Source organism: Electrona antarctica (assembly GCF_951216825.1).
Source record: "Electrona antarctica genome assembly, chromosome: 10".
NCBI classification, from domain to species: domain Eukaryota; kingdom Metazoa; phylum Chordata; class Actinopteri; order Myctophiformes; family Myctophidae; genus Electrona; species Electrona antarctica.
This window is the reverse complement of record NC_136791.1, coordinates 21,611,111-21,899,468: the sequence shown is the minus strand read 5'-3', so window position 1 is coordinate 21,899,468 and position 288,358 is coordinate 21,611,111. Positions and strand designations below refer to the sequence as shown.

At 44.3% G+C, this 288,358-nt stretch overlaps 7 protein-coding genes across 18 annotated transcripts; 6 read left to right on the top strand and 1 right to left on the bottom strand.

Moving 5' to 3' along the window:
• Positions 1 to 678: 678 nt before the first annotated feature.
• On the top strand, positions 679 to 8,505 carry LOC306930675 (phosphoglycerate mutase 1). The gene is made up of 4 exons (XM_079511765.1): positions 679 to 935; positions 2,524 to 2,798; positions 5,488 to 5,668; positions 6,633 to 8,505. Exons 1-4 carry the CDS (start codon positions 797 to 799, stop codon positions 6,800 to 6,802), a joined length of 765 nt encoding a protein of 254 aa, XP_079367891.1. The 5' UTR covers positions 679 to 796; the 3' UTR covers positions 6,803 to 8,505.
• A 4,903-nt stretch (positions 8,506 to 13,408) lies between these two features.
• Positions 13,409 to 35,785, top strand: slf2 (SMC5-SMC6 complex localization factor 2). Of its 5 annotated transcripts, XM_079513192.1 has the most exons (22): positions 13,409 to 13,478; positions 13,619 to 13,679; positions 16,648 to 16,822; positions 18,707 to 18,865; positions 19,427 to 20,605; positions 21,078 to 21,132; positions 21,659 to 23,541; positions 23,759 to 23,835; positions 24,103 to 24,204; positions 24,535 to 24,702; positions 25,445 to 25,547; positions 25,819 to 25,906; positions 26,058 to 26,199; positions 26,453 to 26,540; positions 27,586 to 27,762; positions 28,497 to 28,591; positions 29,183 to 29,270; positions 29,936 to 30,052; positions 31,554 to 31,631; positions 32,232 to 32,318; positions 33,229 to 33,297; positions 34,796 to 35,785. In XM_079513192.1, the coding sequence occupies exons 3-22, from the start codon at positions 16,712 to 16,714 to the stop codon at positions 34,991 to 34,993; spliced, it is 5,064 nt and encodes a 1,687-aa protein (XP_079369318.1). In that variant the 5' UTR covers positions 13,409 to 13,478; positions 13,619 to 13,679; positions 16,648 to 16,711; the 3' UTR covers positions 34,994 to 35,785. The 5 variants fall into 5 exon arrangements, with proteins under 5 accessions (XP_079369318.1, XP_079369321.1, XP_079369317.1 ...); XM_079513195.1 differs by having other exon boundaries at positions 13,431 to 13,679; positions 19,427 to 19,618; XM_079513191.1 differs by having other exon boundaries at positions 13,432 to 13,679; positions 16,651 to 16,822.
• Positions 35,786 to 41,669: 5,884 nt separating this feature from the next.
• washc2c (WASH complex subunit 2C) lies at positions 41,670 to 80,632 on the top strand. Of its 6 annotated transcripts, none has more exons than XM_079512250.1 (33): positions 41,670 to 41,837; positions 44,085 to 44,234; positions 47,004 to 47,168; positions 49,222 to 49,290; positions 49,891 to 50,064; positions 50,728 to 50,821; positions 50,915 to 50,973; positions 52,737 to 52,781; positions 53,563 to 53,670; positions 54,067 to 54,178; positions 54,839 to 54,898; positions 55,528 to 55,655; positions 55,748 to 55,820; positions 56,904 to 57,095; positions 57,642 to 57,835; positions 58,849 to 58,959; positions 59,768 to 59,860; positions 60,558 to 60,659; positions 60,757 to 60,864; positions 61,912 to 62,075; positions 63,616 to 63,769; positions 64,209 to 64,296; positions 65,144 to 65,326; positions 65,737 to 65,894; positions 67,380 to 67,493; positions 69,444 to 69,527; positions 70,930 to 71,370; positions 72,146 to 72,205; positions 74,797 to 75,030; positions 75,547 to 75,772; positions 76,963 to 77,390; positions 77,558 to 78,416; positions 79,929 to 80,632. In XM_079512250.1, the coding sequence occupies exons 2-33, from the start codon at positions 44,085 to 44,087 to the stop codon at positions 80,069 to 80,071; spliced, it is 5,373 nt and encodes a 1,790-aa protein (XP_079368376.1). In that variant the 5' UTR covers positions 41,670 to 41,837; the 3' UTR covers positions 80,072 to 80,632. The 6 variants fall into 6 exon arrangements, with proteins under 6 accessions (XP_079368376.1, XP_079368374.1, XP_079368375.1 ...); XM_079512248.1 differs by having other exon boundaries at positions 52,734 to 52,781; positions 55,531 to 55,655; XM_079512249.1 differs by having other exon boundaries at positions 52,734 to 52,781; positions 76,966 to 77,390.
• A 3,834-nt stretch (positions 80,633 to 84,466) lies between these two features.
• LOC306930598 (lamin-B3-like) lies at positions 84,467 to 98,033 on the bottom strand. The gene is made up of 13 exons (XM_079511651.1): positions 97,940 to 98,033; positions 96,299 to 96,556; positions 95,398 to 95,586; positions 94,886 to 95,042; positions 93,835 to 93,960; positions 92,524 to 92,694; positions 90,181 to 90,306; positions 88,979 to 89,199; positions 88,084 to 88,303; positions 87,214 to 87,321; positions 86,714 to 86,839; positions 85,807 to 85,917; positions 84,467 to 84,646 (listed from the first exon to the last, which is right to left on the bottom strand). Exons 2-13 carry the CDS (start codon positions 96,526 to 96,528, stop codon positions 84,611 to 84,613), a joined length of 1,821 nt encoding a protein of 606 aa, XP_079367777.1. The 5' UTR covers positions 96,529 to 96,556; positions 97,940 to 98,033; the 3' UTR covers positions 84,467 to 84,610.
• A 2,137-nt stretch (positions 98,034 to 100,170) lies between these two features.
• Positions 100,171 to 105,518, top strand: ciao2b (cytosolic iron-sulfur assembly component 2B). The gene is made up of 5 exons (XM_079512476.1): positions 100,171 to 100,460; positions 102,176 to 102,253; positions 102,565 to 102,690; positions 102,983 to 103,028; positions 105,109 to 105,518. The coding sequence occupies exons 1-5, from the start codon at positions 100,335 to 100,337 to the stop codon at positions 105,210 to 105,212; spliced, it is 480 nt and encodes a 159-aa protein (XP_079368602.1). The 5' UTR covers positions 100,171 to 100,334; the 3' UTR covers positions 105,213 to 105,518.
• A 1,218-nt stretch (positions 105,519 to 106,736) lies between these two features.
• On the top strand, positions 106,737 to 129,716 carry zfand4 (zinc finger, AN1-type domain 4). Of its 2 annotated transcripts, none has more exons than XM_079513373.1 (13): positions 106,737 to 106,822; positions 110,296 to 110,641; positions 112,484 to 112,559; positions 112,730 to 112,797; positions 113,377 to 113,623; positions 114,468 to 114,612; positions 115,550 to 115,991; positions 116,877 to 117,278; positions 117,534 to 117,744; positions 118,533 to 118,686; positions 118,922 to 118,976; positions 124,412 to 124,532; positions 127,020 to 129,716. In XM_079513373.1, exons 2-13 carry the CDS (start codon positions 110,455 to 110,457, stop codon positions 127,153 to 127,155), a joined length of 2,244 nt encoding a protein of 747 aa, XP_079369499.1. In that variant the 5' UTR covers positions 106,737 to 106,822; positions 110,296 to 110,454; the 3' UTR covers positions 127,156 to 129,716. The 2 variants fall into 2 exon arrangements, with proteins under 2 accessions (XP_079369499.1, XP_079369498.1); XM_079513372.1 differs by lacking the exon at positions 106,737 to 106,822 and adding an exon at positions 106,882 to 107,115.
• Positions 129,717 to 137,091: 7,375 nt separating this feature from the next.
• On the top strand, positions 137,092 to 286,817 carry marchf8 (membrane-associated ring finger (C3HC4) 8). Of its 2 annotated transcripts, XM_079511749.1 has the most exons (7): positions 137,092 to 137,525; positions 173,881 to 174,102; positions 255,795 to 255,845; positions 268,464 to 268,543; positions 276,725 to 276,905; positions 279,839 to 279,974; positions 284,004 to 286,817. In XM_079511749.1, exons 2-7 carry the CDS (start codon positions 174,007 to 174,009, stop codon positions 284,408 to 284,410), a joined length of 951 nt encoding a protein of 316 aa, XP_079367875.1. In that variant the 5' UTR covers positions 137,092 to 137,525; positions 173,881 to 174,006; the 3' UTR covers positions 284,411 to 286,817. The 2 variants fall into 2 exon arrangements, with proteins under 2 accessions (XP_079367875.1, XP_079367876.1); XM_079511750.1 differs by lacking the exons at positions 137,092 to 137,525; positions 173,881 to 174,102 and adding an exon at positions 226,613 to 226,786.
• Positions 286,818 to 288,358: the final 1,541 nt, after the last annotated feature.

The window sequence follows — 288,358 nt, the reverse complement described above, 5'->3', positions numbered from 1 at the left end:
GAATGCCAGCATCAGAGTTTTGTACTCTGTGCGGGCAGCGACCGGGAGCCAAGCCAATGGAGCTCGGGAGCGGAGAAGGGGAGTACATGTGAGACTTTTGGCTGGTTGAAGACCAAGCGAGCTGCAGCATTTTGGATCATTTGGAGAGGCTTAAGTACGCATGCCGGTAGGCCAGTAAGGAGGGAGTTACAATAGTCAAGTTTTGGCATGACTGATGTCTGGATAAGGAGCTGGGCTGACTCCTGGGTGAGGAATGGTCAGATTCGCCGTGTGTAAACCTACAGGATCGAGTGACAGCTGTAATGTGCTTTGAACAAGAGCTGACTGTCCAGGACAACACCAAGGTTCCTGGCTGAATTGGGAAAGACGTTACCGGAAATAGTTAGCTCCCACATGGGGCAGGAATTAGCTGGGAAGAAGAGAAGCTCAGTACCACTGGCCCCCAGCTGCCGTCCCAGCCCTTAGCCCATGGTCACTGACTGTGTCTGTATGGCTGCCCTGCTGCTGCCCTGCATGCAGAATTTGCATGTTTTGTCTTGATTAATCTTCTCTAAGTTTCCTTGACATGTGACTCCAGTAGATGGCGGTAATGCAACACATATAATCTTATGTTTGGCTGCCACCATAAAGTCAACAGAAGAAGCAGACAGCCATTTGACATTGGCCGTTGTGCGTGCGTGCAGTCACAGTGCAGCAGGTTGTCAAAGATCAGAGTGCAGCCAAAACCTTAGCATTTACATTTACTCGCTGATTTGTCTGCATTTTTTATTATTGACACATTAACAGTCAGGGACAAATGGCTGTCTACAAGTTGGTTCTGATCCGCCACGGGGAGAGCAACTGGAACCAGGAGAACAGGTTCTGCGGCTGGTTCGATGCTGACCTGAGTGAGACTGGAGAGAGAGAGGCGAGGAGAGGCGGACAGGCGCTCAAAGGTGACAATCTCTGACAAGTGACACATTATATTATAACAAAAGAAGATATGTTAAATAGTCCTAATGTTGTCCGGCGTCAGCCGTGATGAGGAAAACAGGGCAGGCAACCGATACTTCTTCATGATCTATCCCAAATGTCGTTTTGAGGGCTAAATCAATAAACAATTTGAATGTTGTGCTCGTGATATTGCATAGGCTACTATATGTTCCAATCATACATTACTAATTACATTATTATAATATAAGAATAAGAGAATATTACTGCAGAAGTTTCATTGATTCATGGTTACTCAACACGTTATCCAACAGACCCGTTTTTTTATTTATTTTTTATTGCGCTGACCAATCAGCAGCGGGCATTCCAACGCGTCAGTCTGATGTGAACGTGCAAGACGTGATGTAGGCCTGCGTGTTTGTGGGCTGTGGCACTGCATTGCACTGCACACACACACACACACACACACGCACGCACACACACACACACACACACACGCACACACACGCACACACACACACACACACACACACACACACACACACACTAGGCTAGTACAGTGTGCACGCTAACATAACCATAATCAAGCTGCAAATCGGTGTACTGTAAATGCATGATGTATTAAACCATTGGTTCTCAACAATGTGGTCCTCCAGGGAGTGGTGACATTTTTGACCAATTAGCCAATTTGGAGCCTGCCTGCTTGCTCAGGGGATAAATTGAATCTTGACCAATTCATGACCTTTGACACGATCTAAATGTCTCAATAGAAGAGCAGGGACCCCTGCAACCACAACCACACCATTTGTATACGTTATATCGTGTTAACATATTGCCTATTCTCTACAAAATGTAAATCTATTCATAAAAAAAACCCACATAGTTTGGACCAAATGACTGACCATAATCGGACCATTACGTCTAACAATAAAAATAAGTTCTTAGATTGGGTTGGGGTCCCACGGAGTCTAGGGCTTCCAATCCATCACAGTTAGATTGGGTTGGGGTCCCACGGAGTCTAGGGCTTCCAATCCATCACAGTTTAGATTGGGTTGGGGTCCCACGGAGTCTAGGGCTTCCAATCCATCACAGTTTAGATTGGGTTGGGGTCCCACGGAGTCTAGGGCTTCCAATCCATCACAGTTTAGATTGAGTTGGGGTCCCACGGAGTCTAGGGCTTCCAATCCATCACAGTTTGGGTTGGGGTCCCACGGAGTCTAGGGCTTAGATTGGGTTGGGGTCCCACGGAGTCTAGGGCTTAGATTGGGTTGGGGTCCCACGGAGTCTAGGGCTTCCAATCCATCACAGTTTGCCGAGGGACGACTGAATTGGCAGGAAGAGGGAATAAATAATTGGGTAAAAAAAGAGTTTGTTTCCATGAAGTTTAAAAGGCCTTTAGTTTATTTTTATGGCATCAGATTCTGCTGTCAAGCCAAATAATTGCCTACTTAAAAATAAAAATAAACATATCATGTTGAAAGGCAAATGTCGAGAATCACTGACATCAGTGTAAAAGCCCAGGCTTGCACATAATACACAAACTTTTAAATGCCGTGCCCGTGACATTCCTCTCACTCTACAAAACCCTCCCAGATGCCGGTTACGAGTTTGACATCTGCTACACCTCCGTGCTGAAGCGGGCCGTCCGCACCCTGTGGCTGGCACTGGACGCCATCGACCAGATGTGGTTGCCGGTGCACCGCACCTGGAGGCTCAACGAGCGCCACTACGGCGGCCTGACCGGCCTCAACAAGGCGGAGACGGCGGCCAAGCACGGAGAGGCCCAGGTGAAGATCTGGAGGCGCTCCTTCGACACCCCGCCTCCCTCCATGGACCCCGACCACGACTTCTACACCATCATCGGCAAGGTGAGGCCTTCTCTCTCTGCTTAATCTGGTAAAAAAAATACAAGGGGCACTAGAACACACAAAAAACAAAAAAACAGTGGGTTGGGACCCATTTGTGTGTCCGACTTGAAAATGTATTTTCAGTTTTTTAAAGAGCTGGAGAGACGGATAGACCCCTTGCATTGAACACTCCATCTATGATTACTATCAGAATATAGAGCTTTATTAGCCAAATATATCGCAGTTAAACCGACTGCAGGGTTTTTGAGCATTGTATTCAACCCCTGTACCGCTCCAGTTTACCTGCTCACATTTGCAACTCAGAATATGTGCGCTAATGTGGGCATTTAGCAGACGCTCTTAAATCCAGAGAGTGACCTGGTAAATGGTGCATTTATATAGCGATCCAAAGCGCTTTACATTCACACACACACACACACACACACACACACACACACACACACACACACACACACACACACACACACACACACACACACACACACACACACACACACACACAGCACAGGACACCATGCAAGGCACCAACATGCACATCAGGAGCAATTAGGGGTTCAGAGTCTTGCTCAAGGACACCTCGACACTAACTCTGGGGGAGCCCAGGATCGAGTTCGATGGGAACATCTGGCCGCTCTACCGGCCACTCTACCCCTGAGCCACGTACTGCCGCTCCCTGCAAGTGCAGTCTGTGCATTTGTCAGGACTGCATGCATGCAAAGCATAGCCTGCAAATCCAGCAGTCGGATCAGCAATTTCCCCCCTGAATTCACAAATAGGAGGTGTTACTAGCACCGAGCTCTCCCATTGGACATTTAGCCAGGACTAATGTTGTCATTGGCCTGGGTTTTTACACAAACACAATGGAAAGACTGATGGGATGAGCATGAGCCGCATGCATGCCTGGATGGTTATGCAATCACATTGTCTGCAACAACTATAACACACTGTCATAACAACACCGTAAATTACTTTAAATCGCAAAAACCCAAGGGCTAATACTGCTGACAAATAAAGGATAATTATTGGCATATACTGTATGTATCCTAATTATATGTATTTGTTCCAAGGTGGGTTAATATCTGACTGATATACACAATGTATGTTGGTTTCAAGTCCAAAGTTCAGGGTTAATATGGGACCAAACGGGTATAAAGTCCTTCTGCACAGACAGTCAATGGAGAGTTAAGACATACAGTAGTAAATATTACTAATTACTGTGCATCTCATTAGCTTTGTTGTATGCTGAAAAGAAGAAGGCATGGAATTCAAAAAATAATCTAGATATCCAGATATTAAATGGGCCAACACTGACCCCTACAGGTCTTTTACGGTCTTAACCACATGAACCCTAGCATGCCATAGTAGGCGACACATTCTGGGAAAATAGCCCACCCAGTCTACATCGCAACGCAATGTGTTGTGAGCTTGTAAATGGTCTGTTTTCAGCGAAGATATTTGGTGTTGAGGGGGGGGAGAAAAAGTGTGTGTAGGCCTTCTCTACGGAACGGTATGAAGCGAAAAGGAAAGTTCGGTCAATAAACCCCATTTGCTGCTGGGGTGATCATGAACTGAAAGAGCAAATGGAAATGAAATCGCGCACAAATAATTTATTTGACTATACAATTATATAAACACAATGGACACAAGGAAGTGGCAGACACTCGACTTCTGCTGATTATAGGAAAATAAGGAGAGATGAGGCAGCCTGTCTGTGCCTGCAGGCATCTCCATTGAGGCGCGTGCGGCGTGCCGTGCGCCGCTCTACCGAACTAATTTGGCACGGCTTACGAGTGCTTTTAAACTCCACTAGCGACTTCCCAAATGTATGTGACCAAAATTGCAATTTAGGGGAAAGCGTGCCAACACGCCCATGACCACACCTCTAGGCGCAAATACCGGTGTCGGCAAAAAATATAGCGGGTGACGCGGGACTGAATTGCGAGCCGCGCTGCAGGTAAAGGCTGCGACAAAATTGGAGCCCCTTATCCTTAAACTTCTTTGCCTTTTTTTTTTACTATTTTGAAAAATGTACAATATTAAAATTGTTCAACAAGCCAATCTATATCATAGCTATTTGAACTATTCAAAAATGTTTTTCAAAATAGTAAAAAAAAAGAAAAAAAGAAAAGGCAAAGAAGTTTAGTGATAAGGGGTTTAGCACAGACGAAAATAGGGCCCTTACAGAAGTGGTTCCCAAAGTGGGGTCCTTGAGGGAGTTCCAGGGGGTCCCCAGCTAAATAATAGTTAGGAACCAAATGGACCCTTATGTGTCTGTAACTCAGAGATTGTACAAATGTGTACATTTGTACACTCTCAGAGTTAAATTAACATTGATTTTACAATATAAATTGGGGGGGTTCGTAGCCTAATGCATGTCAAACTGGGGGTCCTTGAAATTAAACGGGTTGAGAATCACTGCTAGATCCATAAAAACCTTCTCTTATGGGGGTCCCTGGCATATCTTTTTCAAATGGGTGGTCCGTGAGTAAAATTAGTGTCAATTTGGGGGTCCTTGACATGAAAAAGTTGCCTTACAGGATTCACGGCAAAACATATGGATTTTGTTCCCAGTTTGAGCTCTCGGACGGTGCACGTGGGGAAGGAGTGTAGATTCTAGAGAGCTGTAAAAATGTCTTTTGTTTCGGCGTTATCTCATCTAGTAGTGATGATAAGCCTCTTGTCCTCACAGGACCGGCGCTACGCGGAGCTGACCGAGGACCAGCTCCCGTCCTGTGAGAGCCTGAAGGACACCATCGCCCGGGCGCTGCCCTACTGGAACGAGGAGATCGCCCCGCAGATCAAACGGGGCAAGCGGGTGCTGATCGCCGCCCACGGCAACAGCCTGAGGGGCATCGTTAAGCACCTAGAAGGTAGTGGGGCACTCGGCCATTCATTTTTCACCATAGAGATTTACTAAAACATATTTATAGTTTTAAGCCTAGAATCAAGCTATCCAGGGCCCTGGTGAATCATGCTCATAAAGCCTTTGATTATGTGAATAATAAAAACGCTAAACAAAGGATATATTAAAGGATATCATATAAATAAATATTCACTAATTTGTTTTCTTCTTCACATAATCAATGGTTATCATGAATCACCAGAATCCTGAAGACCCATTTTGATGTCTATGTGTGCACGTGACGTGCCTGGACTGACCGTTGCCATTGTATCGTATTCAGGGACGTGCAGAGTGTTAGAGAGGCAGGGGCTGAAATCCCCTAAGAGGGCACTTTTGGACAAAAATAGCGAAAATAGCAGATCTACAAGCTCACAACGACGCGTTGAGAACTTGTAGATAAGCTATTTTCAGGACGCAACCCAGCTAGTGGAAAATGTGGTGTACGACATGGATTTCTAAACAAATTTGTTCAACTCAAAATGCTGTGTCCAAGTTCAGGAGACTTCGGGAAAAATGCAATTCTCCTGAATGCTGCCTTCCGGCATGGCATGGGAAAGGACTGGCATTTGCATTTCTTTCACCATAGTAAATGCTGCATTCGTGGTCTGGAGAGGGCAGCACGTCCCTGATTGCGAATGCAATGATTGCGAATGCAATGTAACCCAGGCAGATCTGTCTGTCTGTCTGTGTGTCACGCTGTGACACCACGTGCCCGCCACCAGAGGGCGCAGCTATATCACACAAAAGATCACACACACACACACACACACACACACTCGCACATACAGTAGAAAACAAAAAAAAAGGAAACTTAAAAAAAAAAAAGACAGATTTTATTCTAATTGTTGTTATTGCAATTTACGAGCTGCGTTCGCTTCCCGCGTTCGCACGTCTTACTTGTTGTATTATCTGTCCATGCTGTCACATTGCAGGCATGTCGGAGGAGGCCATCATGGAGCTGAACCTGCCCACAGGAATCCCCATCCTGTACGAACTGGACAAGAACTTGAAGCCCGTCAAACCCATGCAGTTCCTGGGAGACGAGGAGACCGTGCGCAAAGCCATGGCGGCTGTGGCTGCCCAGGGGAAGGCCAAGAAGTAAGGAGGGAAAAAAACTTAAAACGTGCGTCAAAAAGAACACGCCGCGTTGTTGTCGAAGATCGGTTCTTGGCGGCAAGTCATGCCGTCGTACCACGGAGAATGAATTTAGCTTCAGGGAAAGGCTGGAGCATACCGGTATCTCTGGTCAGCTCTAGCTCTAAAAACAAAAAGGTAAAATTATCATAAATATTACAGCTGAGAAGATATACCTGCTAAGTAAAGTATTTATTTACTCAGACTGTTGGTTTATTATCATAGTAGCTACATAAAAGTCATAAAATGTTTGAACTCAAAATACAATTTGAAAAATAATGTTATCTTTATTTGGAGAGATACATTTAATATGTTCTTGTTTAGTTTTTGTTTATCATTTAAATGCTAATTTATTTAACTGAAAAGCCTCCATTTTGATTGTTTCAATTTGTTTGACTTTTTTTTAATCTGCTTTTCATAAAAGAGACAGACCACTGAAAATAATTCTTGCAGTAGTTGAACTATCTTTTAATTCCTAATGTATTGTTCATTCCACCGATGCATTATTATGTCGATAGGAGAACTTGTGTCGGATAATCTTACCATGTCTTGAGATCTGTTGCAAAGCAATCGTTTACCATCATCGTGACCTCCTCAGTGAATGGTACAGTACTCGTGTTTTGTGCTTGAATGTGCTGTTGCTGTCTGTATCCCGGAATAATGTCATTTCCTCCCAGTATTATTGAAACACGACCAATTTGTTTTGATGGAACCAGACACTGCAGTGCTGTTATGACAGTGAAAATGTAATTACTTAGATTACAATTCACAAAATTCACATTAGCCAGGGGGAAATATTAAACATGTTTACTTGACATTATACTTTTAAAAGGGACCAGTCGTTTCAACTCTGTAAAACTCACTGCCTTATCCGGTTGCCTCTGTGTACACAGTAAAATACAGTTAATTTGAAGATTCCATGAGTAAGTGATATTCTTTGTTAAAATAATTGTTAAATATCTCTATATTCTAATTTTAATCATTGTTTGTTCTGTAATGGGAGTCTTGCTGTCTCTCCAGTTCTTTATTACCGTACTTTAATACAAATACATTTTAAGGTGAGGATACCCATTTTATCCAATCAGGAAAAAGAACACATTGAAGTGAGGAAACAAATAGTATACATTTTAAGCTGATAGATGCATTCTCCAACTTCTCCCTCCTGATTGGATGAAATTGGTCACCCACCTGAACGTGTATTTTCTGTTTATTAAAGAGCTGGAGAGACAAGGAGACCCCTGTTACTGAACAAACAAACAAACACTCTAAGCTTTAGCTTTATAGCAAAAATAATTTTGTTAAACAAGAAAATATCACTTACACTGCATTTAACTCTGAGTTACATTTGTACACTCAGTTATACAGTCAATAAATGACATTTTATACTCTGTTATACATGGATTCATAGAAAAACATAAATGCATTTACTTTGCAGTTATAAATGGATAAATTATTTCACTGTGTACTTTCAACTCTATCCACTACAATTGTACAATAGGACATTCATTCATACAGCCATTGTCAGTGCATGGGACCATTGATGTTTCCAATGCGATATTCCATCATGTTTTATACCCTGATTATTTGTTTTGTTTTGTTTAATTCTAATGTGTCGTCTGAATGTGCACTAAACTCTTGATGTAATAAATATACAATTATATGCTAATTTGATGAGGTTCTGTGCCTGTGGTTTTAATTGTTCTGTATGTGGTGTGCATGTTCTGGCTCCACTTCGTAGAGAAGAGAATCCATTATTAGAGGCATGACGGTGCCACCCTGTGTTGTGAGGCTATGTATGTAACAGCGAAACAGTTGCAAGTGAGCTTGCAGTTTGATAACGCCTGCGTACATTTGTGCCAAGAAAACATAAACGTGCTCCGTTGGAAATTATGGTATAGCTGCTGTTATATGGGTTGCTATGGGATTCTCTCCAGCTCTTTAGTAAACGGAAAATACATTTTCAGGTCAATGTAATCCAGGGACGCATTGACCCCTACGACCCGGGGACAATTGTTTTGGCTAATTTGGCCCTGACTGATGTGATCCAATCAGGACTGGAGACAACTCATACAGGATAAACATCCAGGTCCCACAATGCATCTCCGACCTAGGTGGTTATAGTACTGAGAACACTAGCTACAGTAGGAGCACTCATTCAATGTCATTTTGACTTGAGTTTTGACTGCATTCACCTCAAGTCAAAGGCATTGAAACAAAGCTTCAGACCTCTCAAAACAAAACTGGTTCGGTCACTACTTTGCCACTCACCTAGAACACACCTAAAACAGATACCGGACCAGATACCGATACTCTACACAAGTGGTTCTCAATCTTTTCAGGCTGTGACCCTCGAATATATTCATATCTCAACCTTTTCAGGCTGTGACCCTCGAATATATTCATATTTGAATTGGGGACCCCCCCATCAGGACACAAGCACTTGGAATTCTAGGAGTTGAGTAACTCAAGGTGAAGCTCGCAATGCAAGCTTGTTGATCGGCTATTTTCACAATTTGTGCTTCTTTCTTATACAATTTGACAATTTTTATAGTAGTTTGTTGATTACTTTTGACGTAGTAAAGGTCTTGTTCTTTCTTAGGTAGGCCTATTAAAAAGGCCTTAACAGTTAAAGTCCTTTTATTGTCACTATACTGTCATCTGGGGATGCCCCCAAGGCCCCAAATCACATGGGGACCCCCCTGGGCCTGGGGGTCCCGACCCACAGGTGGAGAACCACTGCACTCACTACACCACAAAGACACCCATGGCATATGCCTACCTGTCAAACTACTTCCAAATGATAAAGACGTCCACAAACACAACACCAGAGGGAGCTAAACAACTTGCATTGGGCCTGGTCTTCAAGATGTTAAAACAGGGATAGGCCTATACCTAAAAGATCTCTGGGATCTACACTAACCCGGCCAATAGCCTACTTCAACAAGTGAAAGAGACACACAGGCAGGCACCGGAGCTGAGCTCCACTGATATCAGTTTCAGCACATGGGGTCAATTTCGTTTTACTGCTGTGTGCCACCAAAATGTGGATGGCCGATGCCCTTCCGTAACTCCTTGCCCTCCTTAAAAATCACCATAAGAGCACCAGGAACATCTTCTAAATTCAATCCCAGAAATTACACCCCCCTTCCTCCCACACTAACTGTTTTTCAGATTTTACTGGGGCCAGTTTCGAATTGCAGCCATCCGTAGGTGCCCTTTGAGAGCGGTTTTGAAGGAGTCAAGGGATTCGCATGTCTTAATGACTGTTGGTAGGGCGTTCCACATTTTGGTGGCATAGGAGCGAAAATAATTTAGTCCCTTGTTTGTGCCGAATCTGGGTTGTACATGGTTCGTTGCACTCCCTCTGGTGTTGTGGGTGTGGACTTCGTTAACATTAAGGAAGTATCTAGACAGGTACATGGGTATCTTGGTGGTGTATCGAATCTTGTGGACGAGACCCATTGCAAGATGCTGTACTCTGTCGTCGACCCTAAGCCATTCCAGCCTGTCAAAGTGGGCAGGGGTGAGGTGGGTTCGGGGTGTGAGGCCAAGTAGGAGCCTGGAGTCTGGAGCCTAGTTTTAAGGGCCTTTGAGGTGCTGTGGTACCAGGAGGTGCATGCATAGTCAAAGAAACCTTGTGCGAGGGCTCCTGTTAAGGTCTTCAAGGTGTTTTTGTTGACCAGTGAGGAGATCCTGTAAAGGAATCTTGTTCTTTGGTTGACTTTTTTGATTACGTTGGTGGCCATTTTATCACCGGAAAGATTAGCCTCCAGGATGGAACCTAGGTAAGTACAATGTTATCACCTTTACGTGTGATAACATTGTCACCCACTCTAACCAAGAAGCCATTTGCCTTGCTGAGATTACTATTAGAGCCAAAGAGAATGATGTCTGTCTTGATGAATTGAATACCCCAGACCACAATGGAAACAAGCACGTGACGTAGGCCTATGACTTTTGGTGTTTAACAATGATGTACCACTGTCTGTTTACAAACTGTTAATTAAGTAGTCAATCAATCAATAAAAGCATACAATGCAGTCTTTCAGTGGTTCTCAAAGTGGGGCCCAGGCCAGGCCAGGGATCCCCAGGGGTCCTTAGGGTCAGGGGGTCCCCTCTATGGGGTCCCCAGCCAAATGTGTTAAATATAGCATCATCAAAATCGATGCAACCATGCATAGATAGAAAATGGGGAAAAGGGGAAAAAAGTAAACATTTCAACAACACACAGTTTGTATTTGGAATCGGGATCCCTGGCACAAAACAAACAAACAAAAAACAAAATAAAACAAAAATAACTGATGGGGGCCGGCGGCTGCCACTAAATGCATATGAATATGAAAATGTTAAATATGAGAAACACGGATTCCATAGATTCTTTCACTTGTCATAAAACTACAGCGAAGAAGACACCAGGTCCCACAATGCATCATTTTTCTCGTCATAGTCAGTGTTGCCATGTCCGCTTATTATAAGCGACTTTGGGGTTGTTTTTCTGTTGCTTGAAATGTATTTGGGCTTGTTTCCTAATGTTGTTATAACTAGTGTTTCATTTACAACTTCAAGTCAAGGACCCCCAAATTAATATATATTTGTTTGCGGACCCCCGTCTGAAAATATTTATGCCAGGGACCCACATGAGATATTTGTGTTGTTAATATATATTTTTTAAATATTTCACATTTTTTCAAAATATCTTCAAGATTGTAGAACGTATATTGTCAAATAACCTAGGTATATCTGCATGACATGTTTAAATTAAACTATAGCCTGGTAAAGGGCGAAGGGTTCAAAAAACGAGCATTTACGGGCGGCTGCAATTCAAAAGTCCCCCCCCCCTGTTTTTGAGGGGCAGGTTTAATGTTTGTTTTAAAAACGCCATTAACAATACAGAGAATTTAATGTTTGTTTTGTCACCGTTTGTATTACATCACCTAATCAACATGAGTTAGACTTTAATATATTAGCACCCCTCACTTCACCCGGGTGTGTGATTTTTTTGAACAGCAATGTCTGTGACCTGTGACTATGTTTGTGACTATGTTTGTGTGTGACTCATGTGTGACAGTGTGACTCATGAGTACCAGTAGGGGCGCTGTTGTGCCAGAGACAGAGAGATGCACTAGCTGTTGCCTGCTAATGAGAGAGAGAGAGAGAGAGAGAGAGAGAGAGAGACAACTGGCTTTGTACCCGTGTCTGTTCGTACCAAAAAAAGCTATGTACCCGTGTCTGTCCGTACCAAAACAAATCACACCCGTGTGAACTGAGTGGTGTAAGGTCTTATATAGACTGATCAACTGTGGTCTGACGTAATGTCTGACGTAATGAAATCACACCCGTGTGAACTGGGTGACCATAGCAACCATGCTCATTTTTTGGTACGAACAGACACGTAAACCAACCATGCTCATTTTTTGGTACGAACAGACACGTAAACTAACAAAGCCAGTTGTAGGAGTGGTTTACACCACTCAAAAATGAGCACGGTTGCTATGATTTCATTACGTCAGACATTACGTCAGACTGATCACTGCTGATCAGTCTATATAAGACCTTACACCACTCAGTTCACACAGGTGTGATTTTTCTATACTGTACAGTGTACACGTTTACCTGTTTTTAAGGGCCGCTAGCCCCTTCTATAAACAGCTTTTGTCCCCACATGTCTCAAGTTTTGCCATTGGCGGTGACGGGAGAAATGACGTCAGACGTCCGCTTTTTATGACGTAAATTAAACATCAAAACATTAAACGCCATTGACATTGAAGGGAAAATTCAGGTCATATTTATATATATATATATATATTTATATATAGTAAACGAGCAAATCAGCTAACCAATCACAGGCAACAGGCATTATGATTGGCAAGAATTAACCAATCACAGGCAACAGGCATTCTGATTGGCCAGTATGGGATAATAACCCTCATTTCACACAGGTGTGATTTTTAAGGGGCGCTAGCCCCTCCTATATTCAGCTATTAGTGTAGATTTTTGTCTTACACAAATATTCAATTCCCATTGACAATTAATGGGGAATTTACGTCATATGTGGACGAGCAAATCTGTATTTTTGTCCTAGACAAAGATTCAATTCCCATTGACAATGAATGGAGAATATGTGTCATGTGTCTGAGCAAATCGACATGTTACGTCATGATGATGTACGATGATAAGAGCGCCCCTCACTTCACACAGGTGTGATTTTTAACTGCATATATGATGATGTATTTTGTTGCATAGAAGTGTATATTTGTATATCATTAAATGTTATTGTAACGAAGACTCTCACTTCCAATCATGTTGTTGGATCTGAGTAGTTGCTCATTGGATATTTAGTCTCCATATATGGGGATATCCGACTAGGACATTGGGCTATATGACATATGACATGTCTATTATGACAATCCCTATATTTGGCCCGAGCCGACCTAGTGCTGATCGATCGATCGATCGATCGATCAATCAATCAATCAATCAATCAATCAATCAATCAATCAATCAATCAATCAATCAATCCTTTTGGGCTTGTTTTCATAGACCTGGTTGCTTGTTTCCCTCGCAAAACCCTGGCCTGGCAACACTGGGTTGTGTACAGCGGTAGGCGGGATCCACAGATTCCACACGGAGTGGTGGAAAGCCTGGTGAGGCGAGGCGAGGTTACACCTTATATATATACTCTATGGGTTACACAGTGACACACGGAGAGAGAGCGAGAGAGAGATTGGAGAACTGCAGTTTAACTACTATTTCGAAGTAAAGTGGCATAATTTTCTACTTTCAGCGGCGTGCATCGCGTCGCATTCCGAAGGAGAAGAACCACAGATTTGAAGGACGTCGTAAAGGTAGGAAAACCCATCCCAGAACAAGGAGTTAGAGCATCGTCCTGTAACTGTTGGTTTGGAACTAGGCTGCTGTTATGCTACTATGACGCTAACCTAACCTGTTTTCAACCGCACTTCCGGGTCTTGCTAATCGACAACACGCTGTCATTATTATTAAAAAATAAAACGTACACATGGACGCAGCTAGGAGCCGTCAGCTAACGTGGTCACAAGGTGGACCCTCTTGTAAACAAGTGTAATGCTTTATTGGGTTGTCCACTCACAGTTAACAGTCCTTGTATTGAGTTGTGCTTGAAATGTACTGTAATTCTGCAAACTGTTAATACATATTTCAATCAATCAATCAAAACGTTGATGCATAACACGTTTTTAGTGGGGCAATGTGAGTTATGATCGTGCTTTTTTATAATAGAAACTGTAGAGCGTACATAATAATAATGCGTCCGTTTGAGTTTGTGTACTGCCTGTCGTGTCAGTTCGAGAGTACTGGTTTCGGTTTCGGCCCGGGCGGGTTACTTTGTGCAAAGTGGTCAGGGACCCCCTGGCCACTTTGGACCCCCATAAGAGAAGATGTTTACGGCTCTAGCAGTGATAAACAACCATCATTGCAAGGACATTGCAGCATTGCAACACAACGCGTTGCAAGCAACTTGCAAGAACGACATTATTCCCAAATAGAGGGTATGCGCATGCTTAAAGTGAATGGCACATCGAGTGGCAAAGCAACAGGCAAAGTGAGTTTAACATTATTTAATGTTGTTTAATGCAATCAGATATGGCTTTTCTGTTTGGATGCATGGGCTGTCAAGGCCAGAAAGATTTGTTTGCCACTCAGTAGGCATTCCTGCATAACTTCCGCGTTTGATGATGATGTCATGCCGCGTGCATACCCTCTATTGCCCAATGGGTCAACCCTATGTTCCCCTGAGGTTCTATGTTCCCCACTTACCTTTAGGGTTATTGTAGGCGGAGAACAAAGAACCTTTAATGCGGGGTGGGGATAGGTTTATTATTGTAAGCGGGGCACAAATAAATTAAACTAAATTGAGAAAGGACTCAATCATGCAATACTGTAGTGTACTCAGTACTGTACTCTTAGCATCGTTGAAGTAGGACACATAAAATGTCCCTGGGACCCATCTAAAAGACCACCCCTGGGTCCCAGGACCCATTACATTGAAAATCTGGGGAACATAGGTATGAACATAGGAGTGCCTCTGCAGTTTCTCTCTGCAACATATTGGCTTGGTAATCACAAATTGCACAAGGCAGATATGTCAAATAACTTGAATATACAAGAGAATCACTGACACATTTAATAACGTTTATATGTTTTCTTTCAAAAACAAAAAAATAAAATAGTGTTAATGGTTGATCTACAAGCTTCACACATCACACATCACAAAGTGATCTGCTGTTTTTGGGAAATCAGCTCTGTTCTTCAATTACTTTATTTTGGCCTTCACCTGAGAGTGAGTGATGTTTGGAACATCATCACACTGGTTTTTAGACTGATAAGGTCACTGAAGGAAGATACAGTATGGTTACATTAAAAATGTAACCACAATGTAACTGGCTTCCTTATTTTAGACATGTCATCATGGAAACCTTGCAACATCTTTCAAAAAGTAGCCGACCTTGTTATGGTCAACGTTAGATTCTGTCAATAAACTCTGTACCTTCAGGCATGATTTATTTTCTGCATTATGTGCATATTGGTGCACCAAGCTTTCAGTACAGCTGTAATACTGTTGGGTTTACGCCGTATAATTCAATCACTTTTCTGATGACTGGACTGTCAAATGGAGGGTGTTGCAACCTGGATGCTGTGTCATTAGAGGTTTAGTTGTTGCGACATAGATGGTAGATGCAGATGGCGTCTAAGTTACTTTCGGCCAGGGCCTAAGTGGTTAAAGGGACACTTTTCATCCTTTTTGCAAAAAATATATGTTAATGACGTTTAGAGGATTTAGAACACTTTCCTGGGGATCTTTATGTGTGTAATATGTGGTTTTAGATATTTTAGATTTTAGCAGCGTCTATGATGTCATGGACACTGGACTCACTTACTTCCTGGACTACATCAAGGAAGCTTAGAGAGGAGGAAGTGTCATGGTCCCATGACACTTTCATGGGAGCCAAATCTTGCACCGGAAGTTACATGAATACAAACTACAAAGCAATGAATGGAGCAAGCTGGACCAGCTCATAACAAACATTATGAACCATTAAGACCTGTGTCATATAATCGGTTCAGGCATAAATACATATCAAAGTTTGTTTTCTAATCGCTTGCACAGAGTGCACAGTACATCATTTTATTTGAGGATTTAAACAGCAGGAGCCGGTATCGTTTCTCTTCCGGGGGTATCACGAGATTTGGCTCAGATAGGAAACGGTGGACAGTCTCGCGATACTTGGCACGTTCAGAAACTTTTTGCTCTAGATACCTCTATAAAATTACACAGTGTAACATCGAAAAGCAACACAGCAGACTAATGTGTTATATGTCTTCTGTTATTTGCCAAAAGCGATTACTTTACAAAAGATCTCAGTCATTCAGTGTTTGTTCATGAGCTAGTCACTGAGCTCTCATTGCCGAACGTCCGGGTGCAGTTTGGCTCCCATGGTGTGACGAATCTGCCGTCTGGAATTGCGTGATAGCGAAAATGACGTTGGTGACCTTACCTCCATTTCATATACCTTGGACTACATGTTGTCTCAGTAAGACAGCCCCCCCCCCCCTATCCACAAGGAGGAGCAGTGCACCAAGGCATTGTAGTCCAGGAGAGGACGTGAGCCCAGTGTCCATGACATCATGTTGGACACTGCTAAAATCTAAAATATCTAAAACCACAAAGACCCCAGGAAAGTGGTTACAAATCTTGCAAAAAGGGTGAAGTGTCCCTATTAAGTTTTTCAGAATTCTAAACATTGATACCAATTCCAGCTACCTTTCTGTTTCCAGCAGGTCCCTATGATGACCTCTCGGATCATAAGAACCGACTGCTGAACTGGATATAGCCACAACGATGGAGTCCGGGAGGGGTTCGCTGCCGTCCTCCCCCCAATCTCAGGGGTTAACCGGTCCATACAAGTCGGGACTTTACTTCAGTCCCATCGGAAGGGTGGGCCAGCCTAAGGTTATTATGGCTTTTAACATTTTCTCCTGTTTATTTTTTATTTCATGTTTTTAATTTCAGTTAGTCATTTGTTTTGGCGAAGTGGCAAAGCTTGTTTAGTTTTTATTTCATGAAAAGGCTTAAAAAAGTTCAGGAAAAAAACATTTAATGAAAAGGGCAGGTCTACAAGCTTATAGACTGTAAGTAAGTAGCCTTGCCGAGCCATGAGGCCCATAGGGCAGGAGCCTATCTCCTGTTTCTGTAGCGTGAGGCAGCTTGATGTACAAGTACACCCCCTGGACATGACGCTAGTATGTCGCAGGGACTTACCCCCAATCCAACCCTTGATGCTGAGTGTCAAGCAGGGAGGCACTGGGTCCCATTTTTTAGAGTCTTTGGTATGACCCGGCCGGGGATTGAACCCCGACCTCCCAGTCTCAGGGCGGACACTCTAACCACAAGGCCACTGAGCTGCTCATAGACTGTAGCTTCCTGCAATTTTGAAATGCTTCCATCATACTGTCTGGAGCACAGAATCTCTGAAAATGTGCTGATGTAACGCCTCCTCCCCGATTCCGCTTCGTCTTTACAGTCGCGCACTAATATATAAATCAAAATAACCGAAGCATATTATTAGCTTGCTGCTTATCAGAAATGGAAATTCTAAAATAAAATGTAAAAATATTTTAAAAGAAGACCTGATGATTGCTTCCATTCTCGGATTTCGAGAGGTGTAGTTCCAGACTCTTATGTTGCATATAGATTGTGGAATAGTTGTCTGGCTACGGGAGACTAAGGCCTGATTTACACTGGCACTGTGGCAGCCAAATCTAGCCTGAATGTAGCCTGAATCAGATCTGTGTCACTTCAAGATAGAAATCCGATTTGCTTAAATAAGTCTAAATGCAGACAGGTCACATGGAGATGGTTTCAAATTTGATTTAAATCCGGCTCAGTCTGAATGAAACGACCAGATGAAGTGACCCAAGTCACATATCAAACGGTCCAAACGTCACTTGCAGCGCGACCCGAGCGCTACTGACGCGCGATTATTTTCATTTAAGTAAACAAACAAGAGAGAGGACAGAAACGAGAGAAAACAATAGTGCAACACACGTTTGTTTTATAGAAACATGAAATGACAATGACGCTCCTCCTGTCATGTCACTTGGGGAGGAGGCACACTGGAGGATGCCTCCGTACAATATTCTAAACTTCTCGAAATGTACAGAAACAAGGCCGTTTATGAGGATATTTCTCGCAGAATGGTAGAGAACGGCTACACGCAGTCCTATCTGCAATGTCAGATTGTTGTTGGTAACCAAAGCAGATATGTCGATGCAGGGCTCGCTGTGTGATATGGCTTGCTTTGTTGTCAGGTGAAACCTGACCTAACATCGCTCATGAAATGTACGCGACCATTTCACCAATTCGACACTTTTGTCTGATCAACTGATCTGATTGGCTCCTCTGGCCAATGGGACACCAACCAACGGCAAAGCTGCCTTCTGGCCAATGGGAAGAGGTTAAAGGGGAGGGTCAAATATCCCTGGCAGCCACGACGGAGACTGCACGGGGCGACGGGGAAGGAAGAGTATCGATATAACAAGTACTCGATATATAACTTCAAACCAAACGTGGCTGAAACAGCCGCGAGGTGCGAGATTGTGACACACAAACATACACGTTACTAAAATAATAATCAGACTAATATGGAGGGGTGGGGGGAAACACAACGGAGACAGCGCATGCAAACAACTGCCGTGAGGCGAGAGGTTGTGACACAAACATACACGCAATAATCATACACATTAAATTAAATATGGGGGGGGAGGAGAACAGAATGGAGACGGCGCTTTTTTCACCTGACAAATATCACTATGTGATCATTTCTTTTGTTTAAAGGAGGATGAGACTTGTGGAAGCCCCAGTCCAGTGAATAGCTTCGGCCAGCGCTGTCTGTTCCCCGCCAGCAGGACAGATGAAGTGACCAAACCTCAGGTGTCTTCAGTTACCAATGGAACGCAATGTGGCGCAATGACACAGGCACAGGAATCAAGCAAGGTAGTTGTTTACACTTGTAATATCCGTTGCTGTGTAGGGCAGAAACCTTGTCTCCATATTTCAACTTGTTTTCTAAATGATTGGCCTACTTTGCCTCGGGGGGGGGGGGTGACTGTTGATCTTAGGTCTTCTAAATTATTTAACCTGTTTTGAATTATGACTAAACTGTTATATTGTCCAATCTGTATGGTAATGTTAATTCAATATATAACTTTTACTATTGCGGTGGTTGTATTTGTCTCCCTGCTCAAGATCCTTTTGTTTCTGGTTTGACAACAAATGTTGACCTGAATTTTTTAATTTCTTCCATGAGCAAGCAGGCAGGCTCTATTTGCTCAGTTGTAGAAATGTCATTGCCACTTTAAGTCTGTCTGGCTTTTAGAAATATTGAACTAATGAAAGTATTAACAAGAGGTTGTGAATAAATAATAACTACATTGGAACAGGTGTTTCTTCCCCTTTCTTTCTCTCGAACAGCGACAAGACTAAGTGTTCTTGGCCTGTTCATTCATGTGTCTCATTTGATGTGATTGATTCCCCTGTCCGTCTGTGCTCTGTTAGGCTAAACCCATTCCTGTTGTCCAGTCCCACAGACCCCCTCTGCCATCCCACTACATCACACATAACCAGGAGGCTGCTGTCCCACTGCCTTCACCACCCTGCCCAAAGACCGTCGTACCCTTCCCAAACTGGACCCCTGTGAATCCAGTGGGGTGGGGACAGTGGAATCCGTGGGGTGGCCAACCCTCTAAGGTTATAACTTACCCCAACAGGAACCTCATTTCACTGTCGCCTACCCGACACGGCTCGTCGCTGCCACTGCCTACCCCCAAAACCCCATCACAATCTCCGACGGCATGCGGTACCCGAAACGGCCTGTCACGGTCAACTGCCCCAAAGACCATGTCGACTACCCCCAGAACCATGTCAACAACTACCACAAACACCATGTCAGCTACCACAAACACCATGTCGGCTACCCAAAAAAACATGTCGGCTACCCCAAAAACCATGCCGACAATCCCAAAAACCATGCCGACAATCCGAAAAATCCTGCCGAAGTCCTCTGCAGCATGCAGCCCTTTACTGCCCCCCGCCTGGTACAGCCCGTCATCATTCACTTCTAACCCCAAGACCCTGTCGCAGACCTCTTCTGCAGCATGCAGTGCTTATCTGTCTCCTAACGCACGACCCAGTCCACCACTGTCTTCTAAGCCATACAGTTCTCTACTGTCCCCCCGACCCACTCCATCACTGTCTTCTAACCCAGAAAGTCCTCTACTGTCCCCCCGACCCACTCCATCACTGTCTTCTAACCCATACAGTCCTTTACTGTCCCCCCGACCCACTCCATCACTGTCTTCTAACCCAGGAAGTCCTCTACTGTCCCCCCGACCCAGTCCACCACTGTCTTCTAAGCCATACAGTCCTCTACTGTCCCCCAGACCCAGTTCACCACTGTCTTCTAAGCCATACAGTCCTTTACTGTCCCCCCTGACCAGACCCAGTCCATCACTGTCTTCTTTACTGAACCCCCTGACCAGACCCAGTCCATCACTGTCTTCTAAGCCATACAGTTCTTTACTGAACCCCCTGACCCGACCCAGTCCATCATTGTCACCCTCCACCTCTCGCAGTCCTTTCCTGACACCTACGCGGCAAGGCATGATGTCGCCGTCCTCCACTGCATGCAAACCTTCACTGTCTCCTCTTCCACGCTGGCCTGTGGTAGGTCATCAGGTAAAGCCCTTTTTATATGTGATGGTAAAAAGAGAAACGCATTGGAATTTGGAGCTTGGCTGAGTTGGGTCAATGGCAATCGCAATCGCAACTAGTCTTAGTAAGGGGAAGGCCTCCGATTCAGAGCCAATATCCATAGATGGACGGATGGAGAATGCTAGCCTAGCATGCTTGGCAAGTCACAAATGTGAGTCTTGCATCGGAAAGCATTTGTTAGTGGTGGTCCTGTCAGGCATTTGGCTAATTTTATTGGCCCTTGACATATTGTAATGCACAAATCTGAGAGTGCTTGTCGTTCTGTTAGTTTGTGTGAAGGCACTGGCAGCAGGTGAGGTCAAGTTGAGTTTTCTTTGATTTTAAACTGAATACTCTGCTCTAATGTGTCATAAATTAGACCAATTTGTGGGGAGTGCTGTTGTGCAACTCCCTGTTCGGCTCCCTGTTTCAACCAGTTGCTTTCTTCATTTGTCAGGACTGTGCCTCCCAACAGCACAAGGACAACGCTTCAAACGAGGAGTCCGTACCAGGTATTGTATTTTCTTTGCGCTGCATTTTGATTATTCGAGGTGGGTGTTCGGCTGCCTGAATTTGGGTCGATCCAACTGCTATTGACGTCAGTCAGTCAAACCAAACCTTATGATCACTTCACACATTTACAAAGTAAAAGAGTGTGAAATTCTTCTTTATTTGTGCTCAACATTGCAGTTACAATTAACTAGTAAAAAAGGAAGTAAAAAAAAAAGGAAAGATGCAATTCCATGTAAATGGTCACTTTCAATCAAATTACATTTTGTTTAAATTATATTATAGCTTGTTTTATTATTATCTGTTTTGTTTTTATGGCAGTAGCAGACCAACATTTTACTGAACATACGTTCCAGTATTAGTGAGAGACAATCCTTGAATCTGTGGCTATTCAGGGATTTTATTAGTGAGGACAATTACAGTATATGATACAGGGCTCTGTACAGATATTGTTTACCTGGCATTGGAGTTTGCCTGCTATAAACGCAATAAGTAAAGCGAATGCTCATGTCCATTTCTCTCTTATAGGGGGAAGCACATTTTTATCTATGAAGAGGTCCAGGGAATCTGAATCCGCTGACATCTCTGCCAAGAAGTTATGCGTCCAGGACCCGAGATGTGTACCACCAGCACGATCACCAGTCTGCACCAGCGCTGGGCAGTCCCTCTCCCCATCATCACTGGCACCCAAGCCTTCACCGAGCAATGTCTTGTCACCCAAGACAGCCCATGGCCGTCTCCATACATCACCAGCATCTGGCCGATCGCCATGCTCGGCGCTAAAGCAGAAACTCGTGCAGACAAAGTTGTCGGTCTCGCCCCCATCAGAGACTCTGGCCAGACAGTCGTCGTCACCTCTGGCCAGACTCTACCTGTCGCCACCACCCAAGACTCCCCTCACCAAACACCAGTACGTGTCACCGAAACTCACGCCTCCCTTGAACAGACTGTCACAGACGTGCAAGTTTACTGTGACCAGACCGCCATCTCCACACCCACCAAACTCTCCTTTTAACAGACTGCCCTGGTCGCCGACTCCCAAGTCCCCTCTTACCAGCGTGTCCTTGTCACCCACTCCCATGTCCCCTCTGACCAGGCAGGCTTTTCCACAGCCGCCGAAGTCTCCCGTGACCAAACTGTCCTTGCCGCAGATGCCGGATTTCCCCCTGACCCCACGGGCATTGTCGCAGCCACCCAAGTCTCCCGCGACCAAACTGTTCTTGTCACAGCCACCCAGACCGTCCGCATCCATAGTGATGCCCATGGCTTTCACTGTGAAGCAGAGTGACAAACGGTCCACGGACGGGCCAAAGGATGGGAGCTTGAACAGCTGGATTGCAAAATGCAAAAGGAAGGTCGACGACGAAGGACCACCGTGCCCTCCTCTTGCAAGTACAGTCGCCCAAAAGGAGTCAAAGCCGAAGGTAGAGGTCAAGTACCAGAGAAGAGATGACACAAAGACACAGGTCAGGTACCAGAGCAGAGATGACACAGAGGTACTGGTCAAGTACCAGAGACGAGCTGACACAAAAGGAGAGACGAGTACAAGGGGACAGGAGAGGCGAGGCACAGACCGTACGTCTACTAAGCTAAAACCAAACTCTGGATATGTTGGAAGACTGTCATTAAAACACAAGAGACAGGCTTTAGGGGGGCATATGACATATGACATATTTAATTTTACTCCTGACTCTGTACACAAACCAGCAAACACTGCCACTGGCAGAGAAAAGGGCCCCCCCGCCACGCACAAAGAAAGCTGCGGGTCTGATTCCGACAGAGTGGCGGACTCCGGTACGTTTAGAGTCGGTTCACAGTGTGGACTGCAAAGGATGGCAGTGGTGATACTGGACCGCGTGGATTTGGAAAACATGCGTCTTAAAAGAGGTGGCGTTTTCCCAAGCGGCCCGTTCTTCGCCTCCTCGCTCCGGCAGCGCAGCGACAAAAGGCGCACATCTCCTCGCAAGAAGAACCCACGGCTGCTCTTTCAGAGCGACGCTCCGAAAGAAGATACCGACGCTGCCTCTAAATGCCACTCCGCCATGCCGCTTCGCACATCTCCTTGCAAGAAGAGAGCGCGGCTGTGCCAGAGCGTCGTTTTGAAGAAAGAAGACACCGCCTCCGAATGCAGAGACTCCGCCATGCCGCCTCACGGTTCTCCCGATACGCCCGGGGTGGTGTGCGCCGATAGGGCCGCAAAGACACAGGCGGATGAGGACCCTCTGGATCTGGAAGTGGGCATGAGCTTTGAGCTGGACATGAAGCTGTCCCAGAGCTCCAGTAGTTCCTCCAGCAGCAGCTGTGAGGAGGAGGAGGAGGAGGAGGAGGAGGAGCAGATGCGCTCCATGCGGGAGCTCATGGACCGCATTACCAGGCAGACGGCCATGCCAGAACCTGAGCATTCCAATACAGTAAGTATTACTTGTGCAGTGGCTCCCAATTTAAGTCGGGGTCCTTGAGCCCAGGATGGTTCCAGAGGGGGTATCGTCGTCGTCCCCCCCCCCCCCCCTTGGGGGGCAAGTCACATTTTTGATTGTATATAGGGACCAAAAGTTATGTTGGGTCTGTGGCCTCTCTCTCTGGGTCTACAGATCTAATGACCCGTTTGTCTCTCTCTCTCTCTTTCAGCACCTTGTGTCATCCAAAATGGTCCACTACAAGAACACCCTGGATCAGACACTGCTTCATATCACAAACACCATCGAGTAAGAAGCACTGTAACTTTTACCAGCAAGAAATTAAATTAAAAAAACACATTTTCTTTGGAAATTGTGAATCGATTTTGAATCGTTGATAATAAGAATCACAATTTTTTATTTCAATTGTAATATAATAATCATATTCGAACCTGATAATAATGGAGCCTGCCCACTCGGGCAGGTTCTGACTTGCATTCCAACCTGAAAATAAACACTTTGCGCAATAAGTGAAGTTCCATGGTAGAGCTTTAACGTGTGTTGTTTGTCCGTCAGATCGAAGGCGAACGAGAGCAGGTTGCTGGAGGACTGTAAAGTGGATCTGTTGAGCGAAGAGGCAGAGGACGAGCAAGAAGAAGCCATCTCGGCTGAACAGCGGTAAGCTAATGGCAGCGTTCATTTATGGTGAAAAATTTTCTTTTCCGTCACATTTAATTCTGACAATCGACTAATATTTCTGACAATGAATCATCGACTAATATTTCTGACAATTAATCATCAACTAAAATGATGATCGTGATCACCCTGAACAGACGCACAGCACAAATGAAAACCTTCAAATTCTGGTTCATTATTTTTTTAAATAGTTATGTATAGCAATAGCTGATGAGACACAGAGAGCGCGCCGGCATCAAGGGTAGAACAACGTATAGGTTGCACCAGGCATCAGTGGGTTAAGGTATCTTACTGGTGTGTGTTCCCACTCAGGGAGTTCCTGCAGCGCTACGCTCTGGCCCCCAGCAGCATGCGTGACGTCCATCCAGGGGAAGAGGTGTTCCACCTGGACAGCGCCGGACACATCTTCAGCCAGGACTCCCTGCAGCTCTCACAGTGCAATGCCACACCACAGGGGACCATGCAGACAACTCTGCTCTGGTGAGACACACACACACATACATACTGTAGGCTCTGGCAGGGGTTGACACCAAGGTCTCAGAGGGGGGTGGGGAGCCCTTGACCCGTTGGGCAAGTACAGGTCATGTTCTAATGCCCCGAAAAGTATATTTTCCATGATGGGTGAAATTTGCGCTTGTAGGAAAAAAACTAAACCACAAAACGGTTAAATCCAATCGATAAATACCGAGTGGCGACAGTCACTTTGAAAAACTAGAATGAGTGCAACTGCTAAGCGAAAAAATTGTGCTCAGTGGAGGTACAGAAGTTAAAAATGTACGGTCGGTGCTTCAAGGATCAACAGGACTATAGAACAGGAAAGAAGAGGGATGATCCGAGCACTAGAAAAAGGTAAAACATGGAGGAGTGAAACGAATGCAACTGCTAGTTGTAAAAAGGCGTGCACGGAATGCACTTGGCATCGCCGGCGCAACCTGAAAGCAAACTCCACTTGCCCGAACGTTTCTTTTTCTTGCCACGGGCAGTCGGGCAACCGTTGGTGTCAACTCCTGCTTCGGGATGCTTTAGGATTTCACCCCGTGATATAATCCTGCATACTTTTAGCCGTTTCCGCCTCTCCCGACTTGGGACATGTGGTTGAGTTTTGAGATGCACTTTTAATACTTACTATATTAATGTTTTCTGTTGAAATGTGCTATAACGAATGAACTTTGCCGTTGCATTATGGTCTGTACATTGGGCTCTCTCTTCCTCCCTCCGATAGTTCGGGACCCTTTCAGTTCAGAAAGCACCTGAGAGTTGACCTTCCTACCAGCGCTTACAGCTCGTATCCCTGCCCCCCCGACGCCACACGGTTCCTCTTCAAGGTAACGTACTCTCCGTGCTCTCAGCGCCCCCGGTAAACCGCTAGCCGCTCCAACGCGAGGCTTTGTGTGATTATGTGGCAGGCCAGGCACGTCTATAGACTTTGAATGTTTGCTTTAAGCAGTGACGTGTGTGTGATTCGCCCCTCACTTCACACGAGTGTGACATTCCAAATTTTGAAATTTCAACTTCCGACCTAATCTTGGGCATGTTTAGTTCAAGACCCCAAAGAGAAGTCCGTAGTCATTGTCATGTACTTTCTCCCCTCCTCAGCTCATGTCGGTGCACAAAGAGAAAATGGCCGCCACGCTGATCCTAAACTCCCTCACCGACATCGCCATCGCCGCCGCCGATCAGAGAGGTCTGCATTCTTACCGCTCCCCTTTTTGTTCATTTACATCGCTGGAATGTACATCTATCTACTGTATCCATCCTCTGTACAGCTCGGAAAAGGCCCTAGAGATAATGAACCTTTTTGTCTTTCCTGCTGGTGGGTGTGTGGGTGTGTGTAGTGAGAAATGGATGCCAGCAGTTTGCAGTGTGGGTTCCCAGCATCTCGGAGATCACTCTGATCTTCATGAACATGGGAGTTCCCTTCGTGGGCCTGTATCCTAACGAGAGCCTCCAGCCCGCCTTCACAGAGGGAGATGTTCTGTGAGTCCTGAACAGTCTTTAGTCTTCACACATCAATATCGGTTAATAGTGTCACATGTGGGCTAATGTTTTAAACTGTGTGTGTGTGTGTGTGTGTGTGTGTGTGTGTGTGTGTGTGTGTGTGTGTGTGTGTGTGTGTGTGTGTGTGTGTGTGTGTGTGTGTGTGTGTGTGTGTGTGTGTGTGTGTGTGTGTGTGTGTGTGTGTGTGTGTGTGTGTGTGTGTGTGTGTGTGTGTGTGTGTGTCTCTCTCTAGGGAAGGCATCCCTATTGGCAGTGAGAGCCCATCGAGCAGTGGGGAACCACGTGCGTTCCCTCTGCACAACTTTAACTACGTCCTCGAGGTAACGTCAACACACTTCTGCTCGACCGTCTGCTGTTTTCACTAGTTTGGGTCCCAGCCAGGCAAACGTCTAATCTAACCTTTTGGGTCTTGACTCGAAATGTTTGGGAACTACTGGTCTAAATCGGTGGTTCTCAAGGTGGGGTCTGGTGAGGGAGTTCCAGGCGGTCCCCCCCCCCCCAGCCGGCTCTGAGGCATAATGCATGTCAAACTGGGGGTGCTTGAACTTAACCTGCTTATGACCAGTGCCGTAATTGACGTAATGAATCAATAAATCCCTTATGGCCACTGACCATAAGGGATTTATTGATTCATTAACTGACGTTATTGACGTAATCGTTTAATCCCCTGTAATCGGGAGCTTAATATAACAAAATGTAGCAACTTTTAGCTTGTTTGGCTAACGGCCGATGTAATCTACCTAAAACCGGCCGAAATCCGCGCGTGCACGGTCGATCACGCACACGTGTGATCGCGCATGCATCTCTGCGTAAAATGCGATATTTTGGGCTTGATTAGAGCTTAATTTGACTTAGTTATTAAAATAAACAATGATCGCTTAGCATTCCGGACATCTGATAGTGCTGCACAGTCCAAAGCTAGTTCCGGATGTTGTTGTTCCTTAAACCGGAAGTGACATCGCCAGATTCACTCTATTTGGTCAAAATCGGCATAATGGTGACGTTACCGCCACCATTAGGACTGGGTATAATACTATAGGATTGCCGTGTGAGAATGAGATGCAGTGTGTATATCACAGATTTTTCTATTGGCATTAAAATGACGAATTAAACATGAATAGTGCAGGCAGAAGGCACAATCCACTGTTAATTAGGCTGGCCATAAGAGGGTTAAAATGGTTGAGAGAATATCAGCGCTAGAGCCACCCGTAAAAATCTTCCCTGGCATATCTTTTCAAATGGGGGTCCGTGAGATAACGATCAATTTCGAGGGTCCTTGACATGAAAAAGTTTAAGAACCACTGGTCTAAATGCCCCCTCTCTCTCTCTCTCTCTCTCTCTCTCTCTCTGTGTGTGTGTGTGCAGTACCTGGACTTCTGTACCCGTCTGTGTCCATGTGCGTATGAAGACGCGGAGCTGCTGCTGCTGCTCACGGTGCTCTGCAGACTGAGCCTGGACGTGGAGTTGGTGCTGCAGCCTCTGGGGAAGCTGCACTGTCTGCTGGAGAGCGTCGTTAGTAACGTCAGCGACTGGGACGCCGCGGTGAGTCCAGGGTTGTCACAATTAGCCCTTCGCTAAGTCCCTCCCCAAACAGTCCCTGTCCAATAGGCACGTTAGCAGCGAGGAGACAGGACAAGCTGTCCTTCTCCCCCATAGAGATGCATGTTAAATGACGGGATTTCTCCATATAAATATCGATCATTTCGGTAGCAAGAGCATCAAAATGTCTTCTAAATCTAGTCAACCAGGCCTGCAGTAGGCTATGCACTGGACACGTTTGCATGACATTATTTAAATAAACTAGAAATACGAGGAAATGACAGAGGGAGAAATCAACTTTTGACGACCACCCGACAGGAGTTATCATGTTGCACGGTACGACTATGGTGATTAGTATTATTGCCATCACCTGGGTCATGTAACTTTCCTGACGTTAGGCTGTGTATGTGTTCAACAACACAGCCATGCAAAATAACATTGACAGCTATAGGGTCAGGTGGCATTCATTTCGGGAAAAAGAAATATAATACGGAGATACGTTTCTGCCCGACAGTGTATGCAATGTGGCCCTCTGAAGTGAATGGAAATATAGTGGCCCTCTCCATCATCAAAGTTGGTTTAGAAAGATAATATTAATGTATTATGTAGATCTGCTATTTTTCAACAGCTTAAGTTTAAAATAATGGCTAAAGTGGTTAAAAGCTAAGGTAACACACATGCATCCTCGGGTCTAAATGGATTAATATAACGCTGTCATGTTGTTGTGTTCCCCTCAGCTCCCCAGGATGTGTGCGGCTCTGGTTGGCCTGACCGCTGACCACCACAACATGTGCAGTCTGGTCAGCAAGCTGCCTCTTCACGACCGTGGACAGTAAGGCTCCCACCCTTTGTTCTCCATAAATGAATGCCCTTTTTTCGACATGCAAGGGTAGCAAAAATAACCATTGATGTTCATTGGATATTTTTGCTACTCGAGAAAAAATAAAGTGTTTTATAAATATTGAACCAATGAAAAGTATTAACAAGAGCTTGTGACTTAAGCAATATTACACAAGAGGGGTGGTTTAACTGCGCAGGCGTGCATTAATGACGTTAAACCACCCCCTCGAGTGTAATATTGCAATTATACAACAGTTACCCTTAAAACTTAGAAAATCGTTGAAAAAAACATATTTTGTTTTGATGTAGTCACTACGACCACAAATGTCCCAAGAAATTTAGCTAGCCTAGCCACCGAGTTTACTGCGTTCTGGGAGAACAGAGCAGCTGAATTCTTTGTTTTGATTAGGTGTGGAGTGGTGCTTGTTTGAACCACGGCTAGAAGGCTGTTTCAACCAATCAGATTGCTTCCTCGAAACTACCTGTATACTATATACTTTTGTTTCTCTTTTTTTTTAATTATTATTTTTTAAAGTCTTGTGGGTTGATTTGCATCTAACTGTGTGTGCGTGTGTGTGTGCAGAGAATTGCGCAGACACCTCAGTATGTGCATGATTTCCACGCTCCTGGATGGAAGTTGCACGTATCAGCCCGCCGTTGGAGAGTTCCAGGTGTGTTATTGTCAGAGCTTGGGGGGGGGGTGGGGGGGGGGGGGGGGTCTCAAGAATTGAGACCACGATTCTAACATGATTCTCATTATTTTTTCATGAAAATATGTATTGTCTTTAGTCTGTTGTTGAACATTACTACATTCAAAATGTGGCGCCTGGAGCCAAGGCAACTACTGTGGCTTTAAACAGACATCAAAGTGCTTGACTTAAATCTCTCTTAAAGTCTCTCTTGTGGCAAAAAGAGTCACAAAATGAGATTCCATAGGTGTCTTTTGTTTCGGTTAATTGTGCAGCACTAGTCCATACCACACCTAGTAGTGTGAAAGAATATATCTGACGTTATAATGATCATTCTTGGTGGCGACGGCCTTGGAACGACCGTTCACGCCGTTTCTTTGTGTGACCGCCTTGTAGCGTTTTTACATCCTGGGCAGTGCAGTGACAGTCCATTTGCTCTGTATGGATGTTTTGACATCCTGGGCAGTGCAGTGACAGTCGATTTGCTCTGTATGGATGTTTTGACATCCTGGGCAGTGCAGTGACAGTCGATTTGCTCTGTATGGATGTTTTGACATCCTGGGCAGTGCAGTGACAGTCCATTTGCTCTGTATGGATGTTTTTTTTTACTCTCCTTTTATCCCGCCTTCCTTCCTTCCTTGCCACAGCTGTCTGCCCTGCGCGACTACCTGCCGTACATGCGTCCGTCCACGCTCCTCCATGGCCTGCGGCAGAACGCCAGGGGGCCGAGCCAAGACGACGACCAGGACTCGCTGGACATGCAGGTCAGGAGTTTACTGCAATTAACAATACACAATTACAATGTCTGCCATTTAGCGGACACTCCTATCCAGAGCCACTCACAATAAGCCAGGTGCGAGATACACGGAATGCAGAGCCTCAAGAAACTATAGAGGCTCGGTCTAAGGAGGTTTTCCTTCATTTTTTTTGTATACAGTGAGCAAGTATACAGTGAGCAAGTTTTCGCCTTTATTTTATTATTTTTGTGGAGGGATAGATAGAAAGTTGTGGGGGGGGGGGGGGGGGGGCTGACATGCAGTAAAGGCATGTCAGATCGGGAGTCGAACCTGCGGCATATAGGGCATTAAGCAACTAGTCGACTAGTTTACTAGTCGAATAGTAAATCCACTAGTCGACCTTGCTGGTACTAGTTGACTAAAAAAAAGTTTTTATTTTTTATTTTTTTACATATATGTAATTAACACCATGGAGGCCCGGATGGAGATCTCCGTCAAGTTCAAGGTCATGGTCAAGTGCCCAAGCCGGAGATTGATAAATAGGACGGAGATTAATGATATCAAAACCGATCGCTTCGCTCCACAGCCTAGGAGCGCTTGTTGCCCAATCCGATCACGTGTCAAACAGTGACACGTCATCGAAAATGTTCCCTGCCTGTTTAGCTGACGAAAACGAAAATCTTAAAACGATCATAACTCCCGATCTAAATCATCCCGTCTAATTCTGAAAAAAGATCCTGTGTTAGACGGCGCTTCGCGGTCCAGTCGCTAGTCGCGATAGATTTATTCTTACCTCCCGTTGTTTTCGATCGACTCTAGAGTGGTGTGGCTATTGTTAGCTGCTACACAGACATGCACACCAACTTCCGGTGCGCCGGTAAAAGTGGCCCGGGCGCTATAAATGATGGGCACATGGATTAAATGGATTAAATAGGTCCGGGCAAGCAAGGTGTTAAACAACTAATCGACTAGTAAACTAGGCAACTAATCAACTAGTAAAAATGACTAGAAGTGAATGCCCGGCACACTGCCAGACTGGCTTATCAGCCAATGTGCCTGGACCGTTGAGCCACGGCCCAGTCCGTTTAGAAAATATTGAACCAATGAAAAGTAGTAAAGTGCTTCGGACAAAACCTCTTAACTCTATTGGACCCTCAAACTGTCTGCTAAAAACAGCTAACTCCACCACCCCTCTCATGGAAGTAATTGACAATATATACAGTCACAACACCAACTTTGATGGGGCAGTATTGCTTTGTTTTCAGAATATAAGGCTTTCTTAATTTCCTGATTTATTTTTATTTTTAATTTCCTGAAAAATGAACATTTTGGAGTTAAGTGGTTTCTTCCCAACAGCAGATTATATGCTATCATCTAAATTACATTCTTAACATTTGTGGTCAAATGGGTTATCTGTATGCAACTTCAACATGGGAGGGGGCTGGGGTAAAACAAAATATATCACTTAATTATAATATTTCATTTCTTGTGTGTTTCTAAAAACCTTTGTTTTCATGGTGCGTTTCAGAGCTATTACCTGTGTAACAGCCTTCTTACCCTGATGAACGAAGCGTCCAATCTCCAGTTCTACACTACACAACAGAAGGTACGACGGCTATGCTGATTTGATCGATTTATAAAATAAAGAAAAGACATTGGCTGGGTTTCTCGAACGCATGTGGTGTAAGACTTGTAGTGCCGCACATGCTCAGTTGCTCCTCTAGGCCGCACACAGAAGCCTGTGAACATAGACATTTCGTGCATAGATGTGCCACACAATGGTAGGCCTCAGGCCTGGTATGGTAGGCCTCAGGTCTACCATTCTGAAATTGAATTTAATAATATTTGGACAGCTGACAGTAGGCTCTCTTTACTCTTTTTTATATATATATATATATATATATATATATATATATATATATATATATATATATTTCTTTTTAAGAGTAAAGAGAGCCTACTGCCAGCTGTCCAACAGTCCAAATATTATTTAATTTCAGAATGGTAGACCTGAGGCCTACCATACCAGGCGGCCTACATGGCACATCTATGCACGAAATGTCTATGTTCACAGGCTTCTGTGTGCGGCCTAGAGGAGCAACTGAGCATGTGCGGCACTACAAGTCTTACACCACATGCGTTTGATAAACCCAGCCATTATCAATCATTTAAGAACATATCTGACTCCTTGCTGTGTGGTCCTCAGGAGCAGCTGCTTGGGCTGTGTTCAGAACTGGAGTTCCACGTAAAGTCTCACATCAGAGAGAGTGAGAAGTGTCTCTACCGCAGCACGGTAAGTCTGTCTGTCTGTCTGTCTGTCTGTCTGTCTGTCTGTCTGTCTGTCTCTGTCATAAAGTCTCAAATCTGAGAGAGTGAGAAGTGTCCCTACCGCAGCACGGTAAGGATAGCTGCTTTTATCTGTCTGTCTCTCATGACTGTTTTAAGATGGCGACTACTTGCACACAGACTTCCAAAACTAATTCGAATAGTCTGCCTTTTTGTAGACGGAGCTCTTTGTTTGGTTAAAACAATGTGGCAGTAATCCAGAATCAAATGTTAAACATCAAGTCAGCAGCCGAATATCCTGAGAATGCCTTCAACTAACTTAAGGGGTGCAGTACTAAGTTCCGACCAGTCATTGGTCCGACAACGACAACCTACCTCAAACCCTAACCTAACCATAACCGCAAGCACGGAGCAGCGCATGTTCGCCAACCTTAATCCGGTCGTTTTCCACATGTCGGACCAATGACTGGTCGGAAAAGCGTACGGGCCGCGTTTATTTACACTTGAGTTATGAGTACCACCTCAAAAAATACTCTCCCAGCACCACCATTATAAATTACACTAAGGATTATTGTATCAAATGGGGTCCGTGGCTTGAAACCGGGACCGCTGAAATTTAACAAGGTTGATGATCATCACTGATCTAAAACTGATCTATGCTACATGTGACCATCACGTCTTTTTTGGCTTTCGCCTTTATTTTATATTTTTTTATGGAGGGATAGACAGTAGGCTGACAGGAAATGGGGAGAGAGATGGGGGGGTTGACCTGCAGTGAAGGCCGTCGGGATCAGGAGTCGAACCCGCGGCACACTGCCAGACTGGATTACCAGCCAAGGTGCCTGGACCGCTGAGCCACGGCCCAGGCCCGTCTGGGAGGTACATGCCATTGTTTTCATCTCCTCTCCTTCTTCCAGGTGAAGGATCTGGTGGCGAGGATCTACACCCGCTGGCAGATGCTGCTTCTGAGGACCAGACCTCTGAATGTAAGTCTTGATGCTGCCGGTCAGTCACAACGAACTGGTGTCCTTTAAGCCGCAATTAAGGATTCATGAATCTTGGCCTGAAAGTAGATTCTAAAACATGGGAGAAGTACGTTACACACCCCACACACTGTCTTTACTCACAGCCACAGTGTTTGAGAATATGTTTTGGTCGCACTGACTGACCGTCATCTCAGTGAAGTGAAGTGTGTGTGATTCCCTTTTGACTGTCAGCTCCTACGCACCTGTTCTTCACGTTAGGCCTGTCACAATTATTACATATCTCTGCTGTCGGGAAGAAACTCCAATGTACATTTTTCAGAAAATTAAGAAAACCTTATATTTCGAAAACAATGCAATACTGCCTCATCAAAGTTGGTGTTGTGACTGTATATATTGTCAATTACTTGCATGAGAGGGGAAGTTATAGCTACTTTAGTAGACCTTTTGAGGGTCCAATGGAGTTAAGAGCGTTTTTTACTACTTTCCATTGGTTCAATATTTTTGAAACAACACAGAGATGTAAAGGGTGTTCACTGATTCATGCAAAAAAATTGAGTTAGGCGGTTTCCTCCCGACAGCAACGATATACAATCGCCTAATCGCAATTATTTGAGATAATCGCATTTTTTTTGCATTATCGTCAATCGTTTCCATGTGGAAAAATGTCCATACATTTTCAATTTTTTTCAAATATAGCGAAAACATAGCTGATCTAGTGATCAGCTATTTCTGTAAATATTTTGGAAAGAAACAAATGTAAAGATTAAAGAATGATTATAAGTGTCAGTGATTTATTTGTAAAATTAAGTTATTTGTCATATCTGCCTGTGCAATTTGTGATTAGGAAGCCTAAAAGACAAGCAAATACAAATTGTACCATTTGTTGAATGCGAACACGACACAAACACATCGTTAATCGCGACAATTAATTGTCCAAGCTTAACATTTCTAATCGTGACAGCCCTACTCGGCGTATGTGCAGGTGTGCTGAAGGACCTGTTTTTATTCATTACAAGGCTGCGTCCCGCTGGATTTACTGCTGTTTCCAACATGACAGCCATGTAAACATGACACACACTGTGACACACAATGTCATTTACCTCTAAACATTGCTCTCAAAAATGTTTTTGAAAACATTTGAGCGAAAAATAGATGAACCAGTACCCGAAAATGGATTCCATTTGATCAACTCACTTCCTTGTTTTCCGACAGTGCTCCAGTCCTGCAGCTGGGCAGACGCAGCCAGCGCAAACTTATGAAATACTTTTTTTGTTGTGTTTTGTGTTTTGGGTTATAATTTGTTAGTTAGCCATGTAATAAGTGGGATAATATCTGGCTAGGTGGTCATTGTCGGGATATAATTCTCCCGACAATGACCACCTAGCCAGATATTATCCCTTACTTATTTAACTTTTATGGAAGTAAAAAAACGGATATAATGACGGAGTCATGATATCACCACTGCAGCTGGTTTATCATGTGTTTTGTCCTCCTCCAGGGTCAGCTGTACGACTACTGGAAGCCTGTGAGGATGGGCAGTCAGAGCAGTGCCGAGGGGGAGGAGGAGCCCCCCATCCCAGAGGAGGAGGTGGAGCAGGAGGAGATGATGGAGGAAGATGTGGTGGTGGAGGAGGAGGAGATGGAGGAGGAGGAGGAGGAGGAGGAGGAGAAGGAAAGGGCTGGACAGCAGGGCTGAATGGGATGCAAACTACATTTTCCCAGAGCCATAGATTAAGACAGAGTTGCGACATTGAGGGGAAAACAGCCTGGTCATGTGGTTCATGTACTCGTGCGGGCCCATAGACTCCAATGCATTCCATAAACTTTCAGTTGTCCCTTTTTCAATAAAAAAAGTCTATGTAGAAGAGCCTGGCCCCATGAAGTTAACGGAGTTGTCGTAACTCTGCCTTACTATATATGGCTCTAGTTTTCCCTCACCGGGTGGGAGGGACTTTCACCCTATAGATTTAAACAGGGAGGGGCGGGGTCTATCGCAACGTTCGACACGGCAACTCGCTCGCTTTAGCGAGCTCGGGTGTCTCTCGTGGCTCAAGTTCGCTTGAGCCGATTCAGCCCGTTTCGAGTTACTACCCATTAGGCAGAGATTAGTAAATCCTCGTCTTACCACCCTACAATGAACACAGCGGAGCTCTCCCTACCTCACTGATGGGCCCCGTCTCACCCAATCACAAGCCGCGGCGCTCCTTCCAGCCCCTCCTACCTGGGGGGGAGCTAGGTCGCGAACGGGGATATGATTGTTATCAGATTATTGATTTATTACTTGTATTAATTAGGTGCAATATTGCTGACCAAAGGTTTAATTTGTTTAAATTTGTTCTTCTGTGCCATTGTGTTCATTTCACTGCCTTTAAATCTTTTGTTAAGTTGTGTAATTTATTGAAACACTGTATGTCTTTGTTTTGTTTTCTAATTGCTCTGTTGGAGTTTCGATCATTCTATTAAAATGGTTTTGAAAATGGCCTTCTAATTTTGGTTCCCGCAATGGTATGTAACTGAAAGCGCTCATTCTCAATATGAATATGTGTTATGGCCTGAATATAGGGACTAGACAGAATTCTAAAGCAGAAGAGGCGGCAAGAAAACGCAGAGAGCAGGTGACCGAGTGTCTCTTCCTGGTTTTTGAACAGCTGGTGGATGGAAATGACGCTCGCGCACCGCTTCAACTTGCTTCGTTTTTTTGCTAGTCTCGTGTTACTAGACTGTTGCCTCTCGCCATCTTCAAATACTTCCATCATACAGTCTGGAGCAACAGAAGTTCTATCATGAGTAAAATATAAAGCAGAGGTGGAGCCTCCTCCCCAGTCGCGCAAATTTATCCTAATTATAAATAGAAATAATCTAAGCATATATAGCTTATTGCTTAACAGAAAAGGAAAAAAAAAAAGAAAGCTATTTTAAAATATATTTTTGTGAACGGAAATGGCAGCTTCCTTACTCTGATTTGGATTTCGGGAGGTGTAGTTCCAGGCTATATAGCATTCGGAGATTGTGGAATAGTTGAGACTATTTTTTTTCCAAAGGTGCCATTCTGGTTTCTGGGTGTCAGTGACGACGACTACGTGGGGGCTGTGGGGCTCGAGCCCCCTTGATGATTTTAGGGGATTTCTAGTAGTTGTATACAATCGTGCCGCTCTCTGTTTTCCTCACTGTCCGGGGCGGGGGGTGGTGGGGGGTGGACCGCGTTGCCTGTCCCCCACATGCAGATCAGGCATTGAAATGCTAATCTGGGTGCTTAACCTGCCAGGTAGGTATGTGTGTGAGGAGCTGATCACAGTCACAGATAGAGGGAAAGTGTTATATTTGGCCTATTATTTATGCTATATATTATTGACCGCGTCTGTGTCACAGTCACAGACATTGCGCACACAAGAGAGGGAGAGAGAGGGGTGCTGCGTGTTAAAAAATAAATAGGCTACTCATCTTTGTGTTCTGTTTCACCTTATTGCAGAGTGACCGTCACAGGGAAAAGAAACAAGGGGTTTAGAAGCGAAAAAGTCCGTTGTGGAGAAAAGGAACTATAGCCTATGCACTCCTCACAGAGTGATTAGACTACTAATGAGTGAGTGACAGGTGATGCCACTTTTGGAGCGTGGCTGAGGAGAGAGTGAGACAGAACCTGCCGAGGCGGACGGGACTATAGCCTGCAATCATGGCATTTAAACATGCTCTTCTGTTTATAAACTAAACACTGTGACGTTTAAAAAGTGTTACAAATAAGTGTTAGGCTTGAGTTTAGTGTGAAACGAAAAAAGAAAAGACAACAATTTTTTTTTCTCCGGGGGGGGGGGGGGGAAAGAAAAACACCCATGCTTGTCCTGAAAAGACGAGACCATAATCAAGAGAATATTAAGAGCAATAGGAAATCTAATCTGTTACATCTAAATATCACCTGGGCCAACACGAGACAAACAGACGTGTAGTTCCTCCACTTTGTCCCCAGATGGGGCACTTTCCTAACATTCCGTCCAGTTTCAGTATGTCTGAAATGTATAAACAATATGTATACATATGTTTATTAAACATATACTACTATTAGTCAAAAGTAAAAAATAAGTGATTAACATGTAGGTTCTTGGTATTTTAGTGGTTTAGTATAATTTTACTCAAGTGTTTATGCCACAAGTTTAGTGCTTTAGCATATGGTTCGTCCACAAAGTAACAGTTTTTGTATTGACTTGTGTTTTCGTTTGAAATGTACCCATTCTGCATACTATTCAATCAATCTACTTTATTTGTAGGCCTACTTTTGCTGAAGTGATTGATTGAATACTTTAACAATTTGCAGAATAAGCACAGGAAAGTACAGTTCGATACAAGGTCTGCTAAGAGGATTTAAAAAACTAACAAACAAGAAAGCACTACGGCCATTGGGGTCCTTCATTTTCAATTCATCTGAACAGTTAATGATCTACAATTATAGTAGCCTACTATGCAAAAATGTATTTATACATCATATAAACTGTTGTTAGAAATCTAAATAAATCAAACTCAGCAGACCAGGGAGACAACAATTAAGCCACTAGCCTGGCATGGCCAGACTAATATCACTATATCTCCCAGGGATCCCCCCCCCCCCCCCCCGCTGTAAAATCAATGTTAATTTAACTCTGAGAGTGTACAAATGGAACCCATTCCATTTGTACAGCCTCAGGTTACTCATTTGGTTCCAAACTATCATTTAGTTGGGGACCCCCACTAATATCACTATCTCCCAGGGATTTTCACCCCTGGCAGATTTCGTCTGGTTTCCAGGCTACAACAAGCCACGCCAAGCGAGCTATAGCTCCCTTGGAGGAGCAATGAAGAAGTTGCGGCTGGCTCCTTTGCAGGGTCGTTACAATAGCCTATAGCCCTATAAGACAGTGGTTCCCAAACCTTTCATGTCAAGGACCCCCAAATTGATACTAATTAGCCCACGCAGGCCCGGCGCCAGGATGAAATGACCGAGGGGTCAATTGAGATTTTTGCTGACGTGTTGATTTAGCAACACAATATTATTGTGTTGCTAAATGATAGCACTGCTAAATGATAGCACTGCCCCACCGGGGGGTCTGGGGGGGCTTGCACTAGCCTGGCTAATAAGCCAGACTAATATCACACAACACTGCTGGTAGGCAACTTTTTTTTGCCAACGGCTGATTCGGTCTGGTTTATTAACCAGGCTAGGCTTGCACCCCTGGGCTCCAGATTTTATTTTAAATTTGCGATGAAAATGCTTCAATCTGGTGCACTTTGAGATAAAAATGAAGAGGCTAGATCTATAAAGAACTCACATTAGATTATTATCATCTTTTTAATTGCAGGGCAAGCACACATGCATTTTTTAAATTAAATATATATGAATTAAAAAGTAAAATGTAAAGTAATGGTACACGTACACATTTAAATTTCAATGCAAAGATTTGTATTTTCTTATTGGCATGAGAAACATACGTTTGCATTGTCAAAGCATACAATAATAAAAACGGTTAAAGCGCAAATAACATGCATTTTAAAACTGCTTTTAATATTTAATATCATATTGTCTATGTCCCTCAAAGTTATTTCTAATGGTTTGTGCCTTAATCACAACTCTGATATGTCATTTCTTTCTGGACTTTGAAAGCAGTTTTAGCTGCAGTACCACAATGTCCTGAGGTGGTGGGGGTGCTGATATGCATATTATTTAATATTTTAGTCATTATAATACTGATAATACTGATGCTAGATAAACCCAGGCTTGTTTCCATGGTTGCACTTGTTCTGGTTCTGAGTTCATCGAGAAACTCCACAAGCGTGCTGTGTGATTTCAACAAAACAGTCACAGTATCCAGGTGTCCAGTCCAGGCGTTGATCCAGTAGGCGTTTAAGCTTTTCCCCTTTATAGGTACCGAGACGACTCGCCCCTTTTCCAACTCGCCCTCGCGAAAAGTGAAGACGGCTCGCCACAGAATTTCGAAAAGTGAAGACGTGGAGACAGGTGGATTTTTTAAAATGACTCAAATCATGAAGGCAGCGTGCAATTTACGTGGAATCTTTCGGCTACTATTGTGAATCAGTGGACCATGACAGCTTAAACACAACTCTTCTTTACTTTCAAAACTCAGAGTCAATAATAAGGCAAAGCAACATCATCACACATCATGTTGTATGTATGTCAAGACTGAAGGGGCGACCGCTCTTCCCGTTGGGGCGACCGCTCTTCCCATTGAGGCGACCGATCTTCGCCGTTTTGGGCGAGTTGGAAAAGGGGCGAGCCGTCTCGTATTCCTTACAGCGAGTAGACAGTAGAGCGAGTCTCTCTCGCTCTACTCGCTGTAAGCACTGGACCAGGGCTAAGCTCAGGGCAGCCGCCATGCCGCCGCATTGGGGAGAAAGCCCACTGTAGCTGCACAGTATAAAGGGAATACGAGACGGCTCGCCCCTTTTCCAACTCGCCCAAAGCGGCGAAGATCGGTCGCCTCAACGGGAAGAGCGGTTGCCCCAACGGGAAGAGCGGTCGCCCCAACGCGCGGAGAATTCGCCCCCAAAAGTCTGGAGAATTCGCCCAAAAGTCCGGAGAAGTCGCCCCAAATTCTGTGGCGAGCCGTCTTCACTTTTCGAAATTCTGTGGCGAGCCGTCTTCACTTTTCGCGGGGGCGAGTTGGAAAAGGGGCGAGACGACCTGGTACCGCTGTAAGCACTGGACCAGGGCTACCCTGAGCTCAGCCTCGTCCTCTGCTACAAGCTCGACACTGTAGGGCCCGGCCACGGCTGCCTCTGGCTCTGGTGGCATCTCGTCAGGGCTTGGTGATGGTGAGGATATCCCGCTGCTGGTGATGCGGGTGTCCTGTGCCAGGGCAGGCAGGATCGGCAACTCAGCGGCAGCTGGTGGAGTCTTCGTGGAGCCGGCAGCGGCTGTTGGCATCTTGAAGAATTGTAGCGTTCTCTGGCCCTCGATGAGTCTCTTTTTAGTTGGCGGAGGCATGTTGTCTGTCTGTCGATAAGCTATAGTCTCTGGTTCCCAGCTGTGTATTCCTCCTTTATTCAGTGTAGGCTACCTGGCAGGTATTGGACATGAAGACAATGCCCCACATTTGCATATCTATAGAGGGAAGAGGCGCACGATTTCGTTGGCTGGCACATAGGAGGCTCACCTACACCAGTTGTTAAGTCTAGGGGTGTATTTGTCAGACATTTATTTTACAACTGGCTTTGTTAGTCTGTCTGTCTGTCTGTACAAAAATGAGCACGGTTGCTATGGTCACCCAGTTCACACGGGTGTGATTTCATTACGTCAGACATTACGTCAGACCACAGCTGATCAGTCTATATAAGACCTTACACCACTCAGTTCACACGGGTGTGATTTTTTTGTCTTATATATTAAGTTAAGGTCGTTTTATAATATTAATATTGCCATTATTACAAACCCAAAAAAATTGAAAGAAATATGCAGCAGCTCACTGGCCACTCAAATCCACTGAGCAAATGCTGCAAATTATATCAATCACTGGCACTGCCAAATATAAAACCAATCCAGAACACAAGGTAATTGAATATGTTATTATTGACATTATTACAAACTAAAAAAAGGAAAATGAGGAGGGAAAGGTAAAAAATCTAAATAAATGTTCAGCAGCTCAGTGGCCACCCTTATCCACTGTATGAGCAAATGCTGCAACTTATATCAATCAATTTGCCAAATATAAAACCAATCCAGAACACAAAGTAAATTTATATTTTATTATTGACATTTTTACAAACAAATAAATAGGCTAGTTACAGTAGCTGCCCACTTAAGCACCCTGACCACTGCGACAATGACATTAGCACTATAGCACCCCTCCCCACCTATAGGCCTAGGTGAGAAATGTCGTTTTTCCAGTCCGCGGGCTGCCCGCGGACCACCCATTTGAAAATATATGCCAGCGACCCCCATGAGAGAAGATTTTTACGGCTCTAGCAGTGATTCTCAAACCGTTTAATTTCAAGGACCCCCAGTTTGACATGCGTTAGAACTACGGACCCCCATTTAATGGCCTTTTCTATCTCCGGGACCCTCATTTATATTGTAAAATCAATGTTAATCTAACTTTGAGATGGTTCCATTTGTACACACTCAGATCAAGTTACAGACCCAAGGGTCCATTTTGGTTCCAAACTATCATTTAGCTGCATGGGGACCCCCTGGAACTCCCTCAAGGACCCCTGGGGGACCCCGGACCGCACTTTGAGAATCACTGATATAATTAAGGGGGGGGGGGACTTTCTACATTGTGGTATTGCCACTTTTATGTGTAAATTAAAAAGAAAATCTGTGGAATGAATCGCATCACTGTTTGGTACTCTTTATCCCCCCCTGCCCCCCCTACTTCCAGGGTGTCGCCATGGTAACGGGCAGTCAGGTGACTGTCTGCAGACAGGGCAGTTAGGCAACATGGCTGCTGCTATGCTGTCACAATGAGAGACCAGAAAAACACCACACAAATACACATTTAACACGTTTATTTCCACGTCGTCGTGTGACCACGGACGGTGTGTGCCGCGGGACATCCAAGGTGACTATTTTTTTTTTTTACCATATCAACTGTTAGCATTTTAACATCATTCTGACGTTGTAGGCTAGTTTAGCAACAACAAGCCATTAGCACGATGGTTTACTAGTGACTAGTTGTTGCTGTAAATATATAGCCGAGTAAACGATAACAACAGGCTGTAATAAACGACAGTCAGTGTCGCTATCCGACAAGAACAGATGTACAAGCTGCTGTGAGCTTGTGCATCTTGTTCGGTTGGAACAAGGAAGGAAGCCCTTGCTTTGAGTCAGTCGGTGTGCCTTGATGTCTACTCTACTCTCGCAAGAGTTGACAGACAGTATGTCTGTCATGCTGATGTGAAAGCCTGTTGCTATAGACCAGTGGTTCCCAAACTTCCATGTCAAGGACTCCCAAATTGACCCCCATTTGAAGAGATATGCCAGGTATGCCCATAAGAGAAGATTGTCATTGCTTTAGCAGTTATTCTCAACCCGTTTAATTTCAAGGACCCTCAGTTTGACATGCATTAGTCTACGGACCCCTTTTTAATGGCATTTATCTCTAACCACAATTTATATTGTAAAATCAATGTCAATTTAACTCTGAGAGTGTACAAATGGAACCAAATGGACCCTAAAGGGTCCATTTGTAACTATCTGTAACCTTGGGAACCACTGTTCTACTCTGCTCTCTGTACTGTATATTGATGTGAAAGCCTGTTGCTGTAGACCAGGGGTTTTCAACCCTTTTCACACCAAAGGTCCGTTATTTGTTCGCCATTTGAGCCACGGACCACCATTTGATGAGATTTATTTAGCCTCTCACTCAGACTCAAAACTAAAGAATATTTTGTTGTCGTTGAATAACATTTTGTCCACAATTCCATGCTGTATTGATGTTGGTACTATTAGGAGAGAATAGATAACAGGCAAACGTTGATCAAAATGACAAGGTTCTCAACCTTTTTTCACCAAGTACCACCTCAGAAAATATTTGGCTCTCCACGTACCGCTATTATGAGTGACTTAGGTTACAATACAGTTACAGTTAGTAGCATACCGTACACCTATCCCATCCCAATTATCTTAATTGTGTAGACTTCACTTCTTGTAAATTAAGTAATGCAGATTGTTTAACAATAATTTAACTCTTATATCTTATCGTTGACAAAGTTATAGGCACCCCTGAATACCTGACACATAATGTCAACTGGAACCTAGCCTAAGATTTAGACTCCTGTAGATTATTTATCGAAAATCTTTTATTTGTCAGAATTGATAAATAATCTACAAGAGTCTAAATCTTAGGCTAAAATGGAACCTACCCTCGGTGTTACACAGGCTTTTATTACATGGAACCAACATGGACATGGGTCCATAATTTAATTGGCTCCATTTGACCTGCAAGAATCCATTTACTTAAGTACAATTTTGGGGCAGAGTATTTCCAATTTTCAGTACTTTTACTTCTATTCCACTAAATCTCAGAGACACCTATTGTACTTTTACTCCACTGCAATTATTTGAAAACTTTAGTCACAAAACGGATATTTAGCCACTTCAGCCCTATATACATTTTGGCCATTTGAGTTGATCTACAAGCTCACAATATGAGCTTGTAGATCTGCTATTTTCAAAAGAGTTTTTGAAATGGAACATTCTGCATAATGAGTACTTTCCACTTTTGGTACTTTATTAAGTATTTTGTTTGTTTATTTTAACTTATAAAACATTTAAAAATGTTTCACAAAGTCAATAGAAAATGTGAAGGAGAGAATGCCTAAATACCCTCCAGGTGCTTAAGAATTGGCATTCTCCATGAACATCTGTACATTCACAGGACAAAAACTACATCAACATTGAAAATGCAGATCATGATCTATTACAAATAAAAACACATCACACAGAGGAGAAAAGAAATATGGACAAAATAACAAGAAAATAAAACGGCAGAACAAATCACAATAAAATCAAAGTCACAATACAGGTTAAATTGGCAGACCGTAAGGGAAGTATTTGGTGGTTAAGACTAAGAGAAGTGATTTTAGAACCTTCTTGAATTGGTAATTGCCAATTGCCATAGATGTAAAGGGAAAGGCAGAGAATTCCATATTTTAGACCCCCTGAAGCCTATATTAAACTGAGTTTGAGGGCCTTTGGAGGTACGTTTGAAGTACATTTTGATACCAACATTTTTGTACTTTTTACTTGTGTAAAAAATGTATTCCGGACTTAATCAATAATATCAACGCTGTATATATGATTTCAGATGAGTAAGGCAGCGGGCGGCGGCATGGCGAACGGCCCCGGTCAGAGTGACAGCCATGTGGGGAGAGAGACTCAGGTCTGGGAGAGGCCCTGGAGTCTGGAGGAGATGAGACAGAGCAGTGCTACCTGGTCCCTGGCTGCAGATTCTGGGGTAAGACAGGGCAGTGCTACCTGGTCCCTGGCTGCAGATTCTGGGGTAAGACAGGGCAGTGCTACCTGGTCCCTGGCTGCAGATTCTGGGGTAAGACAGGGCAGTGCTACCTGGTTCCTGGCTGCAGATTCTGGGGTAAGACAGCAGTGCTACCTGGTCCCTGGCTGCAGATTATGGGGTAAGACAGCAGTGCTACCTGGTCCCTGGCTGCAGATTCTGGGGTAAGACAGGGCAGTGCTACCTGGTTCCTGGCTGCAGATTCTGGGGTAAGACAGCAGTGCTACCTGGTCCCTGGCTGCAGATTCTGGGGTAAGACAGCAGTGCTACCTGGTCCCTGGCTGCAGATTCTGGGGTAAGGCAGAAAGAAGAAACCGGGTCTATGAAAACAACACATAGAGCGTTGCAGTCCCGCCCCCTTTCAGAACGACAAGTGGCCCAGGAAATAATTCATTTTCTCCATAGGCTGTTCAAAAAGTATTTACAGTATTTAAAGACGTGGCGGACAAAGCCAACTCGAGTTGTGACAAATCATGACAATAAACGCAATGTTTTGGGCCGATCAAATAATTAGTAAGAAGAAAAACAGAACAATAAGTTTTACCCTGCCTTTTCTTTCTTTCTATTTTGTGTAGGTCAAAAAATACCGATTTGCTCAGACACATATGATGTAAATTCTCGTTTCATTGTCAATGGCATTTAATGTTTGTTGTTGGGACAAAAATCTACACTATAGCTGAATATACGAGGGGCTAGCGCCCCTCAAAAAGCCAATCCTTTTGAATGTTTTTTGAAACATTTTAACAACACAAATCGGGATCCCTTGCACAACATATTTTTAGATGGGGGGGGGGGGAGGGGGGTCGCTTATAATAAGCAGACATGACAACACTGAAAACGACTGTATTTGGACCGTTACGATCCAGGATTATGGTCCTTCGTTGTTTGGTCCACAATGCCTTTTACTGTCTGTCAGTGACCCCCACATTCATATGGCCGTGGACCCCCATTAAAAAATACAAGAGTTGTGGTGTTAAAATTATTCAAAGCGTTTCCCAATGTTTAAATATTTCTCAAAAAAAGCAGATGTAGGAATTGATTGGTTTAGTTTTGATGGGGAACCCCGTTCCCTGTTTTTTCTTTTTTCTTTTTTTTACAGTTTCCCACCTGTGATGGTAATGGTATAGCAAGTTATAGCCCCCAAATAATTGCCTAAACATAAGGCTGCATAGATAGACGTCACGTGGGCTTTGATCCAGAAAAGGTTGGGAACAACTGCTCGAGCACCAGTGGTCTTGGCATGAATGAACTGCCTCCTTCCTTCCATCATCTTCAAGAATGTCCCTTCTGGAGAGGCCCATGTAATGAGCTCTGCAACGCTCGTAATTACATTAAAGCATGCTACTGTAAGCTAGCTAACGTCATCCACATGAATAGACAAGCTGCCCCCAACCCCCGCTAAGGGGCAGCTTGTCATAATTATAACTCCACTGCACGAAATGTATGTATCCGAGTTGTATAAAACAGAAGTACCCTGGACTATAAAATAAGTTAGGTATTTTTGGTATGGAAATCCACGCTGTTATTTAACTAAGTATTCTATATCACAAGTGTGTGGCATTCGTAAGTCGTAACAAACCAAACCACTTGAAAATCCCTCGAGAATTCAGTGACTTATGATGGTTTGAATAGTGGAGAGACCTGCTGCTGCAGTAGTCAATACATGCATTATGAGTTATGACAAAAAATGATAACGAGCACCTTATTGCGCAGGCTTATCGAGCCCACTATCGAGCATTTTCTATTATTTTGTGGAAAGACAGGAGACGTGAATAAATTCTGAACAGAACCAGTATTCTTTTTACTGGGGCCTTCAAATACAGTAGCCTACTTTTCTAAAAAAAAAAACAATTGACCTTTTTACTGAAAAATAATATTGAAGAAACTGTTAACTTGTTAATGTGTGTACACTAGTCACTTTAACTTTGTTTAGCACTGGTTGGTACTAGGTATCAATACACTTTTAGACCGACATGTTTGTGCCAGCATGGGGGATTAGATTTATTTCTTGATCGTTTAAACATGTTGTCATGGGCCGCTATGCTCGATAACAGGCTTGATAAGCCCAAAGCTTATTGATACCGGGTACTCGATAAGCAGGTTTCGTTCTGATGACATTTTAACAGTGGAAAGACCTGCTGCTTCAGTAGACAATACATACATGGGGTATCATGGGGCATACGATGCACTAAAAGGCACAACTTGACCCAACTAATATGGTATAATAGGAAGCATCACTCATCATAGCTTAGTTTCTATTTACTTTTAGTTTTCATCGGTGGGAGAAAAAAAAAAGGTAGTCGACGAACACTTTTGGTCATAGTTTTAGTCGACGAACTCAACACTTCATCATTAATGATCAGTGATGTAAATAGGTTTTCAATGTAATGAGTCAGGGATGGTCTTTTAGATGAGTCCCGGAGACATTTTATGAGTCCCACTTCAACGACGTTAGGAGTCATATTTTGCCATTTTTACAAATTCAGCATTTAACTCCAATTTCATGTGGTTATATTCATGTAGAAAACAGAAGAAATGATTATTATAACTAAAGCTAGCAAAATAAACTAGAATAAAAAACAGTACAGTTGTGCATCCCGTGGATGCAGAGGTCTTTGTTTTATTGCATCCCTTAACTATAAACTGCGTTTTGGGATGCAAAATGCACCCTATTTTAATCTCTGAATGGTGCTTCCTGCTTCCTGTGCACAGCTGTTCCTGTTCCTCCAAGACTTCTCTCAGAGGATGCTGTCCAAGACCCACGAGATAGAGAAACAGCTGGACGGTCTGATCAGAGACACCAAGGCTACGGACGCCACTCTGCACTCAGTCTTCAACGACTTCCTCATGCTCTCCAACACACAGTTCATAGAAAACGTGAGAGATTTTTTTAAACGTATTATTTAAAAAAAAGAACATTCAGGACGGCAACCCCATTTTGGTGTTTTAAGCATTATGAACATTATAAACTTCAGCTATTGAAAAATATCAGATCTACAAGCTCGTAGCGCGGCACTCGGTGCCACACTATGAGCTTGTAGATCTGATATTGTGGCACAAATGTTTGAATATAGATTCTTTCAGAGCGAATGTTTTTAACACACAGACATAGACACAGGCCAGGGAGGAGGGCTTGTACAGTACAGTACAGTACAGTACAGTACAGTACAGTACAGTACAGTACAGTACAGTACAGTACAGTACAGTACAGTACAGTACAGTACAGTACAGTACAGTACAGTACAGTACAGTACAGTACAGCACCACTCACTTCAGACGCGTCTGATTTATTTTATTTTAGTTATTTTAGTTATTTTAGTTTTAGTTTTTGTTCTTGTTCTTGTTCTTCTTATTATTAATGTTTTGGGGGGCATGCTGTTGTGGGCATGACGTTATAGGCCGTGGTCCTGCCTATACTATACAGGTCCATCTCAAGTAATTAGAATATTTTGTAAAAGTTCATTTTCTTCTGTAATATAATTCAAAAAGTGAAACTTTCATATATTCTCAATTTATTGGCACAAAGTGAAGTATTTAAAACCTTTGTTTTGTTTTAATCTTGATGATTATGCCATACAGCTCATGGAAATCAAAAAAATCCTAGCTCAATGAATTAGAGACCACACTTTAAACAATTAATGTCGACCATCTGAAGTATATAAATGTATGCAGTTAATACTTGGTCTGGGCTACTTTTGAACAAATCATTTCATCAATGGGGTGTGGCATGGAGGTGATCAGCCTGTGGCACTGTTGAGGTGTTATGGAAGCCCAGGTTTGCTTCGATAACAGCTGTAAATTAATTTCTATTGTTCAGTCTTATGTCTCACACCTTCCTCTTGACAATACAACCTAGATTCTCTGTGGGGTTCAGGTCAGGCCAGTTGGCTGGTCAGTTAAGCACAGTAATACCATGGTCAGTACACCAGTTACTAGTAGTTTTGGCTCTGTGGGCAGGTGCCAAATCGAGCTGGAAAGGAAAATTAGCATCTCCATGAAGCTTGTCAACATACTGAAGCACAATGTACTCTAAAAAGATGGCTGATTAGCTGTGTTGAAACCAGTGTTAAGTTTCCACTGTCAGTGGATCAACACCATAGCAGATAACATGGCCTAAATCATCACTGTTTTGTCATGTCCAGAGTCTCAACACATGCTGCTGGAAAAGGAAGATCAGCATCAAAATAAAGCTTGTCAATGTACGGACTTGGAAGCACACAGTGCTGTAAAATATCATAATAGATGGTTGTGTGTTGAGTTCATTCTTTCTTTCCCATGTCCGTATATATACGTACCCCAACGCTTTTTTTTGATTGATTGATTGAAAATTGTATTAACAGTTTGCAGAATTACAGTACATTTCAAGCACAAACTCAATACAAAGGCTGTTAACTGTGAGTGGACGACCCAATTAAGCATTACACTTGTTTACAACAGGGTCCACCATGTTCAATTCATCAAAACATTTAGAGACGTACAAATAGACACTTCTATATAGACAAAGAACAGAACAGGAATTCTTCATAATGGAGGTAAAAAGGGAAAACGTCATATCCCAGGTCCGTATATATACGGACCCCAATGTATACTCTGTCTATATAATGGTTGAGTCCCACCGTAGCTTTTAACATTGGTCCGGTTCCTATAGCAACACCCCACCGTTACAGCTATGGGATTGAAAATAGAATCACTGTGTAAAGCAGTTGAAAGGAGGATTTTCAAACGTCCATAAATCGTAATCCAGGAGAGCTGTCCTTGGTGGATCTTCTGACATCCAAATTTTGGATTTAATTTGTGCCTTTGTACCACAACGCTCCCGCCATGTAAAAGCTTCTTACGAAAGGTAAACAGTGTGAGAGTTTATGATGAGTCAGAGTGTCCGTGGTCAATGTTAATATAGGATGTTTTGATTGTGTGTCTGTTGTTCCAGAGAGTTTATGACGAGGAGATCGAGGATACTGCACCCAAAGCTGAGGCTCTGGACAAACAGCCAGAACCGGTAGGAATCAATAAGAATTCATCATTTTTTTCTCCTGGTCTCCATAATGCGACGGCAGTGGCCCTGGCAGGGTAGAATGGCCGGATGGTAATGTGAGGTTCCCAGTTCGATACCGGGCTCCCCCAGAGTTGGTGTCGAAGTGTCCTTGAGCAAGACGCTGAACTCCTAATTGCTCCTGATAGGCTGGTTGTTGCCTTGCCTGGTTTTCCTCCGTGTGTGAATGTAATGCAGAATCTATGTAAAGCACCTTGGATAAAAACGCTAAATAAATGCACCAATTACCATTTACCACAACGTTTCCAGAGTTGAATCAGTTGATATATCATGATTACTCAAGAAACTTCAACAAGTAGTAATTACCGTAAGAACAAAGAACAATTAAGCATTAATATAAAGTAACATTTCACTTGGACGAATCCTCTTGGAGTACCTACAGGAATTTTATTTTATTTCCCTGTCTTTTGTTGAATTTATAGATTAGCCATTTTCTCCCCATCCTTTTGCAAAGAGAACTTCCTTTTATTTCAATCTGTTACATGGTATCTGGTACATGTATGTACTGTATACACGCTGTATGAACGTAGATGTGTTTTCCCGTAGGAGAAGACCAGAGAGCAGAAAGAGGCCGAGTTGATTCCTAAGATGCAGGAAGCAGTGAACTACGGTCTGAAGGTTCTGGACTCTGCCTTCGAGCAGCTGGACATCAAAGCAGGAAACTCCGACTCTGAGGATGACGACACCGTGGACAGAGTGGACGCCATACTGGAACCCAAGGTACAGTGGCTGTTACCGTTTTATTATTTCATTTCATTTCTCTTTTTTTCTTTTAATAGACTATAATAATTGTGTGTAATAATAAGTGAGAGTTCTGTAGTACAGTCAGTGGTTCCCAAACATTTTGGCTCGAGACCGGGACCGTCTCCCCGGGACCCGAACTACTGAAAAGAGCTGATCTACATGCTCATGTCTCGTTCCATTGTGAGATGGTAGAGTTGCTACTTTCATTACTTCTTAATAGGTTATGTTTTTATATGTAGGCCTATTAATGGAATTTATTTGTATTTATTTTTTTAAGGTATTTATTTTTTTTCCTTCCTGAAAATGGAAATCTCATGAAACGATTGCAAAACAGAAAACAATTAGAAAACATGTGTGTCCGTGAACTTTAACTCCAAGAACCAAGTGAACCTTGCCGTGCTGCGAAACCTCTTCTCTCCAAAAAATTTTTTTTTTCTCCTTTCTTTTTTTTGGATAAATTAGCGCCGTACTTGATCATACTACAGCGTCACACAAAAGCATCAAAAGTAGCAGATGTACAAGCTCAGAGTGATGCACGAAACGACGCGTTTTGAGCTTGTAGATCTGCTGCTTTTGCTATTTCTTTCATTTGAATCCTGAACCAGTACCAAGTGCCAGTTTTCTCTGCCCACCTTCCAGGATCTTTACGTGGACAGACCCCTACCATATCTGATCGGCTCCCAGGCCTTCATGGAACAGGATGATGTTGGACTAGGTGACCTGTCGAGTGATGGTAATTCACCCTCAAATTCCACACAGGATGAATGTTATGTTTTTTAACCCTATACCATTCCCGTTTTCATATTTTTCATGCCTACCTTTTCAGAAATGTCCATGGACAGTGATCGAGACAGTGTGATGGAGAGCGAGGATGAAAAGGATGAGGTAGTTAGACATTTCCTTTCTTCTCCTAATTTCTTTATTTTGAACGAATCCTTTTTGGATTTTAACGATACCTGTTCCTTAACGATTCCCTCTTAACGACTCTCTGGGTTCCTTTAAGGGGGTCTAAATTGAACCTTACAAGTCTGTATCTCTGACAGTATACAAATAGAATTTGTATACTGTAGCGCCCATTTTCGTTCGTTTCCGACATTCTTTTGTTGGTTCACTCACTGTGTTTTGTCATGGCTTTCCTGTTAGCTCCAGTTAGCTCATAACGTTAGCTGCTGTTGCCACTCGCTCCGTGTTGCAGCGTTCAGAGTATGGGGTTTTTATGCCGTTCAGACTCCCATTGAACGGCATAAAACCAGACAGTGGCCTTGTGGTTATAGTTTCCGCCCTGAAACTGGGAGGTCGGGGGTTCGATTCCCGGCCTGGTCATACCAAAGACCCAATGCCTCCCTGCTTGGCACTCAGCATCAAAGGGTTGGATTGGGGGGGTCAAATCAACTAATCAAATGATTCCCGAGCACAGCACGGCTGCAGTTCACCGCTCCTTGACTGCGGCTCACCGCTCCAAGAGATGGGTCAAATGCAGAGAACAAATTTCACTGTGGTAACGTGTGTGGCAAATCGTACGACTTTGACATTGGCTTAGGAGGTAGCCAATCATGACTTAGGTCGCTAGGAGGCAGCTAATCATGACTTAGATCGCTAGTAAGGTCGCTAGGAGGCAGCTAATCATGACTTAGGTCGCTAGTAAGGTCGCTAGGAACCGATTCCGGTTTCCTCAGTGTTGGATCCGGTTCCTCCGATTATTACTCCGGTTCCGGACCCTGTATGTCACGCGTGTTTAGCTCCCATCTCATCATGTGACAGCATTTCCTCTCTGCTGTCATGGAAGCTTTCAGAAAGAAAGGAAATGGTCACGTGACTGGGCTGCGCCATGACACTTTCATGGACGCTTTCATGGGAGCCAAACTCACACCGGAAGTTCACTGAATACATGTCAGTTTAATGGAGCCGGCTGGACCAGCTCATAACAAACATTATTTCTGAACAATTGAGACCTTTGTCATATAATCGGTTTAGGAATATAAACAAAGACATATCACAGTTTGTTTTCACTTGCTTTTTGATGTGCGATCTTTAGATACCATACCTCTATAAAGTTACACGGTGTACACATTGAAAAGCAACACAAAAGACAATAATGGTGTTCCATGTCTTCTGTTATTTCCCAGAAGCGATTACTTTACAAAAGGTCTCAGTCATTCAGAAATAGTGTGCTGGTCACTTAGCTCTCATTGACTCCAGTGCATTCTGCCGAACTTCCGGGTAGTTTGGCTCCCATGAAAGTGTCCATGAAAGTGTCATGGCGCAGCCCAGTCACTTGACCACTTCACTTCCTTTTCAGAGCTTCCTTGGTCTGCTGTTGGTGTTCCATCTCATGTGACAGCATTTCCTCTCTGTTGTTTGTGTCACATCTCATCATGTGACAGTATTTCCTCTCTGCTGCATGTCCTCAGCACCCCCCCCCCCTATTCTATTCATATATGTATAATTATATTTGTATGTCTTTAATCCTTTGATGAACTGAAAATGGAGGACCCTGATTTAAACAAGTCTTAGTTTTATCCTGTTTTTTTCCTTTTTTTGTATTGACCTGTAACTTCCTTGAACTGTACCCATTCTACAAACTGTTAACACTGGTATAACCAATCAATCAATCAATCAATCAATCAATGTGTTTGTGTGGGCAGCAGTCAGAGGAGGACTTCGATCGGGAGGCCAACGGCAGCATCAAGAAGGTGAGCGGACTTCCACTTCAAACACACAGGTCAAAGGTCACAGTCAAACATTTGGGGTCTCTGTGCATACGGGGCCATGTCCACCAAGACATGATGGACAGATCGGTGAACCAATCGGGGCGTGCGCAAATCTCAGCCGCGACCCGCCCCTCTAGACCATAAACACGGTTTATTGTTTATTACGGATCCCCATTACTCTTCCTGGGGTCCAAACACTCATACAATCAAATTAAAACATAATACAATGTAATTCTGCATTACATAGTTCAAAACAAAACAAAACAAAAATAATTGAAGCTTTCAGTCTTCATGCATTCTAGAAAAGATATTACGTTACAAGAAATGTACAAACTAAACATTGTATATGCTATTATTAATAATTGAAATCAAACACTCAACAAGCTAACTAAACATGATTTCTTTCATAATCATTGCAGCCTTCAATTTCTTTTTAAAGCTTGATTTATTCTCTATGTTTATAATATGTGGAGGGAGCTCATACCAATGTGCTCCTGCTCTATACATTACTGTTCTCTTAAGTGCATTTGTTCTAGGTATTAAAGGTGGAGTAAAGTGACGACCAATAGCCTGTCTGGTGGCATAGCTATGTCTAGTATTGGTGGGTTCTGTAGAAACAACTGTAGAAACAACAACGGTAGCTCAGGCTAGGCTACACGAGACTAATGAACTGGAACAGGAAATGGGTACGCCACATGCTGACAACCTGAGACTAAGGTTATGCACAGAGCCTCATGCCCCCCCCCCCCCCCATTCCGTTTAGAAGTCGTCCATGCGGAGCTACGACGATGACGAGGAGGAAGACGAAGATTCGGACATATTTGGAGAGTCGGACAAAGAGGATGATGATGATGAAGAGGACGACCAGAAGGTGATATGGACTATAGAGAAGGGTCTACTTAGATATCTGTGTTTACGCTATAGCCACGATAGTTCAGAGACTGCTAGAATATTATGCAATATGCAGTGTTGATTTTGGCAGCAAATTCTGATTTTAGTTTAGTCATAGTCTTTGGAATAAGGCTTCATTTTGTTTTTGTCATATTTTTGTCATCTGAAATGCTTTAGTGTTATGTCTAGTTTTAGTCGACTAAATATATTGTTGATTTAGTCGACTAAAATTTTAGCGGATGCCGTCGCAATGACATTTTTTCGTCATAGTATTAGTCGACGAAATCAACACTGTGCGATAGTTCAGAGACTGCTAGTATATTATGATTAAGTAATACAAATATTAACGTGTCACGTTGTGTGTCGTTGTGTCAAGTCTCTGTGTCACATCCAGAACACAGCAGCACATCAGGCCACGTTCGCGGACGAGCTGGCGGCTCGGATCAAAGGAGATCCTCCCGTCTGCAAGGCGGAGGCCGATCGCACATGTACGTCCTCACTCACGACTGCTTACTCTTTCAGCTCATTATTTACCAACTGCCACTCAAATGTATTATTATTATTTACTTTATTATTTATTTACTTTTTAGTTCTTCACTCTTTTCATCTTATGTGCACTTCACCCATTTCCAAACTCAATCTTAATTATCATGCTCATTGGTGGGCTGTGGAGGACAGTTCAGAAACCTGTGTACCAGTGATATCATCGATGGGGATTCCATTACTCTCTGAATCTCATTGGTGGGCTCTGGACAGTCCAGAAACCTGTCTACCAGTGACGTCATCGGTTGGGATTCCAACCCAATAGAAAGTGCAGTCTTTCTCTTCCTGGAAAGTTAGCATGCTGAAATATAAGCCATTGTTCTAATATTAATAAAAAATAAAAAAAATAATGAGTTTGATACCTTGTTTGGCACTGGTAGGCGGTTTTCTTCAACCCACCAATGACTGACACACAGTGAGAAGACAGAAAATCTGGCAGCTTATAATGAGCATTAGTGAGGAGCAATTAAATGAAGATGGTTTGAAAATGGATGAAGTGGGGCTATGGTTGGTCTCATGTGTAATTGTGTATGTGTGTGCGGCGTGTGCACTGTGCATGCGTTGTGTGCATGCTCATGCCTTCTGTTCGTGTCATGTCTCCAAAGCGTTGACGTCAAAGAAGAAAAGTAAAAGCAAGAAAGATCAAAAGCCATCGAGAGCAGCGGGTAGGATCACGTTATTCACCTTCATGTTTTCACACATGTCGCATGCATTTTTCTTTCTGTTGTGTTTCTGTTTCAACAATGCAAACTGGTTGTGTAGTAAATCTCGGTCTGTCAGTCATGCATTGTGTGATTAAAACAAAACGTTTGTTTGTGTTACACAGATCTATAATCTGACGGTAATCATTTCTCACAGAGTGTTTGTTCCTTGTCTCTCCAGCTATTTAATAAACAGAAAAAAATAAAATCAAAAAATGTTCAGGCTGGGACACCAATTTCATCCAATCAGGAAATACCACCCACCCGTTCATCAGCTTCATTTATATACCGGTAATATTGTTCCAATAATTCCAATTTGGCTCATTTTTGGTTTTGTTTCATCACTTCCAATTTCATTTATCCTGTATGGGTTCTCGCTCCCTATTGGATGAGATTGATATCCCATACCTGAAAAGGAATTTTCTGTTTACTAAAGAGCTGGAGACTCGGCAAATACACCTGTGAGGGGAGGACATTTTGGGCATAATGACTAAACTGGGGAGAAAAAAGTGGTAAAAAGCAACAACTAAAAAGGAAAATAGAGCTATGTAACACTTATTTTAATGACTTACACCCTATTTTTTTTAACCTAGCAGCAGCAGAGGCTGACAACGATGACATGTTCAAGCCACCCAAGATGGAGGACGAGGACTTTTCTCCCTTTGGAGGAAGAGGAGGCATGTTTAGTGGAGGGAGAGGCCTGTTCGATGACGATGAGGAGGTGCGCTGTCTGACCTAGATAATAACGATTTCCCCAGTTACGTCATGGATTATGGATTGTATGATTGCTGCTTTGCTCTTTTCACTGTCTAGGGCGATCTCTTCTCTGACGCACCAAAACCTGCCCGGCCTGAAGAAAAGAACCAAAGCAGCATGCGCACCACAGGTAGGACACTCTAGTCTACAGTGTGTGAGGGAGAGTCCAGGACAAGTTTCATAGTTAAGCCATATTACACGAGAGGGTGTTCTCTAGTTTATCGTCATTAATGCACGCCTGCGATGCTGCAGAAAAGGCAGCACAGAAGTGCATTAATGATGATAAAGAACACCCTTGAGTGTAAATATTGCAATTTAACTTGCTAGCCTAGCAACCCAGTCCGCTGTGCTCTGGGAGACCGCACGGCTAGAAGGCTGTTTCAACCAATCAGATTGCTCCCTCGAAACGTCCTGTCATATAATTATCCAGAAAGTATGACTGATGTCGATAAAGAGTCAAGGGATTTGCATGTCTTAATGACTGTTGGTAGGGCGTTCCACATTATGGTGGCATAGGAGCGAAATTAATTTAGTCCCTTGTTTGTGCCGAATCTGGATTGCACATGGTTTGTTGAACTCCCTCTGGTGTTGTGGGTGTGGACTTCGTTGACATTAAGGAAGTATTTAGACAGGTACATGGGTATCTTGGTGGTGTAGCGAATCTTGTGGACCAGACCCACTGCAAGATGCTGTACTCTGTCGTCAACCCACACTACAGTGTGGCTACACCCTAGGCTGCGGTAGACCGGCGATGAGATGTTTTCGTCCGCGGATGTAAGAAGAGGGAAAAATAACCTTCTAAACACTGGATTTTGGCTCATTTTGAGCATAAAAAGGAGTAATAAGCGGATCCGTATGTACAGTTACAGTAGGCTGTCTAACATGTGAGTAAAAGCAAAAAAATATATATATATATTATTTTTAATTACCGGATTAAATTACATTAAATAAAGACAGGTTTTTACATTCTGGCACAGGCGGGGGGCTGGAGAATAAAACGGAATCCCACGTTCCTGGCATTAATACGGTTAACCACGTGAACCCCAGCATGCATATTCTGAGGGAAACATTAGCCAAAAAGTAACGCGTTGTGAGCTTTGTGAACTTGTAGATCTGCTATTCTTTTGGCGGGAAAAAACGGTCCAAGTGTAGGGACCAGCTCGGGTTCAGTTTACTCAATACACCAACAAAGAAAACAATGTCTTCCTTGTAGAAAACAACCTCTTCACTTCCAAGGAGGAGGAGGAGTCGGCGGAGAGCCAAGAGAATGGAACTCCAGGCAAACCCAGGACGCCCTCGGCCCCCAGACCCGTCTCAGGTGGAGTTGGGGGAGGGCTGTTTGACGACGACGAAGAGGAGGATGACTTTTTCCGCGGGAAAAAAAGCACGAAAACGCCCAACTCTGGTAAGTGTGATGATGGCCGTTGCTTCAGTTTGCCTCGATTCTTGTCAGCGGTGGACAGTACCTACGTGCATTTAATTGAGAACTATACTCCTTTTTTCATTATTTAAGGGACACCCGGGACCCAAAAGTACAAAATACATCATAAATTAACCCCCTGAGCTAACCCCCCTGAAGTACAAATTTGAAAGAGCAACTCTGACTTGTTGAGTTATATTTGACCCGAGTACTGGGGTTGAACAGGCACGTGAACAAAGGCATCACAACATGCAACATTTATTATGGTGAAATAAATCATAAATAGCCCAGTTTCCATCACTGTACCCAAAGGCAGCATTCAAGAGAACTGTCTTTTCCCAACGGCATTAACGTTGCACGCATCTCCAGTAAAGGCATTGATTACCCGACAGAGTTGAGAGCGGCGTCGCGCACCAAAAACAACTGATCTACAAGCTCACAACGCAGAGCTATTTTCGGGGTTAGAAATGTTAAATAGAAGTCCCTGGGTTGAGTGTGTGTGTGTATATGTGTGTGTGTGGCTTTGTTCAGCTGGCCAGGACAGACCAAAAGCCAAGAAGACCGTGGACCTTTTCGGCGGAGATGAAGACGAGGATGAGGAGGACGAAGGTGACATATTCAGTGAGAAGTCGAGCGCCCCGCCCCCTCAGAGCACCGTGGCCCCGCCCCCTCCGGCCCAGAGCACTGTGGTGGGGGAGGAGCAGCCCAAAGCTCCCGAGAAGAAGGTGCACGCACTCACTCACTCGTTCACTCGTTCGTTCACTCACTCGTTCACTCACATACATACATACGTACACACACTCGCACACACACACACACACACACACACACACACACACACACACACACACACACACACACACACACACACACACACACACACACACACACACACACACACACAAAAACACACACACACACACACACTAGTGGTTAAGATATTTGACTTGCATGCGGGAGACCCGAGTTCGAATCCCGGGCGTGTGTATATATATTTATATACACACACATATGAACAGTGCTGTAGTCTAGGTTTTTTCAGACGGCATACCATAATTATTCCCTACGCGACATGCGCACGTATAGAACCATACACTCGCGCGTGGTCAATGGATGAAATGATTTGCAGACCAGATTGTCCACCTGCTTGTGAGGACATTTTGCCAGCCAGTCCGTGGTAACAGTGTTGTTTTTGGCAGCAAATTTTGATTTTAGTTTTAGTCGTAGTCTCTTGAATGGTTTTGACTTAGTTTTAGTCACATGGAATGTATTAGTGTTAGTCTAGTTTTAGTCGATTAAATGTGATGAGATTTTAGTTGACTAAATCTACAGGTGATTTAGTCGACTAAAATGTGTTTTGGCAGGCCTCGATGCCGTCGTAATGACTGATTTTACACTTGCTGAAAATAGCAAATCTACAAGCTTGTAGATCTGCTATTTTCAGAATGCAACTAATTGTAAAATGACTTATACTGGATCTCTTGTCCACTAGTCCCTTCCTAACATTTTAGTCTAGTTTTTATTTGTTGACAAAATTGTCAGTATATTTAGTCTTAGTTTTCACCATAGCTTAGTTTTAATTTAGTTTCCATTTAGTTTTCGTCGGTGGAAAAAGGTAGTTGACGAACGTTTTTCGTCTTGGTTTTAGTCGACGAAAACAACACTGCGTGGTCACAGAAATATTGGGAACCCCTGATTTAAAGAATAAAGCGTTGTTGTTGTTGTTGTTGTTGTTCAGATGCCAGCGGGGGCCATCTCCATGTTCGGCCCCGGGACCAAGGACCTGCTCTCTGAGGGCCTGAAGAAACGCCAGCCGTCCCCCAGCTGCGACTCTGACAGATCTGATGAGGTATGTCCTCTCTGTCCACACTATTTCTCTTTGGTCAGGGAACCCATTCAGTGAAACCCACACGTTTAGCGGTGTTGCTCATTCCACGATCGCACGATCCTTACAAGTTATACTTCGTTGTCAAGGTGACTAATCAACGATGGCAACGGTATAAAATACAATACCAATTGGCGTTACTGAAGGGGAGAAATAATCGACAGAATTTTACGTTTCCGAATTAACTGTGGGGCAAGCTAGTTTTTATAATTTTTATCCCACGATTTTGTAACCCATTTTTCACCCCTGTGTCAATTATCTAATGTGATCCTGGGCTCTACACACCCTCCGCCAACCTAGTCCCCATATAGCTAGTTTCAAAGCCGTTATGCTCTTTTCTATCTCTTCCCATCCAGCCATCATATTGACACATTTTCAAATTGAAAATGTGAATAATAATAATAATAATAATAATAATATATTCTGAATAATAGCCGAACATGAATGGTAAATGGTGCATTTATATAGCGCCTTTACAGAGATTGTGCATTACATTCACCCATTCACACACACATTCATACACCTTTACATAGATTGTGCATTGCATTCACCCATTCACACACCAATGCCGGAGGAAACCATGCAAGGCACCAACCTGCACATCGGGACCAATTAGGGGGTTCAGTGTCTTGCTCAAGGACACTTCCACACTAACTCTGGGGGAGCCCGGGTTTGAACTGGGAACCTTGCGGTTCCCATCCAGTCACTCTACCCCTGAGCTACCGCCGCTGAGCCACTGCCGCCCTGAATGAAGCTATTTCTCTGGTTTCAGAATGGACCTCCACCAGATGTGGAGAAGGTTCCTAGCACGCAGACGCACAGACCCGCCACAAGAGGGCTCTTTTCAGACGATGAAGATTCACAAGTAAGATTTCAGCAAGGTTGAATCCATAGATATAGAAAAGGTAGACTCCTCCCTCGGCTCTGGTGCGCTTGTATCTAGACAAAATGCAATCTTCGGTGATGCACATCGCATGCGGAAGCTTGCCAAGCTTCCACGTTCGTCACAGAAGAGGTCATTCAGTAGGCCAATCGGATGCAATGTAAACGTTTGTTTTCTCATGCCAATGAAGCTCCTTTGGATTGAATTGATAAATCCCGGAAAATATGCGCTGTGATTGGCCAGTAGTCACTTGAGTGGCAGCGACGCAGCGTGCCTTCCGCACTTCCGCCTTACAGTGCGATACGGGTCGCCCCAATGAACTGCAGCAGGCCAAGTAGGTCGCTCCAATGAACTGCAGCGGCCAATGAGGTCGCTCCAATGAACTGCAGCGGCCAATGAGGTCGCTCCAATAAACTGCAGCGGCATGAGGCACCTAGGTTGTTATATCTATGGTTGAAACTAGAGCTGCAATTTTGATGGATTGTATCAATTACGTTTTCGATTTATCAAATCAAAACATTTTTTATTTATATATCAATGAATCAACACGAAAAATGCACTAATTAATTTGTAATCTAGTAAGCGTTGACTCCCATTGTAACAATGGAATGCGGAAGTGCTCATTCTATCTCAATGGGATAGTTTCAATGTTTGTAACTATAGCCCATAGTCTTTGCAGATAATCCCAAGCCTCCCTAAGAGCCGGTCCCAGCCTGAGCCCAGCAGCCATGCAAAGACCAGCAAGGCCCCTCTGTCCCTGTTCGACGACGAGGAGGAAGAGGTGAAGTAACACGCACACGTTTCAGGTATTTCTAAGCATGTATTTTAACAGTTAAGTGTCTTCGTGATAACAATCCCGTCTTCCGATCCCCGCACAGGATCTCTTCGCGTCGGCGGCTAAATCGAAGCGCAGCGCGAAGCAAGCTAAAGCCACAACGCCGCAACCCAAGAAGACCGCAGCCAGCTCGCTGTTCAGCGACGACGAGGTAAGCCTGTCTCCTCACGTCACCTCACCGCCATGCACCCTTTATTATATCGTTGCTATCGGGAGGAAACCACCTAACTCAATTTTTGAGTTTTTTTCTCTTTTTTGCATATATCAGTGCTATTGTGAACACCCTTTACGTCTGTGTGTTGTTTTGAAAATATTGAACCAATGGAAAGTATTTAAAAAAACGCTTTGGACAAAACCTCTTAACTCCATTGGACCTTCAAACTGTCTGCTAAAGCAACTAATTCCACCACCTCTCCCCCTCTCATGCAAGTCATTGACAATATACAGTATAAAGTCACAACACCAACTTTGATGAGGCAGTATTGCTTTGTTTTCAAAATATACGGTTCTCTCATTTTCCTGAAAAATGTATATTTTTCGTTTCCTGAAAAATGAACATGTTGGAGTTACAGTAGGTGTTTTTTTCCCCGACAGCAGGGATATGCACTTTTGTCCTACGCACCTGTCTGTCACCAACCTGTTGAGGTGTTTTTTGGCCTTTTTCTATATAATATCTAAAGTATAAAATAGGGCTGAAGTGGTTAGGTAGTTAAATTGAATGGCAGGCTGCAAAAACATACACAAAAAGACACATTTTATCAAGTCACATAGCTCAGTGGCCTTGTGGTTTGAGCGTCCGCACTGACACTGGGAGGTCGGGGTTCGATCCCCGGCCGGGTCATACCAAAGACTGTAAAAATGGGACCCAGTGCATGCCTCCTTGCTTGGCATTCAGCATCAAGGGTTGGATTGGGGGTAAGTGCCTGCGATATACTAGCGTCATGTCCAGGGTGGTGTACTTGTACATCATGTCCAGGGGGTTGTACTTGTACATAATGTCCAGGGGGTGTACTTGTACATCAAGCTGCCTCACACTACAGAAACAGGAGATGGGCTCCTGCAGCCCTATGGGCCTCATGGCTCGGCAAGGCTCACTTACTTTAGCAAATAACTCGGCCCTCCACACCACAAATGCTATTGCATGTATTTTATGACAATATTGATGTGGTGTTTTGACGTTGACACGTGTGATTGGCAGGACCAGTGGCTGAACTCCAAAGCCGCTGCAGAGACCAAGACGGGAGGGATGAAGTCCAGCGTGAGCGCCCCCTCTAGTCTCCCCAGCGCCATTACATCCCAGAAAGGCAGTCTCTTTGCTGACTATGAAGATGATGACCTGTTTGCTACCACTAAAGTGTCCAGGTACTCACATGGAAGCAATCAATAATAATGATCATAGTGCACTTACGTTAATTAATAACAGCTGGTAACTTCTGACCAAATCCTTTGGGACAGTATAGGAGTATAGTATACAATGAAAAATACATGGACCCTTTACAGGTCCATTTGGTTTGATGTTACGCTCTCTAGAGTCTGAAAAAGGAGAGGCCGCACAGCTCGTAGTCACGATGCCATCAAAATCTTTATTTTTCCAACGTTTCGGCAACAAGTTGCCTTCTTCAGGGAATCAACGCTCTCTAGAGTAAAATTATTGCTAAACATTATCTGCATTGCTTAATTTACAAGAATCTACACAATTAGAATGTAGAAGAATTATTATTTTGATCGTTTGCTGTTATCTCTCTTATATCAATACAGCATGGAATTGTGGACATAATCATAAAGGGACATTTCACCGCTGGAAGAAACTGCAGTCACTCATTGTAGTAGATAACGGTAGCACAATTTGAAATGTGCATCCTATGGCCAGAACAATAATTAAGTCTGTGTTTGACTATTCAGTATTTAAGTCCGACGTCATTTTGTAGTGCTACGTTACGTCCGGGTCCAAGTGGCACCAGCTCCCGTCCGCATCTCATTGTAAACGCGTGAATCTTTTTACAATGACGTTATTTTTCAGAAAGGAAGCCATTGAGGGTTAAAATGGGTCTTAATGTTTCCAACTCGAGTAGAATTTTTAATGTTTGTCCATGACAAAAAAATAATATGATGTGGAGACAATAAAGACTATTATTATCATTATTATTAACAGTCCATTTGCTCAGTAAAATATTTCGGGGGCATATTTAGAATGTTTGCAGGCTTGAGTATGTTGAATCTAGTTTGCATTAATGAGGATTTAGTTGACACAATGAAATAAAATGGCGATAGTATTCCGTGTGGGGCAGACGGCCTGTCACAGCCAGATTTGGGAGAGCAGCGCAGCTTTGTTGTTGCGAGGAAAGCGGTAAAATGAGACTTTCGTGGTTGTTTTCGTCTCAGATTTAGTCCGACGGAGCGTCACAGTATAACTCTATGGGGACACAAAAGCGACACAAAAGTAGGACCCGGAAGTATCTCAGGAGGGGGCGCTCACGTCACAGCTAAAATACTGAATAGGGTTTGACTGGATTGCTGAATTCCTACAATGACCATAATGCTTTGATGCACTGTCCCTCCTTGTTGAGAGGGGGAGGGCTGTCTTACTGAGACAACGTGTAGTCCAGGAAGGAAGTGAGACCAATGCCTGTGACATCACAGGCATTTTGAAATAGTAAAATATCTAAAAACACATTATTTCACACACGAAACAAACCCAGGAAAGTGTTTTCTTGTGTCCTGAACATCATTAAAATAAGATCTGGTTGCAAAAGGGGTGAAGTGTCCACCTTTAAGTCTTGGGTCTGAGAGGCTAAATCTCATCAAATGGTGGTCTGTGGCTCAAATTAATAATGGACCTTGATATGAAAAGGGTTGAAAACCAACTGGTGTATTAACGTCTCCATTACTGTCCTTGCTGCAGTCAGAAGAAACACCACAGGGTGGCGCTGTTGTTTGAAGATGAGGGTGGTGGTGGTGGTGGTGGTGGTGATGATGATGATGACGATGGTGGTCAAGGATCTCTGTTCGGTTCCAAACCTGCTGACGTCATCAGTGCTGCCACTCCAGCCAATCAGGTGAGTGGGAGGAGTCCATCCTATCTGGATCTGTGCTTCTCAAGGTGGTGGGGGTCCTTGAGGGGGGGCGTTAAAATGAGTATAACCACTTTAACTACTACTGTGTACATCTGCTCTTCAAAATAAGATCTTGAAAGAAATGTGACAAATTTGGAACAACGCAAACCATGCCAGTCTTGCATATTTTATTTTGGAGTGCCGCTTTTTCCATTTAGTTGGTTTATGAGTTAAGTTATTATCAAAGCTGAGCACCTACTGCCTCAACCAAGGGCACTTTCCAGGGGAAGCACACCTGGGGTTTTGTATGGGTCCGATCAACTGTTTGGGAAACAGATACTACTACATTTGTGTAAAAGAAAGTTATTTTATGGCGTTTCTTAATTTCCTGTTTTTTGTCCCCCCCTGTTGAGCAAAAACCTGTACTTCCTCTTTCCTCCAGAGTGGTGCTGCGGCCCCGCCCCCAACGTCGGCCCATCCCTCTCTGCCCCAGAGAACTCAGGCGCAACTCCCTTCAACACCACCAGGGGGTAGGGCTGAGCTGTTAAAGGGATATAATTCATAAATTAAACATGATTGGGGTCATTTCAATGGACTCCAGACAGTGTTTGATTCCGTATTTAGATATTTGATATTAATTTTATCTCTTTTATTCCCATCCTATACAAACCCATTCTAACTTCAAACTCCTTTTTAAAACAGACTTACTACTTTTGGCGGAACGCTCCGCCATAAGGAATGTAATTACCTTCCGCTCCTGGCGGATTGATCCGTCAGATAAGCTTTATTATCGCTATCAAACCCGATCGCATCCCATTATACAGGCTGACTAAAAGCTGAATAACTCCTAATCTACGGAGCTCTCCATGGTTTGGATAAAATGCGCGATGTTCAGAGGTCTTTGCTGATTATCCGGTGGTTTAGATGGAAACATTGGCGCTTTCTAGAGCAAGGATGGCTTCATTTTAGCTCGCTAGCATTGACCCTAATTATTTAGCATCAACAACGGAAGCCCAGCAGCATGGTGAGTCCAGTGTTACATTGAAAATTGTTGGTTCTGCGTCCAGCAGGTGGCAGTATATGAGTTTTTTTTATTTTTTTTTTTTTTACTTTACTTGTGTATTGTGGAGCATCACCCAACCTAAGTTTTTCACAATGCTGTACCTGTACATCTGTGTGACAATAAACACCTTGAACCTTGATGAGTTAACCATGTTAGATTCATCGAAAAATACCTCTCATTGGTTCTGATTACTGATTACTGATCTTTTTTTAGGGTCTGTTTCTTTTATTTCAATTACGTTTTCTTTTTCGTTTTTTTTCCCCTAACATAACGTATAATATATAATTTTCTTTTTTCTTCTTTTTTTGGTTCAGGCCTGCCAGCAGGGGTCAGTGAGGGCAGGAAGAAGCCCCCCGGAGCGGTCAGTCTGTTCGGGGGTATCGACGTCCTGGCCTCCAAGCAGCCCAAGAAGAGCCTGGCGTCGGACCAGGCTGAGCCCAGCGAGAGCATCCCGTCCGGGGGGGACGACCCTCCATCGCCTGCCAGCCATGAAAGAAGTACTCGCATGTTTTTTTTTACTTCTGATTTTAAGTGGCAAAAGTAAAAGTAGTCATTATGAGGATTCAAGGTCCCATTTCACAAGATTTCAAATGTATAAAAAACCTTTGAAAATGGCAGATGTACAAGCTCACAATGTGTCGCTTTGTGATGTACTGTGAGCTTGGTTATTTTCAAAAAGTGTATATATAGGGCTGAAGTGGTTATGTTTTGTAATAATAATCTAAAGACGGAAAGTAACCAGTAACTAATATTTGCCTTTGAGATGTAGAAGGAAAAGTATAAGAAAATTGGAAATACTCTAATATAGTGAAAATAAATAAATAATACTACTAATAATAATAATAATATAATAATTATTATTATAATTGTAATAATTATAATAATATATAAATACATCTGCCACCAGCTGTGCCGCCGTCCCCCACTACGAGGGAAGAGAAGAATGCCAACAAAACGAAGGCCGTCAGTCTGTTTGACCAGGAGGACGACCAAGAGGAGGACGACCAAGATGAGGACGCAGAAGGAAGCGCAGCCACCACGCCGGCTGCTAAGAACACACTCAAGGTCTGTAGAACAGCCACCACGCCAGGCTGCTAAGAACACACTCAAGGTCTGTAGAACAGCCACCACGCCAGGCTGCTAAGAACACACTCAAGGTCTGTAGAACAGCCACCACGCCAGGCTGCTAAGAACACACTCAAGGTCTGTAGAACAGCCACCACGCCAGGCTGCTAAGAACACACTCAAGGTCTGTGGAACAGCCACCACGCCAGGCTGCTAAGAACACACTCAAGGTCTTTAGAACAGCCACCACGCCAGGCTGCTAAGAACACACTCAAGGTCTGTAGAACAGCCACCACGCCAGGCTGCTAAGAACACACTCAAGGTCTGTAGAACAGCCACCACACCAGGCTGCTAAGAACACACTCAAGGTCTGTAGAACAGCCACCATGTCGCCAGGCTGCTAAGAACACACTCAAGGTCTGTAGAACAGCCACCATGTCGCCAGGCTGCTAAGAACACACTCAAGGTCTGTAGAACAGCCACCACACCAGGCTGCTAAGAACACACTCAAGGTCTGTAGAACAGCCACCATGTCGCCAGGCTGCTAAGAACACACTCAAGGTCTGTAGAACAGCCACCATGTCGCCAGGCTGCTAAGAACACACTCAAGGTCTGTAGAACAGCCACCACGCCAGGCTGCTAAGAACACACTCAAGGTCTGGAACAGCCACCATGCCAGGCTGCTAAGAACACACTCAAGGTCTGTAGAACAGCCACCACGCCAGGCTGCTAAGAACACACTCAAGGTCTGTAGAACAGCCACCACGCCAGGCTGCTAAGAACACACTCAAGGTCTGTAGAACAGCCACCACGCCAGGCTGCTAAGAACACACTCAAGGTCTGTAGAACAGCCACCACGCCAGGCTGCTAAGAACACACTCAAGGTCTGGAACAGCCACCATGCCAGGCTGCTAAGAACACACTCAAGGTCTGTGGAACAGCCACCATGCTGGCTGCTAAGAACACACTCAAGGTCTGTAGAACAGCCACCACGCCAGGCTGCTAAGAACACACTCAAGGTCTGTGGAACAGCCACCATGCTGGCTGCTAAGGCCTCACTCACACCTAAGACACACGCAAGACACACTTGTGTCCTGTGTCTTCTGTGTGTCATGGCCGCCTCAATGCATTTCCAATGGGAGTCACATGGTTTGAAGACACAACCTTGTTGCATGGGGGTGGAGGAGGGCAGAAGACAGCCATGCAACAAGGTTGTGTCATGACTCCCATTGGAAATGCATTGAGGCGGCCATGACACACAGAAGACACAGGACACCAGTGTGTCTTAGGTGTGAGTGAGGCCTAAGAACACACAAAAAAAAACACAACGTTAGAATATGGAGCTGATAGGTTTGTGCCCGACAGCAGCGATACAGAGCTGTGTGTTAGACCCCCCATCATGCAGACCGCAGCAGAGACCACCAGGGCTAGGGTTAACGGTATAGAGGTGTGTGTGTTTGACCCCCCACCCCCCCTTTGATGCAGGCCGCAGCAGAGACCACCGGGGTCTTCCAGGACGAGGAGCTGCTGTTCAGCCGGACGCAGCAGAGAGACAACGACCCAGACGTTGACCTCTTCACCACCTCAGGGAGAGCTGTGGTCAGTTCACACTATGTGTCTCTATCTCGCTCTCTCTCTCTTCACCACCTCAGGGAGAGCTGTGTTCAGTTCACACTCAACCTTTCCCTCTGGTTTCCCTCCACACATGCTCCTCATTGCTTGCATCACACCACAGGGCTCGTTACAGAAACCATGTCACACATTCTGAATGGCTGTTATGCCTTTAAAGGTCTTTACATAGCACGCCACGACAGAATAGTTGATCTCATAACATAGGACATATCTAAACATTGTACAAACATTCCTGTGTCAAACCTTCCATGTTTCAACTCTGTACTGAAAATCCTGAAATCTTTGCACATCTCTCTGCTAATACAGGGCTTCTCAACGTTTTTGGCAGTGGGGACCCCTGGAAATGCTTTGGCCATGTCTCGCGACCCCCGCCCCGCCCCCACTCCCCACCACCAATACAAACTGACTGCAAAAATAACCTTAATAATAGAGAAAATATATCATAAATGTATACTGAAACCAGATATGAACTAGAAAAAGTGCCCTTCTGGGCACAGGTCTCCACCAGGAGGATAGGACTGTGTGAGATGTTTGGCAAAATGTTTAGGATTAATATGTTTTTGAGGCATTTTGTTCCAAAAATGTGTTTTGCTAAAATCAACCTGTTGGTGGCTCTATAACAGGCCAATGTGAAAAGGGTGGGATATATTCCTCAGCCTAGTAAGAAAATGTGTGAAAGATTTCACGTAAATTGCATGCTGCGTTCATGATTTGAGGCTTTTGTTCAAAACGGGGCAATCTTGCAAACTGTGAAAGCTAATTATAGCCAATTAGGATGGAATATGAAATATCGGACAGATCCGACTTGAGCACATGACCATAGAGATAGTGTGTAACGATTTGTGAGATTTTTGGACAGAATCTGGAGGAGTAATATCAAAAAATGTGTTTTACAAAAGTCGGCCTCCTGGTGGCGCTATAAAAGGCAGATGCGGAAAATGCAGGTCAACGGTTTGTCCTTGGCCTCTAGGGAGTGTGCATGCAACGTTTCACGCAGATCGGTGCAGTTTTAGGTAAAACATGTGAAAAGCTGCCTCATGGTGGCGCTATAACAGGCCGTTCTGGAAAATGTGGGGCAGAGGTTCATCGTTGGCATCCAGGGAGTGTGTGTGCAAAGTTTGGCATCGACCGGGTTAACGGTGCCGGAGATTAGCTGGTAACGGACGGACGGAAGGACACACGGACGGACACACACACACACGGACGGAGTGCAAAACATACTCTCTCCCCATGCCTTCGGCCTGGTGGAGACAATAATGAAACCAGATATAATCATTAAGGAAAGTTTATGCATGTACTATGTAAACTCTTCATTTCCATTTCCAGCCATTCAGTTATAAAATAATAATACAAAATAAAATATATATAAATAAATAAATAATTTGGGGACCCCCCCCAAAATAATTTGGCGACCCCCCCCCCCCGAGGGGTCGCGACCCACGGGTTGAGAAGCCCTGTGCTAATTACCAGATGTTGTTATTGTCAATGAAGGGAACACCTTTGATTCTAGCTTAGAAGAAGCCTTTATGATTAAATACCAGCCGCTCCTCCAGACCATCACAGAGCTAGGTGCAATCTAAATACCAGCCGCTCCTCCAGACCACAGTCTACTTGTGTTTATCTTTGGCAGCCTATAGGACATGTACGTAGGTTGGTTGTAAGAGACTTCCAACAACTTGGGAGTTGGGATGCCAAAAAAGCAGCTAAACAAACGGCTTGCAAAATTCTGTGCAATCTCTTCTACTATCGGTAGACGTAGACGCTGTCACTTGTACCCCTGAAGGGTGTGTGGGTATTTGTCCGGGATTTGCTGATTGCATTCTGTATAGCACCTTGTAAATATTTGTGTCCTTGTATTGTATCTCTTATGTGGACATTTATAAATGATTCAAATGTGTGTGCGTGCTTTTGTTTCAGAGTACAAAGGCAGCAGCACCCAGTCTGTTCGCTGATGATGATGACGATGACCTCTTCACCTCCATCAAGCCTAAAGCTCCACCGGTACACATGACTTTTCATCAGTGGTTTTCAACCGTTTTCACATCAAGGACCACCATTTGATGAGATTTAGCCTCTCAGACCCAAGACGTAGAATATTTTGTTGACGTCGGATAAGATTTTGTCCACAGTTGCATGCTGAATTGATGTTTGTACCATTAGGAGAGTTAACAGGCAGGCGTTGATTCAAATTACAATTCTTCTACATTCTCCAATTGTGTAGACGTCTTGTAAATTAATTCATGCAGATGTTTAACAATAATTGTACTCTTGAGAGTGACACGTGGTATAAATAATAACACTATTTGTACAGCACCTTTCATGACATGAAATGCAGCTCAAACAGAGAATAGAGAAAAAAGGAAAAGCAAAGGCATAACACGGCATTAAAATAATAGCAGTAATGCAATACAGTGAGGAAGAAGTATGTCTTGAGCTGTGCTTTAAAAATATCTACAGAGGCTGCCTGTTGAAGGCATAGTGGGAGTTTGTTCCACACCGTCAGCCCGTAGAAGCAGAAAGCTGCTTCACCGTGTTTTTTTAGTTGCCATTTTTAGGCAGATCGAGCAGGCCAGCAGTGGAGGCCCTGAGGGGGCGGTTTGTAGCCCCTTTCGGGACCCTCGGTTACCTTTTCTGAATTTTGGACGGCGGTACCCTAGGGTCCCTTCCTAGTTATTCCACTCCCCATAGGACGCAGCTTTACCTACTGTCTGTTCACGGAGACCCGCGTGGTCGCTGTTTCAAAGATGCATACAGCAGCAGTAGGAGACAGCGGTTAAGTATTTTTAATGTTTTTTTTTAAAGTTTTGGCTTCTCTAAAATTCTCTCTTCCTCACTTCCCATGTCCCGCCTCCCGCACCGAGACTGGCTAGCTGCACGTCCTAGTTACTGCCTCTGATTGACCAACCGCGTACATGTAGGATGTTTTTAATGCTGTTCTTGGGAGGCGGGACATGGGAAGTGAGGAAGAGAGAATTTTAGAGAAGCCAAAAATTAAAAATACTTAACGGCAACGCTGATTAACGTCGCTTCGCACACCTTTCTGCTGTCTCCTACTGCTGCTGTATGCATCTTTGAAACATCTCACCAACACTCAAGCGACCGTGTGGGTCTCCGTGAACAGACAGTAGGTAAAGCTGCGTCCTATGGGGAGTGGAATAACTAAGAAGGGACCCTAGGGTACCGCCGTCCAAAATTCAGAAAAGGTAACCGAGGTTCCCGACAGGGGCTAGCGGTCATGTAAGGTAGGTGTGAGACCAAGTAAAATAATTTGCAGTGAAGCTAAAACTGGAGCAATATGTTCTCTCATCTTAGTTTTAGTCATCTCAGATGAGTTAAGGACCTCCTTGAAAAGCAGACGAGTCTTCTCAAGGGGGACTAATAAACGTCCTGTTTCCGTACGCAGAAAATAGCAGAGAAGCCCAGCAAACCTAAAGATGAAGCACCTCTGAAAGCTGCCAGCCCTACACCAGAACCTCTGAAACCACCGGCCACCAGGTCCGCACCAGACGCTCACAAGCCACCGGCCACCAGCCCTGCACCAGACGCTCACAAACCACCGGCCACCAGCCCTGCACCAGACGCTCACAAACCACCGGCCACCAGCCCTGCCCCAGACGCTCACAAACCACCGGCCACCAGCCCTGCACCAGACGCTCACAAACCACCGGCCACCAGCCCTGCACCAGACGCTCACAAACCACCGGCCACCAGCCCTGCCCCAGACGCTCACACGCCACCAGCTACCAGCCCTGCACCAGACGCTCACAAGCCACCAGCTACCAGCCCTGCACCAGACGCTCACAAGCCACCGGCCACCAGCCCTGCATCCACGCCAGAGAATGAGGTATGACTGTTTGTTGCATATCTGGAAACCTCATTATCTATGCATTTCTCTGCTGTCGGGCAAAAGTCCAGCTATGTCCAAAATATTAATATTAATTCATTTGAGGAAATGAATTTTTTTTTAATGTTTTTAGAACAACACTCATCAAAGTCGGAATGGTGACTTCATACATTGTCAGATACTTGAATGTGTCCTTATATGAGAACCTTACCCAAATACAGCTCAGGTGGAGTTAGGAGGTTTTTGACCATTAATGTGGATATAGGGTTTTTTCCTGTCTGACTTTGTCATCCTAATCAATGGGGGACCAACCAGCTAACTCCACAAGTTAATCAATGGGGGACAAACCAGCTAACTCCACAAGTTAGAGTTGGGTGGTTTGAGGATCCAATGGAGTTAGGAGGTTTAGTCAGAAGTGCCTTTTTAATGCTTTTTATTGGTAAGATATTTGTAAAACCTACACACCGATGTAAATGGTGTTCAATAGCACTGATTCATAATTAGTTGAATAATGAGAGATAGCTGGTCGTTGCCGGACAGCGACGATATACAATATATGGCATGTATGTATGGTTATGTAATTTTGATCAAGAGAAAGCTATTCATTATATTTATTTTGCATATTATGCTTAAAAAATGATGTTACTAGACAATGTAGTTATCATGATTCATTGCTAAATGTGAATGTGTTAACCAGTCAGATTTAGTTGTTTTATAAACGTTCTAGGAAACCTAGGGTTTAATTCTGAACCTGTTATGTTATTTAACTGCACAGAAGCCTGCAGCAAGCCCTGTAAAATCTAAAGAGCCCTCATCAAGGATTGGAAAACTCCAAGTAACGTGTTTTTTTTTCTTTTGTTTTTTAGCATTCTCTGCTTTTATTCCATCTGAAAAGACTTTGATATTTCCTACTATGTTTCCTCTGCACGTTTACACCTTGTAGCTCTCTCTGTTGAAGCAACCATTCTGTGGACTCCCTCAACATGGGATTTAAAGTTTACACAGGACAGCACTGCTGTAATTCTAATGTACTTACCCCATTTAGACCTGAGGGTCCCCATGAGGATTATGAAAACTATTCGTCCCTGTCAAGGACCCCCAGAATTATCTGTATTTGGCGGCGGGCCCCCATCTGAAAATATGTTGTTCCAGGGACTCCCCCCGGAAGCAATGATTTTTCAAAAATAGCAGATCTACAAGCTCGTAGCGCGGCACTCGGTGCCGCGCTATGAGCTTGTAGATCTGCTATTTTTCAATAGTTAAGGTATAACACAATGCTTAAAACAGAATGGGTTAACAATGCTCTTTTTGTTCATGTGATTTATGCCAGACTTGGACAGCTAATTTTGATGTAGTTTTAATCATAGTCTTTAGTTTTAGTCATATTCTAGTCACCTGAAATGTTTTAGTTGTCTTAATAATAACATGAGATTTTAGTCGACTACATGTATTTTGTCGCCTCCGTGATGGCGTTGAAATGTCTGATTTATACTCGGCTGTGTGCAGAGAATAGCAGATCTACACGCTCACACTATGTTCGGAGAGTGACACCTGTCCTGCACACAATCAAACGACTTGTCTTGTAGTTCTACTGGATCTCTTACCCACTAGTCCCTCCATAACTTTTAAGTCTAGTTTGTATTTGTTTTTATTTCGTTTTTGTCAGTGACAAAAAGGTATTCGATGGGAAAAAAATCGTCATAGTGTTAGTCGACGAAATCAACACTGTAAAGAGCAGCTTTCCTTCTGTAGTAAAAGTTGCTTTAGTTATCCATGTCGTTAGTATGTAAAGGATGAGGATCAACGCCTTTTACCTGCCAGCTCCATCTTCAGCATCCTCCTCTCATGCCTCCTCTGCACATAAAACCCTATGTGCTAAAACCATCTCAACCTCTCCTGAGGTCTCCTCTCTTGTTTCATCCCCCAACCTTCTAACCTTGGCTAATCGTCTACTCTAATGTAGTCATTTCTGATCTTGTCACTACTAATGAGAATCGTGGCGGCCTCAATTCACCATTTGGGAAACTTCTGATTACCCTGACTAACCAGCTTTGTTCTGTCTGGTTCCGCCTTGTTTATGTTGAATTTGCTAAAACATCATTTTTGGAAAAAAACAAACATGACATGCCCAGTCACCGTGCTGCACCTGTGATGTTCCTTTTTTACTGACACCAAGTTTAAAATAAGAATTGAATGCACAGAATATCAATACGAAGCAACTGAAAAACACGTTATTTCAATGGTAGTGGATGGAGAGAAAGGATTATTTTTGTCCAACCACACAACGGCAACCAATGGGTGCGAGCAGGGGGCGAGAACAAGGCGGGACTTGACAAAGGGTGAATTCTACCACCTCCAACTCTGCCTCCTTTTCTTTCCGTCAGTGCCACCGTTTTGCTTCCAAGCCTTTACAGTATGTCTCACTACCGTATGTCACTACCGTATCTCACTTTACAGTATGTCTCACTACCGTATGTCACTACCGTATCTCACTTTACAGTATGTCTCACTACCGTATGTCACTACCGTATCTCACTTTACAGTATGTCTCACTACCGTATGTCACTACCGTATGTCACTTTACAGTATGTCTCACTACTGTATGTCACTACCGTGTCTCACTTTACAGTATGTCTCACTACCGTATGTCACTACCGTATCTCACTTTACAGTATGTCTCACTACCGTCCTATTACATGTTCACTTCTGTCACAAATTCTGTCCAGACACTTTCCTCCATCTGTTCCACCCTGCCACTCTCTTTTTCACCTGTCTTCCACACTGACCTGAGGGCGATTCTACAAATGTCTTCTAAATTCTGACGTTAGATGTTTCTATCAGTCAAACATTTTCATCAAACATTTTCACCCCCAAAAATGATATGTAATTGGCCGCTGATCTGAAAATATGTTGTTCCAGAGACCCCCCCCCCCCCCCCCCAGAAGCAAAGATTTGAGTTAAAAACGTTTGCTCTGAAAGAATATATATTCAAAGATTTGCACCACATTTTCACGATTTTTCTAAAATAGCTGATCTACAAGCTCGTAGCGCCACAAGCTTGTAGATCTGCTATTTTCCAATAGCACCAAAAGGGGTTCCCGCCCAAAATGTGTTAAGATAGTTGACCACAGGTATTTAACCTCCTTCACCTTCACTACATTCTACTCCTTACTGTACATCCTCACTGTTCCACTGTCCTCTCTCTCTTGTTCACGCACACATATTCTGTCTTACTCCTTCTGACTGTCGTTCCTCTTCTCTCCAGTGCATGCCTCCACTCGTCCAGTGTCTTGTATATTCATTATTGTGTGGATAATGGAGTTATACAGTGGCCATATTTTACTGAGGTGTTTTGTTGGGGCAAAGTATTCCCACTCTGGCCGCCGCCGTAACTTTTCCCTTGTCCGTTTCCTTTTCCCCATCCAGGCCAACCTCGTGATCAACCCCGCTGCCTTACTGCCCGGCGCCGTGCCTCGTGTCCCCGCCGGGGCCATCGGCGTGCTTCCGGGCCCGGCCACGGGCTCTTCCTCCGGGGTGTCCAGCTCCAGCTTGACCCCCAGCCCCACGACCCCCGTGAGGAACCCCCAGACGGACAGCGTCGAGGGAGCCACCGACTTCGAGAGCCCGGTCCAGGTCGCTACGCTGCAGAGCGCCAACAAGGTGGGCCGGGGAGGAGCTGGCAAGCCTTAGCCCATTTAGACCTGAGGACGATTCTTAAAAAATGTCTTCTGAATCCTAAAGGTTTTCTGAAAAACCTGTGTCTATGTCAGTGGTGCTCAACCTTTTTCATGTCAAGGACCCCCAGGATTATCTGTATTTGGCCGTGGACTCCCATCTGAAAATATGTTGTTTCAGGGACCCCACCAGAAGCAAAAAAAACGTTTGCTCTGAAAGAATATATATTCAAAGATTTGCACCTCATTTTCCCAATTTTTCAAAAATAGCAGACCTACAAATTGGCGCGCTATGAGCTTGTAGATCTGCTATTTTTCAACAGCTAAAGCATAACATAATGCTTAAAACACCAAAAGGGGTTCCCGCCCAAAATGGGTTATACCAGTGATCACCCAGGGGGGGTCCCCAAATTATTACATATTACTTACTTATTTGCTCTCTCTCTCTCTCTGTGTGTCTCTGTCTCTCTCTCTCTCTCTCTCTCTCTCTCTCTCCTGGCAGAGTCGTGCCAAAGGCTCGGTGCGGCGGAGGCCCCAGTCCAGAGCAGCGAGGCAGCAGGCTGTGCAGACGTCGGGGGAGGACGGGCAGGAGGACACCCTGGGCCTGGACGAGGACAGACGCGTCCCCTCTCTGTCCCCCATGGCCTCGTCTCCTCAGGTCCAGCCCGCTGTCCGTCCAACTCTAGCTGACTCCGCCTCCAGCACCGCCCTGCCATCTCAACCTCCAGGTGGGCAGGAACCTCTTATCTCCATATTCTAATGCAGTGGTTCCCAAAGTGGGGTCCGGGGACCCCCAGGGGTCCTTGAGGGAGTTCCAGGGGGCCCCCGGCTAAATTATAGTTTGTAACCAAATGGACCATTATAGGCCTGTAACTCTGAAAGTGTACAAAATGGAACCAAATGGACCCTAACGGATCCATTTGGTTCCATTTTGTACACTCTCAGAGTTAAATTAACATTGATTTTACAATATAAATTGGGGGTCCCAGAGATAGACATGCCATTAAATGGGGGTCCATAGACTAATGCATGTCAAACTGGGGGTCCTTGAATTTAAACGGGTTGAGAATCAATGCTAGAGCCGTAAGAATCTTCTCTCATAGGGGTCGCTGGCATATGTTTTCAAACAGGGGTCCGCGGGCTAATTAGTGTCAATTTGGGGGTCCTTGACATGAAAACGTTTGGGAACCACTGTTCGAACGTTGTTTGTTTTGTCAATTATTGCCCTCCTTGATCACACAAAAGCGTCAAAAGTAGCAGATCCACAAGTTCGAAACGCTGATCTTTTGAATTTTAATCCTGAAAAGTTTTAAAACAGTTTTACAAACATGAGGTTTCCACCATTACAGCACTTTTTCTGAAAGTATACAATTATTAAGTATAATATATATGGCTTGTTTGGACCATAGTACTTTATTTATGTTGATTATTGGTTACCGGTCATCCATTAGTAGCATATTCTTTGTATATTCTAGTCTGTTATTCTAGTCTGTTAGTCCTGTGCAATGTGTTTACAAAGATAAAGGACAAACATAAAATCCAAATATTCAATGACAAAAACCGTTACACATAAATCGTTAATCGCCAAGTAAACTCCTTAAAATGTTTGCACCTTTTTGCCAGCAGCAGCCGCCTGCTGGCAGGTTGCTCAAAACGAGAATGATTACCTGAAGAAGCATTTTGGGTGATTTGCTGTGAGCACATGTTTAGCTGTGTTACTCATTCCACAATTGCGCAATACTTACCTACGTTATACCTCGTTTGTAAAGGTGACTAATCAACGATAGAAATGATATAAAATACAATACCAATTGGTATTATTGAAGGGGAGAAATAATCGACCAAAGTTAATTACTATCCAAACTTTTTGTGAGGACAATAAATCAACTAAAATGCCATGATTGTGCCAACCCAACAGTAGCTGCTCCAGGCAGACCGTCTGTCCTCACGTTGCCAGTGTCCACACACTCTGGACAGAAGCCTTCTTCTACGGGGAGCGACCACAAGGCCACGCCTCCGCCCCAACCGGACGACCTGTTCGCCTCCGACGGTCTGTTTGGCTCCACGCCTGCCACTAACCACGCCAGGCCCGCTTCCCGAACCGCAGCCAAGAAACCCGCGGCGACGCAGCAGTCGAAGACGGAGACGAGTGCGCTTCCGTCCATCTTCGATGACCACGGCAAGGACGACCTCTTCCGGAAGGTCAAGCCGAGGTCGACAGCGAAGAAGGCCAAGGCCTCGTCCTTCCTGGAGGAAGACGACGACGACATCTTCGGGACCCCGGCGCTCGCGCTCAACAAAGAAGCCAAGAGCAGCGGTGCTCTGACCCAACCAGACATCTTCCAGGTAGGGCAGTGATTCTCCCCAAAAAAGGACCCCCAGTTTACTATGCACTAGGTCACAAACCCCCCATAAATAACAGTTATTTATGGGGGGGTCCCTACACTTTAACTGTTAATGGGACTAATTTAATCGATTATAACAAATAAATAATTGTGTGTTTTGTCCCCCAGGATGAAGTTACCTCGGTGCCTAAAGCTCCCAAGAAGCAGAGCGCTCAGTCCCTGGACGACGCCAGCCTGTTCGATAAGAAGCAGACCGCTCAGGATGCCACCCTGTTCGATAAGAAGCAGACCGCTCAGGATGCCACCCTGTTCGATAAGAAGCAGACCGCTCAGGATGCCACCCTGTTCGATACGAAGCAGACCGCTCAGGATGCCACCCTGTTCGATAAGAAGCAGACCGCTCAGGATGCCAGCCTGTTCGATAAGAAGCAGACCGCTCAGGATGCCAGCCTGTTCGATAACAAGCAGACCGCTCAGGATGCCACCCTGTTCGATAAGAAGCAGACCGCTCAGGATGCCACCCTGTTCGATAAGAAGCAGACCGCTCAGGATGCCACCCTGTTCGATAAGAAGCAGACCGCTCAGGATGCCACCCTGTTCGATACGAAGCAGACCGCTCAGGATGCCAGCCTATTCGATAAGAAGCAGACCGCTCAGGATGCCACCCTGTTCGATAAGAAGCAGACCGCTCAGGATGCCACCCTGTTCGATAAGAAGCAGACCGCTCAGGAGGCCACCCTGTTCGATAAGAAGCAGACCGCTCAGGATGCCACCCTGTTCGATAAGAAGCAGACTGATGCCAGCCTGTTCGATAAGAAGCAGACCGCTCAGGATGCCACCCTGTTCGATAAGAAGCAGACCGCTCAGGATGCCAGCCTGTTCGATAAGAAGCAGACCGCTCAGTCCCTCGACGCCAGCCTGTTCGATGACAACGTTGACATCTTTGCCGACCTGACGCCCAGCGCAAAACCAAAAGACAAGTCCAAGAAGAAGATGGAGACCAAGTCGATATTCGACGACGACATGGGTAAGTACAAGTGAAGGGTCGCTTTTAAATATTATTTCTCCATATTATGCCTTAGATTTGAATACAAACGTTTCGGAAATCCAGCCATAGTCAGTCAAAGGACACTCTCACCCATTCTGTCTACTCAACTCTGCGTCTCAGAGGAAGGCTGTGGTCAGAACCCTGATTCTACCAGTGACATTATAGGCAGTTTTGGCCATTTCTATTAATGCATGCTAACCCAGTGGTTCCCAAAGTCGGGTCCGGGGAACCCTAGGGGTCCTTGAGGGAGTTCCAGGTGGTCCCCAGCTAAATGATAGTTAGGAACCAAATGGACCCTTATGGGTCTGTAACTCTGAGAGGACCCTAACGGGTACATTTGGTTCCATTTGTACACTCTCAGAGTTAAATTAACAGTTATTATACAATATCAATTGAGGTCCCAGAGATAGAAATGCCATTACATGGGGGTCCGCCGTAGCCTATTGCATATCAAACTGGGGGTCCTTGAAATTAAAATGGAAGAATCACTGCTAGAGCCATACAAATCTTCTCTCATGGGGGTCCCTGGCATATCTTTTCAAATGGGGGTCCGCTGGCTGATAAGAGTGTCAATTTGGGTGTCCTTGACATGAAAAGGTTTGGGAACCACTGTGCTAACCTACCAGCCAGGACCAGAAAGGCTGTAGCTTCTATTGGCTTGGAGTTGGAATCTCCACCCAATGAGACACAGGACCAGAAAGGCTGTAGCTTCTATTGGCTTGGAGTTGGAATCCCCACCCAATGAGACACAGGACCAGAAAGGCTGTAGCTTCTATTGGCTTGGAGTTGGAATCCCCAACCAATGAGTCACAGGACCAGAAAGGCTGTAGCTTCTATTGGCTTGGAGTTGGAATCCCCAACCAATGAGTCACAGGACCAGAAAGGCTGTAGCTGCTAGTGGCTTGGAGTTGGAATCCCCACCCAATGAGACACAGGACCAGAAAGGCTGTAGCTGCTAGTGGCTTGGAGTTGGAATCCCCACCCAATGAGTCACAGGACCAGAAAGGCTGTAGCTTCTATTGGCTTGGAGTTGGAATCCCCACCCAATGAGACGCAGAGGCCCCTTTTCCACCAGGGGGTTGAACCGGTTCAGTTATTTTTTCCCTGCCTAATATTGAACCAGTTCAGAGAGCGTTTCCACTGAACATGATCTGGTTCAGAAACCCTAAACGTTGGTTCGGAACTGGAACCAACAAAATGGCCGCCGGTTCCGTGAAAGCACTAAGGTTCCAAGAATCTAGAACGGAACCAGTTCTAGAACCAAAGTTTTTTGGGTGGAAAAGAGGCCAAAGAGAGTAGACGATAACTTTGCCATCTTAGATTATATGAAGATAATGATGAAAATGGGTGCATCCGTATTGTGGGGAAAGTCTTTCGCTGAAAATAGCAGATCTACAAGCTCGTCAAGCGGCTATTTTCAGCTAATAACTTCCCCACAATTACAGAAAACCTTTTTAACGGACTAATTTCATGTTCATTTTGTCTCCAAAGATGATATCTTCTCGGTTAAACCGGTGACAAAGGCTCCCAGCAAGTCCAGGAAAACCCCGACATCATCGCAGGACACGAGCATGGCCGAGGATCCTCCGGCCAACATATTCGACGATCCGCTGAACGCGCTCGGCGGGAACTGAAGCATTCTCCCGTCGGGCCCAGACGTGTACAATTATCGTGCATCAAAATGCTTTTTTTTTGTCATTTCAAAGACAGAAGGATCTGAAGGACCAAGGATAACACTGTTGATATAATATTTATATGAAATACTGTGGCTTATTCTTGCAAGAAAAAATTAAAAGGAGAAAATGAATGAAAGTGATTTCGATCAGCTTCCAAAAAAAAATCATCTCAAGAATAACAGATCAGAATATAGAGCAGTTGTTATGTACTGTGTCTTAATTTAATATACATGATAGCACTTTATAAGCATTCTATATGCTTACCCTTGAGGCCTGCAGACAGTATAATATACAGTAAATGATTTGTTTCATATGCTCTTTGTTAGTCCTTTTTGGCTTTGCCATTCTGAGATTCCATGTCTTTGGTTCTGTGCCATATCATGTCGCTATGATTGATCCATAATGTTTAATTACCCAGTTAGGCATTTCAAGAACGTTTTTATTAATGAGATTCATCCATTTCTTAACTTGGCTGTGATGAAAATAAATTTGTTTTTAAGTAAAAAGAAAAGAAACATATTTTATCCTATCTGAAACGTGTGGTTATTTAGTGTGGTTGCCCTAACAGGGCAACCAGACTATTGTTAGTGTGGTTGTTGTTATTGTAAATGAGGATACTTTTCCGCGCTACTCCTCCCACAGTTTTTTCCGCACACACTCGAGCCATATGTCAAATCGACCGGCTTCATCGGGAATCGTGTGCTTGTATTTTGCTAAGAGATCCATTGTATATTTGCGCCGCAAATGCAAAAAGTGTAACCGTTTGTTGCAGAAAAATGTTTTTTTTGGGGGGATAAATCCCCTCCAAATTACTTACACATGATCACAGGGGTGATGTGACATTCTAATTGGCTAGCAAAAATTTGTGGGAGGGGCCTATATAAGCGATTGCGGCAACCACACTTTGCGACATTTCTAGTTCAACTTGTTAGTGAAAATAGCAGATCTACAAGGTCACAGTGTGTCACATTGCGATGCATTGTGAGCTTGTAATTGTGCTATTTTAGAATGTTTATCATAATATGAAAGGAATGGTTTTGGACATACAATGTTTTCATTTGAAAGAGACGATAAAGTATAATATTTTACTATTTACACATATTTATATAATTATAAAAGCATTTGTTATACTATTAAATATCTAATTACTTGTTATTCATATTATTATTACAGCATACCATTGTATTTTGTAAATTAATATCTTCATCATGAAAGTGTCGCACAACAATAGTGAGAATAGATCTACAAGCTTTGTCGGCCATTTTCCCTATTTTAAAAGTTTTTTAAATACAAAGATCACACCCATACATCATCTCATTACAATCACAATTTGCATACTCACTTTTCTGCCCTTACTTTTATCTTCAATATGTACTTTGCTCAGCCAATCAAATCATCACTATGGGGTGATCAGCCAATCACAAGCCAATGTTTGTTCGTTCATTCATAGGCATATTATGAAGAACCGGTTGTCCAGAGCCACCAATCCGACCAATATCAAGGATCTCCATACATGGGCATAAAATGGACAAAGACTTACAGACAGGTACATACAGTATCTCACAAAAGTGAGTAAACCCCTCGCATTTCTGCAAAAAGATAATTATATCTCTTCATGATCACAACACTGAAGAAACGACACTTTGATATCTGTGTAGATTTTATTCCCCCCTCAAAATAACAAAAGACACAGCCATTAATTCCAAACTGCACCCTTAAGTGAAATTGTCCAAATTGGGCCCAAGACAAGTGTCAATATTTTGTGTGGCCACCATTAATTTCCAGCACTGCCTTCACCCTCCTGGGCATGGAGTTCACCAGAGCTTCACAGGTTGACACTGGAATCATCTCCCACTCCTCCATGATGACATCACGGAGCTGGTGGATGTTAGAGACCTTACTCTCCTCTAGCCTGGCTAATAAGCAAGACCGAATCAGCCTATTAGCCAGGCTAACTCTCCTCCACCTTCCGTTTGAGGATGCCCCAGAGATGCTCAATAGGGTTTAGGTATCTGGAGACATGCTTGGCCAGTCCATCGCCTTTATTCTCAGCTTCTTTAGCAAGGCAGTGGTCACTTGTGTGGCCACTGACATGTCAACTTAACTCATGCTGATTTGATGGTTACTGCCACCTGCTGGCGAGGACCTGCACATAAGTGGATCAAAGTGAAATTGATGTGTAGACTTAGCCTGGCTAATAAGCCAGAGGCTGATTCGGTCTGGCTTAGCCAGGCTAGTGTAGACTGTTTGAAAAGATGCACGTTCAAACAAAGTATCCAGCAAACGACACTTGTAAGCATAACATTTAAATCCTTTGAGAGTAAAACCACTTAATAAAACTGGAGTTTTGCAGCACTTCACTAAGCAATGACATGAGGTGCTTTTTTCCCCTGAAGTAGGGTAATCAAAAGGCAGCGTTTACAAAGGTTTGCTTTGAAATAATGAAAGGCAAACCAAATTATGATGTCTGTTTTGCATAGCTCAACTCACTCAAGGACCCCTAAATTAATGCATAGGCCTATTAATTTAGGAGTCCTTGAGAAAACATTAGAAACGTGTGCTTGTAGATCTGCCATTTTTAAATAGTCAATGTACTGTATGATTAAAGTGGTTAAATAGATTTGTATGATATTGGAACCCTAGCTCTGGTCTAATGCCTTCCCATTTAGAGCTATGATACTGTCGACTTCCGGCGCTCGCATTAGTGCAGACCAGCCTCTCGTCTAGCGTAAATATAAAGAATGTTTTACCCATGATCACCAATAAAAAGGCGGCTTGTGTTATTAGAAAGCCTACTTTCCTTAGTGGACGCACTCTGAGCCCCCCACCACATATAACATTTCTTTTTGGCCAGAAAGGGATTTCCTTTTACCGGAAAAGAGGCTGGTCTGCATTTATGTATGCGAGTGCTGGAAGTCGACAGTAACATAGTTGTAAATGAGACGGCATTAGAGCTATGGACCAGAGGTATTCTCCATATTCAGACCGCAGCCATCTTGCCAGCAAGGTGATACCTAGGTGACACTTCCCATAGACAGCTCATTCATCCAAACAGAAAAGTCCTCCAATTATATTAAACAACGTCAAAATCACCAACATTGCAGCTGTAGGGAAAGCTTGAGTTATCCTCTTTCAATCTGTAAAGTGTTTGTTTCATAAAAATCCACCATAGACATTTTGAGCTACTTCCTGTCAATAAATTCCTTGCAGATGATTTGTGTGTTGGAGTTTGGAAGTGCTCGTTGACTATCAGTCAACGGCCCATGCGTACCACCCGTTTTGAATGCACATAATGCAGGAGGTTGCTTTACTGATAACGAGCGCTTCCATACTCGCTACATGATACTTAGAAAATAATCTGCAAGGAATTTCTTGACAATGTCTACGGTGGATTTTTATTAAACAAACTTTACAGATTGAAAGGATAATTCAAGCTTTCCCTACAGCTGCGATGTTGGTGATTTTGACGTCGTTTAATATAATTAGGACTTTGTTTGGATGAATGGGCTCTATGGGAAGTGTCACCTAGGTATCACCTTGCTGGCAAGATGGCTGCGGTCTGAATATGGAGAATTGGAACCCATTGAAAGACTGGGGGGGGGGGGCATTAGTCCGACATTCATCCGCATGTCCGACTAGCGTCTGCTCCCGTACTTGCGGTTGAGAAGCAATACCATAGGGTTTAGGAAAAACACCTTTTTAAATGTTTTTTTTCACAAGGTCCTGGTTTTTTTTCACAAATTCACCACAAATTAAAATAAAACCCCTGCATATTCCATTGCACATAAAGCTAAAATTACAGATGTCAAAACCAGAGCAGAACTCCCACCACGGCACTCTGGCAATCAATTAATACAGTTGCAACCACTATATTTATGGCAAGTATTTCATACAGCTTAAGTTAAAAAAAGATTCTGTACGAGTGCCGTGATTTTTTTCCACCCTAACATGATCATCAGGTCTGTCAAACCCTAAATACAAAGTTAATACACCATTGCACATAAAAACGACTCCAGGGTGTCTAATGAAGTACTGTCACCTCATAGAAAAATTGTGGCACTCCCTCTTTAAAGGAATTTCTACATTTTTACAATAGCCGATCTACAAGCTCAATGTGTCGTGATGCGACCCATTGTGAGCTTGTAAATCTGCCATTTTCAAAAGATCCTTATACATTTGAAAACTTGCGAAACAGGACATTTTGCATTAAGAGTACAGCCACCTGTTCCACACCTCCATGGTTGTATCCATTTAGAACTAATCTTTTCACAAAGATGCCACTAAATCCGTTACACCTCTGCAGTTCCAATGAAGCAGCAAGACAATGGGTGAATAAATATCATTTTAACAGAATTTGCGTTAGAAAACTTTATTATGCAAACCAACATCCATTAAAATTGTATATGTTCACGCACAAGGCATAAAAAGTCCCAAAGCTAAAGGCAGCTCGTCCAGGTACAAAGATTCAGTGCGAGGTGGAAGGGGGTCCAGGTAATATTACATAATGGCACAGCTAGCCTCTGCAGATGAATCCTAGAAAAAGACAACACATTATTAGACACATGGACGCGTTGATTTAAAACTACGACTAAAACGTTTCAGATGACTAAAACTGAAAAAGACTGACTAAAACTAAATAAACACCAACATGGACTGATTGACAAGCAATGACCATTAAATTAGCACAGGCAGCACAGCATGGGGGGGGGGGTGATATTGATTGGCAACAAATTCATGGAATATAAGATAATAAAACCACATGGAATGAGTTAGTTCGGTTGACATTTTTCAACTAACCTGACATTCATCAGGACAATCTATTACACTTGAGGAAGGGGAAGCAATGCATGCTGTGAATAGACATGGCATTAAGCAAAGCCCAGCAGCTCGTATGCATATACAAGGCAGGAAGGCTAGTCCTCCTCACCTATCGTACTACAGCAGAGTGCTTGCTTGTCCCCCTGCACTAACCTCAAGACACAGAACACGCGTCACAGATTGATTTCCTTTTCTTTGGCTTCACAGCACGCAGCAGGGGACGGTAAACAGTGGAAACTACGGTCAACATTTCAATTGCCAACAACCACCGTCTGTTGTTGATGCCTATAGTCTCGAGATAAAACTTCCACAATTTTCAAACGCTTCCGCCTAACAGTCGACCTCGGAAGCTCCGATAAGGAGTACAAAATAAAATGGATGTCCTTTCCGCCTGTGCCATCTCCCCGGCCATATATTTTTGTGAATGCCGCACTGATTGTTTGCATATACACTAATGATCTCAAGAGCAGATGAGTTTCTTTTACGGGGCGGAACTACAAACGTACCATTCGAACATTGTGGAAGAGATAAGTCTGGCTTTTAGAGATTAGTTTATGCCGAATGTGCCTCGTGTTTACATTTTGGTTTGGATGGCTTTTATGTGCATGCCTTAATAAAAGTAGTGGGTCGCATTCAGAGTTGCAAGAGTGAGTTGACATTATTTACTTGCTGGATAGCTGAAACGTTTATTATTCGTTACAAACAAGAACTGATCAGTCATATTTGTCAGGTGAAACAAGCGCCGTCTCCGCCAACTCACTCTTGCCACCCCAAGTGCGACCCACTACTTTTATGGTATTAATGTTGATCCGAGTGGCTATCGCACCAGAGCAGAGCACAGTGGTAATTTATGTCCATGTATGCATAGTGCTTACCGGTCTCCTTAAACGCTGTACATCACACCCCTCCATGTACTCTTCGCGGAACATGCCGGTTTCCTCTTCACCCGTCGCCTGGACACACACCACATGGCGCGCCGCTGTCTCCTGGATGTCAGCAGAGAAGAGCAGAAATGATCCGTTTGTTTGTTTTTAACATAAATTAGGTTAGATAGACTACAAATGTCGCGGCTGCGGCTCACCACGCCAAGAGATGTCAAATGCGGAGAACAAAGTTCGCATACAGCAATGTATGTGACAAATATAGGACTTTAAAGAGATTGTGTGAAAAAGTTCTGGTAATCTTTTTTTAGGTTTTCTGAGCTCAATTGCACCCTAAAAACATCAACTTTTCAGTATATTTTATGTAGTTTTCTGGCTCAAACAAATCCATATATGACATAGGGATTTGCCAGCAGATGTCACTGTTGAGGCATGTTTGCCTCTTCATTGCAGCTCAAAAGGGTTCAGAACATATAACGTTCAGGTTGTTTGAGTGTAAATGAGGTCATGAAACCTTTAAGTATAAAGGTACACTTCACCCTTTTTGCAAAAGCAATATATGTTAATGACGTTTAGAAGATTTTGAACACTTTCCTGGGGGTCTTTGCTAAAATATCTAAAACCATATATTACACACAGTGAGCCCAGTGTCTGATGTCATAGACACTAGGCTCACTTCCTTCCTAGACTACAATTCCCATAATGCTTTGGTGCACTGCTCCTCCTTGTCCAGGAAGTAAGTGAGCCCAGTGTCCATGACATCAGAGACACTGGGTTCACTGCCAAAATATCTAAAACCACATATTACACACAAAGACCCCCAGGAAAGTGTTCGAAATCTTCCAAACATCATTAACATATTTTTTTTGCAAAAAGGGTGAAGTGAACATTTTAACCTTACCTCCAGGTCGGGGGTGAGGAGGACCACCCTCACATCAGTGACTGGACCCCAGCTTGTGTGACCCTGCATGACCATGTTCCCAGGGTCCAGCAGATGCAGAGTCACCTCTGTATCTTCTGCCCAGATCTGACACACACACACACACACACACAAACACTTTACTCTTAAGCATTAGTTATTGTAATTGTATAAGTCAACAAAAAATATTAAATTATTGTTAAGCATCTGGCATTACTTAATTTACAAGATGTCTACACAATTAGAGAATGTAGAAGACCAATGTTTGCCCGTTACGACTCTTATGGTACCAACAACAACACAGCATGGAATTGTGGACAGAAAATCATTCCAAGGACAACATATTGGGTCTGAGAGGCTAAATCTCATCAAAAGGTGGCTCAAATGCTGAATAAATAGACCTTGATATAAAAAGAGTTGAAGACCACTGGGTTAGAACTTAGAAGAGACTACTCGGTGAGCATCAGTACAGTAGAACTTACAGTGAGCGTCTGGCCTCCGTGCAGGACATAGGAAGGAGGGATGTGGAAGGACACGTTTGCCATGCTCGGGTGAGTCCTTCTGACCACCCATCCCCCTAGTGGCTGCTCCTGGAAATGTCAGCAGGCAACTAGGGGTTAACACCATAGAGTAATACAAGGATAGAGACCGAACCATAGCGTTAGCAATAGAAGTTGCTCAGTGGCGTTTTGAAGCACCCGGAAGACTTCCGGAAGTATAATTATAACTCAATGGCTCGAGCGAGCGGAAGTTTAGCCTAGCCTAGCCCTGGAACTGCATGAAAGTGCTGCAATTCCACATTTCGCCAGTAGGTAGTGGCAGCTTCAACGTTGGATAGCCTTACTGGGGGCTTGGTTAACACCAACTAGACAAAATTTAACCCAATACATTTCTTTTCTAAAAGAGATTATTAATGTTACGTTTAAACATTCATAATCATCCAGAACTTGACAAACTTCAGTCTTTGCTTTAGACCGGAGAGTGTAGCGACCAGGTAGCCGAGATCGGCTATCCCTAGTTTCAACTTGAGTCGTATGGTTTAAAATAACAATTTATCCGATAATTATACAGATGTACGTTTTAGTTTTTATTTCCCCCTTTTGTGCCAGGGGGAAAAAAAAAATACAGATAAACACACCAACGTAGCCAACGCAAAAATGTATGCTCATCAACAACAGATAGATAGATTGGCTACTGCCATAGTTTAATTCATCAGTTTTATTTGCAGATAACGGGAAATATCAGATACCGATGTGTGGTCAATACATCGGTGCATCCCTAGTTGCAACCATACGGAGTAAGTTGCAACTATACGGCACAAAATCCACACAACAGTTGACAGAGCATCTTACCACGTCAGAGTTGTTCTTCAGTACGACGTAGTTGCCTTCTACGTCGACTTCGTCGATACAGACGGGACCGCGGGCCGTGGAATTGGTGGACATCTTGTAGGCTGGCGTACCTCCGCTGGATTCCTCCATCTTGCGTTTCTTCCCCCTCAGCCTACGCGCACCGTGCGCGTGCGTCCGCGGCACCGCTGAGTGCTGGATGGGGCTCGGTGACAGCTGCAGTCTGTAAGACATGGGAACGTGTCATGTAGTGAGCTTGTACAGTAGATCGGCCATTTTCTGGGAGTGACACCTAACCCTAACACAAAAACTATCCCTAAACTTAACCCTAACCTCAGTTTGTGGGGTTAGGTTTAGGCATAGTTTTACTAACCTTAAGTTCCCTAACCTGTAAAACAAAAGACCCATCAGTGACTATAGACTCTTCAGCAAAAAAGGGAGTCTCCAGCGACACGTTGAACTTGTAGAGCGGCCATTTTCTGGCAGTATGTTTAGTTATAGTTTGTCATCATAGCTTAGTTTTTATTTTGTTCGTCAGTGAAAAAGGTAGTCGACTAACTATAGCCAAATTCCAATACCCAAAAATGCATCTACTTGCTCACTCCAGCATGGCGGTGTTACTTTGTCTACACGATTGAAATTGGTGACCTGCTGAAATATGTGACAATCACATAATGCCAGTGTCCGCATGTAAATCATTGCAGTTTGTTCTTAGCAGAGTTCTCCTTGCAAGTTGTGTGACAAGATGGTCACATATTTCGGCAGGTCACCAATTTCACCACAACACTGCCAGGCTGGAGCGAGTGAACAAGTGGCCGAGATTCTGGGTATTAGAATTTGGTTTAGGGTTAAAGATCATTACTTCTGCTCCTCTCCCTCCAGGGTCAGAGGTCATTACCTCTGCTCCTCTCCCTCCAACATCTTGCGGTAGGCGTTGATCTCCATGTCCAGCGCCAGCTTGACGTCCAGCAGGCTCTCGTAGTCTTCCAGCTGGCGGAGCATCTTGGCCTGCATGCCCTGCATGTCCTGTTCCTTCTGGGCCAGCCTCTGGCTCCACAACTCCCTCTCTCTGTCCAGGGTCCGCTCCAAGTCCTGGACCTGGCCCTCCAGGGCCGCTTTCTGCACACAGAATGGATGAGTTGCATTTCAAACGTCAAAATAAATAATAAATCAATGTCCAAAAAGGAGTAGGATGAAGTATTAAACTCCTAACCCCCTTTTGCCAATGCAAGTATTCACAGATAGAGGGTATGCACATGCATAAGGTGAGTGGCAAAGTGAGTTTAACGTTGTTGAAGGTCATTTAAATGCAGTCAGATAGGACTTTTCTGTTTGAATGTATGGCTGTCAAGGCCAGAAAGTTGTTTTGCCAATCGGTAGGCGTTCCCACATAACGTCCGGGTACGATGATGTCACGTGCATACCCTCTGTCATCACACGTTTTAAAATGCATTTACAACCCAAGTATCTCTACTGCAGGGTGCCCACACTTTGACCTGAGAGCTACTTTCAAAATGACTGTCTCAACAAGATCTACCTACTGAAAAAAAGATTATACCATTGCTGAAAATAGTTTAAATATGGAATAGCGGCACTGGTGTTACATATAAGTCAAATGCACTTGGAAAGGAGAAATGGAATAGGTAGTTTTGTATTTAATCTGTAATGCTACTGACGTTTGTGCACAGCAACACTCTTGAAAACAAAATATTGCTTTGTGGGTTTGAGCCGACAGGCCCTTTTTGATCAATGATTCAAGTCACCTTAATTCAAGTGGCAGATGCCAAAAATATATATTTAATACTTTTTTTAGGGGCATGTCATGTGATCTAGCTGCACAGCCCTTGTGATCTACCTTTTGGGCACCCCTGCTCTACTGCATACGCAATGAAAAACAAAAATAGAAGCAACACCAGAAATAAAAATCAATAAAACATTTCTAAAATATTGTGCAGTTTTGAAAAAAGAAAAAACAAGAACATTTAAATACTTTGGCTGAGCTACTAAGTCTAATGTAGCGTGCACTAGTACGATGTTTTGCATACAAATAATGTCCCAGATTTACAACTACTCCCGTCTATCCTGGTTTAGGCTACCAACCTCTTTCTGGTAGAGCTGCAGCTGTGCGCTGAGGGTCTCCACACGGACCTTGGTTGTGGTCAACTCATCCTGGGTGGCGTTGACGGCATCGCCCTTCCTCAACGCAGTCTGCTGGGCGTTCTCAAGCTGCGGTACGCAAAGCATTGGAAGCAAACATACAGCATATATACACACAGCGATGATGAGACAATTGCTTCTGAAACACTCTAAACTAAAATACATTTGTGTGCTCGACAAGACGGGATTCATATGATCATTGAGCATTTTAGCAGGGAAACTGACAAATGATACAGTCAGTCTTCCTTTACACAGACTCTCTGGCCTAGGTTTCACTTCTCAATGCGGCGTTCACAATAGTGGCGACAACACAACAACAACCAATGCCTTTTCAGCTACATTGTCTCCAAGTTTAAACCCATTAAAGGACCACTTCACCACTTTTCAACTTCTCTTCCTATAATTGGTCCTAACTAATGTTCATGATAAAATACCACCATTTTTTCCTACTCAGTCTGTGTCTCATAGGAAGGCTGTGGGCAGTTCAGAAACCCGTCCACCAGTGACATCATCGATGGTGAATCCAAGCTAATAGAAACGGCAGGCTTTCTTTTCCTGAAAAGTTGCAATGCAAAAGTTGAAGCCATCGTTCTCACGATAATACAAATCTAAATATATTTTAAAACAAATCGTTTAAAAAAAAAAATCTGCCTAATGATGTCACTGGTGGACGGGTGTCCGAACTGCCCAAAGCCCTCCTATGAGACAGACTGAGTAGGAAAAAATGGTGGTGTTTTATCATGAACATTAGTGAGGACCAATTATATGAAGAGATGTTGAAAAGTGGTCCTTTAAGGCCCCATTTACACTGGCAGCCAGATCCAGCCTGAATCAGATCTGTGCCACAGCCAGATTGGAATCAGATTTGTTTAAATAAGTCCACTCTAAACACAAACAAGTCGCATGGAATCAGATTTTTTAAAATGCAACTTGAGCCACATGCAGAGATGGTTTCAAATCAGATTCAAAAACTAATTTCAGGAGATCCATCTCAGTCTGAACGCAGTAACCTGATCTAATTCTATGTGACTCGTTTGTGTTTAGACTTATTTAAACAAATTGGATTCCAATCTAGATGTGACACAGATCTGATTCAGGCTGCCAGTCTGAACACAAAGTTCTGTGATCTGATCTAGTCACTTGCAAATGCAGTGTGAACGGTCAGGCCAAAAGATCAGCGCTGCACAAGCCACAATGTGTAAATGAAAAGGTTACTGGAGTGCTGAACAAAGTCAAAGCCAGCTCAACTCATTTGTAGCTTCTTGTCACCGACTTCCATTGAAAACAGCTCGTAGCGGTGCTTTGTCGCCACTAGTGTGAACACGCCGGCACGTTGACTTCTACCTCTTGTACTGCTGTCACTGCCATCTTGCCTCGGCTGACTGCACTGCCTTGTGCTCTAATGTTTTCTTGCACAAAATGCCTGCTGCATGTGGCTCCTTGACACGAGAGCTTAGAAAGACAATTGTTAATGTAACAAACTGAAAACATTCGAGAGAGTTGGTTAAAAGAATTTGGAAGAAAAGTGTGATGCGTGTTTGTGTGCAAGGCCAAGTCATCTCACGTCGTTCCAACAATAAAGACAGCCATGTGTGCACCTCGTGGAAATCTGCAGTAGCCTTCACGTCCTGAGCCGACAGGCACTTAAAGGACAACTTTGTTGCCAAGGTTCATGTTCTAGGTTGTATAGAGAAAGTATGAGATGAGTGTTAAAAACTCTCATTTGCTGCTTTCTTTCGTTTTAGCAATTTTGAGGCGTTTTCTTTATTATTATTTACTTTAGTCCTACTAGACCCCAGGAAATGACATGTGGCCACAAAACATCACAGAATCTACTGAATGTGAAGGGGGATACCACACTGTTGTAGGCTCAATATGTCAGTTTGTCACCTCCCCCTTCACAGTCAACCTAAAACATGAACCTTGTTTGAAAAAACAAAGTTCTCCTTTAATGTTGCCGTGTGTGCACCTTGGCATTGACAGTTGCAGTACTGCGTGTGTGTCTACGTGTTTGTCTGCGTGTGTGTCTTTATGTAGTCATAGCACTTTATAGTACACATGTATAATATATTATATAGTATAGTATGTATAGTTTACATAGATACTCCACTGTTACGTTCTTAGTCTACGCATGATTCATGATAACTACTTTGTATATATGTGATGTATGCCATGCTTTTGTTATTGCTTAATGTAAGTCGCTCTGGATTAAGAGCGTCTGCTAAATGCCTAAATTGTAAATTGTAAAATTGTGTCTACGTGTATGTCTGCGTGTGTCTCTCGTACCTTGGCATTGAAGTTGCGTTCCAGCTCCTCTTTGTACTGGCCGATCTGTACATCGTGCTCCTGGCGGAGCTGCTGCATGGCCTCGGCCAGCTTGGTGTCAAACTCTGCACGCCTTCCTGAATCCACCTCCACCAGGCGGCTTTCATGCTTACGCCGGATCTCGTGAATCTCCTGCACGCACACAATAGAAATAGTCAGATGATGCTGCAATGGCCCGTCCTACCACAAGTGGCCTGGCTCACTCCTCATGCATTGGAGGAAGCATGAGCCCAGTTCAGGGCTCTCCCCAGGTTGGCAGAGGGAGAGTAGCTCCCAGGATTACAGCACTACAATTGGCACTGGGTGAAAAACAATAATGGAAATAAACAGAAATTTAAATAGGAATGGCCCTACCAACTGCTGCTTGTCAATACAACCATACCATCTGTAATATGGAGATAACTTGCAGAACGCATGCGTGTGCATGCGTCACAGCTCCAACTCCCAGGTCCGACACAGCGGCCATGCCCGGCGAAACTGCCCTCTCGCACGGCAGGAAAATAATTACACACTGGATAGAATCTCTGACAGCTCGTTTGTAAACGATACATACAGTACAGTTTGAGGTAAATATGTCATGAAGTTGCGGAATCTGTATTATTTTTATACCTGCAACAGCTAGTTTTACATTTTGTCGCATTTTCGAGGGGGACAGCTTTCTGTGGCGTAGATTCAGAAATTAGCATGCCCAAATATAGTCTATGCAGACGTCAGAATGATGTCAGAACAGGCCAACAGGATCCAGAGCCCGGGCAGAGGCCCGTTTGGGGTGGTTCTGTGTGGGTCCGACCGGGCACTGTACCCCCTGTGGTGGGTTGGAACCAGTGGCGTGCACAGATAGACACTAGGGGTGCTAGAGCACCACCTGCCCTTGCCCTCTGGACAGCAATGTGCCCTTTTGAAGTGTACAGTATGTGGACCATGGTGACATTGATCAATTCTTGATAATTTATTTATGCCCCAAAATCTATAAATCTCACACTTTTAAGGCAACCGGACGGTTCCACGCGCTGCACAAGGTGCCCTTTTTCACTCGAGCACCTGCCCCTCTAAATCTGTGCACGCCACTGGTTGGAACGCGTGTGTCGAATTTGAAGTCGGTGGGGCGAACGGTTCTTGAGTTACGTGGATTACAACAGTACAAACAGACTTGGTCCATTTATAGTTTTTGAAAATGTATGGAAATGATTGACGATTATGCAAAAATAACTGCGATTGTCTTAAATAATTGCAATTAGTCGATGATGTAATACTGGTGACAGACGGGCGTACCTCCTTGCCGATGTTTCTCTCGAAGTCGAGCTGCTCCTTCATTGTCTGCATCTGGTTCTCAATGTCCACCCGCCTCAGCATCTCAGAGTTCATCAGGGTCTTGGTGTCCACCAGCACTGCATCCAACTAACACACATAACACAATCAATACACGTAACGCAATACAATTAGTTATTTATTTATTACCAAGCATCTTTAAAAATGTTAGCAATGGGTTCAGGTTTTATTTAGGTCCATTTTTATTAGGAAGAAAACCTGGACTGGATCCGTGAAACCGTGGATCCAGATCTTAAATTGTAATAAACAGGAAACACGAGTTTTGGTGATTCTCTATATTGTCTGAATCATCCTTGTTTGGGTTTGTTTTTTGATGTACTAAAAGAGTGACTTTGAGAGCCGTTTCAGTGTACAATGTAAGTCAGGGGTATTCAACTGGCAGCCCACGCCACCTAGTGGACCTTGGAACAATTTTTTTTTTTTTTAAAGGGAGGGGTTAAGAGAGCTAATGAAAGTTGCAGGTATGGTATGTGCGATATAAAGTGTGAGATTATCATAATGACAGTAATCCTTAATCATATTCAAGGGCTTTTGGAGAGAAACGAGACAGACACCAGTCACTTTAGACTGTACTGCTGGTGTGTGTGTATGTGTGTGCGCGCGCTCGTCAGTCAGTTAATGTCAAGGCAATTATGTGCACTGTCAAATAGGTCTATATCTATTTCAAGGTAGCATATCATCATGTGCTCATACTGTGCACAAATGTATTACATAAATCTTTGTGTTTGAACACAAAATGCATTTTGAGAACGCACACATTTTGCAGCCCCCCCCACACACACAATCATTCTACATCTAGTTGAATACCCCTGATGTAAGTCAATGGAGCATATTTTGAATTATCAATTTCTAATCAATGGAGCAATTTTTTTTAACTTTCTTGTCCACATTTGGAGTTGCATCATGTACACAATCCAACCTCTGCAAAAGTGCTCTTACCCTTTAACAGCACTGGGGAAAGTTGGTAAAAATAAATGAAAAACGCATTACACACATGTTTCTGCTGAGCTTGGAGTTCATCAACGTCAGCGGTCAACCTCTTGGTCTTCGCTAGCTGGGTGCTGTAGTCAGCGTCCTTCTGGTTGAACGCTTCCTCCAGATTCCTCCACTGAGTCAGAGCATGAGCCAGGTCGCTCTCCTTTTTCTGGTTCCTGAAGAGAAAACAAAAAACAATTCATTGTGAGCTTGTAAATAGTCTATTTTTGGTGAAGAGACTTTGGCCTCTTTGCCACCGGAGTTGAACCGGTTCGGTTCTTCGAACCATTAGCACCATTTGTATAAATCACACCATGTGCTTTTTTTGTTGCAAACTGTTATTTAATTTTGAACGTTGTTCACCATGTTTAGTTCATGGAACATTGAAAGTTACTAATGTTGTGTGGAGAGGATGTCTGGAGCTGTTGCCCCCGCAACCCGACTTCGGATAAGCAGTTGAAGATGGATTCATGGATGGATTGATGGAACGTGCGATTTGCAAACGGTTAATACATTCGTAGAATCGGTCACCTGGCTCTGAGCTTGGTGAGCTCCTCTGACAGGTTTCCGACCTCCATCTGCATCCGGGCCCGGTCATTTGCCGTCTCGTCCAGGGACTTGCGAGCGTCGGCCAGCTCCGTCTCGTAGAGCCGCCGCACGGTGCTCAGCTCCCGGGTCTTCGACTCCTCCGTCTCGTCGAGGAGCAGCGCCATGGACGACCTGACATGCAAAAACAAACAAATCACTCCGGGCTACTATACTGCTTGGCCTCACTCCTACAACTCACTTACTAGCTCATTTTGATAGGTTGAGATGGACTTAAGGGCCTATTTATACTCCAGTTTTAGGTGATAAGGTGACCACTGAAACAGTGGTTTTAGTCAAAACAGAGAGATGTGTTGGGGTGAGCGGTGAGTCGCTTATCACCACAACGTGACGTCATGTAGTTTTTGGTGGTCACCACTCACTCACCTCATCACCTAAAACTGAGTTATGAATAGGCCTTTAGGGTAGCGGACAGAGTACAGCAACTTGCAATGGGCCTGGTCTAAAATATACACCACCTCATTGACACCTGTCTAACAACTTCCTAAAACTGTTAAAGTTTTCAATAGGGATGTCCCGATCACGTTTAATTTGCTCCCAATCCGATTCAGATAATTTGATTGTGAGCATCTGCCGATATTTATATATAGAACACTTATGGCATATCAAAATATCTGGCAACAAAGTCTTATGCACACCTGTGTGTGCGCCGTGTCTTTGTGCTTTTCTGATATCACAATATCCAAAATCATAGACAATATCCAGTCTAATATCATGATATGGACATAATATTGATACTAGGGATGTCCCAATAATGTTTTTTTGCTTCCAATCCGATTCCGATCATTTGATCACGTGATCGGGGGACGTTTTCAATCAATCCCACCTCTGGCTCTCCAGCTCGATGGAGCGCTGGATGTAGTTGGCGAGGCGGTCGTTGAGGTGCTGCAGCTCCTCCTTCTCCTGGACTCGGGAGAGACGAGCCGGGCTGACCCCGGTGCCGGTGGCGGACGGGGAGGAATGGGAGGACGCACGGCCACCGGACCGGGGAGCGGAGCGCGAAGAGCGGCCGCTGGAGGTGAACGGGGTGGAGGTGGAGGAGGGCGAGGAGGCCATGATGAGATGACGATGGACGGTGCTACACCTGCAAGCGGTGCAACCACAAAACACTTTAGAACGTGTTAAAAACCAGTGGTGGAAAAAAGTACTCATATTTCTTACTTAAGCTTAAGTATAAATACTGCAATGTAGAAATAGTTGTTACTGTTACAAGTTACAGTCCGGAATTAAACATTTACTTGAGAAAAAAATATTGGCACTAAAATGTACCAAAAGTATTAAGTACTCATTATGAGGAATGTCCCATTTCCGTTTCAGAAGTTTTCAAATGTATATAGAAATATTTTGAAAATGGCAGATCTACAAGCACAATGTGCCGCATCACAGCACATTGAGCTTGTAGATCGGCTATTTTCAAATGGCGAAATAATTTTACTCTTGATGGTTAATGAGCTTCATTTCACACTCAAGAGTTAAAGACCTATAGGCTAAGGGTCCATTTGGTTACCAAACTCTCCATCATTTAGCTGGGGACCGCTGGACTGACCACTGCTTGAGAACCACTCTAACGCTATGGACCACCAGAGCTATATATGATGCTACAGCTTGGCTTGCTACATGCCTACACCGGCTCACTTCACTTCAAACAAAAATAAAATGCAGGTTAGAACGTCAGAATTGTGTTCATAACAAACTTAAACTAATAACGCCGAGTTTCTGCTCAATATCAAACCCAAAACGACATGCTAGTGCTCTAGTCCGCCGTTAGCCTTGGCGATATGATAAAAGACACTCCAAAATAACGCATCATGGATGCATGTTAAGAGTTTTTACTTTCGTATCTGCGGTAGTGTTGGCCGGCACCGCCAGTGCTTCGTGCACCGTCACCACTACAGCCCGTTGCTTCTCCGTGCATGTACAAAGACATATGTACATAACCGGTTCCCCCAAATGATAACTCGGCCGTCGGAGTCTTTGTGCAATGTATTAGTCCATATTATTTAATATGTATGCGTTTTAATCGCGTTTGTGGCCGAACGACGTTTACCCCCCCTCGTTTACTTCCCGTTTACATCGCGTGTAATTCCGGGTTTCACCGGACGCGCCCCCTCGACTCACCGCCGCCCATTGAGGACTATAATATGGGGAGCGTCCGACAGAATCCGACAAAGACGTGATTAAAAGACTCCTCTTATTGGGAAAATACGGACTAATACGTTGCACAAAGAATCCGAAGGGCGAGTTAACATGTTGGCGCAACCGATTTTATAATATCCATTAACTTGGATGAATATCCAAGTTAATGGATATTCATTCGTTGCAACAGCAAATCTGGAACAGCAGAGTCGACTCTTAACAGAGAGCGTTTACAAACACGACCCCAAACAATCGAAGCCCCTTACGCAAACAAAACCCGCGGCTGAAATTAATGAATTAATTAATATTATGTGGAATTTAATGTACTCACAGAAAGAGTTGTAGCCTACAGAAACGCTGTGTTTGGGACCACAGGACACTCAGCTCAGCTGATACAGAGAGGAGCAGAATCAGCAGATGACTGAATGGAGAGGCTACGTCACCAACACGAGACTGCATTTAAAGGGCGACGCAGGTGCGTGGAGGAGATTGATTGATTGATTGATTGATTGATTGATTGATTTTATTTCACAGTAGTCTATGTAGAATGGTGCAGTGGTGGAAAAAAGTACTCACATGTTTTACTTAAAAGGATCCCTGGCTAATAAGACAAATAATCCAAACATTATAAGTGCCCTCTACAACAAAATATATATAAATTATAACACCTTTAAATATTTTATTTATTTCATAAATCGAGAATCTTTAACTCAATAGGAACTGCTCCTGCTCCAAGTTGATGATGTCATATGCCCATACGGCCCATATATACTGTAATTCTCCAATACTGTTAATAAATACTTCAATCAACCAATCAATCAAATTGCGATGGGAGCAGTTCATATTGAGTGAAAGATTCTCTATTTATTAAAGAAATAAAATATTGAAGGTGTTTTTATTTCTTTATTTGTAGTTATAGAGGGCAAGTATAATGCTTTAAGGCATATTTGTCTTATTAGCCAGGGATCCTTTTAAGTAGTAGGCTATCAATACTGCAATGTAGATGTGCAAATGTTGGCTCTGAGATGTAGGCCTAGTGGAGCAGAAGTAAAATAATTGGAAATTTGAAATACTCAAGTAAAGTACAAATACGTACAAGCATTGCACATCACCAGCCAGTCTGGCTTCAGTGGCTTGCATAATGTGATGCAAATCTCAAGTTAGCGACTTTGATTATTATTACAAAGCGTACATTAACCACTTCAGCCCTTTCAGCGAGTTGAAAACAGCACCTCTGCAAGCTCACAATGTGACTTGTAGATCTGCTATTTTCAATAGATTTGTTGAAATGAGACATTCTGCATGATTGATTGATTGATTGAAGAATTTATTAACAGTTTGCAGAATTACAGTACATTTCAAGCACAAACTCAATACAAAGGCTGTTAACTGTGAGTGGACGACCCAATTAAGCATTACACTTGTTTCCAATAGGGTCCACTATGTTCAAATCATCAAAACATTTAGAGACGTACAAATAGACACTTCTATAGACAGAACAGGAATTCATCATAAAGGAGGTAAAAAGGGAAAAGAAATATATACAGTGAGGGGAAAAAAGGGGGGGCCGGGGGGGGGATTCAGATTTTACGGGGGCCAGTTTCGAATTGCAGCCATCCGTAGGTGCCCTTTGAGAGCGGTTTTGAAGGATTCGCATGTCTTAATGACAGTTGGTAGGGCGTTCCACATTTTGGTGGCATAGGAGCGAAAAGAATTTAGTCCCTTGTTTGTGCCGAATCTGGGTTGTACATGGTTCGTTGCACTCCCTCTGGTGTTGTGGGTGTGGACTTCGTTAACATTAAGGAAGTATCTAGACAGGTACATGGGTATCTTGGTGGTGTATCGAATCTTGTGGACCAGACCCATTGCAAGATGCTGTACTCTGTCGTCGACCCTAAGCCATTCCAGCCTGTCGAAGTGGGCAGGGGTGAGGTGGGTTCGGGGGGCTAGATCAAGTAGGAGCCTGACCAGTTTGTTTTGGGAAGTCTGGAGCCTGGTTTTAAGGGCCTTTGAGGTGCTGTGGTACCAGGAGGTGCATGCATAGTCAAAGAAACCCTGTACAAGGGCTCCTGTTAAGGTCTTCAAGGTGTTTTTGTTGACCAGTGAGGAGATCCTGTAGAGGAATCTTGTTCTATGGTTGACTTTTTTGATTACGTTGGTGGCCATTTTATCACCGGAAAGATTAGCCTCCAGGATGGAACCTAGGTAGGTAATTTCATCTTTACGTGTGATAACATTGTCACCCACTCTAACCAAGAAGCCATTTGCCATTTGCCTTGCTGAGATTACTACTGATTACTGATGAGTAATACTTTTTCTTTTGGTACACTTTGAATTACCGACTTGTATTTGTATTAAAACAGGGTATTTCTACATTGCAGTATTGATACTTTAACAACTAATAAGTAAAACAAATCGAGTACTTTTTCCAGCACTGTATTCATATTTTATTTGGCACAGGTAGGGCAGCCTGGGTGAAAATGAGCGTCTATACTGACATCTGCTGGACACACCTTGTACAACTAACTACCACACGCACACACTTTATTTTTGACCCTAAAGGCTTTCCGTATTGAGGAAGCATGTCCTGTAATGTAAACATGAGCAGTGAGCACACTTATATATCCAGTCAGTCAGTGGTGAAGTAACGTTACATCAGTAGTGGGGTCCAGGAGAATCCAGGAGACATTTCATTGTGTGCAAATAAAACGTATTATATTATAGTAATGATGGAAGCTCCATTGAGCAACGCCAACCCTCACATCTTCTCTCGCTCTGCCGACAGACTGCTAACGGATGATGACGGAGATGAAGATGTGCACGATCCCATCGACCAGAGAGAGATATTCGATATCCTTATGATCATCAAACTACAATCTGTTATTATTATTATCATCTAGCATGCGTGCTATTCTATTGTATTGGTTTTAAAGCTGCCATGGCTAATCAGAGTTAATGATGTTAATGATTATTATTGTACCGTAATTGTATTTAATTACAGTCAATGATCAGCAGAGTTACATGATCACATCTCATCATAGCTATATATTATTGACATGATCCGATGATCGGAACAATTAACTTAGTTATAATGTAAGTGTATATTGTGTATTATATTGATATGGTCAGGTGTATAATGATTTGATATAAAATTATATATTGATTTGATCAGGTTGTAGCCTATCGATCTGGTCAGGTGTGTATAGGTGGCAGGCAGCAGTTTGTCTTTTATAGAGACTTGTTATACAAAAATAAGTTGTCTCGACTCTTCTTGGCTATAATCTGGTTAATAAAAATGATAACTGGTAATAATCAGTAAATAGTAGCCTAAGTGAAGTCTGTTTATCATAATCTTCATGGTGTGATACTAGCCGCAATTTGCAACTCTAGAGTTTTTATAATGGGATGCTGTAGCCCTGAAACATGACTGCCATGATAATCATCATGACAGTCATGACGCAACTGCAGCCTGTTTTACGCGATCGCTACATTTACAGTCCAAACGTGTATATAAACATTCCGTTTTCAAATATAAAGTACTCACAATTTGTCCCACGGGTGTTAGAAATTTGCTGGTACAGCGATTAGCATTGCTGCATCCCGCGTTGTTTAATAAAAAGCATTTTTATCCGAGCGCCCCGGCTACTTTTCTCAAACGGGGTTCGTTTGGGAAATACAAAGTTGCACACCGGGAGCGCACTCGCCTATTAGTCTGTATTGGCAGTGCGGTCAGCGTGCCTATATCGAACACACCCAGTGTTTCAGAGTGCCACACTCCGACCGACCGACAGGGGCGCGTAGTTGAAAGCCAATGGCAAAAAAACAGCTCCGATAAAAATGCTTTTTATTAAACAACGCGGGATGGAGCATTGCTAATCGCCGTACCAGCACATTTCTAACACCCGTGGGACAAATTGTGAGTACTTTATATTTGAAAACGGAATGTTTATATACACGTTTGGACTGTAAATGTAGCGATCGCGTAAAACAGGCTGCAGTTGCGTCATGATGATTATCATGGCAGTCATGTTTCAGGGCTAGGGATGATGTAGAGTTGCAACACCCTCCATTGACTCCCTACTCATCCAAATTGCGTTTGCGATCTGCTTGTATTAAACGACGTTAAACTCACCAACATTGCAGCTCTAGGCTAAGCTTGTATTATCCTCTTTCAATCTGCCGAGCTTTTGTTTCATACAAATCCACCGTAGACATGTTATGAGCTACTTTCTGTCAAGAAATTCTGTGCAGGTGATTCTTTTTCTAAGTGCTGGAGTTTGGAAACAGTCCATGTTAGTGACAGGATATCCTCTGTTATAATGTCAGCTCGGGCAGCAATATTTTATTATTTTCGTAGTGTTTATTCTTTTTCGTTTCTTTGAATAAACCGAGAAGAAGAATTGTGAAAATATATAGCAGATCTAGTGAGCTTGTAATTGCCTATTATATTTTCACAATTTGTGACATGAATTGAAGTCTTTATTCAATTATCAGTTTTAATAAATAATCAATTACATTGACTAGTTTCATCGTCATGTCAGTATTTATGTCTTTAACTGGATTACATCTGATCAAATCCATCAACGACCCCGAACACCCACTGTCTCTGGAAGAACTGAATGTGGTGGAGCAATGCAGAGTCAAGGTATGTCTGTCTGTCTGTCTGTCTGTCTGTCTGTCTGTCTGTCTGGTGATAAGAACTTAGCGACCTGCTCACTCCGTTCAGGCCTCTCCCCAGGTTGGCAGAGAGAGAGTAGCGCCCAGGATTACAGTTTAGGCAATTGGCACCGGGTGAAAAATGGGATACATAATCGTGAGATAAAAATGTAAAGGGGAAAGCGGTTCTGCAGCACCGGCCCACTCCAAACGGGCTCTTCATTTAGTTTTTTTTTAAACAAATAAACAACAGCTGTACCGTGTCACATCTCTCTCTCTCTCTCTCTCTCTCTCTCTCAGGTGAATGATACAGAGAGCTCAGTGGATGTAGAGTTCACTCCCACCATCCCTCACTGTAGCATGGCAACACTCATTGGCCTGTCAATCAAAGTCAAGCTGCTACGCTCCCTGCCGGACAGGTTCAAAGTATGTGTGTGTACACACACATTGGTGTGTTAACAGAATATGTGCAGCCTATAAACAGGTGCATTTATGTACTCAAGTAAAGTTTAGTTAAGTGTATTTTTGTTGTGTTAAATAACTGATTTTATCCAATCGGGACAGAGAGTTCAGGACAGGATAAACAACTGAATTTTTTTAGGAGTTTATATCAGTTACAGCACAAGATCAAATGCACAGACCTGCTGTCTGGAAATCTGAAATCAATTGTAAATGCTTGCTTTGCTGTCCATTAGTAGTGTGTTTGGTTCTTCCTCAGATTGACGTAAACATCACGCCAGGGACGCACGCCACAGAGGAGGCAGGTAAGAAACACAATATGATTCTTATTTCTTATCCAACTTCACAGGTCCTGGATTTATTTCCAATGTTCTCATGCTGCAGCTGTCATATTGAGTAGTACGTATGTGTATGACAAGTCATGGATAGAAGACATGCTCATGGTTTTCTATGTTTAAGTTTTCGAAGTGATTTGTTTTTAATTAAAGTGATTCATATTGTGTACTATATCGTCACTGTACATTTTGCACCGTTTATCTCCTGTAATTGAGCAGCTGCCAGAGGAAGAGAGTAGATGCGGATACAGTAGATCTCAACCTTGTTGTTTTTATTTAACACTTTGCCAGCCTTGAATTGTTTAATCCAACAATCAGCTCTGCTTAATACGCTAAACCCGCTATTTGTTTAATGCGTTTAATTCGCTGTTTTAAAATAATTAAAAAGAAATAGCGGATTTGTCGCGAACCTGGTGACGAGGCTGTCACGTTATGATGACGAAACCGGAAATCGAACTTCCGGGGCCAGTGCTAGGAAGCTTCCTTGCACTGGCTCAATGCAAGTGAACGAGGGCTTGTTTGCACTACAACACGCTGTAGAGGCTGTTGCCGTTCCGCATTGTAATGGCCGCTGGTTTTTCTCATCCACAACAAACCATCAGACTCATCCACAACAAACCATCAGACGGATTTTCGTGGTTGAAAGCTGCAAATACTTACTCTCTACTTACATACTACGGTGTATGCTCCAAAGGTAATAAGACAATCTAGGCAGCGTAGAATATTGGATTAAATAGCGGGGAACGCGGGTTATGCAGTAGTCCTGAGTGTTGGGCACTGGCCTGCTTGGAACTATGCAAGACTTGCAAGTTGGAAATGCATGCACACCCAGTTTTGTCTGTGGCCCTTTCATGTAGTTCTTTCTCAGGCATGCCCAAATATGTAGTCTATGCAGATGTCAGAACAGGCCAGCTCCATATATGGAGATATACGGGTGATCAGGTCCAGGGACCGGGCAAAAGCCTTTTGTGGTGATTCTGGACAACCGTGGGTCCGACCGACTTGACACCGGGCATTGCATGCACTCCCTGTGGGGGTGTGGAAAACTTGGTGCATTTATAGATGGATATCATCATCATTTTTTGTTGATAACTGATGCATGTATCCCTAGCAATGGCATCAGGGAACGACAGTTTTCAGGATTCCAGAGAAGAAGGGAAGATACAGCATAACCTCATTGTCAGCTCTGTAGCAGTGGCCGGCAAACTGTGTTCTTCTGGATCGGACTAGTGAAGAAACACGGGGAAGGTTGCCGTATATTAGAGAAGTCGATGGGTGGCTCTTCCAAGAGAGATTTTGCGCTCTCATTAGAAGGCGGGTGTAAGTGCCATCCAGCCATTTCTCTAATTTCTTTGAAAGTGTCTGTGTCTCGGTAGCCTGACACTCAATCTGAATTTTCATTTTGTTGCACTTCATTAGTCAGACTGAAAGCCCTCCCCACGGCAGTAGTTTCTGGGATGGGCGTTGTCAAAGCGTCAGTCTTTGGCGATTGGTTCATACCAACCAATCAGAATAGTAGGAAAGCAGATGACGTTGTTGTCAATCATGTGGCTATGGCTAACCCGTTGTTAACCAAACAAACACAGCCAACGAGCGCTACTAGCATGTAAACAAAAGCGGTAAAATATGTCGGATGATGATGTTTATAAAACCTGTCGTTTCTGTAAAGAAACTATTTATCATACGTCAATTTAATAGCCAGATTGATACGGTCGTGAGTCACCGCAGTGGGGGCAGCCATGTTTGTTGTCTGACGCTGTCGAGTGAGGGGGCTGATGGCCAATCAGCTGCTGCGATCGGATTTTCGAACGACACTGACGCCATCGTAGGGAGAGTCACCAGACCTGAATCGCCAGAACATATTTTCTTAATGGGCTTGGCTAGCGATTCAGGGCTGGTGCCAGGCTAGTGTCTCGGAGCCATAGAGTGGAATCTGCTCGACGGTCGTCCTAAATAGATAGATATTCAATAGTAATTATCTACATTCTGTTATTATTCATTTAATATACATTTAGATTATAATTCTCCACGTTGTGTGTTCTTTCTTCAGTGAACAAGCAGTTGGCAGATAAAGAGAGAGTAGCAGCAGCTCTGGAGAACGCACAACTTCTGGAGGTGGTCAACCAATGCCTGACGGCGAACCACCACCAATGACAACTGCATGCCAGTGAGATCTGGAGAACTCTTACCTTCTGGAGATGGTCAACCAATGGCTGACCACCAATGCGTCAGTGAACAACCAATCATCTCTGAGAACCTAGAGTCCACTCGATTTCACCGCTTCAGTTTTAACTATAGTCTCTGTGCATTACTGTGTCCCATGCCGTCGTTTCATTGGCCAGGCAGCACATTTAAACTTGAAACATATATATAGGTGTCATTTGTGTTTGCCTTTCTTAATATATGATTTCAACTATGAAGATGCATTAAACGCATAATAAAGGATAACCACATACAGTTTGTACGTGGATTTTTCTGTCTGTCTAAATATCTACATGCATAAAATAATATGTAATACTCAATGCAAATTTTGACAAATTGTGTTTTGTGACTGTGAGCAATGTTCCCGCAATGTGATTCACTTCACTTGTATTACATAGTCTTATGTGTACCCATGTACAAGTCTCGGAACAGCGCCCGCTAGTGGAAGCAGAAAGTCCCTGGTTCGATTCCCGGCCCCTGTGTCGATGTGTCCCTGAGCTAAGGAATTGCAATATTTATATATTATTTATATTTAATTTATAATTCCAATGCAACTCGTGTGGTTTACCTTAAAAAACGTTTTGTCCCGACCCGACCCTTTGGTGTGGTTTGGGCTTAAAGGGACACTTTTTGATTGATTGATTCATTAACAGATTGGAGAATTACAGTACATTTCAAGCACAACTCAATACAAAACTGTTAACTGTGGACGACACCATAAAGTATTACACTTGTTTACAATAGGGCCCACCATGTTCAATTCATCATAACAATTAGAGACATACAAATATACTCTATATAGCCAAAAACAGGAAGGTAGAGGTAAAAAGGGAAACAAAAAACATACAGTAAGGGGAAAAAGGGGTGGGTGGGGGATTCAGGTTTTACAGGGGCCAGTTTCGAATTACAGTCCGTAGGTTCCCTTTGAGAGTGGTTTTGAAGGAGTCAAGGGATTCACATGTCTTAATGACTGTTGGTAGGGCGTTCCACATTTTGGTGGCATAGGAGCGAAAATAATTTAGTCCCTTGTTTGTGCCGAAATAAGTGAGCCCAGTGTCCATGACATCATGGAGCCCATGGACACTTTGAATTACTGAAATATCTAAAAACATATTACCCACATAAAAACCACAGGAAAGTATTTCTTGTCTCTTAAACATCATTAAAATAAGATCTGGTTGCAAAAGGGGTGAAGTGGCCCTCTAAGGCTTTGAGGTTTGAGGTCAGATGTAGAGTTGCTGGCCTGTATGCAGAGCTAGGTGATGATCCAGTCTTCTCCATGTATGGCTATCCAGGGTTTGATGAGGTCAGTGTCGTGATCTTCATAATGGAGACGCCGGACATATATAGAGCGTGTAACGAGGCGTGACAGACTGATGACTTCATACATGTATTAATTGTGTTTTTATTATTATTATTTATTATTATTTACAATAAAGCAGAGAAACCCCTAATGTCCCGCCCACCACAGCCAATGCTCATTGGTCAACACGGGACTCCCTTCCTCGCATGCGACGACGCAGATTGGCCCTTTTCCCCGTCAATCAAGAGGCGTCACAAAGGTTTTCTTTTTTTTTCTAACCTCCTCCTGGTTGTTTTGTTTGACAGGTGTGATGATGACTTCTACAAACAACAAACACCTTAAAAGACATCTCAATCATTCACCGGCTTCATAACATTTAACAACCTGGCGTCCTTAACGTTATTATTAGCGTGTAAAACACGGTAGAAATAATGGAGCTCGCTTTCCTCGCGCATTATTATTCCTTCGACAACAAACGTTAAAAAGCAGGAGTTTAAAGGACGGGGGGAATCAGGCTATAGCTAGCTACTAGCCACAGCCAACCCAGCAAAGGTAGCCATTGTTTGAGTTGCTGGCTAACATACTAAGAGTATTGTTTTGCATTTTACTCTTGTATGAATCTATCCTGTCTTTTAACTAGGAGAAACATAATGTAGTTTTGCTTTTTTCCTGTAGGCTGCTTGCATGAGAAACAAATGACAAATAAAGCAATCTTGAATCTATAACATTAGCTTGCAGATTTAGCATTTTCAGCTAGCTTTGTCATTGTGTGTATGCTTAATATAGGAGTGCCTGCTTGGTTTGAACAGTATATATTTATAGGTTTGAGACTTCATGGAACAAACAGACCCGCAATATTTTATTATGGCATTTGTTGACGTGACCGTTATGATTGTAGCATGCTAAGAGAGGTGTGCTAGCTAGAAGCTCCATTCATTCACGAAGTTCTCCCGTTGTTACTGTAACCGGTTGGTTTGATGTCCAAGCCTGGAATTGGGGAAGAAACGGTTGCTGATTGTGGCCAGTTGGCCTTTATACGTTGCGGGTTTGTTACTTTGTTGTACGGCGATCGAGGCGAGCCCAGGCAGAATTAAGTTCTCACAATGAACAACAGTCTTTGTTATAAGACCGGCCCTGTCTGCAAAGTGCAAACACAACCAGGCTTCAGCAAAATAAGCCAATGGATCGTTCTCAAACCTTCATTTCAAGGACACCCAGTTTGGCATGCATGCATCAGGCCACGCACCCCCCATTCATATACCATTTCTATTATCTCTGGTACCCCAATGTAGTACATAATAAGAATCCAGTGGTCTGTCTGGTACCTGCCTACCTGGGTCCATTTGTGTACTTACACAGACCTGAGTCCATTTGGTTCCTAACTATCATCAACCATTTAACTCAGAAATAAGCCATCCCCACCTCCAAAATATGGCCATGCATATATTCCTAATAAAAATATATGATGAAATGCATTTATAATTATTGTCGGGACACACTTTTCTGTGCCAACATGCTAGCCGCAATTTGCAACACTAGATTTGTTTTAATATTGGGTTTAATCTAGAGTTGCAATACCCTCCATTGACAGCCCATTGATCAAACTGGAATTTCAGATCTGCTTGTATTAAACGTTAAAACTCTAGTGTTGCAAATTGCGACTACCAGCACACCTGATCAACCTGAATGTTGGCCAGAGAGCCTTAAAGTGACACTTCACCTTTCTTTTTGCAAAAATAATGCTGTGTAGAAGACTAAGGCCCCATTTACACTGGCAGACAAATCTAGCCTGAATCAGATCTGTGCCACATCAAGATTGAAATCCGATTGGTTTAAATGGTCACATGACTCATTTGCACAAATCAGATTCCAATCTGGATGTGGCTCAGATCTGATTCAGGCTGGATTTCTTAAACCACATATTACACACACACAGACCCCCAGGAAAGTGTTCTTAATCTTCTAAACGTCATTACTTGCACAAGCAGAGCGTGCAAGTAATGTTATCAGTCAGGTGCTATGATGCGTATGTCCCTTAGCAGCATATGATATGACGTCATATGCTGGCACGGTACATACTGAAGCAGACCGCGCAGGTATGTTTTCCGTCATGCTACGAGGCGTATGTCCCATGATGTGATGAAGATATGTACCAATGTCCCTTAGCAGCATATGATATGACGTCATATGCTGGCACGGGACATACGGAAGCAGACCGTGCAGGTATGTTTTCCGTCATGCTACGAAGCGTATGTCCCATGACGTGATGAAGATATGTACCAATGCCAGGGTATAATTGGTTTACGATGGTGACATAATGATGATATGTTTCAGTGTCGGGTGGTTAAAGGGACATATGCATCAAACCACCCGAGTAACCACAGTATACCACTAATCAACTCAGAAATTACATATACATACATATAGACATATACATTATATATAGACATATGAGCATATGTCGTGATGAATATATGTACCAATGCCAGGGTATAATTGGTTATCGATGGTGACGTTACGATGACATGTTTCAGTGTCGGGTGGACTAAAGGTAATGCCCCTATGTATACATGTATGTAATCTGACACCCCTGCCATAACAGGCATAAGTAATCATTACCATACTTCAAAATACTACTTTTTTCCCTCCAAAAGCAAGGTACGTAGCAAATAGCTAAACCTAATAATTCAATATTGCAAACGTTCTTTCACAGAGAGGCTGAGATTTGAAAGTTTGTAGCGGTCTACAGTACTTGCACGCTCTGCAGCCTACTTGTGTGCAACAAGCAAGTAGGCACTCGACAGAGTGCAGTTCTAGTTAACATATATATTTTTGCAAAAAGGGTGAAGTTTCCCTTTAATATGACCTGCTGAATGTTTCATGACAAAAGGTTGCACATATGTACCCTTTTGTCATACGATCAGTCGATCATGCCAATGAATTTACTGAGCGTGGAAACAATTTCGGATAGGTTCACCTGTCAGGGATTGTGTGTGTCACTTTGTGTGTCTGTCTTTCTTTCGTGTGTGTGTGTGTGTGTGCACTGCGGAAATGTTCATTAGAGCCTGGCCCTGGTTGGCAGGCAACGCTTTTAGTTGCACAACACAATTCTGTTTGTGTTGTCAAGGAAATACTCTGTACCTTTACCTACTGTGTGCGTGTGTGTGTGTGTGTGTGTTCCTTACAAATAGGGCACCATTCAAAGGGGGAAATAATCCGGCTTTCCGACGGTATAAAAAGTTATTGCCAAGAAGCTTTGTTGCTAGAGAGACATAAACCAAACACACATCCAAACTTTGTGTTTGACTTTGATGTTTAATATACAGTATGTGTGTAACTTCAATGTTTTTCAGGCCAGGGAAGGATCAGTGGTTCTCAAAGTGGGGTCCATGGACCCCCAGGGGTCCTTGAGTCGGTCCCCAGCTAAATGGATAGTTAGGAACCAAATGTTTACAGAACCTCATAGTTCTGTAAACTCTTGAGAGAGTACAAATGGAACCAAATGGACCCTAATGGTTCCAGTTGGTTCCATTTGTGCACTCTCAGAGTTAAATAAACATTGGTTTTACAATATAAATTGGGGTCTGAGAGTTAGAAACACCATTAAATGGGGGTCCGTAGCCCAATGCATGTAAATCTGGAGGTAACTGAACAGCGCTGTCTGACATAACCGCATAGAAGTGTGTAAAACGATTTATTTGTGTTTTCGCCTCGCTCTCTTATTATCCGCAGCTGTGGTGGTCATTGTCCACGATGCCTGGCCGCTGCGAGGGCAGCGATCAGCTCCCGGTGTCCCCCCTCCTCCCCGCCACCACCCCCTGCTCCCGGGACGGACCCCCAGCTCCTCCTCGCACCTGAAATCCTCCCCCCCCCCCCCCACGTTCCACCAAGATGGCCGACAGGAAGGAGCCACCGTTCTACGACGACGACGACAGCATGGGGACCTTCCAGTACAGGCTGCCCTTCTATGAGACCATGGAGCTGTTCATAGAGACGCTGACGGGAACCTGCTTCCAGCTGCGCGTGTCGCCCTTCGAGGCCGTCGTCTCCGTCAAGGCCAAGATCCAGAGACTGGAAGGTAAAAACAAACAAAACCAACACTTGAAAACCAACGTCTTCTAGGGGTGCAGCAGTTAATAAATAAAAAAACGATTAATTAAAATTAGCGATATAGTCCTGTGGTTTTGAACCAGTAGCCCGGGGACCGCAAGTGTGGTCCTTGAGTGGTGTTCCAGGTGGAGAGTTGGAGAGTTGGTAACCAAACGGACCCTTATAGATCTTTAACTCTTGAGAGTGTAAAATGAAACCAAATGGACCCATACAGGTCCATTTGGTTTCATTTTACACTCCCAAGAGTTTAAATTATTGTTAAACCTATTCATACTCCAGGTGTAGGTGATAAGGTGACCACTGAAAACTACAACATGACATCACGCTGCGGTGATAAGAGACTTTCCTCAAATGCTGAATAAATAATTGACCTAACACTAACACTTTATTTAGAAGTACACACCACCCAAATCAAATCATAGTACAACGTACACGTGTGTTCAATCAATTATTCCATCAAAGCAAATGCATTAACAATATTAGTTTGCCTCTTCTACAAAAATAAGTTACAGTTCTCTTGTATCATACCGTACTTGTATTATTTATTTCCCACTACGGAGTAACCTCGCATCAGACTATCCAGCATAGCTATATCCACCTCGGAGGACAGTCAAGAGCCTCAAGGCTTCAGCCTCCAGGAAGAAACCCTAAATACAAAGGGAAGACATCATAGAGCACCGAAGTCTGACGTCACTTTCAGTAGAGGGCACCAACACACAGGTTTATAGGTTTTTTATTTGTATTGAAATCTCCATAGGGCGATTTTATGTCGCTTCATATAAGAACTGTGTTTGAAAAATAAACCGACCACCCCGGCGTTTCTGTCAGGGGAGTGGCTGTGCGTCGTTAATGATGTCCATTCATATTTGATACAGCCAGTTTCTAGAGAAAATGGAATTAATGTGACCGCAAAAGCCTTGAAACTACATATGATTGCAATGTCGCTGAGCATATACGTCACGCCCAGCTGTCAACATATTGCGTTCCTGAGATTCCTCGTTGACGTAAGCTCAGCTGGTGGTGACTCGACTCGTACTAACCACGATACATTATATATCAATAAAATAAAAATAAACGTAATTAACGTTCAGTTTCTGTTGTGCGACGGGCTGCGGGCAGAAGCAGCCTACCCGGAAATGTAGTCTCTGGGTTGTTTGGCTCGTTTCTAACGCTTATTTTGTTACTCTTTGGGTATATTTGTACATTTCCACCTTCAGTCGATGCTTCATATCCATATGAGTGAAAAGGCTGGGGTGATCGGTTTATTTTTCAAACACAGTTCTTATATGAAGCGACATAAAATCGCCCTATGGAGATTTCAATACAAATAAAAAACCTATAAACCTGTGTGTTGGTGCCCTCTACTGAAAGTGACGTCAGGACTTCGGTGCTCAATTGCATATAACAACTACACCAAGGGGTCACCTCATAAACACAGAAAAAAGAGAGAAATCACGGCACTCCATCGTTAACCATGTTTTATACTCTATCTAACTATCTACAAGCTCACAATGTGTCGCGATGCAACACTTTGCTAGCTTGTAAATAGCTTGACTATTTTCGAAAGCATTTGGAAAATTGTGATAACCTTCGAACAATTTATTTAAAAACAACAAAGCTTTTAAAAACAAAAATAAATCTCTGGTATGAAATAGTTTCAGATGGAGGGTGTGGGGGCGGGGGACTGTGGCCAAATACATATTTATTTGGATGTCCTTGAGATGAAAATGTTTCAGAACCACTGATCTATGTGATAATGGAACTCTGTCTGAACATTTAGTTTTCCTTTCATCTGTTTGTGTCTCTAAAGGTATCCCTGTTGCCCAGCAACACCTGATTTGGAACAATCTGGAGCTGGATGATGAGTACTGTCTTCACGATTACAGGTGTGACCTTCACCACTTTATTTATTCTGTTAACAATTCTGTTTTCACTGTGTTCACGATTACAGGTTACGTTCGCCAGTTTAATGAAAACAGCAATTGGTGTGTGTGTGTGTGTGTGTGTGTGTGTGTGTGTGTGTGTGTGTGTGTGTGTGTGTGTGTGTGTGTTGCAGCATTGCAGAGGGCTGCACATTGAAGCTAGTCTTGGCAATGAGGGGAGGCCCCATCAACACCAGGAGAGGTATAAACTCACCTCCACTACTGACCCTTATATTAGGGCTCTCACCATTACAACTTTACGTTGACGAGTAATTGTGACATTGAACATTGGAACGTAGCCTTTTAGGCTTCATAATCACAAATTGCGCAGAGCAGATATGACAAATACCTTAAAGACATCACTGACAAATTTTTAAAAAAAATTCTCCAAAGAAAAGTTCAAAAAGCTTACAACACGTCACAAAGTGTTGTAAGCTTGTAGATCTGCAATTTCTGCTATATTTTGAAACAAATCTCAAAACGTATGGACAATTTTCGACATAGCAATGATTAACGATTATGCAAAAATAATTGCAATTTATCTCAAATAATAATTAGGCGATTATGTAATATGACATATATGATATGATATGTGACATGCCCGTCGCCGTTGTGGAGAGTCCTAGGTTAGCCGTGTTTTGGCCAATATTTAGTAAAAAAACCTAAATGCAAGCGATCTCAAAAAGACCTTGGCAACAGGTAACTAATTCTGTACAGTTGACCAGTTAAAATCCTAACGGATCCCAACCCTAGTAACGTGGTGTTTGGTGTGTGCCGTCAGTGACCGTGGAGGAGCCCATCAAAGATGTGAGTGAGCTGATGGAGGGGAGCAGCAGCAGGGAGGAGGGGGGCTGGGAGAAGAGCCTCCCCAACAAGCAGACCACCTTCAGGGAGGAAGGGGGCTGGGAGAAGACCCTCCCCAACAAGCAGGTCACCTTCCTGGTGTACCGCGACGGAGACCAGCTCAACTTCTTCCGCGTGGTCGACCGTGGAGACGGAACCCTCACCCCTCTCTCCCAGTCCTTGAGGTAAGTAAGCCTTCACAGTTGCGGTTGTTCTAGTGGTAGCCTGGCCCAGCCGGCATGCTTTCTGGTATAGAGGGGCGGGTAGCCTGGCCCAGCCGGCTTGCTTTCTGGTATAGAGGGGCGGGTAGCCTGGCCCAGCCGGCATGCTTTCTGGTATAGAGGGGTAGGTAGCCTGGCCCAGCCGGCATGCTTTCTGGTATAGAGGGGCGGGTAGCCTGGCCCAGCCGGCTTGCTTTCTGGTATAGAGGGGCGGGTAGCCTGGCCCAGCCGGCATGCTTTCTGGTATAGAGGGGTGGGTAGCCTGGCCCAGCCGGCATGCTTTCTGGTATAGAGGGGCGGGTAGCCTGGCCCAGCCGGCATGCTTTCTGGTATAGAGGGGTGGGTAGCCTGGCCCAGCCGGCCTGCTTTCTGGTATAGAGGGGTGGGTAGCCTGGCCCAGCCGGTGTGCTTTCTGGTATAGATGGGCGGATAGCGCATGGAGCTTGTGCTGTACAATTAACAATTTAGGCATTTAGCAGACGCTCTTAATCCAGAGCGATTTACATTAAGCAAGAACAAAAAACATGTCAATAAATCATATGTTTTATCATGAATCATACGTATGGTAAGAACGTAACGGTGGAATATCTATATAATGAAACTATTTATTTGCAGACCTATAGTGTCTGCAAATAAAAGTTTATATATGCATATATACAATTTAGTGCTATGCTGTATTATAATGGTCACCGATCTGCGCTCCGTTCCCATGGAAAACCTTTGTAGAAAGACGGCCATATACCTGTTGTAGGCATAAACAAAGTTAGGTGTGACCGTAGCCTAAGACTGCCTTTCTTTTTGTTGGCAGTGGCAGCTCGATGTATAACGTGTACGCGGAGGACGATGACGGGGACTCGTCTGCAGCCGCCCAGCACAGCCTGGAGAACAACATCACCATGAGTAAGATGAAGCTGCTCAAAGCCAAGATGGAGGACATGAACCTCAACAAGAAGGTACTGGCCATAGAGTATTAAAAGGATAGAGACTGAACCAGTTGCTCAGTGGCGTTTTGAAGCACCCGGAAGAACGGTCTACTTCCGGGTTCGATAAATCGTCGATGTCGCCTCATCGATCAATCAAGTTTTTAAAGCGAGATTGGAAAGCGTGTTTTGAAAGCGAGATTTGTTCCACGTCATGTTCCACGTCACGTCATGACAAAAAGTGACTTCATCACTTTTCGTCACTTTCATCAGTGATGAAAAGTGACGGAAAGTGATCATTTTCCGTCACTTTATCACTTTCCGTCACTTTCATCACTTTTCATCGTCACTGTTTGGCATGGCCCTCTACCATGCTTCCGAGTTTCGCAAAGAAGTCCCTTTGGGAAGTGCTTGGTCCCTTAAAAAGACAAATCTACAATCTCACTAAGTGACGCAGTGAGCTGTGTATAGCAGGGGTAGACAACCTTAGGCACGCCTGCCAACATTGCCACAGGCACTGGCATATGTGTGAGAGAAAGTATTTTTCTTTTAGAATATACATAAATATAAAAATAAAAATGTATAAATTAGTAGTAAATTCAATGAAGCCCCCATAACTCACATCTGTATGCAAATTACATCCTGCACATAATTCTACATACATTCAAACTGACTGGGGAGGGAGTCTGGGATATAGGTGATGTGGTATAATTATTCCAATGTCCTGAAGTGAAAGAATATATGTCAAAAGATGAAGGAACTAAAAGGGTTGTTGGAAAATCTATCATGATTACATTTTATGTCATGACAAAATGTTATGTTGATATGGCACACTGACTAACTAGAAAATAAAAACATGACACTTGTCAAAAAGGTTGCAGAGCCGTGGCGTATATAGTATAGTAATCCAGACTTCTGTGCATTTAGACTTCTGTTCATTTTTCTCTCTCTTTCTCTCTCTCTCTCTCAGCCCAAGAAATCTGCTAAGTTGAAGCCACGCCCCCCGGTCAACTCACACCCCTGTGGCGGCTCGTTGGGCCCGCCCCCTCCCGGCGGCCGTCACCACCACCACCGCCTCTTCCGCGCCCTCCCATTGGTCAACCAGTCGCGCCACTCGAGCTCAAGCACTCAACTACCTCCAATCAGGGACCACCACCACGAGCCCGTCGTAGAGCCTCCCTCCTCGACTCACCTGTCCGTCTCCAGGCGAGCCCCGCCCTCCTTCTCCTCCGCCTCCTCCTCCTCCTGTTACATGCTGCAGGAGGAGGAGCCGTCGTGGGATGAGGCGTGTCCTCCTGTGGCCCGGCCCCCTCCCAAAGTGTCCCGCCTGGACGTGGGCGGAGCCACCAGGCTGATGAGGGACTGCGTGTACCCGCAGCTTCCTCCCCTGGTCGCCAGGGGGCAGCATGAAGGTTGGTTTGTTTCTGTCCTCCACCAGGAATGTGCAGAATGTTTTTTTAGATCTCATGCTGGTGGTGGTGGACTGTTATTCGTCTCAAATGCTCAAATAATAATGAATAAAAAGTTATAAATATAAAAAGTTTGGGAACCAGTGGCCTCATCACCAGCATCAGATCTAAACAACATAGCCGATCTACAAGCTCACAACACAACGTGTCACATTGCGATTACAATTGTGATTTGCAATTAGGGGATATTTACTCAGGAGTCAGGACTAGGGTAGCCTGGAACTCACCTATGCTTTTTATGGCATAGGCAGCGAGACTGATTAATTAGAGTGACAGAGAGAGAGAGGAGTGTGTGTGTGTATATGTGTGTGTGTCAATTTCACAAAGGTGCAGACGATCAGAAATCAGCAGAGAGTGAGTGATGTTTGTGCTACTCTATGCCGAATTGAAGTGGACTCGGACCCAGACTTTTTTTTTCTCCCTGGAAATAAAAACGTCTGGGTTTCCGAGGCTAGGACTAGGGTTGCCCCGATCCGGTCATGTGATCGGAAATCAGGGCCGATCCTCACGTCATTTTCAAATGATTGTAATCGGATCGGGAGCCAAAAAACGTTTGGGGAAACCGTGGTTTTAGAGTTTAGACCGATGCTAGGTTCATCGTGGTTTTAGAGTTTAGACCGATGCTAGGTTCATCGTGGTTTTAGAGTTTAGACCGATGCTAGGTTCATCTTGGTTTTAGAGTTTAGACCGATGCTAGGTTCATCGTGGTTTTAGAGTTTAGACCGATGCTAGGTTCATCGTGGTTTTAGAGTTTAGACCGATGCTAGGTTCATCGTGTTGACATGTGAGAAGAACCGCCGTGTTAAAAGCCTGAATTGTGACTCGCAGGGCCCTTCGACGTGGCCGAGTCCCGAGGCGGCGGCGAGGCGCTGGCGTTGGGGCTGCTGGAGGAATCCTCCTCCTCCTCCCACGGACCCCCGCTGTTCCAGGACCTGCTCTCGGACCATCTGAACCTGGACGTTTGCACCATGCAGGCTGAGGAGGAGGAGGAGGAAGGGGGGCCCCTGCATGCGGCCCCTGGGTCGGAGACCCCGGCCCCCCCCTCCCTGCTCAGCACGTACACCCTGGGCATCGGGGCCCCGTCTCCACTGCCCTCCTGCGCATCGCCGTGTCTGGCCAGCAGGGGGCTCTATCATCATCATCATCATCACTTGGACTTCACCCCTTCGTCCCCCGCAGCGCGGTCACACATCCAAGCACAACACCCCCCGACGACGCTGCTCAGTCCAGGTAGTGTTTCGTTATTATTTCTATGGATTAACATTTCCCATGAGCCTGGGTTCCAGCCTGATTCGCTGCGTTCCGCCGATCTGAAAATGTCACTTCGCTCACATTAGCACATTTTGGAAACCTTTAGAACTACATGACCCAAAATAGGGATTTATTATTAAATCTATTATTCTATTAAATTATCGATTTATTACTACACAATCGATTTTATCGCTGAGTAAAAATGTTAACCGTTGGTCACTCCTTTAAATCCAGGCAACGTCTCCCCACGCCCGCCCGCCCCGACCACCTCGCCTCCTCGGCCCGCTCGACTCCGCTGCGTCAAGGTGGAGTCGCCGGGCAAGAGGTCGGAGGTCATCTGCAAGAGCGAGGCCCGGGGCATCACCAAGATGGCCAACCAGGCCTGCAAGGAGCCGCTGGGGACACTCAGCAACGCCCAGCTCCTCGCCTCGCTTGCCTCCGCCAGGTAAAGACCGCCCGTCCGTCACCGGCGTGACATTTAGCTCCACAATGGAGGCTACGCGTGTGACACTGACATCATCATCATACCCGGAAGTTATGCGGGAACGCCTACTTACTGAGTGGCAAAAAACTACCTTCTGGCCTTGACAGCCCATACATCCAAACAGAAATGTCTGATTGTACGGAATGTCCTTCATACGAAAGGAAAGGTCTTGTCTATGAGATTTTTCTCTTGGAAATATCGGTAGAGGGCGCAGTGGAGTATTTTTCCCCAGTGAAAATAAAATCCCTTTCTGGCCAAAAAGTGCATTTTATACGTGTGGTGGGGGGCTCAGAGTGCGTCCACTAAGAAAAGTAGTCTTTCTAATAACACAAGCCGCCTTTGTATTTGTGAGTAGGTGAAATGTTATTTTTATTAACAGAGGAGAGGCTGGTTTGCGTTTCATGCGAGCCAGGAAAGAGAACGGTCCCATAGCCTTAATGCAATGGCAGCAAAGGGCATTAGGGCTATGGACCAGAGCTAGTGTAGGACTACATTTGCAACCCATGAATATACAAAGAAATGACTCAATGACCTGTACCAACGATCACAATACATGATGTACTATGGCCAAAACACGTCATTTTACTTTCAAAAATATTTTCACAATTGTTCAACAGTCATTCATATAGATAAATGGAAACCATTGTGACGATTGTCAAAAAAAAAAACGTTAGCAAATGCGCCAAATGATTGCAACGGGTCGATTCTATATACTAACTGTCAGGCCTATCTTCCCCCCCCCCCCCCAGGGCTGTTGGAGAGGAAGGCCTCAGAATGGGCTTGGCGCTGCCCAGTGCCTCGGGACCGGGTATCCCCTCCTCCTCCTCCTCCTCCATCCACCATCTCCAGGAGGACCTCATCACACAGATGTCTCCCTTGCACAGAGGAGCGGCTGCTTACATGGTGAGTAGCACGGCTTCATCTTCACTCCACCCATTTAAGCCAGGAAAGCGTAAACAATGCTGGCTTTAAATGAGTTGAAACGGGTTGTGCCAATCAGCTTCTAGGAGCAGCCATGTTAGGCAGGGTAGGAGAGGGTCGTCACAAGGCATTTGTAGAATTGCCTGTTGACATTAATAAGAGAGAGAGAGAGACGGAAAAAAATAATCATTGTGACGTTGTGGTGTTGTGTTGTCAGGCCTCCAACAGCCTGGGATCAGCCGGGGGACCATCCACTTCAATAAGGAGACTGGGTGAGTGCACACACACACACACACACACACACACACACACACACACACACACATCCACACACCCACAGAGAGAGAGAGAATTAAGATAAGCAAATAAATATTAGATGGTTTTCTGGACCCCAAAGTTAGTTCATATTGCGCTTCCTCTTTCAGTCTGTCCCTAGCGGGATTTGGCTTGACTTTTGTTTAAAACGTCCAGAAAACGGCATGAATGCTGAATGTCGTATTTGAGGTACCTTAACAAAGAAAGACAGGCAGTTTCATACCAACAGCAAGCCCATAAGCAAGCGGTACAGAGTTTTAAGTTTATTGCCATATGCTAATATTTGTTGCACTACTTTGCAATTCCAGGAGGAGGCTGGTGTTGATGATGTTCCATAAACAGAGCCAAGAAAAGTGCTTGGTTTGTTATTCAGAACGGTAAATTCCTTAAGTCACAACATCCCACTGTCCCTTCAGTATGGATGTAAACTTCAGCCGTGGCAGCGGTGGCCGAACGGATAGCGGCGCGGTCTAGATACCGGAAGGTTCCCAGTTCGAATCAGCCGTCCGACACGTTAAAATTACCACCGCTGAAATGCCCTTGAACAAGGCATCAACCACTACGATGAAATGTGTTCTATGAGCAGGGCCTGGCTGGAAACAAGTTCTTGAGCTTAGCCCAGATACCCTGGGTAAATATAGATTTCATTTCATTTCATTTCATTTCATTTCCATTTGGCTCATCAGAGCATTATTGTTGGTATCGGCAGATAAGGGATAAGATATCATCTCCCTTGGAGATGGATTGCTGAGGTGAAGCGCAACACCTTCCACCGGCTACCATCAGCACCCAAGAATAAGTAAGCCTTGCCGAGCCATGAGGCCCATAGGGGCAGGAGCCTCTCTCCTGTTTCCTTAGCGTAAGACCGCTTGATTTCTCATCGGGCCCGAAATTTGAAGCCCGGCCCGGCCCGGCCCTAACTGGGTCAGCCCGAAGCTTGGCCCGACCCTAAAAAATACCATAATGTTAGGCCCGAAGCCCGATAAAGCCTGACAAAAAGAAAAAAAAAGAACGCCACTTTAATGCATGGCCAGCGCAAACATAGCCTACAAAGTTTACAAACCACTATTATCACACGATAGCTGAATCAGCTATCGTGTGATAATCCGATTGATTTATAAAACATTTAGTAAATGGTAAATGGTGCATTTATATAGCGCCTTTATCCAAGGCGCTTTACATAGATTGTGCATTACATTCACCCATTCACACACACATTCATACACCGATTGCGGCGGAATCCATGCAAGGTACCAACCAGCACATCCGGAGCAATTTGGGGTTCAGTGTCTTGCCCAAGGACACTTCGACATGTAGACAGGAGGAGCCGGGATTCGAACCACCGACCCATGGATCATTGGACGACCTGCTCTACCTCCTGAGCCACAGTCGCCCTTTAGCACATGAACTGAAGCTCATTTGGTGCGCCGCAAACCAGAGGCCAGCCAGTGGCATAAACAACCACCCCACCGTTCACTTCTCTCTGCTCATGCCTGCGCGCAGTCAGTAATCCAAGCCCCCCGCCTCCACTCCTCCGTCTTCCTCCTGTCACAATTAAGTGAATCGCCGATAGCGCATGCAGCCCTCTTTATAATAAATACATACTTGTAGGCTATAGCCTACATATTACACAAATAACAGAATTGCTATTTTTATTATAATAACATTCTTGAAAAAAGGAGAAAAAGAAGAAATCGCGGAAAATCACAGTGCCCGAGGCTCGGCCCGGCCCGGTCGGGTTCGGGCAGAAAATGAGAACTCTAATGTATATCACCACCCGAACCATGACTTATTTACGGTGCAAAAAAGCCGTGACACTCATACGGTGCTAACGGTGAGTTGGCGCCCGTGATCAAACCCAGAACCTTGGGAGCCAAAGGCAGAGTGCTCTATCAACTGAACTACCCGGACATAACATAACATGCCCCAGGATCCAAAAGTAGTGGTTCCATTCACTCTCATTGAATGGCGATAAAGATCTCAATATGAGGCTTTCAACACCAAACGGCTGCAAACAAAGTGGATTGGCCAAGAGTCTCTAGAGAACTAACATCAACGTATGTCCAGATATTATTGATCGTCATGGTAGAACGTTCTGCCGTGGCCAGTTAGCTGCAGCACATAAACCCTGGTTCTACCAAAGTTAAACATGGTTTTAAGTGCCAGCAGATGACTAGCTGTTTTCTTGCCTTGAGGCCTTTTGAGGAGAATGAAAGCCTTCGGTCAGGGGCGGTGGTATTCCACGAGTGCTGATTTTTATGAGCAGTGGAGCTGAAAATACATGTTCTGAGGAAAAAATACGACAGTTTACCAGAGGTTAGAAGATATGAGTGCAACGGAACACGACACGCCTCTCACAGATGGGAAGCAATGCATGTTTGAGCAGATGAGCACTCACTAGTACAGCAGAGCACACTTCCCCCAAGGTTTTAAGCATTTAACGTGATAATTGAACGTTCACAGAAGACGCCACACTCTTCCCTTTTTAACCCATTTAGGACTGAGACCATATTCTACAAAATGTCTTCTAAAATCGTGACAGTTTTCTGAAAAACCTATGTTTCTATGTCGGTGGTTCTCAAACTATTTCACGACGATGTATTTGGCCGTGGATCCCCATCTGAAAATATTTTGTTTCAGGGACCCCCATAAGCAAATATTTGAGTTAAAAACATTTGCTGTAAAAGAATATATATTCTGCATAAGATCTGCATACATTTTCACGATATTTCAAAAATAGCAGACCTACAAGTTCGTAGCGCGGCACTCGGTGCCGCGCTATGAGCTTGTAGATCTGCTATTTTTCAACAGCTAAAGTTTAAAATAATGGTTAAAGTGGTTAAAAGCTAAAGCGACACAGACGCGTTCCCGTCCTAAATGGTTTAAAGCTTAATTAGTAGCAGCTTTGTTGTCACATCACAGGTTTAGACGCGTAAATAAGTGGGTGGAATTAGTTATTCTCACATCATTGTGTATTTTGTGTGAGAAGAGAATAAGAGATAGCAGAGTAGTAGTAGTAAAACGGCATATAACTAGAGAAAGAGCTCACTTGGAGACGCACAGGTCAGCTCCGGTCCAGGTCAGGTCTGGTAGGTTATTGTGGGCCAGTAATGTTCGAAATTGAGTCATTATAGAAGTGAGTGGAATCTGTAGAAGTTGAGTGATTCATGTTGATGATGTTCTTGCCAATCAGGATGAAATATGAAAGATCTGACGGGTTCGTCTTGATCGCATGACTATAGATGTATACCGATTTGCGTGATTGTTTGGACAAAATGTGTAGAGAATGAGTTAAAAAAATGGCCTCCTGGTGGCGCTAAAAAAGATTATGTGAATTTCTTCCTAGTGGGAATACGTGTGCTAATTTCAATTTAAATTTAGGCATTTAGCAGACGCTTAATCCAGAGTGATTTACATTAAGCAAGAACAAAAGCATGGCAATACATAAATGGTAAATGGTGCATTTATATAGCGCCTTTATCCAAGGCGCTTTACATAGATTGTGCATCAATTCACCCATTCACACACACATTCATACACCAATGGCGGCGGAAACCATGCAAGGCATCAACCAGCACATCAGGAGCAATTGGGGTTCAGTGTCTTGCTCAAGGACACTTCGACACTAACTCTGAGGGAGCCCAGATCACATCACATACATAAATAAGTAGTTATCATGAAACATGCGTAAGCTAAGAACGTAACAGTGGAATATCTATATAATGAAACTATACATATAAACTATACATATATACTATGCTATACTATACATATACTATAAAGTGCTATGACTACATACAATGCAATTCTGGTGCTGTCTCTACATAACATGCAAAGTGAAAAATGTGGCCGACTGGTTGTGCTCTGACCTCTATGGATTCGTTGATATATGAAAACCAATATTGATATATTCTAAAAAAAAAAACCTGTTCTTGATTACAAGATTGATTGAAACGGTAATCAATAGAATAATGGCTAAGAAGGTAATTGATGGTTGCAGCTGTGGTCATGTCCATTGTAGTAGTTGAGTGTTTGTGTTTGCTTAGTGAGGGGGTGTGTAAGTGTGTGTTGTGCGCGCACGCACATCTATCACAACTAGTCTAGATGGAAAGGGGGGTCCCGGGTCTGTGCGCATAGGGTGGCATAGGCTGTTTTTCGCAAACTGGCAGAATCTTAAAATAGACCATTCAAGGATTAAGAAAAAACAGGTTGTGGAAAAGAAATCCACCCTATGCGCGCGGACCCCCTTTTCCATCTAGACTAAACGCATTACAGAGGACACAGCCACACGTCCGAAACTCCCAAACCACATCCAATCCCATGCCCCGAAACCACATCCAATCCCATGCCCCGCTGCCTTTGCAAGTTCCCTTTTTATCTGCTCAAGTATTCCCCCATCCCGTCGGCACGCTCCATAAAGCCAGCCAGGACACACACACACATACATACATACATTTACACCCAACCAGAACACATGCACACATACATACATACATACATACATACATACATACATACATACATACATACATACATACCATACGCACGCACGCGCACACACACACACACACACACGCATACATCCATGTCGTTGATGTCCGGTGAAAACCAAGCATATCCAAAACGGTTACTTTCAGAATTCAAATTCAAAAATAGCAGTTCTACAAGATGTGACGTGTTTGAGCGTGTACTGCCCGACAGTGACGATGTACAGGACTGTACTTGATCGCACTGGAGGAAGAAATATTCAGATTTGTTTTATTTCAGTAAAAGAAGCAAATAAATATATAATAATATAATAACACAATTTCCCCCAATTGAAATACACACCATTACAATATAAAGACACTCTTATTACAAGTAAGTGTGATTTTAAAAACACTGGCATCAAAATGTTCCAACCCACCTGAAAGAAAATCTTCTAAATCCTGACAGTTTCAGTGGTGCTCAATATTTCATGTCAAGGACCCCAAAAATTATATTTCATTGGCCACTGACCCCCATCGGAAAATATGTTGTTCCAGGGACCCCCCCAGAAGCAAAGATTTGAGTTAAAAACGTGCTTGAGTACAGTTCTTGAGTACGTTATGTGTGTAGTTACTCCCCAGTCCCCCACCACTGCATCCATGTACCACCAGATCACAGTGGCGTGTGGAGAGGCCGACCGTGCGCTACTGTCGCAAACAACTGGTTTATGAGCCGTGAACATAATGATCAGAGCAGATAGGGAGCGGTGCCAAAAACGTTGTTTTTTTCTTTAAGACCCTTTCAAATGGAACCCAGTAAAACTGCCATTAAGCCGGCCATTTTGTGAGATATCAGCGGCGCGTAACATGTATTGCCGTGATCACGGCGTGTCTGAAGTGTAAATGAAACGTGTGTGTTTTCGCAGGCACTCCAACCTACCACCTACCTCCAGTCAAGGCTGCTCCCATGGGCGCAAAGAAGAAGAGCTTCAAGCATTGCTTCCTCTGTGGTAAAAAGACCGGCCTGGCCACCAGCTATGAGTGCAGGTAACTCACTTCACATATAGTAGCCTTTTAAAGACCGGCGTGGCCACCAGCTGTGGGTGCAGTTAACTCAACGCAGTAGCCTTTTACTGAATCTAAACATTCAGAGAAAGGCTTTACAAATAATGCAACTAAAGTTGAAGCTGATGAATGGTTTCTCGACCATGATTGGAATGTAACTGGCAACCCACCTGAAAATGTACCGGTATTTTACTGTGTATTAAACAGCTTGAGAGACACTGATCAAACACTCTATCTGATAGTGTTTGATCAGTGTCCCCGAAAAAGTTAAAAGCTCTATATTGTGATAGTCTATCACAATATAGAGCTTTTAACTTTTTCCGCAAAAAACGTTTTCTTTTTTCAACCAAAAACTTTAGTAGACTACCTTTAAGTGCCAGTGGGCTCTCCCCTGTCATCGCTTGGTTCATTTTCCAAACGTTAGCCGCCGTTCACTCGTTGTCTCATAGCTGTCAAGTGTTGTTAGCCTGATCAAAGCTTCGCCCGCCATCACTTTTGTCAGTTTGTGACACTTGCCTCTCCCTTTGGGGGATCCCTCCCTCAGTAAGGCCTGATGCAACTGTGTGCAACTGTTAATTTAAATGCGTCAACTTGAATTCACTGTACAGCTGGCCGCTTGCTGCTGGATTCATCATTTTAATCGCCAGCAGTTAGGAACTGCGGTCACGAATGAGAGAGAGAGCCCTATTCCGCGTCATAGCTATAGTATCACGCTGGCATCTACTTTGTCTCAGTTTAATGATGACAAAGTTGTGATAATATTCGAAAATAAGGCTCTATACAGCCTGTTCAATGCTGTGTGAAGTCGGAGCGGACTAGTGGCCACTACTCTGAAAAATCCCTCCCACCGCGTCGGAGAGAACCAAAACAGCGTGCCATCCATAGTGTCTAACCTACGTCATCACATTGGATCCCATGTTAAAAGCCCCTTACAATTGCACCATTTTAGTGTCTTCATAATTAAATAAATAAATAACTTTTTTGATTACCATGACTATGACCCAACTACCTGTCAAAAACAGCTAAAATCCCTAAAACGAAAAAAAGCAGCAAATGTAAAAAATAAAAAAGAATTAACACTCATCTTTTACTTTCTCTAATAACAACCTAAAACATGAACCTTGGTTGAAAAAAACTAAAGTTGTCCTTGAAGCATGCTTCACTTTGTCTTTGGATTACTGCCATTTTTGTAAAGCCAGCTAAGCATTATTTGTTATAGTTCATCACACAGCGTCAAGTGTCGGGTATCATTTTGTATTACTTTCATGTCACTGCCTTCCATGGAAATTGACGTGTAGCCTGTTTGAAGCTGCTAGTGTGCACACTGCACAGCATTAACCTTTCTGCCTTGCAGCCACTCTACCCTCTGGGCTTCATTTGTCATTCGCCCTGACATCATAAAGTATGAATCCAGTTGATATAATGACAGCCATTGACCATATATGTGTGTGTTAAAGGCCAGTGTTTTCCTGCAGTAACACAGGGCATGACCAAAATTGCCGGAGAGGACAATTTCCTTTCACAATTGGTTCTCTGTCAATGTGTCAAAAATAGCGCTCGGTGCGCTATTTCCGAATGCGCCCAATATATCTTTATGACACGTACTGTGTATATATAGCAGTGACGCCACACAGAAATGTTTGTGTGAGAGGGAATTAATTGCCATAACGTATCTAGTCATATTAACGACTAAATTGGGCAGAAAAAGGTTTTCACTTTTTGTGCCACTAAAGTCCTCGCTGTGGTGCCTGACAGAAGCAGGGAGCTTTTTCTTTTTTTAATGTTTTTTCTTTTTTTTAATGTTTTGTTTTTGTGGCTTTCGCCTTTATTTTATATTTTGTATGGAGGGACAGACAGTGGGGGGAAGACATGCAGTAAAGGCCGTCGGGATCGGGAGTCGAACCCGCGGCACACTGCCAGACTGGATTACCAGCCAAGGTGCCTGGACCACTGAGCCATGGCCCAGGCCAGCAGGGAGCTTTTATACTGAAGTGTTCCACTTTAACACAATCATTCTCGGGATTCCTTCAAAATAGGAGCTCTGGGGTGCCGGAAAGAAATGGCCGCTTTTACTCTGAAACCCCCCCCCTCGCCAGAAGCTCCAAAAAGCGTTCATATTCTGAGGGAGAGGCGGATGAGGAGCAGAAATGAAGCGCTAGTATATCCATAAGATCAAAACCACGGAGAGCTCCCTGAATTAGGAGAGACGAGGCATTCTTTCTGCCGCGCTAACAGCTAAGTCAACGGTAAGCTAATATGACCGTAGAGCGCGAAGTACAGTGGCCGAGAGACGACTGGTATCATTGAGGATGCGCTAGGACGTGTACACACGTCCAATGCATCCCTCGATTGGAATCCCTATGACGTTTCCAGACGTCCGACGGATGGAATGTGTTAAAGGAGGGAGAAAAAAATACATTTTCCTGCATGCAATAATAACCAGAATGTGTTCCTGCTACATTTCCTCAGGTGCAGCCACAACTTCTGTGCTACGCACCGCTACGCAGAGACCCACGACTGCACCTACGACTACAAGAGCGCAGGGCGCCGCTTCCTCCAGGAGAGCAACCCCACCATCAGCACCCCCAAACTGCCCAAAATCTAACCCCACCATCAGCACCCCCAAACTGCCCAAAATCTAACCCCACCATCAGCACCCCCAAACTGCCCAAAATCTAACCCCACCATCAGCACCCCCAAACTTCCCAAAATCTCAGTCATCTACACTGTAAAATCATCCTTATTTAACTCAGAGCGTGCAAATGGAACCAAATGGACACGCGAGGGTCCATATTCACGCTCTCAATAGTTAAAGGCCCGCAAGGGTTCCATTTTGGTTATATTCAATGTACACTCTTGAATTACAAATCGGTAAAGGGTTTCACTGTTGGTTCTATCTGTACTCTTGGAGTTACAGACCCATCGCTTTGGACCCCCTGATGGTCCCCCGGACCGGACGTTGAGAAGCAGCGATATCAGACTCCACACAGACCTCAGTCTCCGATCTACAACCTGACAGAAAAAAAGCAAAAAAAACTTCACGAGTGAAGTGAACGTATATGAAAGATGACTTTTATTCACCGCTGTGTGCTTTTTTTTTAATCACCCAAGTTTGCTTATAAAACTTTTAATTCATAAACGTATATATACTCTGAAAAGCCAAGTGTGAAACCGACAACAAGAGATCTACAAATGCAGAAACGGCCCAAGTAGCCTTTACCTCTCTGGACAATGTGAAAAACTCTTAACCCATTTAGACCTGAGGACGGTTCTACAAATGCCTTCTATATCCTAAAGGTTTTCTGAAAATGTTTCTATGTCAGCGGTTCTCAAAATATTTCTTGTCAAGGACCCCCAGAATAATCTGTATTTGGCCGCGGACCCCCATCTGAAAATATGTTTTTCCAGGTACCCCCCAGAAGCAAATATTTGAGTTAAAAACGTTCGCTCTGAAAGAATATATATTGAAAGATTTGTGAAGATCTACAAGCTCGTAGCGCAGCACCGAGTGCCGCACTATGAGCTTGTAGATCTGCTATTTTTCAATAGCTAAAGTACTAAAAAAAGCAAGAGGGGTTCGCGTCCAGAATGGGTTAACTACGGTTTTGCGGCTACCGTGATCTCTTCCCATAGCAAAAAAATGAAAAATAAACCTTGTATGTGTGCATGTACATAATAATGTTGAAGAAGATTATGTCTTAATTGCACGTTTTAAAACTTACGTTTTACTTTTGTTTGTTTTGTCACTTATTTTTATTTTAAATGTTTCATTAGGACTGCAGTTCACTTTTTCATGCGACAAGTCTTTGAGAGATGCACTTTAGAATTCTCATATTTATATAAATGTTTGTCCTTCCATTTATTTTATTTTCTTTGGGGGAGGGGGGGGGTTATCTCTTATTTTTTGGTCTTTTGTTATGAAGTGTTTACGACGTCTTTTCGTCGAGATTTTTATAACGAGCACCTCTTCCTCGAGCCCGTGTTTGCTTCTTAAGGCCAATTCACGCTATGAGCAGCAAAGTGTCGACCCACATGTCACACTGCGCATCTCACAACACGTCTCACTGCGCATCTCACAACACGTCTCACTGCGCATCTCACAACACGTCTCACTGCGCATCTCACAACACGTCTCACTGCGCATCTCACAACACGTCTCACTGCGCATCTCATAACACGTCTCACTGCGCATCTCACAACACGTCTCACTGCGCATCTCACAACACGTCTCACTACACATCTCACAACACGTCTCACAACACGTCACACTGCACGTCTCACAACTTTACGAGTTTTGAGCGTTCTGTTCTGGCTGTAGCGACAGCGTTGCCACGAAACGTAATTAAACAAGGGAAGTGGATGTAGCCTCGACTCGTGGTGCATCCTCGCTATCGATCACGGTGTGCAACTTTTCATACTTCCAGACAATTGTCGCTCAAAGCATAAATTGGCCTTTACACGGGCACACACACACACACACACACACACACACTCATATATATACTGGCATCACTGTTATAATAATAATAATCTTTATGCGGGAAAAAATACATTACACGGTTTATTTATGATTTATATATATATATATACTCTGAACAGATTTATTTAACTTCAAGGTCAGTTTTGAAATAACTACGTATGCAATGTGTGTAGGTGTGTTCTGTATGTATGTCGGCTGTGATGGTTGTCTTTGAAGTGATTTTTGCTAGGACCATGCGAGGGCTTATGGTCGCTGTCGTCTGGACACCTTGTACTGTCCCAAAAGCATTTAACTTTTCGGGAAATTAGGGGGAAAAACAAGAGCCTCTGTTCCAATCGACCCATTGTAATTCAGAATTTATAATCTCCAGAGAGACTTGACCAGTTTGATTTGCATTGCGACACGTGAGCTGTTAGATCCGGAGGACCTGTAGTTTTTGTCATGCTGAACATTAAATTCATGACAAAACGCAACGTGAAACAAAAAAATGAAATATGGAAGATACAAGGTTTGTGCCCGACAGCGACGTTTATGGTGTAAGGTTATGCTGTTATTTCTACAGTACGGTGGTTTTGTATTTTATTCTTTTCTTTTTTTAATGCACAGCTCTTGTTGCAAAAAAAAACCTTTAAAGTGTCGTAATAATCTATTGAGGTTTGATCTAATAAATTAAGTTTGTCTTTCCATTCATGTCACTTTACTTTTGAACATTTTCAAACTACATTCTTTTCATGTTTTTTTTTTTTTTCTCTTTGAGGAAGCCCCCTCCATGCAACTTGATAGTCTTTCAAAGCCTGCTAAAATGTTAGCTGCTTGTCTCATCAATGTCTGTCAATGACGGTTGCGAGACCTTCCGCCGTATAGTCTGAAAACTCACCTCTTCAGACTCCACCTTAGCCTGTAGCACTTGCCCTAGCCTCAACGACCTTGAAGGCGTATACAAAGGCTAAAATATGTCATTTACAGTACATATCATATTTTATGGAGACATGGCATTCTACATTGTGTATATTTAGTTATAGTTATACATAGTTTCATTGTACAGATATTTTACTGTTCTTAGTTTAATTATGATCCTTGGTGACTATTCATTTTTTGCATTTGATGCAAAGAAACACCTTGTGGTGTTTCCTGTAATGCTGCATTCACATGGAATCCCGCAAGCGGTAGACGGCGAACGGCAAAACCTGCTGGATGGCAGGGAACGGTAAAAAGATTAAATATTTTAACATTGATGCCTTCTGCCGTTTACCGTCGCCAGTTCTGGCTGCCGGGCCGTCCTCTAACGTTTACCGTCCTGCTCCCGTCCACTAAAATGATGTCCGGTTTGCCGTCTCACCCGCTTGCCTGATTCCATGTGAATGCAGCATTAGTTGCTTTGGATTAAGAGCGTCTGCTAAATGCCTAAATTGTAAATTGACACGAGAGTTGCTGAGACTAAAGCTTGTAAGTATAACACAGGTTTTTGTGACAAGTGATATGAAATGTATGAATGGCAGATCTACAAGCTCATAACACACAGTGTTGGGAGCTTGTGCACTACAATATATAGGTTTGAAATGGTTATTGTGGTTAAATTCAGAACATACATTACTGTATACCCTGTTTCTTTGCTCTAAAAGGATAATGAATCTGTGTTTTAACCACTTGTTCCCATTCCACACACACACAACTTGGGTCATGTCAGTGTGTGTGTGGATTTTAATTTTAATACTTTTCTTCTCCGGATTTCATCCATGTAATGAGATTCTGCTGTAGTGATCTACACTATGCTGCTGAAACACTGCTGCTTCTCAACCTCATTGTTCCAACCCATTGAGGCCTGAGGCCAATTCTACAAACGCCTTCTAAATCACTCGTTCTCACACTTTCAAGACACACACAGAGAAATACATACAGTGAGAACAGTGGATCTATGACGTCCCTAGCAGATTAATCATGTCATGGTTATCAAATATGCATATGCCGATAAATGTTCTGTCACTGAGGCCATATTTCATTACAGCCAGTAGAGCAGCCGGATAGATGGGATTATGGGAACTGTGAGGCTCCCCCTAGTTCGATCCCTGGCTACCCCCAGAGTTGGTGTCCACAGCCAGTAGAGCAGCCGGATAGATGGGAACTGTGAGGCTCCCCCTAGTTCGATCCCTGGCTACCCCCAGAGTTGGTGTCCACAGCCAGTAGAGCAGCCGGATAGATGGGAACTGTGAGGCTCCCCCTAGTTCGATCCCTGGCTACCCCCAGAGTTGGTGTCCACAGCCAGTAGAGCAGCCGGATAGATGGGAACTGTGAGGCTCCCCCTAGTTCGATCCCTGGCTACCCCCAGAGTTGGTGTCCACAGCCAGTAGAGCAGCCGGATAGATGGGAACTGTGAGGCTCCCCCTAGTTCGATCCCTGGCTACCCCCAGAGTTATTTCATTACAGCCAGTAGAGCAGCCGGATAGATGGGAACTGTGAGGCTCCCCCTAGTTCGATCCCTGGCTACCCCCAGAGTTGGTGTAGATGGGAACTGTGAGGCTCCCCCTAGTTCGATCCCTGGCTAGTGGCTACCCCCAGAGTTGGTGTCCAAGTGTCCTTGAGACCTTATTACAGCCAGTAGAGCAGCCGGATAGATGGGAACTGTGAGGCTCCCCCTAGTTCGATCCCTGGCTACCCCCAGAGTTGGTGTCCAAGTGTCCTTGAGACCTTATTATAATTGCTCCCGGTGTTGGTGCCTTGCATGGTTTCCTCCGCCATCGTGTATGAATGTGTGTGTGAATGGGTGAATGTAATGTACACTATATCTATGTAAAGGCGCTATATACAGTAAATGCACCATTTACCATTTTTGCACTTTTACTCAAGTGCATTCTACGAATTCTAGACTTTTACTTGTAACAGAGTATTTCTATATTGCAGTATTGATATTTTTACTTGAAGTAAAACATTGAGTGTTTTTTCCACCACTGGTTACCCTCCACTGCTGTGTGTAAGTATAATCATGTAATGTGTTGCTCTCCACTCTCCTGTGGTGAAGTGTTGTAGTAGATCATGTGTGTCACGCTCTGCTGAGTGGAACATTGGGACCTTGGACCATCAAGTACCAGCGGATTGACTCACTGACTCCTTCATCCAAGCAGGAATGATGGCAGGTAGCACGCACGCACGCACACAAGCACGTGCACACACACATGCACACGCACACACGCCCACGCACATACACACGCGCACACACATACACGCACGCACGCGTACACACATACACTGATCAAATTGTGCTGTCAGAAAAGGGAATTAAACGGTGGAATTAATGAATGGCCTTCACCATTGCAATAAGGGATATACCGCTACATGTCTGTATCCCGCTTTTAACCACTTTAAAGTTAACCCCTATTTAAAAAAAATCCAAAATCTACAAGCTCACAATGCTTTCTACAAGCATTGCAGAAGTATAAAAAATCACACCTGTGTGAAGTGAGGGGTGCTAGTATATTAAAATCTAACTCATGTTGATTAGGTGATGTAATGGTGATGTAAAACAAACGGTGCCAACACAAACATTAAATGCCATTAACAATAAAGAGTATATGACATAATGAGGGACAATATTTCCCTTCATTGTCAATGGCGTTTTTAAAACTAACCCTAAGAAAATCACACCCCAGTGTGAAGTGAGCGTTACCTTTGAGGTAACGATTACCACAGTGTTGCACCCTCCATTAAGTAGCCTATTTGATGATGACGTATAATAATAATAACTAGAACTGCACTCTGTCGAGTGCCTACTTGCGCGTTTGACACTAGTAGGCCATAAAGGGCCTACTAGTGCAGAGTGCAGAGTGCGCAAGCACTGTCGACCGCTACGAAGGGAGCGGAATCAATGGGTTGCGCTGGGCCGGTGAGTTGGCATTCTGGGTAACTTCTACAAAACTCTTCAATAGCGCGTTTTGCAGCTGGCCAGTAAAACCTCTCCATGACTCTATTTACATACGTCTGTATGTAATTTGTACGTTGAAAAGTTATAAAAGTAGGTTTCAGATTACATACATGTATACATAGAGGCATTACCTTTAATCCACCCGACACTGAAACATATCTTTATTACGACACCATCGAGAGCCAGTTATACCCCAGCATTGGTACATATCTTCATTACGTCACTCTCAAAATTAATACCACGGCATACGCATCGAAGCGCCGGATAAACCACATTACTTGCGCACTCTGCTTGTGCAAGTAATAACTAGAAATGCATTCTGTCGAGGTGCAGACTTGCGCCTTGCACACAAGTAGGCCATACATGGCCTATATGCGCAAGCAGAGCGCGCAAGTACTGCTACCAACTAATGTTTATTACAACTGCTGTTCTAAATCCTTCAGACCTATATATTTTTGTTATTGACCTTATACCAACCTCAAAACATACCTTAGTTACATCACCATCAACAGCCAATAAGGGACCACCATTCTTACCCTGACTACATACATACATACATACATACATACATACATACACACACACACACACACACACACACACACACACACACACACACACACACACACACACACACACACACACACACACACACACACACACACACACACACACACACACACACACACATACATACATACATACATACATACATACCCAGACGATCACCAAACTTAGTTACGTCATCAAGAATAGTGGTCCCCTATATTGAGTACTAGTATATTAAGTACTCAAACAAGCTTTACATGTGTGGGGACCAGGGCGGGTGGAGAACATACAACTTTATTAGGAGAAAAAAAACGAATAAAAGATAAGAATTAAAAGCAATAAAACAGTACATGTAACAAGTTAAAATCAAGTCAACAGGTGGGTTTTCAGTGCGGTTTTGAAGGTAGGGAGGGAGGGAGGGTGCATCTCTGATATGTTTGGGGAGTGCATTCCAGAGGGAGGGTGGGAGCAGCCACAGAGAAGGCCCTGTCGCCCCAGGTTTTGCTCTTGATCTTTTTGGGGGATCTCAAGGAGGCTGGCGTCGCTGGACCTGAGGGAACGGGATGGGACATGTGGCTCGAGGAGGGCAGAGAGGTAGGGGAGCCATGGTTGTGCACTGTATGATGATGATGTATTGACCCAGGGGGGCGGAATAGTGAGTTTTTGCATTTTCCCATTCACGTCAATGGCAAAATAGAGTTATCTAGCATAAATACTGTATATATAATAGACCGTAAGAAAGAAATATAGCCATCACTGAGTCCTGGTACATTGCTGGCACTTACAATTAATATTATATATGATGTACAAGTACACCCCCTGGACATGATGTACAAGTACACCCCCTGGACATGATGTACAAGTACACCGCCTGGACATGATGTACAAGTACACCCCCTGGACATTATGTACAAGTACACCCCCTGGACATGATGTACAAGTCCACCCCCTGGACATGATGTACAAGTACACCGCCTGGACATGATGTACAAGTACACCCCCTGGACATGATGTACAAGTACACCCCCTGGACATGATGTACAAGTACACCCCCTGGACATGATGTACAAGTACACCGCCTGGACATGATGTACAAGTACACCCCCTGGACATGATGTACAAGTACACCCCCTGGACATTATGTACAAGTACACCCCCTGGACATGATGTACAAGTACACCCCCTGGACATTATGTACAAGTACACCGCCTGGACATGATGTACAAGTACACCACCTGGACATGATGTACAAGTACACCCCCTGGACATGATGTACAAGTACACCCCCTGGACATGATGTACAAGTACACCCCCTGGACATTATGTACAAGTACACCCCCTGGACATGATGTACAAGTACACCCCCTGGACATTAAGTATTCCCCCTGTGTACTTGTGTGGGGGGGCACCCAAACCAGTTATAAGAACTTTCCGTGCCTGCTTGATGCTGACTCAAGCAGGGAGGCACTGGGTCCCATTTTTGGCCGGGGATTATCGAACCCCCGACTTCCCGGTCTCAGGGCGGACAATCTATAAACCACAAGACCACTGAGCTGGTCTATGCGAACAAAAAGGGCAAGAAATTGGCTGTGTCGAACCGGCCTGCAGTGCACTTTTCAAACACTCACACCCCGTCCGTCCCTCCGTCCAAACCGATCTCCGGGCCACAGTGAAGGCGGTCAGTCAGATACTGTCTGAGACGCATGCATGTCCATTTGGCAGGCCCTGCAAGCAGCCTGCACTCACTCCGATGTGGGTGATCTAAGTCTGAGACGCATGCATGTCCATTTGGCAGGCCACTCACTCCGAGGTGCCCACCCACTCTCTCCAGCACACTCACATATAACAGCACAGAGGGCCTCGTTGTACTCCACCCCCCCCCCAAGGACGTGCAGGCAGGCCATGCATCTGTAATCAGGTCCAGAGTACAATGACAGCATTTCACAGAAACAGAGCCCGGGCTTTGAGACAACAGAGGATTAAAATTCCCACTCCTTATAAGTGAGCGGTCCACACACACACACGCACGCACGCACGCACGCACGCACGCACGCACGCACGCACGCACGCACGCACACACACACACACACACACACACACACACACACTCACACACACACACAAACTAACTGCCCCGGCAGTGAATTACTGCTGGGCTTCTCTGATGTGGCCTGAATATGCAGCTCAAGTCACGATGACTTCATGACACCATAATAATCACTTCCACTGAGACTTAATATTATATATGTGGCGATATGTGGGTTTTCTTGTGTTGTGTTGTGTTGTCTTGTTTGTTTTCTTTCAGTAATGATAGCCTATAGCTATATGCCAGGAATGATGGACAAAGTGCTCATGGCCGGTACTTGAGTGAGTCAAAGTACAGCTTGTCCCAGTCAAACACTTTACTCAGCTATAGTGATCTTTGCTTGCTTGGCAAAATGTATACTCGAGTTCATATACTGTATTAAACTCCTTATTTTATATTTCAGCGATTCAAATAATTTGGAAAAGGAAATCTTGACAGATCTATGGTGTGTGTGTGTGTGAGGGGGGGGGGTGTCCTGATGACAGTGAACTGACAATTTAAGGACTTTTATGCCCTTTTGAGTTTTGAGGGGCGCTAGCCTCTCCTATGCCCAGCTTTGTGTGTTTGTGTGTACCCATGGTTTGATTGGCTGAGCACGGAATGTGAGGACAGACAAGTGAGGACGCCAAATGTGATTGGCCAGAATGTCACGTGATGATGTATGATAAGAGTGCCCCTCACTTCACCAGAGTGTGATTTTTTTTATTCCAAAAAGAAAGAAAAGAAAAGGAAGAGACTATGTATAATATAATATAATAATATAAGAAAGAGGAATAAAATGGGAAAATAGCTCAAGCCTATTTTCACAATATTTATCTGTGGAACGAGTAGTCAAATGTAATGCCTCAAGCAGCAAGCCCTCAACTTTTTAGAAAAGGTTGAGAACCACTGACATATAGACAGACCCACCGTTGTTCTCAAAGTGGGGTGGTTGTCAAACATAGCCAATCTACAATCTCACAATGTGTTGCAATGCAATGGCCTATTATCTTGAGAAGATGCACGACACATGTTGAATAATTTAGAAATATTCAATCCTTCTCTTCTAGGGGTCCCTGACATTGATATTTTTTATATTGGGGCCCATGGCCAAATATATTTCTTTTTTTTGTGGGGGGGGGGGGGGGGGGTCCTTAATTGACATGCAAATTTATGTACAGCGCCACTGATAGACACTTGAAACATATTATACTAGCTATTCGACTCAACGTTGCGTTTAATGTCGCCCTCGCGTGGCGACATGTCCTTTATTTAATTCATTATTTCTGTTCCATTTTTTTTAAAACTCCATTTTAACACGGCTGTGTGTGTGTGTGTGTGTGTGTGTGTGTGTGTGTGTGTGTGTGTGTGTGTGTGTGTGTGTGACGCATAGAGCAGGCTACTGTACACACACGCACGCACGCACACGCACGCACGCACCCCGCCCCCCCCCCCCCCCCCCCCCCCCACACACACACACACGCTGCACAGAAACACACAGCTGCCTGCTGATCACAGATGCACACACACACACACGCAGAGACACAAACACAGTCATCATCGCCTCGTTTATGGTTAAAAAAAATACAGCAACGGCGAAGGGATTTATTTATTTTTGTTCTGCTTTCATGCACATAAACATAAAGTCGGTATGGAAGAAAATGTCTACATGTTGGTCATATATAGCATCGGTACATGAGATAATTTAGATAGAATGTCTCAGATATCTGCATCATTGTAGCCAGAGAGCAGAGCCGCGTCGGAACCGAACGAACGAAGGCGCTTACATTCTGGAGGAGACGCCGCGTGTGTTTGTGGAATAATATTTTTTTGTGATTTTAGCCTATATATATATTTTTTTTTTACATTTTCTGTGGGATTTATTTAATTCCTGGGTTCTTTTATAACTGAGTGATTATTCCCATCTTGGAGGACAGCAGCCAGCGGCACAGAGCTTCTGTAAAGGTTGGTATATAGAGAATAAATACGTATGTAGCCTATGCTAGTTACTATTATATACTACTAAAGCAAAGCTTGACGCTCGCCTCCCGAAAATAGCAGACCTACAAGCTCACAACGCGTCGCGTCGCGACGCGTTGTGAGCTTGTAGGTCTGCTATTTTCTCTTAACTAGATACATTATAGGTTTATACTGTACTGCTAGATGTGTACATGATATTATTTTTTTTATGCAAACGGCAAAAAGCAGTGGTCGCTGCAGCAGCTGTGATATTACTGTGTGTTATGTGTCTTCATGTCTGCATGCTTTAATGTCCCATTGTTGATATTATTGATTTATTTTGTTGCACAGTCAGACAGAGTGGCGTTGTGAAGTGGTCTCAGTCGGTTTGGCTTGCTGGTTATTAAATTATGAATATAATATACAACATGTTGTTGTTATGGTTATTATTATAGGCTATAGCCTATCGTCGGTTTGCAAACCCCCAAACAAAATGTGTCGCGGTTTTGTCAACAAAACAAGCCTTGAAATGCATCTTAATAATGCAGCATGGAATAATTATGTGTAGCCTAGATACGTTTTTCGAATGAGTGAATGAATACGGAAGACTGAGTCCAGAGTTGGTTATGGTTGCAATTGGTTTCAATTTAGAGCAACGTTATATTTTATTATGTCGTGTTTGTGTGATTTTTAGTTGGGGCTATTTTATTTTAAGAGAACATGATGGTTTTAAGCCTGTTTGTTCTCACTTTAAACATTTTAAGACGGCTATATATATATATATATATATATATATATATATATATGGTCTCTCAGCCATTCCTTCCATACACTGAAACCGAACAGGTTGTGTGATACAAGGAAGGAAGGAAGGCTGTGTCATCTCTCCTTTATTGACCGAATTATTGATGCTGTACGGGGGGGTTGATATGTGTTTTATCTATTCTAGTCCTATGGGGGTCGATATGGGTGGTTTTAGATGTGTGAGGGGGTTATCACCCCTGTATACACTACATGATAGACACACACACGGACCAAGTGTGTGACACACACACACACACACACACACACACACACACACACACACACACACACACACATATATAGGTGCGTGCCTATATGCCTATATATGGGTGTTTTGTGACCCACTTATTATGGAGCTTGTCACTGTTTCTTCCAGAATAGAATGTGTGAGCGGTTGGTTGCTTGGTTCACATCACATGCATATGAACTGTAATAACCCTGGCTGGGCTGACACCCTCATAACAGGCAGCCACACACACACACACACACACACACACACACACACACACACACACACACCTTACATCAGTAGCCTTGTTTTAAACCCATAATATGGTGTGTCTGGAGTCCCTCCAGGCTTTATACTGGTTTCTTTTCAGTTTTTTTTATTTAAATGAAATAAAAAATGTTTTCAGCAGAGATGTGACAATTGGGCAAATAAAATGATGTGAAAGGTTTCCCAACTATGTGGATACCGATATGTGGCCGATATATCAGTGCATCCCTAATTTTATATAGCAGACGTCCATCCATCCATCCATCTTCAACCGCTTATCAGTAGTCGGGTCACAGGGGGCAACAGCTCCACCAGAGTGCTCCAGACTTCCCTCTCCAGAACAACATTAGTGACTTCCTCCTGGGGGATCCCGAGACCATAGACATATATACGTAGACGCCCTTTCCGGCTCTGAGGCGCGTGTCACCATTGAAGGCACAATTTTCCCGACATTCCTTGCAAAGCATTAGCGGAAGCTTGTCAAGCTTCCGCGTGCGTAACATAAGTCCCGGAAAAGACGCGCTGTGATTGGCCAGTAGTCACTTGAGTGACAGCGAGAGACATGGAGGAGTTGCATGAGTGACGTCATTTGGGCAGCGACGCTGTCACCTTCAGCAAATGCCTTCAGCACTTCTAAATAAGAAAGCTGCGGAGAACTGTTGCTTTGTGTTCACTCTTTAATGTTTTCTGTTAGTAATCTAATCCCCCCTGGCTCTGATGTTGTATTGTTAATAACTTTGTTGTTTGTGTTTGTTTGTTTGTCTTGTTTTGTATTGTAATGTATATTGTCACGACTGTTATAAAGATTTGTTCCAATGAACTGCAACGGCCAGTGAGGCATCTATTTTTTATAATATCTATGCCCGAGACGTTCCAACTGTTTCCTCCAACTGCGCCTTGGTCTGCCCCGGGGTCTCCTCCCAGTGGGACGTGCCTCAAGGACCGCCCTATGGAGACGCCCGAGAGGTATCCTAACCAGATGCCCGAACCACCTAAGCTGGCTCCTTTCCAGGCGAAGAAGCAGCGACTCTACTCCGAGTCTCTCTCGTGTGACTGAACTTCTCACCCAATCTCTAAGAGAGATGCCAGCCACCCATCGAAGAAAACTAATTTTGGCCGCTTGTATTCGCGACCTTGCTTCTGACAGTGTGATACAAAATAACACTGGTTCCGGTCCGGAAACGTTTTCCGGGTTGCGGTGGTGGTGGACACAGGTAGTTTTCACCTGCTCCACCCCACCATCACCAAGTATTGTCTTTAAGTGCTCTTAAAGGCTGCTCTACTGTGAAGCACTGTCATTATCTGAGCTTACCCGACTGTCCCTGCTGTTGTTCATTCATTATGTGTTGTAATTATCTATTTACATTCGCCCACTTAGTTATTTTCGTCGCTGTTGGCCAGAAACCTTGTATCTCTGAGTGTCACACAAAAGCAGTGAAAACAGGTTATCTCTTTTCCTTGCGGGTACAATATGGCTTGGGATATCGCGGGAAAATCGTGGGCCAAAGATGAAAGAAAACAATAAATAAAGGAATAACATAATTGGCTTCTCGCACTCGCATGCAATTCACTATTATTCTGTTCTGTATTTAGCACACGTGTGTCATTGGGGAGGGGGGGGGGGGGGGTGTGTGTGTGTGTGTTACATCACTGTACCCTCGGGTTACCCTCCGCTTTGCTATTGTTGTGAAATCCTGGAGACTTGTTGAGATAAGCCTACACATTGTTCCTCACTCTATCTGCTTTAGTGTACATGCATAAACACGCGGATAACACAATGCTAAATATTCTGAAAATGCTCTGTAATTTAATAATCTCACATGGTACACCATATAGCACGCCACGTTGAAGTTTCTGAAACACTTGTGGTTTTGAGCAATAACATGGTTTGGTATTGATTCAGTTGGCAGCCAGTCAAAGCCTGAATCTTGTTCCTCAGCACTTGGCATTTAAGCATATCTTTTTGTTTGTTTTATTTTTTCCCTTGTGTATAGATTTTGGAGTCGAGTGAATTATCATATAACTGTTGGTGTAGTTGGTGGTCTATCTCCTTTTCATTGTGCTAGACCCCATGGGAGATGGATTACTGATGTGGAATGCCACACCACACCTACCATCAGCTCCCAGTACTCTCTCTAGGTCGTCCTCAGACGAGCCCTCCATCGTTGCTTCCAGTCATCCCGGTTCTCCATACATCTGGCCAGCTCGTTGGTGCTTTGCGCTCCTGCGTCGTTCTTGAGTACATCCACATATGTTAGCGTGGGACGTCCTCGTGACCGGTGCCCGTGTGTTGGTTCCCACAGCACCAGTTTGCTGGCTGGCAGCTCTTGGTGTCTTTGGCAGTGTCCTGCTAGTCTCATTCTCCTGGCTGCTATTTTCTGGCTCGATTTGGTTGCTCGAGTCGTGCTACTCATGCGCTGACTTGGCAGTGCCCGGGATCGAACCCAGGACATTGTTGTCAAAAGGCAAACGTGCTCTATAATGACTGAGCTGTTGTGAGATTGCTCGTCGGATGGCCAGCTCAGTGTGGCGTAGCCACGCCCTCGTCTCTGGTTCTAGGTTTGATTGATATATCTGTATTGATTATGAAATAAAACATTATGTCACGTACTGTGCATCTGACCCACCATAATCAAAAGGACAACGCAAAACAAAAGCGTACAGCTTGTTTCCATTGCCGTCCTCATATGGCAGAGCATGGCTTCTGAAGGTGGTCTCCATAGAAGGTGATCTGGAACACTGACAGACCCTGGCCATCAACGCTCCAGATGATTGCCACTTGCCAGCTGAATGATTGTGTGGCGACAACAGTTTCACACGATGGTCTTCCATACACTTACTATACTTGTAGGGAGGTCATCCCCGTTTAGAGGCTGTCCTCTTCTTCCCCATGGCGGAGGAAACCATGCAAGGCACCAACCTGCTCATCGGGAGCAGTTGGGGGTTCCAGCCTTCCAGGGTCTTGCTCAAGGACACTTTAACACTAACTCTATGGGGGAGCCTGGGATTGAACCACTCTACCTACCTCCTGAGCCACTGCCACCCCCAGTAAAAGTCACTAGTAAGGCGCCACTGAGGGCGAGAAGCAGCGAGGTCGGGGTGCACGCCTGGGTGACGGCAGACGGGCAGACTGCTGGGCGAGCGCTGGCCCTTTGGCATGGGGGGGGGGGGGGGGGTCAGATCAACATATGGAATGAATTCTGTACTGGCCATACTGTATATGGAGCGTGTCTTGAGTGTACAGGGTTTGATGAGGTCAGATCAACAAGAGCTGCGGCTGGCTCCATTTATGCAGATCTATGTGATGATCCAGTCTTCTCCATGTATGGTTAGATGAGGTCAGTGTCGTGATCTTCATATATGGAGATGGCCATGGTGGCGTGACGTGTCACGAGGCGTGATGTCACAAGGCGTGACCATATATGAAGGCGTTAAGGGTCTCCATGATGTGTGACAATGAGTGTCAAGTAGAATTTAGACACTGTAATTAATTGATAATCCTATATGAATGGCTGAACAAGATTAGCCTTTTGTAGCAGAGAAAAAGCAACTGACCAACTAAAATTAATTTACTCTTTAACTTTGGGGGGCTCACGTAGACGGGTTTAAACTGAGGCAGTAACAAATGTGAACATTCAAAGATTGCTCTTCTCAATAGCTGAGCTGGGGTTAAGATTTAATGACGATTAACGGATGTGGTGAGAGCAGTTTCCACAGTGTTTGGGTCAGCACCCCTCTATGAATCTCCTGGGGGTTTTTTTTCGGTCAGATTTTCGGTCTCTCACTATCTTGGTTCCCTCTTTTCATCACAGCCTAAGGCTGTCACAGTCATGACATTTTTGTTGGTGATTAATTGTTGTACAAATAATTAACTATTCAAGTGTAGGGAAGGAGCTCGATAACCGATACCCGAGAAAATCCAATAACAAGCTTATTGAGTACCCGTTATCAATAACGTTAATAGTTTCTTTCATATTATTTTCCAAAAGTAAAATGGTCAATTGCCTTCTGTCTGTTAGAAAAGTACTGTATTTGAAGGCCGTAGTAAAAGATACTGGTTCTGTTCAGAATGTATTGTCTCCCGTCTTTTCACAAAATAATAGAAAATGCTTGATAGTGTGTTTTTGCATTGAACATTGGAACATATCAATCAAAGCCTCTGAGGCTTTGTCAGCAATTATTGCACAGGGCAGATATGGCTGACGATTATACTTTGCAACAGCCGATCTATTTTCACTATTATTCAACGGATGAGTTAAGGAAAGTGGGTTCAATCCTTTTTAGTATCGGCAATAGATGAGACCAATTTCGGTATATGAACATGAGGTTGAAAAATGGGTGAAGTGCTGTTTCAAAAATAGGGAAATTCGGAAGATTCGCGGATGGGGGAATGACAGAGTTACCGTGTGGAGGTCCCTCTATTGTACTGTACTGTCACTGTACTGTACTACTGGCACACCCGAAATCATCATATATACAGTTAATATGTGCGTGTGTGTGTGTGTGTTAGGTTGTGCACAGGTGGTAAAAAACAACCATGCTGTTTTCGTGCTCAGACCCAGCCAGCAAGCCACCCACCCACACAGTGGTTGCACCACTCAAAAACAGTGGTGTTCAGGGTTCGTATACACCGGTCTGACGGTATAGTCTGGGTGTTCAGCTCAGCCTGGTGAGAGCCAGTCAGGCGGTGGCTCAGCGCTCAGGGCTCGTTCAGCGGTCTAATGGACGGTCGGTCAGTCGGGGTGGAATGTGTTCAGAAGTGTGGTGTCAAAGGCAGCAGCATGCCAGGCTGCCAGCCCAGGCCAGCTGATATACTGTGTGACTGACAGCTCCTGTTATATTATGTCCTCTATGGCGGCCGGTGGTGTGACAGCTGAGCCCGGGCTGTCAGTGGCAGGCTGTCAGAGCTCACTTCAAGGGGAAAGGCTCGCTCGACTCACTCAACGACAGTCTGGTATGGAAGAGTTCAGGATTATACTGGGTGCCGATTCAGATAATACGTAGAAAGTAGAGTATACAATCTGCACTCTGTAATAGTCTTTAACCCATTCTGGGCGGGAACCCCTTTTGGTGTTTTAAGCATTATGTTATACTTTAGCTGTGGGAGATCTACATGCTCCGCGCTTGTAGGTCTGCTATTTCTGTAAAATCGTGAAAACGTGGCGCAAATCTTTGAATATATATTTTTTCAGAGCGAAAGAATATCTCTTTGCTTCTGGGGGGGTCCCTGGAACGGGATGGGGGTTGGCGGCGGGGGTTGGTGGCCAATTACATATATTTTTGGGGGTCCTTGACATGAAAATGTTTGAGCACCACTGACATAGAAACCTATGTCTATCATTTCACTGACGAAGGCCTGCGCGCCGACACGCATCTGTTTGGGCTGTGCATCTTTTCAGAGCACGCTTATTTTAGTGATCGATCAATCCATTTTTCAGAATGTCCTCTCTTAGTGCGGTAGTGTTTCACGCTGTATAATACATGGGACTACTGAACTAGCCAATGAAGACTGTCCACACACACGGCATACCTATCCTGTTCCCTTTTACAAGGTGTGTGTGTGCGTGCGCGAGCGAGCGTGAGCAGTGATGTATGGTAACTGTCCACCTGCTTCAAGCCATACATCACAACTTCACTATGCAATCATCAACGCACGTGTGCGTGCGTGCGCGCGTGCGTGCGTGCGTGCGCACACACACACACACACACACACCATACATCAGGTGCATAGAAATGCCGGCTCAGCTGAAATGGACGGCATGTTGTCGCCCGCTGTCTATGGTTGATGATGTCATTAGTGGTGTCACTGTTTGATGATGTCATTAGTGCTATCGGTGGTGTCACTGGTTGATGATGTCATTAGTGCTACCGGTTGTTGTCACAAAGTCCTTTTTTCTGTCTGGTGTCCTCGAGCCAGGAGTTTGCATCTGGCTGGCTGGCTGGCTGGTTGGTTGGCTGGTTGGTTGGTTGGTTGTCTGGCTGGCTGGTTGGTTGTCTGGCTGGCTGGTTGGTTGGTTGGTTGGCTGGCTGGTTGGTTGGTTGGTTGTCTGGCTGGTTGGCTGGTTGGCTGGTTGGCTGGCTGGCTGGTTGGCTGGCTGGCTGGCTGGCTGGCTGGCTGGCTACTCGTTTATCATGTGGCGTTACGCCTGATTAATTCATGCCGTCGTATTGACAGTGTACGTTGCTTGCTGAGAAGAGCTGAGCATTGTGGCAATTGACTCAATTGCTCACTCAAGTGATCAATTACACACCCCATGAAGCCTTGGATTCCTGCAAAAGGGTCCAATCAGCTCTCAACGACGTCTGACATGCATATGGGGACTGGAGCCAAGTGAGGTTTTTTTTAGGGTTCAGAAATACATTGTATTTCTATCAGAAATGCATTAATCAGATGTTAATTCTGTCAGAAAGACACGCGTGGCTTCCGTGTTCGGTGCCACTCAAAGTGAGGGGAGCCTTGCCCCTATAGTATATATATGTATGTCAGAAGGCGTTGAGGGCTGATTTCACACCGCTGCTGAATTCATGGACTAATTGATAGAAAATAACAAAGTTATTCCTTTGGGGGCGAACTACTCCTTTAAGCTTTAGATTCAGGTTGGTTTGTCTCATTGACATTTTACATGCCGATTAATTGTCACTTTTTTTTTTACTTCATATGCATACACATCCCATTTCTGTTTGTCTTTTAGGCTTTGAAGTTGCACAGGGCAGATATGACAAATGACCTAAATAATACAAATAAATATATTTATTTATAACTTAATAAAGTGGAAATAGCACATTAGCTTTGAAAATGTATGGACACGTTTTCAACATTATGGCGATTATCTCAAATAGTTATGATTGGGAGACTGTAATACTTGTGACAGACAGGCACAGATTCAGGTGTAGAGACACCTCAGGGTCACTGTCTAGGATTGATCTTTATTCACTGGGTGTGTCCCATGTTGTCCTTATGCTGCTCTGTTCAGGAATATAATAGAGGACATGGCCCACATTGTTCCCTGCCTGCCATCTTGTTTTTTCTATGTGCACCATGTATAATGTTACATACGGTACATTTCTGAATGTGCAGCAAGTATGGGCTGTTGTAAATGGTAAATGGTAAATGGTGCATTTATATAGCGCCTTTATCCAAGGCGCTTTACATTGATTGTGCATTACATTCACCCATTCATACACCGATTGCGGCGGAAGCCATGCAAGGTACCAACCAGCACATCGGGAGCAATTTGGGGTCCAGTGTCTTTCCCAAGGACACTTCGACATGTAGACAGGAGGAGCCGGGATTCGAACCGCCGACCCATGGATCATTGGACGACCTGCTCTACCTCCTGAGCCACAGTATATCGTGAGACTGGCCAGTTCTCGTGATGACGTACGACTCGCATAGATCTGCTTAATCTTCCAAGCCCAAGACCCCTAAATTAATATGCATTTGGCCACGGAACCCCATCTGGAAATGTTTTGTGCCAGGGACCCCCAGAAGAAATGATTTCAGAAATAGCAGATGCTCGTTTTGTGAGGGACTCTAGACGCAAGGAAAGTGAGGGAAGCAAGGTTTTAGAGACACATGCAGTGAGATGGATAGAGGTGGCTGGTGCAGCCTTTCAACTAACGATGACAGCTAATCTTTATTATATTCTGCCCTATGAAAGCTTTAGGCTATTAAAAAAAGAAAGACAGGCGAGATAATTAGAAAGTATGGCAGTGGAAGGACTGTTCCCACGGGCGTCTGTCTGTTCACACACAGCCTGTTATTATGCTGAAAGACTTGATGAAAATAGAAGACCCCATTAATTAACTTATAGATTGTGCTGATGTAGGCTCTGCGTGTAAAATTACAGTTGTACAACATGTAGCTAATAACAACCCTTGTTTTGTAATTAATGTACAGAAAATACATATACATATATCAGAAGTTTTTATGGGTATTGCATAGCTTTTTAAATGTTTTTTACAAACAATTATGAAATTATTTTTTCAAGTTTGACTGCCAGGTTTTTGATCTGAAAAAGTCTGGGAACCGCTGGAAGTGGTGTGGAGCAGCTTAATTAAAAAGTCATGACTTTTAACAAATTACGGCACAAACCCTTCACATTGTAAACTGTAAGCAATACCGTCAAGACGTTATTTGACATTTATATTTTAGACATTAGAATTTTGATGCATTAACAGTTTGACTGCGGGATTAATTAATATTGTGAGGAATCCAAGCTAATAGAAACTGCAGGCTTTCTATTCCTGTAAAGTTGCAATGCGAAAATGGAAGCCATCGTTCTCACGATAATACAAATCTAAATATATATATATTTTTTTTTTATCTTGTTTAAAAAAAATCTGCCTAATGATGATGTCACTGGTGGAGGGGTTTCTGAACTGCCCACAGCCCTCCTATGAGAGACAGACTGAGTAGGAAAGAAATGGTGGCATTTTATCATGAACATTAGTGAGGACCGATTATATGAAGAGATATGAAAAGTGGTGAAGTGGTTCTTTAAAATGTACTGTGGCTTGGCTTGACAAAAACAGAACCATTTCTCATTTCCCAGAAACCATTGTGCAACACATCATAGCGAAATGACGCTCCCGTTGCTGTTACTGGTGGCAGTTTTGTGACGCTGTACATTTTTCAGAGCTTCTTCCCGAAGAACAAGTCTGTGATGGGTGTGGGTGGCCCAGCCAGCAGCACCCATGGGTGGGTGTGGGTGGCCCAGCCAGCAGCACCCATGTGTGGGTGGCCCAGCCAGCAGCACCCATGGGTGGGTGTGGGTGGCCCAGCCAGCAGCACCCATGGGTGGGTGTCGGTGGCCCAGCCAGCAGCACCCATGTGTGGGTGGCCCAGCCAGCAGCACCCATGGGTGGGTGTGGGTGGCCCAGCCAGCAGCACCCATGTGTGGGTGGCCCAGCCAGCAGCACCCATGTGTGGGTGGCCCAGCCAGCAGCACCCATGGGTGGGTGTGGGTGGCCCAGCCAGCAGCACCCATGGGTGGGTGTCGGTGGCCCAGCCAGCAGCACCCATGTGTGGGTGGCCCAGCCAGCAGCACCCATGGGTGGGTGTGGGTGGCCCAGCCAGCAGCACCCATGTGTGGGTGGCCCAGCCAGCAGCACCCATGGGTGGGTGTGGGTGGCCCAGCCAGCAGCACCCATGGGTGGGTGTGGGTGGCCCAGCCAGCAGCACCCATGTGTGGGTGGCCCAGCCAGCAGCACCCATGGGTGGGTGTGGGTGGCCCTGGCCTGCACACATACTGAGCAACTGAGTTCACATGGTTCTCAAACCTTTTCATCTCAAGGACCCCCAGATTTATATTGTATATTTATTTACAGTATATTTGGCCACAGCACAGACCCGCATCTGAAGATATTTTGTGCCAGCTGGGACCGCCCCGAAGAGAAGATTTGTGTTTAAACACATCTTAATTATGTAAAAAGTGGATACATTGGTTGAAATGTTTGTGATGCTCCTGCTCTATTAACTGCCCCCACTATGAGAACCATTGTTCTAGAGTAGGATGATAGGATCTGCAGCTATTGATTGAGACTTGTATGGGAAGTGGGAATCAGGTGTCATTGCAGCAGCACCCAATAGGCAAGGTCTTTCGACCGGCACCCGCCCCCCTAGACAAGAAACCATACAGGCTGGGCCACTCGCCCCTCTAGACAAGAAACCATACAGGCTGGGCCACTCGCCCCTCTAGACAAGAAACCATACAGGCTGGGCCACTCGCCCCTCTAGACAAGAAACTATACAGGCTGGGCCACTCGCCCCTCTAGACAAGAAACCACACAGGCTGGGCCACTCGCCCCTCTAGACCAGAAACCACACAGGCTGGGCCACTCGCCCCTCTAGACCAGAAACCACACAGGCTGGGCCACTCGCCCCTCTAGACCAGAAACCACACAGGCTGGGCCACTCGCCCCTCTAGACCAGAAACCACACAGGCTGGGCCACTCGCCCCTCTAGACCAGAAACCACACAGGCTGGGCCACTCGCCCCTCTAGACCAGAAACCACACAGGCTGGGCCACTCGCCCCTCTAGACCAGAAACCACACAGGCTGGGCCACTCGCCCCTCTAGACCAGAAACCACACAGGCTGGGCCACTCGCCCCTCTGGCTCAAGAGGTAGAGCAGGTCGTCCAATGATCCATGGGTCGGCGGTTCGAATCCCGGCTCCTCCTGTCTACATGTCGAAGTGTCCTTGGGCAAGACACTGAACCCCAAATTGCTCCCGATGTGCTGGTTGGTACCTTGCATGGCTTCCGCCGCAATCGGTGTATGAATGTGTGTGTGAATGGGTGAATGTAATGCACAATCTATGTAAAGCGCCTTGGATAAAGGCGCTATATAAATGCACCATTTACCATTTACCATTTAGACCAGAAACCATACAGGCTGGGCCAGGCTACACAACTCCTAACTGCCCCCGATGAGCAGGTTGGTGCCTTGCATGGTTTCTCTGCCGTCGGTGTGTGAATGGTTGAAAGTGAAATACATTTGTAAAGTGCTTCAGACAGACAAAGGTGCCCTATATATTATAAATGCAGTCAATTTAGAAGTCAGGCATAAGGAACATGCTTTAATCTAACCGACGGCGGTTTAGAAAGAAAGACGATTACAGTTTTATCAGCCCAAGGAACATCTCGGTACCAATTGTAGTTTGATAAATCGGATAGATCTCCTGCTGGTTTAGACATGCTGATGATTAACTCAACTTTCACGATGACCTTTAGTACAACTCGAGCTGTCTGGAAAGTCAGATGAGGGGTTATGATAGAGCAGAAATGGTAGTTAACATGTGTCCCTATGTGACATTATCAGGAATGTACAAAGACATCTCTGTTGATTAGGCATGCGACCGCCGGCTATTTTAATGGGTCATGTCTACAGAAACGTTTTTTCTTTCTTTCTTTCTTTTTCTTTGAGCCGTACATGACGTTTGAGCTCATAAAGTCACAGTGATCAACATGTGGTAGAAGAAGGCTGAGCTTCTGTTTGACTCGCAACTACAAGTGTGTGTGTGTGTGTGTGTGTGTGTGTGTGTGTGTGTGTGTGTGTGTGTGTGTGTGTGTGTGTGTGTGTGTGTGTGTGTGTGTGTGTGTGTGTGTGTGTGTGTGTGTGTGTGTGTGTGTGTGTGTGTGTGTGTGTGTGTGTGTGTGTGTGTGTGTGTGTGTGAGAGAGTGAGTGAGTGTGAGATCATTGTGCACAGGCTGATACAGACACAGGGGCATTTCATTCAGTCAGGGGAGGAACGTTGAGTAGACTAGCAAAGCTAAAGGACATGTCTGTTGACTTTGTTCAAGCTTAGAAGGGGCCTGGCTAAGTAGCTCAGCAAGATAACAATGTACTATTCGCGATTCTGTTGTTCATCAGACACTCTTCCAGAGTGACTTAACACCGCATGAGAACAACAGAGTAAATGCCATGAATTCTCAAACAACAGAGCTATATGGTGGGCTCACCCCTATGTTACATACATGGGGAACCCAGATCCCTGCATTCGATTCCCGCTGGGGGCGTCATCAGTGCCCATAGCCCCATACCCTAGGTGGGGTTGGCCTTTCTTTGTGGAGTTTGCATGTTCTCCCCCTGTCCCCTAGGGTAGGTATACCCTCACAGAAAACATGCAGTAATCCTGGTCTCTAAACTACCTCCCCCTGGCCAGCCGGGGCGCCTGATGGAGGGGAAAAGAACTGGTCGGAAATAACGTGTTCCTTCCACGCGCTACGTCCGGCCGGGGAAACTCCCCCCTGTCAGGTGAAAAGAAGCGGCTTGGACTCCTCATGTATTGAAGGAAGCATGAGGTCAGTCCACTGCTCTCCCCAGGTTGGCAGAGAGAGTGTAGCGCCCAGGATTACATTAGATAATTGACACTGGGTGAAAAAAATGGGTTACAAAATCGTGGGATAAAACATTATAGGGAACACAGATCCCGTAAATGGTAGTGGTGGACAGTACTGAAATGAGGGACAGAGTTTTTAAACACCACTGACTGAGTCTTGCTGATTCGTTGAGCTGCCTTGGAGTCTACAGGCACAGTGCCATGCAGGCCAGGGGAACCAATCAGGGCCAGGGGACCAATCGGCAGCATCTGATGACCTGGCAGTAAACGCAGGCCTTAATTGACTCTAAACTCGTTAGGCGAGCAGAATGCCAAATGATTTTTAGCCAGTAAAACATGTCTCATGTGATTGGATATGTGCAGCTATAGCTGTTGTGATTCAGCAGCACACGTCCTGTGCTGCAGTACAGTTGGCTGCTATTGGAATGTAGTGGGAAGCTGCCATGCTCATCATCATTAAGGTGTTTCAGCTGGGCTCTCTGTGGACACATCGGTCTGACCAGGCTGTTGCATAATGCAGTGGTTCTCAATGTCAAATCGGCCCGATACCTTGTACCAAACTATAGGTTAGGGTTAGGGGTCCTTGAAATAATTAGAAAGGTTTGAGAACCATTGCTGTATGCTAGGGCTTTCACTTCTAGTGGTTTTTAGTTTTTACTACTTGACTAGTTGACTAGTTGCCTAGTTTACTAGTCGACTAGTAAAGTAGTTGTTTAACTACCTATTGTATTTTTTTTTTTTAAGTTTAAAAAATGTTTTTTTTTTTTAATATTATTTTGTACATTTAAACTGTGTACATTGGTGACTATAATCTAGCATTCTAGCTGATCTTGAGGCCTACAAAAACGAAAGGAAAGAAAAAAATCAACTAGTACCAACGAGGTCAACTAGTGGATTTACTAGTCGACTAGTTGAATAATCGACTAGTTGCTTAAAGCCCTACTGCAACTGCGAGCTGTACCACAGTGTGTGTGTGTGTGTGTCCAGGCAGGGCCCAAGAGCTCAGGGGGGTGCCCTATAGAGCAGTGCTTCCCAAACACTGAGTCGGGACCCATTTGTGGGTCACAGACCCATTTTTATGGGTCTTTCCTCATTTTGTTTTCAATTATTATTTCAAAACCCTTTCAAAAAACTTTGATTGCCCGTGTCCCGTGATGGGAGTTCTGCTCTGGTTTTGGTGAAATATTAAGTCACGCATTAAAGTCACGCATTAAAAGTAAATTAATTCACAAAACTAACGTAATTTGTGTTGTTGACCAATTTCTAACTTTCGTTCAACTTTGACCCCTCTATCACATGGAACTATTTTTTGGGGTGTAGTGATATGGACACAAAAAACATAGTTCCGTGTGATAGAGGGGTCAAAAATCACTGCTGCCTACTTAGGCCCCATTTACACTGGCAGACAAATCTAGCCTGAATCAGATCTGTGCCACATCGAGATTGAAATCCGATTGGTTTAAATGAGTCCAACATGTCACATGACTCATTTAAACAAATCAGATTCCAGTCTGGATGTGGCTCAGATCTGATTCAAGCTGGATTTGGCTGCCAGTGTAAATGGGGCCTAAGTCTGTTTATTCACTTCCTCATTGTTACTATAAAGCTATTTCCTCATTGTTGCTGCAGTGTCGATTATAACTCACTTTATCTCATTTAGACCTGAATCTTGTAAGGCTTTAATTTTGTACTGTAATTCATTGGTTTGAAAATAACACACATAAGTGCTGAAAAGCTATGTTGCCTAAACATTCAATATCAGCTTCATTATCACCACACAGATTTGCAGGTGTGAGACAGCGGGTGAAATATTTTTTTCTTACAACTCCCGTCATGTGTATTTTTCAGGAAAAATAGTGTGTTCTACAAGCAGATCTACCAGCTCAGTGGCCTTGTGGTTAGAGTGTCCGCCCTGAGACTGGAAGGTCAGGGTTCGATCCCCGGCCAGGTCATACCAAAGACTCTAAAAAATGGGACCCAGTGTCTCCCTGCTTGGCACTCAGCATCAAGGGTTGGATTGGGGGTAAGTCCCTGCGACATATAGCGTCATGTCCAGGGGGTTTACTTGTACATCGAGCTGCCTCACGCTACAGAAACAGGAGATAGGCTCCTGCCCTATGGGACTCATGGCTCGGCAAGGCTACTTACTTGGCAGATCTACAGGCTCACAATGTGAGCTTGTAGATTTCTGCAAGTTAAGTATGAAATCAATAATGATTCTTTAAGTAATTTGTCATATGTGCCCTGTGCAACTTTGGTTTTCAAATCATAAGCCCATACCACACCAATGATTCGCCATGCAACTACTTGCTACCAAACGGTTTGGAGTAGTTGCATGTAGTTTCAAGCGACCACAGTACCGGCCCGCCGTATACGCGAACTAGGCCCCCAGGAGTTGCTAGAGGCCCCCCAAAAAACATATCCTCAAAGTCATGCATCCGACAAGCTTTGAACTGAGCAGATTGGACTGTGTGGTGTGGGAATAAAAGCAAACAGAAATGTATTTTGTAATTTATTATGTTCCAATGTTTTCGTATGGTCATTAATGGTTGAGTAAAATGTGATGATCGTGCCAACCCTAGTAGAAAGGTGCAGTTTAGCCTGGATGCCCTGCATGAGCTCTGAACCTAGCAGAGATCTTTCTTCTTTCTTTCGTGTGTCATCATCAGATGTCCAGCTCAGTAGCGTGCTCAGTAGCGTGCAGCCACGCCGGCCTCCGAGGGTGGTTTATACAGGGGACAGGTGGTGATTATGTGGTCAGCGGTCTGCTGACCGGCTCCCCACACTCGCACGCTGCTCCGTCCGTCAGGCCCCACTTCGTCATGGATGTTTTGAAACGTCCGACCCCAGTTCACAGGCGGTTCAGCAGGGTCCATTCATTGCCGGCGTGGCAGTTCCTCTCCTTCAATGGCCGCCTCCCGCGTCCTGGATGTAACGGTGGATGCGTGTTGGCCCGGCTGACTCTCACTCCGGCCTCCAGGAGAGTAGAGAGTAGTATCTAGTAGAGATAGTGAGTGTAGCCTGGCTGACCTTAGCTCTGACCCTAGTAGAGATAGTGAGTGTAGCCTGGCTGCCCTGAGCTCTATAACCCTAGTAGAGATAGTGAGTGTAGCCTGGCTGACCTTAGCTCTGACCCTAGTAGAGATAGTGAGTGTAGCCTGGCTGCCCTGAGCTCTATAACCCTAGTAGAGATAGTGAGTGTAGCCTGGCTGCCCTGAGCTCTGACCCTAGTAATGATAGTGAGTGTAGCCTGGCTGACCTTAGCTCTGACCCTAGTAGAGATAGTGAGTGTAGCCTGGCTGCCCTGAGCTCTGACCCTAGTAGAGATAGTGAGTGTAGCCTGGCTGCCCTGAGCTCTGACCCTAGTAGAGATAGTGAGTGTAGCCTGGCTGCCCTGAGCTCTGACCCTAGTAATGATAGTGAGTGTAGCCTGGCTGCCTTTAGCTCTGACCCTAGTAAAGATAGTGAGTGTAGCCTGGCTGCCTTTAGCTCTGACCCTAGTAAAGATAGTGAGTGTAGCCTGGCTGCCCTTAGCTCTGAACTTGCATGAACCGCCACATTCCACCATGACTGCCAGGGCAGCGTTGCCAAGTCTGCTTATTATAAGCCACTTTGGGCTTGTTTCATTTTCTGGACAGTCGCATGTACATTTCTGAATTAGAGGGTTTAGGTTAGCTTGTTTCTAAGGTGTAGTTAGTTGCCTATTTGGGCTTGCTTCAGTTTCAATCAATCAGTTTAAAAAACATCTTTAAATCTGGAATGTTTTTGAAACATTTTAAAACGCATGTCTTGTATGCAGTGTTGTTTTTGGCAGCACATTTTTTTGGTCAAATGTCATGAGATTTTGGCGGGCCTCGATGCCGTCGTAATGACAGCAGGGGTAAAAACCCTTGCTGAAAATAGCCAATCTACAAGCTCACAACGTGTCGTGCTGCGACGCGTTGTGAGCTTGTAGATCGGCTATTTTCAGCATGCAACCAAGTGTAAAATGACTTGTACTGGATCGCTTGTCCACTAGTCCCTTCCTAACATTTTATTCTAGTTTTTTTTATTGACGAAATTGTCCATATATTTAGTCTTATTTTTAGTCATCATAGCTTAGTTTTCATTTAGTTTCTATTTAGTTTTCATCAGTGGTAGTCGACGAACATTTTTCGTTTAGTTTTAGTCGACAAAATCAACACTGCTTTGTGTGGGGTCACTCACGCAAAACAAGTTTTCAGATGGGAGTCCACGGCCCAATAATATACAGTATATTGATCTGTGGGTCCTTGACACGAAAACCTTTCAGCTCTATAAAGACAACAATGATTAGACAATAAAGTTTGACCTGCCCTATAGTCGTCTATTTCAGGTGTGTTTTCATAGACCTGTTTGCTCGTTCCTCCCGCGGAATGTGGCAACAGCCAGGGCTGCCAGGGCAGGCCAGCCGCGCCGTGTTATGTGTGTTATGTAATTTGTTTTGGGAGTTGTTGCACATAAGGGTAATGATTGTACCTCCGAAGATCTGTTGTCTCGCTGACTCAGCATCATTGCATTCACTGTTTAATGCGATTCATTGTGCCACAGCTGGAGGAAGCAGCCAGGCTGGACCGTTATCGTTTACTCAAATCGTCTAAGGCTGCACAGTCAGGGGTCTTCAGCGGTTTTCAGGCCAATGGCCCACCCAAGCTGAGAGAGAGATTAAGCAGAACCCCCCCCCCCCCCCCCACTAGATATTGTATGAAAATAAAATCATAGATTTCATAGATGGCTTCATTGACTTGTTTGACAGCACTATTTACCTGTGCAAATTTACCCATTTAGACCTGAGGCTGATTCTAAACGTACCTTCTAAATCATGACCGAAGTTTTCTGAAAAACTCAAAAATGACACAGAAATGGTGTTGCTATAGGCCTATACTATACGCAGCAACAAGAACCCGGGAATGGGTTCTCGTCTTGAAAGGTAAAAACCCCAAAAGGGGTTCCTGTATGATATTTTATTTACAGTACACTTCTTCTGTTGGAATCATGTATTGTCAGACACGTGTAACCAGTGGAACCCTCAATAGCCTACTTGGTAAACTGTGTGTGTGTGTGTGTGTGTGTGTGTGCGTGTGCGTGTGCGTGTGCGTGTGCGTGTGCGTGTGCGTGTGCGTGTGCGCGTGCGCGTGCGTGCGTGCGTGCGTGCGCGCGTGCGTGCGCGCAGGCAGGCTCTATTTGTCATTCACTAAACTATATTTGTTCCAGGTTGGCTTGAGGCTAGCAGCAGCAGTGTTTATCCTGTCAGAGAGCCATTTATCTTGACACTTCCCTTTATGGTCCTCCTCCTTTAGAATGTTGGAATGCTAACGTAGCTTGATGTGTGCATAAGAAGAACGCCTGGTTCGTTAATGATTAGTAAAAATCATTGTTACTTTATTACTTTTAAAACGTATGGGAATGGGAAATACTAGTGAAAATAGACGATCTACAAGTTCACAATTTTGAACTTGTAGCTTGTAAAATAGCAGACTATTTTCACTACCACTCTTGTATGATGAAGTAGAGGTCTTCATGAAAAAACATAAAAAGTCCTTGATGTGTGTGTGTCAAAGGTATAGAGCAGGGGTGCCCATTACGTCGATCGCGGTCGACCAGTCGATCGCAAGCGCTGCGCAGGTAGACCGCTTGGCCTTGCCATGAAAAAAGAAAAAAAGAAAAACAATCCTCGCCTCGGGCAGGCGGCGGCGCGCCGGTAGCTTTGAAGGAGAACGTCGGGTCTGTTCTGTTGTTAAACAAACAAATTAAAAGGATATCTATCCATCATTGTTCATATAGCAAGATGCGCGCGGCAAAGAAGCCTAAAACATATAACTTCCATGGAGAGTGGGAAGATGATTATTAATGCTGGACCCCCATTATCCGCGGACCCCCACACAGACTACCGCGGAGGCGCGGACCCCCGCGGAGGTCGGCGCGGACCCCCGCGGAGGTCGGCGCGGACCCCCGCGGAGGTCGACGCGGACCCCCGCGGAGGTCGACGCGGACCCCCGCGGAGGTCCGCGATAGTCTGCGTGGGGGTCCGCGATAGTCTGCGTGGGGGTCCGCGCCTCCACGGTAGTCTCTGTGTGGTCTGTGCGGTAGCATCATGATGCCATCATCCATGCATCACAACCAAAACAAACTAGGACTAGCTTTGACGGTTGCCACATTTCGTGACTGAGAGAGAAACAAGCAACCAGGTCTATGAAAATGTTAACAGGCCAGATCAAGTCAGAAAATCCGAAAAAGTCAGAAATTAAGTCTCTTCTTTGCAATGCGGGGAAACTGAAAAGATAAATAAATAGAATTGATTTTGAAACCTAGATTTTGAAAGTCCTAATGCCTTAATGTTATTTATTTATTCGCCATATAGGTACATATTTTGAGTATTTTAAGCAAAGGGATAATTATCTTTTGGTTGGTAGATCACCTTGAGCTGGCAATTTTAAAAGTAGACCTCAAGTCAAAAAAGTGTGGGCACCCCTGGTATAGAGCATGCACAGGCCCGTGTGCTGGACGAATGGCAGTACAAGAGGAAGAAATTGAGTCCGCAACACTGGTAGGAAAAACTCAGCTCCACTGGTTTATTGAAGAAGATCCCAGTGATCGAAACGTTGAATCAATAAGCCAGTAGAGCTGAGTTTTTCCCAACAGTGTTGCGGACTCTGTCTTCCTCCTACAAGTGTGTCTGTCCCAGGCTGTAACGTGCATGATGTATAAGACAGGACATGCATTACATTTTTTACCACTTCATAGTTTTTAGAAAAATGTTGAGGGTTTGGTATATGCTGGGATTGCTTTTTAACACAATCATCAAGAGCTCTTACTCTGAACCCCCCCCCCCCCCCCACCCCCCGAGAGGCGGATGAGAAGTCAGAAATGAAGCGCTTATAACAAAAAAAAAGAAATTAAGCGCTTAGTATATCCATCAGATCAAAACCACGGAGAGCGCCCTAGATTAGCAAAGACGAACAGGGAAGTGAACGGGACGCTAATATGAACGAAGAGCAAAGCGTACGGTGGCCTTAATAAAAAAAGGAACAAATTCAGAATATTATTCTCTCGCCTGATATCATTGAAGATGCGCTAGGACGTTTACACACGTCATTACAACCCGTCTCTTGGATTCCTTAGGACGTGTGGAACCTGTTAACATAGTTATATCCATAGGCTAAATATTTGCTTGTATCTCTCCCCATCTCTCTCTCTGTAACCCCCTGCCCCACCGACACGGTAGAGGCAGATGGCCCACCCTAGAGCCTGTGTCTGCCTGACATTTCTTCCAGTATGGGGGAGTTTTCATTGCCACTGTCGCAAAAGTTGCTTGCTTGGGACAATGTCGGTTCTCTGCTCCACGTGTTAAAGTGACAACTTTACTCGTTGTGATTTGACACTTTAATAAAATGTAATTGAATTGGATTATACTCTTTTAATAGCACATTGAGAAGCAAACCGTGAATGGCCGAGCAAGTTAGTGGTTGTCCCAGTTTTAAAGTCCTTAAAAAGACCTTCGAGGATGTGCCATTCTGAGCCAAGACACATTCCAATGCCCAAATCTCTGCTTACTCCACACTCGGTCCTCCAGCTTAACCCAGAAATAGTTTGTTTCCAAAATGGAAATGTGCTTTTGGAGGAGCTGAGACCGGAGAACAAGTGTGTACAACCAGTGTACATACAGCCTGTTCTCATCCGCTCGCTAAAAGTTTTGACTGCCTATCTGTTCTGTTATTGGATGGACAGCTAGTCTCCTCTATCTGTCTATATGGGATGGAAACCATGACCCCGCTGTCTGGGAGATGGGGTAAAAAAAAATCTATGCTGTGTCGCAGACTTCAATGGGATGTTTTAGAGCATACATGGGCAACTGGTTATCAGAATACTGATTTATTATTGATTTGCAAACACGACCCGCTTTAATTACTTAAGTCTGAAATAGTAGCTGAATGAGTAGTATTAAAATGCTATTTTCTTATGTCCAATGTATTTTTATTTAGTTCATAAAGTTATAACTATAATTAATGGCATTTGAAAGGCATTTGAAATTAAATACAATTTTGACTTTTCAGGATTCAACTTCAAAAGCAGCAAAAAAAACAAACAGGATTTGAATTCAAATAATAGCAAAAATAGCTGATCTACAAGCTCAAAACGTGTCGCGGAGCTATTTTTGCTACGACAGTAACGTATAATATACAATGGCCCTCTGGAGTGAGTGTGGAAATATATTGGCCCTCTCCATCGACAAAGTTGCCCTGACAAAATGTTGTTCTGCGTGCTCACGTCCTAAAATGTAAACATAACGTGCCTGCATGCGTGTGTTGGAACGGTTTGAGAGTGAAAGTGTCCCTCTTGATTAAACTGCAGAGACACTGACGTGCATACATCATTCTGAATAACATACAGTGATCAAAGCTACTGAAGCAACACATTGAATAATGGGTTGATCTTTATTTATACAAGTGTGCTGTTTGTTGGTGCGTGGTGTGGGAGAATCCATGTCCAACAGTTCATATACAGCATGTTGGTGCGTGGTGTGGGAGAATCCATGTCCAACAGTTCATATACAGCATGACATGCAGGAGTAGTCAGTGAGTGGAGTGAGTAGGCAGGCATGTGAGGAATTGGAACGTGTCTGTCTGTCTGTCTGTCTGTCTGTCTGTCTGTCTGTCTGTCTGTCTGCAGTGTTGTTTTTGGCAGCAAATTTAGATTTTAGTTTTAGTCATAGTCTAAATATCATAAGATTTTGGTCGACTACATCTACAATTGATTTAGTCGAACAAAATTTATTTTGGGGGGCCTTGATGCCGTTTTCACTTGCTGAAAATAGCCGATCTACAAGCCCACAACACGGCGCGTTGTGAGCTTGTAGATCGGCTATTTTCAGCATGCATGCAAACAAGTGTAAAACGATTCATACTGGATCTCTTGTCCACTAGTCCCTTCCTAACATTTTAGTCTAGTTTTTATTTGTTGACAAAATTGTCAGTATATTTAGTCATAGTTTTATAGTCATCATAGCTTAGTTTTCATTTAGTTTCCATTCAGTTTTCGTCAGTGAAAAAAGGTAGTCGTCGACGAACATTTTTCCTCATAGTTTTATAGTCGACGAAAACAACACTTGTCTGTCTGTAAAGCCCAAACCACACCAAAGGGACGAGACGGTTTCAGCGTTCGTCCCAGCGGTGTGATATTATGTCCTGTTGCATGGCGACCCAAGTCCACCCAACTGATTCAACTGGTTCAATTCAATGCATAGTCCACTAGGTGAATGTACTGTATCTGTCTGTGGGCAGGCATATGCTGTGCCTGTGTGTGCGTGAGTGTGTGCGGTTGTATGAGTAGAGCATTAGAGGTATAGGTATTTTTGTTACGCTGTAATACTTGACTCACTGTTGTCTTTTAGCATCAGTGTAATTTGTAATGTATTTTTGAAATGCAATGTACTATTTTGTAATATATAATATATAATGTATTCTGTAATGTTTTAATTTATTTCTGGACTCTTGGAAGATTAGCCGAAAGGCTAAAAGAGATTCAAAATAAATAAATAAAATCAAATTCAATGGCCCAAACCACACCAATGGCTCATCATCACCATGCAACTCCTGGCAACGTTTGGTTTAACTTGCAAGGAGTTTCATGGCGACCCATTGGTGTGGTTTGGTGTTTTAAGCATTATGTTATGCTTTAGCTATTGAAAAATAGCAGATCTACAAGCTCGTAGCGCGGCACCAAGTGCACCAAGGTCTTTGCTTCTGGGGGGGGGGGGGGGGGTCCCTGGAACAACATATTTTGAGATGGGGGTCGGAGGCCAAATACATATGATTCTAGGGGTCCTTGACATGTAATAGTATGAGAACCACTGATATAGAAACATAGGTTTTTCAGAAAACTGTCAGGATTTAGAAGACATTTGTAGAATCAAGCTCAGGTCTAAATGGGTTAAAGTTTTGCAAAACTTTACACACTATAGCGCTATGTTTCCAAAATAATTAGTCACGGATGATGTTTGTTTGGGTGATATCATTATAAAGCTATATTGTCCTTGTGTTCCCAAACTTTTCAGGCCGCGACCGACCAAAAATAATCATACTTAAATATTGTGAAAATAGCAGATCTACAAAGATCACACTGCGAGGCGTGGTGAGGTTGTAGATGGGCTATACTTTTCATAATGTTTGCACAATGTTTTGATTGAAATCAGTCATGGAGACTGAAAACTTGAATCCGTGTTTCTATCTCTTTAGTAACGCTATGTTGAAACCACTTCCTTTCAAATCCCCTGTCAAGGCAAGCTTCTGAATCCCTTCAAGTTATTCATGCACAGAGGCGGAGGCAGTGTTAATTTTTACAGCAAATTTTGATTTCGTTTTTGTTTTGATTTAGTTTTATTCTTTTTAATATAATTTAGTTTTAGTCATATTTATATTATAAATATATTATATTCTATATTTTATATAGTTTTAGTCTAGTTTAAAACTAAAATCTTATCTCATTTACAGTACAGTTGATTTTATCACCAAAAACATATTTTGGCACACCTTGATCATCGTAATTTTACACTTCGTTGCATGCTGAAAATTGAAGTTCACAATGCGTTGCAAATGACTTGCCTTTTAGCTCTACTCACTCTCTTCTCCAAAGTCCCTCCCTAATATTTTAGTCTAGTTTGTAGGCTATTTTTTGACGAAATTGTCAATACATTTAGTCTTAGCTTCAGTTTTCGCCCAGTGAAGAAAAAGTAGTTGACACACATTTGTCATAGTTTTAGTCGACAAAGTTAACAATGCACAGAGGGTGACATTATACAATATATTTTTTTGGCTTTTATTGATGTGTATATCTCTACACGTCATCACGCAGCACGTTTTCGTTTTCAGAAAGTAATTAAAAATATATTTTTATGGACTTTTGATATAAAAACACACAAATGAGAATTTGCCCATTTTTTTTGGCATCCATTGTTAGGTATGCCCATATGATGACCACGGATATGGTCTAAAAGTGTGAAAAACTTTTTTTTCACTACGCCTTTAAGTTTTTGTTGTTGTTTTCATGACATGGATGGTGAAGCTGTCAGTGAGGCGTGCTGAGTGCTGGAAAGCAGTGGCTGAAATTCAAACGGAAGAGTTAGCAGGCGAGGCGAAGAAGAGATAAACTAGTGTTATGATGAAGAATGGAAGTGCTTTAGTCTCCCCCCCGAAGGATACGCGTCATTAAGTTTCACTCCCACTCATCATTTCTGCTTTGCCTGGCTCCCTTGTACCTGTAGCATAAGAGTTGTTCCGCTGTTAAGATGCAATTGTGCAAATCGGTTAGCCTTTTTTTTTTTAAAGAATGACTATTATATTATATTGTAATGAATGGGACGTTTGCTGCTTTTATTGGTACTGTGTAGGCTTCTGAAACTTAACTGTCCACAGCACACCAATAGGCCTATCTCACAGCCCCCTTTCCACGCCCCCTTCCGGAGCTAGTGGTGTCATTTACCCATTAGCATTTACACTTTTTTTCTCTGGAGAATCTAAGTACATTTCCTAATGTTAAAATGTCAAAGACCGATAATAATATGAAGAAAACACAATGGTATAACAACTCAAATAAGTAGAATAAACCTTACCTTTACAAAACAGTAGTTTGTGGCTTGTGAAAATACCTCTTTTAACATGGAAGCCTATGGACCGCAGAAAGAATAACACCATTAGCTCCAAAAGGGGGCGGGAAATGCTGTGAGATAGGCCTATGAGAGACAGAGTGAACTAGACAGAAATGGTGTCATCTTATAATGAACATTATAGTGAGGACTGATTATATGAAGATACCATTCAGTCAGGACAGATATATATATATATATATATATATATATATATATATATATATATACACACACATAGATACACACACACTAACACACTAACACACACACACACACACACACACACACACACACACATACATACCGGTATGTTTAAAATGTAAACTTACGTTTGCATTCATATGTCGACATGCTTAATTGAACAACTTTCGCATTGGGGCGAACTGTGCCATTGCGATAATCCATTCCATAGTTATGAGCAGTTGAATGTGGCTTGTTTGTGGTTAATTCATAATGTACTTTTTGTGCCTCCTAGAAATGTGGCAGAGTCCAAAGTACAATATTTCCTTTTGTAATTCAGAGTGCAAGTCAGAATTATCCAAAAGAATTCAAGCTCAAGTATAGAGTACGTGAAAAGGGGGCAGGTATTTCTAAGAATTCTTCTTCCTGCTCCGTTTCGCCCCTGGGGTGTACCAGACATTATTGGTAATTATTATTCTCTGATATAATTTGTACTGTACTGTGACTGTCTGTGATATGTGCGAAATAAAAGAATGAAATGAAGTGCAGATACTCAACAAATAGTGCTTACAGTAAGTACAGCACTCAAACTGCTCTGTTGGCCGTCCACCACCCTGATCCGACACAACAGTAACTGTTTGTTTATCCAACACTCCATTTTCAAACCTTCACATATAATCAGATCCACAATGGAGGCTCATTAAAATGCAATAAAAAGGCGAGGGTTGACAGGAGCATTCTACAAAATGCAATGAACTTTACTCCCAATTTAATCAGAGATGCTTTTTCATTAAGTCTGCATCAAGGGCTGTCTGCCAGAAACCGTGTATGTCCAAAACAGTTACTTTTCAGAAAATGGGGAAATAAAATAACCTGTGTTTTCCTCTGTAGTTCACCTGTTTAGTCATTTCATTGGTTGAATACTTGTGAAGCGAAAATAGCAGACCTACAGCACCTCACGACGTGTCAGACGCAACACGTTGTGAGCTTGTAGATCTGCTATTTTTGCTCCTTTTTCCAAAGGCATTCATTAAAAAATCACACCTGTGTGAACTGAGCGGTGCAACTATACATTTATTGTTATAGTTACTGTATTCTACTGTGCTCTGTACTGTGCGGGGGTTCCTGGAACATCCAGACCCCCAGGAACGGCCCAGGGCTCGTACGTGTACTCTGTGCCACTTTACTCTGTGCTGTACTCTACTGGCCACTTTAGGTGCTCAGACATACAGACACAGAGACAGACATACGGACACACATAGCTCCGTAATGGAGTGGAGGCACCGCTCAAGAAAATGTATGGAGATGCGAGGTTTCTTGTCCAAGGAAGAAATGAAGTCCAATTTTAAGAGATGCTCTTTGTGATTAAGTGTGTGTCTGAAGGAGAATAGACGGGAAGCGAGCAGGGATCATAATCTCACTGCAATCAGACACTCAAAAGGACAATGAGTTTAGGAGAATTGTCATGTTAATATATTCTCCACTGAGCAATGTGTGAGAATGTGCCAACTGAAAAGTAATCATAGGTTTTGGTGCTTAGTGGCCGTGCGCGCGCGTGCGCGCGCGTGCGCGTGCGTGCGTGCGTGCGTGCGCACTTGTTTGCCTACGGAATAGTCTTGAAATGAGTCACCGTCTGCCCTCCTGAACTTAAACTAACTTCAACTTTTGCACTTATCTTTCACATTTTCTATTTTGTTTGTTTTGTAAGTGTCCTCTCTCAATCGCAGGAGGAAATTGAATCATACCTCACCGGACCTGACCAAATTATTTTTTCCTTTTTTTTTTTTTAACCTTCATTTTTTTCCCTCCCCAATTTAGTCCTTGCCATTTCCCCTCAGTGGTTTTCAACCAGTGGTCCGGGGACCACCAGTGGTCCTTCAGAGGGTTTCAGGTGGTCCCCAGCTAATTGATGGAGAGTTGGTAACCAAATGGACCCTTATAGATCTTTAACTCTTGAGAGCGTAAAATGAAACCAAATGGTTTGGTTTCATTTTACGCTCTCAAGAGTTACAATTATTGTTAAATATCATTCAAATATCATTAACATAATTTTTGATCAATGTTTTCCTGTTCTCTCTCCTAATGGTAACCACATCAATACAGCATGGAATTGTGGACAAAATCTTATCCAACGACAACAAAATATTCTTTAGGTCTTAAAGGCTATAGATGTAATTGAATAGTGGGCCTTGAAGGTTGAAAACCGATGGTGTATACGGCCGTTGCTGTAGGGTAGAACAACCTTGTACGTCCCAAACCGCTATACTTTTCAGGAAATGGGACAAAAAAAACCTGTGAATGGACCCAATGTATAGTTGTTATTTAGTCACAGGCTCTTGTTAATACTTTACTTTTCATTCATGAATTCCACAGACACACTTAACCTTTTTCACCTTCACTTATACATTTCATATTTGTAAATTGTGAAAACTGAAAATAGCTGATGTACATAAGCTTGGTATTTTGTTTGTTTCGTAAGTGTGTTCTCTCTCGCAAGAGGAAATCGACAGTACTGTTAAGCAGGGTCTGCATGCGGCCCACAGGCCGTGGGTTGAGCAGCACTGCCCTATTGCATTTCCCTCTATATAAACCCAAATGGATCATTATTTTTTACTGTGTAGAAATGTCGGTAACTTAAATGAAAGGCATTTGGCTTTGCCCAGATATGGCCAATGTGGACCTATACTAAAGCGCTTTATGGAAATGCCACCAATCCCCCCGGAAGCAGCTTGTGTAGATATGTGTTCAGTAATGTAAGGTTTTTATTGGTACATAATTTGTAGTTGTTCTGCCTGGTTGAGTATCTGGCCTCACGATTCCCTCTTGTCCTGTTGGGACACCGGCAGGGGCAGAATGGACAGGATGCCTGCATGGATGGCTGCAAGCAAAGCGCTCTCTCTCTCTCACTCTCTCTCTCTCTCTCTCTCTCTCTCTCTCTCTAACTCTCTCTCCCCCCTTCATGGCCTGTATGGAAGGCTGGAAGCAGAACTCATCCAGGCACAAAGCAAGATGAGACATGAATCTGAATTCACGAGAGAGAGAGAGAAATACTGTATGAACCACTAGAAGAGGGTCTCACATCTTAACTCCACGCGTCTGTGTCGCAGTGCGTTCTGAGTGAGACACACACACACAGCGTACATTTTCTAGCACTAAAAGGCACTAAAGGCAGACATGCGATTTATCTTTGCCCACTGAGCGTGTGTTTTCCGTGCTGGGCATAGTGGTGGACTTGTTTTGTTGTGTTGTTCTGCGCCGTCGTTGTTTCTCCGTGAATATCGCGTGTCCGGCTCTCTGACCGTGCATATTGTTTTAAGGTTGTAGGAGGAAAGCCCCGCTGTGATTGTGATCGGGCCATCGTGTCAACGGAAAGGAAAACCACAAAACTGGGTTGAAAACGCAGAGGTAAAGTCAGTGACGTGGCGTGTCCCGGCCACAAAGCAGAGGCATAAACGGCACTTTCGCATACGTCACGGTCCATGACTTTGGCCAACTGAACTGCGCACAAAGTGTGCGCTCACAACTTGTCCATTCAGGAGGGGAACCCCTTTTGGTGTTTTACCCCTTCTGGGGTTCTTGTTGCTATGTACAGTATGTAGCAACATAACATTTTTTTAATATTTTGAATAAGTAGTATTTTCAGAGAACAGGTCAGTATATTGCTAGGTCAGCATTTTTAGAATCGACCTCAGTCCTAAATGGGTTTTTTTAATGGCCGATACTGATATGATGACCCGTCCCTAATGAAATCTCTAATATTCTATGCTGTTGTGTGTCAGTATAGGTGTTCTATGTGTGGCCGCCATATGCATGCGCTGTGCAGTTGCAGTTGAAAATAGTTATTTCGGTGCATGCCGGTGTACCTGCCGCCTGCTTTTTACAAGTCTGTGCCCCGGGCCGGTTGTCTCATAATCCGCCTGTGAACGTCCACAAGTTGACATTAAGCCTGAAAGGTGGTTATGGATGGGCTGACCTCCTGGAGAGACAACGACCTGAAGTGTCAGCCTGTGAAATATGGTGCAGAATCTGAACATGGAGAGAAGGACCTGTGTGTGTCAGCCTGTGAAATATGTGACCTGATTTGACTGAGAGCCTGTTAGAGAATGTTAGAGACCACAGAAGTGAACCTTTCAAGCCTGTTTTATCAACTCGCTGTTTTCTGCAGGACATTACTCTATAAGCCATATCTCCAAAACTGGTGGGTCAAACTGAACAACCAATGACATGAAAAAACGAAAATTAAAAAGAAATCCAATGGCAGTCAAATTTAGTCACATATGGTGCATATCTGAACCTGGAGAGAAGGACCTGTGTGTGTCAGCCTGTGAGATATGGTGCAGAATCCGAACGAGCTAAAAACAGGCCATGTGCTTCCTGTGTGTGTATTTCTGCTCCGCGCTGTGAGAGATGAAGGCGGTGTCGGATAAAGTGTCATGTTTTTGTTTCCCAGTTCCCATAAGCTGTTTTCAGTTTTCACCTTCAACGTCAAAGTCTTTCACTGGCCTAGAATGAATACTCAAGGTCATATCGTACTGATTATATGGATACCTTGGTCTTCTTTTGCTTCTTGCTTCTCCTCTCTTTTTTTAGCCCCTCCTATATACAGCGTCACATGCACATGTCACATTTGCCATTGACAATGAAAGGAGAATTTACGGCAACACAAACATTAAATGCCATAATATATAATTATATAATAATTATATTAACACCCCGAGCGGCGTAAACAGAGTTCTCTGTCCTATCAAATAGTAAGGACGGAGTGCGATAAAAGGACGGAGATTTATTGATATCAAAACCGATCGCATCGCTCCACAGGCTGGGAGCGTCTGTTGGGCAACATTCAATGTCATTTCTGGTTGGGACGTCATCCAAAATGTCCCCCCCCCCCCATTTTAATGGATGAGACCGAAAATCTTAAAATGTGAAGAACTCTTGATCTAAATCATTCCGTCCAATTCTAAGCAAAGATTATGTTTTAGACGGGCCATCGCGGTCCCGTCGCGATGGTCTGCTGTTGATAATCCGGGATAGCACCTGGTGCGTTGCTAAATGTGCTCCGTTGCTGCAAATCGCTGGGCGCTCTAATTTAATGGTCCTAAATACCCCCGGGCGATCAGGGTGTTAACAAATACATTAAAGATTTTCTTTTAACATTGTATCATGGTTAACAGGAAGTATATACATTTTTTGTATTGGATGATGTACGATGATAAGAGCGCCCCTCACTTCACATGTGATTTTTTTTGTCATATGGCAGCGAGGTCTATAGACTTTTTAATGTTTGTTTAGAGCACTTATGAGTTATGACATAAATCTAATAGAAGCCAAGTCTATGGACTTTTGATGTTTGTTTAGGGCAACAGTTAAACAAACATTGACGACGTGAGACGTCATGTGGCCGATATAAATACAATGGGCGCCCCTCACAAGTGTGATTTGTTTTATTTCTTTCATGGAAAACAACCAAATGATAGTGCCTGCAGCCTTGCACAAACAACAATTTCACCCACTGATTGGCATCTAAACCTGTGATGTCTGATGTGAGAATAAAACTGATTGTGATTCTGAACATCTCATTATTCTCATAGATGTGCTAGTTGGTGCAAATTTACAGACGCTTGAATGTACATTATAGTCAGTGTTTACTGTTTATTATCTTGCTGAAATCTACACTTCTCTATACTTTCCTGATGTGAAAGCACGATTGCCAGCATTGTCAGCTGGACATCGGGGGGATCCCTGGCACAACACATTTTCAGATGTGGGACCGTGGCCAAATATACGTATATATATATATATATTAGTTTGGGGTCTTTGGCACAACAAAGTGCCAAAGACCTACTGGTTTAGAAGGCATTTGTAGAGTCTGCACTCAGGTCTTAATGGGTTAAACCCTATGGGCTCTATTTTCATCCATGCTAAACCCCTTATCCCTAAACTTCTTTGTCCTTTTTTTTTTTTTTTTTTACTATTTTGAAAAACACTTTTGAATAGTTCAACTAGCCGATCTACATCGACACATTGTGAGCTTGTAGATTGTCATTTTTTTTTTTTTTTTTTATCCCACGACTTTTTCACCCAGTGTCAATTATCTAATGTAATCCTGGGCGCTACACTTCCGATGCCAACCTGGGGGGGCAGCAGACTGACCTCATGCTTCCTTGTATGCATGAGGAGTGCAATCTGGCGGTGGCTCAGGGGTAGAGTGGCTGGATGGTAACCGCAAGGTTACCAGTTCGAACCCGGGCTCCCCCAGAGTTAGTGTCAAAGTGTCCTTGAGCAAGACACTGAACCCCTAATTGCTCCCGATGTGCTGGTTGGTGCCTTGCATGGTTTCCACCACCATCGGTGTATGAATGTGTGTGTGACTGGGTGAATGTAATACACATCTATGTAAAGCGCCTTGGATAAAGGCGCTATATAAATGCACCATTTACCATTTAATCTGCTTCTTTTCACCTGACGGGGGAGAGTTTCCCCGGTTGGACGTAGCGCGTGGAAGGAACACAGGTTATTCTGACCAGTTTCCCCTCCATCAGGAGGTAGTTTAGAGACCAGGATTACTGCATGTGTTTTGTGAGGGTACCTACCCTAGGGGACACGGGGAGAACATACAAACTCCACACAGCTGAGTGGTCCCCCCCAGTTCTCTGTCTCTGCACTAAATCTCTTCACGGGAAATAGCCGATCTAGATCGTCAAATTGCGGCGAATGTTGGCCCCCGGAATGCATGGGCACACTCACGTGGCGTTCACGTGGTTAATTGATACCGGTGACGATGCAGATGGCTGCAGTCGTTAAGGTCACTAAGAGTGGAGACGGATGTGTTAATTATCAGGTATGTTAATTAGATCGCCATCATGCTGAGGCTTCCTGACGAGGATCATCTGTCAGACAGACAGACAGACAGACAGACAGTGGTAATTGGTTACTGAAGCCTGTGACACTTTATTTGATTTGATTTACAATAGTCAATTACTTTATTTACCCATTTTTCTTCTCTCCAATTTGTTCTCCCCAATTTTCTTTATTTTAAAAAAAAAATTGCTTATTGACAATGCACACATTATCATCAGATTACTTTACACCCTTTGACAACAACTCATAGTCAAATCAACCCAGAGGAGATATTGAAGGTAGAACCTCAAAGAAACTACCCCATATCTTTTCATAAGTAGCTGGCTTTCTCCTTACATTGTACACAGTATCTTTTCTGAAGTATACAGTATGATGAAAGTTCATTCAGCCAGTGTCTCTGTGAAGGAGAGTTTTCAGATTTCCAATTAACCAGAATGACCTCCCCAATTTAGCCATTATTATAGGCTACCAATTCATTTTGGAGATAAGGCCAGAGAGGCCAGACTGAGATGGTTTGGACACGTACAGAGGAGGGATTAGTCAGTATATTAGCCGGATGTTGAGGGTTGGGCGTTGGAACTGCCAGGCAGGAGGCCTAGAGGAAGACCAAAGAGAAGATTTATGGATGCAGTGAAAGAGGACATGAAGTTAGTTGGCTGGTGTGAGAGAAGAGGAGGCAGAGGACAGGGTGAGATGCAGATGATTCGCCGCTGTGGCGACCCCTGAAGGGATATGCCCAAAGGAAAAGAAGAAGATAGGCTACCAATGAATTCCCTCCCACTGGCTTGTCCCAGCTGTGTTGTGTCCTACTGGCTCACCTGCCAGTTATAGGAGCCCCCACCGGGAGGACGTACTGTTGTATCCTATCTACCAGTGAGGAGCCCCCACCGGGAGGACATACTGTTGTATCCTACTGGCTCACCTGCCAGTGAGGAGCCCCCACCGGGAGGATGTAATGTTGTATCCTACTGGCTCACCTGCCAGTGAGGAGCCCCCACCGGGAGGACGTACTGTTGTGTCCTACTGGCTCACCTGCCAGTGAGGAGCCCCCACCGGGAGGACGTAATGTTGTATCCTAACTGGCTCACCTGCCAGTGAGGAGCCCCCACCGGGAGGACGTACTGTTGTATCCTACTGGCTCACCTGCCAGTGAGGAGCCCCCACCGGGAGGACATACTGTTGTATCCTACTGGCTCACCTGCCAGTGAGGAGCCCCCACCGGGAGGACGTAATGTTGTGTCCTACTGGCTCACCTGCCAGTGAGGAGCCCCCACCGGGAGGACGTACTGTTGTGTCCTACTGGCTCACCTGCCAGTGAGGAGCCCCCACCAGGAGGACGTAATGTTGTATCCTACTGGCTCACCTGCCAGTGAGGAGCCCCCACCGGGAGGACGTACTGTTGTCTCCTACTGGCTCACCTGCCAGTGAGGAGCCCCCACCGGGAGGACGTAATGTTGTATCCTAACTGGCTCACCTGCCAGTGAGGAGCCCCCACCGGGAGGACGTAATGTTGTATCCTAACTGGATCACCTGCCAGTGAGGAGCCCCCACCGGGAGGACGTACTGTTGTGTCCTACTGGCTCACCTGCCAGTGAGGAGCCCCCACCGGGAGGACGTACTGTTGTATCCTACTGGCTCACCTGTCAGGCTGCCAGTTAGAAGCCCCCACCGGGAGGTCATAGAGCCTCTGTCCTCCTACTCCTCCCGTGCAACATTCCCCGCTGACATGCTCCATATAAAAAAATGACACCCGTGTGAAGTGAGGGGTGTGCTCTTATCATCATACATCATCATACATCATCTCATCATCACAATTTGTGTCCTCACTTTTGTCTTCAATGTTTGTGTTTACACAAACATTCAAAGCTGGTCATTCATTGTCAATGGCATTCTCTGGCCACTCTCCCTGTTCTCTTTTATGTTGACTTACAACTGTGACGATACATTGGGAGCTTGTAGATCTGCTATTTTTTGGGCTAATGCTCCCCCAGATGCTGGGGTTCAAGTGGTTAATGTGGGTAATTGATGTCAGTGACGATACAGATGGCTGCTCTAGCAGAAATAAACACATTCTATTTATAACCTCTGTTGCATAACTGTCTCCACTACGCACGCACGCACGCACGCACACACGCACGCTGAGTTGCTTGTCATGAAAATCCACTTTAAAATGGTGTAATCGTTTGTTGTAGTGTTGAAAAATATTCCATAGCGGCGATCACAACAACAGACCGGGCAGCGCACGGCTTCCTCGTCCGGCAGCTTCCCCATTGTAAACGATAGGGACTCAATTTCCCATAACCCTTTGCACGCCGGAGCGATGGACCTTTTTGCGATGACGTCATCAAAATGCGTCTCATATCCCATTCTGTCCGGTGGATTGTCCGTATGACTTGCAACTGATTAAAAACGTGGATTAAACAATGAAAACATAATGAATGAACATAGTGTTAATGAACTCGAGCAACTCGTGATTAGAAGTCAAAGTGGTTTAATCTCTCTTGTTCCAACTTTGGTCTATACAAATTGCACCCGTTTTAAATAATTGTCGTTGATGAATCCGAATCGGACCGTGGGACTGTCCGCGGAGAGAGTTGTAACTTAGAGGTTAGGATACTATCTCAGGTGCATTCTGCCAGGGCACTATGATCAGATCTGGGGTTGTGTAATCAGATGGGATGTGAAGGAGGAGGGTGACTTGACTCTGGAGGAAGGTGTCGAGGGCTTGTTCTTTTGATGTCATATTTAGAATGAGACATCCAGGTGTGGAATATAACTAAGTACATTATATACATTATATACATTATATACACATTACCTTTTGTCTGTCTGTCTGTCTGTCTGTCTGTCTGTCTGTCTGTCTGTCTGTCTGTCTGTCTGTCTGTCTGTCTGTCTAGCTCTCTATCTAGCTCTCTATCTGGCTCTCTATCTATCTATCTAGCTCTCTATCTGTCTATCTCTATCTAGCTCTATCTGTCTATCTCTGTCTATCTATCTAGCTCTCTATCTGTCTATCTCTGTCTATCTATCTAGCTCTCTATCTGTCTATCTCTGTCTATCTATCTAGCTCTCTATCTGTCTATCTCTGTCTATCTATCTAGCTCTCTATCTGTCTATCTCTGTCTATCTATCTAGCTCTCTATCTAGCTCTCTATCTGTCTATCTCTGTCTATCTATCTAGCTCTCTATCTGTCTATCTCTATCTATCTAGCTCTCTATCTGTCTATCTCTGTCTATCTATCTAGCTCTCTATCTGTCTATCTCTATCTATCTAGCTCTCTATCTGTCTATCTCTATCTATCTAGCTCTATCTGTCTATCTCTGTCTATCTATCTAGCTCTCTATCTAGCTCTCTATCTGTCTATCTAGCTCTCTATCTGTCTATCTCTATCTATCTAGCTCTATATCTGTCTATCTCTGTCTATCTATCTAGCTCTCTATCTAATCTAGCTCTCTATCTATGGAATCTTTATTACAAAACCTACATCAACCAGTTAAGCCCCATTTTACACTTTGTCTATTCAAAACTAGTGATAGTGACACTTTGTGAGCTTGTGGATCTGCTGTTTTGGAACGATTTTGACACATTCTGAAAACATTCGAAAGTATTTTGTAGTTTTACTCATGTGCATTTTTGTAATACAGGAGTTTCACATCCACATCGTGGTATAGATGCTTTTACTTAAGGGACCTCTTAACCCATTTTCAATCTTATCTTCATAATATTTGGTCCTCCACTAATCACTAATAACTCATAAGATATCCTTTCTGTCTCCTCTGTGGACCTTAGTAACGGATCTTAAAGTGAGTCTTGGGCTTTCATTATAGTTTAGTACTTTTTCCATTTCGATATGCATTAGATTAGACCCCATGGTTTGATTCATGTTAACGTGATTTCTGAGGGGCTAGCGCCTCTCAAAAATCACTTGTGTGAAGTGAGGGGCAGCCACTGTGGCTGCCACATGATGTCAACGTTTGTTTAACTCGTGTAAAGAAACATTAAAAGTCCATAGACTTGGCAGCCACATGACGTCACGTGTCGTGCCCTAAACAAACAATAAAAGTCCTAGACTTGGCTGCCAATAATGATGTCATTTGAAAAGCCAGACATTGGAGGGGATGGCACCCCTCAACAAGTTCTGCCACATGAAACATGTTAATGAAGTCGCGGTCGCGCCTCATCCTACCAAAACACGGAAGACAGTTGACTGGCCTCAAGTAGCCGACCTGCTGCTATATTATTATATTACAACATAATGTTATATCATTGTCATTGATCATATCACTGAGCCTGTTGACGCACGGTTATAGATTCACGATCAGGAAAACTTGGGCTTCCCTTCTCGCGTACCAGTGGGACACGTCCCACGTACCAGCACAGGTACACGTACCAGTGGTTGGGAACCACAGAGAGCTTTTTGTTCCATGTGTACACTCTCAGAGTTACAAAACCCAACATGGAGAAACGGTTATCTAACCCCGCCTCGCTCTCTCTCTCTCTCTCCCCTCCACAGGTGGGCGGGGCCAGGAGTAGCGGCGTCAGACCCATCCGTCCGTCGTCATGCCTGTTGCTATAGCAACGGACCAGGAAGTGTACGCAGTGTGAGCAGAGAGGGCCGCCCTAGTGGCATCCCGCTGGGATGAACATGCCACTGCACCAGATCTCTGTCATCCCCCGTGACGTCACTTCCTCCCGGGTGGCGGGCAGCGGGAAGGCCAAAGACAAGGACAAGCAGGTGAGGAGGGGTCACAGCAGGGGTCAATGAAGGTCACAGCAGGGGTCAAACGGGGTCACTCTCTCTAGGTCGTCCTCAGACGAGCCCTCCATCGTCGCTTCCAGTCATCTCGCGTTCCATCATACAGATTCTTGTTGGTAACATTGTGTGTTCTTGCTGATGTTAAAGTGCTGCACGCAGCATTCTGGTGCAACACCGTCTAGAAACTTCTGAAGGGATGGCTTCAGGGTCCAGCATTCACTGCCGTATTAGGAGAACAGACTCTACCGTTGCGTAGAAGAAGCTGAATTTAGGTTTGACGGGAGAGGTTCCATATGCTGCCCTCCAATCCTCCATGCAAACTGTGCCTTCTTCACTTTTAATATCTTGCTCTGTTGAGTTGACCCATGAGCCCATGTACCCTATTGGCCTGAATATAAGATTTCTAATGGAAATATCCTAAAAAACAGGGTTGTATTATAATCGGGGACTAGACTGATTTGACTGATTTGACATTCAATTATTTTTCCACAAATGAGTCTTGAAAATGGGGGTCGTCTTATAATCAGAGTTGTCTTATATTTCCGACAATACGGTACTTGAAGTCCTTGACTTCCTTCAGAGCAGTGCCACCTGTTGTTGTCAGCGTTGGATGCTCCGATGGGATGTTATAGGTGATAACTTCAGTTTTCTTGGCGTTCAGCCGGAGGCCAACCTTGGCACACTCTGCCTCCACTCTGGTCAGGAGCTGCTGAACTTGTTCCACGTGGTCAGAGAGCAGGCTGATGTCGTCCGCATAGTCCAGTGGTTGCCCACTTGCCCACTCGGGGGAAGTAAGAAAAGCATATTAGGGGGAGGTGGAGTTTGCTTTCTGGATGTCCCAATGGACAAGTGGACTTTTGCAGTGTTTTTGTTTTACCTTTCTGTGCTGTTTCTAGAGACACACTGCATTTGTCAGCTTTACACACACGCACACACACACACACACACACACACACACACACACACACACACACACACACACACACACACACACACACACACACACACACACACAGTGAATTCAGCCACTCAGACAGAGCGATGCTGAGCTGGGCATGTTGTCTTTAAATTATCTTTCAAGTTCAGTTAAAATACCTACTGTAGATCGCACACATCGCACACACGCATGCAAATGGATTTCTTCAGGTCAGCCTGACGCTGTTCAGGACTTGCCAGGTGGAAAGTTGAACTGTTCCCGAATGTCTTGCCTTTGATACGGATAAGTCACTACTGATCCGTATCAATAATCCTTTATGATCTAGAATCCAATCAGTGCCTCGTATGTGGGTCTACGTTTCAACTCAACGAGAGTCAAAGAGATGTCTGTCTAATGTTATTTTGCATTTGTAATATGCCGTTGTTTGATGGACGGTGATTTACCGCCCCACACAAATAATGAGAGTTCTGCCATGGCGTAGGATGTGTCCCGGCTGTCCCGGCTGTCACGATGCGAGGGAGTAGAGATTCAAAAAGATGGGGCGCGGCGAGCTGCCACAAAGACACTCATCACAGCACACACACACACACACACACACACACACACACACACACACACACACACACACACACACACACACACACACACAACACACACACATTAGAAGATAGACGAGGCCGATGCGTGCTGCGTTTGCCTGACTGACCGTGGACGAGGTTGAATGGAGGCGCGTGTCCTATCTTTTTCATCTTTTTAGCTCATTTTCTGCTAAGGACGACGTTGGACGAGTTTTATTAAAAGCCACAGATCGCCTATAGAACGACATTGGACGAGTTATTAGTTCATAATGCATCCAGCATCGCTAGTATTCTTTTTTTTTTTTACCAGTTCTTATAGCGTCTCCGTCGCCTGGCAACGCTTTGCTTCCGCGTTGTGATGTCAATGAGTATTTTCCCTCCGTACACTGTCTTTAGCGACGATCTTTAGCTGCGTTTTTCTCAGAATTAAAGCTCAGAATGAGGTGATCATACAGAACGTCCATGTTTTAGGAGCTCAATAAGAGATCTGCGCGACGTAGCACTATATTAGCACTTAGCACTATATTAGCACTTAGCTGAAGTATCTAGCGGCTGCCCCGGAAATGATTGATTGTTACTTCCGGTTCACCAAATCAGCCGGTGGCTCTTCAAAATAAGGGCTTTCGGCTGAAAAGCTCTGTGGTGGCAGAGAAGCGACTATATAAACTTGACCTTTAAACCTGCCGGGGAAGGAGTTAGATGAGAAAATAAGTCAAAGTTTTTAGTAATTCATAGCACATTTTAAATCTCCTTGGCTACTAGAGATGCGCCTACAGCTACAGTATACCATCTTTTTATTCGCAGACACCGATTCCGACACCCACAACTGGCATATTGATACAGAGTACCGATCCGATACCGCTGTGTCGTTTTTTTTAACTGTAAGACAGTTGTTCTCAAGGACTGGCATACTGACCTGATACCAGCATTTTAGGCTGGTATCGGTATCTGTTGGCTACTAAAAATGTTATCATTGTTGCTACTGTATATATCAGTGGTTCCCAAACCTTTTCATGCCAAGGACCCCCAAATTTAGCCTGGCTAATAAGCCAGACCGAATCAGCCGTTGGCAAAAAGAAATTTGCCTGCTGGCGGATTACGGTCTGGAGAGGCTCAATTGTACGCCCATTTCCTACACCAGAGAACTGGTGTGGCCAATCGGGACACGGTATGCAATATGGGCGGGCTTTGGTACAGTGACGTTCAATGCTTGAGACCTTTGACTGACAGTAGCTCTGACCAATTGCGTCAAAGAGAAAATGTTTGAACCCGCCCCCCGGGAAACAAGATCCATACACAGCATCTCCAGACTCAAATACCACACGACAGTGTGATTTGAGTCTGGCTTATTAGCCAGGCTACCCCAAATTGACACTAATTATTCCGCGGACCCCCATTTGAAGAGCTATTTCAAGCACACCCCAGTTTGACATGCATATTATGAGAGATGAGATGAGGTATACTTTATTGTCCCACGAGGGGAAATTTGTCTTGGGCAAAGTGCACTAGTACATCAAAGTAAAAAAAAAACACACACAGACAATACACAGATAGCAGCATATTAGTCTACAGATCCCCATTTAATGGCATTTCTATCTCTGGGACCCCTAATTATATTGTAAAATCAATGTCAATTTAACTCTGAGAGTGTACAAATGGAACCAAATGGAACCATGACGGGTCCATTTGGTTCCATTTGTATACACTCTCAGAGTTACAGACCCATAATGGTACAACATTTGGTTCCAAACTATCATTTAGCTGGGGACCCCCTGGAACTCTCTCAAGGACCCCTGGGGGTCCCCGGACCCCACTTTGAGAACCACTGGTCTATATAACCTGGCAGCTTCTATCCGGGAACACCTAGTATGTTGTCACACAAACCTTGTGAGCTCCATATTTTGGTCTTTTTTTATGTTTAACTTTTTCCTAAATGATTGCTAATGTTCATCCTTTAACCACTTAAGCCCTGCCTTATACGTCGTGTGACGCAAAGGTAGCAAAAACGGCTGACCTACAAGCGGTGAGCTTATAATCATGTACTATGTTACTTCACAGCACTGCGTTCGTTTAACCCATTTTGGGCGGGAACCCCTTTTGGTGTTTTAAACATTATGTTATAATTTAGCTATTGAAAAATAGCAGATCTACAAGCTCATAGCGCGCCACCGAGTGGCGCGCTACGAGCTTGTAGGTCTGCTATTTTTGAAAAATCGTGATTTAGAAGATTTTTTTTAAATTTCGAGGTCAGGCCTAAATGGGTTAAAAGGGCCGCCGGTTGCAACACTGGTGTTTTGTATGTCGGTGGGAATTATATCCCCTAATAGTGTTAGGTTTTGCAAAGATGATTGGTGCTGTTTACAACTTAGCCTTTTAGACAGACCGTGTTACCCAGAGGGACTTATACGTGTGTGAGATGGGAGCGAGCAGAGTAAACAAAACTCCAGTTAATCAACAACGAGGTAAATAAGTAGAGTGCAAAGAGTGCAGAGAATTACTTGTGAATTGCTGTCCACTTGTCAGACAGTGTATTAGAGAAGGGAGAACAGTCTATTATGTATGAATTGTTGTCCAGTGCATTGTAAAGAAGGGAGAAGAGTCTATTATGTGTGGAGCACCGTACAGTGTATTTTAGGGAAGGGAGAAGAGTCTATATCAGGCGTTGACACCAAGGTCTCGAAGGCACTTGTCACTATAAAGACCACTTTGACGTAGATCTACGATGTCTTCGGCGCTTAACCGCTGGATGAGACTTTGATTTAGGTCTACATCAATGGCAGTGAATGTGACAAATGTGAGTACTTGGCAGTCATGTACTGTACAGTGTACATGTAGTCATTTCAGCAAAAGCTAAGGTATGTATGGCAAGTTTACGCCGCGCAGTGTACTTGCATGCATCGTGCCGCACGCACACACGCCAGAATTTTTGCGGTTATGTGCGGTCATTTGCCTCTTTTTTTGGTCTATTTTCCTAAATTTTTCCCTTCATTTTATTTATTGTTTTCCCCCTGGAGCCAATTAAGGTATGGCAGCTGCCATAGCTGTCAGAATGAGATATGTAACGCACGTCCTCCATTCCTGGCGCTGAGCCAAACTGTAAAGACAGATAACGTAGAAGAAAGCAAGGGCTCGCAATTCACTTTAATCTCACTTTTTAGTTCAGAATTCCGTGGTGGGAGTTCTGCTCTGATTTTGGTGAAATATTAAGTAGTTTCGGTCATTTTGTGGGGGGCACAGGGGGCCACGCATTAAAAGTAAATTAATTCACTCTTTGGTTCGAGGCTGCTGCCGGGTTCACAAGACGGGGAAATGGGTTTTCGAGGCGAATGAACCCCCAGGCGCCCTGGATCACCGCCCCGCAAAAGCGGGCCGAGGATATTGAACCCCCCGCGGACGCTCCGGAGAAGGGAGCTGGGTTGGGTAGCCGTATATGGGGGCCTCAGAGATGGGTTCCGACCGGGACCCATTGGCGCTTCTATCATAAAATGAACGATTGGTCTAATATACTGAGTTACGCCACTGCACTATTTAGTTTAGTTTTCGTCAGTGGAAAAGGGCAGTCGACGAACATTTTTCGTCTTAGTTTTAGTCGTTGAAATCAACACTGTTGCACAGTGAAGTGCTCTCTCTCTCTCTCTGTGTTGAGCATTAGAAGAAAGCCATGTGTGAGAGACAGGGCAGCCCTGCCTGGCATGGCTGTGTCCCTCAGGTTGAGGGACACAATAGAGCCAAACAGACAGTAAGGCTGCACAATATGTGACCAGATTTGACTGAGAGCCTGCCATCGTGCAAATTCCAGCTTTTCACCTTTTTTTTATGAGTTAATATCACAGGCAGACTCTTCACATACTAGAGCATGTCTGAAATAAGTGTCAGAGCTGAAATCGAGATGTAAATATGAAATAAATAATGGTGTAATGTTAGAGACCACAGAAGTGAACCTTTCAAACCTGTTTTCTCAACTCGCTGTTTTCTGCAAGACATTACTCTATAACCTCTATAACCCTAACCAATATGTCAATTTGAAGCTATGATTCCCTGCTTTCATATGACACGAAAAAACAAAATTCAAAAAAATCCAATGGCAGTCCCTCAGTCAAATTTGGTCACATATATCGTTATCGTATCGTCATCGAGGTATGAACATGCGCAATGTCACTCAGTATCGCAAAAAGGCAACGGTATCGCGATATCGATATATCGCTGAACGTCGATATATCGTCCACTTCTAAAGCCAGTAAACATCCCTCTGTTTTAGCCTGTGCCCCTCAGGAAAATAAACTACATAAATATAAACTAAATATATTGGCAATATTCGTCAACAAATAAAAACTACACTAAAATGTTTGGAAGGGACTAGTGGACAAGAGATCCAGTATAAGTAAAAGACACAAGTCAATTTACACTTGGTTGCATGCTGAAAATAGCCGATCTACAAGCAACTTAATGTGGATCTGCCATTTTCAGCAAGTGTAAAATCACCTGCTACGGCGGCATCAAGGCCCACCAGTCGACTAAATCAACTGTAGATTTAGTCGACTAAAATCTTATGATATTTAGTCAACTAACACTAGACTAACGCTAAATAATTCCAGGTGACTAAAATGGGACTAAAACTAAATGAAAACTACTCAAGAGACTATGGGCAGTATTATGCGTGTCTTAAGTACCAGGTCTTATGACTTAACTTAAGACCTGGAGGCGTGGTCAATGCTGTTTGGCCACTCAGAATAGCCAAATGGCATTGATCACGCCTCCAGGTCTTAAGTTAAGTAATAAGACCTGGTACTTAAGACACGCATAATACTGCCCTACATGACTAAAACTAAAATCAAAATGTGGTCTGCTCCACATATGGTTGAGAGTACCGGCAGGCTTCTCTCAATGCAACCCAGCAGTCTGCACCGCATGTGTCTCATCCTGCAGCTTAATCCATGCCTCAGGAGGAGGGAGGTGTTTGACATTCACGATTGATTTATTATTAATGGTGGTGGATGATGAGATATTTGGTGGTAATGGTTTATTTTTATCTAAATGTCCTAAGAAGACACACTGCGTGCGTGCGTGCGTGCGTGCGTGCGTGCGTGTGTGCCTGCGTGCCTGCGTGCATGCGTGTGCTTTTGGGCCATGCTAATTGTGGCACTGTCACCATGACACTAAGCTGTGTTTAACTTGATACTAACTTTCACTTCACAGTAATAGACTTCCACTGAGCTGTATTTAACTTGACACTAGTCTCGCGTGGCCGGACTGTTGCCTCCCACAATTTCAAATGGTAGGTAGGTAGGTAGTAGCCTCGCGTTGCGATACTAATATACTACTGCACTGCACTCGGGCAATATGCATATGCATTAGGGGCAGATGAAGTCTGGCTGCGCCAGGTAGGTAGGTAGGTGGGTAGGTAGGTGGGTGGGTAGGTAGGTAGGTGGGTGGGTAGGTAGGTAGGTAGGTAGGTACTGTAGGTAGGTAGGTAGGTATACAGGTGGGTGGGTGGGATGGTAGGTATACAGGTGGGTGGGTAGGTAGGTATACTGGTGGGTGGGTGGGTGGGTAGGTAGGTATACAGGTTGGTGGGTAGGTGGGTGGGTGTGTAGGTGGATGGATGGATAGTGTCCTGGGGTCGTCCCTGGCACAAAAACCTTTGCACGCAGACGACTGCACATTAATATTCCCTTGACGTTCATTTGGCCTCGACATGAAGAGAGGATTGAGAAGCACTGCTGCAGGGGAAAAGACTTGAAGCACCATTTCAAGCCTTTCATTACAACCATAAGCTCTGTGATGATGAGGAATCTGAAGCCGGTGTCATCTTCCTCTTTCCATGCTTATAGTTTCACATCAAACAGCTGCTGCAGGTGGAGGAAGGATCCACATGCATTAAGGCAGTGGTTTTCAACCCTTTTCACATCAAAGGCCCATAATTTATTCTGCATTTGAGCCTCCGACCACCATTCTCAGACCCAAAACTACAAAATATATCCACAATTCCATGCTGTATTGATGTTGGTATCATGAGGAGAGATAACAGGCAAACGTTGATCAAAATAACAATTAATTCTCTAATTGTGTAGACTTCTTGTAAATTAACTTGTAATGCAGAATGTTTTAACAATAATTAAACTCTTGAGAGTCTCGAGTTAAAATCTATAAGGGTCCATTTGGTTATCAACTCTCCATCATTTACAGTAGCTGGGGACCACCTGGAACCCCCACTGGGTTGAGAACCACTGCATTAATCCATTTTGGGCAGGAACCCCTGTTGGTGTTTTAAGGATTATGTTACAGTTTAGCTATTGAAAAATAGCAGATCTATAAGCTCGTACCGCGGCACCGAGTGCCGCGGTACGAGCTTGTATAGGTCTGCTATTTTTGAAAAATTGTGAAAATGTCGCAAAGGTGCAAATCTTTGAATATATATCCTTTCAGAGCGAACATTTTTAACTAAAATATTTGCTTCTGGGGGGTCCATGGAACATCATATTTTCAGATGGGGGGTCAGCGGCCAATTAGATATAATTCTAGGGGTCCTTGACATGAAATAGTTTGAGAACCACTGTCATAGAAACATGGGTTTTTCAGAAACATTTGTAGAATTGAGGTCTAAACGGGTTAAGGGAAAGCAGGCGGTGACTGCCTGTGCATCGGAAGAGACACGTCTCCACATTCCCCTCAGTGATTGGAAAACAAAACCCTTATCTTACCTATCGGGAAATGGCAAAACAAAAAAATAGAACCTGTGTTCCAATGGATCCAAAGCAATTATTTATTAATTTATGAAAAGTATGAACAATAGTTTGTGACAACGTTTTAGTCACACACTCTTGTTCATATACTTTTAATTGGTTGAATATTCCACAGGTGTGGTGGCGGGTGTGGGATATGTCGTGTGGGAGTGGGGGATATATCCTGCATCAAAGCTGCTATTAACTGTGCTGTTAGCAGGGAAACGAAGATTATTGAGCCTAATTAACTCCAGTTCTTTCACTTTCCAACGCCTCCGCAGTCTAGTCTTTCTCTCTCACACACACTCTCTCTCTCTGTCTCGCACGCACGCACGCACGCACGCACACACGCACGCACGCACGCACACACGTTTATAGGACACGGTCACATGCGGAGACTTCAGACAGATGTGGGAAGTGCTGTCACGAGTGCTGCTTTTCTGATGTGTATAATTTGTTTGACTTGGAGTTGGGAGTGCCGGCTGGCTAACTGGAGAAACTACAACTGGGAGATTATGGCCACCAAGGGGGGTCAAGCCGCAACACAATGCGCTTCTTTGACCCCATGGCGTACAAATGCTTTACACCAGAAGAACAAACAAGACAAACTCCGCCAGAGACATGGGGACACACAGACAGACGGGGGCACACAGACACGGAGCCAGTCACTTCCAGAAAGGTTGACTTCGTCTGGGCTCACCATACCAGTTAACTGAATGCATCAGTTCTCTCTCCACCCTGGGAACCTTTATGCAGCTCTGCTCTGTTCTCTGTCCAAACCTTTTGATTTGTCATATTTTCTCGCGGCCCGCTGCTCCTGTGCTCAAGTCGTACCTTATACTAACAACGCTGCTGTAACATAATCTGAGGATTCCGTTTAATTGCTTGTGACGTGTGGATCTCTGCTTGCGCTCCAGCGGCCACAGACGCCGGCCAATCGATGAGTGAGCTGAGGATTCAGCCGGCAGCGTCTAATCGATGAGCGAGCTGTCTGAGCTCCACCGTCGCCCCACGAGCTGCTGCAGTGGAGGTGTGTTTGTGTAGAGGTGTAGAGGTATGGAGGTGTAGAGGTGCTGCAGTGGAGGTGTGTTTGTGTAGAGGTGTAGAGGTGTGGAGGTGTAGAGGTGCTGCAGTGGAGGTGTGTTTGTGTAGAGGTGTAGATGTGTGGAGGTGTAGAGGTGCTGCAGTGGAGGTGTGTTTGTGTAGAGGTGTAGAGGTGCTGCAGTGGAGGTGTGTTTGTGTAGAGGTGTAGAGGTGCTGCAGTGGAGGTGTGTTTGTGTAGAGGTGTAGAGGTGCTGCAGTGGAGGTGTGTTTGTGTAGAGGTGTGGAGGTGTAGAGGTGCTGCAGTGGAGGTGTGTTTGTGTAGAGGTGTAGATGTGTGGAGGTGTAGAGGTGCTGCAGTGGAGGTGTGTTTGTGTAGAGGTGTAGAGATGTGGAGGTGTAGAGGTGCTGCAGTGGAGGTGTGTTTGTGTAGAGGTGTAGAGGTGCTGCAGTGGAGGTGTGTTTGTGTAGAGGTGTGGAGGTGTAGAGGTGCTGCAGTGGAGGTGTGTTTGTGTAGAGGTGCTGCAGTGGAGGTGTGTTTGTGTAGAGGTGTAGAGGTGTGGAGGTGTAGAGGTGCTGCAGTGGAGGTGTGTTTGTGTAGAGGTGTACAGGTGCTGCAGTGGAGGTGTGCGGGACTCCCTCTTTTCACAAGTATTTCGCCCATGCAGGGATCGCCATCCTAATATGCCTTAACCACACAGAGGAAAAAAAAGTAGCCTACTGCCGAAGCAGACAAACCGCAGCACTCCAGGTTAGAACAAAATCCTTCTAGGTGCAAGGCTCGAAGATGCAAGTTGAAATGAAGAAAATGCCAGCACTCATCACGTCCTTTTTTACATGATTTTATTTACCTCTGACGAGAGTGAACAACGTACGCGTTTTAGGCCTGGTTGGCCTTCCTCAGCGTTGTCAAGCGGTCACAACCAAGGGGCCAGTGAGGCTATTCAACGTTGAAGCTCTCCTCCCTAGTGGTAGGAGGAGGGACTACAGGCGGACCCGTGGATTCATGACCGGGAAACCCCGTGCAGCTGGGCTTTAACATTGAGCGCTCGGTTGCACTTCCGCATTTGACCACCAAAATTTGGTGGTCAAATGCGGAAGTAGACGTTCTGAGACGGTACTTCCGGCAGTCTTCCGGGTGCTTCAAAACGCCACTGAGCAACTTCCACTGACTTGAATAGCTGGGGGGGCGGAGCTTCGCGCCAGTTCAGTCTCTATCCTTTTATATACTCTATGGTCACAACGCTGAGGAAGGTCAACCAGGCCGAAACGCGTACGCAAAACTTAACCACACAGAAACTATGTCTAAACCTAGCCTTAACCACACAGAAACTATGTCTAAACCTAGCCTTAACCACACAGAAACTATGTCTAAACCTAGCCTTAACCACACAGAAACTATGTCTAAACCTAGCCTTAACCACACAGAAACTATGTCTAAACCTAGCCTTAACCAACAGAAACTATGCCTAAACCTAGCCTTAACCACACAGAAACTATGCCTAAACCTAGCCTTAACCACACAGAAACTATGTCTAAACCTAGCCTTAACCACACAGAAACTATGCCTAAACCTAGCCTTAACCACACAGAAACTATGCCTAAACCTAACCACAAAACCACGCCTGTCCGTGGCAAACCCTCGGAAAGGGGCGAGATGTGTAGGTGTGCAGTGGTGGAGGAAGAAGACGAAAACTCAAATCCACCAATCCACCACATAAAAATGCATATATATGTTTTATTGTTTTAGATTAATGAATATAAATATTTGAGCAACACAAATAAAATGCACAACTAGATGTTGCTATTCCCCCCCCCCCACCTTTTTCTTTATTACTCTTAGAGAATACACTTAGGTTTAAGTGTTACTGCATTTTCCACCCGACAAAAGCTCATTCATCCTAGTCTATGACGGAGGACAATTTCACGATAAATTCAAAGTAATAGGATTATTGTGAACGCTTATCTTCACGATAAAAGATGATATTTCTTATTGTCCCATACCTAGGCATGGGCGCGTATGGATTACTGTGTACGTGGCTGTGTGCTACAGTATGGCAGGGCCCGTATGGAATATTATGACACATAATGGCTGCCGCTGACGCGTGCTATTCATAGTTGTCCTACATGCAAGCTGCGTTCAATGCAGCCCCGATGAGATTATATATGATTCCAGCTCCTTTGTCTGCATCTGTGTGTGCGTGTGTGCATGTGTGTGTGCGTGTGTGCGTGCGTGCGTGCGCGGGATACGCATAATGAAGAGCTTGTGCATTGTGTGAAAGATGGTGCGCAAACAAACCTTGCTTATACTGTTATGACATTCCATTATATGTTGATCTGACCCCCCCATGCCAAAGCGCCAGCGCTCGCCCAGCAGTCTGCTGTCACCCAGGCGGATGCGTTGCACGCGACCTGGTCACTTCTCGCCCTCAGGGCGTCTTACTGGCTATAGTGTACTGTAGTTTGTTGAATACTTTTGAAGCAGTAATGGTCTTTTTTTTTATTTTAATGTCGTTCTTAAATCATGTGGGGACTACTGCTTTAATTGACAATTATTTCCACCCAACTTCTTTTTTGCAGATGAATCCGATTTCTGATGAACACTAAATGTCTCAATCCTTGCCAGTCATGCATGTAACATGCGACACATGCTATAGGTACAGTGTATGCATTGTTGTCTTGTCTGCAACCACACATTTATTAACCACTTTCAATATGGAACCCCTCTTTTGGGCATGTCATATGTTCAAACCCAAATAGCTGAAATGGTAATAAATCTACAAGGTTTTTGCCACCCCCTATTTCTTTCTGAAAATTAAAGACGTCTGTGTGGTGCGCTTGAAATTGGAGTCCTGACCTGCACTCTGTTTTCCCATGCTAAGACCAACCTCATATGACTTCCCATTTTACTGACATGCTCATCCGCTCTTCCTAAATCTGCTCTTCTTCAGCTTTCTCCTTCCTGTTAGTTAGAAGACAATAGTTTTATCTGCATGTGCATGATTTAGGATAGCCCTGGTCCAGTGCTCATAGCAGCGAGTCTCTCACTAACGCCCTGACGGGAATGCCTCTGCGCACACGGGTAAAAAGAATCCACTGCTGTGCGAGCGGTCCAACTTTACCTAAAATAACTACTCAGCTTAAGCACCGAAACAAAGCCTGTTTTGTGTTGGTGAAAGTCTATTCCCCTGGCTGGGAAGCGTCTCAGTTCCCCAGCTTCTCTCTAAAATGCACTATTTTTGTCATGAAATAAAATTCACCCAAGTGGATCGGGGCAGGCACAACCCGTACAGTACTTTATTAAAATGGCACAAAGTGCATTTTAGAGAGAAACTGGGGACCTGAGACGCTTCCCAGCCTGGAGAATAGACCTTTTTCCTACAGTAGGTCTAGCAGGCTTTGTTTCGGTGAGTAGTTACGTGGTTTGGTTCATTTTCGGTAAAGGCTAACCCTCGCACGGCAGTGGGATTTTTTGCCGGTGAGCAGCAGAGGCGTTACCCGTCAGGGCATTAGTGAGAAACTCGCTATAAGAACTGGACCAGGGCTACATTTTGGATAGGAACAATGTGCAGACCTAGCCACTCACAACCCCATCTTCCACATGGAGATCCATGGGGCAATAGAGAAGGAGGGGACATGGTAGATTGACATACCTCCAATGGGAAATGCTGTACTATAGACTTTGTGCCGGTAGCCATGAAGATTTATAAAGAATCATACAATGGTCACTCAATGGTCTAGTAATTATCTCTGTAACAGTTCATTGCTGCAAATTATGATGAATAAATACTCATTACTCTAGGTACTAGGTAATCTACTAGGTAATCTAGTAAAGTAGATTAACCCGGCGACCATTAACCCGGATCACCTTACCGGCCGCGACAGCTCGCATACACAACACAAACTACTGCCGAGACAGCTAGCATACACAACACAAACTACTGCCGAGACAGCTAGCATATACAACACAAACTACTGCCGCGACAGCTAGCATACACAACACAAACTACTGCCGAGACAGCTCGCATACACAACACAAACTACTGCCACGACAGCTAGCATACACAACACAAACTACTGCCGCGACAGCTAGTATACACAACAGAAACTACTGCCGCGACAGCTAGCATACACAACACAACACAAACTACTGCAGCGACAGCTAGCATACACAACACAACACAAACTACTGCAGCGACAGCTAGCATACACAACAGAAACTACTGCCGCGACAGCTAGCATACACAACACAACACAAACTACTGCAGCGACAGCTAGCATACACAACAGAAACTACTGCCGTGACAGCTAGCATACACAACACAACACAAACTACTGCAGCGACAGCTAGCATACCGTACACAACCCAACACAAACTACTGCAGCGACAGTTAGCATACACAACACAAACTACTGCAGCGACAGCTAGCATACACAACACAAACTACTGCAGCGACAGCTACCATACTGTACAACACAAACTACTGCAGTGACAGCTAGCATACACAACACAAACTCTACAATTCTATTCTATGTCTTCTAAATCTTAACAGTTTCCGGAAAAAATCTGTGGTGCTCAAACCTTTTCAAAACCTTTACAAATTGAAAATGAATTTGGCCACAGAATCCCCCCCCCCATCTGAAAATCTGTTCCAGGGACCCCCAGAATCAGATTTAGTCGACTAAAATGTATTTTGGCGGGACTTGATGCCGTCGTAATGGCTGATCTACAAGCTCACAACACGTCGCAGCGCGACACGTTGTGAGCTTGTAGATCAGCCATTACGACCAAGTGCAACCAAGTGTAAAATGACTTATACTGGATCTCTTGTCCACTATTTTAGTTGTAGTCATCATAGCTTAGTTTTCATTTAGTTCCCACTTAGTTTTCGTCAGTGGAAAAAAGTAGTCAGCGAACATTTTTCGTCATAGTTTTAGTCGACAAAATCAACACCAGTATGAAATAGCAGTTAGAGTGGTTACATCTAAAATGACAGATACTTTCCTGGTTTGAATGAGTTAAAGAGGTTCAGGTGCCCTGGCGAGATCCTCTGTCATCGTCACCATTGTTCCCATCACGTACCTGTCAGCAGGCTCATTGTGCGGCATGACATGGACCCAGTAGGCTATCCACTTACAGTCATGTGTATAGCAGATGGCTGCTTTCTGTCCAGCTCTCACTCTATATACCCTCTGTTCTTCTCTCGTGGAAAATGATGGAACGTGCACGGGGAAAAAAAAGTTAACCCACTGCTTTACGCCTGCGAGACTGTAATGTTACAACTGAAAGTGATTCGTCTGTCTGTCTGCGTGTGTGCGTGCGCGTTTCTTTAGCCAATAGCACTTGACCTATACAGTAGAAGACCCCTTGTGGTGCGCGAACACCCTCTAGGGTGTGCGTGACATGAAAAGGGTAATGAAACCACCATTACCCTTTCCATGTCACAGCCTTATTTGACACAAACGGCAAAATCTGGTAAAACACTGTTTGTAAGGAGATGCATAGTAGAGATGCACAGTATAGAGCAGCTGTGGGAGTATACAGCAGCTGCATGTCTCTCAGTGCAGTGACATTCTGTGATTATTTGCCATAACCATATTAAAAAAATTATAATTTTCATCCAAATACAACGAGACTTAGCGCTGGGGGTGAGTCAGCTATAGGTCAGGAGGTAACAGGGGTGCATCAGCTCTATAGGACAGGAGGTAACAGGGGTGCATCAGCTAGGACAGGAGGTAACAGGGGTGCATCAGCTAGGACAGGAGGTAACAGGGGTGCATCAGCTAGGACAGGAGGTAACGGGTGCATCAGCTAGGACAGGAGGTAACAGGGGTGCATCAGCTAGGACAGGAGGTAACGGGTGCATCAGCTAGGACAGGAGGTAACAGGGGTGCATCAGCTAGGACAGGAGGTAACGGGTGCATCAGCTAGGACAGGAGGTAACAGGGGTGCATCAGCTAGGACAGGAGGTAACGGGTCCATCAGCTAGGACAGGAGGTAACGGGTGCATCAGCTAGGACAGGAGGTAACAGGGGTGCATCAGCTAGGACAGGAGGTAACAGGGATGCATCAGCTAGGACAGGAGGTAGCAGGGGTGCATCAGCTAGGACAGGAGGTAACGGGTCCATCAGCTAGGACAGGAGGTAACGGGTGCATCAGCTAGGACAGGAGGTAACAGGGGTGCATCAACTAGGACAGGAGGTAACAGGGGTGCATCAGCTAGGACAGGAGGTAACAGGGGTGCATCAGCTAGGACAGGAGGTAACGGGGGTGCGTCAGCTAGGACAGGAGGTAACAGGGGTGCATCAACTAGGACAGGAGGTAGCAGGGGTGCATCAGCTAGGACAGGAGGTAACAGGGGTGCATCAGCTAGGACAGGAGGTAACAGGGGTGCATCAGCTAGGACAGGAGGTAACAGGGGTGCATCAGCTAGGACAGGAGGTAACAGGGGTGCATCAGCTAGGACAGGAGGTAACAGGGGTGCATCAGCTAGGACAGGAGGTAACAGGGGTGCATCAGCTAGGACAGGAGGTAACGGGGGTGCGTCAGCTAGGACAGGAGGTAACGGGGGTGCATCAGCTAGGACAGGAGGTAACAGGGGTGCATCAGCTAGGACAGGAGGTAACAGGGGTGCATCAACTAGGACAGGAGGTAACAGGGGTGCATCAGCTAGGACAGGAGGTAACAGGGGTGCATCAGCTAGGACAGGAGGTAACAGGGGTGCATCAGCTAGGACAGGAGGTAACAGGGGTGCATCAGCTAGGACAGGAGGTAGCAGGGGTGCATCAGCTAGGACAGGAGGTAACGGGTGCATCAGCTAGGACAGGAGGTAACGGGTGCATCAGCTAGTACAGGAGGTAACAGGGGTGCATCAGCTAGGACAGGAGGTAACAGGGGTGCATCAGCTAGGACAGGAGGTAACAGGGGTGCATCAGCTAGTACAGGAGGTAGCAGGGGTGCATCAGCTAGGACAGGAGGTAACAGGGGTGCATCAGCTAGGACAGGAGGTAACAGGGGTGCATCAGCTAGGACAGGAGGTAACAGGGGTGCATCAGCTAGGACAGGAGTTAACGGGTGCATCAGCTAGGACAGGAGGTAACGGGGGTGCATCAGCTAGGACAGGAGGTAACAGGGATGCATCAGCTAGGACAGGAGGTAACGGGTGCATCAGCTAGGACAGGAGGTAACAGGGGTGCATCAGCTAGGACAGGAGGTAACGGGTGCATCAGCTAGGACAGGAGGTAACAGGGGTGCATCAGCTAGGACAGGAGGTAACAGGGGTGCATCAGCTAGGACAGGAGGTAACAGGGGTGCATCAGCTAGGACAGGAGGTAACGGGTGCATCAGCTAGGACAGGAGGTAACGGGTGCATCAGCTAGGACAGGAGGTAACAGGGGTGCATCAGCTAGGACAGGAGGTAACAGGGGTGCATCAGCTAGGACAGGAGGTAACAGGGGTGCATCAGCTAGGACAGGAGGTAACAGGGGTGCATCAGCTAGGACAGGAGGTAACAGGGGTGCATCAGCTAGGACAGGAGGTAACGGGTGCATCAGCTTGGACAGGAGGTAACGGGTGCATCAGCTTGGACAGGAGGTAACAGGGGTGCATCAGCTAGGACAGGAGGTAACAGGGGTGCATCAGCTAGGACAGGAGGTAACAGGGGTGCATCAGCTAGGACAGGAGGTAACAGGGGTGCATCAGCTAGGACAGGAGGTAACGGGTGCATCAGCTTGGACAGGAGGTAACGGGTGCATCAGCTTGGACAGGAGGTAACAGGGGTGCATCAGCTAGGACAGGAGGTAACAGGGGTGCATCAGCTAGGACAGGAGGTAACGGGTGCATCAGCTTGGACAGGAGGTAACGGGTGCATCAGCTTGGACAGGAGGTAACAGGGGTGCATCAGCTAGGACAGGAGGTAACGGGTGCATCAGCTAGGACAGGAGGTAACAGGGGTGCACGGCCCCCTGAACTATAGTAATGACGACCATGCAGATTTACCCTGGTCATTTTGTTCTCATGTTTTAGTTACTTTGACTTTTTTCTAGGTTCATTGTTTACATGGTATCCTATAGTATGAATGTACAGATTGTACATTCTAGGAATCTAGGTTACCCCCAAATTGACACTAATTAGCCCCGCGGACCCCCATTTGAACAGATATGCCAGGGACCCCCATAAGAGAAGATTTTTACGGCTCTAGCAGTGATTCTCAACCCGTTTAATTTCAAGGAACCCAGTTGACATGTATACAGTAGTCTACGGACCCCCATTTATTGGCATTTTTATCTGTGGGACCCCCAATTTGTATTGTAACATCAATGTTTATTTAATTATTGAGTGTACAAATGGACCTGTCTCACACTCAGAGTTACTCCAAACTATCATTTAGCTGGAGACCCCATGGAACTGCCTCAAGGACTCCTGGCGGTCCCCGGACCCCACTTTCAGAACCACTGTTCTAGATTACTGAGGCACTGTCTCTATGCAAGTGAAGTATGTTTACCTTGCTTATAGTGTGTATGCACATGCATCACTCTTCCAGTGGAAACACATTGAGCAGCATGGAGCGTTGGAGTTTGGAAGCGCTCGTTGGAAATCACTCAACGGACCTGCCTACCACCCGTTTCTAAATGTCACATAATGCAGGAGGCAGCAGGACGTTGCATTATTGAAGACGAGCGCTTCCAAACTCTGACCTGCACAGAATGTCTTGACAGAAAGTAGCTCATGACATGTCTATGGTGGATTATTTTTATTAAAGAAAACTTTGCCGATAGAGGATAATTCAAGCTTTCCGTGTGCAATGTTGGTGAGTTTAGCGTTTAATACAATCAGATAGGACCTTTCTGTTTGGATCTATGGGCTGTCAAGGCCAGAAAGTCGTCTTTTTTAGACGTTCCTGCATATTGCATAACATCCGTGTAGGATGCATATAGCCTCTATTGTAAGTCACTCTGGATAACAGCGTCTCCTAAATTGTAAGAGTGCGTGCGTGTGTGCGCGTGTGCGTGCACATCCGGGTGAGCGTACTGTAGGTTCCAGAGTGGGAGAACGTCGGCATCTCTTTGGCAGGTTATCTTGTGGTCTGAACATTTCCCCATACAAGTCATAATTGAGTGAGTTTGTGTACAGTATGCAGATGCTGCTGTGTTCACAACACGACTGAACAAGCTCTTGTTTTGTAAACCACAGACTGTGGCTGAATGAACACACACACACACACACACACACACACACACACACACACACACACCATTTCACAGGGCAGTAGTTTGCCCACATTTTATTCGTCGTCATGGTTGAGTGTAAGAGTCCTTTGAAGATCTTCCATTCCCATGCATGCATTAATGTTAATGTACTGCAATGAACCTACTGCTCTCTCTCACACACACACACACACACACACACACACACACACACACACACACACACACACACACACACACACACACACACACACACACACACACACACACCTCAGGCTGGTGATGTATGTACTGATAACAAGCAATGAGTGTGCCTGTCAGTGTACCGTATGTACAGTATGTGGGAATGTTTTTGGCATCCAAAAAGACAGAGCAAATGAGAGTGAAGACGCAGGCAGGCAGACAGACATGCAGGCAGGCAGGCAGGCAGGCAGGCAGACATGCAGGCAGGCAGGTAGGCGGGCGGGCAGGCAGGCAGGCACACAGACGGGTGGGAGGGCAGACAGACAGACAAGACAGACAGTTAAATGGGGTATAATTGAACTGCCAGACAACATCCTTGGGAGATGCTTGGTTTCCATGGTGATGAGAGCTCTCTGAGTGACCCACTGTAACATTTCCGTGTCTACCACATTCACACTCTGATCATGTTATCACATACAGAGAGAGAGAGAGAGAGAGGTCTGTGCATGCAGCGGTTCAGGGACCCCCTGGGGACCCCCATCAGTCCTTGGCTACAATGCGTCACACTGCAGTGACAGATTGAACAATGTTAAGTTCACTATCATTTCTACAGATGACGTGCCCAAACGTCCTTCCTAGGACGTCCTGGGCATCAGAAGTGTTGTGCGGAGTGCCGAAATTGTTTTGTTTTTTCAAAAAAGTGTACAGAAAGTGTTAATTATGTTTTGTATGTGGCCACACCCACCAGTTCATTAAGTTTGGTTTGGTTTTCACAGCTGTTGTATGATAATGATGAAAAGAATATGTATTTTTGATTGGGCCTTTTGACGAGGCCGAAGGCTTTCAGCTTTCAGGAAGAAACCAAAAATACACAGGGAAGACATACTTTTCCCACCAACTCAACTCATCCTGGCTATATCCTCAGAGTACGGTGCGCATGGGGCCGTGGGCACAGACAGACTAGCTATTTTCGAAACATTTTGATACATCTTCAAAACATTTCGCTAGCAGAAAATATTTTCAGATGGGGGTCTGCAGAATGTATGTCAATTATGGGGGTCCTTGACATGAAAATGTTTGAGAACCACTGCTTTAGAGTTTTCAACTGGCCTGAAATTTTACAATCCAACCCAAACAGACCAGTTGAGTTGAAGCCAAGCACCATACCCACCCCATAACCCCCCCCCCCCCCCCCCCATATACTGCCAGCACCACCTCCATTTTCCCGTCGCCTTCCTAGTTCCTACCTGAAAGACCCCCTATCCCACCCCTTGTACCACCATATCACCCTCAACACCCCAAAGCCCCTCAATACCCACCCTCCAGTGTTCAGTAGTATGGTGCGCACAGGGCCGTGGGTAGTGCCACCTCCTGGTGACAACATGGGTGAGAGCCGTTTGAAGAGTGGCACTGCGCTGGGAGCACGGGAAGAGGGACATGAGGACACTGCAGAGAGAGAGAGGAACACGGGACGAGAGACATGAGGACACTGCAGAGAGAGAGAGAGGAACATGGGACGAGAGATATGAGGACACTGCAGAGAGAGAGAGGAACACGGGACGAGAGACATTAGGACACTGCATAGAGAGAGAGGAACACGGGACGAGAGACATGAGGACACTGCAGAGATAGGAACATGGGACGAGAGACATGAGGACACTGCAGAGAGAGAGAGGAACACGGAACGAGAGACATGAGGACACTGCAGAGAGAGAGGAACACGGGACGAGAGACATGAGGACACTGCAGAGAGAGAGAGAGGAACACGGGACGAGAGACATGAGGACACTGCAGAGAGAGAGAGAGGAACACGGGACGAGAGACATGAGGACACTGCAGAGAGAGAGAGAGAGGAGCAGCCAGAACCATGTCGAAAACATAATCACCATCTGTTCCCCTTCTCTGAAGCTTTGATTTCAACCCAACATCTGACGGGAACGCCATGATATTCGTTCAAGCTGTCTGTACGTGTGTGTGTGTGTGTGTGTGTGTGCGTGTGCGTGCGTGCGCGTGCGTGCGTGCGTGCGTGCCGTACGGTTTGAGGAATAGACATTGTGAGAACAATCCTCAACAAGAGAAAATTGATGTTTTATGTTTCAAACAGATTAGAGTACGTTTTGCGATCAGGTTGTTGTAGGTTTGGCTCCAACATACAGTACAGTACAGACTACAGTAGACACTGTGCTCTGAAAGACGCATCAGCATGCAGGTGTTCAACACTTCTCAATTCAGAGCTGGGTTGTATTTGGGAGCGCCGACGAACGAACGAACGCATGGAACAGACCAGAGAGAGAGAGGAGCAGCGGAGCACTGTGTGCGAGGACAGACTGCCTGCCTGCACCTGAATGTACTTGTTTTGGTATGTGCTGTACCTCCTCGTTTGACCCATTAAATAAGGCCTGACGCAGATTCTACAAATGCCTTCTTTTGTTCTTTTTTTTTTTATATCCCACGATTTTGTAACCCCAGTGTCAATTATCCAATGTAATCCTGGGCGCTACACTTCCCTCTGTCAACCTGGAGAGAGCAATGGACTGACCTCATACTTCCTTCACTGCAGTCCAAGCCGCTTCTTTTCACCTGACAGGGGGGAGTTTCCCCGGTTGGACGTAGGCGCGTGGAAGGAACACCTTATTCCGACCAGTTCCTTTCCCCTCCATCAGACCCCCCGGCTGGCCAGGGAGAGGCAGTTTAGAGACCAGGATTACTGCATATTTTTTTGTGAGGGTACCTACCCTAGGGGACACGGGGAGAACATGCAAACTCCACACAGAAAGTCCCTTTCGTCAACCCCATGCACAGTATGGGCACTGATGACGCGGAGGAGAGAACACGCCCCCAGCGCCCACAACATCCCCAGCGGGAGTCAAACCCAGGACCTTCTAGCTGTGAGGCGACAGCACTACCGACTTCACCACCGTGTCCCTCTACAAATGTCTTCTAAATCAGTAGTTCTCAAACTGTTTTGTGCCAAGGACCCCCTTTGATTTAATATTTGGCCGTGGACCTCCCCCCCCCCCCCCCCCCCCATCTGAAAATGTTTAGTGCCAGGGACCCCCAGAAGAGAAGATTTGCCATTAATTCATGCCAATCATTCTTTCATTTTTCAAACACTTTCAAGATTTTTCTAAAATATATAAAAAATCGTAGCTGTATACTTGTAAGCTGGCAACAACACCTGCACGGAGTAACACGCTGTGAGAAAACGGGAGTCGAGATCAAAGTGAAATGGATGAAGCGATTCTGAACACGTGGGTTTTCAAGGCGGTTTTGAAGGAAAGGAACTCTCTGATTATGTTTGGGGAGTGCATTCCATTCCGAAGGGAGGGCCTGTCTGTTGCCCCAGGATGGGAGAGGAGGATGAGAGGAAGATGGGATGGAGTCTGAGCTGCAGGCATAGAGTATTAAGGATAGAGTCTGAACCGGAGCGCTATTCATTTCAGTGGAAGTTGCTCAGTGGCGTTTTGAAGCACCCGGAAGAACCGTCTACTTCCGCATTTGGACACCAAAATTTGGTGTCCAAAATGCGGAAGTGCAAATGAGCGCTCAACGTTAAAGCCCAGCTGCAGCACGGAATTTCCTCGTCATACCTCCACGGGTCCGCCTGCAAACCCTCCTCTTACCACTAGGGCACAGTGCTTCAACGTTGGAGAGCCTCACTGGGGCCTTGGCTGCAGGAGGCAGAGAGAAAAGGCAGGATGCCATGATGCTGAGCAGAAGGATCAGAATCAGAATCAGTTTTATTGTCACATCACAGGTTTACAAGGTAAAGAAGTGGGTGAAATTCGTTTTTGTACATCGTTCAAAAACGATGGGGGAGTGGATGGATGGATGGCATGCTGGTTATAACCAGCAGCATGTGGCTGTCAGCTTTAATTTTCATACAAATAATTGCGATGGACAATTTAATTGTGTAGCTTCTAGGCTTTGTAAACAAATACATTGCAGATATGCCAAAAGAAATACCAAAAAATACCAAAAGAAATAAATGACGATGACTGATAACAATACAATTAAATAATGTGTTAAAAATATGCTATTTTATATTTTGCACGTCAAAATGTGTTACAAAAAAGATCCACGATATTTTGAAAATGTATGAACCTTTCTCAACATTAGAGTTCTCAAATTCTACCCCAACCAGACCCAACCCAACGTTTTCTACCCCAACCAGACCCAACCCAACGTTTTCTACCCCAACCCGACCCAACCCAACATTTATACCCCAACCAGACCTAACCCAACATTTATACCCCAACCAGACCCAACCCAACGTTTTCTACCCCAACCAGACCCAACCCAACGTTTCATACCCCAACCAGACCCAACCCAACATTTATACCCCAACCAGACCCAACCCAACGTTTTCTACCCCAACCAGACCCAACCCAACATTTATACCCCAACCAGACCCAACCCAACATTTATACCCCAACCAGACCCAACCCAACATTTATACCCCAACCAGACCCAACCCAACATTTATACCCCAACCAGACCCAACCCAAAATGTGCTGTATGCTAATTAGTCGGTAAGTAATAATAAAATAAGTAATACAAATAAGTAATATAGTAGTAGTAGTATAATACATATACATAATATACCAAATATGTTACATATGAAAATATGTTGTTCCATGAACCCCCCCCCCCCCCCCCCAGAAGCACATATTTGAGTTAAAAACGTGCTTTGTACCACATTTTCATGATTTTTCAATAATAGCAAGCTTGAGCTTGTAGATCTGCTATTTTTCAATAGCTAATGTAAAACATAATGCTTATAAAACATCAAAAGGAGTTCCCATCCTGAATGGGTGTATTACTGAATTTACAAGACGTCTACACAATTAGAGAATGTAGAATAATTGGCATTCTTGCCTGTCTCCTATCTCTCCTATGGTACCAACATCAATACTGCATGGAATTGTGGACAAGATCTTATCCAACGACAACCAAATATTCTAAGTCCTGGGTCTGAGAGGCTGAATCTCATCAAACGGTGGTCCGTGGATCAAGTGCTGTATAAATAATTGACCTTGACATGAAAAGGGTTGAAATCCACTGCGCTAGATGAAAGGCCATGACGGAGTCTCTGAAAGGAGTTTATGCTCTGCGGAGCGTGCATGCAGTGCACTCTGGAAGTGTCATGGCAATCTGCCCGTTAGATTAGAAGATTCTGAGATATCGTGGGTGTGTGTAAGCGGATTTATTGTTCCCCGCAGGTAGCACTACCAGAGCACTGGTTCTCTACATCAGTGGTTCTCAAAGTGGGGTTCGGGGACCCCCAGGGGTCCTTGGGGGAGTTCCAGGGGGTCCACAGCTAAATTATATAGTTTGGAACCAAATGCGGCCCTTATGGGTCTGTAACTCTGAGAGTGTACATTTGTACACTCTCAGAGTTAAATTAACATTGGTTTTACAATATAAATCCTTGGGGGAGTTCCAGGGGGTCCACAGCTAAATTATATAGTTTGGAACCAAATGCGGCCCTTATGGGTCTGTAACTCTGAGAGTGTACATTTGTACACTCTCAGAGTTAAATTAACATTGGTTTTACAATATAAATTCTGAGTCCCAGAGGTAGAAATGCCATTCAATGGGGGGTCCGTAGACTAATGCATGTCAAACTGGGGGTCCTTGAAATTAAATGGGTTGAGAATCACTGCTAAAATCTTCTCTTATGGGGGTCCCTGCATGGCATATATTTTCAAATGGGGGTCCGCGGGCTAATTACTGTCAATGTGGGGGTCTTTGACATGAAAAGGTTTGGGAACCACTGGTCTACATGGGGTTTGTGCTGTTCGTGGACCACCAGAGGTCCAAATGGACCCATATGGGGGACTGTTACTCTGAAATGTACTCTTACATGTTCATCTCGCAGTTAAATATGCACTGAGGACTATTTTTTCTTCAAGGATTCCCTGTTTGATATGCATTAGTCCATTGTGTGTGCAGTTAGGATAGTGTGTTTTTAAAGTGGCTGCTGAGGAGGACAGCGTTTGATGTCTGTTCCATCCATTCTGTTGTCATGATGCCCTCAGAGAGAGAGAGAGAGAGAGAATTTCTCCTGTCCGTGGCTAGAGCAGAGAGACATGCACTGCGTGGAAGAGGAGTTAACAGGCAATTATGGTCACTGTATTTTGCCCGTAAACCTCAAGTTTAGCGGGCATATACAGTTAATATATGGTAATAGGTGTGATGGTACAATTCTGGAGTTTACCGGAGTTTGTTGGAAAGTTTTACGGGAGTTTCCTGTAATATTCACAACCGTATTCCATGCTTTTTGCTATCTACAAGCTCACAACTGCGACGCCTTATGAGCCTGTGGAACTGGTTGTTTGTTATTTGAAACCTGCTTGTGAAACGGGAACATTCTGCATGCATAACGACGCAGATTGATTCACAGCACACCAACATCAGACCAGCCTCGAGTCCTCGGTCGAAACCGCAAGCCGACTTTGGCGTTGATCGCTCCGCCGGCTGTCGAGATCTGCACACACACACACACACACACACACACACACACACACACACACTTCATACATTTATTTCAGTATGACAGATAACCAATAAGAACATCAAGAACACAGCCGCAGGGGGGTGCATGAGAAATGCTCTCGTACCTTCCACCTATAGGAGACAGTCCACCTGTTTTGAGATTTTTAAGTTGATTATCTTTGCCCATGAAGCTTTCAGAAGGTTCCCCTTCCATGACCAGCATCATCCATCACCATTCCATCATCTCAGAAATGTTTGACATCTGAAACATTTTCTAAATGTGAATTTAAGCACATGCTACTTCTGTCTGATTTTACTTCAGACATGCTAGTGCTAGCAGACACCCTATAGCAGACAGTCTCGTATACCTTCCACCTAGCAGACAGCCTTGTACCTTCCACCTAGCAGACAGTCCACCTAGCAGACAGCCTTGTACCTTCCACCTAGCAGACAGCCTCGTACCTTCCACCTAGCAGACAGTCCCCCTAGCTAGCAGACAGCCTCGTACCTTCCACCTAGCAGACAGCCTCATATACCTTCCACCTAGCAGACAGCCTCGTACCTTCCCCCTAGCAGACAGTCTCATATACCTTCCACCTAGCAGACAGCCTCGTACCTTCCACCTAGCAGACAGCCTCATATACCTTCCACCTAGCAGACAGCCTCATATACCTTCCACCTAGCAGACAGCCTCGTGCCTTCCACCTAGCAGACAGCCTCATATACCTTCCACCTAGCAGACAGCCTCGTACCTTCCACCTAGCAGACAGCCTCGTACCTTCCACCTAGCAGACAGTCTCATATACCTTCCACCTAGCAGACAGTCTCATATACCTTCCACCTAGCAGACAGTCTCATATACCTTCCCCCTAGCAGACAGCCTCGTATACCTTCCACCTAGCAGACAGCCTCGTATACCTTCCACCTAGCAGACAGCCTCGTATACCTTCCACCTAGCAGACAGCCTCGTATACCTTCCACCTAGCAGACAGCCTCGTACCTTCCACCTAGCAGACAGCCTCATATACCTTCCACCTAGCAGACAGCCTCGTATACCTTCCACCTAGCAGACAGTCTCATATACCTTCCACTTAGCAGACGGCCTCGTACCTTCCACCTAGCAGACGGCCTCATATACCTTCCACCTAGCAGACAGCCTCATATACCTTCCACCTAGCAGACAGCCTCGTATACCTTCTGTTCTGTTTGTTGATTCAATGATGACCAAGTACTTTGACTCCAAGGTTTCTTTATTCAATCAAACAGGTATACAAAGGTTTGTCCTTGACATGAACTCTATCTGATCTGACTTCCTGTCTCTGTGTGTCCTTATATGGATTTCACTACTGACACACTACTACAGACACTGACACCTTGTGGTTAAAGATAATAGATAATGATCAGGATCATCACATCCCCCTTTCTGTGATATATTCAATAATGCCATTTCTCTCTAAGCACATCACAAGGCAACAATAATCATAGAGTAAGTATAAAACGAATACACTTAGGTAGTCAGCATAAATGATAATTTGACTTTCCTTTCCTGCAATAAACCTTGGGTAATATTTTCAATTTTACAATGCTGTTTTTTCTTTTTTTTTTTTTTACAATGTTTTTTTTGTTTTGTTTTTTTTATGCAGTTTCAAGTTCTTTTTTTTTAACCAATCTGTTTCACAAGATCAGTCTGTCAGGCTTTTTGCTTTCTCTTGTGGATCTCCTAAGTACAGGAGTAGATGGTGTGGGTTGTGTATGTGTTTGTGTATCTGTGATACACAAACACAGAGAGATGGACTCAGTCTCACTCGGTGCTTCAGAGAGCTCCTCAATAGTCTCTGGTGTTTTAAGAAGACTGCGGCGATTGCGTCTGAAGATCTGTCCTTCCTCTGTCCTCACAGTGAACGATCGTGGAGCTACTTCTTGAAGAACAGTGGCTTTTGTTTTCCATCCACCAGGCTCTTCAATCCTAACAGTGTCATTGCTTGACAGTGGTGGAAGCTGTTTTGCTGCTCTGTCATAGAATGACTTCTGCCTCATCTTTTGTTGTAGTAGCTTCTGCTCCAGTTTCAGTTCCAGATGTTTATTTGGCTTTGAGATGAATGGCAATGTAGTACGAAGCTTTCTGTTGTTCAGCAGCTCAGCAGGTGACAGTCCGCATTCAAGTGGTGTTGCTCTGTAGGTGAGTAAAGCTAGGTAAGGGTCTGAGTCACTGTCAGCAGCTTTCTTCAGCAGTTGCTTTAAAATGTGGACTCCCTTTTCAGCTTTCCCATTTGACTGTGCATACAGAGGACTAGATGTCACATGCTTGAAGTCATACTGCTCTGCAAATCTCTGCCACTCCTTGCTATTGAAACAAGGTCCGTTGTCACTCTGGGCCACATTAGGTATCCCTTGTCTGGAAAAGATGGATTTTACATGCGATATGACACAGCTTGATGATGTGTTTGAGAGTAATGCCATTTCAGGGAAGTTGGAATAGTAGTCAATGACAACAAGATAATCTTTCCCCTTCAGATGAAACAAGTCCATTCCTACTTTCTGCCATGGTTTTGTTGGCACATCAGCTAGCACCATAGGCTCTTTGGTTTGCTTGTTTCTATGTTTTTGGCATGTTTCACATCTGCTGATCATTCTCTCTATGTCTTTGTTAATTCCAGGCCAGTACACTGTGCCTCTCGCCCTTCTTTTACATTTCTCGACACCGAGATGACCTTCATGGATTCTCTGTAGCATATCCTGTCTTAAATTGTGTGGAATGACAATTCTGTTTTGTTTCAGCACCAGTCCATCAACAACACTGAGCTCACCTCTGACGTGGTAGAACAGTGGGCAGGAACCTACAGGCCATCCATTCTGCATGTTCTCCATGACACGCTGCAGCTCTGTGTCTTTTGATGTTTCAACAGCTATCTCCATGGACTTCTTGTCTGACACTGGAAGTGCAGCAGAAACCATGTTCACATGGCATTGAACATCTTCATCTGTTGTACTCTCACACCTCCTTGTGGGTGCTCGTGAGAGAGCGTCGGCAAGTATCAGGTGCTTTCCTGGTGTCCATACCAGCTCAAAATCATATCTCTGCAACTTCATCATGAGACGTTGAATTCTTGGCGACATGTCATTTAAGTTTTTTTTTATAATTGCTACTAATGGACGATGATCAGTCTCCACTGTGAAGGAGGGTAGCCCATATATGTAGCTGTGAAACTTCTCTAGACCAAACACCAAGCCCAAGCACTCTTTTTCTATTTGAGCATATCTGCATTCAGTCTCTGTCATGGTTCTGGATGCATAGGCCACTGGTTTCCAATGCTCACCTTCAGCCTGTAGGAGCACTCCACCGATTCCATCTTTTGATGCATCTGTTGACACCTTGATCCTCTTGTTTGGGTCAAAGAAAGTCAATACAGGTGCAGTGGTCAGTGTATTTTTGAGATTCTCCCACTCACTCTCATGTTTGGCTGTCCATTTAAATAGATTTTCCTTATGCAGTAGCTCACGAATGCAGGATGTTTTGACTGATAAGTTGGGAATGAATTTGCCAATGAAATTTAGCATGCCCATTATTCGTAACACACCTGACTTGTCTGTGGGCCTTGGCATGCTCTGTATGGCATTTATTTTCTCTTGATCAGCCTCAACACCTTGTGCAGAGAGCTTGTCTCCCAAGAAGACAATTTCTTGAACTCCAAACTGACACTTCTTTTGGTTGAGCTTTAGCCCATACTTTTGCACTCGCTCCATCACTTTTATCAGCCGCTCATTGTGTTCCTGGATTGTGGACCCCCAGCAGACAATGTCATCAACATAACATCTCACACCTTCTAGTCCCTCAATGATGTGTTCCACTGCTCTGTGGAAGATTTCAGAAGCTGAGATTATTCCAAATGGGAGTCTTAGGAAACAATATCTCCCAAAAGGCGTATTAAAGGTACAGTATTTGGTTCTGTCCTCATCTAATTTTAGCTGCCAGAAACCTTGTGATGCATCAAGTTTTGAAAAGTATCTGGCACCCGCCATCTCCCTCGTGATCTCCTCACGTTTTGGAATTTGATAGTGCTCCCGCTTAATGTTCTCATTGAGATCTTTTGGATCCATGCATAATCTCAGGTCTCCATTTTTCTTCTTTACACACACCATGGAGTTGACCCAATCTGTTGGTTCCTCAATCTTTTTAATTACTCCCAATGTTGTCATCCTGTCCAGCTCTTTCTTTACACCATCTTTGAGTGGAGCTGGAACTCTCCGTGCGGCATGCACAACTGGATATGCATTTTCTTTCAGCTGTATTTTGTATGTGAATGGCAATGAACCAAAACCACTGAAGACTTCGGCATAGTTCTTTACAATGGAGTCCACAGATTCACTTAGTGCATTTACAGCTGTATTGATGCGATACACTCTTTTCACTAGGCCCAAACTTTCACAGGATTTGTCACCTAGCAGTGAATCACGTTCTTCAGCCACAACAGAGAACAGTAGGTGGTGCACTTTGCCTTTGACAGTGACTTTCAGTTTACATGTTCCTAAACTGTCAATTCCTTTTCCATTATAGTCTTTCAGTGCAAGTGTCTTTCTCTGTATTTTTGGCCTTTCCTTCATTTCTTTGATATCTGACATGCTGATTAAATTTGCCTTTGCACCAGTGTCTAGTTTCATAGTGACCAAAGTTCCATTTATCTGCAGTGGTGCGATCCATTTATCTTGCTTAATAGCATTAACCTCTTTTACAGGCTCATCTTCACAGTTCACCATGCCAACGAAAAATGTGTCACTCAAATCATCACTTTGATCACTGTCATCCACTATATTTACAGTTTTCCCTTTCTTTCTCTCTTTTCCTTTTGAGAAACACTGTTTAGCAAAGTGGTTCTTGCCATGGCAGTTAGAGCATTGCTTACCAAACGCTGGACACTGCCTGGGTCCGTGATGTGAACCACACCGTTTGCAGTGGAATGTTGCGTCGCTCATTTGCTGCTGTGCAGGGCGCGTCTGCATGCGTCTTTTTCCTCCTCTTGAAATCACGCACACAGCGCTGTCACTTACGCTGGCTGCGCCGTATGTCTCACTGAATGTCTTTATATGCATTTGGGACAGTTCACTTGCATGACAGATCCTTATTGCTCCATCCAACGTCAGCTCAGTTTCCCTCAGTAGCCTTTCCCTGAGTTTCTTATCCTCCACAGTGAAAACAATTTGGTCCCGTATCATGGAGTCCCTCAGAGTACCAAAGTTGCATGTCTGAGCTTTTAGCTTCAGATCAGTGAGGAAACTGTCAAAAGGCTCACGCTGTTGCTGCACTCGAGAACGAAATACATATCTCTCGTATGTCTCATTCTTCTTTGGAGAGCAATGTGCATCAAACTTCTCGAGCACTTTATCCAATTTACTTTTGTCATCTGGCACGTCATAGACAAACGTATTGTACACTTCAATAGCTTGTGGGCCTGCCATTGTAAGAAGTAATGCTACTTTCCTTGCATCTGACTTTTCTTCCAGTCCCATAGCTGCGATATACAGCTGGAATTGCTGTTTGAAGGCACGCCAGTTGCTGTCGACATTCCCAGTCAGCTTCAAACGCTCTGGTTTATCTATATCCATGTTGATTGTCGCAATTTCTTCTTTGCTTTAGAGTTGAGTTTTTACTCCTGGTACCATGTTCTGTTTGTTGATTCAATGATGACCAAGTACTTTGACTCCAAGGTTTCTTTATTCAATCAAACAGGTATACAAAGGTTTGTCCTTGACATGAACTCTATCTGATCTGACTTCCTGTCTCTGTGTGTCCTTATATGGATTTCACTACTGACACACTACTACAGACACTGACACCTTGTGGTTAAAGATAATAGATAATGATCAGGATCATCACACCTTCCACCTAGCAGACAGCCTCGTATACCTTCCACCTAGCAGACAGCCTCGTACCTTCCCCCTAGCAGACAGTCCACCTAGCAGACAGTCCACCTAGCAGACAGCCTCGTATACCTTCCACCTAGCAGACAGCCTCATATACCTTCCACCTAGCAGACAGCCTCATATACCTTCCACCTAGCAGACAGCCTCGTATACCTTCCACCTAGCAGACAGCCTCGTATACCTTCCACCTAGCAGACAGCCTCGTATACCTTCCACCTAGCAGACAGCCTCGTATACCTTCCACCTAGCAGACAGCCTCGTATACCTTCCACCTAGCAGACAGTCTCGTATACCTTCCACCTAGCAGACAGTCTCGTATACCTTCCACCTAGCAGACAGTCTCGTATACCTTCCACCTAGCAGACAGTCTCGTACCTTCCACCTAGCAGACAGCCTCGTACCTTCCACCTAGCAGACAGCCTCGTACCTTCCACCTAGCAGACAGCCTCGTACCTTCCACCTAGCAGACAGCCTCGTACCTTCCACCTAGCAGACAGTCTCGTACCTTCCACCTAGCAGACAGCCTCGTACCTTCCCCCTAGCAGACAGCCTCATACCTTCCCCCTAGCAGACAGCCCCCCTAGCAGACAGCCTCGTACCTTCCACCTAGCAGACAGCCTCGTACCTTCCACCTAGCAGACAGTCTCGTATACCTTCCACCTAGCAGACAGTCTCGTATCTGGAACAATTTGCCCTTTCACATCAGAGCTGCCCAGTCCATCATAACTTTTACATCTTTGCTTAAGACCCACTTATTCTCCCTGGCCTTTAGTGTCAGTTGAGGTAGCCCTGTTCCCCTCACTAGTGCAATATAGTCTGCTTTGTTTGTTCCTTTGTATTGTCTGCTTACATGTATCGTTTTGCTTTCACTTCTTCTAAATGCCTGTTTGTTTTTCATGTTTCAAATTGTTGTTTTACATTGTATTGTTTTTGTTCTTTGCTTCTTTTGAACCTGGTTGACCTGGTCATGTAAAATGTGTTATATAAATAAAGTTGAGTTGAGTTGAGTATACCTTCCACCTAGCAGACAGAAAGTAAAGTCCTGAAGCATTTTATTATTCAAGGTTGTTTTTAGTTCTTTTTCACAACCTGCCAGGCGGCAGCGGAGCTGACTTCACTCACAGCACATACATGCATAATCCTCTCTCCCTGAATGCCTTATCAAAGAGCCCAGGCGCAGCAAACAGCTCTAGGTTTGACTTGCTAGAACTGAGAGCTCCCCACCCCCCCCACCCCCCTGCCTCCCCCCCCCACCCCCACCTCGGTCACAGAAGTCAAGCGTTGGCTCCGCTGGTTCTGCGACAGTGCTGTCTATCCGGCTAAAAACGGCCATAGCCGTCATCAGAGATGGGCAGTATTTGAAATACATACAATTTGAAATACTTTTGTATTCATAACACATTGTAAATGTATTGTCAAATACAGAAAATTTCAAATACAGAAAATACGCATTTTCTGTATTTTCAAATACAGAAAATACGCATTTTCTGTATTTTCAAATACAGAAAGAAATTCTGTATTTTCAAATACAGAAAATACATATTTCAAAGAAATGTATATCAAATACTGCCCATCTATGGCCGTCATCACAATTTGGCACATCTGGGCACATGGCTATGGCCAAGTTTAGCCCAAGGAGTGTTTTTCGTGCAAAACTAATGCTTGGAATGGATTCAGAATGATGAAAACCCCCTAGTTTGACATGTCACATGCTCCTTAAAGCATAATGACATTTAGAAAATGTTGCCGTATGTGGCGACCCCAAAGGTCGCCAGCTCGGGCGCCCCTAGCTAAATCATCAGAGCAGGCCCTGGGCTATATCTGTGCAACATTTGGTGCTTTTAGACGAATTAGCGCAAAATCACCCTTATCTCTCCCTTTATGCTCCTCTACTAGTGGATCCAAATACGTTTTATTTTATAGTCACTACAAGCTCTTGTTTGTTCTTTGCACTGGTTAAATATTTATATAATCCACAAACTGCCTTCTCTTTCAGCATGCTTCCAAAGCAGCTGACATAGCAGATCTATACAAGCTCACAACATGCAGGCGTGTAGATTGGCTCTTTTGGCTCTTTTGAACGATTTTGTCTTGTGCGATGAAGTAGAACATTAATATGCAAAATAATAAATACAGGGGTTCAGTGTCTTCCTCAAAGACACTCGACACTAACCCAGGGGGAGCATATAGGATTGTCAAGTGGCCTCTTGAGCCACTACTGCCCCTTTTAAAAAGTAGGTAAAATCAATAATAGTTTGTGCTCTCGTCTGAAGGTTTGGGGACCCCCAGAGTGGAGAGGAAGTACATATTTCTGGGTCACGGAGACCAAATACGTACAACCACTACTGTATTAACCGTATGATAATGTTACACATTTCTCTCTCTCTCTCTCTCTCTCTCTCTCTCTCTCTCTCTCTCTCTCTCTCTCAATTTTCAATTCAATTCAAAGCAGCGTTATTGGCATGAGAAAACATACGCTTACATTACCAAAGCAAAAGTGGAACAAAACAATCAAAGCAATGTATGTACAAATAAATATTGAATAGATATAGGAATAAAATATAGGTGTAAACAGAGCTGTGTTACGTTAACACTTTGAGTAATACTAGCTTGTGAAACTTATGAAAAGATTGTGCATTTTCATATAGGAGAAAATGCATTTTCATATAGGATAAAATAGCTTTATACTCTCCCGCTCTCTTTCTCTCTCTCTCTCCCGCTCTTTCCAACTCTCTCTCTCTCTCTCTCTCTTTCTCTCTCTCCCTCTCCCGCTCTCTCTCTCTCTCTCCCTCTCTCTCCTCCCCCCTCCCTCCCTCTCAGCTCTCCAGCTCCCCCCTCTCTCTCTCCCTCTCCAGCTCTCTCTATCTCTCCCTCTCTCTCTCTCCCTCTCTCCCTCTCCCGCTCCCTCTCCCGCTCTTTCTCTCTCTCTCCCTCTCCCTCTCTCTCTCTCCCTCTCCCTCACCCGCTCTCTTTCTCTCTCCCTCTCCCGCTCTGTTTCTCTCTCTCTCTCGCTCTCTCCCCCCTCTCTCCTCCCCCCTCTCTCTCTCCCGCTCCCTCTCCCTCTCTCCCGAGGTGAAGTGGATGATTGGTGTGATTGAGAGGTCCATTTAGGGCTGATGATAACAGCAGTAGACTTGTCTCCAAGAAAGACCTGAGGCCCCATCATGGTTTAGCAGACACTGTAGAATACTGTAGGGTTTGTTTTTTTCAACGATATCGTTGCCTTAATAGTGTATAATTAGCCCTCCCAGAAGACGAGGAGGGAATAAGGGGGCATTGAGATGATCTCATGTGTCTTTGTGTGTCTATTTGTACTGTGGCTTAATCAGCATGTGAACACTGGACATACAACAGCACTCTACAGCAGTGGTTTTCAACCCTTTTCACATCAAGGCTCATTATTGTCTCCACCAGGCCGAAGGCATGGGGAGAGAGTATGTTTTGCACTCCGTCCGTGTGTGTGTGTGTCCTTCCGTCCGTCTGTTACCAGCTAATCTCCGGCACCGTTAACCCGGTCGATGCCAAACTTTGCACACGCACTCCCTGGATGCCAACGATGAACCTCTGCCCCACATTTCCCAGAACGGCCTGTTATAGTGCCACCATGAGGCAGCTTTTCACATTTTTTACCTAAAACTGCACCGATCTGCGTGAAACGTTGCATGCACACTCCCTAGAGGCTAAGGACAAACCTTTGACCTGCATTTTCCGCATCTGCCTTTTATAGCGCCACCAGGAGGCCGACTTTTGTAAAACACATTTTTTGATATTACTCCTCCAGATTCTGTCCAAAAATCTCACAAATCGTTACACAGTATCTCTATGGTCATGTGCTCAAGTCGGATCTGTCCGATATTTCATATTCCATCCTAATTGGCTATAATTGGCTTTCACAGTTTGCAAGATTGCCCCGTTTTGAACAAAAGCCTCAAATCATGAACGCAGCATGCAATTTACGTGAAATCTTTCAAACATTTTCTTACTAGGCTGAGGAATATATCCCACCCTTTTCACATTGGCCTGTTATAGCGCCACCAACAGGTTGATTTTTGCAAAACACATTTTTGGAACAAAATGCCTCAAATCATCCAATTGCCATCAAAGGCGTATGAAGAAATGGCACCCTTTTCACATTGGCCTATTATAGCGCCACCAGGAGGCCACAACCTGACCTGCCCTGGTGGAGACCTGTGCCCCGAGGGGCACTTTTTCTAGTTTATTCTGTATTTGAGCCACGGGACCATCATTTGTGACCAGATTTGACTGAGAGACTTCCATCGCGCAAACTCCAGCCTTTCACTCATTTTTTAAATGCGTTAATAGCACAGGCAGACTCTTCACGTACTAGAGCATGTCTGAAATAAGTGTCAGAGCTGAAATCAACATGTAAATATGTATAATGAATGTAAATGAAAATAAATGCTTAAACATGTAGCTAGGTGTAATGTTAGAGACCACAGAAGTGAACCTTTCAAGCCTGTTTTCTCAACTCACTGTTTTCTGCAAGACATTACTCTATAAGCCATATCTCCAAAACTGGTGGGTCAAACTGAACAAATGTCAATTTGAAGCTATGATTCCCTGCTTTCACATGACATGATAAAACGAAAATTAAAAATAATCCAATGGCAGTCCCTCAGTCAAATTTAGTCACATTTGATGACATTTAACCTCTCAGACCAAATGAAACACTATAAGAATATTTTGTTGTCTTTGGATAAGATTTTTATTCCAGGTTGTATTGAGGTACCATTAGGAGAGATAACAGGCATTGATAAATAACAATTATTCTGCATTCTCTAATTGTGTAGACTTCTTATAAATAGTAATGCAGATGTTTAACAATAAATTGGTTTCATTTTACACTCAAGAGTTACAGATCTATAAGGGTCCATTTGGTTACCAACTCTCCATCTTGTAGCTGAGGACCACCTGGAACACCACTCAAGGACCACTGGTGGTCCCCGGACCACTGGTTGAAAACCCCTGCTCTAGAGCGGTGGGAACAGCTTGGAGACCCCCCTCCTATCTTTGTGGATTTCATTATGGAGCCTGTCCCATATGGACACATTATAGGAACTATGGAATGAATAGCTAGCTGGCAGAGGAGCCTAGCTCCTGTTTCTGTAGCGAGTGACAGCCGGCTTGATGTAGTAAATGGTGCATTCATATAGCCCTTAAAAAAATCCAAAGCGCTTTACACAGATTGTGCATTACATTCATCCATTCACACACACACATTCATACACCGATGGCGGCGGAAACCAATGCAAGGCACCAACCTGCACATCGGGAGCGATTAGGGGTTCAGAGTCTCTTGCTCAATAAGGACACTTTGACACTGAATCTGCAGTCTACCGGCCACTCTACTACCCCTGAGCTACTGCCACCCCGGTGGGAGTGAACAAGTACATCCCCAGCCAAGACGTGCTCTCCAATGTTAAGCTAGAATAAATTCGTCATTTGTCAATAACTGTGGATGCAGTACTTGACAATAGTTGAGTATATGTTCAGTATCTCTGCCTGCTATGGTGCAACCGTGCATCTTTCACTATTGGACTGATAACTATCCCTGCTCTCTGATGGTCATCGACCCCACCCATACGTCCCCTTGTTTTTGTTTAGTTTTGTGTGTGTGTGTGTGTGTGTGTGTGTGTGTGTGTGTGTGTGCGCGCGTGTGTGTGTGTCCCTTGTACAGTATGTAGTGTTAAGCTTACTTTTCTGTCATTTGATGTCTTGTATACTGTTGTGTTAAATAAATAAAATAAATAAAGTATGTTAAAAAATATACCCTGGACCGTGATGCACGGTGCAGCATCAGGAGGTAGATTGCATCCACACTGGAGGAGCATAATAATACTATAAACTGTCTCAGACTGAGGAATGATTTCTCCCTCAGACGCTGCTTCTATCTCAGCAGGGGTGGGTGGGGGGGGGGGGGGGGGGGGGGGTGGTGTGTGTGTGTGTGTGTGTGTGTGTGTGTGTGTGTGTGTGTGTGTGTGTGTGTGTGTGTGTGTGTGTGTGTGTGCGCGCGCGTGCGTGACTGCGTGACTGCTTTTCTATCTCAGCGGGGTGTGGGTGGGCGTGGCAGGCTGGCTGACTGCGGAGGCAGACGCACGTGATTTATCATGGCTTTACCCTCCATCTATCACCCACCCTGTGTGTGTGGTGTGTGTGCGTGCACGCCTGTGCGTGTGTGTGCGCGCGCAGGTGGGGAGAAGGAGAGGCTGTCTGTGTGGTATTCAGGAAGATTCTTTTTTTGTATTTCCGCTTTTAGAAAAGTGAACATCCTCGGTGGCCTATAGATCTAGGCCAGTGGTTCTCCAGGTGAGGTCCAGGGACCCCCAGGGGGTCCTTGTCACGAAGAAAACCTTTAAGAACTAGCTGATTTAGAAAGTATTTGTAGAATTGGTTTCAGGTCTTAATGGATTAAATCATTATTATTTATCACGTGATCGGATCCGGATAACCCTAATATGAACTGTAACAGATGTTCTCTTCCTCAGCCTTCTTCATTTCTTTCAAGGAGGTGTAAGCAGTCTCTTCAGTCCAATGTGACCGACTGCCTGGCCCCAGGTTGTCTTCATGCTTTCCCCCTCGTGTGTCATCTGTTGCACATCGTGTTCTGCGTTGCCATGCCGACGCTGAAACAATACATTGTTATCATGCAGTCCTAATTAAAACGGAGCATTTCCTTTTTGATCTGCGCAAAGTCAAGGAAACGTGGGCGTGCGATTCTAGCAGCCACTCCTTCAGGTTGTTAAAGTGTGTGTGTGTGTGTGTGTGTGTGTGTGTGTGTGTGTGTGTGTGTGTGTGTGTGTGTGTGTGTGTGTGTCTGTGTGTCTGTCTGTCTGTGTCTCTCTCTCTCTCTCTCTCTCTCTCTGTTGCTAAGTTATCACTTTACAGTTAGTCCAAAATGCCGCGGCCAGATCACCCCTGTGCAACTCCCCTCATTGGCTGCTAGTCAAAGTGGGATCACATCACCCCTGTGCAACTCCCCTCATTGGCTGCTAGTCAAAGTGGGATCACATCACCCCTGTGCAACTCCCCTCATTGGCTGCTAGTCAAAGTGGGATCACATCACCCCTGTGCAACTCCCCTCATTGGCTGCTAGTCAAAGTGGGATCACATCACCCCTGTGCAACTCCCCTCATTGGCTGCTAGTCAAAGTGGGATCACATCACCCCTGTGCAACTCCCCTCATTGGCTGCTAGTCAAAGTGGGATCACATCACCCCTGTGCAACTCCCCTCATTGGCTGCTAGTCAAAGTGGGATCACATGACCCCTGTGCAACTCCCCTCATTGGCTGCTAGTCAAAGTGGGATCACATGATCCCTGTGCAACTCTAGCCTGATTATCAGACTGTAGCTTTATTGAAGCTTCAGTCTGACATTGTCTCCTGTCTGAGCGATTTCAAGGGGGAGGGGATTAGAATTTCCCTCAACCCTCTGTGTGTTGCGCTGCGTGATGACACTGAAAACGGGACTCGGCGCTGATTGGTTGTTCGTTAGACCCACCCCCCCACCACCGATTCTCATTGGATAATACATTTTTGTACCGAAGAAATTATAGGTTCACAGCGCAACACCAGACCAAGAGATGCAGTCCACTCAGAGAGTGGGCGGGGTCTTTGGGCTGGATCCAGGCTAGTGCAACTCCCCTCATTGGCTGCTAGTCAAATTTCTATTGTTTGTTTTTTGAAGCCCTCCTACTACACGGTCTGGCCTATATCATACCCCTATATTTTTTTAACCATTTTCATCCCACGATTTTGTAACATTTTTTTCACCCAGTGTCAATTATCGGCCTGAATATAAAACTATGTTTTTTCCACAAAAAAGCGGGGTCGTATTATAATCGGGGACTAGACTATTTGACATTCAATGTTCTTTTTCCACAAATGACTCTTGAAAAATGGGGGTAGTCTTATAATCAGAGTCGTCTTATATTCGGGACAATCTTGGGCGGGTACAGACTTTAGTTTAGCCCATTTTGGGCGGGAACCCCTTTTGGTGTTTTAAGCATTATGTTATACTTTAGCTATTGAAAAATAGCAGATCTACAAGCTTGTATTTATTTATTTTTTTAAATCATGAAAATGTGGCGCAAATCTTTGAATATATATTCTTTCAGAGCGAACGTTTTTAACTCATATCTTTGCTTCTGAGGGGTTCCTTGAATAACATATTTTCAGATCGGGGTCGGAATATTGAGTTTAGGATTTAGAAGACATTTCTTAAATTTCGATGTCAGGCCTAAATTGGTTAGACATACTATTGGTCCGACAGTCTAATGACTCATTAGAACGACAACCTATACTACCTCAAACCCTAACCTAACCGCAAGCATGGGAGCAGCGCATGTTCGACCGCTTGTTTCCGCATGTCGGTCCGTCGGTGTGTCTACTCTGCGTGTGCATCCCCCCTGGGCTCTACACTCCCTCTGCCAACCTGGGGAGAGCAACGGACTGACCTCATACTTCCTTCTATGCATGAGGAGTCCACACTATATATCTGACCTATTCCAACCCCGCGACTCCACTCCACTCCACACGGAGGCCTCACCTAGTATACCCTCAATGTTCTGATGGCATTCTATTCTCTGGTGACAAGCTAGAAGATCTATCTAGGTCTAATTGGTGGAAATGTGTTCTTTTAGAGTGGTTCTGAAAGAGGATAGTTTGATGAGCGGTGGTAGCGTGTTCCGAATTTAGGTGGCAGAACAGTAGAATTTGGACGAGATCAGTGGAGCTCCCTCTGGTCTGGTGTTGTGCCCGTGGGCGGTTCTCACTCTGTGTGGTCGTTTGACAGGTAAATGCCGGTAGCGTAACTGTTTTGACACCATGCCATAGGGGACGGTAGGTGCCGAGTGCCAGCTAAATGTGCAACACGAGCAGCAGAGAAGAAGAGCTCTTGTTATGGTTGAAACCGAAAGTGAGTGCCCTGTTCTATACTGAGGCCCATGCACACAGAGGCCTACTAGCGATGCAATCATTGTTTTGTTTAGCGGGAGCTCGAATTAATGTTTTATTAGGCTCCGATCATGGTACTTCATGTCATTATGAGCCATGATGTCACTAAAGACGGTGTGCGTGCGTGCGTGCACGCGGGGATTTTTTACTGGATTAAGGCTAATTTATCAAATCTCTGCATGGATCTCATCCCTACCTGTGCATTATTAAATTAATCTCGGGATCTCGGGCATGGCTACAAAGGAGTTACTTTGTTTCTGTAGGTGGTGAGTCTGGAGGGAGCGCCCCCCACCCTGAACACCTCGCCGTGAGCTTGTAGATCGGCTATTTTCACAATGTTTGCCTCTTTCTTACAGTACGTGTTATTAGCTCATTTGGACAATTTGGTATAAAATAATTGTAATATTAGAAATGTGCAGCATAGATACCCTGGCCTGTATGCACTTATACTGTATGTCGGTCTGTTTACTGTTGAGTGAGAAAACAATGTTGCACATTACATTAAGCTAATCATTCGGGGACGCCCCTATGGGGGTACCGACCCCCAGTTTGGGAACCACTGGTCTACCTTGAGCCATCCCAGCCTAGTAAAGTCAGCTGGTTTCTGTCTGTCTGACTGTCTAGTGTCTGTCTGCATGCCTGTCTCTCTGTCTGTCATACAGGCAGTGAGGGGAGGGAGGGGGGGGGTCAGTCACAGACTGAAGCCACATGGGAAGTCATGGTCCCTGCAGGCAGGGAGCCACGCCTGGCCTACTCTACTGAGGATGAAAGAGAAGGCCGACTGGGCTGGAAGATTACTAAAGCGGGTGTCTGTGTGTGTGTCTGTGTGTACGTGTGTGCGTGTGTGACGAGCTGTACCTCGCCAAACACACCCCTCTCTCTCTCTCTCTCTCTCTCTCTCTCTCTCTCTCTCTCTCTCTCCGTCTGTCGGGAGTCAGCGGCGGGGCACCATCTGCTCGGCCAGCAGGCACTCACTGATGATGTCACTTCCTGCCAGGCTGCAGCACGGCCAGGTGGACGGTTCGGTTCGTTAAGACGGCGGATAAGTCGGCGCCGCATGTTTGATCATGTCTTCTATAATCTAGACTGGTGGTGCTTCTCAGAGTGGGGTCCGGGGACCCCCAGGGGTCCTGTGGGTGGGTTCCAGCTCTTAATCCAGAGCGATTTACATTAAGCAAGAACAAATAGCATGACAATACATCATATACATAGAAAAATAGTTATCATGAATCATACGTAAAGCTAAGCATGTAATAGTGGAATATCTATATAATAACTATGCATATATACTATATAGTGCTATATCTACATAAAATGCTATCTAAGTATACATAAAATGCTATCTAAGTTACATAAGTCGAGCCTTTGCACACGCCTATAAGGTCGCCGGGGCTAGTGCTACGGGCCATGATGGAGTCTGAAGAGGTGGGTTTTCAGACTTACGGGTGGAAGAACCACGACCGTCTCAAACCGTTTTAGCAAATCAAAATTCCAGTGAAGAATAAGAATAATACATGGAGTGTTGTAACGCGTCATGTAGTTTAATAGAATAATACATGGAGTGTTGTAACGCGTCATGTAGTTTAATAGAATAATACATGGAGTGTTGTAACGAGACATGTAGTTTAATAGAATAATACATGGAGTGTTGTAACGCGTCATGTAGTTTAATAGAATAATACATGGTGTTGTAACGCGTCATGTAGTTTAATAGAATAATACATGGAGTGTTGTAACGCGTCATGTAGTTTAATAGAATAATACATGGAGTGTTGTAACGAGACATGTAGTTTAATAGAATAATACATGGAGTGTTGTAACGCGTCATGTAGTTTAATAGAATAATACATGGTGTTGTAACGCGTCATGTAGTTTAATAGAATAATACATGGAGTGTTGTAACGAGACATGTAGTTTAATAGAATAATACATGGAGTGTTGTAACGCGTCATGTAGTTTAATAGAATAATACATGGAGTGTTGTAACGCGTCATGTAGTTTAATAGAATAATACATGGAGTGTTGTAACGCGTCATGTAGTTTAATAGAATAATACATGGAGTGTTGTAACGCGTCATGTAGTTTAATAGAATAATACATGGAGTGTTGTAACGTGTCATGTAGTTTAATAGAATAATACATGGAGTGTTGTCATGTAGTTTAATAGAATAATACATGGAGTGTTGCAACGCGTCATGTAGTTTAATAGAATAATACATGGAGTGTTGCAACGCGTCATGTAGTTTAATAGAATAATACATGGAGTGTTGCAATGCGTCATGTAGTTTAATAGAATAATACATGGAGTGTTGCAATGCGTCATGTAGTTTAATAGAATAATACATGGAGTGTTGCAATGCGTCATGTAGTTTAATAGAATAATACATGGAGTGTTGCAACGCGTCATGTAGTTTAATAGAATAATACATGGAGTGTTGTAACGCGTCATGTAGTTTAATAGAATAATACATGGAGTGTTGTAACGCGTCATGTAGTTTAATAGAATAATACATGGAGTGTTGTAACGCGTCATGTAGTTTAATAGAATAATACATGGAGTGTTGCAACGCGTCATGTAGTTTAATAGAATAATACATGGAGTGTTGTAACGCGTCATGTAGTTTAATAGAATAATACATGGAGTGTTGTCATGTAGTTTAATAGAATAATACATGGAGTGTTGTCATGTAGTTTTCTTCACTGGGACAGTGATTGACTAGTTGTTCTGTGATGTGACTGATCCTCTGCTGGTGAAATGGGTTGCATAATGAATGAGCACATGCTGTGTACACAGCGTGCTCAGTCAGTCGTTGGTTGACACATGATCAAATCCACATGCGTCATACATGTGCTGCATGTACAGTATGTAGGCAATCAGTAACACGCTAAATGTCATCATGACATGATCATCACTCAGTTCAGGGGTGGGCAACTGGCGGCCCGGGGGCCACATGCGGCCCCCACCTTCACTTAATGCGGCCCGCATGTTAATATCAGAATACTGATATATAGTATTGATTTGAGCTGTTACAATTCCAAACGTGCTTTAATTACTTCATGACTAGTATTAAATGACTAGTACTTAATGACTATAGTATTAAAATGTTATTGTCTTTTTGTGTCCAATGTAGTTATGTTAACAGTTCATAAAGTTAACTACCGGTATAACTATAACTAAATGCATTTGAAATTCAATAAAAAGGTTACTTTTCAGGATTCCAATTCAAAAATAGCAAAAAATTATTCAGGTTTTCAATTCAAATATAGCAAAAAATAGCTGATCTACAAGCTCAAAACGCGTCACAGCACGACGCGTTTTGAGCTTTCAGATCGGCTATTTTTTGCTACGACAGTAATATGCAATGTGGCCCCTCTGGAGTGAGTGTTACTGTGGAAATATATTGGCCCTCGCCATCGTCAAAGTTGCCCACCCTTGAGTTAGTTAATGTGTCCACATGGCGTAAAGAAGTGATCAGCATTATTGCTGCACGATTTTGGCTCAAATGCGAATCTCGATTGTTTTCCTCCACAATAATTGAGTTCACGATTTTCACACGATTCTCATTTTGTCCATGACAATATTCAAACGTCATCATAAGTCAAGCACTTTGACATCAAAGTGCTTGACTTAAACCTCTCGTCTTGTCTCGTCTTGTAGCAAAAACATAAGAGTAACTCAAATGAATTGGACAGCCAACTAGTGCTCCCACTGAGCATTTTTTGGTCTAATAGACGTCTAATATTCATGGGCCGTCTAAAAATGCGACGTCTTTTTTAGATTAGACGTGTATTCTTAGATTAGACATTGATTAGCGGTTGATAGCGGTTGATAGCGGTCTATATATAGACTTCCTGACTTCTTGGTCCCTTAAATATTGTATATTGTATTAAATCCCTGTTTGTTCATTTCAACAAGGATGGTGAACCACGCCACTTGAATCAATGTGTGCGTGTGCGTGTTCGTTCATGCGTGCGTGCGCACCACGCACCATCACTAGACCGGTGTAACAGGTATGGAATACAGGGACTTATACGATACGGTAGGTCTTCGTGCTTGAGTGACATGATTTGAAATCTGATTGAAATATGCAGGCAGGCAGGCAGACTATAATGTGTGGTACAGTAATCAGTGTGGCAGACAGACAGGCTGCAATGTGTGGTACAGTAATCAGTGTGGCAGACAGACAGGCTGTAATGTGTGGTACAGTAATCAGTATGGCAGACAGACAGGCTGTAATGTGTGGTACAGTAATCAGTATGGCAGACAGACAGGCTGTAATGTGTGGTACAGTAATCAGTATGGCAGACAGACAGGCTGTAATGTGTGGTACAGTAATCAGTATGGCAGACAGACAGGCTGTAATGTGTGGTACAGTAGTAATCAGTATGGCAGACAGACAGTCTGTAATGTGTGGTACAGTAGTAATCAGTATGCATGGATGCAGCTGAGTGTATGAGGAGAGAGGACTGACTCCCTGCACGACACTTCCATTATTATTACAGTTCAATTTCATGGCCCAGTTGGATATCTAACACCACATGGATCAATCTGTGTCGTTCTGTCTCTGTCAAATTCTACTAATTAAATGGCTGCTGCCATTTGCATGTGTGCGTGTGCGTGTGTGTGTGTGTGTGTGTGCCATGCACCATCACTAGACCGGTGTAACAGGTATGGAATACAGGGACTTATACGATACGGTAGGTCTTCGTGCTTGAGTGACATGATTTGAAATCTGATTGAAATATGCAGACAGACAGACAGGCAGGCAGGCAGGCAGGCAGGCAGGCAGACAGACAGACAGACAGACAGACAGACAGACAGACAGACAGTGTGGCAGACAGACAGGCTGTAATGTGTGGTACAGTAGTTGCGAACAAAGTGATTGCGAACGAAGTGATTGCGAACGAAGTGATTGCGAACGAAGTGATTGCGAACTATAGAAGCTGGCCTGTCTGTCTGTGTGTCTGTCTGTGTGTCACGCTGTAACACCACCCGCCCGCCACCAGAGGGCAACTGAAATTGGAACGATACAGAAGTCTCTGTGTGTGTGTGTGTGTGTGTGTGTCAGACTGCCACAACAGCTTCGTTTGCTTCCCGCTTTTACTACGCGTCTTACTTGTAATCAGTATGCATGGATGCAGCTGAGTGTATGAGGAGAGAGGACTGACTCCCTGCACGACACTTCCATTATTATTACAGTTCAATTTCATGGCCCAGTTGGATATCTGACACCACATGGATCTATCTCTGTCTGTCTCTCTGTCTCTGTCTCTGTCTCTCTGTCTCTCTCTTCTTTCTTTCTTTCTTTCTTTCTTTCTTTCTTTCTTTCTTTCTTTCTTTCTTTCTTTCTTTCTTTCTTTCTTTCTTTCTTTCTTTCTTTCTTTCTTTCTTTCTTTCTTTCTTTCTTTCTTCCTTCCTTCCTTCCTTCCTCTACTTTCTACCCCAGTTTGCTTTGAAAGGAATTCATATTTGTTCTCTGTGTCTCTGACCACTGTAAAGCACTTTGAGTAAAGCACTCTCTGCATAGAGAATCCATTACTGTAAGTATATTTTGTTCAGTGCTTCTGATGATGTCCTTGCTTAGCACGCACGCACGCATGCACGCACGCACGCACACACACACCGCAGGCACGCACGCACGCAACGTGGGCTGGTATGAACCATAGCGAGATAAGAGGCGTAGAAATCAGTAAATTAACGCAATTATAGAGGCCACAAAACAATCAATTACAAATTGTCTCTGTCTAAACAACTCTTGATTGTGTAAAGTACAACCATAATTAGCCTAATCACACATCTCATTAACAGCATGAGCGACAGCTTATTTTAATTCCAATGGGGGGGGGGGGGGGGGGGGGTGATCGTGGCAAAACAAACAAATAGCATCGTGAATTGTTTACCAAATACACACCTAGACTATGATTTATGTGTGCAGACGAAGAACAGACGAGTGTGTGTTCACAGCTATTTGAAAATAGCCAATTTAGCCATTCGGGACGGGAACCCATTTTGGTTTTAAGCATTATGTCTTACTTTAGCTATTGGCCAATTCCATACATTTTTGGGGTCCTTGACGCAAGATTTGGGATCACACTGGAATGGTTGGCACGCCAAGTTTAGTTAAAAATGTATCGGGTCCTACCCCTTCTTTGTGTACATCACTAGTGTTTACACATTCGCATTAAAAGCAAGGACAAAAATAATCATTCATAATCATGACATGAAAAATAACAAATTTCAAATCATAATTGTGGCCTACACAGCAGAGTCATCTGTCAAGCCATCATTTGCCTGGTGATATTTCATGAAGGTTTTGTCATGCCTGTATCTTGTGGCAGTTGGCGTTCTGGCCTGTGGGTGGTGCTAGAGGAAAGGTCATGGGGTCACTCACATGGTAAAGGCCATATCTTCCAGTGCATGCATCATGCATGCACTCAGCATGCTGCATTTCAAAACAGTGCAGTTTGACAAACCTCTTCTCAGAAATGCCTATAGACCTAAAGTGTCTTCAACAGTGTGTCCGGGACCCTAGGGGGTGCTCAGAGTTATTACATTCTTTGAAGGGCGCTAACTCCGTTATAGTCTGGCATTCGGAATTATGGCAGCCAAGTCTATGGACTTTAAAAGTTTGTTTAGATCACTTTAACAAACATTACCTGGCACCCCTCACTTCACACAAGTGTGATTTTTTTCCTTTTTTTCCTTTTTTTTTTTACATTAGACCCCTGCTTTAGAGGCCTACACCAGTGGTTCCCAAACTTTTTCATGTCAAGGACCCCCAAATTGACACTAATTAGCCCGCGGACCCCCATTTGAAAAGGTATAGGCCAGCAATCCCCATAAGAGAACATTTTTATGGCTCTAGCAGTGATTCTCAGTTTTACCCTCAGTTTTACATGCATTAGTCTACGGACCCCCATTTAATGGGACCCCCAATTTTATATCAATGTTAATTTAACTCTGAGAGTGTACAAACGGACCTGTTAGGGTCCATTTGGTTCCATTTGTACACTCTCAGAGTTACAGACCCATAACCCCATTTGGTTCAAACTATCATTTAGCTGGGGGACCCCCTGGAACTCCCTCAAGGACCCCCGGGGGTCCCCGAACCCCACTTTGGGAACTTAGAGGGGGGGCGGGGGGGCTAGAGAGGGTTCCAGGACTGGAGGTGGAACTTGCAGCCATTATTATAAACGCCATGTGACTCCATTCTTGCTCAGTGTGTTTCTGTGTACCGTAATTTCCGGACTATAAGCCGCTACTTTTTTCCCATGCTTTGAACCCTGCGGCCTATACAACGGTGCGGCTAATCTATGGATTTTTACAGCTAACGGTGACTAGGGGACCTTCTAAATCTATCTCTATGGCCGGCTATGGCCTCTATGCGGCTTATAGTCCAGTGCGGCTTGTATATGTACACATTTGTTTTTTTCCCTAAATTTAGCTGGTGCGGCTTATATTCAGGTGCGCTTTATAGTGAGGAAATTACGGTAGTGTGTACACTACAGAGCCGTGTGGAACGGCTTCATTCAGCTTACTGTGCTGTGGATAATGTTTCAAATCTGTCCGAGGCAAAGTCCTGCACGAGGGGTTAATGTGTAAGCTGTTTTACTGCACATGAAAGGTGCTACTGTATACATCACAGCGTTGGCAGAAGTACTCAGATTTCTGACACAATGTAGAACAACTCAACAGTGACCCCTATAGGCCACTGTTTCCCAAACAGTGGGTCGGGGTCCATTTGTGTGTCGCGGGACACATTTTTGTGGGTATCCAGTAAATATGTCCCCTTTTCTCGTTTTCTCGTTTAAAATGTTTCAAAAGATTCAAAAAACAAAAGTTAGTTTAAACAAACTAGTTTGTGTCCCGGGTAACCGTCTGGAGCTGAATGGTTTGGGAACCACTGCCCTTTAGGCCGTCCTCACAGTTACTGTGAGAGAGTGCAATCATCCAGTTCGCTAAGCAACTCAAAACAATACCAACCATTTGGCAACTTTTGGCAACTTTTTTTTTGAGGCGCTATACCCACACATTTAGCTGTGCTGCTCATTCCACGAACGCCTGGTCCTTACAAGCTGTACCTTAGAGGTCACTAATCAACGATTAAAACGATATAAATGAATCCATTTTGGGGCGGGAACCCTTTTGGTGTTTTAAACATTATGTTATACTTTAGCTATTGAAAAATAGCAGATCTACAAGCTCGTAGCGCGGCACCGAGTGCTGCGCTACGAGCTTGTAGGTCTGCTATTTTTGAAAAACCTGTGACAATGTGGCGCAAATCTTTGAATATACTTTCAGAGCAAACATTTTTAACTCAAATCTTTGCTTTTCTGGCGGGTCCCTGGAACAACATATTTGCAGATGGTGGTCAGCGGCCAATTACAAATAATCTTGGGGGTCCTTGACATGAAAATGTTTGAGAACGACTGACATAGAAACATAGGGTTTTTCAGAAAACTGTCAGGATTTAGAAGACATTTGTAGAATCGTTCCCAGGTCAAAATGGGAGGGGAGAAAGAATGTATATACATATACATATACATATACATATACATATACATATACATATACATATACATATACATACATTCATTGACACAGATATTCCTGCTTGTAATGGGTTACCGTTAAACCCAGGAGGACCCACCACTGTCTTTCTGCCTCTCAAAACAATCTGGGACTGTTCTACGCTGTGAGAAAGATTGTTATACGCTGGAAGAAAGAGGAAAAACAAACAAACAAGATAAAGTCAGTGATCAAATGTAGCGTTTTCCACTCGAGGCTCTTATCTATAGTAAGTTGAGTTGTAGACGGCGAGAGGGTTAGGCTGACTTGGCGAGAGGCGTTGCTATGGAAACTGTAAACGGTCTGGGCGGGTGGTTGCTTTGATGCTGTTAGGTCCGGTTTTTAAGACTTAAGAACAGATTCTACAAAATGTCTTGTCCTGACAGTTTTCTGAAAAAATGTTTCAGCGGTTCACTGGTGCTCAAACCTTTTCATGTCAAGGACCTCCAGAATGGCGCCGTGCTATGATCTTGTAGATCTTCTATTTTTCAACAGCTAATTAAGTTTCAAATAGAGGTTAAAGTCGTTAACATCTGAGGCGACACAGATGCGTCCTCAGGTCTATGTTGAGTTTCAACTCTGCTCTTCGTGGCAATTCTTTGATGTGCTTTTGGCTGGCCGCTGAAGTGCCTGTTTTTTTTAAATCCCTTCTCAAAACGCATCGTTATATATTCCTTGGCTTTTTTCACTTGCTATGAGAGATTCTTTTGCCTTCCCATTGAGAACAAACGCAGACCACAGTTCAGACTCTACAGAAGCAAGACTACCCTACCCCCTGAGATAGCACTTTTGTAGACTTAGATAGCATTTGACAGACTTATACCTAGACAGAACTAGAATTGCATTGTATGTAGTCACAGCACTTTATAGTATATATGTATAGTATATATGTATACTTTATATGTATAGTTTCATTATATAGATATTCCACAATTTCCACTGTTACGTTCTTAGCTTATGCATTTTTCATGATAACTACTTTTTATGCATGAGATGTATTGCCATGCTTTTTGTTCTTGCTTAATGTAAATCGCTCTGGATTAAGAGCAAATGCTAAATGCCTGAATTGTAAATTGTAAGAACGTTTTTAACTCAAATCTTTGCTTCTGGGGTGGTTCCTGGAAATAGTACATATTTTTAGATGGGGGTCCGTGGCCAATTACATATAATTTGTAGGTCCTTGACATGAAATTCTGTAGTATGAAAACCACTGACAGAAACATAGGTTTTTCAGAAAACTGTCATGATTTTCAAGACATTTAGTAGAATCTGGTCTCAGTCCTAAATGGGTTAATAGTAAATGTGCATGCCCCTTTCAAAAAGCAAAGAATACAAGCTAGATCTAGTCCTTGGTTCTCCTCTGAGATGTCATCTATGCTCCACCCTGTAAGCCCCAGCGATGCTTTTTGGTAACATTTTTATTTAATTAATTACTTAATTAATATTTTCTTTTCTGTTCTTTTTTTCACCTAAACATCATCATTGATGTTCATTCTTTAGTCTTGCAATGCCATTGGTCATTATATTTGCATATACCCCCCACAGAGGCAGAAATTCACACAACTTCAAAATCTTCTTAAATGAAAATTAACCTATGACCTTTGACCGGCTTTAACCCTGATAAAAGTAATTAAAATGCCTATAATATATATTTTTTGTGATCATTAGAGTGTCTAGTTTTATTTATTATTGTGAAAGATATCCCCCAAATGTAAATGATTAATTTATTATTATTATTTTAACTTTTTTCTTTTTTTTACATAATTTCCTCTGATAAGTCCTAGTAGTACAAAGTAGTAGTAAGGTTGAAATCTTTTTAGAAATATATCCGGGTGTTGCAGCCAGGGTTATAAAAAACCAAGTCCTGGGTCTTGGCTAAAATATCGGGAGATCCCTCTCACTGGCTTGCATGGTTTTAGGCAGATGTGAATAAATTCACATCAGCTGTAGAAAAAGCTACGTCAGATTTTTACATAGATGCTATGCATGGCTGTGATTCCTTAGCTAATCTTAGCAGCTTGTAGATCTGCTATTTTCAAAAGATTTTTAGACATTTGAAAACTTTTAAATTGGACATGATTCTGCATATTGACTATACTGTACTTTTACTTTGGTACTTTGAGTCCATTTTGATGCCAATGCTTTTGTACTTAGACTCAAGTACAGTTTGAATTCTGGACTTTTACTTGTAACAGAGTATTTCTACATTGCAGTATTGATACTTTTACTGAAGTAAAGAATGGCTGTAATTCTGTGGATATATAATACATTACTAGACGGTGTGATGACTGTTTAACTCTGTGATGACTGTTTAACTCTGTGGAGCTTCATCTCCATCTTCTCTCGGTGACTCCCACATCGCACGCACGCACGCACGCACGCACGCACGCACGCACGCACGCACGCACGCGCGCGAGGAAGGTGTCCTATAGTGCGAGGAAGGTGTGCGAGGAAGGTGTCCTATAGTTCGTGCACGCACTATAGGACACCTTCCTCCATCACAGGCAATATCAACAACGATGACATGTCAACACTGTTTGTTTACGACATTACTCATAACTGTAGGAGCACTGCAGTGGTTACATTTACATACGCTGTGTGTGTGTGTGTGTGTGAGACACAGTGCCTGCCTTCTAGGTTTGTCCTTGATTCCCCCCCCCTCTCTCTCTCTGTGTGCGTGCGTGCGTGCGACTGGGTGTGTGTGCGTGCGTGCGTGCGTGCGTGCGTGCGTGCGATAAATTACCCTGCTGCGTGTGTCTCATCACTGCTCCATGTCTCATTGCCTGCTGGGGGTTGGAACAGGAAGGAACGACCTCCATTATGACTGACCTCACAACCTCTCCTGCTCACTTACTGTAGATCACTGGTGCTCGTGTGTGTGTGTGGTAGACGGTTGGGACAGTGAGCGAGGTTTAAGTCAGGTTTAGTTCATTAAGTCAGGTTTAGTTCAGTAAGTCAGTGTTAGTTCAGTAAGTCAGGTTTGGTTCAGTAAGTCAGGTTTAGTTCAGTAAGTCAGGTTTAGTTCAGTTATTCAGGTTTAGTTCAGTAAGTCAGGTTTAGTTCAGTAAGTCAGGGTTAGTTCAGTAAGTCAGGCTTAGTTCAGTAAGTCAGGTTTAGTTCAGTAAGTCAGGTTTAGTTCAGTTATTCAGGCTTAGTTCAGTAAGTCAGGTTTAGTTCAGTAAGTCAGGCTTAGTTCAGTAAGTCAGGCTTAGTTCAGTAAGTCAGGTTTAGTTCAGTAAGTCAGGTTTAGTTCAGTACGTCAAGGTTTAGTTCAGTAAGTCAGGTTTGGTTCAGTAAGTCAGGTTTGGTTCAGTAAGTCAGGTTTAGTTCAGATGAGGTGTTTTCAGGTTAAGCTGGGTAAAGCAGGCAAAGCGAGGGGAGAGTCTATTTTTAAAGGACAAACCGCCTCCCCCTCATGAATTATTCAACATGCGACCGCTTGCCCCTCCCCCCCGCTACCCGTCAAGATCAGCTGGAGGAAGTAGTGGTAGCTGCTCGGCCAATGGGATTACAACACAGGATTGGCTTTGTGTGTGCGCGTGTGTTTGTGTGTGTGTGTAAAGAGGGAGAGCAAGTCCGGACATGTAGCAAGCAGCCCCTCAGAGCTCTGTGTGTGTGTGTGTCTGTCAGTCAGTGTGTGTGTGTGTGTGTGTGTGAGAGAGAGAGAAATGTAGGGCATGTGTCTCGATCGCCCTCCCTCCTCCATCTCTCTCTCTCTCTCTCTGCATCCGTCCGTCTTTGTCTGTGGAGCTCGGTCGCCCTGGATACCAACAGACGGCTGCCATTGTCGCCGTGTTTCGCCGGCTCTTTGCTCCCCTCCTCGCCTCCGCTCGACCCGACCACCCCTCGTGGATTTACAGGAAGAAAGGGGGGCATGTGAACCCCCCCCCCCCCCCACTGGCCCACTCCACCCCAACAGGAACTATTGTTGTGTGAGGGGTGTGTGTGAGCGTGTGTGTGTGTGTGTGTGTGTGTGTGTGTGTGTGTGTGTGTTCAGGGGTCCAGCCATGAATTCGTGTTGGAAGATGAAGCTGCAGGTACAGTAGACCCACAGCAACTCCTCTTCGTTTCGTTTTGTGTCCCTGACGGTTTAATCGTGTCATTCTGTTTGTATTGGCTCTCTGGCTGCTGCGGTATAGTTTATCAAAGTGTCGCTAATAACCATGTTATTGATGGTTAGTAACAAGGATGACTGATGTGTGTTCTTAGTTGTATGTGTATGGTTGATGCAGACGGACATCTCCTGTTGTACCTCGCTCTGTTCAGCCCCTGGTCAGGTCTTTTTAAAGCAGTGCTTCTCTCAATCTGTTCAGGCCGTGACCCACCCCCAAAAATAATCACATTTGAACTGGGGACCACCCCCAAAAATAATCACATTTGAACTGGGGACCACCCCCAAAAATAATCACATTTGAACTGGGGACCACCCCCAAAAAGAATCACATTTGAACTGGGGACCACCCCCAAAAATAATCACATTTGAACTGGGGACCACCCCCAAAAATAATCACATTTGAACTGGGGACCACCCCCAAAAATAATCACGTTTGAACTGGGGACCACCCCCAAAATAATCATATTTGAACCGGGGACCCCCCCAAATAATCACATTTTAACTGGGGACCCCAACACCCTGACAAGCAGATCTAAGCTCACAACGACTGGCACTGCGAGCCGTTGTAGAGCTTGTAGATCTGCTATATTCGCAAGACCAGTTTTCATGGTACAGTTTGTTGATCACTTTTGCTGCAGTAATGGTTCTTTCTCTTTTCTTCTTTTTGGTCGAGATATTGAAACGGTTGTCATCTGGACCCGTCCGAAAATCACCACCCATATGTTTTAAAGAATACTTTCAATCATTGCAACGAACACCTAATAGTCTGATGGTCTGTGCAGTGCAGTGTTCCACTCCTTTCTATATGCCTTTATATAGCCATGTAGCATGATACATGCTCTATGTGTGTATGTGATGGAGAGAGAGAGAGAGAGAGAGAGGGGGGGGAGAGGGGAGAAAGAGGTAGGGAGGTAGAGAGAGAACAATAACAGAGGGGGGGTGGGGGTGTTATTGTTTCCTCAGAGTGGTTGGTATGTGGAGGCCTTGTGTCGCCGTGGCGATGGGTGAAGCGCTTCACTGCTGCTGCTGCTGCAATGACAGACAACACTCGGCACAAATGTGTCTGCGTCCGTGCATGGCCTTCATGTGTTGTTGTGTGCACGTGCTGTTGACAAGCATGCATGTCGCGCCGTGTGCATGTGTTTGATTGTTTGTTTTCACGCATGCATTGTGCTTGTTTCGCTCGCGTGGGCGTGCGTGCGTGCGTGTGTGCATGTCTATATGTCTTTGTATGCATACGTATCTTTTTGCATACATGCAGTGCTGTAGTCTAGGTTTTTTTCAGGCGGTATACCATAATTATTCCCTGCGCGACCTGCGCACGTACAAGCTATGCGTTCGTGCGTGGTCAGTGGATGAAATGATTAGCAGACAGTATGTGCTTTTTTTGTGCTTTTTTTGAGCGGTGCATTCCGTTCCAAAGACTGGCAGCATCTGTCTGTCTGTCTGTCTGTCTGTCTGTCTGTCTGTCTGTCTGTCTGTCTGAGAACAGCTGCAATACCGCTGGGTGACCCATACCTTCAAGTGGCACTGTTGAGCTTCATTCACACTGTGCACTATAACTATTAACAATCACCATCATCATTTTTCGACCGCGGTCGAGATCATGGATTTCACAACAATGCCACGCCAGACTTCCCGGTCCTTCATTGCCATCCCCAGTTCCTGTGTTCTTTTGGATCAGACTAGTGAAGAAACACGGGGAAGGTTGCCGTATATTAGAGGAGTCGATGGGTGGAGAGATTACAATTACTATTACTGTACTATTACAATAGTACAGTTCAGGAGTACAGTACTGAGTACAGTACTGAGTACAGTACTGAGTACAGTACAGTGCACAGTACAGAACACCGTACGGTACGGTACAGACTACACTACAGTACAGTACAGTAACTATCAAAATACAAGTATAGTTGCACCGCTCAGTTCACACGGCTGTGATTGATTTTCCCCCCAAAACGGCATGCTATGTACAGTATGTAGTGTATTTCGGTAGACTTATACACCACTGTATACGCGCATGAGGTGTTTGTTTGCATGTTTGTCTGTATGCGTACACACATACCGGTACATACATACTGTGTGTGTGTGTGTGTGTGTGTGTGTGTGTGTGTGTGTGCGTGTGTGCGTGTGTGCGTGTGTGCGTGTGTGCGCGCGTGTGCGCGTGCGTGCGTGCGTGCGTGCGTGCGTGCGCCACCAGGTGGATAGGAGTGTGTGTGATGTTTGGCAAAATGTTTAGGAGTAATATAAACATGTTTTTTTGTTTGTTTGTTTCTTGCAACAATTTTCTTTAATTTTGTTGAGGAAATGCAGAGTCAGATCACTCATAGCATCTCTGAGGATAGAATTCTGGATGAGCAGGCTACTCCTGAAAACTTTGGAAGGCAATCTTAGCTAATCAGTGTAGAATCTGAGAAATCCAACAGGCTCGTCTTGATCACATGACTACAGAGATCATGTGTACCGATTTGCGTGAGATTTGGATGAAATCTGTGCAACTAACATAAACAATGTGTTTTGCAGATATCGGCCTCATGGTGGCGCTATAACCGGCAGATGTGGAGGGATGCAGGGAAAATGTTTTTCCATGGCCTCTAGGGAGTGCGCATACATAAGTTGTCGATGCAGTTATAGGTAAAAACAGGAATGGGCCTGTTATAGCGCCACCGTGAGGCTGATTCCTGGAAATGTGCGTGTATAATTTCATGGACACTGTGTTTGTGATTTGTGGCATTTTGTTCGAATGTGAGCTTTGGAAGCCAATCTTAGCCAATCAGGATGGAAGATGGGAAATTGTGCAGATCTGTGTTGATCACATGACTATGGAGATAGTGTATACCGAATTGAACTGAGTGATGTATGGATAAAATGTGTACGAGTTATCTACAGAAATGTGTTTTGCCTAAATCGGCCTCCTGGTGGCGCTATAACAGGCCGTTGAGGAATATTTTGGGCAGAGGTTTGTCGTTGGCATCCAGGGAGTGTGTGTGCACAGTTTGGCATGGATCGGGCCAACGGTGCCGGAGATTAGCTGATAACGGACGGACGGAAGGACACACACACACACAGACGGAGTGCAAAACATACTCTCTCCCCATGCCTTCGGCCTGGTGGAGACAAAAATAGACTCATGCATGCATGCAGGTACTGCACCTGTCCTGCACGTTGATGCATACGTGCACGTTGCAAGTTAAACTCAGAGTTAAACTGTGTGTGTGTGTGTGTGTGTGTGTGTGTGTGTGTGTGTGTGTGTGTGTGTGTGTGTGTGTGTGTGTGTGTGTGTGTGTGTGTGTGTGTGTGTGTGTGTGTGTGTGTGTGTGTGTGTGTGTGTGTGTGTGTGTGTGTGTGTGTGTGTGTGTGTGTGTGTGTGTGTGTGTGTGTGTGTGTGTGCACGCGCGCCTGCTAATAGTTTACTAGTTTAGTTTATTAGATCAATATTTCAAAAATGTCACAGAGGATCACAGTGCACAATGCAATGTGTTAAGTTTTGCAAGAATAACTGCTTCACCGAATAACGATGTAGTAGAGTATTAATTTACAAGAAAACTAGAGTTACAACTAAGGTACATACCTGACACCAGCGATATAACTGAGCATATATATATATATATATATGGTTGTATGTTTTTATAGCTTTGCAATCAAACTGTATCTTTTGGTGATGCTGAACCCTACTGTCCATTTGCGTACCGTATGTGTGCGTGTTGTACAACATTGCATCCAGACATATATATATCTATATATATCTATATGTATGTTTTTGTTATTGCTGTGCAATCTGCCACCTCTACGGCACGGCAGATTGACCTAGTTTTTTTCTGCTGCTCATCTGTGTCCTTTGTTCAGGGGCTGAGTGGGGGGTGCAGACACTGTGCATACAGGACATAACCTTTAATAATTGAATGTATACAGTGTAGGAATGGGATGGTGCACCCATGGGACATTTCTGGCTCATATCCCATAGCAACATTGCTGTCATCCGATGACCGATATATATGTTGATATTATCTGCATAAAAACAAGCTGAAATTGTGTGCATTCTTACATACATAGAATTTGGGAAAAGCAATGCCTCTTTATTCCAAAACTAGATGCACAATATTGTAATCTTGGTCAATATCCTAACCTAACAACGTTTTGTATTATTTTTGTCCAGCTTTTGGTGTATGTGCTAACACAAACTTTGTCCTAAACACAAACATTAAATGCCATTGACAATGAATAGAGGGTATGCGCGTGACATCATCATCAAACCAGGAAGTTATGCAGGAACGCCTACTGAGTGGCAAAAAACTACTTTCTGGCCTTGACAGCCCAGACATCCACTCAGAAAAGTCCAATCTGATTGCATTAAACAACATTAAACAATGTTAAACTCACTTTGCCTGTTGCTTTGCCACTCGATTTGCCACTCGATGTACCATTCACTTTAAGCATGCGCATACCCTCTATGGACAATTTTCAGTGTTTGTGTAAACACAAACATTGAAGACGAAGGTGAGTACGATGATAAGATCGCCCCTCACTTCACACACGTGTGATTTGTTTTTGAGGGGTGCTAGCCCCTCCTATATACAGGTTTAATGTTTGTTTTTAGTTCAATGTTTGTTTTAATAACGCCATTGACAATGAAGGGACAATTTACGTCATCAAACATTAAATGCCATTAACAATAAAGAGAATTTAATGTTTGTTTTGTCACCGTTTGTTTTACATCACCATTACATCACTTAATCATAGCAACATGAGTTAGACTTTAATATATTAGCGCCCCTCACTTCACACGGGTGTGATTTTTGTTTTGTTTACCCCTTTGATATAGATTCCACAGCAAACACTGAATGAATCGACACGACACGAAAGGTTTTTTTCAGCTTCACCTTCAAACATTCATTTTGTCATAAATCAATGCTATTGATCACCCTTTACAGTAGGTCTGTGGGTTGGTTAAACAAAAATATTGAAGCAGCTAACTCCACCCGTCTCCCCCTCTCGTGCAAGTATCTGACGATATATAAAGTCACAATACCAACTTTGGCAGTAGTTGCTTAGTTTTTTCATTTCATTTTTCATTTCTAACACACAAAACATTTTGTGTGTTAGACATATAGGATCCCAGTCGGATGTAGTTTTCATGAACTGTACTTGGCTGATTGCTTGATTGCTTGCTTGATTGATTGATTGATTGATTGAAAATTGGGTACAGTTCATCATAAGGACAGACTGTCATCATTATCGGCTGTTCATCAATCTAACAATCAGTGGTGTAAAGTAACTGAGTACATTTACTGAAGTACTTACAAGTGAACCCATATAGACCTGAGCTCCATTCTACAAAAGTCTTCTAAATCCTAACGGTTTTCTGAAAAAACCCATGTTTCTATGTCAGTCGTTCTCAAACATTTTCATGTCAAGGACCCCCAAAAATATATGTAATTGGCCGCCGACCCCCATCTGAATATATGTAGTTCCAGGGACCCCCCCCCCCCCCCCAGAAGCAAAGATTTGAGTTAAAAACATTGGCTTCTGAAAGAATATATATTCAAAGATTTGCGCCACATTTTCACGATTTTTCAAAAATAGCAGATCTACATGCTCGCTATGAGCTTGTAGATCTGCTATTTTTCAATAGGTATAACATAATGCTTAAAACACCAAAAGGGGTTCCCGACTTCCTGTCCAGAATGGGTACAAGTTAAGTTAGGGGTTGGATTACTTGCTCAGGGACACCTTGGCACATTACCGGAGGCCCAGGAATCAAACCTGGGAACATTTATAAAAATGCCAGTAATTCATCAGCCCTGTGCACTTCTTCATTACGAAGCCTAACAGAAATGTAATTTCTATTCATACTGTTCCAATTTCCAACGCCAAAAACACAACACAATTAAATTGTTAATCGCAATTATTTGTGTGACAAATATATCGTGTACTTAATTAACTGTGCAAGTTGTAATGTGTAATGGTGACAGCGCTATAGTTGTGAGTCTGAACAATCTCAGGTTAGCGCCCCACAGCAACATCCGTGGCTTTGGTATCCCGCACCCTCAGTTCATAAATATATTTGTACATTTATAGTACATTTATGGGCCTTAAAATACGGAAGTCCAAACACTGGGGTGAAGCCACCAAAGACATGCCACAGATACATAAAAATGTATGAATGTGTGACAGTCCTGATCAAAGGCTATACTGTAATAGCAGCACAAACGGAGCAAGGCAGCGATTATATATTTTTGTAGCTTAGCGGCATATCGCATCATCCTTCCTACCGATGGCACTGAAACCTCTGAGCTTTGTGTCAAATCCACACGCTGGCTGCCTGCCCGGGGGGGGGGGGTGAACAGACGTAAAGGTGGTGTGGTGCTGGTAAGGGGGTGGGGGGGGATTAGTCCAGTCACATGTTGTGACAGAGCTTAAAACCTGTTGGGGGAGGGGGGGTGCAAGCCAGGAGAGGACATGGGGAGAGGATGAAACCCGGGCGCTCGAGGACAAGATCCAATATCGGACATTTCTTACCCTGAATCCCTCAATATCGATGATGTTTTGATATCGTTCATATTGTGATGATAACACCCCCTCCCCCCGAAAGCAAAAATAGCAACACATTTTGAGATTATATACATCAGCTATTTCTGATATTTTCAAACTTTTAGTGACAATTTTCCATAATTTGCGTTTGGATATAGGCGCACCGGGACCGCACTCACATATTCGTTTGTATTGCACAGTGCGCTCAGTGCACTATATCCGAACACACCCATAATATAAAATAAGTGACCAAGACCAGGAATATAAACAACACTTACAGTACGTCATGAAACCATTATTCATGATCATCACAAATCCCAGATGATATCTAGTTTCATATCAATTATGGATATGGTTTCTATTTGCCAGCTGTTGAACGGGATGGGACAGGATGCAGTGTTGCCTTGTTCACTTATTATAAGCGAATATGGGCTTGTTTTTCTGTAAAGTTGCTTGTACATATTGGTAGTTGCACGTTGTGGTTTTTTGGGGCTTGTTTCTAAAGTGTAGTTACTTATTTGGGTTTGCTGCCATTTATTTTTTTAATTTTTATTACTATTATTTGAACCAGTGGTTCTCAAATATTTTAATGTCAGGGATCTCCGTACCCGTGTTGTGTTAGTTTCATCCAAAATCATTTTTTTGAAAATGGCTACAAGCTCACAACGCATCGAGATTGTGAGTTTATAGATCTGCTATTTTCAAATAGCCGATTTATACAGTACATGTTTATGTTTATGTGAAGGATCCCCATTAGAGACACATGAATGAGCCTCTAGTCTTCCTGGTGTCCTATAACTTTATATAGATGTAAATGTGGTCATGTGGCCTATATGATAATAGATCGCTTATTTTTGCGGGCTTGTTTTCCAAGACCTGGTTGCTTATTTCTCTCTCTCTCAGAATGTGGCAACACTGCCAGTGATGGGGAGCTATAGCAGAGGAACCATGGGTGGAGGAGGATGGTGTGATAACAGTGACATACTGCATATTATACACCAGATGATGTGTCAGCACAGAGCTGCCTGCATGCTGGGATTATCAAAGACCTCAACCACAGCGAACATGCACTGTTTAATCTGTTGGTTACCGTCTGGCCATGAAGCACTGTAGTTGTAGTGCCACAGCCTTAAGGCCCTGGCAGTCTGCATGGGGGGACAGCGCGGCTTCTTCCTTTTGGGGGATTTAGATTTTACATAGAGTATAGGCAGTTATTTAAGTTTTATTTTATTTGTTTTTGTCCTCTTTTTCTCCCAAATTAGTAGTCAAAGCTTGTAGATCTGCTATTTTCACTAGTTTGGGCCTCCGGGCAAACGTCTAATTTCTCTTTTGGGAGCTATAAAGTTCGGGAACCACCGATTTTAAGTCGTTAAAGACACACACACACACACACACACACACACACACACACACACACACACACACACACACACACACACACACACACACACACACACACACGGATGGATGTCTGTCCCTTTGAATTCACCATTGGGTGAAACACAGCGCCCTCTGCTGTTTGTTTCCATTCAAATTGGGGGGCGTCGCCCAATTGAATGTGGATAACAGGATGTCGGCCCGTTCGGTCCGCCCTCAGCCCTCCTCTTCCTGTGGGGGCGCCTCAGTTTTCATTCCCACTAACAACAATGTGCGCACTTTCTGAATGCCCCCCAACCCTCCCTGCTGACAGATTCAGTAACGCAGCTCTTGAGACATTAGCTCAGGACAGACCAGGTTTGCACAGTTTTACCTAGGGATGTCCCGATCACATTTTTTTTGCTCCCCGATCCGATGCCGATCATTTGATTTTAAATGTATTTATTTTTTGCGGCTTTTATTTAATATTTTTTATAGAGGGATTTGAAAATGACACGATCAGCCCCGATTTCCGATCACGTGGACCGGGACCGGGACAACCCTATAGTTTTAACATTAGATGGAAGATTGAAGCTACACTGTGTGTATCCACCCCAGCAGCAGCAGCAGGCGGGCCCACACAGGCCCACCACATCACCAGACATGGATAAGTCTGCCACGCTTCAGCTCCTAGAATCTCATCTAAGCCACGCTGTATCACACACGCCTGATGTCTGTTTATTTTCCCATCTTTTATAAGCCTTGCAGACACACAGACATACAGACTTAAGTGGTGAATGCAGGCACACACTGGGGTGTGTGTGCGCACGCAGGCAGGCACGCACACAGGGATGGTGATGGTCGATACACACACACATTGAGTACTTTATTCCCAGAGGTCAGGGCCCTGGCCCTGGGAAATGGAGGGTGACTAGAGAGACAGGTTACTGGGTGGGGCACGTGTAGCGCTGCGCAGCCAACCGAAAATGTATCAAAACCGGTATCCTACTATAAATGCGCCACGTCTCTGTCTGCGGGCGTGCGTGTGTGTACGGTTGTACTGCACGTAACTCGAGAACCGTTTGCCCCACCGACTTAAAATTCGACACACGCATTCCAAACCACCACAGGGAGTGCACCATTGTCGAGAAAGACCACAAAAGGCTCTGGTCAGGCTCTGCCAGTGCAGGAGCTAATGAGCCCAACTCCCCTCACCTGTGCAATGTCCAGCCTCTGCCTCAGCCAATTGATTGCCATGGCAACCCCCACACCTGCCAATTGATTACTTAACCACTCCACTTTTCAGTCAGTTTGCACTCTTCAGGCCCAGGCCACACTACTCTGGATCTTTTGCAAAACGGATATTTTTGTCCTCTGTTTTAGAAAAAATCCCTGCCCATACGACAGAGATATCTATGTCCACACACAAACGCAGAAACGCATTGAACACAGGATAAAATCACTGCAGTAGCAGGTTTCAATTGTAGTCTATATTATACTTGATTTTATATTTACACTTTTTTTTTACACTATTTTTTAATGAAGGAATAAGTACCGCATTTTAAAAGCCACCTAAATTGTGAGTGGAAGTGGAACATATGTTTCTTTCATTGTCTGTCAGCATGTCACACTATGTGCGTAAATCTCCAAATCCCGATTCTCGACTTACCTCTCCATATAATTTAGAAATGATAGACACTTTAGACTTTACCATTGCTCTTGCGATTTGGCAAGTCCTGCACAGAAAATAATAGCAGAGTCAGACAGACCTATAGAAGTGTCCACAACCACTTGTGAGCTTGTAGAGTGGCTATATTTTCGAGGTGTATAATAAATGTCACGTTATAATGTAGGCTAATAAAAGTTCACACGTGCGCATTGTCGGCATGCAGGCACAGTGACAAATGCAGTCAAAACAGGAGAGAGCCATATGCGCAGCAGCGCACAGGGACCCACTGTATTCTCTCTCTCTCTCTCTCGCACGTACACGTATACAGGTCTAGTTTAGAACAAATAACCAACCTATAACCTATAAAGCATGGTTTATTTATATATATATATATATATATATATATATATATATATATATATATATATATATATAGTTTTTATTTATTTATTCTTTTATATCAGTGACAGCGGTGGCCGAACGGATAGCGGAGCGGTCTTGATACCGGAAGGTCGCCAGTTCGAATCAGCGGTCCGACACGTTAAAATTACCACCGCTGAAGTGCCCTTGAACAAGGCATTGAACCACTACGATGAAATGTGTTCTATGAGCAGGGCCTGGCTGGAAACAAGTTCTTGAGCTTAGCCCAGATACCCTGGGTAAATATAGTAATCATTTCATTTCATTTCAATCAACATGAAAAATCTGCCACATTTATTTCTCGCTGCGTTTAGCTTCTGCCAGGCTTTTTCCTTAATTATATCTGACCTTTTCAAGAATGGAAAAATTCCGTTTCCTGTGGTCCTGTGAAAGATGGTGCTGTTTGCTGACATATGAAACCCTGTCGTCCTTGGCAGTAGAAAAGAAAAAAGAAAAAAAGAAGAGCATTGATATGAAGTCATGACATTTTATAATTAGAAAGAAAAAAGGGTGGTTTTTCTTTTTTCAAATTATTTGTTCGGCCCCAAAAATTGTGTTTGTTGTCATGATCCCAGTTGGCTTTGTCAGAGGCTTAAAAGGTCTTTAAATAAATACTTTCTGAAACGTCTATGGGAAAAATGCATGGGAAATGTCGTCGTCATGAAAGGGGTGCGGGACTGCAATGCTCTATAAGAGAGCATTGATATGAAGTCATAACATTGCCTGGGAGAGCCTTATTGCAAAGGGAGGTGACTCGGGAGCGAGCAGACAGCTGAGCTGTGGCAGGGAAACGGAACCAGATGAGAAATCCCAGCTATGCACAGCAACAACACTGAGCGCAGAGCCCTTGTGAAAACCACAGAACAACACACCATCACATCCAGACACACCGCTGTCTGAGTTCTGGGATAGCTGCCGCACAGTCCACAGAGAAGTCTAGAGCCTGCTAGATTTTAGTACACTGTTGTTGTTGTTGTCATTTTAGATTGTCTCAGAGGCACACCGCATAGATTTGGGGGAAAAAAGCGATAAAGCGATAAAAAAGCGACAAAAAGCGATGAAAAAGCTATAAAAAAGCGATGAAAAAAGCGATGAAAAAAGCGATGAAAAAAGCGATGAGAAAAGCGATAGAAAAGCGATAAAGCTATAGAAAAGCTATAGAAAAGCTATAGAAAAGCGATAAAAAAGCGATAAAAAAGCGATGAAAAGGCGATGAAAAAGCACCATCACATCCAGACACACCGATGTCTGAGTTCTGGGATAGCTGCCGCACAGTCCACAGAGAAGTCTAGAGCCTGCTAGATTTTAGTACACTGTTGTTGTTGTTGTCATTTTAGATTGTCTCAGAGGCACACCGCATAGATTTGAGGTTTCCGTTATGTAGTTGAAACACTGGACAATGTATGTACTGTAAGATGACAGTGTTTGTTGCACAGTGTTTGCATTGGTGAAGAACTAGTGACAGACTGAGAAAAACACAGAAAACAAGCAGGTGTTCAATGGAGATGAAAAACCTACGTTTAAAACGTAGACTGATGGTGCTTCTAGGATCAACGGGGGAGCCAGGACTGAAAAAGGAGAAAAGATCTGCGCGAGCCCAAAACAAATGGGATTGAAGGAGAGGACGTAAAATCTAAGCAAGTAATAGTAATGTCTATTACAATGACTTTGTAATAGACATTTAGTAGGCTACTTTGATTTTATGTAGCCTTCTCTCTCTCTCTCTCTCAAAAAAAAGCGATGTAAAAAAAGCGATGAAAAAAGCGATGAAAAAAGCTATAAAAAGCTATAAAAAGCTATAAAAAAGCGATAGAAAAGCGATAGAAAAGCGATAGAAAAGGCTATAAAAAAGCTATAAAAAAGCTATAGAAAAGCTATAGAAAAGCTATAAAAAAGCTATAAAAAGCTATAAGAAAGCGAGAAAAAAGCGATGGGAAAAGCGATGGGAAAAGCGATGGGAAAAGCGATGGGAAAAGCGATAGAAAAGCGTTAGAAAAGCGTTAGAAAAGCGATGAAAAAAGCGATAAAAAGGCTATAAAAAAGCAATAAGTATATATATATATAAGGTTTTCTTAATTTCCTGAAAAATGTATATTTTTAATTCCTGAAAAATGAACATTTTGGAGTTATGAGGTTTCCTCCCGACAGCAGAGATATGTAGAGCTGAAGATTCTGAACAGTTATTTCTTATAATCAATATGTTTGTTTCCCCTCCCATAAAACTGGGAAATAATACAACACCAAAAAAATGAAATAAACAAATATCAGTGTCGGGGCAAGAATGTCCATATTGGTGCATCCCTAGTGACGAGCAGTGGTGGAAAAAAACGTATCCAATTTAGTAAAAATACCTGTATTAAAGATGTCCCTTGAGTAAAAGTCCAAAAGTATTGGCTTAAAAATGTACGAAACGAAATGGTACAGTAATTCAAGGGTAGAACGGACGCGTCACGCATCACGACGTGCTTCCTCTGAATAAAGTAGTGCCTGTTACGTACGTAGACTAGCACTGGCCACAGTGCTCTAAAGCAGTGGTTTTCAATTTTTTTCATGTCAAGGTCCATTATTTATTCTACATTTATTTTTAGTGGCGTTGACTGTTCGTATAGTGTGATGACACATTGTCACATTCTACCAATGCAAACACAGTGTAACAAGCACTGTGTTTGCATTGGTAGAATGTGTCATTGTTGGTAGTAGGGGTTCTCAACCTGCTCACTGGTTTTAAACCTTGAAAAATGGGTTTTCATGAAAAACAAAACATTTATATAACTACGGTATGTTAGTTGCATTGATCCAATCCGGAATGCAATCGATCGATCAATTTGATCATTAAAATAAACGTCCTCTGAAAATGCACGCTTCCCACCCATCTGACCACTTAACACGGCAGATGACCGACAGTCTTCTCATTGGTGGAACCAATGATGGTGATGACAGACAGTCTTCTCATTGGTGGAACCAATGATGGTGATGACAGACAGTCTTCTTGTGAAACTGAGTCAACAGGATGAGGCTGGAGGATTAGCTCAGCAAAAACACGCACGCACGCACACACACACACACAGTCGCACACACACGCTCCCACCGAGTAAGGTTGCAGGCTTGCTGGTGTGTGTGTGTCAGAGAGAGAGAGAGAAAGAGAGCTTCTGTGTGTCATGAAACCACAACACACCGCACTAGCCTGTAAAATAACGAGGGATGGGAGATGCGGAAGTACTGGGGGACGCACACAGGTGTGTGTGTGTGTGTGTGTGTGTGTGTGTGTGTGTGTGTGTGTGTGTGTGTGTGTGTGTGTGTGTGTGTGTGTGTGTGTGTGTGTGTGTGTGTGTGTGTGTGTGTGTGTGTGTGTGTGTGTGTGTGTGTGTGTGTGTGTGTGTGTGTGTGTGTGTGTGTGTGTGTGTGTGTGCGCGTGCGTGTGCGTGTGCGCGTGCGTGCGCGCGCGTGCGTGTGTGCGCGGGTGTCCGCTCATCAGCAGGATGTGAGCTTGCGGTCGGCCTTCCTCTCACCGGGCTCAACTCTCCTCATCATCACACACTCAGAGCGTTCAGTGATGCACCAGTATGTCCGTCCGTACAGCATACGTAGTCTAGCTATCGAGAAAAGAGTGAGCAAGTGGCCCGGCAGTAATAATTACATTCACGGATTAAAATAGTCAGTCGCCGCGCGACTGGATTACTCGGTTGTCAAGCGAGCCAATCTACGAGCTTGGCTACTGTTGGTTAATTGCTTATTAAAGACTAATAAAGGAGTATTTGAAGTGGTCAAAGTGGCAATTGGGCACTGGGCATCCTGTATCCTCTTTGTCTGCAGTCACGCACATTTGTCAAACAGAAATATCCTTATTAGCTGCTGATTCTCAGGTTGAGCTCTTGACTTGAAGTCATTATTTCTGTGTGCGACAAGTCACGTCGTAGAGAACTATTCCAGCACAGTGTTTCCTAATGAAACACACACACACACACACACACACCGAGAGGTCATCTTAGTGGTGACGTCCTGGAGACTTATAGGTTCTGTGGCTGCTAATAGGGGACTATTTTAGAATGTGTCACTAAAGCCACATGCTGCGGTCCAGCAGTGTGACAGTGGGTCCGTCACGGGCGAGAAGCGGCCGTATAGCTGAGTGGGTATAGAAATGTATGTACTGTATGTCTCCAAGTGTCTCTGAGCAAATGGACGGCTTCATGGATAGCCTCGGCGACCTTAGGCGTATGCAAAGGCTAAACTTGAGTAACTTTAAGCATAGAGAGCACTCTACGGTGTATACGTATAGTTTCATTATATAGATATCCCACTGTTAGCTTACGTATGATTCATTCATGATTACTATTTCTATGTATTTGATGTATTACCATGTGTTGTTCTTGCTTACTGTAAATCGCTCTGGATTGAGAGCGTCTGCCAAACTGTAAATTGTAATGATGAATGGCACCTCATAGCAGGGCTGTGTGGGGCAGTTCAGAATGTTCAGAACGATCTTTGAATAAATATGATTGTGTCGTCACCTATTATGGACGTGCACAGTGAAAACAGGGCCGCCAGGTTCAAAGTATAGCTAAAGGGGTGACATGTAGGTTCAGAGTATAGCTAAAGGGACTAGGACATGTAGGTTCAAAGTATAGCTAAAGGGAGGACATGTACTGTAGGTTCAAAGTAGCTAAAGGGGTGACATGTAGGTTCAAAGTATAGCTAAAGGGAGGACATGTAGGTTCAAAGTATAGCTAAAGGGAGGACATGTAGGTTCAAAGTAGCTAAAGGGGTGACATGTAGGTTCAAAGTATAGCTAAAGGGACTAGGACATGTAGGTTCAAAGTATAGCTAAAGGGAGGACATGTAGGTTCAAAGTAGCTAAAGGGGTGACATGTAGGTTCAAAGTATAGCTAAAGGGACTAGGACATGTAGGTTCAAAGTAGCTAAAGGGGGGACATGTAGGTTCAAAGTAGCTAAAGGGGTGACATGTAGGTTTAAAGTTGCTAAAGGGAGGACATGTACGTTCAAAGTTGCTAAAGGGGGGACATGTAGGTTCAAAGTTGCTAAAGGGGGGACATGTAGGTTCAAAGTTGCTAAAGGGGGGACATGTAGGTTCAAAGTTGCTAAAGGGGGGACATGTAGGTTCAAAGTTGCTAAAGGGGGGACATGTAGGTTCAAAGTTGCTAAAGGGGTGACATGTAGGTTCAAAGTTGCTAAAGGGGTGACATGTAGGTTCAAAGTAGCTAAAGGGGGGACATGTAGGTTCAAAGTAGCTAAAGGGAGGACATGTAGGTTCAAAGTATAGCTAATATAAAGGGGGGACATGTAGGTTCAAAGTATAGCTAATATAAAGGGGGGGACATGTAGGTTCAAAGTAGCTAAAGGGGGGGGACATGTAGGTTCAAAGTATAGCTAAAGGGAGGACATGTAGGTTCAAAGTAGCTAAAGGGGTGACATGTAGGTTCAAAGTAGCTAAAGGGGTGACATGTAGGTTCAAAGTATAGCTAATATAAAGGGGGGACATGTACAGTAGGTTCAAAGTATAGCTAATAACAGCAGCATTTGAGCACGTGCGCAGATAGAGGATGGACACTTGGCTGAGCACCCGCTCTTAAATCTCCATCCCTCCAGCCAATCTCACTTCCTGACCCCCCCCCCCCCCCCCCCCCATCTTATCACCCATCCACATGTGGTTGTTGGGGGGGAAAGGGAAGGCACGCGATCTCCCTCATCTGTTGCACTGTTGCACTATCTGCACACACTAGCACCTTTTATTCTGAAAGATTCAGGCGGCACCAGAACTGTTAACACCTCTCATAGCGAGACGCGTTGCCAGTTCAAACGACTCATTTCCAGCACACCGGGGCAGAGTTTTCGTGTCTATTTATGTATTTAGAGTAGCCAATTATTTATGTTGTTTTTTTCTACCAGTTTGGTCGTTGAGCCAATTAATTCCTCCCGCCGTTTGTACACACTGCTGTTGTATCCTAATGGCGATCACCTGCCAGCAGTGGTGGAAAGTAACTGAGTACATTTTACTCAAGTACTGTACTTAAGTAACATTTTGAGGTACATTTACTTTACTGGAGTATATCCAATTTTAAGTACTTTTACTTTTACTCCATTACATCTCATATGTTGTGCTTGTACTCCACTACAATTATTTGAAAGCTTTTAGTTACTTTGGAGATTTGGATTATCATTACAAAACATACATTAACCACTTCAGCCCTATACATAGCTACATGTCTACGTGATCTACAAGCTCACAATGTGCCGCGTTGCGACGCATTGTGAGCTTGTAGATCTGCTATTTTCAAAAGATTTTTTTTATACATTTGAAAAGCAACATCCCGGGCAAGCAGACCATTTCATGAAGGGCTCTAAAAAAATTATTTGACTCCCTGCCAGTTCCTCTTCACAACACTGTCTGGAATCAGTTCTCATCATATCTCCACTGCCCTTGGGTCGGGCTGTTCCCTGCAGGCACCAGGCTGCGTTCAGTTTATAGTTTATTTTGACAGCAAATTTAGATTTTGTCTTTGTCATTTAGTCATTAAGTAAAAATGTATTTAGTTTTAGTCCACTAAACCTACAGTCGACTTTGTCGACTAAAATGTATTTTGGCAGGTTGCATGCTGAAAATTGCCGATCTACAAGCTCTCAGCGCGACAGGTTGTGAGCTTGTAGATCTGCTATTTTCGGAGCGCAACACCCGAGCACAACCAAACATAATGCATGACTTGTCTACTGGATCTCTTCTCCACTAGTCCCTCCCTTACATTTTAGTTTAGTTTTTAATATCTGTTGACAAAATTGCCAATATATCTAGTCTATAGTTTTAATCATCATAGCTTGGTTTTTCATCATAGTTTCAACGAAATCAACACTGGTTCAGTTCACACATCCTGGACGTCGCCGGTTATCGTGTGCTTGGGCTGTTTCCTCAGCGTCAAAAAGCTTTCACCTTGTAGAAACGAGAGACGGCACAACTGGAGTGCAGCCTCGATGATTAGCTCTGAAGCAGCATGCCTGTGTATAGGAAATGGAACCCGGCCCGGGCATCTATTTACACTGGAGTGGGATCGAGGCGCGCGATTGGCCGTGAAGCCACGGCGAGGTTAATTGAGTCTCTGTGCAGAGTGTCTGAAGAGGCCAGATGGGTCGGACGCTTGTGTCAGGTGACTGGGCTGAGGGGAGCTGAGGGATCTGAGGCGAGGGGAGGGGAGGCGAGGCGAGGGGATCTGAGGCCATGTTTGTGTAACGCGAACATGAAGCAGTCTGAGGTAACAGACAGACGCCGCTGTCTGGGTCCTGCATGGTTTAACGGTTGAGACTCAGGGCTCTATACTTGCATCTCTTTACTTTTCTGTTATTGTGGGGAAGGCTTTCGCAGGGGAATCGAGCTGTATCGATATAAGCACCATAAGCTCGTAGATTGGCTATTTCCCTGTGAAAAGCCTTCCCCACAATACGGAGGTTCAGTTATATAAGCAGTGGTTCTCAAATTGGGGTCCACTGGACCCCCAGAAGGGTCCGTGAAGTGGTTTCATCATGGGGGGCTAATGAGTTAACTCATTTAGACCTGAGCTCGATTCTACAAAAATGTCTTCTAAATCCTACAAGTTTTCGGAAAACCCCATGTTTCTATGTCAGTGGTGCTCAACCTTTTTCATGTCAAGGACCGCCAGAATTATGTGTATTTGGCTGTGGACCCCCATCTGAAAATATGTTGTTCCAGGGACCTTCCCCAGAAATAAAGATTTTAGTTTAGCTTTACCTACAAGCTCGTAGTGTGGCACTCGGTGCCACGCTATGAGCTTGTATATCTGCTATTTTTCAATAGCTAAAACATAACCTAATCTGGGCCGTGGCTCAGTGGTCCAGGCACCTTGGCTGGTAATCCAGTCTGGCAGTGTGCCACGGGTTCGACTCCCGATCCCGACGGCCTTTACTACATGTCACCCCCCCATCTCTCTCCCCATTTCCTGTCAGCCTACTGTCTGTCCCTCCATAAAAAATATAAAATAAAGGCGAAAGCCACAAAAAAAAACATATATATAAAAAAAAAAACATAACCTAATGCTTAAAACACCAAAAGGGGTTCCCACCCCAAAATGGGTTTAATATAGCATCAAAATCTGTTTCACCACAAATAGCTGATCTACAAGATCCGTTGCGTTTGCAATGCATTTCTAATCATAATGTTTTAACAGCATCTTTTCAGATTGGCGTCCGTGATCACTGGTCAGATGAATGTGTGTGTACTTCTCCTCCTTGACTACGGCGCATTGTGGGCTTGTAGATCGGCTAGTTTCGGTGCGCGACACCCGTGGTGGACTATATATAGATCCTGGCTTTATACAGTTCACTACATCCAGGCATATTGCCTGTCAGTTTTGTAACATCCATTCAATTTTAGTTTTATTTCATTTTACGACAAAGAAGAGGAGAGAAAGACACTAGCTCTGCAAATACACAGCTATTTATTTTTCATTTGGAACCTTGACCTGTTGTACAGAAATCCCATTTGTTGCTCATTGTGTGTGTGTGTGTGTGCGTGTGCGTGCGTGCGTGTGCGCACGCGAGAGAAACAGATGGCACTCGCTGACTTTAGATGTGATTCCAGTGGAAGAAGTACTCCCAGTTTTTACTTAAGTAAAAGTAGCAAAACCACAATGTATAGAAATATCCTACTGTTGGAAATAAAACTACATTCAGGAAAATGTTCTGAGAGGTAACGGAAAAGAAGTATCAAAAAATGGACCTACTGTAGGATACTCGAGTAAAATAATAGTAGCTCCAAATGTAAAACAATTGTAAGTACCAGTAGATCCCAAAAGCTGTGCAGTTAGAACACATGACATGCACCTACAGTAAACATATCATTTAAATATATTAAAAAAAACGTATTTTTGGCATCTGACACTTCAATTAAGGTGAATTGATTGCTTGACATCAAAATGGGCCTGTCAGGTCAAACCCACAATGCAATACTTTGTTTGTTTTCAAGAGTGTTGCGCACAAAATGTGAGTAGCATTACAAAGTTATAAAAAACTCTACCAATTCTATTTATCCCCCTCTATTTCCCATTCCAAGTGCCGTTTGTCTTATATGTAACGCCAGAGCCCCTATTCCAAAGCACCCCCCAGGTATACATTTTTAAACCATTTTGATCAATGGGATATTTTTGGGGGTGTTTAGGTCGTTTTGAAAGTAGCTCTCCTGCTGTATGCAATACTCAAGTAAACCTCAACATTGCACTCAAGTACGCTATTGCCCATTTTGAGCGGGAACCCCTTTTGGTGTTCTAAGCATTATGTTATGCTTTAGCAATTGAAAAATGGAGTGCCGCGCTACGAGCTTGCAGGTCTGCTATTTTTGAAAAATCGTGAAAATGTGGCACAAATGTTTGAATATATTCTTTCAGAGCGTTCGTTTTTAGCTCAAATCTTTGCTTCTGGGGGGGTCCCTGGTTACAACATATTTTCAGATGGGGGTCGACGGACAAATGCATATAATTCTAGGGGTCATTGACATTAAATAGTTTGAGTACCACTGACATAGAAACATAGGGTTTTTCAGAAAACTGTCAGGATTTAGAAGGCATTTGTAGAATCGAGCTCAGGTCAAAATGGGCTAGCTGAGTAAAATGTATATATAGTTACTTTCAGTCTGGAGGAAGGCTTTGTTGTGAATGAATTCAGTTACCATAGTAACCACTAACGAGATTATAAACCATATGTGTGTCCAGATGTTCCGTTATAATTATCATTGTTTTCAGGTGTGCATAATGCCACATTTTCACGATCTGTTGATCCTGATGAGGCTTCGTATAAGCTCAAATGAAACTAATTGGTTAGCGGAGGAGTGTTCACTCTAAGTCGAGTACCATTTAAACCCTATATTCAGTTGACATTTTATTTCCTAGAATGACCTGCCCCGAAATAGGAATGCCATGTTGAAGGTGATCGGTGAACGGTGAACGCATTGGCTGGCATGTCGTGACCATAAATCGTCGTAAAAGTCAAATAACAGTTATATATCGATATATAATACATATATCGGCCATCCCAACGTGGCTCTACTTTGACTGCATAGATGCGCCCAGAGAGATGCTGGTGGATTCGTGTGAAATGTGTTGCGCTACAAGGTTCTCAGTCAGACTTTTTAACAGTTGAGAATGGCGTCCCCCAGGGTTCCATATTGGGGCCACTTCTATTCACCATATTTATTAATGACTTACCGGATGTCTGTTCCCACTGTCAACTCCAGCTCTATGCTGATGATACCGTCATTTATGCCGCCGGAAAGAACACTCACCAAATTCAACACCTTTTACAGTCTGACTTCAACCTGGTCCAAAAATGGCTAAAAAATAATAAACTGTTACTGAATATGAGGAAGTCCTGTAGCATGTTGTTCGGCCACACACGCAATGTCCAAAGCTCCTCCGATTTATTGATCTATTTTGAGGGCGGTTCTAACCTTGAGAAGGTGGACTCATTTAAATACCTCGGTGTCACGATGGACCCAGAACTTTCTTTTAAACTTCATATTGATTGAACAGTTAAAAAAACATATGGCAGCCTGTGCTCACTCTACCCATCCATCAACTGTTTCTCTTTCGAAGTAAGGAAAATAATAATTTCTCAAATATTACTCCCCATCGTAGACTATGCCGACATTGTATACCAAAACGCCACTGATACTCACCTCAAGCCACTTAATGTATTATGTAACTCCTTGTGCAGATTTGTCCTTAGATGCCCATACAGAACCCACCATTGCCAATTGTACAGCTCACTTGACTGGCTGCAGCCCAAGGCTAGAAGGCAACACCACTGGTACCTATTCCTTTTCAAATGCATCCACCTCAACTGCCCTTCATACCTGAAACAGTCCCTGAAACCATTCACATCCCCATACCCACTTAGACACACACAACACCCCTATCTCATGGTTCCCAACAGAATATTCTCGGTATCCGGACGCAGGTCATTCCACTATAAAGCTCCATCTGACTGGAACAACCTTCCACTTTCACTCAGATCAACTACCTCTCTAGGCCGCTTCAGGACTTCCCTATATTCACATCTCCAAACAACCTGTTCATGCTTCTAATACTACTTACTCACATGTTTACTTCTTACTGGTTATAGTACTGTTTCTCTATTTCCATATATAAACGAGTTGGGGGTCAGGGGTGGGGTGGGAGAAGGGGAGCAAGCTAACTGTACCTGTATGTGTATTTCCTGTGTGTTTGTACTGTATGTCATGTTGTGTCTTTAGTACTGTGTACTTGCACTGCTGTATTGTTTGTATTTTGTATGTATAGGACCCCCTCGAAAACGAGATGCGACATCTCAAGGGGCCATCCTCTCAATAAAGTTCAAAGTTCAAATCAAGCGATAAGCACCAGTAGGTTACTTATCAGTCAAATGCAATCTAACCACCCGGCTCGCCTGGAACCGACTGGCTTTGATTAGGATTAGGTGGGCGGCTGTGTCTCAGGAGGTAGGGCAGGTCTTCCAATGATCCCTGGGTCAGCGGTTCGAATCCCGGCTCCTCCTGCATTCTACATGTCGAAGTGTCCTTGGGCAAGACACTGAACCCTACATTGCCTCCAATGAGTCGGTCGGTGTGAGCTTGCCACCATTGGTGTGTGAATGTGGGAAGTGAGGACGCTGGCGTCGACTGTTCGTCGCTTCACCTCCCAATGTATGAATGAATGAACCATTGTAAAGCGCTTTGAGCACTTGGAAGAGCGCTATAAAATGCCATTCATTATAGGAAATTACATTACTACAAATTACAAATTACATTATGGAAATGCAGAGGCATCTGACGTGGCATTGGTCGCGTACGTTGTCCGACTATTACTAACCCTAACTCAGTCTTAACCGGCCCGTAAGTCCCCGGCCCTAACCTCATCGGTCTTAACCAGCCATGTAAGTCAGTTTCACAATGTTTTTGCTTCAGCGGCAGTAATTTAATTTCCGTGTTTCCTATAATCGCAGTGGAGATTCAGAATACATGCAGTCGGCTCCAGGCGTGCCCGCTGGCTGGATTGTATTGGAGTGCTTATAGGCCTCATCATCAGGCCTCACACAGGGCCAGGCTGCAGGCTGTATGGATGTTATCAAATCCTGGGTCTGTTAAGAGAGACCCGTCCCGGAGAGACCGAGTGGAACCCGAACCCTCTCCTTTTGACAGAATAATGCATGAGACCCGGAGAGAAGAAGACCTTATTATAGTCCCTCTGTCACCGAGAAGATGGAGGTGATGACTCTTCTCTTTAGAGAGAGAGAAAGAGGGTGTTAGAATAGATAATAACAGAGAGAGAGAGAGAGAGATAGAGAGAGAGAGAGAGAGAGAGAGAGAGAGAGAGAGAGAGAGAGAGAGAGAGAGAGAGAGAGAGAGAGAGAGAGAGAGAGAGAGAGAGAGAGAGAGAGAGAGAGAGAGAGAGAGAGAGAGAGAGAGAGAGAGAGAGAGAGAGAGAGAGAGAGAGAGAGAGAGAGAGAGAGAGAGAGAGAGAGAGAGAGAGAGAGAGAGAGAGAGAGAGAGAGAGAGAGAGAGAGAGAGAGAGGAGAGAGAGAGAGAGGAGAGAGAGAGAGGTCGTCTACATTAGAGCAAGGGAAGAGCAACGTACATTATGATGGTTTGCAGAACAATATGTCTTTTGTGTTATTTGTCAGGTGCAGGAGTCAAAAAATGTCTGTCAGAGTAAGTATGCCTATTGTGTAATAAAAACTTAACCAAAGATACCTTTTTTACATTAAGTTTAAATTCAGTTACTGTTGGTAACGAGGGTTAGTTTTAGTTCGTTTTCTAAACACACAATACCGTTTTAGTTTTAGTTTTTCTTTTTAGTTCATTAAACGAAAACTATAGGCATATAACCTTGGTCATTAGTGGTATCGTTATTTTGTTCATATTTACCCCCAGGGGTCCGGGGACCCCCAGGGGTCCTATAGGAGAAACCAAGGAGGTCCCCAGCTAAATTAGCCCAACGTTATGGATGAAGTGGTTATACTTATTGTGATGTTAACACATTTGGCTGGGGACCCCCAGGAACCCCTCACCAGGACCCCCACTGGGGACCCCCAGGAACCCCTCACCAGGACCCCCCCACTGGGGGTCAGAGAACCATGCACTGGTACTGTATGTATGTGATAATAGCAATGTAGTGAAGAGCAGCTAATTACTGCTAATGAAACGCATATTGTCTTTGTACACTAATTAGTTATAAGTAGCTAGCAGATAAGAGGTTAATGGGGGTGTCCCAATGACTGGGACTGCAGCTTAAATGTGTGTGTGTGTGTGCGTGTGCGTGTGCGCGTGACGCACCACTTTTAGATTGGGTCAGCAGCAGGTTGAATTGCTTATTTAATCACTTAAAGGCTTAAATCCAATACTTCAGTCGACCGGAGTTCCCCAGGGCTCTGTATTAGGTTCACTCCTGTTCTCCTTTATTGACTGCCAGATTTATTTCTGGCTGCTTTTAGCCACTGCCAGGCTTTTTCCAAATTTGCTTACCTCTTTAAATAGTCACAGAATATTCATCTTCACTACCATCGCATCCACGACTTGATAATCTGAAAGCCATTCGCTGCGCGTTCACAAAAAAAAGAAAACATAAATTATGATAATATAGTCATATCACCAGCTGCCCACATGTCTAGTGTCGGAGTGTGTATGTTTGGAGTGTTCGTGGCGTGCAGACGATGCGTTGTTGCTTGCTGTCGTCAATGTCCACATGCCTAGTGTCGGAGCGTTGTGTAGTGTTGGGTTGTGACTGTGGTGTTCATGCCGTTGCTTGCTGTCCCATCGGCCAGAGAACTATGCCGTTCAGACAATGGGTTTTTGCTTGCGCAGCCAATCCTGAAGAAGTGTCTGGTAGCCTAGAGACGAGGCAGCCAATCAGGACTAGGTTGCACAAAGGTCCTACTAGGTCCTCGTAGCCATACCAAGAGGATATAGACCAGCTTGCAGCTGGTAAAAACGCCCATCGGCTCAATAGTTAGTCAATTGAAACTTGAATGGTGGTCACGGCAGGAGTGGAACAATACAGGAAGAGATATATGAGCGTTCTAGAACATTCTCTAAAACATGGAAGCGGATGCATGGGAGGCGAGTTTTAAGCTGAATTTCAATATCCACATTTCTCACACTCAGTCACTCCAGCATGGTGGTGTTACGGTGAAATCGGTGACCTGCTGAAATATGTGACAATCGTGTAGACGTCAGTTTTTATATATATTTGTTATGGCTTTTTTGCCTTTATTTGATAGGGTACAGTAATGTGACAGGAAATGGGGAGAGAGATGGGGGGGGGGAGACATGCGGCAAAGGCCGACGGGATAGGTGCCTGGACCGCTCAGCCGTGGTGTGTTTATTTATATTTGTTCATAGCGGTATTCGGGCGTATAGACACTTGCTCCACTTCGCGCTGCGGCCTCTGGGCGCGTCGCAGACGTGTGCCGCACTTGTGACTGACACCATCCATCCATCCATCCTTCAACCGCTTATCCGTAGTCGGGTCGCGGGGGCAACAGCTCCACCAGAGAGCTCCAGACTTCCCTCTCCAGAGCAACATTAGTGACTTCCTCCTGGGGGATCCCGAGACGTTCCAAGGCCAGTGAGTCCATGTAATCCCTCCATCTGCGCCTTGGTCTGACCCGGGGTCTCCTCCCAGTGGGAAGTGCACCGAGGACCTCCTTGACTGACAGCAATCAGTCAGAATTGACTGCTGTATGTATGCATGTATGGGGAAAATCACACATTTTTGATTAGAAAAGTGCAAGTGACATTTCAGATGGGGCCAGGATGTAGATACCACCGGAGGGACGCGTAGGATGTCATGGTTTGGTGACATGAACGCAGATAGCACGCACGTCACACAGGGGGGTTTCTGGGTATTGGACCGATAAGACTTCCCCTCAATGCTGCATCAGATACTGTGTGTGTGTGTGTGTGTGTGTGTGTGTGTGTGTGTGTGTGTGTGTGTGTGTGTGTGTGTGTGTGTGTGTGTGTGTGTGTGTGTGTGTGTGTGTGTGTGTGTGTGTGTGTGTGTGTGTGTGTGTGTGTGTGTGTGTGTGTGTGTGTGTGTGTGTGTGTGTGTGTGTGTGTGTGTGTGTGGAAACGGATCGATATTATCATATCGTCACTGTCCGATGGAAACGGAACATGCGTGTGTGTGTGTTTACCAATGTAATCACTGACTTGCAGATAAGAAAATGTTTCTGAGGGGTGTGCGCGCGCGTGTGTGTGGGAATGGACCGATGAAGTAAGACAGATAATGTTATGGAAAGTCTCTTACCACATACAGTAGATCTAAGAGATCCAAGTTATTAAGACATGAACAGCATATCCTGTGTGTGTGCGAACATGCGTGCGTGCGTGTGTGAGAGAGAGAGAAATAGAGGAAGCCAATGCACTTGATATGCCTTATATCGTTGCGGTTAGACAGAAACCATGACGTGTGTCTCACATGTATATACGCACCGTAGGTGTTGCATTGAGGCGAACGAGGGAAACATACACGGGTGGAAAAAAATACAAATACGCTGTTAAAAGTGGATTCTGGTGAAAACTGGGACAGTTTTGTAGTGAATGTTGAAAAGCGGGACATATTATTAGTGTCTCAGAGATATTTGTCTGGACCCGAGTCGGGACACACAGCTTGAAACCAGGACAATCCTATCACGGTAGTCTGTGGCTTTTATAAATATAGAACACAAAGAGCTTGTGACTAAACAGTTCATATACGTCTGGTCCATTGGAGCACAGGTTGCTTTAAGGTTTTACATTAACCGAAAGGTTAAGGTTAACAGTTTTTGGACAGCGACGACATATTTGTGCGTGGTGCAAGCATGCATGTTTGTGTCTTCATGCTGTGTGTACGCGCGTGTGCACGTGTGTGTGTGTGACTGTGTGTGCGTGCACTAGGTTCTCATGGGTCACTGGTTTTCAAGATTAATTTGATCCATGTTTGGATTAGGAGAGTCTATGCGTCTGTCACTTTAAGAACTATAAGACTGCTTCCAACCCACAGACAGACAGACAGACAGACAGACAGACAAATGGGGGTATAATTGAGCTGCCAGACAACATTCTTGGGAGATGCTTCGTTTCCATGGTGATGAGAGCTCTCTGAGTGACCCACTGTAACATTTCCGTGTCTATAGTCTATACCACATCCAGGGGGGGTGGGGGAGAGAGAGAGAGAGGGGCAGAGAGAGAGAGAGAGAGAGAGAGAGAGATATGGAATAAGTCGTCTGATTCTTTTCTTTTTTTTTTAATCTCAACCACTTGAACCCGAGCAGGCCTATTACTAGGGGAACATTTAGCCAAAAAAAAATCAAATGCAGTCGCACTGCGACACGTTTTAAGCTTGTAGATCTGTTATTTGCGGCAAAGATATCTGCTGTAGACGGTAAAAGGCGGCCCGAGTACAGTTGCAAATCAGGGACATTTCACTTAGAATAGTTCCGTTCGCTTCAGTTTATTTTCAGCACTTTTGGAAATACATGTCCATGTAATAATGGATTTGTGCATTTAGAGCAAGGCGCACAAATATAATAAAAAAAAAAAGTCCAAGGCACAAGTTGTCAAGTCCATTTGACATAATAAGGTCCAAGATGTCTAAAAGGGGGAACAGGGAGAAGCATATTAATGCTTATCGAGCCTCTACCCCTGGCTCCGTTTGCATAAATAAATTACATTGTCACAATGTTTATAGCACACTTTAGGAATACATAATTAAAATTGTGTTTTCGCACGCACGCACGCACGCACGCACTCACGCACGCACGCACACACACACACACACACACACACACACTCACATTTGGACCTGTTAACCAATTAGATCTGAGGCAGATTCTACAAATACCTTCTAAATCAGTAGTTCTCAAACCTTCATGGGAATTAACGACCCCTTAATTGAGACACACACGGGGAATATCTTTACAACTGTAGATCGAGGAATGTAATTCAAACACTTGTATATCTACTATTCAAAAATAGTAGATATACAAGCACAGAGTGCAGCACTAATCTGTGAGCTTGTACATCTGCTATTTTTGAATTAATTCATTGAACGCCAAGGACTTAATTAACTTCTTTGTCATGAACTCCCAGGGCGCCAATAACTTGTTTAACGTGTTACTGTGCTTTGTATAATCGTTTAATGTGTGTGTGTGTGTGTGTGTGTGTGTGTGTGTGTGTGTGTGTGTGTGTGTGTGTGTGTGTGTGTGTGTGTGTGTGTGTGTGTGTGTGTGTGTGTGTGTGTGTGTGTGTGTGTGTGTGTGTGTGTGTGTGTGTGTGTGTGTGTGTGTGTGTGTGTGTGTGTGTGTGTGTGTGTGTGTGTGCCCCCCCCCCCCCCCCCCCCCCCTGTATGGACATATTGTCCTTCACGCCGTGTGCCATCAGACCGCGTGTGAACCCAGCAGGACGTAATTATGACTGATGGCTCGTTAATGTATGAAAGCACAGCTTTAATTACCAGAATGGACACATTCTGGCTAACGCACGTACACACGTACACACACACACACACACACACACACACACACACACACACACACGCACAAGCACGCACGCACACACATAGCGGAACTCTTACGTCAGTGCTGTTGTAAAAGAAGCCCTGTGTATGTGTTCTGTTCTAATGACTCAAACTCTGCTCAGGAAGAGTAATACGTTACTCATTACTCTGTTAACACATCGATCAATTGACAGGTAATAATTAATTAATTCTTCTGCCGCCACCACCGCTGTTTTTCAGCGTTTTTTCACGTTATTTTGTCCACCCACGGGGCCCACGATGTGTCCAGGATTAGTGCTGCTACGATTCTTGCTCAAACGTGACTCTCGGTTCTCTTCCACGAGAATTGAGATCATGATTCTCACACGATTCTATTTATTTTACCGTGAAAATATATATATTGTCTTTAGTCTGTAGTTACTGAACATTACTGCATTCAAAATGTGTCACCTGGAGCCAAGCCAACTACTGTGGCTTTAAACAGACAACATCAAAGTGCTTCACTTAAACCTCTCTTAAAGTCTCTCTCTTGTAGCAAAAACATAAGAGTATAACTCAAATGAATTGGACAGCCAACTAGTGCTGCACCATTCTTGCTCAAATGTAGAAATGAGATCGCATAGGGTGTCTGAATCTAGATTGCGATCTTTTTTCGGGTTAATTGTGCGGCACCTTATCCAGGATGTATACAAAAGGCTGTCTGGAGTGGCGGACATTTTGTAAACGTGATCATTGGTTCTTAATTTTTGGGCCGTTATGGGTCCTTGGCATGAACCTTTTTCCATTGTAGTACAGTATGTTACACTACTGGCTACAGGGGAAAGTCATAATATTTCAGTGTTGTATTGGGGCGATCCGAAGGTCCGACATGCGGGAATCACCCGTCGCTCCCGACAATGCGTTGGTTCGGACATGCGTTGCGCCGTGCTTGCGGTTAGGGTTAGGTTAGGATTTTGGGTTAGGGTGTCGGTCTAATGACAGTCGGACCAATAGTACGTCGGAACTAAAGCTTGTACCCATGTATGGCTAGTCATGTGGCAACGCTGACTGTTGAGGCAGTGAAACGCTGATGGATCATGTTATTGAATGTTGAGGCAGTGAAACGCTAATGGATCATATTATTGAATGTTGAGGCAGTGAAACGCTGATGGGTGTTTTTGTTTGACCCTTGGGGGGACCCTTACGGGTGCACTTGTCTCCTTTTGTACACTCTCAGATTTAAATCAACTGAGGATTTTACAGTGTGTTAAGGGTCGTTCACATCGAGCACTATAACTATAAAAAGTATACTGTTATAGGGCATCAAATCGGTGTCGTAACATGAGGCATATCCTTGAGATGAAAATAGGTTGAGAATCACTGAAGCACAGCATATAAATCCAGTCTCTCTCTCTCTAACGTGTGTCCCGTGTGTGTGCTCTGTCTTCCAGAATGAGAAGCCTCTGGGTCACTCTGCTAGCAGGTCCAGCAATATCTCCAAGGTAAGAACTACGAAAAGAAAAGTGAAATAGCTTTGGCGAAGTGTTACAGGGCTTAAATGTTTAACCTCACCCCTCTCTCGCTCGCTCTCTCTCTCTCTCTCTCTCTCTCTCTCTCTCTCTCTAGCTCTCTCTCTCTGTGCTGAATCTGTCTCTCAGGTCAGAATTCACGTTCACCTGAGCAGCACTGAGCCTCTTAGAGGATCAAAACACACACACACACACACACACACACACACACACACACACACACACACACACACACACACACACACACACTAATAGACGTCACAGTTCAGTTCCACCGCGGCGCGGCCAGGTTTTCAGCAGTAACAACAACAGGATGTGGTTACACGTGTAGCTGTCTTACAGAGACAAACAGCTGACTTAAGGTTTTCCTGCAATGTTATTGGCTATTGTCTCCAGAGGCTTTGACACCTTCAACCCCCCCAACAGGGTAGAGCCATTGTCTTTTAAATTGTCTGGAGGTGTGAAGACCACTCCCGTGCAGGAGGAGACATGGGGTCATTTTGACCGAAAACGAATAGACAGAGATGGTATAAGTATGCCTGAATTCATATGTGGGAAATGTTTCAGATAACAGAGATCATTTGAATAAAATATTTAGGAGAAGTCATGGAAGGGGAACCTTCTGAGAGCCTCATCACGGGCAAAGATAATCAACTTCAAAATCTCAGAATGGGTCAGAAAGACACTCTACACCAGGGGTGCCCACACATTTATGACGGGAGATCTACTTTCAAAATGACCAGCTCAACAAGATCCACCCACTGAAAAAATAAGTGTACCATTGCTGAAAATAGTTTAAATATATAATGTACCTGGGGGGGCTTTGGAATAGGGAGGGGGGAGAAATTATGACAGGCAGTTTCTGCTGTCAAAATATGTCGTATTTAACTTAAACGCCCAATGCATTCTCAATGGCAATAGCACAAACTTTGGCATGCTACTAGTCCTACATACTTACACCTAGAAACCCCATTCAAACCTATTTAGGTTCATCTTACGGTGGACATGTTTGCCTGAAAATAAATCTTTGAAATGTTTCATAGTTTTAGAAATATAGTGCTTTCAAATTTGAGAAATTCACAATGGGGCTCAATGGCAGATATTGGCACGTCAAAAAAGCACTTTCACCTAGAAACTCACACATTATAATTCAGCTTACTGTGGAGACACATGCTGGAACTTTTTACTTTGAAATTATTTGTAGTTTCTCAGTTATTTAACTTAAACGCCCAATGCATTCTCAATGGCAATATCACAAACTTTGGCATGCTGCTAGTGCTAGTCCTACATACTTACACCTATAGAAACCCCATTCAAACCTATTTAGGTTCATCTTACGGTGGACATGTTTGCCTGAAATGGAATCTTTGAAATGTTTCATAGTTTTAGAAATATAGTGCTTTCAAATTTGATAAATTTATAATGGGGCTCAATGGCAGCTCTATGGCACGTAAAAAAATCACTTTCACCTAGAAACTCCATTCACACATTTTATAATTCAGCTTACTGTGAAGACAAATGCTGGAACTTTTTACTTTGAAATGATTTGTAGTTTCTCAGTTATTTAACTTAAACGCCCAATGCATTTTCAATGGCAATAGCACAAACTTTGGCATGCTGCTAGTCCTACATACTTACACCTAGAAACCCCATTCAAACCTACTTAGGTTCATCTTACGGTGGACATGTTTGCCTGAAAAGAAATCTTTGAAATGTTTCATAGTTTTAGAAATATATAGTGCAAGGACACTTCGACACCAACTCTGGGGGAGCCCGGGTTCGAACTGGCAACCTTGCAGTTACCATCCAGCCACTCTACCCCCTGAGCCACCGCCGCCCTGTTTTGGTTTGGTTTTACTATAGTTTATGACAGAATGGAGAGAGAAAGATAAATTCATTGACAAAGTACATTTGGAATTTGTCACCCATCCTACACACCCTATAGTCTACACTCTATAGTGTTGACTGAAAAATGTGTTTAAAAATGTTTCAACTGGTCAGCCAAATGAGACATCACCATATAAGTGATATACAATTATACTAATTATACTAATTGTATATCCGTTCTTGAGGTAATTGTTATTTATCCCCCAAAATCACAAAGACTAATTTGACCTTTTGGGATTCACAAATAAGTTAAATGTGTCCAAAATTGGAGTTGCTGCACTTTGGCTTTGTAGGGAAGTAGAAGGCTGTGGCAAAGTATGGATATGATATGGACATATCTGAGACTAGGGGTGCGTTCAGACATGGATATGACATGGACATATCTGCGAGACTAGGGGTGCGTTCAGACATGGATATGATATGGACATATCTGCGAGACTAGGGGTGCGTTCAGACATGCGCACCGGGAATGTGCTCAGCTTTTTGTGGCTTATTTACAAACGACCAGTTAAAACTGGTTGTTTTAACCAGTTAAAACATGGGCCAATAAGGTAAATGATGAACACTTGTATGGTGATGTACGTATGATTGTATGATTCCTTGTCCCAGATGGCCTTTTTGGTCAAAACAAGGTTTATTCCACGGCACAGAGCCAACGATGTGAAGCCCTCCACTGCACTGGCTTAGCTCCGTTTGGTGGACAAGCCCTGACCACGCATCGTCCAACTTCCTAGTTTAAAGTATGATCAATTCCGGAAGTCTGGAAATGTGGCTTTTCAAAATAAGAGCTTATTTGTCAATAAATGCTAGCGCTGTAAGGGTTAAGTACATTTTTATTCCAATACTTTTGTACTTTTACTAAAGAAAAGTTTGGATTCTGGACTTCTACTTAGTATTTCTACATACTTTTACTTAAGTAAAAACAATAATGGATGTATATGGCATGCCTCCCAGGCTAGTCTCAGGTTTTAAAATGTATGAAAACGTTTTAAAAATAGCAGCTCTACAAGCTCACAATGTGCTCCTTTGCGGCACGTTGTGAGCTTGTCGATCGGCTATTTTCAAATAGCCAAAGTATATACGGCTGAAGTGGTTTAGTGTATGTTTTAAGGACATATCGGGTGAATCATCTTTTTATTTCTTTTTTTTTTGCATTTCTCTGAGAATGGTGTATTTAACGGTGCTGCTTCTGTAAGCGTGACTCATACATGCAATTTTCCCACCAGCCGGGGGCCGTTTTCCCTCTGCCACTCACTCACCTTTTTTTTTAAGATTGTTACAGCTCTGAATAGAAGACGTTCGAGTGTGAGCGCAATATTTTACAGAAAGCATGCAGGGCTCTTTGGGGTGAAGGAAAGCAATTTGTGTTGTGAGCAGAGGGTCTGGTCTGTGTTGGTGGGAGATTGGGCAGACGTGTTGGACGTGAGCGGGATGGCAGAGTGAACTCGTTGGAGTTCAGGGGGAGCTCGTACATTATTTTAGACCAGGGACGTGCAGAGTGTGTTAGAGGGGCAGGGGCTGAAATCCCGTAAGAGGACAATTTTGGACAAAAATAGCAGATCTACAAGCTCACAACGCGTCGCGCTGCGACGCGTTGAGAGCTTGTAGGTCAGCTATTGTCGGGGTGCAACCCAGCACTCTTTAGCTATAGAGACATGGATAGTAACGATGTAACGACATGGATTTCTAAACAAATTTGTTCAATGCAAAATACTGTGTTCAAGTTCAGGAGACTTCGGGGGAAAAAAGCAATTCTCCTGAATGCTGCCTTATTCCGGTGTATATGGCATGGAAAGGAGTGGCATTTGCATTTTGTTTTACCATAGTAAATGCTGCATTCGTGGTCTGGAGAGGGCAGTTGTTTTACAGACGTGTAAAAGGGCAGGGGCTGAAGCCCCCTTTTGATGTCTATGTGTGCACGTCCCTGTTTTAGACCATTGAGACCTGAGACCAGATTCTACAAAATGTTTCATTAAATCTACTATATATTATTATTGTTTCAGTATTTATTTATGTATTTTCACTATTATTAAGGTTATTGTAGCGGCCAATTTGTATTGGGGGTGGGGAGGGGGGCGGGGCGGGTGTCACGAGACACGGCCAAAGCATTTCTGGGGGTCCTCGGCCAAAAACGTTGAGAACCCCTGTTCTAAATCATGACAGTTTTCTGAAAAGCCTATATGTTTCTATATCAGTGGTCAAGGACCCCAAACATTATATGTAATTGGCCGCCGACCATATTTCAGACCACATCTGAAATATGTTGTTCCAGCCAGGGACCAGTTAGACCACAGATCCCCATTCGATACCATTTTTATTTTCTCCGGGATCCCTCTTTACACTGTGAAATCGACAGTCCTAATTGAGCTCACTTGACATTTTTGGACAGTTATACAGAGACCTGTACGGGTCCATTTGGTTCCCAACTATCAATCATTTAGATTGGGGTCCCCCCGGAAAAGCCCCTCAAGGACCCCACACATTGAGAACCTTGGGGCCTTAATGGCATGTCAAAGCACGTGAATGGGTTGCGACCCTAAGGTGGTCCCCAAATGATTTAAAAAATATATATATATTTTTTGCAACTGAATGGCTGGAAAATGGAAATGAAGAGTTTACATAGTACACATAGTACATGCATAAACTTTCCTTAATGATTATATCTGGTTTCAGTATTAATTTATGATATATTTTCTCTATTATTAAGGTTATGTTTGCACTCAGTTTGTATTGGGGATGGGGGGGCAGGGCAGGGGTCGCGAGACATGCATGGTCATAGCATAGCATATGGAAATATGTAGATGCAAGGTTTCTGCCAGAGAGGGGAGAGTTGGTTGGTTCTGAATGCCAGGGAGGGAAGGAGCAGTGAAAGGCGAGTCAGAGAGTTGTGAGTTGAATAGCAAGAGGAAGATGAGAGTAGACATGAGTAAAGGAAATGGAAAACTAAACTATAGATAACAGTCATACGTCAACAACTGTCATTCCTCCTCGAGGCCCGAGTTATCACAACTTCACAGGATCAGATTAGCATTTTGAGTTATTAAAAAAAACAACACACGATTGTGATCACTTTGATATCCAATCGTGGAATTATCAGAGTGAACGTTATGTAAATGATCTGACAGTGGTGTAAAGTGACTAAGTACATTTACTACTATTATTATTATTTTTTACTGTACTCAAGTCCCATTTTGAAGTGTTTTTACTTGCCTATTGTATAGTATCTCTAATCGTCTATACTTTTACCTCTACTCCACTACATGTCAGAGACAAATATTGTTCTTTTATGCCTCTACAATTATGTGAAAACTTTAGTTACTAGTTACTTTGTAGATTGAATTATTACAAAACATACATTAACCACTTCAGCCCTATATACATTTCGGACAAAATAGCAGATCTACAAGCTCACAATGTAACACATTAGAGCTGCTATTTTCAAAATACTTTTATACATTTGAAATTCTGCATAATCAGTACTTTTACTTTTGGAACTTTTAAGTACATTTTGATACCAATATACTTTAGTACTTTTGCTCATGTAAATCTATTTACGTTTACTTACGTAAAACAGTACTTTTTCCACCACTTTTACAACATGATTTTTATTGCGGTACCTGAAGAGAACAGAGTAAGATTCTGACGGTGCACGTGCACTGAACATGTCTTCTTTTATTTCAATTAACCAATGTGTGTTCATACACTGGTCCTCCCGGTGGGGGCTCCTCACTGGCAGGTGAGCCAGTAAGACACAACAGTACGTCCTCCCGGTGGGGGCTCCTCACTGGCAGGTGAGCCAGTAAGACACAACAGTACGTCCTCCCGGTGGCGGCTCCTCACTGGCAGGTGAGCCAGTAAGACACAACAGTACGTCCTCCCGGTGGGGGCTCCTCACTGGCAGGTGAGCCAGTAAGACACAACAGTACGTCCTCCTGGTGGGGGCTCCTCACTGGCAGGTGAGCCAGTAGGACACAACAGTACGTCCTCCCGGTGGGGGCTCCTCACTGGCAGGTGAGCCAGTAGGACACAACAGTACGTCCTCCCGGTGGGGGCTCCTCACTGGCAGGTGAGCCAGTAGGATACAACAGTACGTCCTCCTGGTGGGGGCTCCTCACTGGCAGGTGAGCCAGTAGGATACAACAGTACGTCCTCCCGGTGGGGGCTCCTCACTGGCAGGTGAGCCAGTAGGATACAACAGTACGTCCTCCCGGTGGGGGCTCCTCACTGGCAGGTGAGCCAGTAGGATACAACAGTACGTCCTCCTGGTGGGGGCTCCTCACTGGCAGGTGAGCCAGTAGGATACAACAGTACGTCCTCCCGGTGGGGGCTCCTCACTGGCAGGTGAGCCAGTAGGATACAACAGTACGTCCTCCTGGTGGGGGCTCCTCACTGGCAGGTGAGCCAGTAGGATACAACAGTACGTCCTCCCGGTGGGGGCTCCTCACTGGCAGGTGAGCCAGTAGGACACAACAGTACGTCCTCCTGGTGGGGGCTCCTCACTGGCAGGTGAGCCAGTAGGATACAACAGTACGTCCTCCCGGTGGGGGCTCCTCACTGGCAGGTGAGCCAGTAGGATACAACAGCAGTGGCAACACAGAAACGTGTGGGCATAATGACTAAATTAGGGACAAATAAAAGGCCACAAATAATTGGCTACTCTAAATAAAAAATATTAAGATAAGAACATGTATTGTCGTTGTACTGCTGTGCTAGACAACAACACAATTACAATGGCTCTCCCTGAATTAAAATAAACTGCATTAATAACAAAACAATGAAAATAAATTGATAAGAACAGCAATGAAATTGCGGTCCGGTGCGTAAATAAAAAAATTACAATTTCATCAGCAATACAATAGTCTATAAAGTAAACAAGTATGGCATATATGGGCTTATTACATGGCTTGGTTGAATGCTTGATTCTAATTGGTCAATCGCAGAATTCAGCAGTGTGTTATTTCTGGATAATGACCGCTCCGCTCTATAACAGACAGCTGCCTAATCAAACCCTCTGAGCATCTGCTGTGCTCCGCTGATTTACTGCTGTTTCCAACATGACAGCCATGTAAACACACACACACTGTGACACACAATGTCATTTTACATCTAAAGATTGCTCTCAAAAATGTTTTTGAAAACATTTGAGCGAGAAATAGACAAAGCAGTACCCGAAAATGGATTCTGTTTTTGTTGTGTTTTGGGTCAATTTATTAATGTATATGAAAAGCGGGATAATATCTGGCTAGGTGGTCAGATATGGTGGTCAGATATTGGTCAGATATTAGGTGTCGCCTCGTGGTTAAACTCCCGACAATGACCACCTAGCCCGATATTATCCCTTACATATTGCACGGCACAGATTATTTCAGGTTCTGGTCCTAAGTGGCAGGGATGTTGAGTTTCGTGTGGGCCACGATCAGCCTATCAAATCATTTGGCTCACCGGGGGTCAGTGTGATCAGCCTATCAGAGTCCCAGATTAATATGTAATGTATGCAAACTCCCATCTGAAAATATTTAGTGCTAGGGAGTAGACCCCCATACAAGATTTGTGTAAAATGTTTGAAAAATATTCAATATTAAAAATGTGGCTACATTTTCTTAGAAAATATCAGATCTACAAGCTGTGACGTCTATAGGGTTCAAGTGGTAAAACTGGTCTCTTCTTTTGCCGCTTGTTGTTTCTATTATTCTAAGTTTTATCCCACGATTTTGCAACCCATTCTTTCACCCAGTGTCAATTATCTAACCCATTTTGACCTGAGATCAGATTCTAAAAATGTCTGTTTGAAAATGACAGTTTTCTGAAAAAGCTATGTTTCTATGTCAGTCATTCTTCGATTTTTCAAAAATAGCAGACTTACAAGCTCGTAGCGCGCCACTCGGTGGCTGACAGGGGGGAGTTTCACCGGCCAGACGTAGTGTGTGGAAGGAACACGTTATTCCGATTCCGTTATTCCGACCAGTTCCTTGATTGATTGATTGATTGATTGATTGATTGTTTGATTGATTGATTACTTTATTGGCAGAAATGTAATCAGTACAGGGTACAGTCAAACAGAAATATAATCAGTACAGGGTACAGCCAAACAGAAATGTAATCAGTACAGGGTACAGTCAAACAGAAATGTAATCAGTACAGGGTACAGTCAAACAGAAATGTAATCAGTACAGGTTACAGTTTAGAGACCAGGATTACTGCATGCTTTTTGTGAAGCTACCTACCCGAGGGGACACGGGGAGAACATGCAAACTCCACACAGTTTCTATTGCAAAATCTGCCAACACATGTTTCTATGGCCTGCAGGATTCTGGCTGCACCGTGGCCTTGTGACCTCATTAGTGTCCTGTAGCCGTCCCTATGTGCTCTGGAGAGGCCGCTGTTATCTCTGTCCAAGCAAGCATGTCCACCACTTTCAACCTGAAAGTGCACCGCCCTATTTTGGGCATGCCACTATTTCTGGACGAGGGCTGTGGTTTTTTTTCTATCAGCTTGCATTCCCTGCCGAAGATGTCACAGGCTTCTGAACCGGCGTCCATGCACAGCCCACCGATGAGACACAGAGCGAGTGGACAGAAATGGTGCCATCTTAAAAGCTGTTGAAAAATAGCAGATCTACAAGCTTGTAGCACCGCATCGAGTGCCGCGCTACAAGCTTGTAGATCTGCTATTTCTGAAAAATCGTGAAAATGTGAAATGTGGCGCAAATCTTTGAATATATTTCCTTTCAGAGCGAACGTTTTTAAGACACATAGAGTTTTTCAGAAAACTGTCATGATTTAGAAGACATTGTTTTAATTTTGACCTCAGGTCAACATTAAAAAAAAGTGTAACCAGCTCAGTGGCGGGATTCAATTATCTCGCCGGGCCATACCGAAGACTCTGAAAAATGGGACCATTTGCCACCCTGCTTGGCACTCAGCATCAAGGGTTTGGATTGGGGGCAAGTCCCTGCGAGATACTGACGGCATGTCCTGGGGTTGAACTTGTATGTGGCTGGGGGATATACTTGTATACATACAGCCTTATACAGGTACGCTACAGAAACAGTAGATAGGCTCTTGTTCCTAAGGGCCTCATGGCTTACAAATAGCAAGGCTCACTTACTTTACCTTTTAATGAGTGATGAACATTTTTGTGAAGATGAGATTGTAAATGTATGAAGTGCTCCTTCAAGTGGGTAATTCCTCTTTCATCTCATGTATACATTTCTCTCTTATACATAGCTGAGTGGTTAGTGAGCCCGCCTAGGGAGCCAAGAGGTATGATTCCATGATTCCAGGCCAGGTCAGCAATGTGTCCATGACATGTGTGTCCCTGAGCAAGACTCTTAACCCTTAATTGCTCCCAGAGCGCTGCTCACTGCTCCTAGTGTATATATAGGATGGGTAAATGCAGAGGACCAATTTCCAATTACCAATATATTTCCTCGACGGTGTCACTTTGGCAAAGGACTGATAAAGCTGACAACGTGTGGTGATGAATTGAGCTTCACTGTCTGTCACACGAAACAGTTCTGGGCACCGCCGTGAGCACAAAGTCATTAAAGGATGATAAAAGACAACGTTGTATGCGCGCGCGCGTGCGTGCACGTGGCCATGTTCTGTTTGCCACTGTGTGACAGTGCTATGGGGATCGAAGGCACAGACAGACAGACGGACGGACGGACGGACAGACAGATATTGGCTTTAAAAGCTTTATACCAAGCTACCCTCACCTACATGTACATACACGTATTATATAACTAATCCTATTCCTAACAGCAAATTCATTATTTGCAATGTGACACAACTCCGTTTACCCAATGCTTTATTCCCTTTTAATTGCAAGTGCATTTCAAAGTTTTGATTGTTTTATTTGAGAGACAGACAGACAGTGAGACAGACAGACAGACATAAGAGGGTGAAGGACACCAGGCAGCAGACATTGAATAGTGTATTGATTACCATCATGCTCTGAGCTTTACATTGTCCCTGGGTCACAGCTGGAATCGATAGGTAATTAGTCTTCTGTTTAAACAGAGGAGAGAGCTCTGCCAATTAATGCGTGTGACATCATCATTGTACCCAGAAGTTATGTGGGATCGTCTACTGAGTAGCAAAAAACAACTACTTTCTGGCCGTGACAGACCATACATCCACACAGAAAAGTCATATCTGATTGCATTAAATGACGTTAACCCTGTAACACCCAATGTTGCAATAATACAACATATTTGAATTCATTCATTCATTCATTTAATTTTTTTCATTAAGTTCTTTTTTCACCTAAACGTCATCATTGATGTTCATTGCAATGCCATCGGTCATGATATTTGCATATAAATACCCCCCACAGAGGCTGAAATTCACACAAATTAAAAATCTCTGGACTCTGTGCAATTTTGAACAATTTTGAACCTATGACATTTGACCTTTAACCCTGATAAAAGTAAGTAAAATAATAATAAAATGTTTTTTGTGATCATTAGAATGTCTAGAACATGTTTTATTTATTATTGTGAAAGATATGCCCCAAATGTAAATGATTAATTTATTATTATTATTTTAATAATTATTATAAATGTGCATAAAAATTGCTCACCAACATTGCAGCTGTACGGAAAGCTTGAATCATCCTCTTTCCTCCCTCGGCTCTTTCCTTCATCAGAACATGTCCTACTACTGTATGAGCTACTGTACTGTTACTGTCATCAGCCTGATGAAGACGAGGTGTCACAGTGTTGTTTTTGGCAGCAAATTTAGATTTTAGTTTTAGTCATAGTCTTTTGAATAGTTTTCGTTTAGTTTTAGTCACATTTTAGTCACCTGGAATGTTTTAGTGTTAGTCTAGTCTAGACTAACACTAATAAGATTTTAGTCGACTAAATCTACGGTTGGTTTAGTTGACTAAAATGTATTTTGGTGGGGTTTGATGCCGTCGTAATGACATATTTCACACTTGTGAAATACACAGGTGGGGATGTTCACATGTTGGCTTTAAATGTTCTCTTATAGCGAGAATCACACGCATACATCAAAAGAAAGCTGAACTTGTCCACTTCAATTTAAAAAATACATTTTGATTTTACCATGTTCCATTCTGGAGATATTGACCTTTTTGCAACACCTGCATTTGCCTGGAAGTGGTTATCTTGAACAGCGAGCAGAGTTATGGATGGTTTAAAGTCAGAGACATTGACAGGCAGATATAAAATTGAACCCAATAAATATCCTATACATCCTATACACCGAATGAAAGCCCTGAATGTGTACTTTTACGAGGAAAACAGTACACATTGATCCCATCTACAGTTGGACAGTAATTGGTTATTGAATGCAGCTTGTGCCCACCAGATAACTTCAGAGAAGACATGGACGTGAACTCCTCAATATTCACAAAATAAGGCCTATAGCGACATATAAATACTATATACCGTATGAAACAGAAGACTCTCTGCTTTCATAAGGAAAAAAATTCTACTGTAATAATACAAAATCACACCCCTGTGAAGTGAGCGGTGCAACTCTACTTCTCTACTTATTCACTACAGCTCGCTATATACGGACTGAGACAGAAAGTCATGTAAACCTTTTATTTACAGTTTGGTCTGTAAACTTCTACTGTAATAATAAAAATCACACCCCTGTGAAGTGAGCGGTGCAACTCTGTTCTCTACTTATTCACTACAGCTTACAGTAGAAGTTTACAGACCAAACTGTAAATAAAAGGTTTACATGACTTTCTGTCTCAGTCCGTATATAGCGAGCTGTAGTGAATAAGTACAGAACAGTTGCACCGCTCACTTCACAGGGGTGTGATTTTTATTATTACAGTAGAAGTTTACAGACCAAACTGTAAATAAAAGGTTTACATGACTTGGACTAAGCAGCAATGACATGGGGATGGTTCTTCATTGTCCGGGTGGGTAAAAAGATGAATGAAAGTATGCTATAAAAAAGTGATTAAAACGTATGGATACGTGGTTAGCACCGGACGTTTGATTAATTAATAACGTACGGATACGTTGTTCGCGTTCGCTGTGTTAAAAGAGACTGGGACCTACATCTCCTGTGATCATGAGAAATTGCATCTGAGCCAGTCTTGCATCTTTTATTTTGGAGTGCCGCTTTTCCCACTTAGTTGGTTTATGAGCTAACCATTCAGATCATAGTCTATGATGACATCATCACAGTGACATCATTCAGATCAGAGTCTATGATGACATCATCACAGTGACATCATTCAGATCAGAGTCTATGATGGCATCACAGTGACATCATTCAGATCAGAGTCTCTTGCGGGTGCAGTACTTAGTTCGGACCAGTCATTGGTCCGACAAACGACAACTTACCTCAAACCCTAACCTAACCATAACCGCAAGCACGGGAGCAGCGCATGTTCGAGCGCTTCCCGCATGTCGGACTAATGCTCCGTCGGAATTACGTGCGGATCCCGCCTCGTGTCACATGGGTGAAACATCATAGAATCAAGTCTACATGATTATACGCACGCACGCATATACACACGCACGCACGCACGCACGCACGCACGCACGCACGCACGCACGCACGCACGCACGCACGCACGCACGCACGCACGCACGCACGCACGCATAATACACACACACACACACACACACACACACACACACACAGAGTTTATATACCGTGTCATTTCTCTACGTTTCATCACTTTCAATGAATTTGTGTGTGTGTCACTCAGGCGGGGAGCCCTACCTCGGTCAACGCCCCGTGCAGCTTCTCGAGGACGTCCGTCACCCCGTCGAACCAGGATATCTGCAGGTATGTTCAACCCTGTCCCTGACCTTTGATCCCCCCCCCCCACTGATGCAAATAGCCTGCATCCTTTAGATTCACTAAATTGACGCAATCATGCCACCCTCTCCGGGGGTCCTGGGAACGCAATACTGTACTCAGTACTGTACTCTTAACGTTGTTGAAGTAGGACTCATAAAATGTCCCTTGGCTGGGACCCATCTTAAAAGACCATTACATTGAAAACCTATTTACAACACTGACCCCCCCCCCCCCCCCCCCAACAGGTGGTCATGTGGTCAGTGGTCATGTGACCAGTGTGTTGTCAGTTCCATGCTGTCTGTCCATTCATTCCATCTCTCAATGGTCCATTTCTGTCCATGTTTGTGTGCAGTGGTGGAAATGAACTAAGTTATTGTAAAATGTTGAAGTATTTCCACTTTCCAATAAACATTAGTTACTATACTAGTTGGCTACTAAACGTAGATTATGATTATTATTACAAATACAAACCATACATTAACCACTTCAGCATTGTATACATTTTGGCCATTTGAAAACGGCAGATCTACAAGCTCACAATGTGTTAATGCGATGTGACGCATTGTGAGCTTGTAGATTGGCTATTTTCCTAAGATTTTTATATATTATAAAACGTGAAATGGGACATTCTGCATAATGAGTACTTTTGCTTTTGGTACTTTAAGTACATTTTGATGACAATACTTTGGTACTTTAACTCGAATACATTTTGAATTCCTAACTTTTACTTAACGGAGTATTTCTATAATGCAGTATTGATACTTTTACTTGAAACACTCAACATGTGAGTTACTTTTTCCACCACTGTGGTGACTGCTCTCACCATTTCTGTCCATTGTATGTTTTTCCTCCTGCACGCACGCACGCACGCACGCACGCACGCACGCACGCACGCACGCACGCACGCACGCACGCACGCACGCACGCACGCACGCACGCACGCAGCCTGCGGAATGAGGATGCTCTCAAGCAGACAGCCGTGGTTCTGCTGAACGGAAAAACCTCCCAGTGTTCCTCGCACCACACCACCGTCTGCTTAGCGGACCCGGCGGCGAGAACAGCCTCCTCCTCCAAGCCGGCTAATCGGCTGCTGCGAGGATACGGATACGCTGGCGTGACGGACTGGCTCTCCCTGCTCCGCCCCCCATCGTCGTCCTCGTCCAATCAGCTGAGGTTCTCTCTGTCTCTGAACGACGTGGGCCAGCGCGGGGGTGGCGGCCTGGGCAGCGGCCTGCGCTTCATCGACCGTGCCTACTCCGAGGGCGAGCTGGCGCCCCCGCAGGCGGGACCCGGGGGGCCCCAAGCCTCCGTGGACCCGAGGAGCGACCACGGGCCTCCAAGCGCACGAGGGCCCGACGCCAGCGCTGCACGTGCGCAGCCCCACCTCGTTCCCTCCGTCACCAGCGACTACGGATACATGGCGGGGGCCGTCCCGCCGCCTCCCCCTCCTCCTCCCCCTCTCCCCCCCGCCCAACACCCTCCTCCTCCGTCCCAACGCCCCACCGCCGCCGCCGCCCACGACAAGCTCCACCTTCCTCCGCCTCCTGCGGCCCCGCCCCTCCCCCTCCCGCTCCTCCACGGCGACCAGCCTGCAGTGCTCGGACCTGATGAGTAGCTACGCCTCACGGCTGCACGCCATGCTGGAGGGCAGCGACCTCGACGACACTGCCCCTCCTCTCGTGGGACCGGCCACGGGCTCCACCATGGCGACGGGGCCGTTGCAGGCCGCGCTGCAGGCGCCCCTCTGCTACATGGACGAGGACAGCGACTTGGAGGACACTCGCTGCGTGAGTCCCATGGCGGAGAAAACGGAGCCCCTTTCGCCCTATTCGCTCTGCGAGGACTTCTGCAGGTTGGTGACCGTCTGTCTGCCTGGATGGTTCCCGTGTGGTAGAGTGCCCCCCCCCCGTGTGAAGTAGTACGAGCCACTGAGACCGGTGGAACGGACCAGAAACATCTGCTTTGACTCTGTAGAACCTATAGACGCTCCCAGGAAAGATCCTCCTATGAACCTATAGAGTCCTAGAGGCTCCCAGGAAACCTCCTCCATGTAGCATAGTTCATATGCTCCCGCTCAAACTCCACAGTAGAGCTCTTCAGGGGTCTGCGCATCACACACACCGTCTGTCTGTGTGCTCCGCTCTGTCTGCTCATCACAATTCACACACCGTCTGTCTGTGTCTGCACGCTCCATGTGTTTTCAGTCTCGCCATCCAAATGAGTTCAGCACTAGATTGATTGGCTTGGTGTGTTCAGACTGAATATAGGTTGGTATGAATGATTGATTGTGGCTGAGGTTTGGGCACAGAGAGGTTCTGGTGGAGAAATGATTAGCACTGAATGATTTTTTGGGGTCGATTGTGTGTGCAAAGTTTCACACTAAGTTTCACACTTTTACACCAGCAGTGCCCGGTTTTCTTTTTTATTTACACACCCACACAGACACCAGGGGTGGACTGGCCACAGGACGTATCGGGCATATTACCGGTGGGCCACGACCGTAGCGGGCCGCTCAAGTTGTGACGAAGCACATTTCCATGTTATTCTGCTTTATTTTTCCCTATACGTGTTAATATTTTTATGAAGTGAAATGTAACATGTGATACTGGCTAAATAGTATTTTCTCCTATTCACGAGAGAGGTAACGGGACTTGATGGACCTAGGGTGAGTGACAGCTGTCAGGGACTGATGTCGCCACCCACACTAAGGTTTCATAGGGAGGAAGTGACACACGGGGAACAGGGGGAGAAACTGCAAACAGAGGTGTAGGCCTACACAGGAGAGAGAAGCTCCGGGCGCCAGATACAGGTTAAGTCATTGAAGTAAAAGTTTAACAAAGTATCTGCAGCCAAAGAGAAGGACCGTCGAGGCCATCGGGAAGAGTGACGTGCTGGTTGCTGCCGTGGTGAATCGGTCATTTGTTTGGATTATCCGTTGCCGGCGTGCTAATGGTGAGATCATTCCAAACTATTCTGGGTGGATTTAATTAGGGGTACCCCAATCGTGTTTTTGCGTTGGACCGTTCAGAGCGGAGTTTTTACGTTTCGTTGGGACCAAGCGAGGAGCTATTAAAGACTATCGCGGGCGCGTCGCATCCAATCAAGGAAGAGGACGCGGACTTTATTTATTTATTTATTAATTTAGCGCGGCTTTGCGCTCTTGACTTTGGGAGGGGTTGTTTATTGTTTTGGTTGTTGAATACGTTGTGACACTAGACGCCACAGAGAGCGTCGGGACTCGTTTGGGGCGGAAGGGGTTTTGAGGAGAGTATTGTTTGTTGTTTTCAGGTTGTTTACCTGTTTATTCCTTCATTTTGCAGGGAGAGAGACAGGGACAGACGCACTGTGCCAAGTGCACTAGTTCTATTGAACTCCGTTTGTTTGACAAATTCTCATTTGCTGCATCTCTATATAAATAATTTAAACTATAACCTTACGATCCTGTTGTTTATTTTTCCTTAGTTAATGGTTTTCCTTAAGTGATAAAGGGCAATTGTTACAAAGTTATAGGAAAAAAAATCATTTTATTTTGTTTTTACTTTTTTGACAGGCAGGCAGGCCAATCGCAGGCAGGCCACCGGAATGGCCTGCTGCCATTCTGCCAGTTCCATCATGATAATTTCACTGTACCTGTATCAGTGAGTGACAAATAAACCCTCTTAGGCTCTTCTATCTTGAATCCTTTTGCCAGCATGACAGCATCATTCTTGTGAGAGCAACAAAGGTTTGTGTAGTTGTCTGTTGGTTTGTATCATTTAGGTTGTTATGTAAAAGTGGTGGTATTGGGGCTTGTTTGTTTGTGTGTGCCTCGACGGAGCGGGCGGTAGAGTTTCTGCTATCTGCGCGCTGGTTGTGGTGGGCCGGTCTGGGCCAAATTCGCGTGAAAATGACTGTCCAGCCCTGACAGACATGCGGACGGACAGGCACGAAAACATAATCCCCACACCCAGCTGTTCTGGCCTGGAGAAGATAATAATATCTACGTCTTAAGGACGAAGGTAGAGGTTGTGAGATAAAGCCTGCATGTGATATCAGCCCAACTGTGCTCTCTCCTGCCCCTAAAAGAAACGCCTTGCCCCCGACGTCTATGCTCAGCGACAGGTGGATGAGGAGCGAATCACCTCCCTCGTTACACACATTCACTGCATGTGAATTGCGGTGATCGGTCGACTGATCATATTATTGCTTAACAAAAGACTGGGCGAGTGGGCAGGCAGGGCAGCAATTCATGCACTCAACACCTTCACTGAAATGAGCCATTGGAAGGTTCTGTGTCTCGTAGGCGTATAGCGTTTGAGAGACATTTAACCGATGAAGGTCTGAACTACCATTCAGTTATAGACAGACAGAGAGTGCCAGCCTCGGCGTCTACACATTTGAATTGTATTTTATCTGTTGACTTGACTGTTCTAATTTTGACTGACTCAATGATTTGTGAAGAGCGTCATGTTTCTGTCCGTAATGCTGCCTGCTTACTGCACTTCTTTGAGAATATTATATTGATTATACTTGCATATTGTATTTTATGCTTCTTTATGTTTCTTTTTCTTATATTATGTTGCAATAACTCTTCCTCAATGGGCATTATCGTCTGGTGTTGTCGTCTTGGTATTGTGATTGGATATAATGACAGGTGACGGGTCGGTCCACGGACCTGCTTATTGACGGGCAAGACTCTGCCACTCGCCCTCAGCGGGTTCTTGTGTTTCTGACGTCACGTTTAGGAATAAGATTAGGTTTAGTTTTACTGAGGTCACGTTTAGGAATAAGATTAGGTCTAGCTCTGGTCCATAGCTCTAATGCGTTGCATTTAGAGCTATGTTACTCTCGACTTCCGCCGCTCGCATGAATGCAGACCAGCCTCTCGTCTTTAGCGTAAATAAAAAGAACGTTTTTGCTACTCACCAAAACAAAGGTGGGTTGTGTCATTAGAAAGCCTACTTTCTTTGTCTTTTTTTTGTTGTTGTCTGTCTTTTCATCAATACAAATTAAGTGAAAAAAAAAGAAAGCCTACTTTCCTTAGTGGAAGCACTCTGAGCCCCCCCACCACATGTATAAATGGTACTTTTTGGCCAAAAGGGGATTTTGTTTGCACCGGAAAAAAATACTTTTAGTTAATCCACTGTGCCTTCTACCGATATTGCCCAGAGAATTGCCTCATAGAGAATATTTTTTCTCCAGTGAAACAAAATCCCTTTCTGGCCAAAAAGTACCGTTTATACGTGTGGTGGGGGGCTCAGGGTGCTTCCACTAAGGAAAGTAGGCTTTCTAATGACACAACCCTCCTTTGTTTTGGTGAGTAGCAAAAACGTTCTTTTTATTTACACTAAAGACGAGAGGCTGGTCTGCATTCATGCGAGCGGCGGAAGTCGAGAGTAACATAGCTCTAAATGCAACGCATTAGAGCTATGGACCAGAGCTAGGTTTAGGCATAGTTTTACTGAGGTAACGTTTAGGAATATGGTTCGTGTAGGCATAGTCAAACTGTGGACAAAATAATCTGTAGATTTGGTTGACTGAAATGGCATGATATGTAGTCGACTAAAACTAAAACTTTTCAGATGACTAAAATATGACTAAAACTAAATACATTTTTATTGAATGTGAAGTGAAAATAACCACATCAAAACTTGCTGCCAAACCTAGCACTGGTAGAAACGTGAGGTTGAGCCCATGAGATCAGGACGCAGATTATAGACCTCAAAGAGCCTTACAGCACACGCACAGACACAGACACGCGCAAACACAGACACGCACACACACACGCACACACAGGCACGCACACACACACACACGCACGCACACGCACAGACAGATAGACAGACGCACACGCACACACACACGCACACACAGGCACGCACACACACACACGCACGCACACGCACAGACAGATAGACAGACGCACACACAGACACGCACACACACACTACTTCTGAGGAAATTTAGAAATGTATTTATGGACCAGGAAAGGACCAGGAAAATGGTCACAATGTCTGTTTCTCAAATTCTACTATAATAGTCCAGACACACACACACACACACACACACACACACACACACACAGACAGATAGACAGACGCACACGCACGCACGCACGCACAGACAGATAGACAGACAGACGCACACACAGACACGCACACACACAGACACGCACACACAAAATGGTCACAATGTCTGTTTCTCAAATTCTACTATAATAGTCCAGACACACACACACACACACACACACACACACACACACACACACACGTGACAATAAGCACACAAACGTCATGGCAAAGTACAGTCAGGTGGCTCTAAGTAGGAGATCAAGGGTCAGTGGTATATGTGTGTGCGCATGCACACACACACACACACACACACACACACACACACACACACACACACTAGAAGGCAGGACACCGAAACTGCAGAAACCTTGTATCTTCATGTGTCAACGTTTTGTCTTTTTTATCGATATAAAACGGGAGCGCAAACATATTTTTTTTTAAATGGGCGTTGCCTTGCACCACCTTGCTCATCCCCTCCCGACCTGTTTGGCTGTGCGTGCGCACACATTACTTCCTTGTTTACGACCCGACAAACCCCCCTATTTTCTCTGAATCTACGCTACACCTCCCGTTTTTTGGGGGGGGGAAATGGTAGAGGGGGGGGGGGGGGGGGGTCAGGGTAAAATAGCCCTCATTTCCCCCCCCCATCTGAAAATATGTTGTTCCAGGGACCCTCCAGAAGCAAAGATTTGAGTTAAAAACTGAAACTCTCTGGGCTGTGGCTCAGCGGTCCAGGCACCTTGGCCGGTAGTCTGAGACTGGCGGTGTGCCGCAGGTTCGACTCCCGATCCCGACGGCCTTTACTGCACGTCACTCCCCCATCTCTCTCCCCCATTTCCTGTCAGCCTACTGTCTGTAAAATAATAATAAAGGTGAAAGCCGCAAAGAAAAACATTTAGAAAAAACTGAAACTCTGAAAGAATATATATTCAAAGATTTGAGGCACATTTTCAAAAATAACAGACCTACAAGCTTGTAGATCAGAAGTATAAAATAATTCTTAAAACACCAAAAGGGGTTCCCGCCCAAAATGGGTTAGAAAGGACGCCTATACGCACCTTAAAAATTGTGTTAAAAATAATTAATAACTACAGTACATTGAATACGTTGGAACGCTGCTGGGCATTTTATCTAATTTCCTGAAAAGTAAACCATTTGAGTTTTCCACCTGACAGTGACGAGATGGTCTGTATATTCTCTCACTATCCATCTCTGTCTCATGTTCACTTATACCACACGCATGCACACACACACACACACACACACACACACACACACACACACACACACACACACACACACACACACACACACACACTCCTTAGAGGGTGGGTGACTAATAGCTGCTGTCCAGCTACCTGCCAGTGGGCAGCTGATATGTGATCTAGTGGGGGGGTAGAAAGACCATTATTAAAAGTCTAATGGATTCCTCTCTCTCTCTCTCTCTCTCTCTGTGAGAAACGCAGCGTGTACCGCCGCACGCTCCTCAGAGGTGACACACACAGCTAACTGAACGCTCTGCTTTGTAACGTTACATTTGTCCAGAACGTCCCGCCAAAATGTAATGTGCGCCGCCTGCCTCCGGGCACTCCGACCGTCCGCTGATGAACGGCTGTGTTTGCAACAGCAGCTCAGCTTCACATTGTTAACCTTTTGAAAACATACCTTTTAGCCACCGCCGAAGCTAAGTGCTCGCATCAACGGACGCTGTCGTGTCTGTCTGTTTGTGTGTGTCTGTGTGTATCTGCGTGCGTGCGTGCGTGCGTGCGTGCGTGCGTGCGTGCGTGCGCGCGCGTGCGTGTATGACTGTGAGGGGCCTGCTGATTGCAGGAATACACAAGCTGAGAGCTATAAGGCATTGGCAGAATTCTGTTCAGTGTCTGCGAAAATTGGCAGTCGCCCAAGTCGCCATATATGGAGAAGGCGATGCTTCCTGTACCCGTGATCTGTACCCTGAAGCACTTGTTGTAGACAGTTTTCTACAAGTTTGCGCATCTACTATTGTTTGTGTTCAACAATTTCTTGTTAAATGTGAATGCAAATAAAGCCGTTAAGTGTGTGTGCGTGTGTGTGTGCGTGTGCGTGTGTGTGTGTCCGTGTGCGTGCGTGCGTGCAGGATCTGCCACTGCGAGGGGGACGAGGACAGTCCTCTCATCACTCCGTGCCACTGCACCGGCTCCCTGCGCTATGTGCATCAGTCCTGCCTGCAGCAGTGGATCAAGAGCTCCGACACGCGCTGCTGTGAGCTCTGCAAGTACGACTTCATCATGGAGACCAAGCTCAAGCCGCTGCGCAAGGTCAGACAGCCTCCGTGTGTGTGTGTGTGTGTGTGTGTGTGTGTGTGTGTGTGTGTGTGTGTGTGTGTGTGTGTGTGTGTGTGTGTGTGTGTGTGTGTGTGTGTGTGTGTGTGTGTGTGTGTGTGTGTGTGTGTGTGTGTGTGTGTGTGTGTGTGTGTGTGTGTGTGTGTGTGTGTGTGTGTGTGTGCGCGCGTGCATGCCTTCACTCCACCAAATGTGGAGCGACGGCCCTCTACAAAGGATAGAGGGAGGACCGGAGCGACAGCCCCGCCCCCCGCTATTCATTTCAATGGAAGTTGCTCAGTGGCGTTTTGAAGCACCCTGAAGAACGCTCTACTTCCGCATTTGATTTGGTCTCCTATAGGCTCATGCATGCATGCATGCATACAGTGCGTGTGCATACATGTGTGCAAGCAAGCACCCTTGTGTGTATGTATGTGTGCAGCAGAGTTGCAGAGTGTGTATGTGTGTGTGGTGGTGTGCAGAGTTGCAGACCTGTGTGTATGTGTGTGTGGTGGTGTGCAGAGTTGCATACCTGTGTGTATTTGTATGTGTGTGTGTGTGTGTGTGTGTGTGGTGGTGTGCAGAGTTGCAGAGCTGTGTGTATGTGTATGTGTCTGTGTGTGTGTGTGGTAGTGTGGTGTGCAGAGTTGCAGATCTGTGTGTGTGGTGGTGTGTGTGGTGTGCAGAGGTGCAGAGAGAGCTGTGTGGCCCACAGATGGACAGACAGCATGCCAACATGCCATTGTTCTGTCTCAGAGCTTTGAGGAGGGTTTCTGAGGCTTGGAACCGGATGCTGCTTATTGGCCCTCATTGTTGAACGATCTGGACTCTGATTAGAGACCCTTATGCCTTTCACCATCTCTGCACACAGCAGGACACACTCATTGACATTCCTCCAGCCTTTGTTAGCCCCACACACACACACACACACACACACACACACACACACACACACACACACACACACAGCTTAACACAGTGACTGCGGAGATTAAAACATCGTGGTTCAGATCTCCCTGCCTACTTTTCACTAACCTTTGAAGAGCCACTGCGCCGATGTGATCGTTGCTTTTCATGGAAATGTACTTTAAAACGGTGTAATCGCTTGTCGTAGTGTTGAAGAATAATCCAAAGTGGCGATCACAGCAACAGAGTGGAGGAGGAACGCGCCCGCTGCATGCGCGCCGCCGCCATTGCAATGCATTGAGCCTCAATTTCCCAGAACCCTTTGCATGCGACGGTTGTTTTTCTCGATGACGTCATCAAAACGCGTCACCTATCCCACTCTGTCTGATGGAAACCTTAAAACGTATTAAAAATGCGAATTAAACAATGAAAACATAACTCGTGTAACTCGTTATTGGGAGGGAAGCTGTTCTACAGTCAATTAACTTGTGTAAATGTAAAAGTGTTAAAAGGGTGACAACAAATGACCTTTGGCTGCAGACCAGTTATGCATAGTTCTTACGCATATCATTTTGGGGCGTCCTTGAAACCACTGGAAAAGCAACATACATGTTTTTTCAGAGAACTGTTAGGATTTGAGAAGAGATTTGTAGAATCGTCCTCCGGTCTTAACGGGTTACATTTTTAAGTGAGCGTGGTTTTGGTTTTGGTGTTCTCTTCTGGGTGAATAGCTGCTGTGCACACACACACACACACACACACACACACACACACACACACACACACACACACACACACACACACTCACTCACTCCAGTGTGTGTAGCGCTGGCCACAGATCACAGCAACCGTGTGCTGCCAGCATCAAATATTTAGGTGCAGTGTTCACGTTAAACTGTTCCTGAACGCAGCCAACAGAGCCAGATGGGTTTCACCACCACCAGTAAACCACCAACTTAACACCTCAATCGCCCAGGACGAAGTTCTTTGTCCTTTCTATTAGTAACGCCCGACGCCCAGGACGAAGTTTATTGATATGAAAACGTATCACATCGCTCCACAGCCTGGGAGCGCCTGTTGTGCAATCCTCGATGTTGCGCAACAGTGAGACGTTATAGAAAATGTTCCCCCCCGTTTAGCCGCCGACAACGAAAATCGGAAAACGTTAATAACTCGCAATCTAAATCATCCCGTCTAATTATAAAAAAGATCCTGTGTTAGACGGCCCACCGCTGTCCAGTCGCTAGTAGCGGTAGATTTATTCTTACCTCCCATTTTTGTCGATCGCCTTTAGAGTGTTTTGGCTACATCTAGCTGCTACAGCCACATCCGGAACAACATCCGGTCTGTCGGTAAAAGTGCTCCGTTGCTATAAATCAACTGGGCGCTATAATTTAATGGATTAAATAACCCCAGGCAATTACGGTGTTAATCTCTGACGGTGGTGGCTACGTTGTTGCTGTCGTTTGTGACCTGTGCTTGAATTACCCTACTGGTGTGTGCCAAAACGTCTCCACGAGCATAGCAAGGATTTGAGGAAATGGACATTGTGAGGACAATCTATGCACAAAGCTCGTAGACCTGCTTTTTTCCCCCAAAATATTTCTTCTAAAACTTTTGGCAATTCTGTACAATGATTATTTCTTTCTTTTGGTATTTTAAGTACATTTTGATGCCAATGCTTTGTACTTTTACTAATGTAAAACATGAATCACAGACTTTTACTTCTAACAGCAGTCATTGACACTTTTAATTTATCTCTTTTCGTCTGGTCCTGGTTGTTCCCGGACCTGACGTTGAGAAACAGTGCCTTATATTACAAATTACAGTTTAGGCATTTAGATACAGTAAGCAAGCAATTACAGTAAGCAAGAACAACACAAGGTAATACATCAAATGCATAGTCATCAAGTAAGAAATAGTCATCAAGAATCATAAGCAAGCTGTATGGAGCTATAGGGAGTGGATTTTATATTAATCATATATTCATCATCTCTCTCACCTCCCCCCCCCCTCCCCCCCAGTGGGAGAAACTACAGATGACGGCCAGTGAGAGGAGGAAGATCGTGTGTTCGGTGACGTTTCACGTCATCGCCATCACCTGCGTGGTGTGGTCGCTCTACGTGCTCATCGACAGGACAGCAGAGGAGATCAAGCAAGGTACGGCGCCGCCGCGCCACGGGCCGACGTAGGGGGGCGCACAAAACAGTCACACAGAGTTAGTCTTCAACACTAACTCTGGGGGAGCCCGGGCTCGAACCATGGCAACCTTGCGGTTCTCATTCGGCCACTCTACCCCTGAACCACCGCCGCCCCATACAATAGAGCACACAAACCATAGTGCTGTGATGTTTAGGCAACGCCTTGCTCGTCCGTCCCGGAGCTGTTTCACATCCTGGTTTACGGCCCGACAAATCTTTGCTATTATCTCTGAATCTATGGCGCTGTCCATGGTTTTGATGTCAACGCCGATGTTCTGGCCTAATTTCTGTCTTCAGCATGCATCTCGTTTGGAATATAAACGCTTCGAAACATAGATATCAGACTTACCGGTATTAGCGCGAGTGCGCGGAGAAGGAACGATGTTCCCCTCAAATATTATCTTTCTCTCTGTTCTCCCACGTAACGGTTATTGTAGCATCATTCAGAACAATCCAGTAGTTCAGTGGTTTTCAACCTGCAGTGGTCCGGGGACCACCAGTGGTCCTTGAAAGGACTCCCCAACAAATTGGAGAGCTGCTAACCAAATGGACCCTTATAGATCCTTAACTCTTGAGAGCGTAAAATGGAACCAAATGGACCAGTACAAGTCCATTTGGTTCCATTTACGCTCTCAAGAGTTAAATCATTGTTAAACATCCGCATTAGTTTATTTACAGGAAGTCTACACAATTAGAGAATGCAGAAGAATTGTTATTTTGATCACCACATCAATACAGCATGGAATTGTGGACACAATCTTATCCAACGACAACAAAGCATTCAAACAAGTTCTGGGTCCGAGAGGAGGCTAAATCTTAACAAATGGTGGGCCGTTCCGTGGCTCAGATGCTGAATACATAATGGGCCTTGATATGAAAAGGGTTGAAAAGCGCCACTCCAGCAGTTGCATGTGCAGAGGAAAAGGACAGGCTGTCTACTGATCCAAACAACACGTCGGTGACTCACACACATGTTCACAGAGAGACACCGGGGGTCCAGTCGCCATGGAGATGCTGTAGATTTCTTCTTGAGAACCTGTTGCTGATCACATCGCAGATGGCAGTTCGTTCCGTTTTCCTATGGCTTTGCAAAAAGGATTAAAAACGTGACTCGGATTCCAAGTGGAACGGAAGGAACGTGTGTAATCCATGCAGGGAATGTTCTAACATCTGAGTTTGTGCAGAAAACGAGTGTCTCAACTCAGTTAAAATAACACTCATAAATACTAGTACTACTATGAGTATAAGTCCACCTAAAGGAAGTCCAAGTGAAGACCAAGTATTGGTATTTTATATTAAGCAATGTAGAAGATGGTAAGTGAGTCTTCTGTGATGTTATAGGCTACACTGTGGTGAAAAGGCCCCACCCTCCTCCTCGCAGGGGGGCCTCTCGTATTTGAGCAACCACGGGACTCAGGCAATCAATTAATACCTTTGCAAACACTATTAATGACAAGTATTTCCTACAGCATTAAGTCAAAAAATCTGAAACCTTTTCATTGTTTTCAGAGAAAAACAATGAGAGAAGATCTTAATTATAACCGTAGTCTACGCATGCGTGAGCACGTTTCGTGCGGGCGGGGGTGAGCAACGCCTTGCTCATGCCTTGCTGACGTATATATATATGTTTTTTAATAGCCATCTATTGTCTATTAAAAAAACATATATATATATATACGTCGGCAGCAGTCAATGTATTAATGCATCGTCAATGTTTCTGGTGTGAATTGGTGTCATCATGATACGCGTTGAAACAGGGGGAAGTATCGTCATTGCATGTTGAATTTATTATTACACCATACTGAACTGGTGTGTGTGTGTGTGTGTGTGTGTGTGTGTGTGTGTGTGTGTGTGTGTGTGTGTGTGTGTGTGTGTGTGTGTGTGTGTGTGTGTGTGTGTGTGTGTGTGTGTGTGTGTGTGTGTGTGTGTGCTGTGCCTTTTTTAATAACATAATACATGATACAAACACTCTCTTTATATACATGCAGCCGGAAGAATCCCAGGTAAAAGTTTAACACCTTTGCAACCTTTTTATTTTGGTGTGTGTGTGTGTGCGTGCGCGTGTGAGAATCTAGTCCTTTCCAGCCTCTATCATTCCCCTTCTCTTCTCCAATCAGTGGTTCATTTCAAGAACCTCCTGAGCGTGTACAAGTGACATTTTGGGCACAGGTCCATTTGGTTCCACTTGCACACTCTCAGAGTTAAAGACAGACCTGTGAGGGTTCATTTGGAACCCCCTCAAGGTACCCTGAGGGTCTCAAAGTCCAGGGACTCTCAGGGTTCCTTGAGGGGGTTTAACCCATTTAGGCCTGACGTCGAAATAAAAAACAACGTTCGCTCTGAAAGAATATATACCTATTCAAAGATTTGTGCCGCATTTTTACGATTAAAAAAAATAGCAGTCCTACAAGTTCATAGCTATGAGCTTGTAGATCTGCTATTTTTCAATAGCTAAAGTATAACACCGCCCAAAATGGGTTAAATCATCACGTTTCAGGCGACAGGCCTATTTCTCTTCCAAACTCTTCTGGTTTCATTTGAATGGTTATCATTCATCTGCTCGGCCTTTCGTGTGCACGCCAGACATGCCGTTTTTAACACGAAGCCTGCCGTTCCCGTAACCTACATGATAAGGGTTGTTATATTATTTAATCCATGTTTTGATCGGATCGAGTCGATAGCCGTCTCCCGTTAGCATCCCAGTGTAAAGTGTGACACTGGACTGTGTGTGTGTGTGTGTGTGTGTGTGTGTGTGTGTGTGTGTGTGTGTGTGTGTGTGTGTGTGTGTGTGTGTGTGTGTGTGTGTGTGTGTGTGTGTGTGTGTGTGTGTGTGTGTGTGTGTGTGTGTGTGTGTGTGTGTGTGTGTGTGTGTGTGTGTGTGTGTGTGTGTGTGTGTGTGGTGTTTGACGAGGATTTGGTTCCCCAGACATATTGTCATTCGCCCCTCCTTGACAAACATTCTATATAGATATATATAGATATATTTAAATAAATAACAGTAAAAAGTACTCAAACTGAGTGAACGACCACGTAGATACAGTAGGATTGACCTTTAGACATTCATAGCTTCAGATTCCGTTCAGCTGTTGTGTTTTTCATTATGAGTTTTACAACTATTCCCGGGCCTCTTAGCGACCGCTAAGGGCCTGCTGTGCTTTAGTCATGTTTGTGTAGAAATGAAACATTACGCTTGGCGTAATCTCTCACTCACTGTTGTCAAAGAGTTATCGAAGTTACCAGTTTCGTACATTCCTATGTACGAAATTGGTACTTTTCAGCGTTCAAATTCAAAAATAGCAAAACTAGCTCTCTACGAGCTTGTAGATCGGGCAGTTTTGACAATGACGAAGCAGGGCATTCATTCACGAAAGTAAATACTAAGTTAAACACAGAGATACGCTGTTTCCGCCCGGCCGACAGCAACCATATACTGTGATGTACAGTGTGTGTGTGTGTACTATCTTCCCTGCCCCCTCCTTTGAAACCCGTTCATTTTGAAGCAGTCTGCAGTTGGCTTTTTCAGACTTCTATGTTGTGCTTGCGTACTTCCCTCTGTTTCACCCTGTTGTTGATTCCCCTGTACTTGAATGTGTACACACGCACGCGCGCGCGCACACACACACACACACACACACACACACACACACACACACACACACACACACACACACACACACACACACACACACACACACACACACACACACACACACACACACACACACTCACACTCACACACACTCACACTCACTCACACTCACACTCACACTCACGACAGCGTGTGTGTGTGTATTATGTTTAAAAAGTGAGGCTCGACTTTAACGTGTGTATGTGTACCCCCTGTCCCTTTCTGTTTTTCTGTGCGTGTGTGTGTGCGCGTGTGTGCGTGCGTGTGTGCCTGCATGTGTGTCGTGTGCGTGCGTGCGTGTGCGTGCGTGTGTGTGTGTGTGTGTGTGCGTGCGTGCGTGCGCGCCACCTCTCCCACCAGGCATCCTGGAGTGGCCGTTCTGGACCAAGCTGGTGGTGGTGGCCATCGGCTTCACGGGCGGCCTGGTGTTCATGTACGTGCAGTGCAAGGTGTACATCCAGCTGTGGCGGCGGCTCAAGGCCTACAACCGGGTCATCTATGTGCAGAACCGGCCCGACACCACCTGCAAAAAGCTGGTGCTGGAGAAGCCCCCGCTCTGCAGCGAGCCCTGCCTGGACCACAAGGAGGGCCTGCACGGCACCGTCATGGGGTGCCCGCTGCAGGGCCCGGTGGTGGTGGGGGGCCCGGTGGTGGTGGTGGGGGGCCCGCTGGGCCTCATGGGCGTGCCCACGCAGTCCGACACAAACTCCTCCTCCCCGTACACGGAGACTACGGAGGACTACAGCATGGATGTTCTCCATGTCTGACCCGTAGGCCCGCCCACCCGCCCGTCCCCCTGCACGCATCACACACATACACACACACGCGCACGTGCACATAAACACGCGCGCAGCCAGCCACACAAACACACACGCACGCAGCCATGCGTATGCCATTTAAAGGTGCTGTGAGATAATATTGTCTTGTTAAAATAGGTGTTAACCCATTACGCCCGCATTGAGGCCGATTCTACCAATGCCTTCTGAAATGGTAGTTCTCACACTTCCAAAAAATGAAATAGCCCAAACGCTAAAATCTAAAATGACCAGTTGGGTTTAAACATCTCTATATTCAGATAGTGTTTGTTCGAGATGGAGTGCCGTAATTGTTTCCTCCCCTAAACCATGATCATCAGGTAGGTACTATGATAATAGGCCTACTAGGAGGAAGATTTTTTTCATAAAAGTGTTAAAATTATGTTTTTATGTGGCCACACCCACCAGATCATTAAGTATACCTGGTTTTCAACATTGGCACCAGCCACCTGAACTTAAGCCTCACCCACAGCTGTGTGATAATAGGGGAGGGGTTAGGGTTATGATGTCACAAAAATGGTGTATTTTCGATTGGGCCTTTTGACTCAAATGCTTTCAGCTTTCAAGAAGAAACAGCAAACAGAAAATACTTCTCGCTGTCAGGAATATCAAGAATCGAAGGCGTTTTCAATGTTCCTCCAGGTAGAAGATCATTTGTGATACCAATTCCATCCAAAACTGGTGTGCAGAACTGAGGTTAAGTACACTGCAAGTGGAGTGACACAAAATGAGCAGACAACACTTTGAACTGTAACACAAAATGAAATGAAACTGTAGTACAAGACGAAATTGGCGACCCACCTGAAAATGTACTTTTTCCCGTTTTACTCAACTTAAGAGCTGGAGAGAACAAACGCTGGAGAGAACAAACGCTGCATAGCAATGATTACTGTATGAATATAGAGATGTGATCTTGTGAAACGTGGTATTTTAACCCAGAAATGTAACCTTTGACAACATCTGTGTCATTATTTTGGTTGGTCGGTTGAATTCAGACAGACTGACAAAACTTCAAAACTATCGGTTCTCGCTGGTTCTGCTTTCCACAGACAAATTGTCTGGAGAGACCTGGAGCATAGCCCTTTATAAACACACACACACACGAGCGCACACACACACACACACACAGACACACACACACACACACACACACACCTCTGGGAGAGCAGCGCTGACTTAAAGAGGACTCCCGTTTTTGTGGGGGTTCCCGTCCCAAGGTGTTGCCGTTTCTGTCGAGTGCTTCGTCATTTTTGGCGTACGTCGCTTCGTTTGTTTGTTTGTTTCTGACTTTGTTTTGTTTGTTTAAGAGTCGCCGTGAGAACGGCGTGTAGCGTCACACTGGAACGCACGAACGAACTTCGGATCTCTGGGACATTTCCAGCTACTGCCATCCGTCCGTCCGTCCTCTTCTACTACTGCTGCGGCTACACTTTTCCCTCCCTCCCTCCTGTCATTCTCTTTCTACCCACCATTCCCTGATCTAATCGGTGGATATCGAAACCTTTTCCACTTCCAGGATCTCCGTAACTCTTGAGTAGCGTAAAGAATGGAACCGAATCGGACCCCGTCGTCGACACACTTTGACTGCCGAGCACGCAACATTCCCCACATACAACCGGAAATGAACCGGACGTGAAAATGTTCGCCTGGCATCCGCTGTATTTATTTATAATAAATACATTTATCTCGGATTCTTTTTCCTAGATTGCGTTTTTTGGTCAAAACAAGCCCATAACTAAATAACCGATGATCGCGTTTACATTTATTTCTTTATTTTCGTGTGAAAGACAATATGATTGTCCGCCACTGGCCACTCCAGACACCATCGTGAACACATGGGTCCCGTTGGTCGACAAATAAGGTACAAACACTGGCGGTTTTGGAAGAATTAATTTGTGTGAATTAATTAGTAGTTTTTTGATTAATCGGCATCGGTCCGATTGATCAATCGGACCGATTAATTCATCCGTCTGATTGTCTTTACAGATAAACAAGCCCAAAGTAACAGCTTGAACAGATCTACAAGCTCACAATATTAAATATAACGTAATAAAGTTAAATCTGACTTCAGAATGGACAAAATTATTATAATCTTTTAATTTTTAATACATAATGAGATCATATCGACATCGGTAATATCGGTTATCGGCCATAACAGCAATTAATTATATTATATTATATCGGATATCGATATCGGCAAAAATGTCTCATCGGCACACATCACCTATATTAATTAATTAATACCTGGCAAACAATGTGTTAAAGGGAAACTTGCAAAAACATATATGTTAATGACGTTTAGAAGATTTAGAACACTTTCCTGGGGGTCTCTATGTGGTTTCAGATATTTTAGATTTTAGCAGTGAGCCCAGTGTCTCTGATGTTATGGACACTGGGCTCACTAACTTCCTGGACTACATGTTGTCTCAGTAAGACAGCCATCCCCCTATCCACAAGGAAGAGCAGTGCACCAAAGCATTATGGGAATTGTAGTCCAGGAAGGAAGTGAGCCCAGTGTCCATGACATCAGAGACACTGGGCTCACTGCTAAACATCTATAATATCTGAAACCACATATTACACACACAAAGACCCAGGAAAGTCTTCTAAACGTCATTAACATATTATTTTTTTGCAAAAAGGGTGCATTGGGTCGCATTCGAACGCTCTGAGAGTTGTGAGACCTGTAAAGAGGGACCATTTGGGAAACCTCCCGCCTCAAGGAACCCTGAAGGACCCCACTTTTTTTCTAGCTTTGATATGAGTCAAGAACCTCTATGTTGTGATCTGTGGGACTGAGGACCGCGTTCAAGCGAACTCGGATTAATTTGTTTCCCCCCTCTCTTTCTCTATTGGATCTTGTTTTTGTCCCCCCCGTTTTGTCCCCCCCTTCACCTTGGTATGCCAGACGAGGAAAAGACGCAAACAAAGGTGAAAGTCCTGCTGAGATGACGTTCAGATTTTCTGTCAAAACGGTGGAATTACGATGTTACTGAACTGTGATTGGTACGGAATGTTGCGACGGGAGCCACCACATTTTTAGATAATGGAAAGATCACAACCATGCACGTAACATTGGTTTGGTTCCCTCCGCCATGAACTTTTCTTGAAGGCTTTGAGAATGTAAAAAAAAAAGAAAAAAAAACTTTTTTAAACCGCCCTTTTTTGTCTCTTTGTTTTTAAACCGGTCACGGGAAATTGCTAGATAATCTCCATGTCACGAGATCATATTGGGACCTTTTTGGACATGAAATGCTTGGGAGGTGTTTTTTTTTTTTCTATCTATGTGGATGACACAGTGCTTACAGTATGATATTCCAACGTGCAGGATTTTTTTTAAATATCTGTTCATTTGTGTTATGCGTTGAGAAATCCACAACGGTCTGCTTATAGGGCAGAGCTTCTCAAAGTGATAGGTAGGCCTATTTGGTCACTGACCCCTGTTTGTTAACTTTTCTTTGAGCCAGGAAGAGAATTTTTCATTATTTTCTAATTTGTTGTCATGATTCTTGACGATTTGATGATTTCCGAGCCTAGTTTAGATATGATGTTTTCGAGATGTGTCAACACTTGAAAAATAGCCGATCTACAAGCTCACAACACACCGCAATGCTACACGTTGTGAGCTTGTAGATTATCCGGAAATTAAAATTATTTTAGTTATTGTTTAAATTTAACCTCATCTTGAACGCCCTCCCTCAAGGACCCCTGGGGGTCCCCGGACTCACTTTGAGAACCTCTGGCTTAGAACCCGCCCTCTCGTTTGCAGCGATGATGTCTTCTGTGGAGTTTTAATTGTGGAAATGAGCTCTGTAGCAAGCAAAGTCTTGTGATATTAACACGTTTTATCTTCACAAAATACCCTTTTCTTATGATTGTTGAACCACAGGGAAATATACA

Excerpts from the sequence above, each read along its gene's own strand:
- LOC306930675 (XM_079511765.1), top strand. The coding sequence starts at position 797 with ATGGCTGTCTACAAGTTGGTTCTGATCCGCCACGGGGAGAGCAACTGG. Across the intron at positions 2,799-5,487 it reads TCTACACCATCATCGGCAAG|GACCGGCGCTACGCGGAGCT; the intron begins GTGAGGCCTTCT and ends TTGTCCTCACAG. Across the intron at positions 5,669-6,632 it reads CATCGTTAAGCACCTAGAAG|GCATGTCGGAGGAGGCCATC; the intron begins GTAGTGGGGCAC and ends GTCACATTGCAG.
- slf2 (XM_079513192.1), top strand. The coding sequence starts at position 16,712 with ATGGAGTCCGGGAGGGGTTCGCTGCCGTCCTCCCCCCAATCTCAGGGG. Across the intron at positions 20,606-21,077 it reads GGCCTGTGGTAGGTCATCAG|GACTGTGCCTCCCAACAGCA; the intron begins GTAAAGCCCTTT and ends TTCATTTGTCAG. Across the intron at positions 24,205-24,534 it reads GCCATCTCGGCTGAACAGCG|GGAGTTCCTGCAGCGCTACG; the intron begins GTAAGCTAATGG and ends GTTCCCACTCAG.
- washc2c (XM_079512247.1), top strand. The coding sequence starts at position 44,085 with ATGAGTAAGGCAGCGGGCGGCGGCATGGCGAACGGCCCCGGTCAGAGT. Across the intron at positions 57,096-57,641 it reads CACGAAAACGCCCAACTCTG|CTGGCCAGGACAGACCAAAA; the intron begins GTAAGTGTGATG and ends GGCTTTGTTCAG. Across the intron at positions 57,836-58,848 it reads CCAAAGCTCCCGAGAAGAAG|ATGCCAGCGGGGGCCATCTC; the intron begins GTGCACGCACTC and ends GTTGTTGTTCAG.
- LOC306930598 (XM_079511651.1), bottom strand. The coding sequence starts at position 96,528 with ATGGCCTCCTCGCCCTCCTCCACCTCCACCCCGTTCACCTCCAGCGGC. Across the intron at positions 95,587-96,298 it reads ATCGAGCTGGAGAGCCAGAG|GTCGTCCATGGCGCTGCTCC; the intron begins GTGGGATTGATT and ends TTTGCATGTCAG. Across the intron at positions 90,307-92,523 it reads AACGCAACTTCAATGCCAAG|CTTGAGAACGCCCAGCAGAC; the intron begins GTACGAGAGACA and ends TGCGTACCGCAG.
- ciao2b (XM_079512476.1), top strand. The coding sequence starts at position 100,335 with ATGATGGAAGCTCCATTGAGCAACGCCAACCCTCACATCTTCTCTCGC. Across the intron at positions 100,461-102,175 it reads ACCAGAGAGAGATATTCGAT|CTGATCAAATCCATCAACGA; the intron begins ATCCTTATGATC and ends ACTGGATTACAT. Across the intron at positions 103,029-105,108 it reads GCACGCCACAGAGGAGGCAG|TGAACAAGCAGTTGGCAGAT; the intron begins GTAAGAAACACA and ends TTCTTTCTTCAG.
- zfand4 (XM_079513373.1), top strand. The coding sequence starts at position 110,455 with ATGGCCGACAGGAAGGAGCCACCGTTCTACGACGACGACGACAGCATG. Across the intron at positions 114,613-115,549 it reads ACATGAACCTCAACAAGAAG|CCCAAGAAATCTGCTAAGTT; the intron begins GTACTGGCCATA and ends TCTCTCTCTCAG. Across the intron at positions 124,533-127,019 it reads GCCACCAGCTATGAGTGCAG|GTGCAGCCACAACTTCTGTG; the intron begins GTAACTCACTTC and ends ACATTTCCTCAG.
- marchf8 (XM_079511749.1), top strand. The coding sequence starts at position 174,007 with ATGAACATGCCACTGCACCAGATCTCTGTCATCCCCCGTGACGTCACT. Across the intron at positions 268,544-276,724 it reads TCGAACCAGGATATCTGCAG|GATCTGCCACTGCGAGGGGG; the intron begins GTATGTTCAACC and ends GCGTGCGTGCAG. Across the intron at positions 279,975-284,003 it reads AGCAGAGGAGATCAAGCAAG|GCATCCTGGAGTGGCCGTTC; the intron begins GTACGGCGCCGC and ends CTCTCCCACCAG.